Genomic DNA, 278,847 nt, shown 5'->3' on the forward strand with positions numbered 1-278,847 from the left:
CCCATTTCAGCTATACTTGCGCATTCTATACTGCGGTAAAGAGTTAAGTAGCCCCGACAATACGGTCCCATTGTTCTCTAGAATTAAGACCTCTTCTAACAGTGTCAAGATAGGAGATATACCATTGTTCTCTCTCTTTTCTTTTAGAGACCATGTCACCACCTCTCTTGCCTATCTTGATTTTCTCTAAAATGAACCAACAAAAATCTGATTCTCTATGTTCTTTCTCTAGGAAGTGGGACACAATTGGTGCTGTGATCTTTTTAGTCTTAATAGCAGATCTGTGCTCCTGAAACCTCGTACGTGCCTCTCTGCCTGTTTCACCAACATACGAGAGGCCGCACGGACACCTCAGTAAGTAGATAACATTCTTACTCCTACAGTTGTTGTGTGTTCTACATTTAACAATCTTTGTATTACATTCAATTTCCGTTCCTACAATACATTGAGCACACACATTACATGTACCACATCTGGTCGTCCCAATCACCTTTGTACCATCTATCGTTCTTTGATTGTTCTGTGGTTCATCCTTATATGTGTGTACTAGCAGGTCACGCAAATTCTTGTTCTTTTTAAATGAGAACAGTGGTTTTTCTAGGGGCATTTCTTCTTCATGATTCAGGATGTGCCAGTTTTTATTTACCACATTTTTTACCTGATTACTGATGTTGGAGAATTTGCTTACAAAGACAACCTTGTTAAGAGGGTCCTTTTCTTTCTTATTGTTCTGGATTAATGCATCACGGTCATAAAACCTCGCTCGTTTCATAGACTGTGAAAGGAGCTTCTTTGGATATCCCCTCTCTCTAAATTTCGTTTTCAGTGTCTCAGCATGTTTATAGTAGTCCCCAATGTCAGAGCAATTTCTCCGTAAACGGAGAAATTGGCTAAAGGGGATACTTTCCCTTTGTGATTTGGGATGAAAACTAGAGAAGTGTAATAACGTATTCTTGGCCATGGGTTTCGTAAATAATTCTACATTAAGAGTTCCGCTACAATTTTTTATTGATATATCTAGGAAATCTACCTTAGTAGTACTGTGTGTAGATGTAAACCTCAAGTTGGGGTCTCCCAGATTAAGCCACTGAAGGAATTCATCCAAGAGTTCAATGGGACCTTCCCAGATAAAGAAAATATCGTCAATGTAGCGGTACCAGCCAGCTACATTTTCGAAAAAGGGTGCCATTTCGTTATTGATATGTTTGGCTTCAAAGTTGCCAACATACAAACAGGCCAGGCTCGGGGCACAGGTAGCCCCCATGCTGGTCCCTTTGAGCTGTTTAAAATATTCATTTTTGAATAAGAATACATTGTTTGTCAGAATCAGTCTAACACAGTTAACTATAAACTCCTTATTGGCACCACCAAGGTCTTGTTCTGATAGAAGTTCATCAATGACCTCTATAGTGTCCATCTGTGGGATGTTCGTGTAAAGAGACTCAATGTCTAGGGTGACCAGACACTGAGTCTCTTCACAGAACGACAAGCCTGACCATTTATAATGCAAGAACTATTGCTAAGCTTGCCTGTTTAATTATGAAGAATCTCAATCATACTTCTGCTGCTTTAGCCGACTTGTTATTAGATGTTCAAGGAACAAGAAAAGCCGTTTTGCAGAATAGGGCAGCTGTGGACTATTTGTTGTTAAAACACAACCATGGTTGCGAGGACTTTGATGGGCTCTGATGTTTCAATTTATCTGATCATTCTACATCTATCCATGAGCATATTATTGCCTTAAAAGATTTAGTGAAAGGGGTCCCTTTTCTAGGCCCGTATTGCTGCTGCTCGTCTGACTCACCTGGCCTCACCTCACCTGAACTAGTCCAAGCGGACTGCAACGCTGCTTTTGCCTCAACGGCGCTGCTGCAATCCAACCAGGGGAGACGCGGGCACTGGGGACTACAACTCCCAGCGTCCCCCCACCCCCTGCGGCGCACACCACCTACGTCACGGAGAAGCGCCAGGAGGCGCTTTAAAGCCGCTTGAGGGCTCCCACAGTGTGGGACACACAAGGGCGTGCCCGTCTGCGCCAGACTGAGGCAGGGCAGGGCCACCCCCCTTGAGCCTCTAAGCCCCAAGATTCCAGCAGTTGCGGCAAAAGATCCCAAAGGTACTTTCTTTCTCCACCCATTGTGAACACTGGACTTGCATCTCTGGTCAGCATTCCTGCAATCTGTTCTCCTTAAACTGGTGGACGGCACAAGCCACGTTTCAATTTAACAGTGTGGTGAACTTTTGAATACCATTAACTGCTGCACTGTTTTATATTTGTTTCCATTCAGATTACTCGAAACATAATTCTCTTTGTCCCACATTGTTATTTGTGCTCTGACCAGTGTAATTCAGGCCCACTAGAATGGGGAAAAGAAAAGCTGCGGATAATGGGGAGAGGGCCTCATCAAGAAAGGTAAAAAACCAAACAATTGTCCAAATTGCAGAGTAAAAACCATGCAGCTATGGATCACATTTCCAATCTTGTAGGTGAATGCGAGGAGATTCTACTTGATTCTACTTGATTCAGCTGCCAAGTGTAGTTCCACCACTGTGGCCAGTGCTGCACCACCCATACCAACCCAAAGTAATAACCAAATTGCCCCAGTTATTCCTGATATGTTCAAAAAGTACCCTCCGAAGGGCCAACAACCTGCTAATTCTGATCCTAGTCAACTCGAAGAAAGTACTAACCCCTCTCTGCCAAGCCCTTGTCCCGCGAAAATCTGTGTAAATGATTCTGCCATCGTTTGTACAAACCATTTCCTGCCCCTACTGCAAATTTCCCAGGAAGAAAACATTTAGTTTACCTCTATGGGGACCGAAGATGAAAGCAATAGATGCAATTACATAATGAACAGGGTCCAATGTACATGCCCAGTTCAGTTTAGAAACCAGATAAATGACTCAAAAGAGCAGACTAGGCATCTTATGGAGGAAGTCAAGGAACTAAAGGGAATGATAGACAGCCTTAACTTAGTGCTGAAAGCAAGCTCTAGCAAAGAGTGTCTGGCTACACAAGCTTTGCCTCCTATCTAAGCTTGCAGAGCGCCATCCTCTAGCAAACGTAATTTAAGCTGCCCAATTGCTAAGAATATAGTCAATGGCCAAATGGAAAGAGTTCCCAAAAAACCATCCAGCGTTACAAACACTATGTGGAAATCTGCTGTTACTAAAGAAGTAGTAAGTAGAATCGATATTCTGCTTAATACATTCAATAGTAGGGATCTCCAATCCCCGTATGTTCCTTTTAATCAGCCTAGGGTAGGATCACTCACAAGAGAAAGTTCTTCTGAAAATCCTCGTCTCCGCCCACTTAAGTCTCAAATTAATGTTCCCAGGATTTTGCCGAGCTTGACTAGAGAGGACGAACAGTCCCTGATCAACAAACCTAGTGGATGAGGCATGTTCGTAAGTGCAGATCAATAATCAGGGAGGATATATCTTCTGCTGTAAGATACCGCACGAGGGATATCGGCTCTGATTGTGTGTCCCTTACACTTATATCGCCACAGCTGGTAGAAAACTTGCTGGCATTTGAGTTAAGAACTTCTCATCTTATTCAAACAAATATTAGGCTGAAATTGAACCATCCTGACTACGCCAACTACCTACCCATTAATGTTCACGAACCAAAGCGAATCAGGGACTCGTCGCGCCAAAATATTGATTGACCACCAATTGGTCCGTGTTCTGGTATTGATCTAGAAGGGACAGTTGGGGTAGATGATATGCTTAGGACCCCTGTTCAATTTCTGAGCGAAGACCAAACTCAAATTGGTAATTCTAGTCTATTAGCAAAGTATACCCCGGTTCCAGCAATTCCTATATTGGGTACAGCAACGGTGTAACAGCCCAAGTAATACTACGGTGTACCACGATTCATCTCTATTGAGATTGGCATCGTGGAATATAGCAGGGTTGTCCAATAAGATTAACTCATCTGATTGGACTGATTGTATAGAAACACTGGACATTATAGTGTTTCAGGAAACCTGTTTTTTCATCATGGCTATTTGAACTTCCACAAATCCGCAGTAGGTGGGCATAAAGGAAGAGCCTCAGGAGGCTTAACAACGTGGGTGAGGCAGAGTTCCTCTCTTAAGATAATAGAAGTGGAGATTGATAACTTGGATATTCTGGCGTTGCTGATCTGTCCTAAAAACTCGCCAAAGATACTCATAGTTAATGTCTATGCTAGGGGTCTGGCAGGTGGCAGGTCCTCAAATACTATTACTGATCTTAACAATTTCTTATTCAGTAAGGGAGAAGGGCACAACATAATAATTGCTGGAGATTTTAATACCACATTTGAGCCCTTGGACTATAAAGACCTCCACTTAAGTGTAGATGAAGAGGCCCCATGGGGTATTTCTCAATTAGAAATCCCTCCAATTGAAAAATGGACCGATACTGCCTTGCAACTGAAAGCCTTTAGCCTTGAAAGCGGTGTGAGAGCAGTAAATGGTCGCACACCATCAAACCGCTCAGGCTCACACACTTATAAAAATGGCCCGAGGAGTAGTCGAATTGATGAAGGTTGTACAAGGATCGAAAGCGATCATGATCCACTACTGTTAACAATAAAAGGCCCAGCTCATGCAGAACTCATGCCTCCAGCTGAGGTAATTAAGACCGCCGATGCTATAACCAGTAATGATATGTGGAGGGTCAAATGGTCTTCTGTAATTGAAAATGAAAGCTCTCTCATAAGCATGAATGTTGAGGTGTCAAATACATTAGTTCTCCTCGAAAAATGTTATAGCGAGGACGAAATCATTGGTAATATTACACACATTCATTAGAATATGTTTGAAAACATTAGGTGTTTTTTTACTAAACCTCATAAAACCCCTAAGAGACTGCTTTTAAAGCATGACCATTGGTATGATAAGGCATGTAAGCAGCATGTAAGCAACTGTTGAGTGCGATAAAATCAAATGACATAGATAGGATAAGACCAGCCCGCAAGCAGTATAAAATTACACAAAAACTGGCAAAAAAGGCATGGGATGAACAAAGGTGGCATGAACTTTTGCAAGCAAGTAAAATGAACAATTCGTAAGCATTTTGGCAGCTTGTTAAATGGGGTAGAGGGGGCCAAGGAAGTGCCCAGTCAAATCACATTGCCCCAGACCAATGGGTATCTTTTTTTGAGCAACAATTCGCTGTCACTGAGAACACACCTCCATTCATCGTCCCAAGTGTAGTGACTCCGGTAAAATTCTCTTTAATGGAAGTCGAAACCGCTGTGACCTCAGCACCAAAAGGTAGGGCACCCGGTCCCGACTGTGTCCCAGTGAATTTATTTTTAATCGATAAAGGGAAATGGTTTAGGTACATTTTGTTTCTTGCAAATGCGATTGCCAGGATTCCTGGAGTGGGGCGGGAATCCTCCCTATTTATAAAAAGGGGGACCGTTCCAGCCCCAACAATTACAGGCCTATCAGCCTGATTGATTCCACTCAAAAGATCATGGCCAGATAGATTCTGAATAGAATCCAGATATGGATAACAGAGAATAACATACTATCCCCTTTCCAAGCAGGCTTTAGGGCCTCGGTAAGCACAATATACCAAGTCTTTTATTTTGTACTAATCTTTTGGGGTGTTGTATTGCTAGCGGGTGGAACTATTTATGCCACTTTTGTATTTCACAAAGCAGCTTCTGATTCGGCCCCGAGAAATAAGCTCTGGGCCGTATTGAGAGATCTAGGGATCCCTCCCCGAACTTTTGCAGCTGGTGGTTACATTGCATGAATCAAACTACGCGCAGGTTCGATGGGTACCCCTAAATTTCCAATCTCAAAAGGGGTACACGAATGGATGCGTGCTAGCTCCAACTGATTTGCATATGGCCATGTCTGAACTGGGGTGGCTGAGTGAGCTAAAGAATGGTGATGGATTAAACCCAGATCAGTTGACTGGGGGTGAGTGTTTTATTTGCTCAAACGCTCCGTCCATCATCCCCTTTTGTATCGATCTGGTATTTTTTGCCAATCTTTCCTGGACCACATGCGGGAACCATTATACGAAGAATTGTGGGATTTTTTAACGAGGCCAATTGATAGAAAACGTTATTTTCAGTTCCGGATAGGAACATTGCCAACTAAAGTTTTCACCAAGACCTGGCACCCTTCCCAAGATAGCAAATGTCAATTTTGTCAGAGTAAGGACGAAACAATTCCCCACATACTTTTTGCTTGTCCAACCTACTGTTCGCCACAGAGAAAATGGCTTAAACCATTGTGTCAAAATCTTGGTACTAGGTCGAGCGACACCGCGCTAAGATTACTTAAGACTAGCACCCAAGAGGCTATTGTGATAGCTATAGCGAAGTTCCTAGGGTTGGCTTAGAGAATACGTCAAAAGGCCGAAAACTAGCAGATTGCGACAGTGTTTACTAATGCTCTGTTTTTTGCTTAGTTTTATAGTATTGTTATACACTGTTTTATATATTTTTATACATCTGTATTGGGGCCAGTTGATGTTGATTATTATATGAATTGTTCTTTTTAAGCCTATAGTCCATTTTTAAATCCTTTTAAATTGGTGTCCTTCTATTGTGTATAATTATATTACCTGTATAGTCTTGGATTTTATATATGTACTGTGATGATGTAAATATTCTTGTCTTTTATGATCAAATCTGTTGAAATTAAGACTAATAAATGAAATGAAATGAATGAAAGGGCTCACCCAAGACGTTGACCAAGGATGGTGGGATTGGTTGTTTGGGTGGCTACCTAATTTTGGACAGCTTCGTTATATCTTGGGTGTTATTATAGTGATTATTTGCGTTTTTATCTCATTATGTTGTTGTATTCAATGCATTTCTAATCTCTCCCTTCTTCGTCCCAGATCCATGGTATTTAGGCCAATAGGGTATGATGGGTGAATCGAAGGTCAAGGGGTGGAATGTGCTGCATTCGCCATTTTACACGTGCTAAATTGCATGTTTACCTCGATTCTATGTGATGCTCTTATCTTCCATTTTGTTGCATCACACTTCCATTTTGTGCTGCTTTGCCCTGTAGTTACACTTCAGCAGTAACATAAACATGTTTTTCACGTAAAACAATACGAGCTGGTGCGAGGCATCTCGTGAGGTTATTTTGTACCTTCAGCTTGTTTTTGTGCATTCTATGCTTATCTCTAGGACAGAGGGAGGATGCAAAGTGCAAGGCTTTCCAAGGCCGGAGATAGGGAAAGGAATGTCTTTTGCCTCGGCGCACCCAAGCAGAATCTGGCCAGGTCTGTATGGGTGGATCTGACTCAGAGAAACAGTTGTCTCCCGCGCTAGCAGTCGCGTTTGCGGGGGCGCCGCCCCTGCGCCGGAGTCTTGCCTGAGTCAGCCCGTCTGCGCTAAGGCAGCGCCAGGCGCCAGGCATACCGTACGTAATATTTGTAATTAAGGCGGTAAGATGTGCTACTCTAAAGCAGAGTTGCTGGGTCTTCAGCACCTCACCTGTTCTTGTGCAAGACGCAACCCTGCCCATATTTTACATCCCCTACTACACCCCTCCCAACTCTGCTCCTCTACCAAAACTAAACCCAAACCGCCCCAGGCCCAGGCTCTTAGGCTAGGTCACCTAAATGTTAGATCTCTGCAGAAACATCACTTAGAAATCCATGACCTCCTAAAAGATCACTCTGTTGATGCCCTGTTCATGACCGAGACGTGGCTCCTTGACGATATGGACTCGGTCTGCAACCTAGCTACTCCTACTGGATATACCATACAATCTGTGAACAGGAGCACGAGAGGGGGCGGGTTAGCGCTCATAATTAAACCTCATCTTGACTGCCAATTAATTAAAGTGGACATCAAGGGCAGCGAAAGCGCTCGCTTTTCCATCAAAGCCAACCCACAGTTCTGCGCAACCGGCATTCTGATCTACAGACCCCCTGGTGCAGACGCCCCTTTTATCAACTCACTTTTACAGTATCTGGGTACTAACATTACCAAAACGGCTAACTTTACGATCCTAGGTGATCTCAATTTACATCTTGATAGAGACAGCACCCTCCTGCCAGCTCAGCGAACCCCAGCCAGGCCGCCGACAACCTCACGAAGTGGATCAGCAACTGCGCGGACGAGCTCGCCCCGCTGAGGACCCCGCCCAGCAGACCCGGCAGCAAGAAAGCCCCATGGTTCACCGACGAACTCAAGAGCTCCAAGAAGAACTGCCGAGCCCTCGAGAAAGTCTGGAGAAGGGAACCAACACCGGACAACAGGACCACCTTCAAGCTTGCCACCCGGAAGCACCACCAGCTGATCCGCGCCGCCAAGAAAAACTGCATTCAAGAACCGGCTGGACAACAACGCACACAACTGCAAGGAACTCTTCAACATCGTGAAAGAGCTATCCAACCCCAGCGCAGGAAACAACGACATCACCCCATCGCAAGACCTCTGCAACTCCCTCGCCTCATACTTCCACAACAAGATCGCGGACATACACAACAGCTTCAACAACCAACCAACGCACACCACGACCGAACCACCATCCCCCACCACCACCCTCCGCACCTGGACCCCGATCAGCACCGAAGACACCGTCCACACGATGAACTCCGTCCACTCCGGATCTCCGACCGACCCCTGCCCTCACCACGTCTTCAACAAGGCCGACGCTGTCATCGCACCCCACCTGCGAGACATCATCAACACCTCCTTCGACACCGCCACCTTCCCTGAGAGCTGGAAGCACGCCAAACTCAGCGCTCTACTCAAGAAACCCACAGCGGACCCCACCGAACTCAAGAATTACCGCCCCATCTCGCTCCTCCCGTTTCCGGCCAAAGTCATCGAGAAGACCGTCAACAAGCAGCTGGCCGCCTTCCTTGAGACGAATGAATCCCTCGACCCCTCACAGTCTGGCTTCCGAGCCAACCACAGCACCGAGACCGCCCTCATCGCCGCCACCGATGACATCCGAGCCCTGATGGACAACGGAGAAACAGCGGCCCTCATCCTCCTAGACCTCTCCGCGGCATTCGACACTGTCTGCCACCGCACCCTAGTACAGCGCCTCAGCAACGTCGGAATCCAGGAGAAGGCTCTGGAATGGATCATCTCCTTCCTCGACGGAAGAACACAGAGAATCCGCCTACCACCGTACAAGTCAGAGGCCACCGAAGTCATCTGCGGCGTCCCTCAAGGATCCTCGCTGAGCCCCACCCTCTTCAACGTCTACATGAGCCCCCTCGCGGCCATCGCACGCCAACACAACCTCAACATAATCTCCTACGCCGACGACACCCAGCTGATCCTCTCCCTGACCAACGACCCCGCCGCCGCCAGAGCCAACCTGCACGAAGGGATGAAAGAGGTAGCCGAGTGGATGATGACCAGCCGCCTGAAACTGAACTCAGACAAGACGGAGGTCCTCATCCTGGGCTCTTCGCCCTCCGCCTGGGACGACTCCTGGTTGCCTCCCGCCCTGGGCACCGCACCCAAACCGACAGACCACGCACGCAACCTGGGCTTCATCCTGGACTCCTCCCTCTCCATGACCAGGCAAGTCAACAACGTCTCCTCGGCATGCTTCAACATCCTACGCATGCTACGGAAGATCTTCTGGTGGATCCCCACCGAGACCAGGAAGACCGTCACCCAGGCCCTCGTCACCAGCCGACTGGACTATGGCAACGCCCTCTACGCCGGTACCACCGCCAAGCTCCAGAAGAGACTCCAGCGGATCCAGAACGCCTCAGCCAGACTCATCCTCGACATCCCATGAACCAGCCACATCTCCGGACATCTGAGAGACCTGCATTGGCTCCCCGTCAACAAAAGAATCACCTTCCGCCTCCTCACCCACGCACACAAAGCCCTACACGACCAAGGCCCGAGCTACCTCAACAACCGAATCAACTTCTACGCTCCCAAACGCCACCTCCGATCAGCCAACCACGCCCTCCCCGCCGTCCCCCGCATCCGAAGAGCGTCAACAGGAGGAAGGTCCTTCTCCTACCTGGCCGTCAAGACCTGGAACTCCCTCCCGACCGACCTTCGCTTGACCCAAGACCACCTCTCCTTCAGGAAGAAGCTGAAGACCTGGCTGTTCGAGCAGTAACGGCACCCCCCTCCTCCCAGCGCCTTGAGACCCTACGGGTAAGTAGTGCGCTCTATAAATGTCTTTGATTGATTGATTGATAGACACCGAGCCCAAAGTTGCCACTTTTCTTGCGGATCTCGCTGCCTTCCAACTCAATCAACTCGTAAGCGGTTCCACCCACAGAGCGAGACACCTTCTTGATCCCATCTTCTCTAACGTTACGAGTGGATCCGCAGGCTCGCCTATTCCTATGACCTGGACAGATCACTATCTAGTAATACTGTCTATCTCCTGTAATTCAAGCCCCGCAGCGGTGCCTACTCCGTCAGTTAAAAAACGGCCATGGAGAAAACTTCGCCTTAAAGACTTACACAACCTCCTGGTGTTAAATCCCCCTCCCCCAAGTGAAGACCTGGACGTAGAGTATGACCAGTTTTGCCTCTGGATCACCCAGGCACTTGACACCCTGATCCCTGCCAGATGGACCAAGGCCCGTACCCGTACGGCTAGTCCTTGGTACAATTCTGAATTAGCAACTCTGAAAAAGGAATGTAAAAAAGCGGAGAGGTGTTGGAGAAAAAATTACGATGCCAACCTCAAACAAGAGTATGTCTTACTCCAAAAAACTTACCACCGTAAGGTTTGCAGAACGAGAGCAGCATACTATGCTAATGAAATCAGCAATAGCTCTAACACCTCGAAATCTGTCTTTAAAATCCTGAAAGACCTTACTGCAAAAAAAACTGTCATCACTACCACTACTTCCCCTGACCTCTGCAATAATATGGCTAATTTTTTCACTAATAAGATTAAGAAAATCTATGACACTTTCCCTAAACTCCCGCAGTCACCGGCCACTTTGGATCCCACCAGGCCCTCTCTCTCCTCCCTTCCTACACTTGAGAGAGAGAGTTTTCAAAAAATCGGCAGAAAAATTAAATCTGGATCCCCGGCGGATCCCCTAAAACCGGATACATTCTGTGAAGCTCACGAACTTATCACAGAATGTATTCGGGACATTATCAACTTGTCCCTTTCTACCGCCAGAATTCCTTCTAAATGGAAGCAGGCCTGGGTTTCCCCCATCCTAAAAAAAACCACTTTAGACCCTACGCTTCCGGAGAATTTCAGGCCCATTTCCCTGCTTAACAGAACAATACGGTGGGGGAGGACCTAGGGGAAGTTTAAAGACCAAGCTCTGGGTACTATCCCCAAAAGAACTGATAAACAACAGAGGTACCAGAGGGTCTCAAATGAAAGCGCCCAAAAGTAAAGAAAACCAACCGAGAACCCACAATTTCTCACAAGTTGTGTCACAGAGAGCTCTCCGAGGATGAGGAAAAATACCCATCAGTCACCATTCGGATCCGCCTTTCATCATTTGGGATTTTATCCGTACCACCCGTCAGAGGTTACTAGTGCTCTACTCGGAGGTCAACCCGGTGTTAGGGGGTACCCTCCGTCAGTATTAGAAACGACAGTGTGGTGTACCACTCGATGTAGGTGAGTGGCCAACAAAGTGGGACTGGGGTGTGCAGTGCAGAAAGAGTGTGAAAGAAAAGAAACCAAGAGAAAGTGTGTTTAAAATTGGTTTTGAAAAAGCACTAGACAAAAGTTTATTCCAGGTGTGCTTGACATACCAATGTTAAAAACAGTGCAACCGCAAGCTGTCTGTTTATGTAGACAGCCTATGGTAAGTGTGGTCAACTAGTTTCAGCAATTTGAGGACTATTGCATCCTTGCTTTCATCAGGACCAGATTTACAACAAGCACTACTGCACCAGATAAGAATGTGAATCAAAATGTAGAATGACACCAAAGAAACATAAACAAGTGCACACGGTAACCTGAATGCTCCGGGTGCCCTTACAGTCTGTGCAAGTCACTGTAAAAAGAAGAAAGTGGGGAGGTATAGCTATCAATAACAAATGGGCCAAACAGTAAGACCATTAATTTATGGTTTAAACTAGAAAACACATACAAAGTGTTGTTTTAGAAAAAGCACTTTCTAGGTGCAAACACAGTTGGAATACATTTGGAACGAAATTTCTAATGCCAAATGTCATTGAGCTCTTACCTAAATCTGTAAGGCAGGCTGGCCTCACCCCACCTGGCAGAGGCTCAGGGAGAAATGAAGCACCGCTCTAGAAAACATGCAGGACACACGTTAAAACATAAAATGCACAAGACAGAACAAGGCTCTTCTCACAACCTATAGCCGAAAATACATGGTCTTATTAACCATCAAAGGTGGTATCATTCTCTGAGGAAAGGCTCCGTCTGTGTAAAGACCCAACGAAAAAAATGCACAGAAATGCAGCAGGGTGCGAGGGCACCACTTACCTAAACGTCGGTACTCCTGGCCGGCGTCCTGGCCGTCTGGGGAGGTACCGACAGCTGGCGTGGGACCGTATTTAAACCTTGCACCCATTGGGTATGTCATCACGTGGGGCGTTCTAAGGCGCCTCTGGATTGGTATAGATGCATCAAGGGCTATACGCCCACTCGTTGTTAGACCGAACAAGGCTCAAGCGTACTCAAAGTAAACAACAATAGGCAGGCGGAGAGCTGTTTAATAGCCGCGCTGCTATTGGACGCGCGGTCGCGTTGAGCGTTGAATCGCGTCTCGTGATTGGACGCGTGGTCACGTGGGGCGCTATATCGCGTCTCGTGATTGGACAGAGTGCAGGCTGTGCTACACTTCTATTGCCGGGTCTGCCGTCAGGTTGTCAAGGCGACGGGGGTAAACAATGGGGATAATAAGTCCTACTCGTGCACGGACCTGTGGAATAGACTTAAAGATTACAAACAGCGTTAGTTGAAACGTTGTAAAGTTAAAAGCGCTGGCGAGCAACATGTAATCGCACAGGACTTTTAACTCACGGGTGTATGATTTTGTCACATAGGGTCAGGGCAAAGATGTATATAGTTCACCAGAAAGGGAGCAAGGCTGTTATGGAGTGCTACCTGTAGGCCTGGTGGTTAAAGGCAGGGATTCCCTAATACGGTACAGTGGTTCACCCACCTGGAGATCTAGCTTAAAGCAGGGTGTAAAAATCTCTGGAAATATTGTATATCTATCTCTCTCCTGCTAGGGTAAAGCTATCTGCCTCCTACTGTGGGTATGGCTACATAGATGAGTGAAACTGAGATAAGGCGTTGGTGCTGCTGAAGGAATCAGTTACAGTGAGGACCACGGGATGTCGTCATTCAGACCCTCTTTGTGGGTTTTCAATTTGAGTACCCATCTTTGTTCTTTTTTCATTAAGTAGCTGGCCACATCTGATGTGTGAGTTGGTATGAAAGGTTGTTTAAGGACAGTCCACTGAAATTCTGTGGCTAGATGTTTAGCCTCCAGGAAGTGGGAAGTAAGTTTAGTGGCTTGTCTTGCACACCGGATCGTGCTCTTGTGCTCAGATATCCGTATGCGGACCTTACGTGTGGTCATGCCCACATACTTGTAACCACAAGGGCAAGTGATAAGGTAGATCACGTGGTCACTATTGCAATTAGTGAACTTTACTTGCTTCCATGGTCTGGTGGTCCCTATGTCAATTTCCAATGTCTTCTTTGTCTGTGCGCAGACTTGGCAGTTGCCACAGGGATGATGTCCCTGGACAGGTGGAAGATCCCATAGAGTGCCTACAGCTCTGGGCATCTCGTCGCATCGGCCTGGTGTGCACAAGTCTGTCCCTCAGATTCGGGCCCCTCTTAAAGGAGACCATGGGACGGGGAAGGCTAAGGCGCCCAGAGTTCAGGATCGGCCAATGCTTCTTGACTGCACTCTGAATGCGGTTTGAGAGGCTACCAAAAGTGTGGACAAAGGTGAGGCGGTCTAGGTCCGGCTTGGGAGGTTTCGGTTCCAGTAAGGCTTCCCGATTGTTGTTCATAGCCCTTTTCATGGACCTTTTCACAAGTTTGGGGGGATATTTTCGGGCCACTAGTTGCCTACTCAGATCATTTGAGTGTTTGTTGAAAGCTGTCCTCGTGGAACAGTTCCTCTGTACCCGTAGAAATTGGCTAAAGGGGAGGCTCTCCCTCAGTGCTCGTGGGTGGTTGCTGTCGAAAAGCAACAGAGAGTTCCTTGCAATAGGCTTCCTGTAAAGTTCTGATTGTAGGCCCTCTGGTCCTGCTGTTATTAGAAGATCAAGGAAGGCTAGTTGTAGTTGACCAATCTCAATGGTAAATTTAAGGTGGTTATTGTAGGAGAGTAGGGTCTGCAATCCTATGATCACCCAGATTTTTTGCTTTTGTTTCACTTGGTTTACGACTTTCTCTGGCTGTGGGCCTGCCAATCAGACCCACAGCCTGGCTGTTCTCTTTCTAAATTACGATATGTACCCTAGGTGCATTTACCAATTGGTACTGGGCCACCTTATCAGACCCTGTAACTCAGGGCATAGGTGTACCCAGGGCCGCCAGGGGCTGCAGCATGTATTATGCCACCCCTGGCTGGCCTCCTAAATTTGACACAACTGGCTGCATGACAGCTGGGGCGAAGTCGTGTAATCACCCTTTGCTTTGGATATAGTAGCCCTATATCTAAACATACAATGGACACCCGAGTTCCTATCAGTCACTCCTATGGCAGGCCTTGACAATCCTGAAGGCAGAGTGCATGGGCTCGTGTGAACTGTGTTCTGGCCCGAGCCGAGCCGGTTGCAGCTTGCGGAGAAAAGACCCAATGGCTGTTCCATGATAACGCGTACCACATCGGTAACTTCGGTGTCGCGTTATCAAGACATGTCGAGTAAGGTGTCATACGAATCGGGGTGCTGCCCTCTCACCAACCCTGGCGACGAGGTTAGCATTCCGCCCTTCTAGAGGGACACGACATGTACGTAACTGTGAACCCCGGTTAAAGTTAACGAAAGCCTCAGCTCCACAAAATGGATGCTGCCACCACAGACACGAGTCTGACCTCCTGCTGCTGGGAGTCCTTCCAGCGAGGAGCACTTGGACAAAGGGTTTCCTGTCGAGGGCGGTGTTCGCACCGTCCCAGACAGGGTTTGTGTATTCTGGGTAGGTAGGGCTTTTGCGAGAAGGTGACTGCGGAGTGGCACCCCGGTGCTCACTACGCATCTGCCGGTTAGAACCAGTTCCAGGGGCGACAGCCCTGGCCTGGGGAAAGTCCGGCAGGGGAGAGGGGTGTAACTACCCCCCTTCCTGGTCCCACCCTTAGGGCAGGACCTAGTCATGTACCCACCCCTTTCTTTAGAATAAAAGCCGGAGCGGGGACCCTTCCAAATTAGATCATCTTTGAATCAAGAATACTTTCTACGAAAGGACTTCAAGACTCTTCTCAAGATTTCTCCCTTGTGGCTAAGGAGTAGTCACCCTGCATCAGCGGGCACCATCTAAGAACTCTGCGGTTTGCTGTAAGTCCTTCCTCAAGGAATCCGACGGCCCAGCTCGACGAGAACCGGCTTCCCTGGCACCTCTGACCTCTACCCACGTCATCAGCTCAGCTGTGATCTGTGGGTGCGACGAGACCTCGAGGGACCGGCCATCATCAGAACCTGCACGCTCTTAAAACCAGCACGACCATCGAGGTAACTCTCTGGTGAGTGCTCTGGGGTCCGAGAAGCCCCGACCCTGAGCCGCTCCAGCACCGAAGTGCAGTCTCCCAGCATCTACACGATCTGCGTGGGGCCCTTCTGCTCGCTGCTCAGCACGTTGTCTGGTCACTAGCCGCTGGCTTGTGCCCTTCTGTGACGACATCCGAGAATCATCACTGCTGGTCTGGTTGCTCCAGACTGGCCCTTGCTTCCATCTTTGCGAGAAGCACCCCGGACCCTCCTGGTCCACTCAAGACGCCATCTTAGGCCCACCACGTGGCCCTGAGAACTGCCAAGGCTTGTTGCCCCATCCTGGGCCCAGCGACGCCGACAGCATCATCCTTCGTGGGACAGCTCGCACCTCCACCGTGGTCGCCGACAACGCCTCCTGGTCCGTGAGACTGCAGAGCCTAGCGTCGCCCACTCACCTGGTCGAGGTGACGGCCAACCGGTGCCTTCCTGGTACCCTCTGACTACTGGCTAGTAGTACGAACTTGGTCCCCTCTGCTTTCAGGTTTCTTCAATCTCCGATCCAGGCTTGGATCTCTACGAACTATTCAGCACTGGTCGCCGGCCAGCAACTCCTTTTCTTCCGGCTCCTGGCTCGTCAGCGAAGACCCCGACGCCTGTAAGACTTGTGCAGCCGCAGCCCTCGTGGCTAGGTAACTCGGCATTTCGGTGCCTGCATAGCCTCCTTACTCTAGGGTCCCGAGTCCCTCGCTTCCGACTTGCCTTATCGGGTCCGCCCGAGACCTTAACCTTCCCGTGTCCTCGGACACTTGTTTTTAAATTGTGCACTTGAAGTATTTGCTAAAGAGATTTGGTTTGTGCTTAGTACCCTGTCCTCATAAAGAGTACAGGGCTGTTGTGATTCTTAATAAATATACTGTTTATTTTCATAACACTTGTGTGGTGTCCTTTCACTGGGTGTTCAAGGGGTACATGTGTGGTAAACAGCTGGCTTAACACGCCCTCTCGAGTCTTTAGCCTTAGACTGCTCGTATCCACGCTACTAGGATAGCTGGTCTATAGGTTGACTTACAACCAAACACCATAAGGGTCGTTGGAACGATACATAGCGGTCGCTAGAATAGCGAACGTTGCATATCGGGCCAACTTCTCACAGTAATTCCTACTGTTCAGCCACCCCAAGAATTCTAAGCAACTCTCGCTCGACCCTCGCCACACAACAAAGACGTCGTCGATGTACCTTTTCCAGGTTTTTAATTTGTCGATGAAAGGATTAGTTTGGTTCAGTACATGATATTGTTCGAACGAGTGAACGTACAGATTCGCCAAGCTGGGGGCATAAACGCTCCCCATGCTGGTACCTGATGTTTGAAGGTAAACCTGGTCCTCGAATTGAAAAAAGTTTTGTTTCATGGCCAAGGTGGCACAGGCCATTATAAATTGGACGGGAGTGATGCTGTTAAGTTCTCTTGACTCAAGAAGTTGATGTATCACGTCCAAAGTCTCATCCTGCGGGATGGAAGTATAGAGTGCCTCAACATCGAATGAAACTAGGAGGTCAGTATCTCTATCAAATTCGATGTTAGGTATCAATATGAGGAGGTCAGTGGTATCCTTAAGGTAAGTGGGCATTTCCTGCACCATAGGTCTCAAGAAGTGGTCCACAAAAGTGGAGAGGGGTTCCAGGGCTGATCCTATCCCGGAAATTATAGGGCGTCCTGGGGGCGGTCGTTGCTCCTTGTGAACCTTGGGTAAGGTGTAGAAATAAGGCATCTTAGGGTGCTCAGTGCAGAGGTACCTGGCTTCAGCTGGGGTGATCCATCCCTCTGAAGATGCTTCTTCCACCATTGCTTTGATGTTTGATTTAAGCTCATCTGTCGGGTCATGGTTCAGCGGGGCGTAAGATTGTCTCATGTTGAGTTGTCTGAGGCACTCTGTTCTGTAGACTCGTGTGTCCATTATAACAATCGATCCGTTTACCATTTCCCTGCTTCCCTGGCCTGCCAAAATCATCGAGGCACATGTCAACAACATTCTGACCAATTTCCTTCTCACCAACAACATTCTGGATGACTCCCAACACGGGTTTAGAGCTGGTCATAGCACCGAGACAGCCTTGCTTAGTGTTACAGAAGACCTTCGTACCATTCTTGACACCGGCGGAACGGCAGCACTGGTCCTGTTGGACCTCAGTGCTGCCTTCGACACAGTGTCACATGAGGTCCTTCTGACGAGACTGGAGGAAATTGGAATTACAGGGACAGCTTTGGGATGGTTTAGAGACTTTCTCTCCAACAGGTCCTTCAGAGTCTCCACCCCCCCCTTACATCTCTAAGGAGCATAACATCGGACAGGGAGTGCCGCAGGGTTCTTCCCTGAGCCCTACCCTGTTCAATGTTTATGTCCGCCCTCTGGCAGAGGTGGCTAGAAAGAACGGACTAGCACTGGTATCTTATGCCGATGATACCCAGTTGGTGGTGGCTCTTAAGAACAACAGTGGTCTGGAGGCCCATCACTTTAAACAGACACTTACGGACATCACCAACTGGATGACGGCGAATTTCCTTCAACTGAACGCCGGGAAAACAGAGATACTGCTCCTGGGAAAAAACATCTCGTCCTGGGGAGACAACTGGTGGCCTGAAGCACTAGGCCAACCTCCCGAGCCAAAAGAATGCGTTAAAAATCTGGGAGTCTGGGTGGACTCTGCTCTGAAGTTCACTCATCATACTAAAAAAGTGGCTGCCACTTGCTTCGGCATTTTACGTAACATCAGACCTATTCTGAAGTTCTTTGACTGCCGCACTCGCCAGCTAATTGTTCAGGCGACCATTCTTTCTAGACTGGATTATGCCAGCTCTCTCTTACTGGGGGCAAATCTCGCCGAAACCACCAGACTGCAGAGAGTCCAGAATGCGGCAGCCAGGGCCCTGGTAGGTCTCCCCCGCCATTCCTCGGTATCCGGAGCCTTGAAAAAATTGCATTGGCTCCCGGTGGGTAAAAGGATCCAGTTTAAGGCACTGTGTCTAGCTTTTAAAATCCTTAAAACCGCTTCCCCCCCAATGCTGTGCCCCCTCCTGTCAGAATACATTCCGAGGAGGTCGCTCCGCTCAGAGGGACAACACCTCGCGATTATCCCCCGCACCAGACTGGCCAGAGTAGGCGGCCGATCCTTTAGCTTCCTAGCTGCCAAGCTATGGAATAGCCTTCCCGAAGCTATCCGCGGTATGCAGGACCTTTTTGCCTTCAGAAAGGCTGTCAAAACTCATCTCTTCCAATAATTTTTTTTTCTTCTCTCCGCACCTCCAACTCTCTGCATTCTGTCTGCTTGCAGCGCCGGGACGCCTCTTGGCTGGGGCAGCCGCGCGCTATATAAATCACTATAACATTAACATTAACAGATGAGGCCAACACCTATGATGGATAGATGGGTGAGAACGCCTACTAGAGGCTTCTCGAACGTGTTGATTTAACTATAAAAAGGAGTGTCTGTGGAATGGAGCTCAGGAACTCAGTCTTGGAGTGGACGCACTCGCAGGATGACTTTGGTGCCCGGAGAGATTACTTCCTGTGCCCCAGTCTCTAAAGGATTCCCGACTTGGTGTTTTCGGTGCTTGGTCAGGGTTGTTGAAGACTCCGGTGCAGACGCATCTGGTGAGGTGCTTTGTACATTAACTGTTTATATACCTGTATTCACAGTTTCATATGTATATATATATATAGTGTGGTGTATTAATTGTTTATTGCTTTTCACTCGGTGCCTAAGAATTTTTCTAGCTTCAGTGAATTATTGACCTTTTCTACGATATTAATAAAGCTCATTTTACCTCCAGAGGAGTGTTAGAGTTTCTGTGTAAGAGGTGTGAGTAAGTTCAGATTACGCAAGTGGGCAAGGCAATACAGGTCTTAGCCTGATTTCAGCATGCTTAGCAGTGTTCTCTGGCTCGCAGCCCTAGTGATTCAATGGTTGGGGATTCTTATAGGACTTTCATAAACTCTCACTGATGGTCACTTATCGAAGCCGTGCTGCACACAACTCCCCTGCCATGAAAATATACAACTCCCAGCTGTGTGTTGAGATCAGGCACATATAGTAAGTTTTTGAAGCTTTCAGCATATTTTGTAAGATAAACTGTAAGTAATTAATTCTGTATGAGATTAGTTTTATATCTAGTGTGAAATGTAGAATTACTGGTTTGCAAAACCTGGAGAACTATCATTATAATGAATTGTTGTTATAATGAAATAAAGTGAATTAATGTGTTGTAAATGTTTCCAATAAAAAAAACTACCAGCGGGAGCAAAGAGGTTGAATTTCAATCTTTAAAATGTTCATTTTTCTAAGTGATTAGTAAACTAATTTGTTGTCTATCATTATTCATATCTCATCATTTGTTTTCAATTCTCATTTCATTCAAATTCTTTCCATTCATGATTCCTAGTTAACAGACATGTAACGGAGACTCCTTATTACTCCACAATAATTGTCACGTACACAATTGAATGGCCATATCTTTGGGCCACTCTGGCGAAGTTTGGTTTCGGTGCTGACTTTATCAGTTGGGTTAGACTTTTATATTCGGATCCGTTAGCTCAGGTCGTCGTCAATGGCAGAGTGTCCCGTTCCTTTGCTCTCGGGAGGGGTACGTGGCAGGGATGCCCGCTGTCTCCCTTGCTTTTTGCTCTTGCTCTGGAACCGCTCGCAGCCTGGCTCCGATGGGAGCCGTCGATAAAGGGCATCCAGTGGTCCCCCGATTTTGAAGATCGTGTTTCGTTGTACGCCGACGATATCCTTTTATACCTTACCTCCTCTCGTAAATCCCTTAACGTCCTGTTCGACGTTCTCACTTCTTTTGGCAAGAACTCCGGCCTGATTATTAATTGGTCCAAATCGTGTGTGTATGTCATCTCGGGTGGCCTCCCCCCTTTGCTGAGTAGGTTTCCCATCCAAATCTCGCAAGCAGGCTTCAAGTACTTGGGAGTCTATATATCGTTGGACCCAGTTGCCCGCTACGAGCATAATCTCCTCCCTCCGCTCCGACGACTGAAGTTGGACGTGGCTCGGTGGCGTAGATTGCCGTTGTCGCCACTTGGTCGAGCGGCACTTTTTAAAATGATGTCTCTGCCTCGCTTTCTCTATGCGCTTCAAAATTCCTTTGACGTTATTCCGGCGGCGTACTTTCGGGAGGTGGAAGGTTTGCAGAGGAGGCTCGTTTGGGACGGTCGTGCTCGCATCGCTCTTGCAAAGCTAACTTTCCCATGGTATGACGGGGGCATCGCGCTCCCGGACATCAGGAGGTATTACTGGGCCTCCCAGTTGTCCGCCATCAACCATGCTACTTATGCGCCCAGACCGGCTCCAGCATTCGAGATGGACAAATATCAGTTGCCCAGTGGTAACTTCAATAGAGCACTCTACTCTCGGACGGCGGGGAGGAACCTAACGGAACTCACTAAGATTGCGGTGCGTGTTTTGTAAGATGCAAATGCGGCCATGGGATGGAGTGAACGATTGGCGCGAGCAACCCCATTGTATGCATCTGAACAATTGGGATGCCTCTGGACAACGAAAGGTTTTGAGAACTGGGACATGATTGGTATTAGTAGAGTGGGTGATCTTTGGGTGAAAGGCGCGGTGAAGGCCTTTGTGATGCTTCAAAGTGAGTACGAGTTGGGAGATCGGGAGTTCTTCCGATATGTACAGGTTTGCCACGCTTTGCTGTCTGTCTTTACAGCTGGTGTTCCGGTTCCTGAAACCTCCCCACTTGAGGACCGTATACTTGATGGTCATCTGCCCGATAGTATGATCTCCTTGATCTATAAGAAACTAATTAACATCCGGGCAGATCTCCTTGTACGTCTCAGAGAGGTTTGGACCAGAGCCGGGTTGGAGTTGAATGACGAGGACTGGCAGGCTGCCTTATCTTCCCCAAAAGAGGTCGCCATTCCTGCCCGTCTCCGTCTCGTCCAGCTCAAGATTCTTCATCGTGTGTATGTTACGGGTCCTCATTTGGTTGCGATGGGTTTTTCCTTGGATGGGTTGTGTAAGCGTGGATGTGGTATGTGTGCCACCTTTCTCCACATCCTATGGGAGTGCCGGGAGGTGGCAGCGTATTGGCAGCGGGTGCATGCGGTCATGGAAGTTGTAACCGGGGTTGCTCTGCTGCCTGAGGCTCGTAGATGTCTGTTGAATGTGTGGGAACCAAATGATTACAACGTTGCCCAGGCCCGGTGGGCGGCACTGGGGAACATGATTGCAAAAAGAGATATTGCGCAGTTGTGGGGTTCCCCACGGCCTCCCACCGTGTCGGTAAGGAAGGAGAATATGGACTGGTGCATTGTTTAGAGAGAAGACGGTATATTTGGCTAGGGGCAAGCCTAGGGCGTGGAGCAAAATTTGGGGTCAGTGGAACGCCTACCGAGGGAACATCTGCACACCCCCCTTTGAAGACACCGTGGACATTCCACTTTCCCTTTTATCCGGAGGTTCCTGGAACGATTTATTCCTTTTCTCCTATTGTCTGACTTCCCCACTGCCTCCCCCCTGACAATCTTTCATGCCCTCCTGATCCGTTATCTGGTACTGCGGGTCCCCCCCATCGGAGCTTGACATGGTCTATAACGCCTCTCGCCTTGAGTCTCTTTCCTTTGTTTTCTTTTTTTCCGTTTTATTTCTAAAAAATTAAAAAATTCTATATCCTGCCTACATCCTGTGTTGCCGGAAAAATATCCTGTGTTAAGTCGAACCACTGGAGTGCGGTCGCTGCTTTGTGATTTAGCATAAATGCCTCCCATGTCCTAGCGGCCGGCCCGTGTGGTTGTAGGCCCATACTTGTAATGATAATTGTGCACAATAAAGTTTTTCAGAAAAAAAAAAAAAATTGTCACATAACATATTTATCAGGAAAGGTGTCTGCTGTTTAGTTAATATGGTTTCATTTTTTTTATATATTTCTTTGTAAACCTGCTTGTTAATATGTTCCCTGTTTATCCATACAGAATGAAAAAAGTCACCAGAATGGGTATTTCAAAAATATATGTATATTTTTATTAGTCATTTTCTCAATTTTCTTGTAGCTTAATTTTTATTGGGACATGATCTTGAAACACAGAGTTGCTATAAAGAGTCAAACAGAAAGGATATAAGCGTATTAAAGAAAGCACGCTCTCGCTGATACTGCGTAGCTTACATGCCCAACAGTACCCCAAACTGTCAGTAAAGTTTAAACTATTCACTATGCATCAAAAAGAGGTAAGGCTGGTTTGAGAAGAGCAAAATTATCAACAATCTTTGAGTATTACAATGTGTATTACATTTTCGTTTTATATATACAAATAAACACAAGAAAAGATTATTTCAAAATGGTCAAATGATATGATTGTTTCTAATACAGAGTATAAAATTGACAGAAGGAATACAGTCTCAAAGTTAACAATACTGTATTGTCTTGGTGTAGAAGTTTTCCTTCTTTGTCTTTTACACACAGTTGTAGTTCATTGGAAGCACTTCTTAGGATTCCATCCTAGGTGTTGCATAGGGCATTATTTCATCATCCCTGGACCTTAGTTGTACCAGTCTATAAGTCAAAACCAGCCAACATGTGTGTCTCTAGAGTCAGAGTGCTTCCCTGATTCATCAAGGCTGAGAGAAATCAAAATACTGGGTAATACCCACAACATTATGGAGAAAATCTTCCTGGTTTGCTTATTAGGATTCCATTTTTAACAGTCGTACCCAAAATATAGGATTTTAAAAAACTTGCTATATAATTTGCTGTTCCCATTTACCACCTGCAACTATTGATGAGATTCTGGTTGGTTACTTCAATTATCAACACTGTGCCCATCCACGGTCAAACAGGGAGCGGCGTCAATCTTGCTGAGGAAAAGTGGTAACCCAGATTTCCAAAAGGAAAGGGGACAACCCGAGATGGGAGTGAAAGAGATGGGTGGAAACAAATTAGAGGGAAAAGGGAGAGTCAAAGAGTGTGAGAGGGGATCATGGAATGAAACCTTGGATTCAGTAAAGTAAGATAGGGACATAGAGGCAATGGATCAGGGAAAGGAGAGAAAGGCAAGATGCTCATGGGACCAAAAATGCCCCCCACACATGCACCCCACATTTCAATCACTGATTCACAGTCAATGATTCACAGACTTAATTCAATTTCAATCCCCATCACATGGTGTGATCACAACCCTTAAAGATACATAACCCTCAACTCTTTCCATTCCGACAATCGACCTGAATGCCAATCACTATAGACTAGTCTCTAAAGTGGAGGATGTGCAGTGATCGGCCTCAGGTAATGTCCTCAGTCCAAGAGTCTCTGTACATTTGGAGGGAACCCGGGAAAATAAAACCTCTTGTGAAGGAAAACTCTGTCACTGTTGCCTTCGGCATCCTGCACCCATCTAGCTGATCTACCTCTGGCTATTCCCCTCTTAGATTAGTTTAGTTCTTAAAAGTGGCAGTACAATATTTTCAATGAGAGGCTAACAGGATCATTTACTTTCCTGATAGTATGGAAGGCTGGCATTGCATATGTTGGGGTGTGTGGGACAGGATCATATGGCATTTGGTAGGTATCCCTTGTAGTTTTCTAAAGAGGCCTGGGTCAAAACTCGCAAGTCTTCAGCTTCTGGTCCGTGTTTCAAGTGCCTTGGTTTTTCCCAGCAGCTCCTGACAATAGATAGTACTCCTGAAAAGAGCTATTCATGACTGCAGAGTCCAACACTCCAATATCCAGGGGGCACGGCTATCCCCCTGGATGATGGGTTCAACCCAGATCTGTGACTGGGGGTGAGTGTAGTCAAAGTTTCAGCGCTCCGTCCATCATCTCCTTGTGTTTGCTTTGTTTGCCATAAGTTGGCCGGGTGTGCCCAGATGTAGGTTCCTTGCTCACTTTGCCACTGGATTCAAGGTAGCCTGGCTGCTGAAGGGTGTTACCCCGAAACCGGTCCCAGGATGCTTGTTTCCGGTTCAGGGAAGACCTGGCTTGGCAGTTGCTATGAGGCACAGGGTCAAGACTGATTTGCTTATAGCTGTGTCTGAACTGAGGTGGCGAAGTAAACTAAAGAATGATGATGGATTCAACCCAGATCTGTGACTGGGGATGAGCTTCTCAAAAGTTTCTGCGCTCCATCCATCATCTCTTTGTCTTTGCTTTGATCCCCCTCATGGAGTCACCTCTCTCCTCTGCCCTTGGTTCGGATGCTAGGCTCCTTACACTGCAACGTCCTACTCAACGGTAAGTCTCTAGAATCCCAATACTCTCACCAATCACAGACTCTAGCACTGTCACTGCTCCAGATGGCCGGCACCACCTTGGATCTCAGGGATGAGCAGGACAACATGGACAGCACCGTCCAAGAGCTAGAGCTCCTCTCACTATAAAACTGCGCGGCAGCTCTGATTAACCCAGGACACACAAGCCTTTGGGGCCCTGAAACCTCTGCAAGGTTGGGCACAGACAGCTTAACAGCCGTCCCCCCACCAACCCCTCAAACACACACTTTCTCAGTTCTTAAGACCAAACAATATTCATTATTTCTTTATTCAGTGGATTGTTTTCCCAGAACAAGATATTCCATATAACTAGAAATTACATCCTTGCAGTTAAGAACCAAATGAAAATGAAGGTGGAAGAATTAATCTTTGGTAGCTAACCAACAATAAAAGGAATACAATCAAAAACCAAATGTTCTGTCTCTTTAGTTGCAATGCAGACAGTTGAAGGAGAAGAAGGAAGATATATTCCCCCAGTCCAAAACCTGGTTAGAAGGATCTTCTGAGTAGTTTCCCTCAGCACTGCCACTTGGTGTGCGTCATAGGTGAGCGGTTGACTGCACACTTTGTTGTGAAAGGTGAGGACGTCTCTTTGTGAGTCCTGCCTCTTTGTCTTTCTCAGATTCCTCCTTCAGTTGGGATCAGGACAGCAGAGTGGAAACACTTCACACCTCTTTGTGCCATTATTGTGGGTGTTTCAGGATGGAGAAAGACCCAGGGTTACCTGCTGTATGAACCCTCACACTACACAAAGACTGTGTCTAGGGAATAGCCTGATGTGGCATGGTGAGCAAAATAACAATGGACAGGGATGTGCTCCCAAGTAATGACTTGTGTCTGATATTAATTGAAGCATCTATCCAGCACTTTTAGTATACTTCAGTGCAAAGCTCTAAATGGCAAGGGTATGCCCAGACGTGAGTACTGTGCTCACTATGCCACTGGAACCAGGCTACACCTGACCCACGAGCCCCAATTGGGGTGAAACCTCTTGGGCTGCTTGTGTTCCGGTTCGGCAAGGACCTGGCCTGGCAGTTTGGGCTACACTCCTCCTACTGGAGCAAGACCAAGGCTGACTTGCACATAGCGTGGTCCGAACTAAGGTGCCATGGTGTGTAAAAATAAAACGGTGGACTGGAATGCTATCCTGAGCGACTGCCAGTAGTTAGATGCACTGTAAGCATACATCCCACCACCTTTTGTGTGTTTCATATCTAATTTGTGCACCACAGGAAGAACCATTTGGTGTATAAAGAGGAGAGCCTTTGGCTAGTAAGTACTCAATCTTGTCCAAAGAGGGATTCTGCATAGAGCACATCTTAATAAGTGGGACTTTAAACAAGGCAATGGGTAGTTTCCAATTCTGAAGAGAAGGTGCATTGGAATAAAGAAAGACAAATTAGTCTCCGATTACAAGATGTATTCCAGTCAACATGCAGCATTTTAAGAAACAATAGTGTCCGAAGAATCATAATGTGATGTGAATAGGATGTGTTACTGAGTGATATTGCCTTGGGGGTTTCCTCCGTTGATAATATGATTGGATCCTGTACTATAGAAGTCATAGTAAATTATTTTGGTTTGGTAAAGGTTGCCAAGCACAATAAGAGTGCTGAAATAGCAAAGATGTTCATGATATAGAAAAACTCAGGAGTTATTGGTTTTAAAACACACAGTGCCCACGTGAATTAATACGAAACGTGAGTTTGTTGTTTATGGCGTGTGACCAAGAACAATGATATATTTTAATGTAGTTGTGAAGAGAGATCTGAGAATCCTTAACGAAAGCGTTTAAGAGCAGTGCATGGATTGTGTATTATGACATCATGAATTCTATTTAATCTTAGAAAGTGAGAAAATCAAATACCAATAATAAATTCCTACATATGTTTCTGAAATGCATAGATAGTCTGGTTGCTGTTATTATTCGGTATGAATAAAATAGGATAGGAACAAACTCTTCCTAACAGGAACACAGATGACCAATACAAAAGATATAAAACGGTATCAGATAGAAGCATTTTTGGTTAAACCTCCAGATAGGGTCCTTAGTGAAATAGGTAAGAATTAATGTTGAGTAAGAAAGGGAACTTTTGTAGATTTCTATATAGTTGAGCGACGCCCACCCGTTTTAATTAAATTGCTAGTCACCATGCGCTTTCTGCCATATCACCTGTTGCACCCAAAGATACACACGGTGTACCATAACTGGCGGATGGGCACCGCAGGGATAGCAATCAGCTTACTGATTGTTTTTGGTGGGGTATTCTTAGCTATCTATAAAATGGCTGAGGCAATCGATGGATGTGTGGGGGAAGGTTTCATATTGGAATTTCAACATAGCAGTTTACCCCAGTTTGTTCTGCTGTATCCATTTACGTTTGGGACACTTGGGTATCACTTTGAACGTTTAAAATCTCCTAGTTTAATGATGGAAATAGCCTCATGAGTGATGTCTGCTCTTTCCCAGCTACACCACGTGGCAGAAGGGTGAATCACTGTCCCTGTTTGTCTGAGTGTTAGCTGCTTCATATGTGATCTCTGCTGCTCTGACAGCCATAAGAAGTGCTAATCACTATGTAGCTGATGTTATAAGTGAACAACTTATTAGAGCTTGTGCACTATAGTCGGTATCCCAGAGTTTGTTGCCTGAGCTGAATTTTACTTTTGCATGCTTGCTGTAACTACAATACGCCTAATGTCTAAATCAAAAAATGCCTGGCTCATGTCCTGCATTAACTGTAGATTAACTTAAAATTATTTTATTGTTACTCTGTCCATCCCCATGGTTATCGTCCTCGAGGATAGTGAAACTCTTCTATGAGCCAAAATATGCAGAATATATTACGCCCTACATGGACCAAAGAATCAGATCTTTGTAATCTTCCTAGCTCCACCTCAAGATGGGCAGTTTCTCCATTTGGGTACTGCTTTGTAGAGAAGCCAGGACAAAAACAAACTTTATTGCCGGGTTACAGAACATTTGTCCAGTCAGCTTTTGAAGATTAATTCTAATTATAACTACAACAACAGTGGGTGCCATTTCTGTTAATCGTTCTGCATTTTCTTAATCTCCTATAAAATTTACAAACTCGTCATCGCCTTGTTACTTCGGATAGCGTAACTGCTGAGGATTTAAACCTCTATAATCATAGCTATACTTTGGAAAGTGACGCTTACTCCTCCCATGTCTACATTTCTTGAAACAATCTGTTTATGTTTCAGGATTGGGATGTTTTGAGTGAGGTCTGTGGAGGAGGCCAGCTTATAATGCATATTAATTTCCACTGTATGAGATGAGCCACTTTGATTGCTTGTATATTAGTGTTTTACGAAAAAGCAGTTGCCACCCAGAATCCAGCTTTATGGAATTTATTACCAATTTTGGATTTATCTGCTGTGCCGTTATTGATAAGCATTAAGTAAGCCATATTTTGAGCAAGATGCTGTTGACATTTCTAGTCTCTGGGCTGCTGATCTCTCACATGTAACCACCAGTTTGTCTATTTTTGATGTGCTCTCCAGTTGCTTTTCTTTTGGTCGGGTTTCTTTTCTTTTTATGTTTTTTTTACTGCCCATGTGAGCTTGGATAAAATAGTTCTCACACTTGCATGGTTCCTCCACTGAGGTCTGATTTTCTCTGATGAGAAAAATAAGTTTTACTCGCACTGATCTATTGTAAATCTGCTTAAGTCGGAATCCTCTGCAGGTCACAGATGCTACTTTAGAGTGAAGCATTTCAACTCTCTATAGTGTCACTCCTTCTTTATGCAGAGTCAACGAATTGTCTCAGACATGATTACAACATAAAGTGCTTACAGACTCCATGCATGTTCTCCATACAGATAACGGGATGCACTCGCTAAGATAAGCCCTGAGTGAAGCTTTTCCCATGCCAAGTAAACCTCCACCTGGAATTCCTGATACTCTATTGAGCATGGCAGCGGTCTTACACCATACACTCTCAGGGCTTTTCCCTAGTATGGATCCTCTGATGCCTGTATAGGTTTGAGCTCACAGCAAAGTTTTTCTCGCACTCTGTACACTGGTACGGCTTTTCTCCGGTATGGGTCCTTTGGTGCTTGTATAGATAGGAGAGCACAGGGAAGCTTTTCTCACACCCTGTGCACTGGTATGGTTTCTCTCTCCTGTGGGACTCCTGATGATGCAGCAAGACAGATTCCTCCTTAAAGTACTTACCACATTCCATGCACTTGTAGGGCTTCTCTCCATTATGGATTTTTTGATGCATGTACAGGCTGGAGCTCACAGTGAAACTTTTCTCACACTCTGCACACTGGTACATTTTCACCCCTGCATGGGATCTCTGATGACTAATCAGAACAGTTTTTTGACTAAATCGTTTCCCGCATTCGAGGCACTCGTGGGGCTTCTTCCCCGAGTGGATCATCTGATGCCTGTACAGGTTTGAGCTGACAGTGAAGCTTTTTTTACACTCTGTACATTGGTATGGCTTTTCTCCTGTATGTACCCTCTGATGTTTTTGCAGAGAGGAACGTAAGGTGAAATTTTTCTCACACTCTCTACATTGGTATGGATTCTCTCCCGTATGAAGCCTCTGATGTTTGTGCAGAGAGGCAGGCAGAGTGAAGCTTTTATCACACACTGTACACTGATATGGCTTCTCTCCTACATGAACCCTCTGATGTTTTTGCAAAGAGGAACGTTGGGTGAAGCTTTTCTCACACTCTGTACACTGGTGTGATTTATCTCTTGTATGTTTGTTATGGACCCTTTTATGTTTCAGCAGTGAGGAATGCAGGGTGAATATTTTCTCACATTCTGCGCACTGATACAGCTCCACCCCCGAGTATGTGGTCTGCTGGTCTATCAAGTCAGATTCATATGTGAAAGGCTCACCACATTCCATGTCCTTGTAGGGCTCTTCACTAATATCAATCATGGCATGTATGATCTTGCTGCCAGTAAACTTTTTCCCACTGTGCAGACTCTGGTATTGAACCTCTATGGTGTGGCCCCTCTGATGTCTTTGAAGAGCAGACTGCGAGGTGAAGCTTTCTCCACACTCTGTGCACAAATGCAGTTTCTCAGCAGAGTGATCTTTCTGGTTATCTTGTATCATCTCTGATGGTGTACCGCATTCTAAACCCCTGTAGGAATTCTTCTCAATATCAGCCGTCACATGCTTGTCCACGTTCTTGCTGACATCGGAGCTTTCCCTCCTTTCAAGGCTCTGGTATGGAATCTCTGTGGCGTGGCTCCTCTGATGTCTACGCAGAGAAGACTGTAAGATGAAGCTTTCTTGACACTCTGTGCAGTGATAACGTTTCTCCCATGAGTGAGATGTCTGATGATCTTCGATTACCTCGGATGGCTTAGAACATTCTGTGCCCTCGTACGGCTCCTCCTTGATATGGGGCTTTGCATGCGTGTCCACGTTCTTTACACCAATGACACTTTCATCACTCTCCGGGTACTGGTGCAGTCTATCAGTGACATGAATACGCTGATGTCGGGTCAGAGTGGACAGTACGGTGAAACTTTTATCACACTCTGTACACTGGTGAGGTTTTTCCCCCCTGTGGCATCTCTGATGATTCATCAGAACAGTCTTTTGACTAAAGCGCTTCCCACAGTCCGTGCACTCGTGGGGCTTTTTCCCAGAATGAATCATCTGATGCCTGTAAAGGTTTGAGCTAACAGTAAAGCTCTTCTTGCACTCTGTACAGTGGTACGGCTTCTCTCCAGTATGGACCCTCTGATGTTTCTGCAGAGAGGAGCGCAGAGTGAAGCTTTTCTCACACTCTGTGCACTGGAACGTCTTCTTTTCAATGTCTGTGAAGACAGATTCGTGCTGACTTTGCCTAGCACTTTCCATGTCCCTGTAGGATTCACTTTTAAAGTGCATCATCTGATGCCTGTACAGATTTTCACTGCCAATGAAGCTTTTTTCACATTCTGTACACTGGTAGAGTATCTCCTTCCTATGACTTCCCTGATATTCATGCAGAGATGAGCTTTGAATTGATATTTTCTCACACTTAGAGAGTTTTTCACCCAAGGGCAATCTGTTATGTATCATTAGACTGGACTCGTCAATGAAGCTGTTCCCACAGTCCCTACGGGTGTAGTACTTTTCCTCTGATTGGATACGCTCAGGTTTCATGAGTTTGGTACACTGGGTAGCTCTGTTTCTGTTGTATGTCCACTTATGGGGCTCCCCCTCAATGTAACAAACTTGTTTCTTTAGGAAGTGAGTTGAGCCTAAATCACGGTTCCCACAATCAGGACACGGACATGGGATTTGATTAATCTGAAACTCTGCTGATTTCTCTTCCAGTTCAGTGGACTGACCAGGTCCACCTTCTGTAGCACTTGTTTTCTTCTGCTGGATATCCAGTGCTCTGGAGTTTATCAGCAGATTCTTTGTTTCTGTAATGGGCCCGTTCCCTGTTGAAAGAAGCATAAGTTCATGAGAATAATGAACTAGTAGATACTTTGCCCCCACAGCACTATAATAAAACATACAGAACCCTGGCAACTTGAACCTGATCCTGCATACAGTTTACAGATGGTAAAAACAGCTGAAGTACAAACAAACCCTTTTCAACTTACATACGAGCTCCTGTGTGTTTAGTAGTTTGCACAATGATTTTAATGTAATACCTGTAACTGGCATGCTGCTACTTGATACAGTTTTCTAGAACTGGAATAAAATGAAAACACAGCTTTCTAAAGGACAACTTAAAATTACTGAATTGCGAAACAATTCTTTTAGAGATCTTGCACAGTCCGTATTTACCCTTGGTTAAAAGGTACAGGGGGTGCGGGAGGGGCTAAGAGAGTAAGCTGACAACAGACTGCAGTTGGGAGGAGCTGGGACGGCAAGTCGACAACGGAAGGCATGCAAGAGAGGCTGAGGAAGCAAGCTGCCATCAGTGGGTGGCGGGAAAGGCTGGTGAAGCAAGCCATCAATGGCGGTGAGGGGGATGGGGCTCGAGAGGCCAAAAGAGTGTCAAAGACGAAGGGAGGGGCTGGGGCAGCAAGCTGACAATGGACAATGCATGGTGGGAGGGAGGGGCTGGGCCACAAGCTGATAACAGAGGATGGGAAGGGATGGGGAAACACAAGGACAACAGAGGGGGTGGGAGGTACTCATTGAACAAATGGCTAAGGGAGTGGAGGGGAAGCAAGAACAGCAAGGGAAGTTGGGGTGTGGAAGCAAAATGAGAACGAGGAACACGGAGAAGAAGTATCAGAGGGCGACAGCTGGAAAATACAATCACTCTTGTGGCACACTTAAAAAGAAAAACGTAGCACCTAAAAAAAAGAGCAGTAGTAGGACACAAGTAAAACGCCCATTCTTCAGGGGAGGGACGACCACAAGATGAGAAAAGGAAGCCTACAGAAGCTGATGAATAAGAAGCGTGCAAATGAGATAGACAATGAAGCCAACCAATGGTATGAAATGGACAGTTCTAAGGCTACTGTAAGCTAAAAAACAGGTCTCGCAACAGAAGGCGCATGTGAAATCTTTTGAGAGACCGACAAATTTTACCAGGCAGTGCTTAGCATGTAAGATCTTATATGGATCCACAGGCCACGAGAAGAAGGTGCAGAGCTGCCGTTCAGGAGAGACTTTCACTCATTTTCTAGGGCATCGGGCACTAATGCAGTTTAACTTGATTGTCAATATCTCCTTTGTATATCCTGTTTACGATTTGTATCTTGGACAAACAATCCAAGCTTAATCCCGGAAGTTGTGGTAGGTTTGGCCTTCAGTTACAACTTGAAGAGGTAATGGCATATGTTGAAGGTGAATGTCCAGTGAGTGGTAGTGTTTTCAAAAGGCTATGGCTTTATTTACCAGTTGAAAAGATAGGGCAGATGAAACCAAATAATTTGCTCTGCATCCAACTCCTTTTCTTCTCCAAGATAGCGGATCGTTCAGCTACCTTACTATCAATCAATCAATAAAAACTTTATTTCGGTTTTTGTTTAAAAACCACAAAAATACAATATACAGCATCCAAAAGACAATAGTACAAAATTAGCAGCAGTTTACATTGCTACGTGTTATAGTAGGATAACTAAATACAGAATACATTTTGATAAAATTAATTAGCAGTCCAGGCATTTTCTATATTTTAAAATTGATTTCAAAAATTCTAAAACAAAAAGAATACTGTCACTATGCAAAAGTTGAAGATACATCATGGCAGGTCTAATCTGGTAAAAATTATGTTTCTTTAAAAGAGGGACCAGATAGTGTTTGCGGGGAAATTCATAATATGTACATAAAAACATAAAATGAAGCATATCCTGTGGAGACTTCCGTCGCAGCCGCAAGGTGCTGCTTCATTATTAAAACTAGTTCTTTCGGGTTTAACAAGCATGTGATAAAATTGGTTCATTCGAAATCTGGTCAATAAAAATTTCTCATATGAGGTCAATGAGCCCATTAAATAAGGTTCAATAAATGGGGTAGTTTTTAGCATGACATATGTTCTGACACTCGATTTCTGAACCTTTATGGCTTCCCTTGATGTTCTCCTTTCCATGAGGAATGCCATTTTGACTGCCTCCAGGTCCTTATTGGAAATACAATCAGGAGTTTCAAATAGCTCTACCCGTCCTAGGCTCAAAAAACTGGTCTTTAAATATTTCAGCCAGGGTATAGTCATAGCATTATCCATGGAGAGACAATCTTCTAAAATCAAATGCGTCAGGGGGATGTCTGGATTTAACTATAATTTCAGCCAGCAGGTCAGTAGACGTAATGAAAAAATATCACTAATATACTGAACACCTAGTTCTTCATGAGCAGTTAAGTTGGATGTACCTTGCAGGAGACATAGTAAACGTTTTAAGAACATGTTCTCCACTATCTGGAGCTGCTCACCCAGCGCGTACCCCCAAATCTCGCTACCGAATGTAGCCGTAGCCACAGACTTAGCATTATATAATTGCAGCATTGCACCAGTGAGCTTTTTCCCAACTTAGAAGCGAAGCTAAATATTGAAGCGTTCACTCTCGCAACTTCACCCTTCTTTTTCAGAACATGCGGGACCCAGTTTAATTTATTATCGAATAGGACTCCTAAATAGGAAAAAGTGCTAGATGTGGGGATTGTTGCACCGCCCATGTTAAATTGAAAATTCCGTCTTGACGGCTTACCTACTTGCATGATATAAGATTTTTAATTATTTATTGTAAGGTCTCCATCTAACATAAAGGACTCAAAAGCAGTTAAAAGAGCTTGAAGGCCTCTTTCGGTCCTCGATACAAGGACCGCATCGTCCGCGTATAGTAGGACCGGAATGCCCCGACGACCAACTCTGGGGCAATCGGCCCCCACCTCTTGTAAAACACTATCTAGATCATTTATATAAAAATTAAACAAAAAGGGAGCCAACATGCATCCTTGGTGGACTCCCCTTTTGATATTAAAATCCCTAGTTAAACTCAGGTCCTGAGAAAACCTCACATTAGCTCGAGTGGATCTATGTAGATCTTCTAGGAGGTTCACAATGCCAGCATCAACCCCCCTTGCCCTCATGGACCGCCATAGCTTCTGCCTGTTTACACAATCAAAAGCAGAGGACCGGTCCATGAAGGCAAGATGGATGGTCCCCTTTTGCCACTGTGTATTTGGTTAATATTAAATAAAGGTTAAGGCACTGCGTAGTGGTAGAGCGTCCCCTGCAGAAACCATACAGGGAGTCAGACATAATATTATTGTCTTCAGCCCAAGTAATAAGTCTCTGCAGGAGTACCCCCCCCCCCCCCAAAAAACTTTCACCATCGAGTCCAAAAGTGATATGGGTCTATAGCAGTGAGGACTGCTTTTATTCCCTTTCTTAAAAACTGGTAGAATAGTGGAGACCCCCCCAGGACTGTGGGCATCCACTATGTACTGCAGCATTAAAAACAGATTCAAGGATTGGTGCCCAGAAGGAGGGATCAGACTTATATAACTCTGGAGGGATTCCATATGGTCCAGGTGCTTTACCAGCTGTTAGACCAAGAATTCCTTCGCCTATCTCCCCTCTACTAATTATAATTTTAGTGCTATTAAGGTCAGGTGTTAGATTATCATACTCTTCCATGAGACAGTCATACATATGCTCAAAGTGAGCCTCCCAGTCTTCCTTAGCTATATGACATTCAAGCCCGTCTCCTGACTCCTGGACTAGAAATGGTTTTTTTAATGTGCCCCAAAACGTGAAACTTTTCCTAAGAATTTCGGGATCCAAAAGTTCATTCCATGCCTCCATCCTAAGAGTTTTCTTCTGTTTAGCTAATGCTTGTTTGTAGTTCCTGCGACAAATTATCACATCCGTTTGTGCTCTTGGATTGGAGGCTAGGACTACCCTTAAACTCCGTGCGGCTTTGGAACAACTCTCATCAAACCATTTAGGGCCCACATTAGTTTGTTTTTTTACATGCACAGATAACAGTTCTGTGACCCTATCTGAAATAGATTTAAAAGCTGCTAGCACATTGGAATGATGCTGCCCATCTTGGGTACATATACTAATTTCTTCGGCGCAGACAGATTTAATATCGTTATAAAATAACTCCGGGGCAGCTTGAGTCCACTTAAGTCTGCGCTTTCCATCTGTTGTGCTTATTAGTCCCCGGTTAGTATTTAATCCTACTTTTGTAATCCAGGGACCCATTATCTGTAATGAGAGGGGATTATGATCGCTCAGTTCATTCACCTCAATTAGAAAAGAGTCCACAAAGGACTGCATAGGAGACGAGATCAGCATAAAATCAATAAATGTCCCCCTCCAATGACCCTTGAAAGTAGGTACCTTAAAAATAATATGAGGGTCCATCAAAGCCATAGTAGTTATCAGATCAAAATCATTAATCAAATCATTGAGTAACTCTCCCTCGTTCGAGTGTTCAAAATGGAATCCCTGAATACGAGAGCAACTCAAGTCCATCAAACATGCAGCTAGGGGATTGCCACAAGGATGTATATTAAAATCACCCATGATCATAAGGTTATGTAAACTATGGCTCATGGATTTACCAATAAAAGCTTTCAAAGCAAGTAAGTAGCTCTGGTCTGAGTGTGGAACAAGTGAATTATAAAAATGTACTAGACCAGCCATACAGTTATCTTTCGTTAGAGTAAGAGCTAGAATACCTGGATTAGATGTGTTAATTCTACGTACTTTACATGCCAGAGCTACCGAAACGTAAATAACCAAACCCCCCTTGGCTCTTCCCCTATTAGAAGCGGCAGCTGGGACAAAATGTGCCGTATATCCTTCTAAATGAAGATTGCAGTCAACCGACCAGGTTTCTTGCAAACAAATTATCAAGAATTGCTTGATATACATAATCCAGGTAGGATCCTTTAGTTTCACAGCTAGCCCTGCAATATTCCAAGAAATAAGATTATTTGAACTTCCCTTGGTTGCTGCAGCCACTACAGCACCTGTGGCATACGCTCTCCCTCCAACTGTAGCCTCAATTACTTCATGTCAATCGCAGGTTTCCAGGCCCGATAATATTCCATACCTGTTATGGACTGGTAAACTGCATCCCGTGATATTTGAGTTACTAAGTGTATTTTGGGGAAACTGCGGGGGAGCATGATGGGAAAAGGTTCTCGCCCTATTCCAGTCTCCCATCCGCGAGTTTTCCTCAAAATTAGATCCGCCCATGTTCCTCCATGGTGAAGGCCTATAGAAAAACCCTAGAGGTAACAGTTTGATACCAGTACTCCGTGGCCACTGTGGACTGGGGCCTCCTGAAAACAAGCGGGCCGCATTATGAGGATTGTCAAAATTAATTATAATGCAGTACCCGCTCCCAATCTTCTTAGAACTACCAATCCAACTGACCCTACGTACCATTATTATATTATTAATGATGTTCACACCCTCAAAGGTATTTTGGGTAAGCCAAATCACAGTCTTATTAAGTAGTTGTTCCTAACTTTCAGACTCTCCTACTGAAAGGGCGGGGACGTGGGTCAAAGTAGCAACATAGAGAGTGGCCTGAGGCGGAAGATCAATTACCACAGGTCTTTGAAGCAACTTGGGTCCCTCTGTCGACCTCTGAACTGACCTCTGAGCTGAGTCTCGTAAGGGAGGATTCTTACTGGTAGATACAGGTCCCACCGTGGGAGATTTACTACTGGGAGTTTCTAGCGATTTGCTTCCACCCCTTGTCACAGTCTGCCTAGTGCTAGTAGACGCAGGAACTGCCACACTATCACCAGGACCAATTATCCTATCCGTCACACCCAAAGATCGAGATTTAGGGTTTGATGCGTGTGCTGTACAAACAGGGCTTGAGAAATTGATCACTGAAGATTCTAATAACTCTAATCTAGATTCTACCCCGCACAATTTTGTTATGATAGGTTCTAGCAAAGATTTTACCATTCTCTCCAGTTTCACCCAGAAATCACCGAGGCCAGACCCAGTAATCATTATGTTTTCATTACCCTGTACCGTATTGAGCAGATCCCTATGCTCCTCCTTATCAGCATTATGTATGTCCACAGTTACTGTTCGTTTGTTCCCTAAACCTGAGCGTCCTTGTTTACATACCCTGGTATTTTTATGGATAACACTAGGTTTCTTTGGGTGAGTAGAGACCAACTGTTTTTTTCTCAGTTCTTTCCCGTAACTTGGATTTAACCAGACTAGATATTGAGTCTGAAGTCCCAGAAAGCGTACTGTCATTTAATTGCAATGTATCAGCCACTTTCTGGGGGGACCTATCTTTTCCCAAGGGAGGTGGAGTTTGGTTCTGGGTGTCTAAAAGTACTGGGGTAGTGGATAACCTACTATGGGTGGGATCAAGGGATAGCCTACGTTCAGTCAATAAAATGTCTTTATTAATGGCAGATTCTGCCCTGGTCAAATATGCATCTATGGTCCCAACCATCCCAGGGCCAGCGCCAGCTTTCCGCCCTGGTCTTCACACGCCTTGCCGGGATGTCACGGGCCGGGGCAGTGAGGAGAAACCAACACGGGCAGCAGGCAGGGTACACAGGTCCGCGGTGCAGCTCCAAGCTGCGAGGTAGGTGCCCCACTCAGTTTCAGCAAAGTTACCTTACTATATATCCATTTTCTAGCAACATTTACGGCCCCTTTAGTCAGGTTCTTTGGTCCTTCCTTCTATTGAAACCACTCTCTTCCATGTTGCCAATTGTAATTCCTTGACTCCCCACAAACACCCATCTTCTCCCCCAATTCTCCTTAATCTACTTGCTGCATCTAAATTAGTAGATCACCCCGCATTACTTTCTTTCTACCATACCACTGACATCAAAGGTTCTACTCTACAATGGTTCCTTTAATACACATCCGACCAATCCTTCTCAGGGGCATGGGATTCCAAAACACCTCAATTGGTCTCCGTGCCAGTGGTACACCCCAAGGAGGATCTGCCTTCGATGGGTAACCATTTAGGGCTTTGAGGGCTGGGGAAATGTGGTCAAAACTTTAGCAGTCAGTGATGAGTCTGGCCGCCAGGTTGAGCACAGATTTGAGAGGGGTAAGGTGAACTTTAAGGGTTCCAGAGAGGATAGCGTTACCATAGTCTATACGCAAGAGGACTAGAGATTGGACAACCGATTTAAAGTTGTGCGTTGGAATGAAGGATTTCATTTTCTTGAGATGACCGAGAGAGAAGAGGGCTCCTTTCGCCGAGTTTTTTACGTGGCCCTGAAGGGAAAAGCTATTGTCAATGGCGATACCAAGAGATTTTACTGAGTTGGAAAGGGAGAGTGAACAGTTGAGGGCATTAAGGTCAAAGATCCAAGTTTGTATAGGAAGACGGTTTTTTTTGGAGAGAAGAGAAAAATTTCAGTTTTTTAGGGTTGAGTTTGAGATGATTGGAGTGGAAACAGGATTGGATTTTTGCTAATGTGTTATTAAGGTGCAGAACATCAGAGTGGGATCTACTCTTATAGTAAAGTTGGGTGTTGTCAGCGTAGAGGTGGTAGTTGATTCCATCTTGTTTTAGAATGAGGGTAAGGGGTTCCATAAAGAGGTGTAAAAGAGAGGGAGAGAGAATAGAACCCTGGGGATACCAAGGGAGACAGGTCTGGGGTTCGAGAGGCAGTTGTAGATTTTAATTTGCTGTGTTCTATGCCAGAGGTAGGAGAAGAACCATTTGAGGACAGGACCATTGAGGCCAAAGCGAAATTTGAGCGCGTTAAGTAAGGCAGGGTGGTTAACTGTATCAAATGCTGCAGAGAGGTCAAGGGGCATAAGTAGGCAGGTCTCGCCATTATCTAGGGAGTGGTGGATGTCATCAACAATGTTAAGCATGGCAGTTTCAGTACTGCAGCCTTTTCGGAAGCCGGATTGTAAGGAGTCAAGTAGGTTAACTGTGTCAAGCTGTGAGTTGGAAAGGCTGTTATTCGGAGGGGTAGAGGCAAGAAGGTGGGAGGAGGAGTCAGGGGGGAGAGTTAATAGGGAAGGAGGTTTAGAAGAAGAGTCAGTGGCAAATAGGGAATAAGGAGGGACCCGAGATACAAGGAACGATTGGTCTATTATGGCTATTTTTTTCAGAGAAGTTACCAATTTTTTTTAGGTTTTGGGGGGCAGGGCAGAGGATGTTTAGTTTCGGAATATGTTGAACAGCTCTCTGAGTCTATTTTTGGCACGATCAAGTTGTGTGAGGAAGAAGGAAGCCTTTTCAGTGAAAATGTGTTTCTTGTAAGTGGCTCTAGCGGATCTGAGGAGGGCAAGATGTGTGGGTGACGGGTGTTGTCTCCATGTTCTTTCTATTAGTTCAAGTGAACGTCTTTGGATGTTGAGATTGGAATTGAACCCCGATTTGGTGGGAATGTTTCTTAGAGTTTTTAGTTTGGACAGGGCAATTTGGTCTAAGACATCAGTGACAGTTTTGTTGAAATGCTCAGTGAGTTTGTTGGCGTTTTGGGATAGAGGGGTGAGAAGAAGTTGTGCTTGGAGTTCAGACTCCAGTTCGCCATGAGGGATACCATTAAGATTTCTGGTCCATTTCGTGGATTTGATGTTATTAGTGGTGGTGGTGGTGGTGGTGGGGGGGTGGGGGAAGCAGTGGTGGCGATTGAGAAAAGGATGACGTGATGGTCAGACCAGTCGATGGGGAAGATGTTGGAAAGGGAAACCAAGTCATTGTTGGCAATGATGGTGTCAAGTGTAGCCCCTTTGATGTGGGTTGGAGAGTGGCAGAGCTGTTTGAGGTCACTGATCTTTAGAAGATTAGTGAGGAGGTTGACTGAGGGCTCATCGGTTTCATTCCAGTGGAGATTGAAATCGCCTAGGAAGAGATTTTTTGAGTTAGAGACTTAGGATTGAGTAAAAAGTTCAGATAATTCCTCAGTGAAGGTAAGAGGATCACCAGGAGGGTGGTAGATATTATGTAGTTGTATTGGGGGAGAACCTTGAAACTTGAGTTCGGCTTCAAGGTATTTAAAGGTAGTGCGGTCAGCATTCTTGACAAGGGAAAGTTGAAGATCATTTTTAAAGATTATTGGCAATCCACCCCCTATTCTCACAGTTCTGTCTTTTCTGATGATAGAGTAACCAGGGGGGGCGAAAGTAAGTCAAGGCTGGACGCTGAGTTGTCATTGAGTCAGGTTTCCGTGAGGAAGGCGATGTCAATAGCTTTGCTAAGGATAGTTTCAGATAATTCGATGCCATGTCGGACTGCTGAACGGCAGTTCACAAGTATGTAGGAGAGGGGTTTAGGGTTGTCTTTGGGTGAGGGGCATGGAAGGATGGAGGTAAGTTGGGGTGGGGCTCGGGGAGAGACAGGAGAGGAGGGGATTCTGCTAGTCCCCAAAATAATAGGGATGTTGGAGTGAGTAGGGGAGGAACATTAATCGATGAATTTGGAAGGTAGGAATAGCAAAGGTCAAAGAGGTCGGAAGAGGAGAGATGGCTCGAAGCACGGAAGGGCCTGTGGGTGTGGCAACTGAGGGGAGTAGTGCCCCAAGGTTTAGGAAAAGAGATGTGTTGTGAGCCAGAATCGAGGGAATTAGAACGATTGAAGAAGGATCTGGGATAGAGGGAGATGAAATCTTCGCTCAGTAGTGAGAGTTTAGTCATCAAGGTTGAGAGATGGCGTTCAATCAATGTTGGACAGTGTCTGGGTTAAAAGAATGGGGGGGGAGTGCGGTTGAGAAAGAGGTAGGGGATAGGATGTGTTCAGAGTTTATCGAGGGAGAGAATCTGGTGTGAGGAGGTGGTGAGAGACCGGGAGGGGGGATGAGAGGAGTGTTCAGACTGTTGGATGCGGTGAGGGCAGATGAGAAGGACAGGACATTCATAGGGTCAGGAGATGTGGTTTGAGATGATAAGAGGGAGTGAGGAGGGTGGGGATAGATGACGGTAGGTTTAAGAGGTAGAATGCAGTACTGAGAGGGAGAAAATGGGGCTAGGGCCGGGTGGGGGGCATTAGGAGGTTCCAGGAGGCGGGCAAGGCGGTAGGAGTGTGGTTAGGAATGGAGTTAGGGGTTGGGGGGTAGGTCATTGGAGAGCGAGTGAGTTTGGGAGGCGGAGCGTGTAGTTGGAAATCCGGGGGGAGATAGGGTCACAGGAGAGAGTGAGTAAATAGATGCTGAGATTTGGGAGACTGCATTAGCAGTAGAGACGTCTAGGGGAGGGAGGGTTGGAGCGGTGGGGGAGGGTGAGAGAAAAAGGGGGTTGAGAGGTTGGGTATATGGGGGGTTAGGGGAAGGCATAGATAGAAGGAAGGGCAAAGTATTGAAATGGTGCTCTAAGATGGAGAGGTGGTGTTCAGAAGATTGTATGAGAATATTACCAGTTTTAAATTTGGAGATGTCAATTTCACCAGGAAAAGATGGGACAGGGGTAGTAGACAGTTTAATTTATTTATTTTGAGGGTTTTATATAGCGCGAACAAGACCCTTGCAATATCAGAGCGCTTTACAAGTCAAATGTAGAAAACAAGGTGTAGCAAACAAAGATGTAGGTGAAACAACTATACATAGCTTATACATGTACACATCAGCTATGTGCACATGTATAAGCTAAAATGACAGCTATTGAGCCCCAAGACATAGATACTTATAATATACAGTAAAGCTAGTAGAAGGACAGAGTTCACGTGAATTTAGCCACGAGGATCGCTTTCACTTCTTTTTTGAAGGAGGCAGAGGACGGGTTAGTTCTTGTTTCAGTGGGCAAAGCATTCCAGATCCTAGGAGCCATAGCAGAGAAAGAACTGATGTAGGTTATTTTCTTGGCAAATCGTTTTGGTTTTAGAAGAAGTGTCTTGGCACTCCAGGAGTCTCTGCTGCCCACAGAGAGCTCCAGTTTCTGAGCTAGGTAGTGCGGGAATTGTGGTGTAGAGCCTTGTGCGTCATACAAGCGATTTTAACATGAATTGTAGCTTCAAAAGGTAGCCAGTTGAGGGCTCTCAGGTCAGGGTATATGTGAGAGTTTCTCTTTGAACCTGTGATGAGTCTTGCAGCTGAGTTGATAGTGGCTCTTAGTGGGGCTGTCGATGACCTTGGGAGGCTGCATAAGGTTACTGCCCCATACTCCACTCTAGGTATTACTAGGGTTTGTACTGCTTGTTCGAAATCGAAGGCTGGCAGAAAGGGTTTCAGTTTTCGCAGGGTATTCAGGTGGAAGTTGGCTCCTTTTGTGGTAGCTCTGATATGCTTCTGCATTTTAAGTTGCTGTCAAGCGTTATCCCTAGCGATTTCGCTGAGTCGACGATGAGAGGTTGTCCTTTGAGAGCTGTTAAGTGCTTCATCCAGTCCAGGATAGTGAGAGTTTTGAGAGGGGGAGCGATTAAGAGGAATTCCGTTTTGAGGGAGTTTAGTTTCAAATGGTTTTCGGCCAGCCATGTTTGGGTTTTTTGTAGAGTGGAGTTGAGTGATTTGATGTCATCAAGTAAGTGGATCTTGATGTAGATTTGGGTGTCGTCTGCGTACATGTGGAAATGAATCTTGGCGAGGCTGTGAAGATCGGTGAGAGGTTCCATAAAAAAGTTCAAAAGGGTCAGTGAGAGGGAGGAGTCTTGTGGAACTCCTAATGTGATTGGACAGGGATTGGTTGACCTTGAATCTTTGGGATCTGTTTTGAAGGAAGGAGGCGAACCAGTTAAATACAGTACCAGACATTCCCATTCTGTGTTTCAGGAGTTCAAGCAGATTGTCGCTTTTGACGGTGTCAAATGCTGACGATAGATCGAGTAGGATATGTAAGCAAGCTTCATTTTGGTCCAGGATTTTTAGAGCGTCGACAATTACATGTGTCATGGCTGATTCAGTACTGTGACCTGCTCGGAAGCCTGATTGAAATTGGTTAAGCAGGTTGAATTGATCAATGTGACTGTTCAGCTGCAAGTTAACACATTTTTTCAGGAGTTTGGCTAACATAGGTATGTTAGAAATCGGACGATAGTTATTTAGGTCGCAGGGGTCAGCTGTTGTTTTCTTTAGGATAGGCGTAAGGAATTTTGCTAGATTTAAATACTGGGATGTGGCGAGGGAAGATGCTTTTCCATTTGGAAGGGCGTTTGGTGTAGAAGATGTAGTTGGTTTTCATAGGGGAGGATAGGCTATGATAGTTATCGACAATTAATGTTTCAGGATGCCTAATCAGTAATTTATGTTTAACATTTTTCTTGGCATTTTTGGAGATTAGGCGGGTAAAGAATGGTCCATGTGTTGGGGCCATGTCTGGAGAGGGGTGAGTCTTGGGGGGGTGAGGGTGTGGTTGAGGGAGGACATGATGGGACACTGAGTTGAGGAGGGGAGAGAGAAGGGGGGATGACAAAGAGAGTAGTAAAGCGAGTGGAGAATCAGGGGGAGAGATGGGGATTGAAGTTGGACGGTGGTGGGGTGTGGAAAAAAAGAGCTAATGCAAAGGGCCGAGAAGCAATTGGAGGGAAAAAGAGAAGGAGGGAGGTCAGTAAAACACAGAAGGAAAATTGCCAATTAGAGCATACACAGGAGGATAGGTTACTGTGAGAGACAATTACAGAAATAGTAAAACCAAGATATGTTTAAACACTGGTAGTTGTGGAGTGAACCAATTGGAGCAGACATAAGAGGATAGGATATCATGAGAGACAGTTAAACAAGTTGTAGAATTGTAACACTCAGACAAGGTCACATTTAACAGTGTGCTAGAACACTTGTGTATCCGTGAAGGTAGAACATTAGAATACTAGACAAGTGACTATTTTTAACCATTCAAACATTTTATCTCTACTCACAGGCAGTATCCCAACTCTAGTACCAGCTCTAAAACCAGTCGTCAATAGTACTGAGGATAAGAGTTCTTCACACACAGAAAGAGCTCAGTGCAGGCTATAGTAGAGTAGAGCTACAGATAGCGAGAGTTCAGTGCAGGCTTGGGTTGAGTAGAGGTACGGGCAGCGAGAGCTCAGTGTGGGCTCTGGCTGAGTAGAGGTACGGACAGCTAGGCTCAGTGCAGGCTACGAGCAAGTACGGATGTGGGAGGCTAGAGTTCAGTATAAATAATGGCCAAATAAAGGTATGGAGACAAGATCTCCATGAAGACTATGACCACGAAGGGGTGCAGAGCGGCAGGTGCTGAATGAAGATCATGGTCAAGTATCGGTATGAGCAGAATGTGCTCATTGAAGGCTACGGCCACTTAGGGACCCGATGCATGAAGATTGACATGTGCCCTTAGGGCTACAAATGTAGAGTGATTATGTAGCATATACAAATTGACTGGTGGTCAAGTCGCTTCTGGGATAATCCAGAGACTCCAAGAACCCTTTGGCGTGATTAGCCCCAGAAAAGGGATGGATGGAAAAAAAGTGCTAAAATACAAAACTGAGGAAAAGCACCCTTCTCTGGCCACCACAAACAGCAGAATTACTGCTCCGTGAGTTAATTAACAAAAGGTATAACTATGTGCCCAGACACAGGAAACAGTTTGTACATGGGCTGCCTTCACCAAGTGAACTGCAAAAGGCACTCTAAGGAGACATAAACTAATATATAGCTATACTGACTTGTTACAACCAGCCAATAGGGAGGTTCCATGCACAGGGACTTATTCTTTTTTAAATGTTGGACAATTAGCTAGATATTGCAGTGCATTATTTAAAGCTCAGTGGCACGCCGGCAGAGTGTTTCAGATCCTAGATCTGGTTGTGAAGGGAAGTCTCAACTGCGGCTGTTTAATTTTGTTCATTTGTACTTAAGTCCGTGGGTGGAGAGAAGTTCCAGTTTATGTTTTATATTTTAAAAACTACTGTTGAATAACCCTGAACACCTACCTGCTCCTTCTGTCTCTCTTGCGCCCCGGTCCACCGCAGCTCTGTGGCTGATTGTTGTGGAGGGCAGTGGCAAGAGACTACACCGGAATTGACACACTTCCGGGGGTGCGCCATTTTGGTCGGCGCTCTAGTTGCTGTGCGCCGCAGTGCATTATTTAAAGCTCAGTGGCACGCCGGCAGATTGTTTGTTTCAGATTCTAGATCTGGTCGTGAAGGGAAGTCTCAGACCCGGCCTATTTTTGTTCATTTGTACTTAAGTCCGTGGGTGGAGAGAAGTTCCAGTTTATGTTTTATATTTTAAAAACTACTGTTGAATAACTCTGAACACCTACCTGCTCCTTCTGTCTCTCTTGCGCCCCGGTCCACCGCAGCCCTGTGGCTGATTGTTGTGGAGGGCAGTGGCAAGAGATTACACCGGAATTGACACACTTCCGGGAGCGCGCCATTTTGGTCAGCGCTCTAGTTGCTACGCGCCCCCTGCCCCTATTTGGTCCCAGCGTGGCGCGGGAGCACAGCGGGCGCGCCATAGGCAAGCCCATCTGCGCCCATCCGCGCCAGTTCGTTGCCTCTCGTCAGACATACTGGCCAAAAGCTGCCGAATGGTGGCTTCTACCCTAGAGAGGATTTGGTCAATTTGCGCCCTTCTAAGCCTCATGGCTGTATGGCCCCCCTGCACCTCTTGAGTGGTCCATTAGCTTGCCCGTGCGGCTTGTTTGCTCTCCCCACACCTTCTACTGTAGTAGCCTCTTTGAATATACCCTCGCAACAACAGTTAAACGTTTTACAGTTGAACGTACGGTCACTGGCCAAGCATCATGCAGAGATATTCGACCTTATAACTGACGAATCTCCCGATATTTTTTTCTTGACGGAAACATGGCTTAGTGATGACATGACGGCCATACTAAACTTGGCACTACCCCGGATTATTCGATCTCCCTGGAGAACAGAGCTACCAGAGGGGGCGGTATTGCGGTGATTACAAGGTCTGCCTACTCCTGCTTCTTTGGGAAGGTCAATATGGAAGGGGGGGAATGTGCACATTTTAGTATCTCCATAAACACTAATTTTACCTTCTCAGGGCTTTTAATATATAGACCTCCTGGACTCGCTTCAGGCTTTAACAATACCCTCCTAGAGATAGTAGGAGCGTTTGCTGTGGGGTCAGCTAATTTTAGCGTCTTCGGCGACCTTAATCTCCACTTTGAGTTGGAGTATAACCCGACTATACACACCATGATCGCCGATTTAGCCGCTTTTCATCTTTTTCAAATAGTCAAGAACCCCACACATATAGGAGGTCATGTGTTGGACCCGATCTTTACTAACATTGAGATGCCCACCACTACTACTCCTACTCCTATAGCTTGGTCCGATAATTTTTCAGTTGAAATGACCTGCTCTATCCCTACTTCCACACCTTGTAAAACCCAACGATCTGTACTTAAAAGACCATGGTGCAAGCTCCGACTAGAAGACTTCTATGCACTGCTAGGGTCTGACCCTTTAGGTCCATTTAATAAAGTTGAGACAGGATATGAGTCTTTTTGTGCATGGATCACCTCGGTACTTCATTTACTTATACCAGCTACCTGGGTTAAAGGGCGCACTCAGGACGCCAATCCTTGGTATAATGACACCTTGGCGGCCTTGAAAAAGACCTGTAAACGGCACGAGCGTGAATGGAGGAAAGAGTATTCCTCTGTGAAAAAAACTCACTATCTAACTGAGCTCAAAGCATATCATAGAGCTATATGCAGGACACGAGCGGAGTACTATGCCTCCGAGATAAAACTTAGTTCTAACCCCGCTAAAGCCATTTTTAAGATTCTTAAAGAGCTCAACACTAAAACATCTCCTAAACTCATTCCTACGTCAGTAGCCCAATGTGAGGAACTGGCCTCCTTCTTTGTGGAGAAAATTCGTACCATTTATCAATCGTTCGCCCCTATGAATACGTCTGACTCAGCTTCTCCAATGAGGCCAATTCCAGCCTCCAAACTGATGGTCATTCCAGAAATTTCTTGGGAGGAGTTTAATAAGCTAACTATGCATATCAAGTCTGGCTCTCCGGCTGATCCGCTCAAACCTGCCCAGTTCAGAGATTCTTCACTGTGTTGTCTGGCCCCGTTACACAACCTTATTAATGCCTCTTTCTCATCAGCTACTGTTCCAGCTAAATGGAAGCAGGCATGGGACTCTCCTATATTAAAAAAACCTAACTTAGACCCTCTGAAGCCTGAAAACTTCAGGCCTATTTCCCTCCTCCCCTGGGCAGCGAAGATTGCTGAATACCAGGTCAATACAATCCTCACCAACGTATTGAACGCCAATAACACTCTGGACGAAACACAACATGGGTTCCGCACAGGTCATAGGACCGAGACTGCTCTCCTGGCCATGATGGAGCACCTTCGTTCCATCCTTGATCACGGTCAAACGGCGGCACTGATCCTATTGGACCTAAGTGCCGCCTTTGACACTGTTTCCAATCAGATTTTGCTCTATCGGCTTGAGGAGGCAGGGATCACGGACAGGGCTCTTGCCTGGTTTAGATCTTTTTTGACCGAGAGGTCTTTTCGCATTTCTACCCCTCCCTTTCTATTCCGGGCTCATGCTATTGAGTAAGGTGTTCCCCAGGGCTCGGCATTAAACCCCACCTTGGTCAACCTTTACGTCCAGCCACTAGCTGCTGTCGCCAAAGAATGGGACCTTACCATCATCTCATACGCTGACGACACTCAGCTAGTGGTTACCCTCACGGAAGGTACCACCCCTGATCCTCTTAGATTCAAAGCTGGCCTGGCTGCTGTGGCAGAATGGATGACATCTAACTGTCTACAACTGAATGCCGCTAAGACAGAGGTGTCACTGGTCCTGGCTCCATTCCTCTTCAACTTGTATATTAACAAGTTGGAGGAGCATCTGCTAAAAACAGTAGCCGATTACACCTATGTAGGCCGAAAAGGCGTCCCTGTTCTGCTCTACGCGGACGACGCTGTCCTTATTTCTAGGACAGCAATCGGCCTCCAGACACTTTTAAATTCTTTCTTTGACTTCATGGAGTCCCGAGGCCTAAGTATTAATAACTCTAAGTCCTTTGTCATGAAGACAGGCCTAGGATCACGAAAACTTAACAATTTTTGTATAAATGGGGAAAAAATTCCAACCACCAATACTTTTTCATACCTTGGGGTCCATTTTGATCACAAATTATCCTGGGGCCCTGCAGTTCTTAAGAAGAACGGCGAGGTAACACGTGTCAATGCGGCCATACTTGGCTTCGTGAGAAAAATTGGTAACAGCCCGGTGGCCGCTTTACTTCCTGAAGAAAGTACTGAGGCTGCCAAGGGGAACCGGTAATTTCTCAGTACATGAGGAGTTGGGTGTACCCTATCTAAGTGATAGAATAGCAGCTAATCCCGTGTTGTGCTGGTTAAATTGCTGGCTTAATAACGATATACCTCTCACCCATGAAATACTAAAAGAAGCCTTAACATTGGATGGCAGGTTTAAAGTCCCGTGGCTGAAGTATATTTATGATTGCCTTATTGAAATAGGACGGCCTGATTTGTTTTTAACCCCAAACCTTATCACCAAATCAGACGTCATTTTTGTGAAAAATGCATTCATGACAACCAGGTACACTGCCCGGGAGGAGGTTGAGTTGCAGAAGGACAGTGTTAGGAAACATGTCTTACTTAAAACCTGTCTACAAATGGAACCATATTTATCATGGCCTATGACTGGCTATGAACGTTACCTACTAATAAGGTTCCGTTTTGATCTGTTTAATCTCTTACTGGCGGTACCAAGTGGGGCTCATCGGGGTGAGGTGTTGCCAGCTTGTGGCTGCGACGGAAAGTCTCCGCAAGATCTGGCACAATTTTTATTTATCTGCCCTTATTACAAAATACCTCGGAGGCTATATTTAAAACCTTGCCTCAAAAAACTGAATTTTGCACAGATAAAACCAGCACTTTATTACCTTCAACTTTTGAAATCCGACTGCACTTTATTTGTTTGTAGTTTTCTGAAACTAGCAATTACCTTCAGGAAAAGTATGGAGGGATAATTATGCTGCTAATGCCGTTAGGTATTTTTAACCTTTTTATTGCGCTGTAATTATTTATTTATATATTTTTAAAAAGTGTTTAATTCTGCCCGCTGCTTCTGTCTTTCATATTGTCTAAAGATATACTTGTCTCATAATTGTATTAGCAGGATTGTTTTTATTTAACTGTATGTTTATGAATTGTGCATTTATGATTGTAAGGTTTACAATCGAATAAAGATATTTGAATTGAATTGGTCGGAAATAACACTCACTTACGGGGAGATCATTGGTGGCCCACTGCCCTGGGTAAAGCCCCTGTACCTAAGACTGAAGTTAAAAACTTGGGGGTCTGGTTAGACTCATCCTTTAGCTTCTGTACCCTAAAAAAGTTGCTGCCACATGCTTTGGCATACTGCGTAGTCTGAAACTGATCCTTAAATTTTTTGACCCAGCCACGAGACAGCTAATAGTCCAGTCTACAGTTTTGTCCAGATTGGATTACGCCTGCTCTTTGCTGTTAGGTGCTAACCACGCAGAAATCATCCGAATGCAGCGCATTCAAAATGCGGCCGCTAGAGCCTTAGTAGGTTTCCCCCGGTTTAGCTCCATCTCTGACATCATCCGGAGGCTTCATTGGCTCCCGGTATTTCAGCGAATACAGTTCAAGACTTTATGCATCTTGTTTAAAATCCTAAGACTTGCTACCCCCAAAATGCTTGGTAACCTGCTGAACATGTATGTTCCAACTCGTGCATTACGCTCAGCAGGTCAAAACCTGGTCAGAGTAGCACAGCAGAGCGGGAGGACGCTCCTTCCGCTTCCTAGCGGCAAAACTATGGAACACCCTACCAGCCCACATTCGTGAAATGGAAGGACTGTTAGATTTCAGGAAAGCAATTAAAACCCCCTTAACTAAACCTTTCTGAAGTCTGCCGGCTGATCCCCTCACACTCATCTATTTTCTGCAAACAGCGCCGGGACGCCCCTTTGCTGGGGCAGCTGAGCGCTTTACAAGATTATTTAACATAACATAACATAACATATGGAACTGGCACCATGCCTGGACCCTGTTTGTGGATTCTCTCTTAAAACAGAAGGGGTTTCAGGCCCTTCATCAGCACGATAAGGAATGGAACATGGTGGAAACAGCTTCACCCCTGTGTTACTTTGTCGTGCTCTCCATTTAAAAGCTGAAATAAGATTAAGGACTGCTTCTATGTCACTACAGGTCAAGCATTTCCAGCGAAGATATGTTTTGTTAGGGTGCAATGTTTTTATCCCTTACCTGTAGCTGAGCCTTCCATCCTTTCTCTTTCCTTAGGAAATCGTTTTTCATCTCCATCAAATGCTACCCATTTCATATATATCGGACTGTTATGGTCAGATCTCTTTTGTTCTTCAAAGCTCTCCTTGCTCCGAGAGCCCGGACAATCTTTTGTACATGGCTCCTCCATCTCTTCAACTTTTATGTGGTTAATGAACTTCTGGGCAACCTGGGAAGATGGCTCATCCCCTGCTTCAATGTTTACTAAAGTAATGGAGCCTGGAGAGTCATTAGAAGATGGTTTCTCTTTTTCATGCTTCGGCCAATCCTTGGACACCCAACGACTCACTAAAGAAGGTTCCTCCCATTCTTCAACTTTCACCAGGACAACTGAGTTGTGATGATCAGTGGCAGGTGGTCCATCTTCTCCTTCACTCTCCACCCTGTCCACTGAGTGCTTATCGTTGGTAGAAGACTCCTCCGCTTCCTCGACCTTTATTTGGCAGACAGAACCCTGACAATCACTGGTTGTGGCAGCTTCTTCTTTGTCAAGCATCAGACAGTGCAAAGAGTTCCCACAATCTCTGGTGGAAGGTTTCTCCCCTTTGTCACTCTTCACCAGCTCCATGAAGTTATGGCAATCGTTCATAGATGGTAAATCTTTTCTTTAGTCTTCAGCTGGCCGAGGAAGAGTTAAAAGACCCATCTAATTCGTTCAGATGATCTTGCTTTTTACAGTCTAGTGAAGAATATCGTTAATTTTCAAGATTATGAATTCTGGTAAAAAAAAGAGAAACAAATATGAAATGTTAGGACCGAAGGCCATACATCTCCTCCTCACAGCAGGTTCTTGAATGTTTATGTTATGGCAGGTCAGTTGACTTCTCTACCGTAGCAGCATTAGCAACATCACACACATACAATTTCTATTTCTACTTGCTGGGTACCATCTGGTCTGTTCTATCTTTGCAGTTAAACTGATATCCTGCTAAGTTTACTTTTAAGTAACAAGCCTGCCTTCCAATGCCAGTGTAATATCTCTCTGCATTAACCCAACACATTTTCTATTTGCAATTTTTGTTGGGTGTCTTTCCACAGCTGTAAAATACATTATTTGAGGCCAACCACAAAACTGCAGTACAAAATCATATACAATTTTACATATATGCTAATTATTTCAGCTCAAAAGAGTAACATACACATTTGCTTTTAAATTTGAAATTGTTCTGGCTGAAAATTTGAGTTCTATTGTTTTTTTGTATGACTTCTAGGGTTTAATGGAAATGATCTACAGTTTCTTCAAGTCCTAGCCTCAAGCTTATGCATTTGCATCAAAGTACTGTGATACATTGTTGATTAAAGTGATGAGTTTTGTCTCTTGTACCTGGAGATCTGGTTCTTCCCCGTGCAGATGCAGAAGACACTTCAAGATGGGATATTTTGCTAAATCTACATCCGAGCACCCTCCTTCCACTCTCTAGTGGCTATCTAATCTGCAATGCTGATGCCAGCAGCTCTATGTAGTAGGGTGCAGTGGAATGCTACTACAATTTCTGAGGTAGCCCCCTACATTCACTATTACACTTGATTTCGCGTGCCATTTGTTCACTTGGGGATGAGATGCGGTTTAGTGGCATGAATGCGGACTCTGAGACCTGGAGAGTTGGGTTTTTCTACCATCTATGACAACTGGCCAAAAACTCTTTAAGTCCAGGAAAATCATTTAAACTTTTTGGTCTTCAAATTAAAAGCTATAATGTAATAAAGTTTACGAATAAATATGTAAAACATCGCTTCTGATCCTGAATGGTCTTCCATCCCTATAGATGCAGGACACACCCTTGCTCTCCAGGTAAATTTGCAATATACAAATACCAATCCTTGCATATATCCGTATCAATCTAGAGACTAATTGATTCCTCTTTGTTTAGATTCTATTGAGATGACATAGGTCTAAGGGCGTTTGTGGCAAAAGGGTGAGTCGTCATAAAGCAACTGGCTGAAACAGCAGCGTTAAGCTAACTCTGAAGAGATGCATAGAATGGCAAAACCAGATATGTGGTTTAAAGTCACTTCCAGAGGGCTGCTGAATATGTGATTTTCACACACTCAAGGACTGAACTCCAGGCCAATTGTTTTTATATCAAAAGATATAGTTGTTTTATTTTTAGAGCCAACAGGCATAAAAATATACTTTTCTCGATACGAGTACTCTCATGGAATTACTTTGCCAGGAGGCAATAAGCTTTGTGAACACAATAGGTACAGGGGTTGCAGTAGGCAACACAGTTCTAAACACACTATAGAATTGAGCTCAATGGGTTTTCATCATATAAGTACAGTAGATTACTTTGGTAGTTCCAGGACTGGATCCTAATTCAGTCCTGGGGTCTAAGCTGAAACCAATCTAGTAAAATCGTTTTAGTTACTGTAGTGAATTTTCATGAATATAAAGCGGTTTTAAAAGTTGACACTTAGAAGCTTTTTAATGGAAATCTGACAATGTTATTCAATGGGAGAAAATTCAGGTTGTAGGTAAAGTACGATTGCGTTACTTTTGTAATCTGGCACGGGTCTCCTAGGGCCAGCACTGGGGTCTTAACTCAAAACAGGTAAGTAATTGCGTTTCAGTATTTTGTATGATTTTTAAAGAATATTTCAAGTTTTCAAAAGTAGACACTTAGAAGAACTTTCATAGAAAAGCAGACAATGGGTTCCTATGGAGAAAATGCAGATGACTAGTAAACCTGGTAGGAATTACTTGTGCGGTTCAGTACTGGGCTGAAAGGTACAGTACTGGCTTCCCCCCTGATCACAGGTGAGTACTTCGGTATTCGGACGTTGGCTGATTTTATGTGAATATTTTCAGTTTTCATAACTTCACACAAAATTTTTGAGTCAAAATTGGTCAATGTTATCCAATGGCAGGTAAGTGAGTTACCGGTTTCCAGGTGAGTACTTGGCTGGTGAAGTTAAGGTTCTGGGCATAGACTCAGGGGTCCCCCAGTGTCAGGTTTAATCTCAGCAGCACAGGGGCGGCCGGGGGCAGAGGTAGGTAGGCCCAATGATATCCAATGAGGGAAAGGGGCAGTTGCGGCTGGTGACATTTGAAAGTGGGGGGGGCGTAACATTATTGTCGTACTGCATCGCTCGCACAGTACCACATGTAGAAAAGGCCTCACTGCGCAGGCACGAGCATCTTGTACACCGAGATTGCACAGTGAAAATTCCTGGCACCACATCCTGCACACACCTAGTTAATACTCAGGCTGCCCAAACAGTCAGCATTAACAACAGTGGGCAAGCCACTCCCCCAAGCCACTCCCCCCTGCCCTCGAGTAATGCACCCACTCACTCTAAACCAGGAAGTGTTCTGCTTTCTCGCCGTGCGAGAAGGCAGAAACAAATCACAAATGGTAGTAATATTACGGCAATAACTACGATTTGTTTCTGCCTTCTCGTACGGCGAGAAAGCAGGGGGGCGGAAAGGGGGCCTTCGGTTGGTGGCTGCTGGCTAGCAGGCCACGCTCCTGGTCACTTGCTCAGGGCAAGGGGGGAAGTAGGATAGGACAAAGGTTGTACAGCCAGCGGCACTCGGGCGTCTGGGTGCACGGTGCTCTTGAGCCGTCGGCCGCTCAATGTTATCCAATAGGAAAGGTAACAAGCATTTACAATGCAACGGTTTCGCCTTTGGAAAAGTTTGAGCTATTGGCATTGTGAATGACAAACTTTTTATTTATGTGTTGGTTTTGAAAACAGATAAATAAATGGCATTGTTATTTACAATGGCAATAGCTTAATCTCTCACAAATGCGATTTGTATTGCAACTATTTCAGTTATCATTTTGCACTACGATGAAAACTGGCTTGTGCATTTACTCCTGCAGAAGAGTATCAAGAGGAGAGGCCCTGTTGCAGACCCGTGGAGATTCAAGCATCTGTTGTGCATCACCTCATAACAAACACAGCATAATTGTACACGGGACGGAGAAAACTGTTTTTTTTAAGAGGAGTGCCCCTCTAAAAGAAAGGCCCCGGTCTCTCCTGCTTTCTTTTACAAGGACGCACTTGGTTGTTGTGAGGCCCAGGTTGAAAAGAGAAATCGCGTTGTCAGGTCAGTCTATTGCAGACCTAGGTCTCGGCTTCTACACTTGTCCTATCCGCATGATCCTCGGCAAATCATGAAATCTCTGCTGTTCCTCCATTCAACTCCGTGCATCAAATGTGGCGTGCCCACAGTTTGTTAGGGTTACAGATGAACGTTCCTGTTAGCAAACTCCTCTCTATATGAAGTTGTAGGCGTATACGCTCAGTGAGAAAAACTACAAGGCCTAGAATTCAAAGTGCAGTTTGCTGAAAAACCCGGACAGTTCGGAGGTGTTAGAATTGAAGAGGGGCTACCTGCATGTGAATGCACATATGTGGTCAAGTGAGGGGGGGGGGGGAGCTCCTCGGCACATTGTACAGTGCAAGCAGTCAAGGGTGGAGCAGCAAGGATTGCCATCAGCAGTGAGAGGTACAGAGGACATACAGGCACACCAGCAGCATGGAAGGGTCTTAAGGTAGGGCGAGGAGTGGTACTTTCGCTGCCTGGAGAGACTCATAAAGCGGCAGTCACACGAGGAGAGTTGCACAACACAAACGAGTCACAGGATACGCTAAAAACAGATGTCACTTATTTGAATGGATGAATGAAGTAATGCTGGAGAGAAAGGCGAGACCTCTCCAGCCAAATCACGTATGCATCTGTTATAATCAGAAGCAAATATATTCCAGATATATTTTCAGTTGACAAGTTAGATGGATACATTAATGTGTGAGTATATAGCGCAGATGGTGGGTACTAGAACGCCTTTAGGCGCATTTGTGTTCGGTTCACGCTCTGCACGGTTCTGTTACCGGTCCACTCTGTGCTACAGATGTTTGCTGTAAATTACAGAGGTTGACCACTCCTTTTGACTGACAGGAACAGCTGTTTTTAAAGTGAGGGGCTGGTTCCGGGGAATAAAACAGCTGTGCATCTTTTACAGGGTGGATTCTCTGCCCTGCCATCCACTCTGGGAAGTGATGGGGGCGAGGGCCGTGTGAGCATCCAAGGGAAATGTGTGGGGAGCAGGAGAGAGGGGCCGGGAAGGAGACCACAGAGGTGCAGAGCCGTGGGAAGGGGGGGCCGGGGGATAGATACATCGACACACGAGATGGAGGGGCGGGATAAGGGAGGCGCTGTCATGTGGAAATGGAAACACGAACAAGAAGGGACAACAGGCCAAGGAAAACGACGCAGAGCGATTTTGGGAAGGGAGGGAAATGTAATTAGAGGTGAGCCCTCATGCACACTTAGCATTTCTCCACCCTGCTACATTGTACAGTCCGGTGGAAAAAAGTCAAAGGCTCCAGGCACAGTCTGGGCGCCGAGGACCAATCCCAGTGCTGCTCTCATGCTGGGAGTTGGTAAAATTAAGGAGATAAATGAGAGGCCCCGAGGCTCGAACCCTGTTCTCCGGCACCAAAGTCGGCAGCCCCTGGGCTAGTGAGGAGCTGTGGCACACTGCTACGGGGAAGAACGAGGCCGAGCTGGCTGGACTTTAGCCTCTCGGGGCCATGGGGCCCAGAACAGTAAGCGCTATTTCCCACAAGTCTTCAGCTTGTAAACAAGGATCTCTGGCCTTGGAGGCCGGCCTCCGGGCATCAACGACTTGGCATACTCTGCCTAGCACGAGAGGGACGGAGCATCAGCACTTTTATTTTAATTAAAAACCGGGCACAGAGCCCTCCTTTCTGCAGCATCCGTCTGGGATTTAACTCCTGCCGCTCTGAAGCACAGCAAAAAGAAAACAAAGGGAGCGGGTGCGGCGCAACAACCAGAGCTGGCGACTTTTGAACGGAGGAACCAGGTTGCAGTCTCGGCGTGGGCTCAACATCCTGGGACTCTGGACAAATAATGTAATCTCCCCGTGCCTACAAAAATTAACGAGTCCTTGTGTAAGGTAACTGGTGCTCGTGTAAAGCGCTCCAATACCGTCGGGTCGAGTTCATGCTATTTAAAACAGCAACAGCAAAAAAACGAACAAGCTGCCCAAGTATACAAACGAATGAACATTAATGAAAACAAGTGCGCTATTGAGGAGGGTGGGGGCAGTTGTAGCCGACACTGCATCAAACAACGAAGTTCACCACGGATCTCCTCCCCTCTGTGCCCGGCAAAGCGCTTTAATTGCCAAGTTGGGACGAGCAGATTCTGTGGCCGGCTGAAGGATCCAAGTTTTCAAGCAGGGAGGGTTGTGTGGGGGAGGGTTAGTGCACGAGGAGCAGGCTCCGAGCACATAGGGCAGGTTACAACAGACGCAACGCAACGGTGCACGAGCCGTGCACGTGGTAATGTGCATAGCACTCTACACGCTATCCCTTCTTGGCGCTGTAATGAGTCTTGGTAAACCGAGGCACTGGTTGGACCGCCCGCATTACATCTACGAAAGCTGTGACTCGAACCCGTGTCCGGCAGTTTACACCGATGAACTGCAGACAACCCGCGGAGCTAGCTTAAAAGCCATTTATTGTCCTACAGGCCTAGTTTATGCTACGTACTAGAGAGTGTGCGCTTTTGGGGAGGTAAACTAAGGTAGTATTCCCCCCTCCCACACCCCCGGGTGCCTTTGGCAGCCCGCCTGCAGCGGCCGTCACCTCCCTTTCAGACTTGTGAAACTGGCCTGTTTTAGCCCTTTCCTCGAGCCTTGCCCCGGGACCTTTGATGGGGGAAGTGACTATCCACCCGAGTCCACCCGTCCACCCCTCATCCTCCCCTCCCCCCTCTCTTCTCAGACTGGTCAAACTGGCCGGTTCGAAACCTTTTCTGGAGTCTTGCCCCCAGGACCTTCGATGGGGAAGGGACTATCCACCAGAGTCCACCCCCCCTCCCCCGCGGCCGACCCCTTCCTTTCAGACTGGTCAAACTGTCCGGTTCTAGCTTGCAGCGCAGGCCTGCACCCCTTCCTGGGGTCTTCACCTGGGGTCTTTGATGGGGGAGGCGAAGATGAACTAGAGTCCCCCTCCTCCTCCAACACCTCCTGGGTCTTCAAAGACTTCAGCGCTCTTCCCCCGGCGGCCGGAGGGGGGCATGGCCACAGGGTCCCTTACAGCCCCACAACAGAAGGCAGAGCTCGTCTCCGCCTCCATACCCCGCAGCCCTGTGGTTACCAGCAGCCTGGCCAGGGCCGGCTTCAGGGCAGTGCGACTGGTGCGGCTGCACAGGGCGCGGACCTCTCACGGGGGCGCTGTGACCTCAGGGGCGCATTAAATATTTACGCCACGTACTTAATTTAATAGGCCTCGACCCTTTTAGAGCCCGCCCCCCACCCCCATTTTTTTCATTCCACTTAAAGCTCTGGTAAAACGCCTGCTGAGAAGTGCCAGCTGCCCCACTGAAAATGCAGCGGACTCCAACCCGTGGCTTACTTAGCACTTAGAGTGCTTATGCACCATGGTCGGAATAGGTCAGTGGATGGAATGGGACAGTGGCTGGAATTGGACAGTGCTGAAAACAGCTAACTGTGCTGCTGCAAGGAATATTATTTCCGAAGTCACTGAGGCTGTAGATAGCGCCTTTACCGCTTTATTAGTACACATGTCGCCGGCCCGCAGGGGCTCCGTCCAAGGAGGCATCGCTGCGGCTGAGGCAATGTTTCCTGACTCCGTCTTGGACTCCGTATGGATCGGAAACTTTCCTCCATGACACTTCAGGGCAGAGAGGGGAAATGCCGCGCTTCAGTGCCGCCAAATTCTTCTTCATTGTAAAATGGAATTAAAACAAAAATGGATTGACTAACGCTTGCATTCCTTATAGAACAAGCAACGGAGAATGAAAGGGGAGGGGGGGCGGGAACGGGCACACGGGGAGGGGGGCGGAACGGACAGCGGGAGAGGGGCGGGAGAGGACACGGACGGCGGGAGGGGGGCGGGAGAGGACCCGAACGGCGGGAGAGGACACGGACGGCGGGAGGGGGGCGGGAGAGGACACGGACGGCGGGTGGGGGGCGGGAGAGGACACGAACGGCGGAAGAGGACACGGACGGCGGGAGGGGGGCGGGAGAGGACACGGACGGCGGGAGGGGGGCGGGAGAGGACACGAACGGCGGGAGAGGACACGGACGGCGGGAGGGAGGCGGGAAACGGGCACAGGACAGCGAGGGGGGGGGGAAGGATCACGGCGCACGCACATTTCTAAACAAAATGCTCCTTACCTGATCGCCTCGTGGGAACTCGAATCTTGCAGCCAACTCCAACAACAAACACTTAGCAAAAGAAGAAAACAGGCGGACTCCAAAAAAAAAAACCAACACACACCCACCACCGTGATGACGAACAGAAGTGGGTGGAGAGGGAAAAAATGTCGGGAACGCCCCCGAATCTGGTCCGGCCTTGCCGAACAGATCTCTGTTCCAATGGCTAGCCTCCATTTATGGAGCTAGCCAATGGAACAGAGGGGCGTATTCAAGAGTCCCTAACTGAAGACTAGAGATTTCTCTGGGGGCGGAGCTTACGCTCCGTGCCCCAGGCGAAACCTAAAAAGGGAACAACGGCTGCAGGCTCGGGGACGGAGATTCTACAGGGGCGACCAGCACTTCGAGAGGTAAGTTGGGATCTTGGAGCACAGGTAGGGACCCCAAAGGGAGGCACAGGGAGCCGCAGGGCGCCGGGTGCAGGGGTGTCTTTGGGTGTCGGAAAAGCTTACCCTCAGCTGGTCACGTTTGGGGTGGCCCCTGGTTCTGAGTCTGCAGGCGTCGTCTGGTTGGTCGAGGAGGGTCTTTGGGCACTGGACTTTGGGTCCCAGTCGCCGGGGGGACGTCCTCGTGGTCTCGGTTCGGTTGGGCACGGCCCAGGCTCGGTGGGTGCAGAGTGAACTGGTCCGGAGCTTCCTGGCTGGCACCAGGGTGGTTGTTGCAGCAGAGCCTCTGCTGGAGGGAGTCCCAATCTTCAAGAGGGTCAAGGCAGGCAGGTCCTCTGGGTGTCCCAAGGTTGCTGTCCGCAGGAGTCGCCAGGGTTAGGCAGGAGCAGGTTCCAGGATCAACAGGCCTGTAGGGCTGGGGCCAAGTCAGTTGTTGTTGTCCTGTTGTTAGCAGCTGCACGGCGGGTCTTCATCTTGATCTTCTTTCTTCTTTGTTTATCGGAATCTGAGGAAGGAAGGTTCAGGGAGCCCCTAAATACTGAATTTAGGGGCATTACAGGTAAGACAAGGTCAGGGACCAATGGGTCCCTGTCCTGGGGTGAGTACACCCCCTAGCCTGCTCCTCTCCTGTGGGAGGGGGGGAGGCGCTAGCTGTGATTGGGCAGGGCTCCCGATCTTCAAGATGGCCGGAGCCCTGGGTCGTGCTTCACCTCGTCTCCCCCACCTGAGGGGTGGGGTTGGCACAGGCTGGCACCCCCCCTTCCTGACATAGTTTTTCCCGCCAGAGTGGGGGGCAGGACTGGAGGGGGCTGGTTGCTGGGTACAGCAAATGGTCTGGAGAAGCTCACAGAGGCGACATGCCTTTGAAGCTTCCCCCTGCCCATCCTGGGGGAGGAGACCTAGCACCTTGCCCAGGATATGCATTGTTGCAGGCCCAGGAGAGCGGGGGCTCTCCTACCCAGGGGTCCAGCAACATGTCTGCTGTGGGGCAGCCGCTGCAGCCACTCAGCCAGACGTGGATTGTAGGTTAGGTTTTCAGGGGGCATGTCTAAGATGCCCTCTGGTGCATTTTACATTAAATCCCACACTGGCATCAGTGCGGGTTTAATGTGCTGAGAAGTTTGGTACCAAACTTGCCAGTCTTCAGTGTAGCAATTATGGTGCTGTGGAGTTCGTAATGACAACCTCCCAGAACCATATTCTCTTAATGGCATCACTGCACTTACAGTGCCCCGGAATGGCCCTGGGTACTGTAGGGGCACAGGGCTCATGCACCTGGGCCCACACCACTGGCATAGGGCACCCAGCTAGAGGGGTGACTGATATATGCCAGGGAAGTGGGTTTGTGGGCAGGGCACACAGGGATGTGTGCCAGTTCGACTATTTGTTTAGTTCTGTACCTAGGCACTCACCCTGCAAAAGGCAGTGTGTGGGTACCAAGGTACAGTGCCCCAAAGGGTGGCACAATAAGTGTTGCAGCCCATAGGGGTCTTCTCTGGTCACCATGCCCTGGGTACCTAGGGTACCATTTACTAGGGGCTGATAGGTGACCAGAGATGCCAATTGGGTTTTGATTCAACACAGTTTTTAGGGAAGGAACACAGGCCCTGGGTACCTGATTGGCAGGAGCCCAGGGCACACTCAGTCAAAGCACATCAGCAGTCAGAAAAAAGTGGGGGCATACCAATGCAAGAAAGATGGCACTTTCTCACAATTACCCATTGTCACGATCTCCTTGCTCCTTTGGCTGCTTTCATTGCTGGTACAATACAGTGCAGCAATAGCTAAAATGTCACCTCCTCCGATAGGATTTAGAAAGTGGAACAACTTGGATTTTATTGAGTATTCCTTTTTTTCACAACTTGCCGACTTCAAAGGTGATTCAGGTTTGAAATATCCTAATGAAAAACACCACTACAACTAGGCACATCATCCACATCACAGCCCTTTCCCAAAAAGATGGCACATTCTCAGGAACATTTTTAATAAATATTTGTACCCTATGAAACCTGAGTTTATCATAAACAAGGTTGTTTTCAGGAGCTCGTGCATGGCTATGAATCTCGACACTGTTTATATAACAGGGAAGAGAGGAGTTGATTTGGTTAATCACATCACATCCTAAGTAACTTATGTAAACAAAAGTGTGAGATTCTGTGCAGTTGTCATTTAAAAAAGGTTACAGATCATTCACTATCTGTATAGACCTTGTTAGGCCCATGATGAAATACTCTTCAGGATGCACATACCCTCGCCCACCTAGATGGCATGCTTCATCATCGGGTGGTGCTCCACGTTTAGGGTTTTGTTTTTAGTTAGGACCCAATGGGTCTGAGGCCCCTGGGGAGCAGAGACCAGGTGTATCCTTTCCAATAATTATCGCTTCCCACTAGATCTGGGCGCAGGGACTGTGTTACGTCAGCCTTTCACTGAGCAACAAACTATCAACCGTGTTTAATGTATTCTTAAATATAGGCACTTTTCAGAAAAGGTGACACACCACTACTGCAAAGCCCTTTATTTAGTTTATTTATTTATTTATTTTGTATAGCGCAAACAGCTACCCAACAACGGGTTTCCCGGCGCTGTGATTCAGTAGTAGCTGTTCGGACGACTGACTTAGATGTTGAATAGCCAGGTTTATAAGGCCTTTAAGGTTTTTCTTTATGAAGAAATGATTGTACCCTTCTGATTCAACCCGTTGCGTGCTTATGACGGAACCACGCCGTCATGAGCCACGGGCGGCGTGTGCTCGCGACAGCGTGGTGCCGTCATGGGGCTGCCGCTCCTCCCACGCAACATTAATTCCCCGCCTATGCAGGCGAATTAATGAGCGGGTGGGGCCGTGACGGAACCACGCCGTCATGAGCACACACCGCCCGTGACTCATGATGGCATGGTTCTGTCACGAGCACAGTAGCGCCGCGCTCACCCCCTAGCCCGCCCCCACCCTGCGGCGAAATTTGCGCTGCGGCGAAGGAGTTAAATAACTTCAGGCCAATATCCCTCCTTCCCTATTGAGCGTCATAATTTTATTGAGAGTAATGTTTTTTAAAAGACTTTCATGTTAGTTTTGGGTCAGAGAGAAGTACAGAATTGGTGGTGCTATCCCCTGTCTGTGATTTACACAGGCAAGTGGATAAGGGCGAAGACACAGCTTTGATCCTTTTGGAACTTTCAGCTACATTTGATACCATCAACCAACACATTTTGATCTCCAGGCTGAGTGCAATTGGTAATTCAGACATTATTCTGAATAGCGTAACTGTGGCCCTTGCTTCAATGTAAATGTGTGTGTAAATGTGTTGTATTTGTATAGCGCGAACAGTAACCCATAAGCATCCCGGCGCTTGTACTCCTACCACAAGGGAACCCCTCCTGGATTTTGCTTGTGAGGTGTCCACTCCTGGGCATCCCATGGTGAAACCAGGCATCCCATGTGTATCGGGGGCCGTTGTGGAGACTAAGCAAGCTATTGCCCAGAGTTGCAGCGTGGGGCCCATGCTTAGATTCGGCACTGAGGCGAGAATATCCGGTCAGAGGAATTTAAGCCCGATCCCGCCGAGGCGGGAATCGAACCCTGGTCCCTGGCCAGCGCTCTGCATCAAGGTCTGCCGCTCTAACCATTGCGCCACACTTCTCCACTCTTCATACAAGTTTGAGTCCAAAACTCATAACTGTGGTATTCCTTCGGGTTTGATCCTATCTCTCGTGTTATTTGACATCTACACGAGTACCGAGTCAGCTTTTAACTTCTGCCAGATCCAAGGTCTACATGTATGCAGGCAGATAATATCAAATTGATCGTTGGGCTCTCACAAGATTCAACCATTACCCTATCCCTACCACTTTACATCTAGTATACTGGTAGAAAGGGCTGGCCTTGGGCATGGGCGAGCTGGACCCATGTCAGGGGCGCCAATATTCTGAGGAGTGCAGCAGGAAGCTGCCTGACTTAATGTCATGCAAAGAGTATGATGTCCATCCCACTTGGTCTCAACAGGGTCAAGTTAAAGACTTTGTAATGAGCCCTAAATGTACCTCAGCGTAATTGTTAGCACCCCATGTATGTATGTATTTAAGCTTCTAGAGCGAGCAGCTACCCCCCGACAGGGGTGTCCCGGTGCTAGCTGAGTTGGGTGCGGATTAGGGTGAGTTGGAGTGAACGTGCCATAGAGTGCTAGGGGAGGCTGAAGAGCCAGGTCTTCAAAGCCCTCCGGAAGGTGAGTTCTGATTTGGCTTCTCGGAGGTGTTCCGGCATGGAGTTCCACAAGGTGCAGTTTTGACGGAGAAGAAATGTCCTCCTATTCTGCATCTTGAGAAACGTGGGGTGACAAGGGGTTCCAGGAGGTTAGATCTTAGGGTTCTAGACTGACGGTATTTACATACTCTCTTCATTACGTATTGAGGGGCGATATCATGGAGTGCCCTGTAGGCCAACGTCAGGGCCTTGAATTCAGTTCTCCTCCTGACAGGCAACCAATGAAGGCTACGTAGATGAGAGGAGATGTGATGCCTCAGCGGGACAATTCAGATGAGCCTGGCCGCCAAACTGTGCACAATCTGCAGTTTCCTGAACAGGTAAGCAGGCAGTCCTAAGTACAGACTGTTTGCGTAGTCGAGCTGTGACGAGATTACGCGTGTACTGTGGTTTTCCTGCAGTCCATGGGTAGGAAGTGAAGGAATCTCCATAGGGCCTTTATTTTCAGCCCTACAGAAGGTCATCAACATCTCCTTTGAAACAGCGACATTCCCGGTAAGGTGGAAGCACGCCGAAATCAACGCCCTCCTCAAGAAGCCCAAAGCGGACCCCAAGGACCTCAAGAACTTCCAGCCCATCTCCCTGCTCCCGTTCCCAGCAAAGGTCATCGAGAAAATCGTCAACAGGCCTGCCACCTCGAAGACAACAACATCTTGGACCCGTCCCAGTCCGGATTCAGATGAAACCACAACACCAAGACGGCCCTCATCGCCGCCACAGACGACATCAGGCGCCAACTAGACAACGGCGAAACATCAACCCTCACCCTCCTGGGCCTGTCAGCCACCTTCGACATGGTCTGCCATCGCACTTAAAAGACACGCCTCCTAGAAGCCGGAATCCCAGAGAAGGCTCTTGACTAGACCACCTCCTTCCTCTCCGGCAGAACCCAGAGCGTCCGCCTCCCACCCTTCCGATCTGAAGCCACCGACATCATCTGTGGCGTCCCCCAGGGCTCATCCCTCAGCCCAACGCTGTTCAACGTCTACATGGCCCCCCTTGCACAAGTGGCCCGCCATCACGACCTCAACTTCATCTCCTACGCTGATATCACCCAGCTCATCCTCTCCCTCACCAAGGACCTACACACCGCCAAAACCAACCTCCACGAGGGAATGAAGGCCGTCGCCGATTGGATGAGAAGCAGCCGTCTGAAGCTGAACTCGGCAAGACGGAGGTCCTCATCCTCAGACCTGGGACGACTCCTGGTGGCCGACCACACTGGGAACAGCACCAACACCCACTGACCATGCACGCAATCAAGGATTCATCCTCGACTCCTTCCTCTCCATGTCTAAGCAGGAAGCCTCCTATACAACACCCTCCGCATGCTCCGAAAAAAGAACGGTGACGCAGGCCCTCGTCAGCAGCGGACTGGACTACGGCAAAGCATCCTATGCAGGAATCCCAGCCAAACACCTACGACGACTACAACGCATCCAAAACGCCTCCGCCCGACTGATCGTCAACATCCCCCGCTGCAGCCACATCACCCCCCACCGGAGAGACCTACACTGGCTCCCCGTTGACAAGAGGATCACCTTCAAGCTCCTCACCCACTGACACAAAGCACTCCACAACGCCGGGCCAGCCTACCTGAACAGCAGGCTCAGCTTCCACACCCCCACCCGCTAGCTCTGCTCCGCCAGCCTTGCCCTCGCAGCTGTCCCCCGCATCCAACAAACAACCTCCGGCGGCAGATCCTTCTCCTACCTCGCCGTCAAGACCTGGAACACCCTCCCTACCCACATGCGGCAGACCCAAGACCTACTTGCCTTCAGAAGACTCTTCAAGACCTTGCTCTTCGAGCAGTAGCAGCACTACCCCCTACCCTCAGCGACTTGAGACCCTCACGGGTAAGTAGCGCGCTTTACAACTACTTTGATTGATTGATTGATTTTCCAGAAGCAGGACGGGGAGACATGGCTTATCTGGGTCTTACATGACAGGTTGGTGTCAATTTTAAAACCCAGATTCCTTGCAGACAAGACTGGAAGGGAGGGGGGGTTGCGCATCAACTCCCATGCCGTCCTTCCATCTTCCTCACACCTCCTGCTGTCACAAGGCAACAACCACCCGCCCCCATAACAAACACCATGTTTTCTCTCCGGCCAGGGTGATATCCCAGTCAATCTGACTTAGGACCGGCCCTGCTGGTAGATGTCTCAGAACTTCTTGAAGTTTAATCCAGCCAAGAACAATCTACTGATAGTGTTAGGTGGTTCTGCAACTCCTAATTTGCGGCTGTGACCACCTGTCATGGACCCCGTTCACCTCTTTCTACACATGTATGTGATTTAGCTATCTCGCTGCCATTCTCTGATATGGCCCTCACATAAATATTTAGAGCACTTGCTTCTTATAGTTTAGAACAATTGGCATAATTCTCGCATTCCTTGATAACAGCCACTACATTTTGGTTATGAATGCTCTTATTCAATCCCGCCTTCATAGTGGGAGTTCCAATACATCTAGCAGCTCTTTTGAGCTCTATGAACCAGTTTAAACTAATTCAAAATGAGCCATCTCAAAAGGTATGGCGCTCTCTCTCACCAAGTATACAGCCCTCTCACCTTGTATGGAGCCCTCTCACCTGATATGGAGGTCTCTCACCTGGTATGGAGGTCTCTCACCTGGTATGGAGGTCTCTCACCTGGTATGGAGGTCTCTCACCTGGTATGGAGGTCTCTCACCTGGTACGGAGGCCTCTCACCTGGTACGGAGGCCTCTTATCTGATATGAAGTCCTCTCACATGGTATGGAGGGCACGAGGTCTCTCGTCTGGTATGGAGACTTCTCGGTATGGAGGCCTCTCACCAGCCACGGAGGTCTCATCTGCTTTGGAGGCTTAGACCCCTCGCATGTGGCATAGAGGTCTCTCATCTGGTATGGAGGCCTCTCACCTGGTATGGAAGCCTTTACCTGGTATGGAGGCCCCTACCTGGTATGGAGGCCCCTACCTGGTATGGAGGCCTCTCACCTGGTAAGGAGGCCTCTCACCTGGTAAGGAGGCCTCTCACCTGGTAAGGAGGCCTCTCACCTGGTAAGGAGGCCTCTCACCTGGTAAGGAGGCCACTCACCTGGTAAGGAGGCCTCCCACCTGGTAAGGAGGCCTCTCACCTGGTAAGGAGGCCTCTCACCGGGGGTGCACCTACCTATATCAACACATTTTGACTTTCCCACAGCAATGACACCAGCTTCCAGGGCGCCACTGTGGTTTCCAGGCAATGGCTGTTGTTCACTGGACTGCTGTCAGCGATGCCCTGGTTTCACGGCTGGCCTGTGCGAGGCCTCTCTGTGCTTGGGCCAGTGTCGGACTGGTAAGGCGGGTATCCGAGTTCCAGCTGTGGGGGCCTGCTTTTGGGGCAGCCTGGGGGGCCGATTTGGGCGGAGTCTGGGGTAGGAAGCCCCAGCAGCCCAGTGGGTGCCTGAGTGGCCTTTCTGGGGGTAGATGGGCCTCCATTACCTTTCTTTTACCAAAGGGACACAGGGGTTACTCCCTTTCTCTCTGGGCCGGCCCATTAATGTGTGCAGATTGCACGGGAGCAGGGGTCTGATAAGAAATGGCCTCACTTGTATCCAGGTGTGTTTCAACAGAGTGAATAAATCTGTGCAATTTTTTTTAATCGAGGTGAAGTTAAGAAGACATGTCTCTGCTCGCCGTAGCATTGTTTTGTGGAAAGGCAATATGCTAATGTGGGCCACTTTTATTCAGCGTGCCCGGGCTGGTTTTTTATCCCAATCCAACTCTGCCCGGGGCTCGTGATCTCCACAGAGGTGGTGTTGTATCTAGGTTACCTGGTTCCAGGTGACTGGATGCCACTAGTTCTGGAATGTTTAGCTTGGAGTCAGTTGCTGCTGGCTGTGTAGAAGTGTGGTCGTACCTGCCTGTTCTCCGCAATAAATCTACTTCTGCTAAATTTCTGCGTTGGTGGTTACTACAAATTGGCGACGATTGGGATTGAACCAACCACTCTCTTCAATTTTGAACAGGCAGAGAACAGAGGAGTTTCCGTTTGTTTTAACTTCAATTTGGGAGGAAACGCTGAAAAGTAAGGAAAGTTTACTTACGAGGTCTGGACTATATTCCGGTGGCAGATTCCTATTTCCTTCTGGAATTTTTTTAAGAATTTGATGTTTGGAGTCTATTGGGGGCCCGGACTGACCATTGGTGAGCGCAAGGTAGTTGCTCGAGATAGCTTCAGTCTGCGCTCGTGGAATCCAACGTGTGTGTCCTTTGAAGTCGATGCGCATCACGCTTTCACGTCAGTGCGCATCACGCAGTGTGCCGTCATTTTGCAACAACTTCAATTTCATATATTTACACAGGAAACACAGTGATACGCACACCAGACTCCTGCGCGTATTTTACCGCAGTACCCCGGATATAATTAAAACTCAATTACTAATTCACCGGAAGTAATTACCTTGCAAGTGAGTTACGGGACACACTCCAGAACAATTCAAGACGTGTGTGTTAACTGCTCATAACCAGAGCACCTCCAAGACGCTTTTGTTAATTACTCATTTCTGGAACTTCCTGTCAATTTCTCGCATCGGACACACTGTAAAAGACCTCCTAGCATCACTGATGTATTTTTAGAGGCGTTAGAAGACCTGCGCCTTTCAGTAGGCCGGGTCACCCCCTTGCTCCCAACGCTACCTGACGATCCGCTGAGGACTGCTGAGGACTCCCGCCCACCTGCTCCTGTCGCCGCTGCCCTCCCTGCACCCGAGCGACCCAGCCACAGCTGAGCCGCCCGGCTGCCAGTTTTTACCGCCGCTGACCCCCTGCGGCCCCGCCCACCACCAGCCCATTGGCCGCCCCGCTCCCGCCTACCCAGCTGACCCGCCCTCCCGTTCCCATACTTAAGGGGATCGCCGGGTGCGCTCGGGAGTGACCACTTTCATACAATTTAGGTCCTGAAGGTCTAAGTGTATATTTCCAAATGGAGAAGAAAGTTAGAGCTAGCATCACTGATGTATTTTTAGAGGAGTTAGAAGACCTGCGCATTTCAGTAGGCCGGGTCACCCCCTTGCTCCCAACGCTACCTGACGATCCGCTGAGGACTGCTGAGGACTCCCGCCCACCTGCTCCTGTCGCCGCTGCCCTCCCTGCACCCGAGCGACCCAGCCACAGCTGAGCCGCCCGGCTGCCAGTTTTTACCGCCGCTGACCCCCTGCGGCCCCGCCCACCACCAGCCCATTGGCCGCCCCGCTCCCGCCTACCCAGATGACCCGCCCTCCCGTTCCCATACTTAAGGGGATCGCCGGGTGCGCTCGGGAGTGACCACTGCGCCCTTCAGTAGGCCGGGTCACCCCCTTGCTCCCGCCGCTACCTGACGATCCGCTGAGGACTGCTGAGGACTCCCGCCCACATGCTCCTGTCGCCGCTGCCCTCCCTGCACCCGAGCGATCCAGCCACAGCTGAGCCGCCTGGCCGCCAGTTTTTCCCACCGCTGACCCTCTGCGGCCCCGCCCACCACCAGCCCATTGGCCGCCCCGCTCCCGCCTACCCAGCTGACCCGCCCTCCCGTCCCCCTACTTAAGGGGATCGCCGGGTGCGCTCGGGAGTGACCACTGCGCCTTTCAGTAGGCCGGGTCACCCCCTTGCTCCCGCCGCTACCCGACGATCCGCTGAGGACTGCTGAGGACTCCCGCCCACCTGCTCCTGTCGCCGCTGCCCTCCCTGCACCCGAGCGACCCAGCCACAGCTGAGCCTCCCGGCCGCCAGTTTTTCCTGCCGCTGACCCCCTGCGGCCCCGCCCACCACCAGCCCAGTGGCCGCCCCGCTCCTGCCTACCCAGCTGACCCGCCCTCCCGTCCCCCTACTTAAGGGGATCGCTGGGTGCGCTCGGGAGTGACCACTGCGCCTTTCAGTAGGCCGGGTCACCCCCTTGCTCCCGCCGCTACCTGACGATCCGCTGAGGAAAGCTGAGGACTCCCGCCCACCTGCTCCTGTCGCCGCTGCCCTCCCTGCACCCGAGCGACCCAGCCACAGCTGAGCCGCACGGCCGCCAGTTTTCCCGCCGCTGACCCCCTGCGGCCCCGCCCACCACCAGCCCATTGGCCGCCCTGCTCCCGCCTACCCAGCTGACCCGCCCTCCCGTCCCCCTACTTATGATGCCCCCAGAGCGACCGCGCAGCGGACGCGCGCAGCGGGAGTGCCGACTGAGCGCCCAAGGTGCGCCAAAGGTAAGCCCGTCTGCGCCTGGACCGCGCCCAGCGCCAGGACCCCTGGCCCCCGCAGACCCCAGCCCACCCGCCGGACCTACGATGCCACCGAACTCTACGTACTCAACGCCGGTCGAATCCCAGGATGCTATCGAGCCACCCCGAGACGCACCCACGGACCCTTCTGCTGCCACTCCTGCAAGTTCACCTGCACCCGGACCTGCACTACACCAGCACCGACCAAGCCGTGCACCAGCAGCAACCACCTCAAGTGCATCCTGCTCAACACCCGCTCCATTCACAGACACGCCGTGGACTCTGGAACCTGCTCGACACCACAGCCCCAGACGTCGCCTTCTTCACGGAAACCTGGATGAACGCCTCCTCACCGCCCGACATCGCCATCGCCATCCCAGACGGCTACAAGATCATCCGGAGGGACCGCGTCAACCAGACAGGAGGAGGCATCGCCATCATCCACAGGAACACCATCCGCATCACGACCAACACCGACGACACCCTCGCACCCGCCGAACACCTGCACTTCCAGATCCACATCAACCCCAAGACCACCCTCAGAGGCACCCTCATCTACAGACCCCCGGGACCACGCACACAATTCAGCGAAGACATCGCCGACTTCATCAGCCCGCACGCCCTCCTCTCCGCTGACTACATCCTCCTCGGGGACCTCAACTTCCACCTGGAGAACAACAACGACCGCAACACCACCACCCTGATGGCCAACCTCGGTCTCAAGCAGCTGGTGACCACCCCCACCCACTACGCCGAACACACACTTGACCCCGTCTTCTCATCCAGCAAGGACATCGCCGTCAGCCACGCCACCGGACTCCACTGGACGGACCACAGCTGCGTCAACTTCAGCTTCAGTAGGACCATGATCCACCACCACCAGCAACAGGTTGCATGCAGAAACTGGAACAAGATCACAGCCGACCAGCTCGCGACTTCCCTGAGCATGAACCCTCTCACCAGCGCAACGAACCCAAGCCAGGCGGCCACCAACCTCGCAAAGTAGATCAGCAACTGCGCAGACGACCTCGCCCTTCTGAAGACCCCGCCCAGCAGACCCGGCAGCAAGAAAGCCCCATGGTTCACCGACGAACTCAAGAGCTCCAAGAAGAACTGCCGAGCACTCGAGAAAGCCTGGCGCAGAGACCCAACACCGAACAACATGACTGCCCTCAAACTCGCCACCGGAAAACACCACCAACTGATCCACGCCACCAAGAAAACTGCATTCAAGGAACGGCTGGACAACAACGCACACAACAGCAAGGAACTCTTCAACATCGTTAAAGAGCTCTCCAACCCCAACGCCGGAAACAACGACATCACCCCTTCGCAAGACCTCTGCAACTCCCTCGCCTCCTACTTCCACAACAAGATCGCGGACATACACAACAGCTTCAGCACTCAACCGACGCACGCCACGACTGAACCACCGCCCCCCACCACCACCCTCCGCGCCTGGACCCCGATCAGCACTGAAGACGCCATCCGCACGATGAACTCCATCCACTCCGGATCTCCGACCGACCCCTGCCCTCACCACGTCTTCAACAAGGCCGACGCTGTCATCGCACCCCACCTGCGGGACATCATCAACACCTCCTTCGACACCGCTACCTTCCCGGAGAGCTGGAAGCACGCCGAACTCAGCGCTCTACTAAAGAAGCCATCAGCCGACCCCAGCGACCTCAAGAACTACCGCCCCATCTCGCTGCTCCCGTTTCCTGCAAAAGTCATTGAGAAGACCGTCAACAAGCAGCTGGCCGCCTTCCTAGAGACGAACGGATCCCTCGACCTCTCGCAGTCTGGCTTCCGGGCCAACCACAGCACCGAGACCGCCCTGATCGCAGCCACCGATGACATCCGAGCCCTGCTCGACAACGGAGAAACAGCGGCCCTCATCCTCCTAGACCTCTCCGCGGCCTTCAACACTGTCTGCCACCGTACCCTAGTGCGGCGCCTCAGCAACGTCGGAATCCAGGAGAAGGCACTGGAATGGATCATCTCGTTCCTCACCGGAAGGACACAGAGAGTCCGCCTCCCCCCGTTCAGATCAGAAGCCACCAAAGTCATCTGCGGCGTTCCTCAAGGCTCCTCGCTCAGCCCAACCCTCTTCAACGTCTACATGAGCCCCCTCGCAGCCATCGCACGCCAACACAACCTCAACATCATCTCCTACGCCGACGACACCCAGCTGATCCTCTCCCTCACCAACGACCCCGCCACCGCCAGAGCCAACCTACACGAAGGGATGACAGACGTACCCAAGTGGATGACGAACAGCTGCCTGAAAATGAAATCGGACAAGACGGAAGTCCTCATCCTGGGATCTTTACCCTCCGCCTGGGACGACTCCTGGTGGCCCCCCGCCCTGGGCAGCGCACCCAAACCAACAGACCACGCACGCAACCTGGGCTTCATCCTGGACTCCTCCCTCTCCATGACCAGACAAGTCAACGCCGTCTCCTCGTCGTGCTTCAACATCCTGCGCATGCTACGTAAGATCTTACGGTGGATCCCCACTGAGACCAGGAAGACGGTCACCCAGGCCCTCGTCACCAGCCGTCTGGACTACGGCAACTCCCTCTACGCCGGAACCACCGCCAAACTCCAGAAGAGACTCCAGCGGATCCAGAACGCCTCAGCACGACTCATCCTGGACATCCCCCGTCGCAGCCACATCTCCGGACACCTGAGAGATCTGCACTGGCTCCCGTTCAACAAGAGAATCACCTTCCGTCTCCTCACCCACGCACACAAAGCCCTACACAACCAAGGCCCAGGATACCTCAACAGCCGCCTCAACTTCTACGCTCCCACACGCCAGCTTCGTTCGACCGGCCACGCCCTCGCCGCCGTCCCCCGCATCCGAAGAGCCACCACAGGAGGAAGGTCCTTCTCCTACCTGGCCGCCAAGACTTGGAACTCCCTCCCGACCGACCTCCGCCTGACCCAGGACCACCTTGCCTTCAGGAAGCAGCTCAAGACCTGGCTGTTCGAGCAGTAGCGGACCCACCCTCCCCTAGCGCCTTGAGACCCTCCGGGTGAGTAGTGCGCTATATAAATGCTTTGATTGATTGATTGATTGATTTAATTGACATTATCACCCTACTGTGTGTGTTGGCATTGACAGATTTACATTTTTTCAAAGGAAACAAGAAGTCAACGAAAGTGTTGATGACTACGTTGCCGCACTAAAAAAATTAGCAATCACGTGTACCTTTGGGAATCTACATGATGATTTCATCACAGACCAACTTGTCATACATTCTGCCAATGAAGGCATCCAGGAAAAACTTTGGGTAGTTGGAGAAGCGCCGTTAGCTGAAGTTACTGCTTTGATTACCAAGCATTGGCATAGCCAATAGGTCTCGCCTTTGGGACCTTATAAGTGTTTAACCATGCAACAGTTAATGTTGTTGCACCAAGATATTGTGCTGCATAACTTATAAGGTCCCAAAAGCGAGACCTATTGGCTATGCCAATGTTTGTTAGAACTGCAGGTGCTGAGCCCTGTTGAGCAGGTCATTGGTGCACAGCATGAGAATGTTCGCCTGCTTTCTGTTGGGAAGCAGTGTAGATCGGTTACTGTGAGTGGGATGAAGAGCTATTACAGATGCGTTCTTCAGCAGCTCTCTGTGTTGGGTGGGGTGCCAAGGCTCTGGGGCTTGCTAAAAGTGCCAGTCAATTCATAGATAATGAAAGCATATGGACTGTAGAGCAGCCAATCAGCTGCATGTACTGGGAGTCATCAAACCTTCACAGATAATCAGAGATAAAGAGAAAATGGCTGAGAGAGAGTTGAGATGGAGAGAAACAGAGGGGCAGGGAAAGAGCAGCAATGAAAGAGAGTGAGCGAGCGAGGCGGAGAGAGAATGGAAGAGGAGACAAAAGGAGGAGAGACAGGAAGAATGGAAGAGAGGAGGATAGTGAGAGCCCAGGGTAAAGAGAGAAAGAAGAGAGTGTGGAAAGAGACATAATGAAACATAAATGGTTAGAAATTATGTAGAAGCGTATGTGTCTATGGTATGAGACTATCCATGTGCCTGTATGGTAGGAGAGGTTTGTGTGCTTCAGATAGTAAACAGTTAAATAAACCATAAATTATTGAAAAGTCTGCCCTCGTAATACAGTGGCTCAATAAAAGCACCCTGCCCCTCAAAACTTCCATACTTGGTCACCGAGTAATGCCGGCTTCACAGCATATGTATATCTTGGAGAAACATTGCGTGGCGTGAAGGAGTGCCGGTGGGGGGTGGAAAACTTGTGGACAAATAGTCAAAGAGGGTGCTAAAACCCCACTTTGTAACAAGCACAAACAATGTTATAACATTGGGGCAGAGGACGAGTTGAAGCGGGTAGCACGGGCTTCCCTGTGTGGATAAGTCACGTAGAGGGGATCAAGGTGGTGGCTGGTATTTGGCTGCTCCGAGCAAGGCTCCCTTCTAACTAGGAGTTCAGAAAGGCTAGCATTTTGAGCAGAAGATGAGAAGTGGATGTGAACACAACACCCTCCCCCACATCTACAACTTTAGATTGGGACCCTTTTTATTACAGCAAATAAAGATGCGGAACGGGAAACATCAAAGATGCTGATGCGATGCGAATAACACGACAATCCTGCATTGGTGGAAGGCAGCTGATAGCCCTGTTTCTGAAGAAAGGAGGAAGTAGAAGGGCCATTGTCTTGATTTCACGGACACAAACAGTGCTCTGCTTATCAATTACAATGACATATTGGCCAGATAGTATTATTAAACAGAGTTCAACAAGAACGTCTTTGTTTTTGGGGAATCCTTTCACTCCTTGGCGGCTTGTGCCGTGATCGAAAGGCAGGGATGCTCAACAGGCTGTCTCGAGACTCCCTGTCAGCGGTTGTGTCATGAGCCTGCTATTCCAGAAGGAAACACTTAAGGCAGAGTCCAATGAGACTGCCCTGTACAGCGACGCAGGGTCGGAGGAGAGAAAGTGCCAAAGGAAAACAGGAAAGTAGAAGGAGATAAGGAAATGAATATGAGGGGGAGAAGACCAGCGGATATCGGGGTTCACGATGACGCAGACACTGTGACGTTCCAGGAAGTAGACAAGGAAGGCACAGGGCCACGCGGCAGTGAAAGAAACATGACCGCGCGGCCGTGAAAGTGAAAGCGCGGCTGCGAGACGCGCTCTGTGGAGGTGCGAGCAATAAAAAGGCAGTTGGCGGCTGTGAATGCGTGCGTTCAGAGATAATAAAAAAGGCAGATGGCGGCTGTGAATGCGCTCGTTCACGTGCACATGCACGCAAGCATTAGGCCAGGGTTGCACTTCCAAAAGGCCCCTTACTAAATGTCGAGCAACAGCGCATGTGCTGCTGTAGGCTCGACCTAAAAAAGCAGAAATGTCCAAAAGGTATGCCAAGGCAGCTTTGAAAAAAGAATGAAGTAGTAGGGAAAGTGTCAGGTACTCAGAAATGGGAGAGCAAAAAACTTGATAAAACAAATTCTAAGGAACCAATCAAACCTAAAACAACACAGTATGACAAATGTGTAGGAGACAGAGTACCCACCTGTTACAGGTGTGGTAGCAAAGGGCATTATGCTAAAGACAAAAATTGTCCTGCTTGGAAATCTAAATGTACATTTTGCGGTTTTGCAGGTCATTTCGCAAAAATGTGCAGGAGGAAACTTAGTAGATCAGGTCGTAAGCAGGTCATGTGTGTCTGGGACAATGGTAATGAAGACAATGAAGAGGGTGCTTCATTAAATGATGATGGTGTTTTGTGTGTTGATGGTGAAGAATGTTGTGATAACATAGTTTTAGGAGTTGAGTCACAGTTTTCAAAGAAACCTTGTTGTGACATAATTATTGATGGTGTACAAATGCAAATTATTGCAGATTCGGGTTCCCCGTACACAATCATTCAGAAGAGTATATGGGAAGGAAAATTCTCAAATGTCATCAACAAAGAGTTATGGCCTACTGATATTCACCCTGTCACATTTACTGGGAAGGAAATCCCTTTGGTTGAGTTTACTGTGGTTGACTTCAAATTCAAGTACAGATCAGCAACTGGCAAACTATATGTAGCTGAGAAAGATCCCTCAGTTTTGGGGTGGATGGATCAAGGAGCCTTAGGCATTATACTTGACCCAAACAGAAGTGATCAAGTTCTATCTACTACTAGAAGACAAAAAACAATCCTTGATCGATTCTCTTAAAAATAAGTTCCCAGGTGTATTTTCTGGCAAAGTGGGTAGACTCAACTGCTTTGTACACAAAATCATTTTGAAGGAAGGGGCAATTCCAGCTTGTCATAAAGGCTGGAATATTCCCCTGGCAGTGAGAGATGAGGTTCTTGCTGAGCTAGACTTTTTAGAAGAAAAAGGAATAATTGAACCTGTGGAATGTAGTGAGTGGCTGGCCCCATTGGTCGTCGCTTGAAAATCTTACGGCCGCCACCGTCTTTGCATTGACCTGAGAGACCTTAATAAAAATATTGTTGTGGATAAGTTCACACTACCAAGGATAGATGAATTACTGGCCCAATCGCAAGGAGTAAAATGGTTTTCGACAATTGATCTAACCTCGGCCTATCATCAGGTTTTGTTACATCCTGAAAGTAAGAATTTCATTACCCCTTTTGGATGCTATAGATTTGTAAGGTTTAGCGTCAACTGCCGCTGTCTTTGAGAGTCTGATGTATAAAATCTTCAAAGGCATCAATGGGGTAACGTACTTTCAGGATGACATCCTGGTTATGGGTCGAGACAAAACAGAACACAATAAGAAGTTAGATTTAGTTCTTGGGAAATTTTCTGATTGTGGTTTGACTGCAGAATTGAAAAAGTGTAAGTTTGCTATGAATTCGTTTACCTATCTTGCCCATGATGTTGGAAGTAATAGCATTTCACCAAAGAGTAATTTAAACAAAGCCATTAAGGAGGCACCTTCTCCAACTTCAAAAGAAGATATTGGATCCTTTCTAGGATTAACTGAATTTTATTCAAAATTTGTTAAGAATTTTTCATCAAAAATTCATAGTCTGAGGAATCTACTTAAAGTCAAACAAGAGTTTGTGTGGAACTCTGATTTACAAAAATAATTTGACTATCAAAAATTAACTGTGCCATGCTGTGCCGTTAAAAGACTTTAATCCCCTAGCCCACAGCATTGTAACTAATGATGCAAGCGGGAAAGGGTTAGGGGCAGTACTTACTCAGGTTAATGACCTCGGTGTGGAAAATACAGTGGCCTTTGCATCCTGATCGCCATCTCCCTCTGACAGCAAATTTTCTGTAATCGAAAAAGAAATGCTGGCTACTGTCTGGGCCACAGAAAAGTTCAAACAATATATTTGGGGCACTAGATTTACCATCCGCACTGATCATAAGCCACTAGTAAAAGTTCTTACCAATGAGGGTTTTATAAAAGCTACACCTAGAATTGCCAGGATGACTTTACGCATGCTAGATTATGTCTATGATGTGATTTATTTACCTAGTAAGGAAAATCATGTAGTAGATTTTTTGAGAAGAGCCCCTTTCCCCCTTTTGGACAAGGTTGAGAATGAGTTGGACAAGTTTAGTGTGGCATGCATTTCTGATTCAAAATGTGTGAGTTCTGAGGATACAGATGTAGCCATTATTCAAGATATAGATCCTAAAGCAGTTTCAAAAGAAGAGTGCATTGAAGAATATAATAAGGACACTATGCGACAAATCATCAAGGGATTTATACTTAATGGTTGGCCCTGTAAGAAAGATATTTTATCTTTCCACAAGAGTTTTTTGGAAATTAGAGATGAGCTTTCGGTGGATGATAATGATGTGATATTAAGAGGAGAAAGATCTGTTGTACCTGAATTGTAAAGGAATACGATCCTAGATATTTGTCACTGTGGACATCTTGGTATAGTGAAACTAAAGAAAAGAGTTAAGTTGTAGTATTGGTGGCCCAACATGGATAAAGATATTGAAGGAGTAATAAAATCATGTAATGTTTGCTCTAATGCTGACAAATCTCAAACATTACTCAGACCTTCCCTAGGAGAAAGAAACATTCCTAATGGTCCTTGGTAATAATTAAGCGTGGATTTACTAGGCCCTGTGTCTGACATAGATGGCAAACCATGGTTTGTATTTGTTATTGTTTACAATTTTTCAAAATGGCCTGAAATCGTTTTTATTCATAACATTGATAGTGGCACTATTGTTGACTGTTTGGAGAATTTATTTTTGAATTAGGGAATTCCCAAAGTCATTTTAAGTGACAATGGTACTCAATTTTGTGCAGAGAAGTATAATTGTTTTTTGACTAGGAATGGCATCAAAGGGAAAAAGACACCTATATATCACCCAGCAGGGAACAGAATTGTTGAACGGTTTAATAGGGTTATAATGGGTAGTATTCAGAGCTCTATTAGTATCAGCAAAGTTTGGAAGAAAGAACTATTTAAAACTATTTGGGCATTCAGAATTACACCCACTGGAACTGGTTACAACCCATTCATAATATTAAGAGCTCTCCAACCCCAGCGTCGGAAACAACGACATCACCCCATCACAAGACCTCTGCAACTCCCTCGCCTTCTACTTCCACAAGATCGCAGACATACACAACAGCTTCAGCACACAGCCGACGCACCCTACGAGCGCACCAGCGCTCCCCACCACCACCCTCCGAGCCTGGACCCCGACCAACACCGAAGAAACCATACGCACGATGAACTCCATCCACTCCGGATCTCCAACCGACCCCTGCCCCCACCACGTCTTAAACAAGGTAGACTCCGTCATCGCTCCCCATCTACGAGACATCATCAACGCCTCCTTCGACACCGCAACCTTCCCGGAGAGCTGGAAGCACGCCGAACTCAGCGCCCTCCCGAAGAAACCTTCAGCCGACCCCACCGACCTCAAAAACTACCGCCCAATCTCGCTCCTCCCGTTTCCTGCTAAAGTCATCGAGAAGACCGTCAACAGACAGCTGGCCGCCTTCCTCGGGACGAATGGCTCCCTCGACCTCTTGCAGTCCAGTTTCCGAGCCAACCACAGCACAGAGACCGCCCTCATCGCAGCCACCGACGACATCAGATCCCTGCTCGACAACGGGGAAACAGAGGCTCTCATCCTCCTGGACCTCTCCGCGGCGTTCGACACTGTCTGCCACCACACCCTAGTGCAGCACCTCAGCAACGTCAGAATCCAAGAGAAGGCACTGGAGTGGATCATCTCCTTCCTCGCCGGAAGGACACAGAGTCCGCCTCTCCCCGTTCAGATCCGAGGCCACCGAAGTCATCTGGGGCGTACCACAGGGATCATCGCTCAGCCTCACCCTCTTCAACGTCTACATGAGCCCCCTCGCAGCCATCGCATGCCAACACAACCTCAACATCATCTCCTATGCCAACGACACCCAGCTGATCCTCTCCCTCACCAACGACCCCGCCACCGCCAAGGTCAACCTACACGAAGGGATGAAAGACGTAGCCGAGTGGATGATGAACAGCCGCCTGAAACTGAACTCAGATAAGACGGAAGTCCTCATCCTGGGATCGTCGCCCTCCCCCTGGGACGACTCCTGGTGGCCCCTTGCCCTGGGCAACGCATCCAAACCGACGGACCACGCACGCAACCTGGGCTTCATCCTGGACTCCTCCCTCTCCATGACCAGACAAGTCAACGCCGTCTCCTCGTCATGCTTCAACATCCTACGCATGCTACGAAAGATCTTCCGGTGGATCTCCACCGAAACCAGGAAGACGGTCACCCAGGCCCTCGTCACCAGCCGATTGGACTACGGCAACTCCCTCTACGCCGGAACCACTGCAAAACTCCAGAAAAGACTCCAGCGGATTCAGAACACCTCAGCTCGACTCATCCTGGACATCCCCCGACACAGCCACATCTCCGCACACCAAAGAAACCTGCACTGGCTCCCCGTCAACAAGAGGATCACGTTCCGACTCCTCACCCACGCACACAAAGCCCTCCACAACCAAGGCCCAAGATACCTCAACGACCGCCTCAACTTCTACACTCCCACACGCCAGCTCCGCTCGACCAGTCACACCCTCGCCGCCGTCCCCCGCATCCGAAGAGCCACAACGGGAGGAAGATCCTTCTACTACCTGGCCGCCAAGACGTGGAACTCCCTCCCCACCCACTTCCGCCTGACCCAAGACCACCTCGCCTTCAGGAAGCAACTCAAGACCTGTCTGTTCGAGCAATAGCAGACCCCCCCTCCCCAAGCGCCTTGAGACCCTCCGGGTGAATAGCGCGCTATACAAATGCCTTGATTGATTGATTGATTAAGAGGTAGGGAACCTTTTACAAGAGACAATGTCACTTGGAATCAAAAGAGAGTTTGCAGTGAATGGTCTACAGCTGTTGTAAGGGCCAATCTTAAAAAACTTCAGGAGAAAAGTAAAACCCACTATGATCAAACACACAACACAGAGGATGTATAAAAAGGTTTAAAAAGGTGATGTCGTTAGAGTAAAATTTGCACATAAGCTAAAGAAAGGTTGCAGTAAATTCTCTAAACCACTCAAAGTTTTGGAGGTGTATAACAAATCTGCTAAATGAAGTGATAGTAAAATCTGGCACTTCAGCAGGATGTCTAAATGCAATAAAATCTTATATTGGGGTAGCCTTAGTGAAGATAAAGCCAGTTCTGCCACCAATTGGTTATGGGATTATGTTACTAATTCAAACACTGCTGGCAGTTCCCACGGTAATTCCTCCTCAAATACTCATTTTGATGATCTGAATGTGAATCCTATTGCGTCTTCATCAAGAAGTAGACAAATAATTCTTCCTAAGAAATGTATAGATTTTGTAACGTCATTTATTAGGGTGGGTGTTGTATCTGTACCTTTAATGTATTCCTTCATGACATGTATAATGTTCCTTCATGACATGTACAATGTTCTATGTTTGAGTTTTGCTGTCGTGTCATTCGGTTCCGTTACCTAGTCACGACAGCATCGCTTTTCCTAGCCTTTTCTTGTGGGTTTACTTTTCCTGATTTATTCTAAATAAACCCTTTTAATATAACTCCTGCCTTCTATGTTGTTTTGCTTACAACATAAATATGGCGACGATGGATTGGGATCAGAAAATATTTTGAACTATTTTTTCAAATTTGGCAGTTGAGTTTAATTATAACCCACCGAGGGAAAAAAAAAAAAGTAAGGCTTTTGAGAGAAGAACAACTTCAAAAGACATCGACTACATACTTTTGGTAAGATTACTTTACCTAATTTGTATGCATCGGATGTCGGAAGGAGGTTGACTGCGCTATTTGAAATTGACTCCGTGTTCCAGTGCATCGCGTGACTGCAGCCAGTGAAGGAAGCGCGTGAGTGTTCTCAGCGTGTTGCGCAGAGCTGAATGCTCGAGAAAAACAAAGCGAGTTTACGCGCTGAGCACTTGGCATCACTAGAGCGTGTTACATCATCGGAGCGTGTTTACGTGCTAAGCACTCGTCATCACGGAAGGTCAAAAGACGTGACCCCACGTGAGGTTCCGTGACGGTTCCGTGACGACTTGAACCCGTGTTTTCAAGTTTGTCGGAAATACATAGTATTGGTATCAGTGAACCGCAAATGATCCATTTAGTATATCCTAGTGTTTTCGCTACGCTACGAGCAAGAGCACTCCTTCCATTGACATATTTCTGATATACCCACGGCATCCATCTTAGATCATGGCCGCCATTTTGTGTTTCCTTGCCCTCACATATGCAATAGCCTCTGATCATTTCATTTACTCCACTTTGATTAAGGACACGTAGCCTTAGCCGGAGATTCACCTCTTACATGACACGTGCACCTTAAACCAGATCACGCTGTAGCTGCATGACTCGACAAAGGCTGCCTCCTCTGCCCAAGGCCAGTCTTGCCAAACTGGTCTTCGTGTCCATTGTACCTGATCATGATTAGGCGGCCGAAGCCGGTAGCCTTGCCCATTTACGACCTACAAACATCCCTTATCCCACTTTTCTATCTTCCACACCTGGCTCTGTTTCTTTCTTTCTGAATCTTTATTAGGGGGAGGTAACGAACTTTACGATGAGGCGGTCCGGGTCCTGAATGCAATATTGACAGGGGATTGTGATGAACTAGTGGGAACCCCTCTTCGTAGATGTTTGGTATCAGATTTTATCGACGGTTCCTGTGTAACGTCAAATATTTATTGTTTAGAGACACAAAGGTTTGGGAATGTACCGACATGTGAAATATTTGCCTAGAGCACAATTTTTAGTATATAAGGAGCAACCCACTTTGTACAAATCGAACAGGCTCCTAGTTTCTGCCCGTGCGTAGATTCTGTGACTTCTGTGTCCCTGCAGTAATAAACCTTTGGTCTTTGACGCCACCATCGAGAAGCCCGTGTTTCTGTTCATTTGTGCACCAAGGCAGGTGGAACTCCGGGGTCTTTGGGTGTTGTACCCTGACACCTCTGGACGGAACCAAAAAGTCCAGAACTCCAATTGGCGCCCAACGTGGGGCGACGTCATTCGGTACCGGTCCAAAAGCCTGAAGAGTTCGAGAAGCTTCGTGTGAAGATTCCTGAGGGAGGCGCCCCACTTCATCGATCCCGGCATATCGCAAAAGTGGCCCTGAAGTTCTCTTCCACGAGGGTTCCCGTTCAGGACGGCTGCAGTGGGCCGTTGCCTTGACCGTCGCCCTGTCTTGGACCCGAAGTGGTGCAGTCCTTAGTACGGCGAAACGTGACGGGTTTCTCCTTGGTGACGTCTTCAGTGCCTCAGTTAAGTATTTAGTAATAGCTAGCTGGTTACTTTGTGAGGATTGTTAAAAATCCTTGATCGGTTCTTGGTTTGGTTTGGTTTTGCCAGATTATCATTGGTTGTTCTAGTTACGATAATCTATTTGGTTTAGTTTTGGGTATCGATACATCAGTTCGTTTTGGTAGGCCTAAGTTCTTGGTTCGAGTGCACATATTTGTTCCGTGTTTTGTTTGTTTTGTGTTCCGGACTGAAAATGGTAAGTCGGAAAATGTTGTCTTGTTTTAGTTGCAACAGTGACTCGCGATTGGAGGACTCTTGTCTGGTTCCTCCGATTGGGACTCCCCTATATGATTTATATTGTAAGTATGGTGTGGGTCCTATAAATTATAATGAGATATGGGTCCGCTATTGTAAGAAGGATGGTGTCCTTAGTTGGCCACTGCATGGTAGTTTTGAGCAAGAGATTCTCGACAACTTAGAAGCGAAATTGTTCAAGAAGAAAGCCCGGCCGGCAATGTTTGATTCCTTCCGTTATTGGCGGAAAGAATCCAAACAGAGAGAAATGAAAAGGTTGAAGAAAGAACAGAAAGAACAAGAAGGGTTAACTCTAGAGCAAGCGACTAAACAGTTGCAGGCTAACGAGTGTGAGAAGGTCATAGATGTAGCCATTAGAGAGCATAACCTAGCGATTGACAAGTGCTATCCTGCCTTGCCATCGAAAATGGCTAAGATACTGGAGGACTCCGAAAACGATCCTCTGCTGTCTTATCTGTTACGGTCACCTCCACCGTATGCACAAGGTGCTACGGCTCCGCTCATCCCGAATGTTCAATTGCCGGTTGCTGGACAACTTGGTGTTCCTGCTCCTATCCCTCAGAACCAAGTTCCTATACTTCCTGTGGTGAATGTAAATGTTCCTACAGCTCCTCCTCTTCCTACACTGCCAACTCTTATACCTACCTCTGTACCTACTGCTCCAGAAACTATTTTCCTCAATACTCCTACTGTTTCGTCATCTATTCCTACCTCCACTGCATTCTCTATGTCTGCGAGTGTACTAACTCCACTTTCTGTTCGTCGAAGAATCACTGATTCAGTTACTAATATGCTGTCTCCTATATATAAAACCTTGATTAAGACTCCTACTCCTGACTCTGTACAGAGACGGAGTCAGCTTCCAAGTACTGAGGAACGGGGAGTTTTAGACTCCACGGCTCTCAGATGGATTTCGAAGGGTAGAAGATATAGTACGAGAGATGTGTTAGAGACATTTATGCAATGGGGAGAACCAACGCAACGATACGTCTTTGATGAGATGTGCTCGTTGTTACGTGAAGAGATAGAAGAAGACGATGTCGAATCAGATTTGGAAGATTTAATTAGGGTTCAAAAGGAGTTTGCTGCTGGAATGATAGTGGGTGAGAAAATAAAGCAAGCGATGGAACTCATTTTAAGTTTTAGGAATGATCCATCTCTTCGTTCACCGAGAGATTTAGAGAAAGGTAAAATGAAGCTAAGTCGCCAATATCCTATGAGGGAAGTTCCTCCAATCTGGCGCGAAGCAGTGCCACGTGATGATAATGCAGGAATTGCAGCTGCTCCAGCACAGTTCCAAAGAGTATGGATACACATTCCATGGAAACGAGCAGAAGTGTTAGCAGTGAAGCAGGCCTTGCCAGATCCACGTAAGAATCCAGCCGGATATTACAAGGAATTAACACAGACAGTTGAGGCTTGTATAATGAACTTAGCCGACATTGATATGTTGTTTGGTAACGTAGTTCCGCAACCAGTGTGGGCTAAAATTCGTAGAGAGGATCATCAGGCTGCTTTAGGTGGTGATTGGGCAGCTATCACTGCAGCAGATGGTCAACAAATAGGTGGTGCGAAACCCGAACCTTTGATCGCTAATCTGCCAGGTAGAATAATTGATCTAATGAAGACTCTGATGCCAGCATTGCGTGTTAATTGGGACAAGTTGTCAGCATGTAGGCAAAAGAAAGACGAAAGCGTCTCGGACTTCTTCACGAGGTTCGAAGAGACTTTTGTGGATCATAGTGGCCAGGACATGAGTACAGAAGGAGGGCAAAGATTGTTTGTCGATAAATTTGTGCATAATTTGTTACCTGAATTATGCAATAAATTGAAAGACTCAGAAAGTGCGTGGGCTGTATCTACGACAGCGCAAATACTTGCGACTGCGCAGTACTACGAAAATAGAGATAAAGAGGAAAAGGAGAAATCAGAGAAGAAAACGAAAGATTTAAAAACTAAAGTTCTTTTACAGCAGGCGTATCCGCCTCGTACGAATCAGACTAATACACAGCAGAACTCATACCAAAGGACAGATTATAGTATATCAAGACCTCAATATCAATGGAATCAATGCGCGTACTGCAAGAAAGAGGGTCACTATAAAAATGAATGTCCGATCTTAGCGCAAAATAATGCAGCAGCAGCTCAGAGAGGTCGTGGTGGTTTTGTGCAGAATTCTAGAGGACGAGGACGAGGTGCTATGCCTCCACAAACGAATGATCGTCCCTCCAATCACTTTGATCAACGAAATGGACAATCTGTTCAGCAAAATAGATCTCAGCAATATCTTGTTGAAGATTATTGTGAAGTAGAAGAGGGTTTTCAACAAAATGGGTACTAGGACAGCCATGGACAGAGAGAGGGAGTAGTATCAGTTCCAGTGGATCAGAGTGGGCCTTATGTCGCAGTAGCAACATCAGGTGTAGTCGAACCGTTTCTGTTGGATACTGGTGCCGCGAAAAGTTCTATCATGCATGCGAAACTCCCTGGCGCACCTTTGTCTGGCTCAACAAATGTTTCCGTAGGTTTTTCAGGCGCCCCTGTGTACAACCCGATATCTGGTCCTTTGTCTATTTCTGTTGGACCGTGCCAATTGAAAGCACCCCTGATTTTGACGACAGGTTGTAATGAAAATCTGCTTGGTTTAGATTTGTTAAAACGACTATATGCGACATTGTACTGCTCTCCGGAAGGAGTACAGCTTACACTGGGAAAAAACATCACCTCTCCGATGTACTTGTCAATGGACGCACTCCCGCCGGAGCTACGTTCACTCCCTGATTCTCTTTGGGCGACTGGTCCTAATGATGTAGGTCTACTAGAAATTCCACCGTATGTAGTAACTTTGAAAGCGAATGTAAAATTTCCAAGAATTCCTCAATATAAAATCTCAAGTGAAGGAGAACGTGCACTTTTACTAATTGTGCAAGATTTGATTAAGAAGGGTGTGGTTGAAGAAACGCGAGGAAATGTCTGTAACAGTCCTGTATTACCGATTCTGAAGCGAACTGATCCTACAAAGCCTCCAGTTTATAGGTTTGTCATAGACCTTAGAGAAGTTAATAAGATTGTAATTCCGCAGTTTCCTGTAGTGCCAGACATTACTGCCTTGTTAACATTGATACCTGCTACAGCTACATGGTTCTCAGTTATAGACCTAAAGAATGCTTTCTTTAGCATTCCGATAGCCGAAGAGAGTAGGGATATTTTCGGCTTCTGTCTAGGAGGTCGCAGTTTCAGATTTAAACGCGCTCCACAAGGCTATTGTGAAAGTCCATCCATTTACAGTCAAGCTTTAAAAAGTCAGCTAGATTCTTTTGTCCTTCCTCCAGGTTCTGCCCTAGTACAATACGTAGACGATCTTTTAGTGGCTGCCGATGACAAGGAAACTTGCAAAGCAGCTACAATTTCACTATTGCATCATTTGTCTAATTTGAATCACAAGGTGTCTCCTTCCAAGATGCAATACTGCTGCCAAGAAGTAACCTACCTAGGTCACCTCTTATCAAAGGAGGGAAGGAAGTTGACCCCAGAAAGAATAAAAGCAATTACGCAGATGAGTGTTCCACGCACACAGAGAGAAGTACGTGCCTTTCTAGGTATTACCTCTTACTGTAGGCAGTGGATCCCAAATTTTTCTCTTTTAGCAAAACCGTTGGTAGCTTTGACTGGGAAAAATGTTCCGAGTCCGGTGCCATGGTCTGATGAATGTCAAGAGAGTTTTATTGAGTTACGAAAAGCACTGTGTTCAGCTCCTGTATTGGGTACACCTGATTATAGCAAGCCATTCACGCTCTACGTTCACGAAAGAGAAGGTTGCGCGTTGAGTGTTCTGACACAGAAATTTGGTGATAAACAACGCCCTTGTGCGTATTTCTCATCAACATTAGATCCGGTAGCCAGAGCGTTACCTAGTTGTTTGAGGGCTACAGCGGCAGCTGCAGCTTCCATTCGACAATCTGCTGGTTTGGTGATGAACAATATGCTAGTGGTCATGGTTCCTCATGCAGTGGATACACTCATGAACCGAACGAAGACTCAACACCTTACTAGTGCGAGATTATCTGGTTACGAGCTGACATTATTAGCGAGTCATATTCAGATCAAAAGATGCAATGTATTGAATCCAGCAACATTGTTGCCGACTGATCAAGAGTCGAGTGATTCTGAGCCACATGACTGCTATTTCAAAACGGAGGAAGAGACAAAAGGTCGCATCGACTTGAGGGATACTCCCCTGTCCGACCCAGATGGTACGCTATATGTGGACGGGTCATGTTTTAAATTGGAGAATGGTGATGTGACTGCTGCCTACGCGGTAACGACTTTGAAGACGATTGTGGAGACTGCAAGAGTGAGTCAGAATTCTGCCCAAGCTGCAGAATTAATAGCTCTAACGAGAGCGTGTGTTTTAGCTAAGGGAAAGAGAGTGAATGTGTTTACAGATAGTCAGTACGCATTTGGCGTGGCCCATAGTTTTGGCCGGTTGTGGAGAGAAAGGGGTTTCATTACGTCCCATGGGACTAAGATTCAACATGGTCAGCTAGTTAACGACTTGTTGGAATCTCTAACCTTACCGACTGAAGTTGCGATTGTGAAGTGCAGTGCTCATAAAGCAATCACGGATGATGTTGGTCGTGGGAATGCCTTTGCTGATGAAACTGCTAAACAAACAGCTAGAGACATGATGAGTAGAATGTATGTTGCTACGTCTGCAAGATGGATTGCTGAGTCTGGAATGTGTGAGGACACTATGGAAAGTGTGAAAGAGATTCAGAAAGAAGCGACTGAGGAAGAGAAACGTGTATGGAGAGAAAGTACGGGCAAATTGGACTCGAATGGATGTTGGATCGATTTGACAGAACAGCAGCGTTGGATGTTGCCTGATGCATATGTGCTTGCAGTAGTGACGATGGCGCATGGAGTGGCGCATATAAGTTCTAAAGGGATATGTAAGATGTTAGCTCCGGTTTGGAAGAATGAGGGAATCAGTAAGTGTGCAGAGAGAGTGGTGAAAAATTGTATGGTGTGCTTGATGCATAATCCTGGCAAGGGAACTCCAACCCCAGCTGGTCATTTTGCTCCTCCTTCCTGTCCCTTTGAAGTGATTCAGTTAGACTTCATTCACATGGAACGCTGCAACAATTTAAAGTACGTCCTGGTGGTAGTTTGTGCTTTTTCCAGGTGGATAGAAGCATACCCATTAAAGGACAACACTGCCCTATCAACTGCCAAAATTCTTCTCAAGGAATATTTCCCTAGGTACGGAATGCCACGGATTGTATGGTCAGATAACGGAAGTGAGTTTATAGGGAAAGTTATGCAGAGTGTGTGTGCTGGTCTAGGAGTGAAACAAAAATTCCACAGTGCAAACCATCCCCAATCTGCTGGTTTAGTCGAGGGTTACAATGGCACTCTGAAGCTTAAGATAGCCAAGATACAAGCATCCACAGGTTTAGCCTGGCCAGACGCACTTCCTTTGGCCTTGTTATCAACGAGAGCAACAGTGCATTCTAGAATAGGGCTTTCTCCATATGAGATTGTGTTTGGCCGTCCGGCAAATATCTGGGGTGTGCCGAGGCCTAAACACTTTTGCTCCATTGAATATCCTATGTTGATAGACTACCTTTACGACTTGACTGCTAAATTAAGTCTTATTCATCAACAGGTCTTTGATGCTTTGCCAAAACCTCCGGAGAGTCCAGGGCATCAGCTGAAACCCGGCGACCACGTGGTGGTCAGAAATTTTGCGAGGACAAAGAATCTTCAGCCTCGCTACATCGGCCCCTTCCAGGTCCTGCTGGCGACGAGGACAGCTGTACGTGTTGCTGGTCGCAAGCACTGGATCCACGCTTCTCACGTAAAGCGTGTTCCACTGCCGCTGCCCTACGACGACTGGGTGAAGAAGGGAATTGGTGCCTCCGAATCTGAAATAACTCCGAAATTTGTCCCTTTCAGCGATGCCGGTTTGATTACTGACACTTTGAAACTTGACTCCCCTCCTGAAAAGACTGCTTTGAACATTGAACATTTGTCTCCAGCATCACAAGAAACTTTGCTATCTGCGAACTTAAACTCTGCAACAGCTGCTAGTAATACACTATTTTCCGATCAGACAGTACCAGCGAAGAAAAGATACAACCTTAGAAGCCATAAAAAGGACTAATAAAGCAGGCAACTGCATACTGTGATTTTGATATATTTATATATATTTTGAACTTTTGCCTTCAGCCAGGAAGTTTGCTATTGTTTATTGTTTTTAAAATTGCCTTGCCGTCTGGGTAGCCGTAGGGTCGTGGCTGTGTGCCTAGTTTGAATTTGCAGGGGTCTGACACAAGGTCGATCTTTCTGTTGGTTCTGGGAACTCCCAGGGCTGACAGAGGCATTTTCATCTACGTACACATCATCAGTGGTCGCGAGCGGATTGTAGAAGATGGAGCTTCCTGCGCTGCAACGAAAGAATGTGATCTACGTTCGCAGAAACAGACTTAATAGAATTCTTCACAGCAAATGTTTCTTGATGCAATGTGCCATTACATTTTTGATTGTTTTAGCAACATTGGTGGGTGGAATTGTCTTTAGCATAAATTTGATTTTTGTGCCAGTTTCTACAGTGCCTCCCCTTGATCCAGCTATTTCTACTGTTTCTTCTATACACTCTTTTCACTCATTTCCAGAACATGAGCAAGCTCGACGCTCAGAATTCATTAATAACACTTTTGTGCAGCTCTTGCACCAACACCAACTGGTGGTTAACACTACAGACTGCTGGGTGTGTGGCTTGATACCTCACACTATGGATAAAGGTATTCCATATCTGGTTTTGCCTTACAGCTATAATGGATCATTTCAGGCCTTCCAAACCATCTTTGCTTATGCCCTTGAAACCTATCCTCCACGTCCACCACGTTCCACTAAATATAACTCTGCTAACAAAGCCTTAGTCCAGGGAATTATTGATATGGTCAAGGACGTCAATAATACTCCATCATACCCTAGAGACGAATTGCGAGTATATTTAAGTTGGAATACTTCAGAGTATCGCCTTAGTTTAGGAGAAAGCAAGCGTAAAAGCTCAACTCCAATCTGGGTCGTACCTCACCGAGGTCAGGTCTGTTTGCAAGGTAATGGGAGAAATCCGAGAGCTCAGCTAGGGAGGAGTGAGTGCATAGAGACTTATGTGTTTCCGGCTAACTCTTCCCCTGCCTTCCTCACTGCTAGGGGTACCTATTTCATTTGTCGAGACAGAGCTTATACATGGTTGCCTGCCGACTTCTCAGGATCATGTTATATTGCTCGATTATTGCCTCCGACATACACTGCTTCACCTGATTACCACAGAACAAGAGTAGCGAGAGGTGTCTTCAGCAAGGAAGATACAGCTGGTCAGGAAGCTGGAGACTTCTTCAAAGGCTTCCTTCCGTTCTGGGGGCCTATGGCCAATAGTAGAAACATACGTCAGCTAACACGGGTAGTTGAATCTACTATTACCGAAACTGCTGGTGCCCTTAGCAATCTGACAGCTGAGCTTCAGGCGGATAGACTCATGACATTGCAGAACCGTATGGTTCTAGATGTTATACTTGCAGATCGAGGTGGGGTATGCAGAATGATCCAATCGAGCTGCTGTGTCTTTATTCCTAATAATGCTCCAACAGTCTACGAGGCGATCTCTAAGTTGCACAAGATTTCGGACTCCATTCATGTAGACAAGGGAAACTGGTCCTTCATGGAGTGGTTTTGGACTCTGATCTCAGCGTGGGGATGGAAAGTTCTAATGGTCATTGGTGTCATCCTAGTATTCCTATTCTCATGTTGTCTGATTATCCAGTGTGGTCCTGCTCTGTGTAGTCTTTGTGCTGCAACTTGTCTCAGAAAACCACCTGCGTTTGGAGAAAAGACACGAGAAAGGATGATGATACAACAGCATGTCACTGACCTGATGAGCATAGAACTAGATTCAGACATAGATTGAGTAATTGCCTATGTAAGGGCAAAAGGAGGGTCTGAGGTTCCGTGACGGTTCCGTGACGACTTGAACCCGTGTTTTCAAGTTTGTCGGAAATACATAGTATTGGTATCAGTGAACCGCAAATGATCCATTTAGTATATCCTAGTGTTTTCGCTACGCTACGAGCAAGAGCACTCCTTCCATTGACATATTTCTGATATACCCACGGCATCCATCTTAGATCATGGCCGCCATTTTGTGTTTCCTTGCCCTCACATATGCAATAGCCTCTGATCATTTCATTTACTCCACTTTGATTAAGGACACGTAGCCTTAGCCGGAGATTCACCTCTTACATGACACGTGCACCTTAAACCAGATCACGCTGTAGCTGCATGACTCGACAAAGGCTGCCTCCTCTGCCCAAGGCCAGTCTTGCCAAACTGGTCTTCGTGTCCATTGTACCTGATCATGATTAGGCGGCCGAAGCCGGTAGCCTTGCCCATTTACGACCTACAAACATCCCTTATCCCACTTTTCTATCTTCCACACCTGGCTCTGTTTCTTTCTTTCTGAATCTTTATTAGGGGGAGGTAACGAACTTTACGATGAGGCGGTCCGGGTCCTGAATGCAATATTGACAGGGGATTGTGATGAACTAGTGGGAACCCCTCTTCGTAGATGTTTGGTATCAGATTTTATCGACGGTTCCTGTGTAACGTCAAATATTTATTGTTTAGAGACACAAAGGTTTGGGAATGTACCGACATGTGAAATATTTGCCTAGAGCACAATTTTTAGTATATAAGGAGCAACCCACTTTGTACAAATCGAACAGGCTCCTAGTTTCTGCCCGTGCGTAGATTCTGTGACTTCTGTGTCCCTGCAGTAATAAACCTTTGGTCTTTGACGCCACCATCGAGAAGCCCGTGTTTCTGTTCATTTGTGCACCAAGGCAGGTGGAACTCCGGGGTCTTTGGGTGTTGTACCCTGACACCTCTGGACGGAACCAAAAAGTCCAGAACTCCACACGCAGCGGCCATTTGTAATAAGAGGAAAACATCGAAAAAAACTACATTTCGAGCTGATATTTAATGATCAAAAAAGATCGTTGCTGGTAACTTTATTTATTTATAAATCGGAATGGAAGGTGAATACTTTTAAAGTTTTTGTTTATAAAGGAAAACATTTATTAATAAAAGAGAGTTCTTTTTCAAATAAGCCAAAATAAAAAAAATTGACTATGGCTTATCAAATTCAACTTTATCAAATTAATCCTTTTCTACAGAATACAGGTAAGCCGCCAGTTAGGTGGGAACAGTGGCATAAATCTTTTGAAAGCTATCTCGTTGCAATAGATGGTAAAGATTATTCTAAGGAAAGGAAAAAGGCTGTATTATATGGACTTTTAGGTGATGCAGGAAGGGAAATTTTTGACAACATACCTGAAAGTGAACCACCACCTGGACAGTTCATTCCATGGGATGAATACACAGAAGCAGTTAAAAGGTTGGAAAAAAGATTTCATGAACAGCCTAACATTATGGTAGAGAGGCATGGTTTTAATAAAAGAAAACAGTTGGCGGAGGAAAGTATTGAAGACTATGTTTCGAATTTACGCATCTTAGCTTCAAAGTGTGACTTTGGTGACATGCTTGATATTTATTTAAGAGACCAATTGGTATTTCATTGCTTTTCAAAAAAAGTACAAGAACGTCTTCTAGCATGCAGGAATCCAACTTTAAATGAGGTCATTGACATTGCAATCGGAATTGAGAGGTCTTCTATTTTAACTAAGGTAATAACAGTAACTAATAATTCTGAAGCAGTATGTTCAGTTACCAATAAAACAAGAGTACAAGAGTATAGAAAAGATAAAGGAACAATTCCTGTAAAGAAGAATCTGATATGTTATCGTTGTGGTTCTAAGACTCACATCGGAAATAATCCAAATTGTCCTGCACAGGGAAAAAGATGTGCAAAATGTAAAAAAAATTGGACATCTGGAAAGTGCATGCAAAACTATTGTAAAGAATAGGAATGTTTCACAAACTAGTGTAAATGCATTAGATGACATGGAGGATGAAATTAGTAATCTTGTCATTAATGTAAATTTGATTGATTCTGAAATTACTTTCAAAGCACCTTTAGGTGAAGCAATTATTGAAGGTGTCAAGTTGGAAGTAATGGCAGATTCAGGATCGCCAATAACCATTTTAGATTAAATGACTTATGCTAATTATTCTTTTCCAAGTAAGCTTTTAGTTACTGATGTTAATCCAAAAGCTATTGGTGGACATTTCGTTAACATGTTAGGATACTTTACTGGTTTAGTTGAGCTACTAGGAAGGGAAATAACAACTAAGGTTTATGTTGTCAAGAAAGGGAGAGATATAATTGGTTGGCGTGATTTAGGAAAAATGGGTATCATGTTAAAACCTGGTAGTGATACACCCATTATTCTTGGTGACATTCCAATAGCTTCAATTGATGTTTGCAAAGAAAATAAGAATTCAAATGATTTGGATTCTATTCTCAGTAATTATAAAGAAATATTCGAGGACAGAATTGGTTGTGTGAGAGGTGTTGAGCATGACATTAAATTTAAAAAAAATGCGTTACCTGTGATACATAAGGTCAGAAATGTACAATTAAGTGTCAGAGAAGAGTTAAAAGAACATTTGGATAGCCTGTGTAAAGATGGAGTAATTAAACCTACAAATTCATCTGAGTGGGTTTCAGCTGTAGTTTTAGCTAAACGAAAAAATGGTAAGTTGCGCATGTGTGCTGATTTGCGCTCTCTGAATAAAAACATTTTGGTGGATTGCCACCCTTTGCCTTTGATTCAAGAGATGCTGATGGCAATAGGAAATTCTACACATTTTTCGTTAATTGACTTTAAGTCAGCCTACCATCAGGTGGTTTTGTCAGAAAGGTCACAGGATCTTACCACGTTTGTTACTCCCTTTGGTGCCTTCAAATATACGAGAGTCCCTTTTGGATTAGCTTCTGCAGCTAGTGTATTTCAGAAGCTAATGGACTCGTTTGTTAGATTCCGACCAGCCCAAGCACTGCGGGAACATAGCATGCACCAGTCCCCTTTACCTGCCCACTGGACGCTCACAGGACAAACTCTATGAGTGCACCAATGGACCTGAAAAGAGGGTGGTAATGTTAAGGAGACACCAAGTCTTCCACCCTTAGTGACAATAGGACACAGCTCCCTCCTTCCTTTACGCTTCTGCACCTATGTACAATGGGGGAAAAACAAACCCTTCATGTATCACTGTTCGCAATATTAAATCCCAACCCCCAATGACCATGCCTTACAAAACATACAAAACCCCTCTTACCAGTGTGAAGTGCAGGCTCTGCTTCGTAAAGGTGTGGAGTAAAAACAAATAAAAAACGTGGTACTCCGGTATCTGCACTAGTGTCTTTATAGCAGAGAAGAGGAGGGAGCCTTTGTAACAATGTCCAATTACAAAAATATAGCAAGGGGAAAAAGGTCTTATGATGGTACTTGCCACCGCCTGAAAAAACCCCTTTACTTTTGTGAGGTTGACCTAGGGGGCAGGGACCGAGGGAAACCTTTCAGAAGCACCAAACAAACCCAGCGTTCGGCAACGAAGCATTCGCGGAGTGACCCAAAACGTCACTTCCGCACAAAACGAGGCAGAGTGTAGTCCCAGCAAAGACGCGCTGAAATGACTGAAAGCCTCGTATGAATCAGCGTTGCTTCGTAACGCAAGAGTGGACGGGAGCCCCCGAACACCCGGGGACAAAGACAAAATGCTGGGTCAGGAAAAACGGGGAAAAAGGGGAGGGAAAACCGGGAACCCACAACTAACTGACTAACAGGGAAAAAGACGGGAAAAGGTCCAACCAATCGGGGGAAAAAACAAACCCTTCTCACGAGCCCGTGAGGAAGGTCAAGGCAACAAAAAGGCGTCGGGTTAGCAGAAAAGGCTCTGCACAGCAACAATCAGCAGCCAACAACCAGGATAGGAATCCAAACACTGGCAATATCGAGCATCGAACTAAAGGTAGGACCAACATTTATCCTCCTTTCCACTGTCATGTGATGTCAAGGCATGGTCATCAAAAAGGGACTGACCCGATTCCTAACAGTACCCCCCCCCCAATGATCCTCCCCACAGGTCGGGGCTTAGAGGGATGTTGTCTATGGAATAACGGAACCAACCGCGGGGCGTGCACCCCCCCAGCTGGTTCCCATGTCCTGTCCTCCTTCGTGTACCCTTTCCAATCTACCAAGTACAAAAGGCGACCCTTGACTCGCTTTGAATCGAGGATAGCCTGAACTTCAAATTCCTCCTGCCCATCAATCAGAACAGGGGGAGGAGGTGGTAGCACCTGGCCTGATGGTATATAGGGTTTAAGCAATGATGTATGAAAAACGGGGTGCACCCCGTATTCCTGTGGTAACCTAAGCTTCATTGCTACGGGGTTAACAACCTGTAGTATGGAAAATGGACCCACAAACCGGGGCTGCAACTTACGAGATCCTTGCAGTCTCAAATTACGTGAAGCCAGCCATACTAGATCCCCTATCTTGTATGCAGGAGCAGGGACTCGATGTTTATCCGCCTGTGCTTTCATAGCCTCCTTTGCCTCCAATAGGCTATCCCTAGCCAAGGCCCATATGTCTCTCAATCGCCTACACACGTCATCGATGGCTGGCACGCGACCCGTGGGCTGTATAGCTACCGCTCTAGGATGGTAACCAAGTGAACAGTAGAAAGGAGTCATGCCCAATGCGGAATGCACACTGTTGTTATAAGCGAACTCCGCAATGGGCAGAGCAGTTACCCAATCACAGGACAAAGACGCTATCAGACACCTTAAGTATTGTTCCATCGTCTGATTAGTGCGCTCGGTCTGACCATCGGACTGAGGAAGGTAAGCCGAGGATAAACGTATCTCGGTCTTGAGCACCCGACACAGCTCAGTCCAAAAATGTGAGACGAACTGTGCCCCCCTGTCCGATACTATCACTACCGGCAACCCATGTAACCGCACAACCGAAGACATGAACACCACCGCCATCTCCTTTGCCGAAGGAATTTTAGGAAGCGGAATGAAATGGGCCATCTTGGTGAATAAATCCACCACCACCAATATGGCGGTGCAGCCCGCGACAGAGGGTAGATCCGTTACAAAATCCATACTTAAAGTATGCCATGGACCAGGCGGTACCTCCAAAGGCTGTAAGAGTCCCGAGGGTTTACAATGCGAGGGCTTGCTGGTCGCACACACAGGACAAGCACTCACATATCCTAGAACATCCTTAGTCATGGACTCCCACCAGAACCACCTCATGCACAATTCCTTGGTCTTCCTTATTCCTGGATGAGCGGCCAAGGCAGAGGAATGACACCACTCCAATACCTCATCCCTCAACACGGGGGGAATAAACAACCTGTCCTTATTATACAAAAGTCCATCTTTCGTTGTTACCTGGGGTATGGACAACCAAGGAGCCAGGTCTAATTGGCTCAATTGGTCTTTCACGAGAGCAGGGAAATCTTCCACTACCAAAGCCCCAATGATCCTTTCTTCTGCAATCATAGCCCTGCTCACACTCAAGGAGCCTTCTTTCTTCACATCAACGTGTATCCGGGAAAGAACATCGGATTTCACCTGTTGGGCTGCAGGTCTGTATGTTATGATGAAGTCGTACTCATTAAAGAATAAAACCCATCTCATCTGGCGAGGAGTTAATGCCCTAGCAGAACGAAAGAATTCTAGATTTTTATGGTCAGTGTAGATGGTAATGACGTGTCTGGCACCCCATAAATAATGGCGCCATTCCTCAAACGCCAGTTTGACCGCCAGCAGTTCGCGTTCTGCCACAGTATAATTACGTTCTGCTGGCAACAAGATTTTAGAAAAGAACGCAATTGGATGCATATGGCCAGTGGCTTCATCTCGTTGCGACAATACCCCACCTACGGCACATAAGGAGGCATCGGTTTCTACAAAGTACGGCAGGGCAGGATCAGGATGCACCAATACCGGTGCAGACACAAACTGCCTTAGCAACATACGAAAAGCATCCCGAGTCTCACTTGTCCAATCAAAAGGGACGCCCTTTCTCAAAAGGCGAGTCATCGGAGCCACTATGTCAGAGAAATGCAGTATAAATCGCCGATAAAAATTAGCAAAGCCTAGGAGCACCTGTATTTGTTTCACATTCGTTGGTACTGGCCAGGTCTCTATAGCCTGGATCTTTTTCGGGTCCATCCGGATGCCTGCTGCAGATATAACAAACCCCAAAAACTCTACTTCGGGAGTACTAAACTGGCACTTCTCCAGCTTAGCATATAAATGGTGTTCCTGTAAAGTCTGCATGACCTGTAATACATGCTTGGTATGATCGAGCCCCTTCTCCGAATAAATAAGTATATCATCCAAATATACTATGACTGTCTGATCCAGGTACTTGCCAAGGACTTCATTGATAAAAAACTGAAACGCCGCTGGCGCATTGCACAAGCCAAACGGCATTACCGTATACTCAAATAGTCCGTACTTCGTTTTAAAAGCCGTCTTCCACTCATCTCCTGGCCGAACCCTTATGAGATGGTAAGCGCCCCGCAAGTCTAATTTGGTAAACACCGTAGCCTTGCGGAACTGGTCCAGTAACACGGAGATGAGCGGAAGAGGGTACCTGGTTTTAACAGTGGCTGAGTTCAATGTTCGGTAGTCAACACACACCCTCAAAGACCCCTCCTTCTTGGGAATGAAAAATATAGCTGATGACACTGGCGAGGAAGAAGGACGAATATAACCCAACAACAACATCTCGTCAATATACGTCTTCAGTTGAGCCTCCTCAGGCTCAGACAGTGCGTAGACCCGACTGCACGGCAATGGAGCCCCTGGTATTAAGTCGATCATACAGTCGTACGACCTATGTGGTGGAAGACCTTGGGCACATCCCTTATCAAACACGTCCTTATAAGCAGAGTACTGTGGAGGAATCATACTCGTCTCGACCATGGCACAGGACAAAGGATCAATCTGCTCAGCTGCCACAATATAGCAATTCCTCAAACAATGCACCGAGTCCAACGTTACCAATCTTTGCACCCAGTCAATCCTCGGGTTATGTTTTTGTAGCCATGGGACCCCCAAAACCAACCCGAAAGAAGGCGCATCGATCAAATCAAAGATCACAGTTTCCACATGTCCGTTCTCACACAACAAACCTAGTGGAGCAGTCTGTCGGGTGATACACCCCAAGGTCAACTCGGTCCCATCGATAGCCCTTACTGGCTCAGGTTGTTCTTTTAGATGACAAGGAACCATCAATTTCTCAGCCATCGAGATATCTATAAAGTTCCCAGTGGCCCCAGAATCTAATAACACTGACACAGGGACACGATTCTGCGCTGAGAGCAGCAATTGAGCGTTAATCACAAAATGTCTTGGGGCCTGATCCATGGCCCCCACAACCTCATACTGTGCTTTCCTTTCTTCACCTGAACCTTGATCCACTTGTATACACGCCACCTTTTTACCAAACCCTACGCCTGATGGTTTCACGGGGCAATCACGCGCAAAATGGCCCCCCTGTCCGCAATAAAGACACAAATTCATCTCTCTCCTTCTCTTCTTTTCCTCTGAAGTCAGGGGACCCCTTACTCCACCTATTTCCATGGGCTCAGGGACTGCTCTACTCTCTCCTCCTGACTTCACCTCTGGTTTCACATAACTACCTCGTGAAGACTGGAACCGGCTACGTTCTCCACGCCGTTCCGTCACTCGATGATTCAGTTTCACTACGAGATCGATGAATGCCGCACAATCCTCAGGCGGATCCACCACCTGTGACACTATGTCCTTCAACTCTTCACAAAGACCCTGATAGAACAGGGACGTCCTTTTCTCGGTCGGCCAATGCGTCTCGGATACTAATCGATTAAAGTTGGCTATATAAGACAATAAGTCCTGCCTGCCCTGCCGTAATTTCAACAATTCCGCATCACTAGCTTGCATAAACGCGTGTTTAGCAAAAAGACTCCGCATCAATTCCTTAAATGCCTGATAGTTATACAACACACGGTCATTACTTTCCACCAATGGAATCGCCCATTGGGCCGCGTTGCCAGCCAGATATGACAGTATAAACGCAATCTTTGCAGAATCGTCGGGAAAGACATTCGTTCTACACATAAAGTGCAGCTGACACTGGTTCATAAATGTCCCGAACTTATCGCTCTCTCCTGTGAATCTCTCCGGGGGCGCTAAAGGTACTGCCACAGGGGTCGATACCGTTGCAGCTATGGGATTGCTGCCACCAGTAGTACTTGATCCCGCCCCTCCTGTATATGAATGTGGCAGGCTGTATAACAGGACCCGTTCCCCTGTGCTGTGACTGCTCTCTGGCCCTTACAGCCACTAGCTCCTGTTTCAATCCTACATACTCTTGTTGCAGCTCCTGTACCTGTGCCTGTAGGGTATGTACGGCTCCCATTATATCTTGCATTGTGGGACCACCCGTACCCCCACCCATCGGATTCCCGTCCTCATCCATGCTAGTCCGGGCAGTGCTATTATAACGTGGGCTCGATATTCTGTTAGATTCCGACCAGCCCAAGCACTGCGGGAACGTAGCATGCACCAGTCCCCTTTACCTGCCGACTGGACGCTCACAGGACAAACTCTATGAGTGCACCAATGGACCTGAAAAGAGGGTGGTAATGTTGAGGAGACACCAATTCTTCCACCCTTAGTGACAATAGGACACAGCTCCCTCCTTCCTTTACGCTTCTGCACCTATGTACAATGGGGGAAAAACAAACCCTTCATGTATCACTGTTCGCAATATTAAATCCCAACCCCCAATGACCATGCCTTACAAAACATACAAAACCCCTCTTACCAGTGTGAAGTGCAGGCTCTGCTTCGTAAAGGTGTGGAGTAAAAACAAATAAAAAACGTGGTACTCCGGTATCTGCACTAGTGTCTTTATAGCAGAGAAGGGGAGGGAGCCTTTGTAACAATGTCCAATTACAAAAATATAGCAAGGGGAAAAAGGTCTTATGATGGTACTTGCCACCGCTTGAAAAAAACCCCTTTACTTTTGTGAGGTTGACCTAGGGGGCAGGGACCGAGGGAAACCTTTCAGAAGCACCAAACAAACCCAGCGTTCGGCAACAAAGCATTCGCGGAGTGACCCAAAACGTCACTTCCGCACAAAACGAGGCAGAGTGTAGTCCCAGCAAAGACGCGCTGAAACGACTGAAAGCCTCGTATGAATCAGCGTTGCTTCGTAACGCAAGAGTGGACGGGAGCCCCCGAACACCCGGGGACAAAGACAAAATGCTGGGTCAGGAAAAACGGGGAACAAGCATTTACAATGCAATAGGTCTCGCATCAATTAAGTTTGAGCTATTGGAATTGCTAAATATTGCAACACCAATTGCAACAAAAGTCTATAAATTGTAGGCCCCAAAATTTTTTATTTATTTTTGTAGCAATTGTGGCATGCTGCGCTTAAATTAATATGTTTAAAAGTAAAGTACGCCTTACTGCGATTGCTACAATAGTTAATTGTGGATGCGTTAACAATTGAAAAGTGCACTGATGGCTGGTGGTGTGTGTGCCTGGTGGAAGCGTTCACTAACGTGTGGTGGTGTGCGTGCCTGGTGGAACCGTGCACTGATGGCTGGTGGTGTGTGTGCCTGGTGGAAGCGTTCACTGACGACTGGTGGAGTGTGCCTGGTGAAAGCGTGCACTGATGGCTGGTGGTGTGTGTGTGCCTGGTGAAAGCGTGCACTGACGGCCGGTGGTGTGTGTGTGCCTGGTGAAAGCGTGCACTGACGGCTGGTGGTGTGTGTGCGCCTGGGGAAATCGTGCACCGACGGCTCGTGGTGTGTGTGCCTGGTGGAAGGGTGCACTGACGGCTGATGGTGTGTGCGTGCCTGGTGAAAGCATGCACTGACAGCTGGTGGTGTGTGTGCCTGGTGGAAGCGTGCACTGACAGCTGGTGGTGTGTGCCTGGTGGAAGCGTGGTGTGTGTGCCTGGTGGAAGCGTGCACTGCCGGCTGGTGATGTCTGTGCTTGGTGGAAGCGTGCACCGACGGCTAGTGGTGTGCGTGCCTGGTGAAAGCGTGCACTGACGGCTGGTGGTGTGCGTGTGCCTGGTGAAAGCGTGCACTGACGGCTGGTGGTGTGTGTGTGCCTGGTGAAAGCGTGCACTGACGGCTGGTGGTGTGTGTGTCTGATGAATGCATGCACTGATGGCTGGTAGTGTGTGTGCTTGGGGAAAGCGTGCACTGACGGCTGGTGGGGTGTGTGTGCCTGGAGAAAGCATGCACTGACGGCTGGTGGTATGTGTATGCCTGGTGAAAGCGTGCACTGACGGCTGGTGGTGTGTGTGTGCCTGGTGAAAGCATGCACTGACGACTGATGGTGTCTGTGCTTGGTGAAAGTCCCCCAAGGATCATCTCTGAGCCCCACCCTCTTCAACGTCTACATGAGCCCCCTCGCGGCCATCGTACGCAAACACAACCTCAGCATAATCTCCTACGCCGACGACACCCAGCTGATCCTCTCCCTGACCAATGACCCCGCCGCCGCCAGAGCCAACCTGCACGAAGGGATGAAAGAGGTAGCCGAGTGGATGACGACCAGCCGCCTGAAACTGAACTCGGACAAGACGGAGGTCCTCATCCTGGGCTCCTCACCCTCCGCCTGGGACGACTCCTGGTGGCCTCCCGCCCTGGGCACCGCACCCAAACCGACAGACCATGCACGCAACCTGGGCTTCATCCTGGACTCCTCCCTCTCCATGACCAGGCAAGTCAACAACGTCTCCTCGGCGTGCTTCAACATCCTACGCATGCTACGGAAGATCTTCTGGTGGATCCCCACCGAGACCAGGAAGACCGTCACCCAGGCCCTCGTCACCAGCCGACTGGACTACGGCAACGCCCTCTACGCCGGTACCACCGCCAAGCTCCAGAAGAGACTCCAGCGGATCCAGAACGCCTCAGCCAGACTCATCCTCGACATCCCACAAACCAGCCACATCTCCGGACATCTGAGAGACCTTCACTGGCTCCCCGTCAACAAAAGAATCACCTTCCGCCTCCTCACCCACGCACACAAAGCCCTACACGACCAAGGCCCGAGCTACCTCAACAGCCGAGTCAACTTCTACGCTCCCAAACGCCACCTCCGATCAGCCAACCACGCCCTCGCCGCCGTCCCCCGCATCCGAAGAGCGACTACAGGAGGAAGGTCCTTCTCCTACTTGGCCGCCAAGACCTGGAACTCCCTCCCAACCGACCTGCGCCTGACCCAAGACCACCTCTCCTTCAGGAAGAAGCTGAAGACCTGGCTGTTCGAGCAGTAGCGGCACCCCCCCCCCCAGCGCCTTGAGATCCTATGGGTATGTAGCGCGCTTTATAAGTGTCACTGATTGATTGATTGATTGATTGAAAGTGTGCACTGACGGTTGGTTGTGTGTGTGGTTGTGTGTGGTTGTATGTGTGGTTGTGTGTGTGGTTATGTGTGTGGTTGTGGTTGTGTGTGTTGTTGTGTGTGTTGTGTTTGTGTGTGTGGTTGCATGTGTTTCCAGACTCCCTGCTCCCCCTTGACGGTCGGTCCGAGTTATACCTTGCACTGCTGTTAAGCCTCAATAAATCCCAGGCACACTTCCACTTTGCATCTATCGCCACTGGGAAGAAGCAGTGTACTAGTACATTGATTAATCGGCCGGCTGATGGAGACCCTCCTGTGAAAACTAAAGCATTTAATAAAATAACCCTCATGTTAGCTCCTAAAGTGACCCTCACATTATATCCTCAAATGACCTTCACGTGGCCCTGCTTATAGGGTCTTTCAGCCACCTTTCTTCCTCCAATGGTCTGTTGTCATGTCATTCACATTTTTCTTCCAACCACTACAGCATGCAGCGAGGGACAACAGGTCAGCCCTCCGCAGCCATTGGCTAAGTCCAACGTGAGTGATGGAATTTTTCTCTGTCACAAGAAGCACATCTGCAAGCAAAGTAGTTCCTTTCAGAGCTGCTAATGTAATGTGTGACCCAAAACATTATTTTGCCTTTAGATGATTCTTATATACTAGTGAGTGCTGTGTAGCTCCACCGACTATTATTTTTTTACGAAAAACAGAAAAAGAAAGCTAGCATTGACAAAGTCCAAAGGTAGACAGCGCCCTACCGTTGGCTGTGACAGTGCTTATTTTTGAACTGCAACTTGCGTTATTTCTTTCCGCAGGTTGGTTTCCTGGAAATCTAGGGCCTGCCCGAACTTTAAAAGCAGACACTGTACTGTCCAATATATTCTCTAAATGTGAATCTTGCTGTGTGTGTGTGTGAGAGATTTGTATAATGCACATCTGGCTACAAAGCCACAGCACTGCACAGAAATTGTGCACAAGTGAGGGGGAGTAGAAGGGGCGGGGCTCGCACGAGGACACGTGCCAGAGACTCCAACCATGAGCAGGTCAGTACAGGAAGAGGGGGGGGGGGTCAGCGGGCCACCGAGCCTCCCACGCGTAAACACGGACCTCACAGTTCACCACTGGAACACACCGAACGTGTTCACTTCCTGAACTGGCGAGGCACCTCAGTGGGTTAATGCACCTTCCTGAACCGGTGAGGCATCTCAGTGGGTTAATGCACCTTCGAGAGAAATTAGAGCCATTTGCATGTCACGGTTCTCTTCTTCCTGACGTCCGTCAAAGGAGGACAACAACTCAAAGTGCTACGAAGAAGCAAGACACTGACGCTACCTACCTCAAACAGTTCCTATCCTTGTGAAAAGAGGGATTTCACGCAAGCAGTGAGGGGGTCACGCAGGGTCTGCCGCCGTCCTTCACGGTGCGGTTTGTTTCATTGGTCCAAGCAGTTTTAAGCAGCTCCTACAAAGCCCACGGTACTGCATTTACCAAGGAGAGAGTGGCTCTTTCATGGCAGTCGGTACTATTCCTTTGATTTTATTGGGGTATTGTATAGCATGGGCCTAACGCCGAGAGCAGTTGAAGGGATGTGGCCCAACCACCAGAGCTGCCGACTTTAGAACTAGGACACGGGTTCGAGTCCCGGCGTCTACAACCTGTGATTCTGGGCAAATCACTTAATCTCTACGTGCCTAAAAACATGACTACCCTTATGTAATGTGATCTGGTGGTCCTATAAAGCCCCACAGTGCCCTTGGAGCAACGTTGTGCAATATAAAAACTGCAGGGAAAAAAACACATGTACAGAAAGCTGTGTCCGAGCGGTCTGATACAGACTCGCCGGTCCAGGCGGCTACTTGCTAGAGTAGCATGCAGGCTTACAACAAGGATTTTTCGAGGGTAAGATTTGGCATGACATAAGGAAATACGCACATTACCCGAACGTTTTATAAACATAACACAGTGAGGCTGATAAATGCTGCGAGACAGAGAACGAGCGTTTGAATCGCTTCAAGGCAGTCAGCCTTTCACCCTTCCAAGGTGGCTGCATTGATTGCTATAGGTTAAGTAATCGTAACATCTGTTATTTTCAGTGCTAAGAAAGGGCAGAACTGTGATATTTGGTACTGTGCAAAAAAATAAATAATCAATGTTAAATATAAATATATGGTTCTGAACTTAGCATGTGTCACATGTACCGCATGCACGGTTCATAACTAACCTTCAAAAAACAATGCCAGTTGTGCCCACACACGCATACACACTCCTTCAAAAAACACTGCTAGTTGTGCCGACACACACTCCTTCAAAAACACTGCCCGTTGTCCCCACAGACACTTCTTCACAAGCACACAGGCAATTGTGCGCACACATACACACACACTCCTTAAAAAAAAAAACACACAAGCAATTAGACACACGATACTCCGACTGCTGTCAGAAATGTATAGAGGGCTTGTTTTTCACAATAAAGGGAAGGGCAGCACTTAAAAAAAGATGTATTTCGTCTGCTGTAGTTTCACAAGTCCTTGCCTGCTACACTGGCCATGAATGGTGACAAACCCCCACTCTCCCGCCGATAGCCTCACTCACCTCATACACTGAGCGGCGAGTCTGCCACTCACACTGCAAGACTGGTGTGGTGACGTGTGTGGAGACGTCATAGCGGGTATTGTTTTTGCTGCCTAAAAAAATAATCGCCTCCGCTCACTGCCTTGTATTCCACTGTGGCAGTGCAGCCTGAGCATACTGAAGTCAACCCAGCCTGCGGCGGTGGTTAAAAGAGTGTGGAGCTCAGGTGCATTCCGACATCTGCGAGCGGGCTAATCAAGTCTGGGAGGCCAGCGAAGAAAAAACTAGGAATTCTTCATGATCACAGCACAACCCAGTCAGCCTGGCATAAACACCATGCACAGTGTTCCCACATAAGTTAAAACACAAAAAATCGCCCTGCTTGCAAATAAATAAAATGCTGGATTGCTCCAATACAATCACGCGGAAGCTTTAGGAGCAAGAAGTTAACAGCCAATTGGAACAGCTACGCTCAATGACCAATGGGAAGCTTCGACGCATCACCGCATCGGGAAGTAAGTTACACTTCTGCAACGGGGAGACGTTCGTTATTCATGGAGCCAGAATTACAAAATGATGGTTTCAAATTAGACAAAGCAGCTCCGCATCACATGAATAACTCTGAAGGTAAGCTTGGGCAATCCTGGCGCCCCTGTAGCTGCAGAAATAATTGCACGTTCCGGTTTACGCTTCTACCGGTGAGTTGGGGGGGGGGGGGGGGAGATGTGTGTGCGTGCGTCTGTCTGTGTGTGTGTTGTGTGTGCCTGCGTGTGTGCCTGCCTGTGCCTGCGTGTGTGCCTGCCTGCGTGTGCATGTGTTGTGAACAGCCGGCCGGGATCAGAGCGCGTGACCTGATCCAATTCCGGCCGGCTGCGTGCGCGTGACAGTCTGTTGTCTCCTCTGCCTAGTCCTTGAAAGGGAAATGACTGAAATGATTGCAATAGATCGCTTTGCGACAGCAGGGGCTTTCGCCCCTGCAATCGCAGGCGCGACCTAAAAAGGGGAGGGAAAACCGGGAACCCACAACTAACTGACTAACAGGGAAAAAGACGGGAAATGGTCCAACCAATCGGGGGAAAAAACAAACCCTTCTCACGAGCCCGTGAGGAAGGTCAAGGCAACAAAAAGGCGTCGGTTTAGCAGAAAAGGCTCTGCACAGCAACAATCAGCAGCCAACAACCAGGATAGGAATCCAAACACTGGCAATATCGAGCATCGAACTAAAGGTAGGACCAACATTTATCCTCCTTTCCACTGTCATGTGATGTCAAGGCATGGTCATCAAAAAGGGACTGACCCGATTCCTAACATCGTTATTTGGAGACATCAAAGGGGTGCAGGCATTTCAAGATCACATTCTCATTTTTGGTAATGGAGTGGATGAGCATAATAAAATTCTGGAAAAAGCGTTAAGCATCTTGAGCAAAAGAGGGATGACTGTATTGAAGTATCTTCATTAATAAATCCAAGATACAGGAAAGTATATTTGAAGAAGTTTAATCCAGGAATATAAGATCCCATCCACATACAAAGCCAGCAGACATCAACTGACAGCAATTAGAACATTTCCATGACACATACAGTGACATGGCTAGTGATGTCCTTAAGATTCTATTAAAGCTACAGTGATAAATATCACACATCCTCTTCCCTCAAAAACAAACAAAGAAGAGAAAAAATAAATAAATAAGTTATGCAAAATACACAAAATTATCAAGATACACAGATCATACAAAATCAGAGAGATAACTAGGCCTTTTAGACACTCGTGTTGAAGACCTAATGTTTCCAGAAACAATTGCTTTACCATTTTCCAAATCCTTTTCCTTGGAATCAGAAGTCAGTCCTTCTTGCAATTTCCTTCTAACAATGACAACTCTATTTAAGTTCCAAATGCGATGATCTTGAGTTTGCACTGCATTGTTGAAAATTTTGATTACTTTGATAGGCTTCATGAACTTTGTATCAGAACAGCCCACCATGCCAGGTCGTTTCACCATGACCATATCGCCAACACAGACAACAGTTTTTTTGACATTTTTTTTAACATCAAAATATGCTTTTCTACGTTCTGCTTTATCCTTCTCTCGCGCTGCACTCGCGCTGCATAACAGAACTGCTAGCCTGCTTTTAACCTTTTTAACTTGACTGTGTTTTTGCGCTGTGCGCTAGCCTGCAATTATCCTCTTCTCCTCCTGTTCTTCCGCTTAGTGGGAATTGAGGGAGCTACTTACCCGCATTTAATCAACTGCACACCCACACTTGTGGGGTAGAAGGGACTCGGGGGCACTGTTTACTCCTCGCGCCGATCGGAGAGCGCCATTTTGGATTGGGGGAAGCTCTCTCTTGTGGGAGCGCCATCTTTGCTGAGGGAGAGCCACTCGCCCTGCCAGGACCCACGTGATCTTTGGTCAGGCTTTTTAACATGGCGGCTGGACAGGCGCGCAGCGACGGCGCGCAGCGGACGCGCCGCAGACGCGCCGGAGGTGCGCCAGAGGTAAGCCCGTTTGCGCCCGTTCGCGCAACGGACGCGCAGGGGACCGCTGCCTCTGGCCACCCGCACTCTTCCCCTCTGGTCTACTCCCATTCAGACCTGTGTGCTCTGAAACCACCGGGTGATTCCTCGACACTCGGGTCCATTTCTCGCTCGCCGCCCCAGCCACTTATATGCGGTTTGCTGAATGTGCGTTCACTCTGCAAGCACCACACGGAGATCGCCTATTTAGTTGAATCTTCCGGGTTGGATGTGTTGTTCATGACGGAGACCTGGACTCGGGATGACTGTCTAGTTGAACTAGGCCTGGCTTGTCCCCCGGGTTTTAAAATTATTCACACTCCGCGCCCACTGAATCGTGGCGGCGGAATTGGTATCATCTTCCGCGAACAGTTGGATGTTTCCCAGCTTAAAATCAGCGAAGTCTTGGGTTTTGAGCTCATGGGCTTCTCGTTCAGTAACCCAGAGAGAACGCTGTTATCTGGCGTGTTATGTTACAGACCGCCGGGCTCGGCTCCCTCGCTGCCGGAGTTCCTGGACCTAGTGTACGATCTTTCTAATACTCACTCTAACCTGCTCGTCCTGGGAGATTTTAATCTCTGGCAGGGGGGTCCTTTAGATGGAGCGTTTACTTCACTCTACCAAGCTTTGGCCGACATCCATCTACAACAACTGGTTGGCTCCTCGACTCACAGGGGCGGTCATATGCTCGACCTTATCTTTGCAGGCGCCCACTTAGCGGCGATCATTGACATTCTTGTCCAATGTTGGACGGATCACGCGCTGGTGGTCTTCTCCCTATGCCTTGGGAATAACCCCCCGGAGGTTGCAGGGGTAGGAGCCTCGCAAGTGGGTCGATCGTGGTCCAAACTGCTCAGTCTAGCCCCCCTGCCCCCTTTGCTATCTGCCAGCTTTGACCTGAGGAATTCAGTGGATGACAGCTACTCTTCCTTCTGCCGGTCTATTACCGAGTCCCTCGATAACATCGTGCCACTTCGGAAAGCAAGAGCGAGGGTGAATCGGGCCTTTCCCTGGTATACGGTGGAGTTACAACACCTGAAGTTGAGCTGCAAACGGGCAGAGAGAGCATGGAGAAGGGAGTATTCGCCCTCGGCTAAAGCCTTGTTTAGACTTGCACTGAAAGGTTATAAGGAGCAGATCAAGCAGGCCAAGGCGACCTTCATACAAACATCCTTATTACAGGCGCCTAATAAATCTCAAGCCCTATTTAAAATTGTTAAGGACTTGTCCCATCCGGTCTGTGCAGCTAACTCAGTGCGGGCCTCTCAGGCTCTATGCGACTCACTGGCGTTGGCTTTTGAGGAGAAGACCGCCAAGATCTTGGCTGGCCTAACACTTCCTGCAACTGAGGAGGTTTGCCCTGCTAGCCTTGCGGACAGGGGGTGTGGAATCCAAGGCAGCTCACCCAGTCGACCCCAGCCGGTTGGTATGGGAGCTCCGGAGGAGCAGTCCAGTCGACCCCAACCGGTTACTGGCGTTTTTGATCTGGGAGCTCCGGGCAGCTCACCCTGTCGACCCCAGCCGGTTGGTATGGGAGCTCCGGGGGAGCAGCCCAGTCGACCCCAGATGGTCACTGGTGTTTCCGATCTGGGAGCTCCGGGCAGCTCACCCAGTCGACCCCAGCCAGTTGGTGTGGGAGCTCCGGGGGAGCAGTCCAGTCGACCCCAGACGCACATTGGAGTCTCTGATCTGGGAGCTCCGGGCAGCTCACCCAGTCGACCCCAGCCGGTTAGTGTGGGAGCTCCGGGGGAGCAGTCCAGTCGACCCCAGACGCACATTGAAGTCTCTGATCTGGGAGCTCCGGGCTGCTCACCCAGTCGACCCCAGACGGCCGTCTTGGCATCTGGGTCGGGGTACTTAGGAACCTCACCCAGTCCACCACGGTTGAACTCTTTCCCCCTTCCGTCTTTTGAAGAATTTTGTAAAACGGCCTTCATGGTGTCATCTGGTTCCCCGCTTGACCCACTGCCCCCCAAATTTTGGAAAACTTTTCATAAAGAATTGTTCCCGCCTTTGTTTTCAATCTGTCTGCAATCTTTGAAATCGGCATCTGTCCCAGATTGCTGGAAGCTTGCAGTGGTGTCGCCTCTGCTAAAAAAGCCAACCTTGGATCCAGCCGGCCTCTCTAATTATAGGCCGATCTCCTTACTTCCCTTTCCCATTAAGATCTTAGAGAAGTGGGTAACTCGCTCTCTTTCCGGCTACCTGGAACAAATTGGGTGGTTCGATGAGGACCAGTTTGGCTTCCGACCTGGTCATGGGACGGAGACCGCACTTGTGACCGTGCTGGACAACCTGCGTTCGCGTGTCGACAGTGGTCGGGCAGCCTTTTTGGTGCTGCTCGACATGTCGGCCGCGTTCGACACGGTCTGCCATCGGACCCTGGTTCGGAGGCTGGAAGAGTGCGGGATCTGCGAGGGAGCCAGAGACTGGCTGATTTCATATCTTGAGGGCAGGCAACAGCTGGTGTCACTTCCACCTTTCAGCTCGGAGCCAAGGAAAATTGGACAGGGGGTGCCACAGGGCTCGGCCATCAGCCCGATATTGTTCAATCTGTACCTTCGTCCACTTATCCAGCTAATAAAATCTTTTGGGGTCTCGGCATTTAATTATGCCGACGACACTCAGCTGGTGTTTTCCTTAGAAGGGAACAATGCGATTTCGCTGAGCACCTTCCATCGTTGTATGGCTGCTACGGCGGACTGGCTTCGAGCAAACTCTCTGCAATTTAATAGCGCGAAGACAGAGGTGCTCCACTGTTCCACTGATCGGATCCCGCGGCCTCTACCCACTGATTTCTGGCCCAGCACCTTTTCTGAACCAGTGGTGGCATCGGAGTCAGCTCGTAATTTAGGGGTCATGTTTGGCCCTAACCTACAATTAGACCTACATGTCAATAAAACCACGGGAACATGTATGATGCTGCTCCGTATGCTACGCAGAGTTCTGCCTTTGCTCCCCCCCCAGGCCAGGCCGGAAATAGTCCGTGGGACTATTTTAAGCCGGCTGGATTACTGTAATGGTCTTCTCCTGGGGGCCCCAAAAAACTTGATAGGGAAGCTGCAGAGGGTGCAGAATATGGCTGCTAAACTGGCCCTTTCACGACCCAGATCCAGCTCTTCCACTCTTGCGCTCCGCGATCTACACTGGCTTCCGGTAGATCTACGGGTCCAATTTAAAGCGGCCTGTTTGGTGTTTAGAGCGGTACACCTCCTAGGCCCTATCCCACTACAAAACATGTTTGCATGGTATTCTGCCCCACGTCTTTTGCGGTCGTCATCGGCTCACCTTTTGGTGGTGCCCAGGTTTCAAAGAGTGAGGATGGGTGGCCGCTCATTCAGTGTGGCGGCAGCCAAATTGTGGAATTCTCTCCCACTCACTCTTAGGAGCCACCAGGACTATCTTCCATTCCGGAAGGCTTTAAAGACCCATTTATTTCCCAAGTAAATGGTTGTGCGTCTGCGTTGTTTAGTGTGGGGGTTTTCTGATCAAAGCGCCAGGATGCCCTCTGGGTGACAGGTATGCGCTCTACAAGTATGCTAAATAAATAAATAATAAATAAATAAATTTTCAACAATTTCATCTTTGTTGCACACACATTCTTTACCCTTTGACACTTCATACTTATTAACCCAGAAAGGTTCAACCTGCGTGTTCGGAATTCTCCCACGAAACAACAAAAACGGAGTCTTACCAGTTGTGGCATGAGGAGTATAACGGTATTCTTCTATTTTTTCCAAGACACATTTCTTCCAATCAGAAGACAAGTTCCTAGCTAAACTAATAGTGTCCTTAATTACTTTGTTAAATCTCTCGACCATACCATTGGCCTCAGGGTGGTAAAGAGAACAGGTCTTATGTGCAATGCCCCTGGAAGATAAATAATGTTCCATTTCTTTGGAAACAAATTGAACACCATTATCTGATAAAATGGTTGCCGGAAGACCTTCTCTACAGAATAACTCATTCAAACATTGAATAATCTTACTCAAATCAATTCCTGACAAAAAAAACACCTCTGGCCATCTTGAGTACATATCTATAACCACCAGTATAAAAACCTGAGAATCTCTATGTTGTATGGGACCCACTAGATCTAGAGCTATGTCCTGCCAAGGACCATTTGGTCTTCTTCTTAAGAACATAGGTTGTGTGTGCGCACTATAAGACTTGTCACTGACATTACAGTGAATACAGTCCCTAATTACCCTTTCAACCATTTTATCCATTCCCGGCCACCAATAAGACATGCGAAGCCTCTCCTTACTTTTGGATAAACCTGAATGAGCAACATGGACCAAATCTATCAAATCCTTCCTGAGACTAGATGGAGGGATCAACCTCGTCCCACGAAACAATAAATCATTATCAACAGATAATTCACTGCGTACCGTCCAAAAAGGCTTAGTCAAAGCAGAACCTACTTTGCAATTGACCCAACCAGTTCTCAATAAAGATATAACCTCACATAGAGTAACATCTTTTCCTAATTCTTCAGACCATTTCTTCTCAGATAGAAATTCATAATCCACAGCACACACCAATTCATCATCTAAGTCCAAATAATCGTCTTCCAAATCTCTACTAGAAACTAAACGAGAGAGAACATCTGCTATTCCATTATCAACACCTGGAATGTATTGAATACCAAAACTATATTCCTGTAGGCCAATAACCCACTTTGATATCCTTCCAGATACCAGATCCAAACCTTTCTTGCTAAAAATGTCCACTAAGGGTTTATGATCAGTATAGACATCAAAGACCAGACCCCAAAGAAATTTCTTTAGCTTCCTCACTGCCCAAAACACAGCCAATGCTTCCCTCTCTACGACGGAATAACGAGTTTCAGCATCTCTCAAACTCCTAGACAAAAACATTATGGTTTGCATGCCTTCAGGACCATTCTGCTTCAATACAGCACCTAACCCTTTCTCACTCGCATCAGTGACTAGAATAGACTTGAACTTAGGATTGAAGCTTTTTAACGCAGGAGCACTGTTTAATCTTTGTTTGATTTCAACAAACTCATTCTCACATTGATCAGACCACTGAAATTCCACACCTTTCCTCAACAAACACCTCATGTTTACTGTTAATTCAGCAAAGCCTTTGACAAATGTTGCATAATATTCTATCATGCCTAACAGCTTCATAAGTTCAGATTTATTTTCCGGTGCCACCATTTTGTTTATGGTGTCTACCAATTCGGATTTAGGTTTCACACCATCACCTGAATTATTATGACCTAAGTAACTAATAGAATCAGACCTAAATCTACATTTGCTTGCTTTTACAGTGAGATTGTGTTTGCTGAATCTTTCTAATACCATGTTCAACGTTATATCATGATCAGACACATTATCTGCAAAGATTAATACATCATCTTGATATATACAAACACCAGTAACATCTTTTAACACTTTCTCCATAACCCGCTGAAACACAGAAGAAGCAGAAACTAAGCCAAATGGCATCCTCTTGAATCTATACGTGCCAAAAGGCGTAATAAAAGAAGTAAGATCTCTGCAAGACTCCTCCAATTCAATTTGGTGATAGGCAGAAGTAAGATCTATTGTACTAAAGACTTTGGCATCTCCTAACAATACCAATAACTGCAATATTAGGTAAGGGATATCTATCAACAATTACACATTTATTCAGTTGCCTGAGATCAATGCATAAGCGCAAATCGCCATTCGGTTTTCGCGCTGCGACGACTGGAGCCATCCATTCACAACCCTCTATTTCTTCAATTATGCCATTTTCAATGAGTTTCCCAATTTCTATTTTCATATCTTCTTTTACAGCTAAAGGTACACCCCAGACCTTACAGCTTACAGGAATAGAGTCATCCCTTACCCTTATCTTATGTTGATAACCTTTAAGACAACCTAGAGTTTCTTTAAAAACATTGGGAAATTTCTCTTTTAACTCACATGTGAATTTGTCTTCCATTGACTTCCCTTCAATTGATTTCTTCTCTTTACTTAATTTTTCTTCTTCATTTATAACATTAAGAATTCTGTCTCTCAATTGTATGCAAGGAGTGGCATTAGGATCTAAATATACACCCATAGCACCTAGATGAAACCAGCTGATGATGCTGTCACCCTTCTTTGAGACATAAACTTTACCAGACACATACCTAGACTTGTACTCTATAAGACCCATAAAATAACCATGTAGTTTTATCGTTTTTTTGTCATATCCTAATGGAATGATGTCAGCTTTCATAAGAGATACCTTACCTTTCAATTTCCTAGTGAAAAATTCATCAGAAATGATGGTAATTTTGGCACCAGAATCGAACAAAACTTTGGTTTTTTCACCCTCAACTAATATTTCATCAATAGGATCAGGTCTTTTACGCGGGACCCCACCATCCCCAATGGCTTGAACCACTTCAATATCACAATCAGATCCTGAAGAAGTTTTTTCAAAAATCTCTACCTCTTTTATCTTAGATCTAATTTTTGTTTTACACAGAGAGGAAACATGACCTTTCAACTTACATTTGGAACATGTTTGTTTGAGAGCAGGACATTTCTTGTCATTAGCAAGATGACCTGGTTTGCCGCATCTGAAACATTTAAGTTCAGAACCAGATTTTTTAAACTCTGGTTTAGTGGCATCTTTGACATATTTATCATTTTTAGTTTTTACCATCTGGACTTTATTTTCTTTTTCGGCATTTTTTTTATTATAGCCACACATTTAAGAGAATGTTCAATACGCTTGGCAATAGTTAATACCTCATCAAGGGAAGGTTCATCCTTTAACCATAACTCATCTCGAATTTTTTCTATCCCACAACCAAACATAAATTGATCACGAATACGTTCATCAATTAAAGCTCCAAATTTGCATGAGGATGCAAGCTTCCTTAAACGAGTTACATAAGATTCAATGGTTTCTTCATCATTTTGCATACATTTAGTGAATTGATATCTTTCAAGAATAGTACTAACTTTAGGCAAAAAATGTATATCTAATTTCTTTATACTAATTTCATATTCATTTAAACCATTTGCGTCTGCGGGAGAAAGATCAGGCAAGTCATCAAAAATATCTTGGCCTTCAGATCCTAAACAATGAAGCAATAAAGAACATTTTCTCTCAGCACTGAGAGAAGTCCCACAAACTTTGGCATATCGTTCAAAGACCACTTTCCATTTTTTCCATCTAATTGGAGGTTCACCAGGACTAGATAAAAAGAATGGTGCAGCTGTAACATTTTGCAGTTTGTTAGATTTCTAAAAAGACCCAGTGGTAAATAAATATGTGATAAAAACAACGTTAAATGAATAGATAAAATGATGGAGAATATTATAACTTGTTTTTACAAACCATTGCCCTTGTTTCCATAAAGTATACAGGAAGTGCAGCACCCAATCACAATGCTCAAACTAAAAAAATGAGTAAACCAATCAGAATCATTCTTTGGAAATTCTTCATAAATTATTGCAAATGGTGGAAGACACCAAGGAAGAGAAGGTAAGGTTCAAAATCCCTCAAAAATGTGTTGAAGAAGATTCCTTCGTTTACAAGTGACAGCTTGTTACTGTACTTTCATGTTTAAAAGAAGTTAATTTAAACGTGAGAAAAGAACATAAGTTTATTTCATTAAATGCGCGATAATTGTTCCTTTCAAGCTTGGCTGAACATGCTCTTCTAACTCGGAAAATGCTCTTAATTGTTTATTTTAAAGACAAAAGGCGTAACACGAGCACTCTTCAAGCTTGGTTGTACACGCTCTTAATTGGGAAACTTGTTTATCTCTGACGCGATGACTGCCTCTTGACACTTTGCCGGTCGTGTTCAGCTGAGTGTTTGTATTCAATTCGAGACTACGCTCGTGCTCAAAGCTTCAGGCTTGTTAACAATTGGAGAGAGAGAGTAATTGAGCTCGATCACACCTGGCTGCTCGCGCTTGGTTTGTTTGGGATAGAGATCCTTCACGCACGCTGATCGCGCTTCGCTTGTTTATTTTTCAATTAGGAGCCACGCGATGGCAGTGATAATGGTCGCGCTTCGCTTGTTTACTTTTCAATTAGGAGCCACGCAGAGATAACAGCTGGCAGAATAGCACGCGCCTCTCGCGCACGATACTATTAGTTTAACACAGCTGAATGCTCACGCTTTCAAAACAAAACACAGTCGTTTAGCCAAGAATTATCTCCATTAGCTTGCAGCACGTTGTTTAAATAAATGGAAACTTGGGATTGAATAAAGACAAGTTTTCAGATTTCTTCGGTGAAATGAAGTTAAGCTTAAAGAGAAATACAGGCTGATAACGCAAGGGGTTTCAGTGGCTTAAATAATTCGCAGCTCGCAGGTTAGAAGATAAATTAGCGCTTGAGTAGCATAAGATGCTGAGAGTTAATTTCAAGCTTAGCAAAAAAAAAAACGTTTTTTACTCACGAAGTTTAAAAACAAGATTGTTGATGTTGAAAGCTTGATCAAAGCTGGTTGCCAGTTAAGGAAGGATTGACTTGTTCAGTAGTTCTTCTCTTCACAAAAACTCTTGTTGGGATCCTTTCATAAAAATATCCATATTCCTTTCTAAAGTTTCCAATGCCGACTACGCCAGTGAAGTATCTTCATTAATAAATCCAAGATACAGGAAAGTATATTTGATGAAGTTTAATCCAGGAATATAAGATCCCATCCACATACAAAGCCAGCAGACATCAACTGACACCAATTAGAACATTTCCATGACACATACAGTGACATGGCTAGTGATGTCCTTAAGATTCTATTAAAGCTACAGTGATAAATATCACATGTATCTAAAGAAAAGTGTAATTTTTTGGTTCAAGAATTGGAATATTTAGGGCACTCAATTACTAAGGAGGGAATTAAACCAAAACAGAACCTTATTGGTTCAATAATGCTTGCATCAGCTCCTGTTGATAAGGACTCACTAAGATCCGTTTTAGGACTTAGTGAGTACTATGCACGTTTTGTGCATGGTTATGCATTTGTGGTTGAACCACTCAGATGTTTAACCAGAAAGAATGAAAAGTATGAATGGTCTGCATTTAAAAAAGTGAAAGAAATGATCAAAAATGCTCCAGCTTTAAAACCCTTGTCTTGTGGTGTAAAGTGTATTGTCACTGTAGATGCGAGTTGTGTAGGTCTTGGTGGTGTATTAACACAATTTGTGAAGGGTAAAGAGAATACTATTGCCTTTATTTCAAGAACTTTAACTACAGCTGAATCTAATTATAGCACCATAGAGCGTGAAGCTTTAGCCTGCTCATGGGCAGTAGAAAAGTTCAGGAGTTACTTATGGGGAACTCGTTTTGATCTATTTACAGATCATAAGCCACTTATATTCTTGATGAATGGAAATGGAACTGGCCAAGCAACTTCGAGATTAGTAAGGATAATTTCGAAATTACAGGAATATAATTTCGAAGTGAAACACATCTCTGGTGGAGCAAATTTTAGGGCGGACTGTTTGTCTAGAATTCCTCTTGTCAATCAAACTGGAGTTTCAGACATCTATGATGATGAATGCGTTGTTGTTTCCGCATTAGATGCTTTTGAAAATTCTTTGGCTTGTTTTACTGAAAATGATTGGTTGGAAGGTTACAAGGATGTAATTTTGTTAAAAATCAAAGAATACATCAGAAAAGGATGGCCTCCTTTAAGAAATCTTTGTAAGGATTTGGTACCTTTTCAACAAGTGTCTTCTGAGTTAAGTCTGGAGAATGGAATCATAACTAGATGTGGACTTTTTGTTCCACCCAATGTTTTGAAAGAAGGTCTTGTAGAAAGAGCGCATTCTGGACACCCAGGTATGTCTGGTACTAAGAAAATATTTAGAAAATTTTATTCGTGGCCCAGCATGGATTCTTTTGTTGATCAATTTGTTAACCAATGTCCTGAATGCCTTCTGTCTGACAAGCATTGGAAAAGTTAAAAAACTGTTACTTCTACCAATTTATTGCCTGAACAAGCATGGGAAAAATTAGCAATAGATTTTTCAAGACCCTATAATATCTTGGGTGAAGATATGAAATATTTAATAGTTTTGACTGACTATTATTCAAAATGGGTTTCATATGATTTCGTGAAATTTCCAAGTACAGATGTTGTAATTGACTTTCTAGAAAAAAAATTTCATGTTGAAGGATTTTCTTAGAAATTAGTGTTCGATAATGGTACACATTTTGTATCAAAAAAAATGGTTGATTTTTTAAGTAAGCATGATATAAAGCATATTAAAAGTCCTTTGTATTTTCCAGCTGCAAATGGACTGGTCGAGAGAGCAAATACATTTTTCAAGGAAGGTATACAAATAGCCTTATCATCAGGTATGGATGTAAGGAAACATATAAAAGAAAAGGTTTGGAGTTATTTGAACACTCCACATTCAATTACTGGTGTTGCCCCTTTTTTCTTGTTGAAGGGAAGGGATGCAAATGATATAATCAAACCAGTATTTGATAAAAAATTGTCTTCTTTAAAAAAAGTTAGAAGGGCTTACTTCTGCAAGTTCTATTGATGAATGTGTTAGAGATAACTTTGAGAAAAAATACAAGTTGGGTAATGTAATTTCTCCACTAAATAACTGTGAGTTTACAACCGGTGATTGGGTGATTATCAAAAAGCCAAAAAAAGTAGTTAAAGGTGAATCTAAGTATTCTTTGCCTCAACAGGATGTTAGAGCTTCTAATTCATCTGTTATGATTAAAAACAAAGGATGGTGGAACAAGAGTGCTGTTATTAAGATTGAACCTTTTCAAAAAGACATTATTTTTAAAAAAACTTGATGGTAAAGGTATTTTGGACAATTCCTCTTTTTTGTGTTATAAAGACTTCTTGAATGTAGCACAACCATCACATGATTCGGATGTTGTAGAACAAACTCCATTACAAGATTCAGATGTTGTGGAACAACAATTACATGATTCATTTGTTAAATAGTTGTAAAAGAAATATTGTTATTCCTTCTAGGTTTAAAGATTATTATTTATATTAATGTTTTTTACTTTCATTTCCTTTTCTTCTTTTGTTTAGGGAAAGGAGATGTTGTATCTGTACCTTTAATGTATTCCTTCATGACATGTATAATGTTCCTTCATGACATGTACAATGTTCTGTATTCTATGTTTGAGTTTTGCTGTCGTGTCATTCTGTTCCGTTACCTAGACACGACAGCATCGCTTTTCCTAGCCTTTTCTTGTGGGTTTACTTTTCCTGATTTATTCTAAATAAACCCTTTTAATATAGCTCCTGCCTTCTATGTTGTTTTGCTTACAACAGTGGGTTACATACATTCTTGTTTTCATTCTTATGTTATTTACCTTTACATTGCTTTCTTTACAGAGTATTACGTTCTCCCTTGTTCTATTGGGCTAGGTACATGATTACAGTATAATTATGTTTCAACTAATTTTACAACATTGTATTGTATTTATTATTAAAGTGATATTAAAGAGAGGGGGTGTGGTCTCTGGGTTACCAGTCTGCAGGGAACTGGATGCCACTAGTTCTGGAATGTTTAGCATGGAGCCAGTTGCTGCTGGCGGTTGTGGAAGGGGGGTCGTACCTGCCTGGGGGTCACGGTGTCCTTGTTTACATCCCACGAAGGCACAGATGACCCCCGGGGCGTGCAGCGGTGACCCGCCTCCGCGGGTCTGCACTCACCCGAGGCGGCGCCGGGCGGGGGCCGGCTTCACCCTCCGGTGCTCGGGAGCCGCGCGGCCTCGGCTCCGGGGCCCGGTGCCTCCTCGGGGCGGGCAGGAGCAGCACTGACTGCAGCGGCCCCTCGCGGGGGAGGTTCTGTTGAATGAACTGCGCCTGCGCATTGCAGGGATACTATACTCCCGCGCAGTGCAGGCGCTCTCCGCACGCGCGCACCGGAAAATACTACACACTGGCGCGTGCGCGGCAGGAAGTGCAAGCAGGCGCCACGACGCGTACACTGCTCCGAGCATGCGCAGTTAACATGGCGGCACTCCACGGATTCTCCTTGCGCATGCTCAGATTTACCCTTTGGGTCCGATTTCTCGTTCTGGATGCGTGGTCTTTTAGCATGCGCTGTTGATTAGTTTCTTCCCTCGGCGCACGCGAAGTAGCTGCACAGTCTCATCGAATCACCTTCTGAGTCTTAGCCTTTCTTCCGGGTCGGTGCAAACTTAAAGTGACTCAGCACTGCGGCTGCGCGCACCACACCTGTCCAGCACACTGCCACTGATCACACCTGGACGCTGCACACAGCCAGAGATCACAGCTGGACGGTACCTCAGCACTACCAGAGATCACACTCACAGCTGGACTGTACCTGAGAACTGCCACAGATCACATCTGGACTGTACCTGGTCACAGATCACATCTGGACTGTACCTGGTCACAGATCACATCTGGAGTGTGTACCTGAGAACTGCCACAGATCACATCTGGACTATACCTGGTCACCAATCACATCTGGACTGTACCTGGTCACAGATCACATCTGGGCTGTGTACCTGAGAACTGCCACAGATCACATCTGGACTGTACCTGGTCACAGATCACAGCTGGACTGCACCAGGTCACAGATCACACCGGGGCTGTAACTGGTCACAGATCACATCTGGACTGTACCTGAGAACTGCCACAGATTACATCTGGACTGTACGATCACACCTGACCTGTACCTGCTCACTGCCAGAGATCACACCTGGACGGTACCTGAGCACTGCCACAGATCACATCTGTACTACACCTGGTCACTGCCAGTGATCCACCTGGACTGCACCTGGTCACTAGAGAAAGATACACCCAGTATCACTGGGGAGGATGTCCCTGCTGGAGTCAGACGAGGTAAGTTCTGCCCTCAGCAGGTTGGTGGGAGGTTTCTTTCAGGCAGCACTTGATAATCTTAGACGATCTGTTTTCAGACTGCAGCAGTGGATGAAAAGCCTGCACAAACCCTCCACAAATATGGTCAGTCAGAAATGACAAAAGGAGCTACACCAGACAACAATTATGTTGCAGGAATATATAATATATATATATATATATATATATATATATATATATATTTTATTTTCAAAGCTCACCATAAGCCGCACCTCTCGTCCCGGGTGCAACCCACAGCAGTGGTGAGCCACGTACAACCACTTCAAACTACCGCATTTGCACAGACTGTTCCGGGTGCACTTATCAAGTAATGTAAATAAATTGACAAACACCTTTCAGCACAACGCCTTTTTCAATGTCAGTTTCACACACAATACAAACCACATTTAAACATTGGAGGAATACGTCATACGTAGAATTGCATGAAAAGCGATGATGTTCAATGTGTACTGCAATCTATCGCTGCAAAGTGGCGGCCATCGTAAGCTGTACAAAGTGGCACAACAATTTATGCTAATATACGCCAATCTGTACAATGTGCAAAGAACAGCAACAAAATCAACAATACAAATACTTCATTCATAATACCCAGCAAACTATGTGTGATGTCATGTGATCACTACATTAGAACGGAGCTCCTGAAATCAATATTGGCAGTTACTTAAAACGAATTTCATTATAATATTAGTCATATACTCAATCGAAAAAAAAAGGTTCAGATGAGAGTGAAGAACCGCCATACTTCTATATAATGAAAATCACCAAGTTGTAACTTAATCTAAAATCAACCATATGTATTGTCATGGTGCTGTGTAGTCATAATGTCGCTCATTCTTAAAATCTCACTAGTGTACAATCAAGCCCTGGAAGGGCCAAGGGGGCATGCAGATTTCAGTCATCGAACAAACCGCATGTAGAAAAGAGAACAGAAAGAAAGGAGGAGAAAGAAGGAGGGAGGTGGAAAGAGGGAGAGCAGGGCTAAACTGACCCTAAAATTCTCAATCTGGCCTCTATGCTAGGTGAAAGCTGTACTGTAACAATGGAATACCTCTAGAGTACTCATTGTCCTATGTGGACCCATAACTCTTCTTCGTTGTTGAGGCCCTGTGGAGTCTTGGTTTATATAATTCAAATATATATTTAGATTCCAGACTACCTAGCTTTCTAACCCCGTCACCTCCTCTTTAATCCTTTTGTATCTGATCAATACAAAAGAACCTCAGTAAGTCCAGATTGCTAATATGTTTCTGTACGAAATGACGGGCGACCGGATAGCTTTGATCTTTATTAGGATCACTGACATAATATAGAATACCAAAATATAGACTTACCAAAATATCGTTGTCAAAATATAGAATGCAAAAATATCGAATTCCTATCTACAAATGGGTAAGTACAAAAATATTGAATCAAAAATATCATTGTAAAAAATATAGTCAAAATATCGATTTTTTTAAATGTCTTAAAAGTAATTTGAAATTAATGAAATAATAAATATAATTAACTAAAACATACTTAAATAACCTTAAAATGAATAAATAATTAATGTAAGTTAAAAATAAAATAAACATACAATTGTATTTTTTAATACATATATATGTATTAACGTAATATTAATAAAAAATATACAATATTTTTACCGCAGGATAGCGGGAGGGTAAAATGTACTATTATCACTCCAGTGAGTGCAACAGTAGGGAAAGCGTTGGATAGCGTAGGAGTAAAAATTACTATTCCCACTCCAGAGAGGGCAATAGTAGGGAAAGCGTTGGATAGCGTAGGGGTAAAAAATACTATTCCCACTCCAGAGAGTGCAACAGTAGGGAAAGCGCTGGATAGCGTAGGGGTAAAAATTACTATTCCCACTCAAGTGAGTGCAACAGTAGGGAAAGCGTTGGATAGCGTAGGGGTAAAAATGACTATTCCCACTCCAGAGAGTGCAACAGTAGGGAAAGCGTTGGATAGGGTAAAAATTACTATTCCCACTCCAGTGAGTGCAACAGTAGGGAAAGCGTTGGATAGCGGGAGGGTAAAAATTACTATTCCCACTCCAGAGAGTGCAACAGTAGGGAAAGCGTTGGATAGCCGGAGGGTAAAAATGACTATTCCCACTCCAGAGAGTGCAACAGTAGGGAAAGCATTGGATAGGGTAAAAATTACTATTCCCAATCCAGTGAGTGCAACAGTAGGGAAAGAGTTGGATAGCGGGAGGGTAAAAATTACTATTCCCACTCCAGTGAATGCAACAGTAGGGAAAGCGTTGGATAGCGTAGGGGTAAAAACTTACTATTCCCACTCCAGAAAGGGCAACAGTAGGGAAAGCGTTGGATAGCGGGAGGGTAAAAATTACTATTCCCACTCCAGAGAGTGCAACAGTAGGGAACACGTTGGATAGCGGAAGGGTAAAAATTACTATACCCACTCCAGTGAGTGCAACACTAGGGAATGCTTTGGATAGCCTAGGGGTAAAAATTACTATTCCCACTCCAGTGAGTGCAACAGTAGGGAAAGCGTTGGATAGCAGGAGGGTAAAAATTACTATTCCCACTCCAGTGAATGCAACAGTAGGGAAAGCGTTGGATAGCGTAGGGGTTAAAACTTACTATTCCCACTCCAGAAAGGGCAACAGTAGGGAAAGCGTTGGATAGCGGGAGGGTAAAAATTACTATTCCCACTCCAGTGAGTGCAACAGTAGGGAAAGCGTTGGATAGCGGGAGGGTAAAAATTACTATTCCCACTCCAGTGAGTGCAACACTAGGAAATGCTTTGGATAGCCTAGGGGTAAAAATTACTATTCCCACTCTAGTGAGTTTAACAGTAGGGAAAGTAATGATTTAATATATTAATAAAAATAAATTAAATATCAATACCAATACCAATAAAAAATTAATTAAAATTAATTACCAATTTAATATTATGTAATAATTAATCAATTAGAAATACAAATAAATATTAGTTATTACAATTAATCACCCATCCATAATTAATTAACAACTAATTATTTTCCAATAACAAAAACTAATTAATAATAAAAATTAATACCAATTAATAATTAATTAACAGTAAATTAATCATCAATACACAAAAAGTATTTTTTACATGTAATTAATTACAATTAAATTACTTCCCACCCTATTCCCCTATAAACTCACAATCCGCTACGGAAAATAAATTAATACAAATATCATAATTATCAATTAATAAAAATGAATTACCAATTAATAAAAATTAATTGCCAATTAAAAATTAATTAACAATAAATTAAAAATCAATGCCAATAAATAAATAAAAAATATTTACTTAATTACAATTAAATTAGTTCACACCCTATTCCCCTATAAACCCACAACCTGCTACGGAAAATAAATTAATAAGGGGGGCGTGGCTTCGAGGGCGACGATGGCGGACGTGGCTCTGTAGAGCTCCCGCCGGCCCGCTATTAATCCGCTTCAATTATCCTGGCCCGAACCCTTTCTTCCCCGCACAGTACTCACGGTGACTGCTGGAGACCGGGAGCACCCTCCGGTGTGGTTTCTGGGGCCCCCAATCGCACCTTAGAGCGGCTGTTGGTGGAGGCGCCCGCTGGGCCTGCTTGCCGCGTGGTAAGCCGGGGCCTCAATTTCCGCCTGGCCCGCCCGCTGGTCCTGGGCGCCGGGCGGCCTGCTTGCTGCTGGGTCCGATTGCGGCCTCTGGATTTCCGGAGGACAGGAGGAGGATTCACCCGCCACTTGTGTGCCGAGCGGGGCTGCTGGAGGTTGCAGGACGACGACCCTTGGCAGGGGCGTTGCAGACCCGGGGACGGCTCGGTCCCCCCGGGCTACCGAGTGCAGGGAGGCGGCGGAGCCGGAGGTGCTTTGCCGGTGCACAGAAGGGGGCGCTCCGCCCAAATTGCAGTCTGCAGTGGGCCCTGTGGGAGGGTCCAGAGGAGTGCCGGTCCGCCAGATAGGCTGTGCCCGTGGTCCCTGCCTGCCTGGCGCGGTGGACGGCGGCGCATCGGGACACATATCGCCCCCCTGTCTTGGCTGCTACATCCTGGGGGTGCGGATTAGCCTGGCTGCGGCGGCCTCGGAGCCCTGTCGCACCTGATCCTCGACGGTGGTGTACTGCCCGGCGACTCCTGGATGGTGGAGGTGGCTAGTGTGGATTGGCGGAGACCTGGAGCGCTGGGACGCTGAGCTGGCCGCTGCATTTGCTGCTGGAGCCTGGTGTGCTGTCCGGTGCGCCTGTCAGGTGGAGTTAGACGTGGCAGAGGCCGGTGAGTGAAGCGCAGTACCTGGCGGATCCCCAGTACCCCGGCCTTGGCTCGCATTGGGGTGTGGTGCCGTGAAGCCCCTTCTAATCGTGCGTTGACCCGCCACAGCGGCCGAAATCATGACCAGAGGCGGAGGTGGCACAGGCGCCACCAAGCAGGGGCCCATCGACAAGTTCACCGGGCCCGGAGGGGGTGCAGGGGCGGCCGGGGGTGGCCAGAGGGCGGGACCAGACAACGCGGCCCTGATGGCGGCCATTACGCAGTCCCGGGACATGTTGGACGCGAAGATCGGCGCTGTCGGTGCCGATGTCATGCTGTTGCGCCAGGACCTCCGCAATGCTGTCGCCCGCATCACGGAAACCGAGACCAGGGTCACAGAGGTGGAGGGGGACGTCGGCTCCCTTAAAAAGAAAGTGGCGGAAATGGAGAGGATCCAGAAGGGCCTAGCCCTCCGGGTGGAAGACGCAGAAGGGTGGGCGCGGAGGAATAACTTGCGCTTCGTCGGCTTTCCGGAGGATTGCGAGAAGGGCCCCATGGATGCCTTCCTGGCCCGGTGGTTGGAGAGTTGGCTGCCCCCGGACGCCTTGTCGCGCTGCTTCGTGGTGGAGCGTGCGCATAGAACTTTGACGCAGAAGCCGCCAGCGGGGGACCGGCCTCGGCCGATCATCGCCAAGATACTTAACTTCCATGACAGGGATGTCATCCTCCGGGAAGCACGGCTCAAAGAGACATTGCTGTTTGATAACCACAAAATTATGATCTTCCCGGACTACACTAGGCTAGTCCAACAGCAACAATACTCCTTCCTGGCGGCGAAGGCCAAGCTCCGCGGCCTTAAAATCCAGTATTCACTGCTCTACCCGGCCCGTCTCAGGGTCATCTTCAACTCCAAGACCCACTTCTTCGACTCTCCGAAGGATGTCTTCAGGTGGACCGATGAAACGGTCAAGATCCGGCCGAACGCCCAGCCGGGTCTGAGCTCTGGAGCCTCGCGTAGTTCATCCCAGGAGAGGGGCGACACCGCTGGTAAAGGGAAACGCCATCGGAAGTCTCGCTCACGACGGAGGTCCTTGTCCCGGGACCCCCTGTTGGGGGACACACAACCTGACACGGATCAATCTGGCAAAGAATCCTGATCACCATAGGCCATTGGCCCTTGTCGGATGACTCTGGTCTATTGATGTATCCTGTGGTAGACCGGACCATGGTGGTGGAGCAGACATCGATTGGTGCAGTATGACTTTGTGTATTGGTGGGGCTCGGGGGCCTTCGGCGGGCAGGTGCAAGCCAGATGCGCCCTCTGGGTGCCTTGACTATTTGTGGGGTTGGGGTTTGGGGTACTGTATTTGGGCCGCCTGCTCCTTTCGGGGTTGGGGGCGGTCTTGGGGGTGTGCCCTGTTGGTGGGGGAATTAGTTGGGATCCATTGGTATGGTTGGCTTTAGGCGCTCTGTTTTGGGCCTGAAGCTCCCCATGCCGCGACAGGTACTTCAATGTTCTCTGAGGTATAGGGGTGGGGGGTGGGGTTTGGGGGATGGGGTGTTTGGGGGTCTGGGCTGGTTGTTTGGGGTTGGGGGGGTCGGGGTTGCTCTGAAGGGGGTGCACGTGGTTTTTGCTATGTTTCCTTGTATGGTGTCGGAGGCCTGGGCCGGGCCTTGGAGGTCGCAGAGACTGGTATATCGGGATTATGGTTGACTCCCCAGGAACTGTACCTACTACTGACTCTATGCTGATTTTGTGCTGGAATGTCCGGGGGATGTTGGACAAGATTAAGCGCGGGGCTGTGCTACGCTGGGGCAAAAGGGAATTGGCTGATGTGATGCTCCTCCAAGAAACGCATATGATGGGTACTAAAGCTTTGAGTTTGCAGCGTTTTGGCTTCCACCAGGTCTTTCATGCGGGGTTTTCCAGGGGTTCGAGTGGGGTTGCAATTCTTGTCCACAGACGGCTGTCCTATACGCATGAGCGTCACTGGCTTGATCCCCAGGGTCGGTTTGTGTTCGTGAAGGGGAAGATTGGTGCAGAACCGGTGGTGTTTGGCAGTGTGTATGCCCCTCCCCCCCTGCAGTGGTCCCTTGCGGAGAAACTATTCGACCTATGGACCGAGATCCCTCACTCCTTGGCGGTGATTGGCGGGGACTGGAATGATGTAGTGGATGTGAGTCTGGACAGGCAGAGAGTGCAAGGGGGCGCGGCTGTGGCCTCATCTACTCGGCTGAAAGCGATGATTGATGGGCTCGGGTGGGTGGATGCGTGGAGACATATGCATGCCATGGCGCAGGAATATACATATGTGTCGGCGGTGCATGGTTCCTTCTAGCGACTGGACTGTGTGTTTGTGCCAGGGGCCTTCCTTGACAGGGTGAAATGGGCTGCGATCCGGCCTAGAGGGCTATCCGATCATTCCCCGGTAGTGGTTCAGGTCGACTTGCACAAAGCGCGCCAACCGTTTCGGTGGCGAATGTCCTCGTGGCATTTGCAGCGACCGGCTTACACCCAACATATGCGCGGCGCCATCGCCCGCTATTGGCAGGACAACCTCACGGTTGGGATGGACGCGGTCACGGTTTGGGAGGCCATGAAGCCCACCATGAGAAGCGTCGAGATTGCTTGGTGTGCCTCTGCCCGCCGTACTCGACAGGAGTGCATTGTCGTGGCTGCAGAGCGGGTGGAGTCGCTGGAGACGCGTTGCCGGGGTGGGGGCGATGACAGAGCGCTGCGGCTACTTTTGCAGGCACAGCGGTCCTACGCCTCAGTGCTGATGGACGAGGCTCGCCAAGCGTGGCTGGCTACGAGGAGCAGGGTGTACCAGTGGGGTGACAAGTCCTGCACCATGCTTCATAGGCTTTGCCAGCAGACGATGCAGCCAGTCATCTTACCAGGTCTCACTGATGAAGAAGGGGCTGTGGTTACTGACCCTTTGGTCCTCGCGGCGAGCTTCGCGCGCTATTATGCACAGTAGTACGCCTCTCGGGAAAGCCTTTCACCCGAAGTCATCGAAGGGTTCCTTGCGGATGTTCCCCCCGTGCGGTCTCGGACGAGGTGCGGGAGGCCTTAGAACTCCCTCTGACAGCGGAGGAATTGGGCGATGCACTCGGTCAACTTAACGTCGGCAAGGCGCCGGGTCCGAGCGGGTTCCCCAGCGAATTCTATAAGAAATTTCACTTGCAGCTTGGACCGCACTATCGGCGGGCGTTGGAACTGGCGCGGGAGCGCGGTCGTCTGCCCTCGGACTGGCGTCAGGCTGAGATAGTGGTCTTCCAGAAACCTGGTAGGCCGCCCGATCGCCATGAGTCCTATCGCCCGATATCTTTGATAAACTTTGAAGCCAAGCTCCTAGCCAAGGCACTGGCGAACCGCCTGCTCCTACATATTGCTGACCTTGTCCACCCAGACCAGGCAGGCTTTATGCCACGCCGGGCGACGAGACACAACATTCGGCGTGCGCAGGCTGCAGTAGACGCGGTTGGGGCGACCGGGGACCGGGCAGCACTGTTGCTCGCCGATATCGACAGGGCTTTTGACTCGGTCAGCTGGACCTATCTCTTTGCCCTCCTGCCACTTCTCAACTTGGAGCCAGTGTTCATCTCCTACGTGAAGCTGCTTTATACCGACATCACGGCCACGGTGCGTGTCTCTGGGGTGATCTCTGAGCAGTTCCCGATTGCCAGGGGTACCCGTCAGGGGTGCCCCCTTTCCCCGTACCTCTTTGCATTGGCCATGGAGCCATTGGCCGTACGAGTGCGTTGCGACGCACTGTATCGGGGCTTTGTCTGGGGGCGGAACTTTCTGACCGCATTGCCTTATATGCGGACGATGTCCTGTTCTTTATGACCGACCTTCACCGAACTGGCCCTCGCATATTGGATATGATGCAGGAGTTTGGCGAGGTGTCGGGGCTTTTCCTCAATCCACGCAAATCGACCCTATGGGTGCTGGGTGATGACGCGGAGACATACCTGTGGGCATCGGCCTTGCAGGTGGCAGTGGGTGGCCTTCAATACCTGGACGTCTTCCTGTCGGCCTCGGCTACAGTGGCGTGGGAACGTAACGTGCTGCCAGTGTGGGACAGGGTCCAAATGGATGTTAAGGCTTGGTCGCGTATTCCCCTTAATATATATGGCAGATCCGCCATTTTTAAGATGGTTGCCCTGCCGCGGCTCCTTTACCAACTACAGAACCACCCACACAGGATTGACCCGCAGTGGTTCCGTCGGGTGGACTCAGTGCTTGGCCGGTTTCTGTGGGCGGGGGGGGCCTCCAGGGTGGCACTGCGGACCTGCTTTCTCTCCACATACTGTGGAGGCCTGGCCACCTCTGACCTTCTGTCCTATTACCAAGCCTCTCATCTCCTAGTGCTCAACAAATGGTGGTATGGAGATCACAGTGACCCGGCATACGCGCTGGAGCACTTCCTGATGGGGGATGCCACGCTCCACACTTTATTATATTCAGGCCGGAGGAGGAGGACACTGCCGCGGGTCACCCAGGTGGTATTCGCGATCTGGAGGCAGGCGCTGCGCCGCATGGGTTCGTGGGGCAAGCTGACCGCCGAGACTCCGCTTTGCAATAATGGACTTCTTCCAGCGCTGGCCTCCCTGTCGGGCTTTGGGGGATGGGATGTGATCGGGATCTCCTCACTTGGTCAGGTCCTTACCGGGACTACGCTTAAATCCTTTCAGGACCTTAGTTCTGAATTCCATATGCCCAAGACCCAATTCTTCAGATACCTTCAGTTCCGCCATGCACTCGGCCCGAGCCTGGTGGGGTTGGATCAGCTTCCGGACTTCAGCCCTATTGAAGCCAAGCTTTTCATGGGGGACCCTGGGTGACAAGAAGGTTTCCCAAATATACCGCTCCCTGGTTACGCATTGCTCCTCTTCCCTCCTGACGCTGAAGGCCTCCTGGGAGACTGATGTTGGCCCCTTGGATGACGATGACTGGCGAGAGGCCCTTGAATCCCCCCGTGGGGCGGCCATAGCTGTTCGCCTCAGATTTATACAGTTCAAATATCTTCACAGGGCATACTATACCCGGGAAAGACTGTGGAGGGCGGGTCTTATTGCCACCGCGGAGTGCTTGAGGTGTGGTGCTGAAAGAGGGACGCTACTTCATACGGTGTGGTCTTGTGGGGGTCTGACCCGCTTTTGGAATGGGGTATGGAACTGCCTGTCAGAGGTGCTGGGGTGGGATCTCCCTCGCACGCCTAGACTGGGCCTCCTTCACGTCCTGGAGAATGTTGGGGGTAACATTTACAAACGACATCTACTATTCTTGGGGCTGGTTGTAGCTAAGCGGGATTTGGCAAGAGCATGGAAGAGTGACCGTGCCCCCCCTCTCAGCGCCTGGAAGGCGGGTTTGGACTTCCTTATGGGGCTGGAATTGCCTGTGTTTGAGGCCAGGGGGTGCCCCCGGAAACATTATAAAATCTGGAAGCGGTGGGCGGACTACAGGGGGCTGACCCTAGATCCCCCGGTTGACATAGATGATGTGCCACCTCCAGATGCGGACCTTGAGTCCTAGGTTAATGTCTGACACCTGCATTGCCTTATTCATGTTTTTGTTATGCTGTGAACACGTGCGCTGGGTTAGGGAGGGATAAGGGGTGGGTAGCCGGGGTAGGGCGTTGGGATATGTTTAGGGGGGTTGGTGGGGTGGGGGTTGGGGTGGGGGGTGCTTTTTCAAAACTTTGGGCATTTGATCATTCTACACTCTGTATATGGCCGACAGTACTCTCCTGATTGTGGAGAACTGTATCTATGCTTGCCTGATTTCTCAATAAATACGGTTATGAATTTTTTTTAAATAAAATTAACATAAATATCAATTAATCAATTAATAGAAATTAATTACCAATTAAAAATTAACAATAAATTCAAAATGAATACCCATAAATAAATACAAATATTTAATTAATTACAATTAAATTACTTCCCACCCTATTCCCCTATAAATCCACAACCCGCTACAGAACTAAAAAGCAAAATTAAATTAAAAATAATTAGTAATTTCTAAAAATTTATATTTCATTTAATATAATTAAATTACTTCCCACCCTATTCCCCTATAAACCCAAAACCCGCTACTGAATTAAATTACGCAAAAATTAAATAACATTAAATTCATTACTTAAAATAAATTACAAAAATAATATACACTTTTCACACATATACTAACATACAAAACACTTTAAAAAATTCGATATTATTAAAAATTCGATATATTTTAATGCCTATATTATATACTTCGATATTTTGAATTTTCTATACTTTGACAATCAATATTATATTACTTACCTTCAATTTGATATTTTTAACCACTATATTGTGTCCATTCGATATTTTGTCCATTCTATATTTTTACTTCGATATTATGGCCATTCTACATTTTTTTCTCGATATTATGTCTAGTTACCCTTTATTAGTCATTGCTCACATGTGCTCGAGAATTCTCTTTTTGGCAGGATGGATGGTGCTGCCAATATAACTCTTAGGACAAGGGCATTCTAAGCAATATATTGTAAACTCAGAATTGTAGTTTAATAGTTTCATTATCTTCTTTTGTTTTTTACACCCTGCCCTGCAAGTTCATAATTAATAACTTTGTAACTATATTTGCAGCCTTTCCATCTTAGGCATGGAAAGAAGCCCCTACTAATAACTTTCTTGGTAGGTGTAATCCTGTAATGGCTATGTACGCGATTATCCTTAATGGATGTACTATGTCTGTAAGTGATCTGAGGTTGTGATGATATCACTTGCCTTATGATGTTATCAGTGCGAAGATATTACCAATTTTTCTTGAAGATCTGGGACACCTTCTGTGTTCGCTCATTGAAATGAGTCATCAGCCCAATAGTCACTGTTTGTTTGTTTCTGCCTGGCTGTGTCCTGGACTTAATTGCTAGGAGTTGTTGCCTATTTACAGACTCTGTTTTCTTAACTGCCTCGTATAAAATGCCATTAGTGTTGCCCCTTCTCTTGAATCTCTCTATGGCATTGCTTTGCGCTTTGAGATATTCGCCTTCATTAGTGCAATTACTTTTTAAAAGCAATAGTTCCCCAAAGGGTATGTTCTTAATCAATGCTCGTGGGTGCTGGCTTCCTGCATGTAATGTAGAATTGCTGGCAGTCGACTTGCTATATAATTTGGTCAGCAATTTTTGCCCCTCTACATATATCTCTAAGTCCAAGTAGAAGATATTAGTGGTGCTGATGTTTGCGATTCAAATCGTTCTGATTACGCGCAGCTATGTATGTTTCGGCTGACTCTTGGGTACCTTTCCAAATGATAAATAAGTTGTCAATATATCTGGCCCAAAGGGCCACATTATTGACCCATTGTTCCTGATCATCCACCCAGGCCACATGCTTCTCCCACCAGCCTACGAACAGGTTTGCACAGCTGGGGGCGAAGCACATGCCCATCGCAGTGCCCCGCTGTTGACGCTATAGTTGTTCTGTAAACATAACATTTTTATTCTCTAAGCAGAACCTAGTCATTTCTAGTAGCATGATGTTGTGCTCCTGATCTTTCAATACCCTCTTACTGAGAAAGCATTTAGTAGCATTGAGACCCTTCTCATGTTCGATACATGTGTATAGACTAGTGATGTCAAGAGAAATTAATAACATCTCATCCTCCCAATCAATGCCATCAATGAGTCTAAACAAATCCTGTGTCCTTCACATAGGAGCTCAAGTCCTTCACAATTGGAGACAAAAAGGAATCAATGTATATTGAGACATTTTCCAATAGGCTATTTTGCAATGCCACTATAGGCCTACCAGGGGGGTTAAATAGATCTTTATGCACCTCAGGCAAATGATAAAAAGTGGGAAGAGCAGGATGTTCACAATGTAAGAAACAACACTCTACTTGATCTAACATCCCACAATCCAACCAGTTGGCCAGGCATTCTTGAAAGTTCTGTACACAGATCTCATAGGCTCTCCTGTGTATAGGTAGGTAACACTGTTCATCACTAAGTTGCATGATGGCTTCTTTATAGTATTGTTCCTTTTTGAAGAGTACAGTATCCCCCCCCTTGTCTGAGGGTTTGTTAACTAAAGTTTCATCATTCTTCAAATCTTTAATCGCTTTCCATTGCTTAGCAGGGATATTGTATCTCCTTTTGTGGTCTTGTTGGGAGTTCAATTTCTTTAAGTCCATTCCATGCAATTCTTTTTTTTCCTTCTTTTATTTATTGCAAGAAGAGCATCATCATTTTACATAAATCTAGAAAAACATCGAAAAATACATTTTCACCTTGGAGTTAAAGCAGAGGAATACAGTACATCGTTTCTGAATATCTAAATCATACCACAAATACCAATAAAAATACAAATTATGCTGGTCGAACGCATCAAACAAATGCTCCCCATATTTTTTTCCATACAATTCTATGTATGACGTATTCCTCCAATGTTTAAAATTAGTTTGTATTGTGTGTGAAACTGACATTGAAAAAGGTGTCGTGCCAAAACGCGGCTGTCAGTTCTTTGTGATTTAGCCTAATAAGTCAATTTATTTACATTCCCCGATGAGTGCACCCGGTACTGTGCATGCGACTGCAGTAGTTTGATAATATTCTGTAGTAGTCCAGAGCACTCAAATACACATAAATCGCATCAATTTGGAAAAAATGTTTTTATTTCCATTTATTACAAAATGTATAATATATAGATGAGTATCAAAAATATACAATCATCCATATATAATAATGCTGTCATACAACATTCAATATTTAGTCAGGATAACAGATGCACTATATTGTACAAATATGGACAAAGCAGATCTTTTTCTATCTTTGATACTCATCTATAGATTATATATTTTGTAATGTATGGAAACAAATAACTTATTTCCATATGGATGTGATGTATGTGTAGCGGAGTGCTCCGGACGACTACAGAATAATTTGTTTTCAGGCTCCCTCCTGTTGGAGGATTCCACCCCTCCCAATTGTGGCCCCCAGCTGGTCTCCCCCGGCATCCACATATGCTAATACAGTCTAATTCTATCTGCATAATAAATCTTTTAATTAAACAACAACTTGCTTTTTATTGTTCCCAGTGTCTCCGGAGCGGCGCCAGGCTACAGTCCTGTTTACCATTTCCTTCAGAATATTTTAAAAGTTTCATTTTTTGTAGCGTATATCTGAGGGAATTCAGGTGTTTACAAACACCATGAACCCACAGAAACCCTCCTGTTATTTTTAAAACACGCAGCACAAGTGATATTATTGGGTTATTGTGTTTGCTGCAAAAAATAATCTATCCTATGTAGTCAGTGCAAATCATGGAAATCTTAAATCCGGTATTTGTAAAGCGCGAACTACTCACCCTTACCGGCCTCAAGGCGCTGGGGGCCGTTGTGGAAATTAAGTGAGCTATTGCCCAGAGTCACATGGTGTGAGCTGATCTGCCACCGGGGGTCGAACCATGCTCCCTGTGCTCCGAACTCAGCTGCCCTGGCTGCTGCGCCACACCTCTCCACGCCACACAATTCAGCATCTCAGAAGTGACACAGGTGCTCCTTTCCTGAATAATTAGGACCTCGAAGCATTATGATTAACACGTGTACCATACATTTGTAAAAAAAAATTTTCATGTACAGTGCAAACGAAGAAATGACATGCAACCCACTGTTTGTCACTTCCATGATCCTGAATTGTGATTGGTCCTCACTGACTTCAGTATAGTCCATCCATATGACATGCCCGCCTTCCAAAGGGGAGGTGTGCCTTCTTGTCCTGTTTGATTTGTCTGTTGCCTTTAGCACTAGGGGCCTTCCAAGACTCAAACACAACCTTGAGCATCTTATATGTAGAGCTGCAGAGATCAGTTGCTTTAACTTTTTCTAGGCAGATGTGTATTAATACGACCTCCCATTCTCATATTCCAACTCTTTTTTTTGTTGAATATGTAAATAATTTATTGTTTCAGTTAATAAAAACAGGAGATTATATTAAAATAATTTCATACATAAATATACAGTATTAATGGCTTTTTAACTTAAACAAAACAATCCCATTAAAAAAACTAATCTATAAAATCGATATACCATTGCTACTTGTTTTAGTCCCACTATTATAGTCAATGGTACAGTCCCTACTAACAGTTCATATTAATGTTTGCCAAACACTACCCCATCAATGGCATTTTGATTTTGTTATCCTTATTCATCATTATCTGTTCATATTGTAACAAAAATTTCATAATCTTACAACGGGAATCTGTTGCGTCCAAACCCTTCATTATTGCGGTTCTACAAGTCCTAATGCCTTTCTCAATAAATATCTTTTTCAAAAGCCACAACCGGATCTGCCTTAAGCCAGGGCATATACAAATAAGATGAATAAGGTCTTGCTTCTTGGCGCCACATAGTGTACATGATCTAGGCCCGTTATATCTCCATTTGGGCTGATCCGCTAAACTTGGTAATAACCCAAACCAGGTGGCCATGAATTTCCTTTTTAAATAGTATGAGTATGTTGCACTTAAATATTCTGCCGGATGTAATTTTGTATAAGACTGTATTACCATCCAAGCATGCAACCTCTTTGCAAATTTATTTTTATACTCTCATTATGCGTGCATTTTCACCGTTTTATTTACCACTTTATGAAAAACGGGAAAGGAAGGAGACTGTGCCCAAAGTTCTTTAGACTTTGTTTCTTCCATGGCCGATTTCAAAAATTTGTGCTGATCTTCTTCCTGGGTTCGCCACAAAGCATTGTGTAAAACGTTTGCTCGACTCAACCAGATTTTATACCAACTCTTGGCATATGCATAATTTCTTCCAATCCCTTGATGGATAAGCCCAAATTCCAACCTCACCTGTGCTGGTGACGCATTCTGCGGTAACTTAAGGACCCTTTTGTATGCTCTTACTTGAATCTTATCCAACAGTTCAGCATTTGTTCCGTGTAGAACGAAGCTAGCGTACTCTACTGTCGGCATCAATTTGGCGGCCATTACATCTAGTAAGGGCTTTAAAGATGGACCCTTTAACTCTTTTGAGAGGGCACAAAATGTGTAAATTTGGCCATTCCCTTTTGCTTCCAAATATTGTTTATGTTTTTTGAAATTTAAACGATCATCAATGTACAGACTTAAATATTTGTAGTTATTAACTACCCCTAATGTTATTTCTCCCAGCCTGACAGGGTATTTGTGTCCTGCCCGTTTTGGGATAGTCATCGCTTTGTTTTCATTATATTGATTTCCAAGGCGTTGACCTTCGCGAATGACGCTAGCTCATTTAGTGTTCTTTGTAAACCAACTCGTGTCTGGCTGAGTAGTACTATGTCATCAGCGTAACAAAGATGTGTTATCGGCAATGGACCTAGACGAGGGGGGATGAGCATTTATCTCATTTAGTTTTATTGAAAGATCTGCCATAAAAAGATTAAATAAATGGGGGGCTAATACGCAGCCTTGTTTTAGCCCTTTTGCAGTGTAGATTTTCCATGAAATTCTTGTACCATTTGCAATTTTTATTCGTATCCATGTTCCTGTACACAATTGAATAATGGCACGCAGCAGGACCTCCGGGAGACCCATTTTCTTCAATTTACACCACAATAGTCCTCGCTCTATGCTGTCAAAAGCTGCTTTAAAGTCCATAAAGCAGAGGTGTAATTTTAAATTCAAACGTTTACACCTTTCTGCTTTCATGGACAAAGCAAATATGTTAGTTGTTGTACCGAACCCCTTACGAAATCAGGTTTGATTAATAGGAATCAGCTTATTTTTAGTAGACCATTCTACTAGGTCCTCCAGGAGTAGTGAAGCGTAGTATTTCGTTTCCACATTCATTAGAGCTATGAGCCTGTAATTTTCCGGCTCCGATCTGTCTATGCCCTTGAATATTGGGTTGATTATAGCACCTTTCCAAGTCATCAGCAGGTTATTTGTTAATTGTGCCTCCAGGAACAGATCTGACAATGGGCTCGCCCAGTAATCATAGTCCCCAGAAAAGATGGCCTGCGATATTCCATTAGGCCCCAGGGCCCCGTCCCTTCGACCTGATTTTATTATTTTCCTTATCCTGTCGGCCACCTGGCGATCCGGCATTATTTGGGAGCCCTTAATTTTACACAGGTCCTTTGATGTATCTGGCGATTTAGGTTCCAAACTAATATAACTATGTTTATTTTCAACTCCTTTATCTTTCTTAAAAGTACTTCTCAAGTAGTGTACCCACTCTGTCACACAAGAGCCATTTATGGTTGGAATGGGTCCAGCTATTCCATTTATTATTTTCCAAAATGCTTTATTGTTAGATTTTTTGGCACAAAAAAGAAGCCTTGCCCAGAACTGCTCCTGGTTTCATTTTTCATCCTTCCAAATTTGTTTTTTATATAATCTTTTCAGATTTTTTATATCATTCCATGTAGTTGCGTTGTTATTTATCTTGTTCTTTCGAACCGCCTTCCTAATTTCTTTCCTTAATGTTAGTACGTTTTGTGACGGTTTCGCCGTCTCCCTACTTCTTTTATATTTTATGTGCTCCTGTTTTGGTGCGAGCCTCAGGAACTTTGTAGTAAAGGTTGCCCAGTTTTGAACTTGGTTGTTTTCTGTAGCTATAGTTGATTCTATTATCTCCTTTGCTAGCTTTGTTATCTCAACTAGATTACTAGCTGAACATCCTATACGCTTCAAATTAGATGTTGATAGATTACCTATCCTTGTGGGGGCTTCCTGATGTCTGTTATAATTAATTATTATTTCCAGATGCTGTTGTGAATGGTCACTTTGTGTTGTAAACTTAATTATGAATTTCCTCACTTTATTCAGTAAGGGTAAAGACGAAATTGTGAGTCTATTATTGACTGGGCATTTATTCCTTGATATGTCCAAGATGGAGGTCTATCATCTTGCGCTCTTCCATTTATTATTCTTAGACCTAGATGTTCCAGGGCCATAACTGTTTTTGGCCAATTAAATCCCTGCGTGTTGTTATTGAAGATATTTGTACTGGTACCGACCAGAAAACATTTTGCGCAGTTATTAACTCATCTTCCTCCGGGTTGTAAGTAAGGTTAGTATTAAAATCCCCTGTTATTATGATTTCCCACTCTGGGTGCGTCAGTCTGTATTCTGTGATTATCAAAAATAGGTTATCCAACTGTTGTTGTTTTTTTCCTACATTTGGGTGCAAATAGACATTTATTAATAATATTGTTGGTAAATAATGTGGTGACAAATTGTCCAATTTGATTACCTGCATATCTGGAGTGATTGTATTAAGTTGCTCCGAGCCTATGGCAATTGCCGTTAAAATATATACTGCTAAGCCGCCCTTTGCTCTCCCATAGCGGTTTGATCTTACAGCGTTGACATAATGAAGTTTATAATTTGCAACTGTCTACAGTATTAACAACCATGTCTCTTGTAATACAACAATATCATATTTACTCCAATATGTTGGTACAACATCCCCCTGAATTTCACTTTTAGCCCCCGCTATATTCCAAGACAGAAGTTTTATACAATCCTGACGGAGACTATTATCTTGAGTGACAAGTCATTCTCTTGTCGGTACATTGAGTGTCGCTGCTAACCAACTCCATTGCACTGGACCCTGACCCCGTGTTTGTTTAATGGTACCAATACCCAAGTCATCCTTTTTACCTCTAGCATTTTGTAATACTGAAAACACCTGACTTTTTTCACTCTCCAGTGAACGACACTTCATGAACTTCATCAACGGTGATGGATAACAAGGTTTTAGTGGTTTGTTCAATAAGATACCCAATGCTTCGAACTGATGTCTGGCATTCATAATGGCTTCCACTATTTCCTCATTTCTTCATGTCGCGGGTGTTCTTTCCATCTGTTTCTTTTCTTTATACATTCTTTCAATCTGGTTCTTTTCTTCTTGCGGGATGAATTTAATAGACAATAAGTCACATTGAGACTTTTAGCGCCGGAATCTCCGCCAGTAATCGCATTATATTTCCTCTATTGAGAATATCTTGCTGTCCTTGTGAGATGTATTTAGGTGTTAGGATAATCTGCTTGCTTCTGCTATCCACTTGGTTTAACTCTGTATATGATGACATATGGTTTGTTCTATGTTGTGGTGCTGTTATTACCATTCTAGAACTAGCCCCTACTTCATTTGTAATTTGTATATTAATTTTTATTTGCAGTTGTTCTTTTACTTTGTCTTCCATTTGTATATACCTTTGTGAAACTTCATCTGAGACCTTTAAATCTTGAGGATCGTTGTTTATTACCACCTGTTTTGAACGTATATCTTGGGAGATAGGGGAGCCATTATTTTGTTCTGTCCTGTCCTTATTAGCTAATCGCGGTTGGCCACTAGAGATGTTTAATTCACGACCTAGCTCTTGTTGGAGTTCATGAGCCATTCCTATATTGTCTTGTGAAGCTACTTGTAATAGTTTTTGATCTTTTTCTGCTTGTATTATCCTTTGATCTTTTTTTGCAATTGCAGTCACATTTTCGTGTAGGATGTCAGAATACTTTCTTTGCTTTGTAAGCTTCTTCTTTTTAATTGTTGTAGTTTTTTTAGTTAATATTTCCTGATTTGTTTTAATTTCAATTGATGACTCCTCTAAATTTATACTATGACTCATTGAACTACAGAAGGGGTGAGGCTCCTTGATTGAATCATTCCCATCTTCCTTTTCATGGTTTGTAGATTTGTTTATTTGAACTAATTGTTTTTTATCAAAGATGTGGAACAATCTATTTTTGCCATTATTGCTCTTCCTGGATTTCCTTGCCCGTTTTTTTGCCTCTTTGTTGGTTTGCTTAACTTTGATGCCTCTTAGACAATTGATCATTGATTTTTGTTGTTTTGAGTGATTCATATTATTGTTTACGACTGCTAGATCCCCCTCAGGGTACTTATGTACTTTACTTGATCCCCCTGGTTTTGATTGATACCCAATTGAAGTTTGCTGAATATCTTTGGCAGCTTCATCTTTATGGTTCACGTTTTTTGGTAGCTCCAGGTCATTAGTTTGTCTTGCTATTAAGCTGTTTTGTAAGATTGCTGGTACGGTGCTCAATTTGTCAATTATTGGACCACATGCACACTCGCTGAACTTTTCTGCCTTTGAACTTTTTCCAGCAGTTATTAGATTCATAAGATTTTCCAATTTGGAATTTATTCCAGCGATGTAGGTGGCTATTATATTCATTAAATCGATTTGAATGTCTAATTTATCCGACTGCATGTTAAACGTAATTATTGCTGTTTCTAGCATACTTAGCAGCGAGGCAGACACGGCTGTGTAGTCCTCTCTCTTTGTATCTCCCCGTTTTATGGGACCGTCCCCCAGAGGTTCTTGTATTGGTATTTCATTTTCCTTTATGTTTTCCGTTGTTTCTGACCCTGTGCTACTTGTTCGCTTTACACTATAACACAGCTCAGTTGCTGCCTTAATTTCATTTTCCTCTTGTTTTCTCTCTATCCCTTGTGCAAGATGCTCCAGAGTACTTAGAAATTTCTATTATCGGCTGACTCTGTTCATGTGATATTCTGCTCTTTGAATTTTCCATCTGCTTGTTTGAAAGGTTTATGGTTTTTACATCCAATGCTTGAAGGAGATCTGTATTTTCTGAAAGAGATATTGAGTAAAGCCATGATTTGTTCTGCTCTTCCTGTTGGCCATGGGTAGTATTTGAGAAAATATTTGAGATCTCGCAATGATATTCCTCCTGTTTTTGCATGGCGCTAGAGGATCCCTCTCTTACTAAACATTTGGGGGTTGAATGTGAGCGATCCGGGCCATGTATTTGTACTTGAAATGTCATCTTCTAACCGGTTACCGGATCATTTTCCATATCCTGTGAATTTTTCATCAAAGGATCCTGAGATTTCAATGCTGCTGTCTTTTGTGGGGTCAATGGATTTGGTAACCCCACTGTTTCACTGGTCCCTGAATAAATTGCTGCAGTGGGATCCTTTAGGAACCTACATTTGTTACTAGGCAAACTTTTACCAAAAATCGAAGTGTTCTTGTGGCTACTTGGCTACTTTTTCCTGGTGAATCCAATACCTCCTTGGTTTTCTTAATGACTTTTTTCCCCGTTTTTCCTACCACTTGTACCCTATTGATAATTAATAATAATGTTATTATAAGTACTAATAAATAAACATTAATAATTACTTTATTATAATTAAATTACTTCCTATTGTTGCGTGTTTATCTAGGTTCCTGATCGATACTGTGACCTTATGCCCCTATTCGGCTATACATCCATTTATTCCCTATATTGGCATAACCGTTCAAGTGCGATTTTCTGAAAAGTCATCTCTGGCCTCACACGAACAGAGCCACATTCCAGCATAGTTCTCTCTGCCACTTCCTTTGCGACCAATTAGTGCAATGACAGAGCAGTAGTCACTATCTGATATTCCTAGATAACACTCCGAGTTCTTCAACAAGATAAAAACTCAGCAAACCTGGAAATCCCCGCTTGCTATGTTTTGATTAGTAATGGAACTCTAATGAGCAACTGATAACTATCACTTCCTAGTGACATCTTTAATTGACGTCTTATGTCCAGCAAACTTGCGTCAAACCCGGCACCTGTCAGGTATAAATATTACCAACGTTGCCTTAAGCAATGTGAGCTGCAAGCTACTGTTGCTGATGCTGGCTGGGTATACACCTGTTACAACGCATTTGTTACTCCGCACTACCATTACAACGCGACTTTTACAACGCATACCATTACAACGCATTGCGCTGGGGGGCGCTCTAGGATAGGGAATAAGTATAATTTACTATCCAACACCTTCCCTAGGGTCCACGGTGACTGGAGTTAGAATAGTAAATTATACTTACCACTATCCAGCACCTCAAAGCGCTATGCGTTGTAATGGTATGCGTTGTAATGGTCGCGTTGTAATAGTAGGTAGTTGTAACGGTATGCGTTGTAACATGGTACATCCGCTGGCTGCCTGCAAGACCCCGTGTTGGTAAATCTAGCACTCTGTCGCTGCAGCCTGCTATCCTGTGGTGGTGAAGCTGCTGATACCATTATCGCCGCTAAAGCGCGAACTATGGTGCAGTACGCTTAAGGAGCTGAACAGCCGTCCCTCTGCGAAGACATCCAGCAGATTCCAGCTGCCCGCGGACGCTGTCCCCCCTCCTTCCTCGACGGGCTGAAGAGACCCTCTGCCTTTCTCGTGCAGAGAAATCCAGCCACGGCGTTTCCGGTTTACCCTCGCGGGTGACTGGGATATCGAGAGAGACCCCTGAAGGAGATACCAATCCTCCATCATTCTATTCAGAGGTATGGTGTTGACTAAACCCTTAGACAAGAATTCTTGAAACAAACCTTGGCAAAACCAACTTAACTTAAAGCTACTTACTTACTCCCCTTCCACGTGTTAGGCTTAGGTCAGGCACACTGGGGTAGGCTTAGTTAGAAGCACCAGTTGAGTATGTTAGCCTAATGTATATATGACTGTATATATGTTTTATTACTTTTAAACCATTGTATGGCTAAGAAACCATATCAATGCTTTTACAGTTCTATTTCGCAATACTTATCTTACTGTACGTACTTTTTATAATAACAATTATTGCAATTGTGGCAATACATTTCTCTTGTACGAGAAGAAAGACTGTTCAATAAATGTTAACCCTTTATTGACAAACGCCCGTCTCTCTATTCTCTACATCTCGTGAAAGTAAACTGCACTAGACTGACTGAGTGAAATACGTGTCTATTGTTTCACACGACCCTAGAGATTGACTCTTGATCTGAGGAGCAAAGTTGTCATGTTGCACGGTTGTTGGAAAGCTGAATCCCTTCTTGTCTGTGCCAAGGAAGCTGATCACTTCCTATGCAGAGAAGAAAGTTTCCAGTGACCTCTGAGCTAGTTGGTAACACAACCCAATTAAGTTTAGCATAGTCAGTGGAGGCCTGGAATATCCGCAGTTCCACGTCGATACTACTGTTTATGTTATTCCAATGCGCAGGGCCTAGTGGGAAACTAGGAACTACACTACATGGCGCCCAACGTTTGGTAAGGCGATAAACTAACGCAAGACAGTTAGAGTAACTCAGTCGTGCATATTTCACACAGACCCCTTTCTCCCGTAAATACTCCAATAGACGTCTGGAGTGGGTGAAAGGTTAAAATCCGCCCGACCTTAGTAGGAAGAGATTCCTATGTAAAGCTCTGGTTTATTCAACGTTGAAGGATACAGTGTTCCAAAATATTGTGCACCTAATCTTTGTCTCCTTGGAGACCTACTCTGCAAACCTCGCATTTTTACAATGCCAGAAAACGGAACCTCTGGGGACGCAGCAGATGCGACTCAGCAAGGTCCCGAATACACAGACCCGGATGCTATTATCATCCCGGTCCACTTAAGAAGATCTATAACTTTAAAACTTATAGAGAACGGACTGACACCTCAAGGTGGTACAGTAATTTTCGTGATAGAGGCTCACGAATATCGGCAAACAGAGGTATTCTATTCATGGATAAACTTTCCAGCGGTAAACGCTATAACAAAAGAGTTTCACTATTACAAAATAGAGAAACCTCCGGAAGAGTACGCTCCTTTCGAGGAGATTGAAATTCCACTTAAATTTCAAGAGCACCTGCTCTGGTTTAATGGCGCCCTAAAACATACTGATCACATTACCAGGCTCGGTCCACTAGGTAGACCAGGAGCAACGTGGCCGGTTCTAGCCAGCTACACACCACATCCTGACATTGAAAAAATGTCTAGAGAAGAGCTGTTAGTACAGCTAAACACATTAATAAAAATACATAGGCAATTAGTCCAATATGTAATGCGGACTGCAACAGTCCAGCCAGCTGTTAATATACCACAGCTGACCCCTCATCAGGGGAACACAAATAAAATTACACCACAGAACATACAGTCATGTCTTGGTAAAACACCCGTAAAACGGGAACAAATTCCTTTCTGGTTAGCCCAGAAAATCACTCAAATAGAGGCAGTATTTCCTGATACTACCCCTATTGAGAAACACAGAATCTTGACCATCTGCCTTCCTATGGGAATCGCACCACACGTGGAGGACTGTGGCACTTGGGGTACAGTCTTTGCTTCCATTTACACAAAAACACACGGTGTTCCGTCTATGGCGGTAATACCAGAAGTGCTAAAACAGATTCAAAATGAATTCGGTCCAGAGCCCGCTTTAAATCTAGGTATGAAATTACTGAAAGACTTCAAGCAGGTCACGGCTATATTATTAGCCAACATAAGAGGAGAAGCAGCATCTGTGGCGATCCGCCAGAAGTTGAAGGAAACAGATATAAAAGATCCTGTTGAGCTTGCAAAAATCATAGAAAAATGCTATTAAGAATTAGGTAGAGACAGCTTGGGTGGAAAACCAATTAAGCCCCAACTGCTCGAAAATCCTGAAAAATTATTTATTAAAAATAATTTAAACACTCCTAAAAAGAGCTGGGATGGAAATAAACAATCCACTCCCAAGGAAAAAGTTTTCCAGTCCAGAGGAAGGTCTCCTCGACGGAGGGAAAGAACTCCGACTCGAGAACGCCAGTCTCCCCAGAGGGAGCCCTCTGAGAAAAGATATAACCTTAGAAATAGGGAGAATCTGAAAAAACCTGATAGATATCAAAGTATTGATACACGTCCCTCTCGATCTCTTCCACAGAATTCGGAAAGAAGAGGACGGTCAGACCCAGGAGAGCACACCAAGTCCAAAGACAAGGAACCTGCTCAAAATAAGAAATCTCAATTTCAGAAAAAGAAGGTAGCCAGTATTAGGGTAATCAACCATGCCGAGAATACTGAGGACACAGTTGAAAAACGGGGAGTGGGCATTGACAATGTTGGACAGTGCAGCAGAAATCAGTATAGCGCGCAAGATCTTGATGAGTCATCTGGAGACAGTGGACACGAATGAATACATTCAGGTTGAAACTGCCGACGCCAGACTTAGCGAGCCCCATAAAATATACGAAATAACATTGCGTATAGAGGGTGATAAGACTAGGAAAATTAAGGGTCTATTTTGGGATAAGCTCTCAAAAGGCTATGATATTCTGTTAGCTGAAAAAGATTGGCCCCCAGAGTTTGTCAGGGAGTGCCCTCGTGGCGAAGAAGTGATTATGCCTTCCTTCTCGAATCACATTCCGATTCACAAAAAATATACATATGCAAGGAAATGGGCAGTAGCCCAGGCACCTGCATTATATAAAAATCATGTAGGATGGGATGAGGATTCACCTCCTCACAAAATCCAATTAAAAAGTGAACCAACTGCCCAACAGCAGTATCCCATAAAGCAAGAAGCTAAAAAACAAGTCAGGGAGATCTTAGATCAACTTGAGTACCAGGGGGTGATTGAAACATGCACCTCTCAAATGAACAATCCTTTGTTTCCTGTCTCCAAGCCAGACAATTCATATCGTCTAGTTTTTTTTTTTTTTTTTTTTTTTTGGGGGGGTTCAAATCTGCTTTATTGCATAAGACGAAGTGCAGTACACAGCTTGTTTTGCCCACAACCCGGAGGCCGGCAGCAGGATGGAATGGTCAATACACAGCCTTGTAGCCGGCATCCCGGGGGCCCGGCGGCGTGTCATACATGCATGGTAAACTTGTTCGGCAGCTGGTGGTGTAGGATGAGCAAGGATGAGCAGCAGTTGAACAGAGTTTTTTGCGAGAGAAGATTCTCTCCTTTTTGTCGAAGGTCAAAAACAGTAACAGAAACACCCAAACTAGGTAACAACGAAGAGGCAGTTCTCGACTGTGTGGTAGGATAGTTGATAGTGTTCTGGCGTGGCGATCCAGGCAGGCAGAGGTGTGTATGAAATCTCATGTCCAGGATGCCTGACCTAACATAAAGTAGACCAATATTGGCCGGTTGTAGGAGGGTGTAGGAAGCCCTGGAGTGCCGCCCGCTAAAGATGTAAGTGCGTGAAGTGAGTATGGGATAGAGTAGGCATGTACAGAGAGAGGGGAGTGATGTGCAGGCCAAAGCAGGACAGTCTGTAATGTCAGTGACTGCCCAGGGGTACAGGGGAGCACGGACGAGGGAATCCGGTTAGCCCAGTCGTAATTTCAGGCTAGGACCAGAACAGAGCTTGGGGTCCTAAGTTATGACAAGCTGACTTTCCGACTGAGCGCTGTCGTCCGGGCGTGTGAGCAGATAGTGCACAAGCGGTTCCCAGACGTCACTGGGACGACACGAGGGAGGCAGCAATTCAGCAAAAGTATTATGCTGATCTTGGCAGTATATCAAGTCTGTGAGCCAGTCCTTGAATTTGGGCGCCCTTCCTCTGCCCCACCGGCACGCGACACGCCGCTTGGCCAAGAGCAAGGCAGTGTCAATGAATTTCCTGCAACCCCTAGGCATCTGCATCGTATACCCGAGGAGGGCCATCAAGGGGTCCGCAGGGACCACCTCCCCCACCATCTCAGCAAGAGCCTCCGTCACTTGCCGCCAGTAGCGAGCAATCTGGGGACATTCCCACGCCAGATGAAGAAAGTCGGCATGGGCAGCACGACAGCGCTCACATCGGTCATCATCCGCCAGCCCAAATCTACGTTTCCGCACCGGCGTGTAGTACACTCGTTGAAGGAATAATTTTCAACCTGCTACTGGCAGAGATACGGGCAGTGAGCGCGCAGCAGTAGTGCCATTGGTCGTCCGACACATCAGTCGCAAGTTCAGCAGACCAACGCAGTCGAGCAGTGGAGTCTGGGTCTGGAGCAGCACTGCGGATCTGACGGTAGAGTCCAGAGACCAGGTGTGCCCCGTCCTGTGATCCTAATAGGAAGTGTAGTGGAGGCAGGGCCTCGGGCTCATCAGGATAATCGGGTAAGATGTCTTTCATCCCTGCACGCAAACGAATATAATAAAAGAGCTCAAGGGGAGTACGCTCGTGTGTTTTAAAAAACAGGTCCGCCGATTTGAAGTGACCCTCATGAAACAAATCGCCCCAACAGGTGACATGTAATGTATCACAGAGATGTCGGAAACCCGTTTCCGATAACAATGTAAGCTCTGGGTGATAGACAAGCGGTAATCTGGGTGAGTAGAGCAATGGGCACGACAATCTTTTAGCTATGCGGCGCCACGCATCCAAAGTGCAGGAGACTGAGGTATTCGGCGTGGTTATGCACGCCTCTGGACAGTGCAACAGCCCATTGAGCGGGACCGGGTGCACGATCCAGTCTGCGACCGCTATGTGCGGCATAAAAGGGGTAGGAGACATCCAGTGGTAGGCGAAGTGCGCCTGTGCGCACTGGTAGTATGCCTCAAAGTCAGGGACATCGAAACCTCCCCTGTCATAGGGAAGGGTCAGCGTCGACCATTTTAGCCGGGGGTTTTTGCCTCCCCAGAAAAGCCTGCGTAACTCCGTTCGGAGCGTTTTGAAGAAGAAAGCGCCAGGGAAATAGGGAATATTGAGGAAAAGGTACAGAAAGCGGGGTAGTACCACCATTTTTATAAGCGAGGCCCTCCCGGCCATGGAAAGTGGCAGCGTGATCCATCGGTCGACGGAGGCAGTTAATTTGGTCATGGCCACTCCATAATTGGATCCCAGCGTCTCGTCTTTGTCGCGAGAGATGCGGATACCCAAGTAACGGAGATCCGCACTACACCACTCCAATGGGTAATCGAGGGGGAAGTCGCGCACCGCGTCTGTCAGTGGGAAAAATTGCGACTTGGCCCAGTTGATGTGGACTCCTGACACCCCGCCAAATAAAATAAATTCCCGAAGTAGGGGATTCAGATGTGTCTCAGGATATTTTACGTACAGCGTGATGTCATCCGCATAAAGGGATACGTCAATTTGTCGCTGCAGGCATTGCACAGCACCAGTACGATGCAGCTGTCGTAAGCGACAAGCAAGAGGCTCGACCGCGATGGCGAATAACAGGGGAGAGAGCGGGCATCCCTGACGGGTGCCTCTCGTGAGCGCGATAGGTTGTGACAGTCGTCCGTTAATTAGTACCCTAGCCGTGGGATCCGTGTATAGAAGGCGGACCCAAGACAGGAACAATTTAGGGAACCCCATGCTGGCAAGTACCGAAAAGAGGTAAGGCCATTCAATCGAGTCGAACGCCTTGGTGGCATCGAGGAATACAGCTGCCACAGGGATGTCAGGGTGAACCGTGCGGAGCAGGGAGAAGAGGGTGCGAAGGTTGTGGGACGTAGACCTGCCCGCCACAAAGCCAGACTGATCAGGCAATACAAGTCTGGTCATCAATAGCGATAGCCGGGTGGCCAGTACCTTAGCAAGTATTTTGACGTCGCAGTTTAAGAGGGAGAGTGGACGGTAAGAATCGCAGGATGTGGGATCCTTATCTGGCTTTAAGAGAGAGGTGATCAACACCTCGCGCATAGAGCTGGGAAGTATCCCGTCAGCAAGAGATTCCGTAAACACTTCACGGAGCACTGGCGCCATAACATCGATGTAGGCTTTGTAAAACTCGGCAGGTATGCCATCGAGGCCCGGAGCCTTGCCGTTTCTGAGGGACATGATGGCCTCACGCACCTCATCGAGCTCAAAAGGCGCCGCAAGAAATTCCCTGTCCCCATCGCTGAGCCAGCATAACGCAACATCGCTGAGGTATGAAGCATATGGCGCGTCCGCTTCCGCCGTGGAAGTGTACAGTGAGGAGTAATGTGCTGTGAATGTGTGCAGTATCGCTTCTGAGTCACTGATAGTGGTACCGGAGGTATCAGTGAGTTCCAATATGGTATGGTGTACCCGTGAGGGTTGCGTGAGTGTAGCCAGTACCTTCCCGGGCCTATCTCCTTCACAGTATTTACGGGCTATCCAGTGTTTGCCTCGGTATTTCGCCTCCCTGGCAGCCTCCTCCTCATACCTTGACAGTGTCTCCCTAAAGGTAGCATGCAGTTCTGGGTCAGTGTCTGATACCATGCGGAGTTCCAGAGCCCGCAGTTCCTTTTCAAGTGTGGTGATGGAATGTAAGATATCACGAAGTACCCCGTGGCTCTTAGATATGCAGTACCCCCTGACAGTGACCTTGAACGCCTCCCACATGTGCTCGACTGATTCAACCGACCCCTTGTTTCTAGGAAAGAACTCCGCTATCTCCTCCCCCAGCTCAGTGCGAAACAGGTTATCCAGAAGCACGTCAGGGCGTAGTCTCCACTGCGGTCGCGGACTGTCCCACCCAGGAGTACGAAACCGCAAAAGCACAGGGCCGTGGTCAGAGTAGGTTCTCGGTAGGTGAGTCACTCCCACCAGCTCCGCAGCAACCCCTCTAGTGACTAAGAAGTAATCCAAGCGTGCCCATGTCCCGGTATGAGAAGTGAAGTGGGTACCCTCCCTTTCATGAGGATGTAAGTGTCTCCAGGCATCTAAAAGACCACCCTCCTCCACAACTCCCTCCAGTGCCTCCCTGGCCCTAGGCTTATAGGAGCCAACACCATCCGCCCTGTCTAAGGTGGGTACCAGCGCTAGGTTGAAATCCCCACCCCATACTATGTGTCGTGCCCCAACCGCCACAATCCTACCCCATAGAGTGGTGAAAAAGGCAGGTGAGTCAACATTCGGCGCATATATGGACACAAACAGGTACAGATCACGGCCCACTCTACCCCACAACAGAGCATAACGACCCTCCCTGTCTGCCACTTCCCCACATTTGTGAAAAGGCACAGTGCGGGCAACGAGAATTGCCACTCCTCTGGCATAAGTCGAATAAGAGGAAAAGATACGGTGTCAGGCCCATCATTTCGCAAAAGTGGCGCTACCCTGTGCGGGCAGATGAGTTTCTTGCAACATGGCCACCCGTATACAATGTCTATCAAGGTAGGCAATAACATTTCGGCATTTCTTAGCATTGTTCAATCCGCGGACATTCCAAGATAAGCATGTCAGTTGCGCATTCGCAGTCAAAGCAGCCATGGACAGAGCAACAATGAATAAGGTAGTGCCCGAGAGGGCCGCAAAATGTAACCACTCCCGCCTTGCCAGTGCCAACGTTTACACCAGGTTATTGCAGATATACACAGTTCAGTCAATGAAAGCCTCTCAGAGTCCATCGTCCCCCCACCCACCCCAGCATCCCAATCATGCCAGTGGCCACGGAACCCCCCCCAGAAGCCCCCCCTCCTCCCACCTCCCCCCAACTGTAGTGGTATGAACAACAATAACAGCAACAAGACTGTGGGGATCGCCCAGTAGGGGTAAAACATAGAGTGCGCACAGCCACTTCCCGGTCCGTAGCTCCAGAACTGTAACCGCCCTCGGTGGAGACTAGGGACGAGAAAGTGGTCCTTGGTGTACGTTACCACAGGGGTGCAGAGTCCATGCAGGTCCATCGATCATGAATCGCCCCGAAGTCTGAAGTCCGAGCCGCTGGATGACCGCCAGCTGCCGTGGAGAAGACTCGATCCGTAGTGCACATGGACAGCTATTCATCATGTGGCGCTGGTGACAGGTCGGCATCGTCCTGTTCATCAGCAGCAGCGCCGTCTGCTCTGCGCTCCCTACGTATCGATTTTAGGTAGTCCTCTGCCCTTTGCGGGTTGGTGAAAAACCTCTGCTTACCCTGGTGGGTCACTCGAAGCTTCGCAGGGTATAAGAGAGCATAGTCTATCTGAGCCTCTCGTAGCTTTTTCTTCACCGGCAGAAACTTTCGCCGTTCATCCTGAACCATCGGCGTGAAGTCCGGGTAGACAGAGAAGGTAATTCCATTAAATTGCAGTGATTTTTGAGTGCGGGCCGCCCTGAGAGCAGTGTCACGATCACGGTAGTTCAAAAGCCGCGCAATGACGGGCCTTGGTGGAAGGCCTGGCTTGGGCACAGGCGCCAGGGAGCGGTGGGCCCTCTCCACAATGAATTGAGGCGAGAAAGCATCCTCTCCTATCGAGCCTCTGAGCAATCTTTCAACGTATAGTTCCATCCTACCCGTATCTGTAGATTCCGGCACATTCGTGATGCGTATGTTGTTCCGGCGGCTTCGCGCTTCCAGGTCCTCGTTCTTTGCCGCTATAATCCGGAGTAAGTTATCCATCCTGGCCAGTTGCGTCGTATGGGTCGTGGCGACATCGGCGTTATCGGATATCCGCTGCTCCGCAGTCGTGATCCGCTCCTCATGGCGGTCGACCTTGTGTACCAAAGCATCCAGCCGGGCCGTGACGCCGTCCACTTTCTCCACGACAGTGGCGAAACCCTGCCTCATCTCCTGAATCAGGCTGGTAAGATCTACATCATTAGTAGGAGGCGGAGTAGGCAGCGAAGAAGATGCGCTGGACCCAGGATTCATCTGCACCGATTTGGCGCCTTTTTTCACACTGTCGAAGCTCAGTTTTGGCTGACGATTCTCAGTCCGTCCCATAGCGGTGTCCGGGGGATGGCTTCCGGGCCGTGGAGCAGAGTGGTGGTAGAATCTGCGGCCGTGGGATAGATGAGTGCAGTCCACCCAGAGAATGCACAGCTGTCAGCGGACAGGAGAGAGCAAACGCAGGGCCGCCAAAGGGGCTGCGAGGGGGGCCCAATCTGCAAGCGGCGCTACGTGGCAACCAAGCGCTGTGATGGTGAGGGGGTCCAGCAGCCAACAGTAGTGGATCGTGGTAATAGATGCTCCCCGCCCAGTGCCAGCAGGGAAGCGGCCCGGGTATATATTGCTGCTGCAGGCAGTGTGATCCAATCAAGCAGGGCAAAGGATGGCAGGACCCCACTGTGTAGTGCGCAGTGAAGGGTTGCAGCACTCAGGGGGGCAGTCCAGGGCCTCTCCACGTGACAGCCACGCACCCGCCAAGCAGGCGACAGCCCCCCCCCACTCGTCCGCTAGTGCAGAAGCTTGATTGCAGCAGGAGTGGCGCGTGATGGTAGCGCCGAGTGCGAGGGGGCCAGTCCCGACCCTGGATCAGCGGTTCCGATTGCTCGCGCTGCTTAGCATAGGAGCTGCAGCGGGCAGAGAGTCGGAGCGATGGTTCGTGGGGGCCGCCCGGCCCAGCAGGCTCCTCCGCCGAGTGGGAAGGAGATCCTTTCCTAGCGCCGATAACGGGAGCCAGCAGGAGGGGGGGGTCTCGCGGCAGAAAGGACAGCAGCCGCTTACCTCCGTTGAAGCCCCCCCGCGATGTCTCCGCAGGAGATCGGTGTCCGCGGCGATCTGCGGCCCAAAGCCTCGTGACAGTCCCCGGGGTCGCGCAGCAGCAGCGGCCGGCCACACGCTCACAGCAGCTCCAGAGCGAGCACCGGATAGAACTCCAGCAGCCTGTAACTCCGGCCCTGGAGCACGTAGGGACTTCAGAGTTTGGTCGAGTGTCTATGGCGATGACCTGAAGCAGGGTCCAAAAGGTGGAGGCAATACAGCACTCCGTGGCACAGGATTTGTTAAGGATTATTTACCAAGGAGCGGGAGCTACGCACCTAGGCAGCCATTCCGCAAGTGCGCCCTCTAGCGCCCCCCATTCATATCGTCTAGTTTTGGACTACAGACACCTTAATACATGTTGCAAAACCTTTGCAGTACAAAACTCGCATAGTGCAGCCCTAATGAATAACATAGTTAGGAAAAAATACAAAACAACATTAGACATTTCTAATGGTTTCTTTTGTCAAAACATTGCACCAGAAAGCAGATATTTGACCGCTTTCTCCGCATTTGGGTCGCAGAAAAAATTCTGTCGACTCCCACAGGGGTTCAAGAACAGCCCAGGACTATTCTCAGCTAGGGTAACAGAGTTACTACAAATCTATGATGATGAAGCATTATCTTACGTAGATGATATTTATCTCACGGACGACGACTTGGATACTCACTTGAAAAGAGTGAACACCATTATACTTGGGTTCGCAGCAGAGGGTTACAAATTCAACTTTAAAAAGTCCCGAATTGCCCATCTGACAGTACTATTTTTAGGATACGAATTATCAAGTGAAGGGAAAAGCCTGGCGGACAACTTCTTAGAGAAGTGCGCTGTACTCCAAGCTCCAAAAACGCTGAAGAATTTACAATCCATACTAGGTTTTCTGAATTTCGGAAGAACTTACATTATAAATTACGCAGACAGGGTTAAACCTCTCTACGAACTAATTAAACCTGATTTTAAACAAATCAATTGGACTCAAAAACACACAGAAATTTTGAGATCACTGCAAACAGACATGTTAGCAAAAACAAAATTAGATACACGTGACAACACGATCGATCTTGTAATCCGAGTCATCCCAGGAAGATGCAGATTCACATACCTAACCTAAGAAAAGGTACCAATTTCAATCAAATCTCACTTGTACACACAAGCAGAAGAAGCATTCAGTCACACAGAAAGAACTGTGAAAGCAGTGCAAATCGCATTAGCAAATGAACGAGAACTAGCACACGGTAAACGGATTAATATCCTTACAGCGGAATCCGCCTTCGAGGCGCTATTCAGCCCAGTAAACTTGCCTACAGTGTCACTGGATCCGAAATGGATACAGTGTATAGATTCTCTAGGAGCGGAAGACGTGAAATACTATTTCGCCCCGCAATTCGAAGAACTGAATGATTTAGAATATGAAGAAGAATATCCTCTGCCAATCGAAATTCTGCCTCTCCCACAATACGCCTGTATAATCTATACAGATAGCTTTGTACAGCATTTCAACGTAGAGAGCAAATCCTACAATGCAGCGTGTGCGATCATTAAAGGTCGTTGGCTGTGCGGTAAATTCAGACCGAAAGTAACAAAAACCGAATCTGTAAGAAACTGTTCGGTTCAAAGAACTGAAATCAGATCTTTAAAGATGGCGCTAGAAAATGCAGAACGTGAATTCCCGACACTTATAGTGTGCGATTCTCATTTTTGCGTCAACTCTTACAATAACAAACTGCAGAGTTGGATCGAAAACGACTACAAAGATGACACAGGTGACACAATAAAGCATAAATTGCTCTGGAACGAAGTAGCTCTTTTAAGTAAAGAACTACAAAAGACTCACGTGATTCACGCACAGAGTCTTCAACGTGATGGCGTTCACTTTGCAGGGAATTCATTGGCTAATACAGCCAAAGCGGAAGCAACTAAACCGGCTTCCGTAGCCACAAAAAAGCGTACAGATAAGTACATAGACGGGGAAACCATGCTGGCAGTAAAAGCGACCGTAAAAGGCGACTGTGCAGCACTACCCGTAAACTATCCACTCAAATATGCATACATAATCGATGCAAACTCCGTTCCTTTTGCTCGAATCCCTGGAGTGGGGGACAGAGTAATTCCAAACATGAACAGGAGAATATTTTTAATAGCAGACGCACACATGGGTTTGGGTCTTAGGCACAGAGAGATCAAGGAATCACTGACTGAATTACAATCAGTATTCTGGTGGCCGGGAATGAGTGTAGAACACCAAATATATGCAAACAACTGTGAAAACTGTAATAGGGATCGCAGTAGCGAACCTTGCTACCGGCTACCAGTCAGAAAGAGCGTAACGCTGCCTACACCCCGTCCTGCGTCCTATTAACAGTTAAGACGAAAAGCACTTAAAAAATGAGGCCTCCAGCGCTCGACTGACGCTAGAACGGTTATAAAAGATTTGCGAGTCTATATCGGCACATACGCAATTACCACGTTCCATTCTGACCAGGGTCCTGCTTTCAGCTCTCGAGCCTATAAGGAGGCCATGGCCAGCATGGGAATTGGGTTGCGGTATTTTTGTCCGTCGCACCCCGAAGGGAATAGTGTGGTAGAAAGAAAAAACTGTGACATAAAGCAATCTATAACAGCGAAGGTATTAGGTTCAGGCGCTGGGTGGGTCAAACATTTAATAAGTGTCCAGACTAGTCTTAACAACATGCCAAGAAATTCTCTAAAAGGTTTCAGCCCATACGAACTATTGTTCGGAATTAGAATGCGAGTTCAGGACCTCGATAGTCAAATGTCAGTGGTACAAGAAGAAACAACGCACTTTGATGTAAAGGATCGTTTGGCTGTTTTACAGGAACTGAATGAAACAAGAAAATCATTAAGCAACATAAAGTTAAAGCAACAGCCAAGTACCACTGACGAGGCACCACCCGCAACAGCCCCAGCAAGGCCTGTCTGGATTCCAAAGATTGGGGATCTAGTCAGAGAAAAGATCGCGGTTAAGAAGGAATTTGGGCCTTCTTACAGAAAAGCAGTACCTGTCTTAGCAGTCACCGGAACAAGATCAGTTGTGCTACCGCCCCTTGCTGGTAAAAAGGAGAACAGAGTCGTGTCTATCGATCTGGTAAAACCACAAGCATGTGGCCTATAATCAACAGTAGGCCCAGTGGACTCCCAAGAAACAACAGAATACCCAAACTTGCAACAATCCAAGAGGTTCAAACTGAAAGACTAATCACATTCGATCAGCCTGCAGTGCACAATGAAGGACTATGCAATAATGCCATGGAACTCGTGCCTCTTGAAACACAGATTGAAACAGTTCGTCAAGAAACAACACCAGTCTACAATGATGTGGCATCAGAAAGTGCTACCGAAAGACAGATTGAAAGAACAATCCCATCAATTGACAGAACTGCCTCTGGTTATTTCATCAACTTCGACAACTTCTCTGAAGATCAAAACGACCCCGAAGTGATGCCAGAAACAAAAAAGTATTCTAAAGAAAAAGCAACGGAACTCTTTCATCAACTGAAGGAAATCTACCTAATTTCCCCTTGGCTAGAGTTCTGGTTCGGTCTAGGTGTATTTTTCCTCCTGCTTTGGCTCAGCATGGTACTGTGTTTGGGTAAATTCATTGAAGGAAAATATATTACAATGGACACAGCAAGTCAGAACATCAACCTAGTCCTGAAACCACACAGATCATCCCACGTGAAGAAAAGAGAACTGTCCACAGTAAATGTCACAGCAATTCCGATACCTGGTGGGGTAGTATGGGAGAAAACAGACTATGAGATATATGGTCCGGTCGAAATCCTGAAGTATCCTCATCAACTAAAGGTTTCCTTAAGTGACTTTGTGACACCTAGTACATTCTCTGATGATTGGGACTTTAACAGTATTAATGACATGATGTCTGATTTAGTAATGTCAGCTAGATTCACAGATCATGATTATTTACAAGGTTCATCTAGTTATGAGCAGTTATTCTGTTACACCCACTATGGGGATCATTACTTGCATAAATCTGCACAGCCTAGAAATGTTTTTATGTATAATCAATGGGAACTTTGTTCTACACCACCTAAAAGCAGTTCTAAAGCATTTTTTGAGAAATTCAAATACTTCTCAGGGTTTAACACCAGTGATGCAGAAACGTTTTATTATAAACTGTTAGATAAAACAGGAATGAAAACAATGCTGACAAATTCTAAATTGATATATTCAGAAGCATTTTATGACAAAATGATGACATTTGGTTTTGATTATTGGAAAAATAATATTGAAACGAAAACAATTTGGGGTACAAAAGATTGGCAGGTGCAAGGCATTGAAGCACTATTTAGAACCTGCATGATACCTGAACAAATGTTATTTTTAAATGACACAATACACCAAACATCTTGTCTTGGCCTAGCTAATATCAAAGACCTTAAAACACCGTCTATACCAAAGCCAATACCTGAGAATACAACCACAGATATTGAGTTAGACGTGTCACAAATTTTACATTTCAACAGAACAAATCCTGATTGGAAAAAGTGGTTAATCTGGCCTACAGACACAAATAGCTGTCAAGATAGATTCCTGAATAAAACACAGGGGTTAAAAATGACCAGATTAGACCCTAGATACTCCCAGAGACAACATCCAGGGATTATAACAACATACAGTGTAGGGAAACTCTGCCTTGAATGGCTAACTTCATCCACACTGGCTGAAATTAAGCAACACTTGTCTTTATTAAAAGATGGTGCTGATTTGCGCGATTTCATTCTTGGACCACGCAAACAGCGTCAAAAGCGTTTCATAGCGACCAGTATCTATGCTGCTTACAACGAGGCTTGGAAAGTAAAGCAAATTGAAACTGCTGAAAAAATACGAGAAATTGATCGTATTAATTTGGAGAAATCACTTTCTGTGGTAGACAATGGGTTAATGACTCTGTCTTCCAGAATATATTGGTTGGACAATATTGTATCCTCTGCCTTTGATGTGATAGACAGAGATTTGCTAATGTTACAACATGGCCAGTCTCAATTACGCTCTATTATAGAACTAGGCTGGACGCTGCAAAATCTTCGTTCAGGCTATGTGCCTTGGCGTTTAATCAACACAACGTCATTATTTTCCAGTTTTAACCTTACTGATAAACAGATCAGTTTGGCACAGAAAGGAGCAGACTATACAATCCTGAGCATCGAAAAACTCGAGAGATTACCATTGACAATGTCAGAGAGTCCTGTCATTGAATGGATAATACACGGAATTATCACAATTCCGATAACTTTCCGATTTAATAAGTGCCTTGAGTACATACCTGCTGGCCAATATGAACAATTGGGTAAAGGATATGTAAAATCTGAATGGAAATTACCATACACTCATTCTTGCTATAGTGACAGTGACAAAAATGTATTTCTTAGTGGTGAAAATTGTAAACATTCACTAAGCGGTATACTTTTGTGTCAGGGTATTAATTTACACGGAGCATGTGATGGAAATTCAAACAACCTTTCATGCCACCAGCTAGTCACACCTGCAACTCAGATAGAGCCCTTCTTTATGCAACTCGCGAACGGGAGTTACATTCTTAGAACGGATCACAGATGTTGTGGCCTCGTGCCAGGGAAAAGTTATCTAGTAGAAGTAACATCCATGGTCAAATGCTGTATGCAAGCATTGTTTCCGAGTGGGCCTCCAGACATAGTGACTCCCATCTGGCCTCGTCTGAATCTCTATTCTATACGAATTGATACATTAAGCAAAATGAAATCTGTACTTTTACAGACAGCAGTGCCTATAACGTCATCTAAAGAGACGTATGATCTTCTAGTTGCAAGGACAGCTACTGAAGTTCATGACCTTTTATCAACAAATTGCCCCGTGCATTTCGTAGAAATGTTCAGCCAACTCCTTAACATGTCTAGTGCAACAAGCATCCCAGGCATATTTAAGACAGTCTTTACGGGACTGCTAACACCCTTCCAGGCAATTTTGGGAATCTTTCCTAATTTTGTGCACTCCATTTTTGGCGGCATACCATTATTTTTGGGACTCGTCGCAGGGATTCTATTTTTGACCCTCCTGCTACGTTATGGCAAGCCTCGGCTCAGACATAGCTCCCATGGGAATGGAAGAGACAATCCTAGCAATGCGCTACCGGGACAGGATAACTAACGTCCTTGGATTGGCCAGGCTGAGAGATCTAAACATGACCTGGTTCCTTTCATTCAGACCGATACGGCAAAATTGCATTTTACCTGTGCTACGGTGTATGCTTTGCGGCAATGAATGCATGTTGGACATCTGTCTTTCACTTCCATCAGCAGTACCAATGGACGTCGATACTTTGCTCAGTCCAATAACGGCTCACGCATTGTGTTGTCCCCAGCGGCTACCAATCCTGATGACGGCATTCGTGGAGACTCCTGTACTACAGCCAAGTGGTAACAGTGGAGCGAGTGACAAAAGCAACATCATCCAGGTACAACGTTCTGTGAGCATTGCTGGTCCCGACTATGATGACAGCAATCATTCTCACACCTGCCAAGTTACAGCGCTATCTAATTTGGTTGAACTATCACCTGATTTTGTAGACCAATTCTTTGAGAGCCTGTCTGATACGATGTTCTCACCCGTACAGAAATAATAACTTTTTGAGAAGCTTTCCGACACACAGCGTTCCCATGAACTCTGAATTCGGCCTTCAGTTTTGATCAACAAAAACTGCCAAGAGCTTTGGAAATCTATTTTTCCCCGTTCAAGCAATAATTCTTTGAATTGGACATTTTCTAATATTGACCTTTTTTGGCACGAACAATTCTTTGCTTAACGTAAAAACTATTCTTAGAGAACAGAAGCTTCACACTTCTATTTCTAAACACATCTAGAGACATAACAACATTACACCAGCCTCTAGCACACATGCTATTACAATGCATTTTTATGTGATGATTTATCTCGCCTTTCTTCTGTCAGAGATACTTCATGTGTAATTCCTTTTGCATAATCGTTCATTGATTTCATATGCAATAATTTTTTGAATGATTACTATGCTTTAAAAAACGTACAGTACCTAAATTCATGTATTACAAGTACGCCTATTTCGAATGCATTTATGTATTTTGGGGTGGGCAATGTTACACATGCATCTAATTGCTTTAGTTTTAGTAATTTTGATGGACATTAACCCGTGGAGTGGGTGTTGCGTGTTTATCTAGGTTCCTGATCGATACTGTGACCTTATGCCCCTATTCGGCTATACATCCATTTATTCCCTATAATGGCATAAACGTTCAAGTGCGATTTTCTGAAAAGTCATCTCTGGCCTCACACGAACAGAGCCACATTCCAGCATAGTTCTCTCTGCCACTTCCTTTGCGACCAATTAGTGCAATGACAGAGCAGTAGTCACTATCTGATATTCCTAGATAACACTCCGAGTTCTTCAACAAGATAAAAACTCAGCAAACCTGGAAATCCCCGCTTGCTATGTTTTGATTAGTAATGGAACTCTAATGAGCAACTGATAACTATCACTTCCTAGTGACATCTTTAATTGACGTCTTATGTCCAGCAAACTTGCGTCAAACCCGGCACCTGTCAGGTATAAATATTACCAACGTTGCCTTAAGCAATGTGAGCTGCAAGCTACTGTTGCTGATGCTGGCTGCCTGCAAGACCCCGTGTTGGTAAATCTAGCACTCTGTCGCTGCAGCCTGCTATCCTGTGGTGGTGAAGCTGCTGATACCATTATCGCTGCTAAAGCGCGAACTATGGTGCAGTACGCTTAAGGAGCTGAACAGCTGTCCCTCTGCGAAGACATCCAGCAGATTCCAGCTGCCCGCGGACGCTGTCCCCCCTCCTTCCTCGACGCGCTGAAGAGACCCGCTGCCTTTCTCGTGCAGAGAAATCCAGCCACGGCGTTTCCGGTTTACCCTCGCGGGTGACTGGGATATCGAGAGAGACCCCCGAAGGAGATACCAATCCTCCATCATTCTATTCAGAGGTATGGTGTTGACTAAACCCTTAGACGAGAATTCTTGAAACAAACCTTGGCAAAACCAACTTAACTTAAAGCTACTTACTTACTCCCCTTCCACGTGTTAGGCTTAGGTCAGGCACACTGGGGTAGGCTTAGTTAGAAGCACCAGTTGAGTATGTTAGCCTAATGTATATATGACTGTATATATGTTTTATTACTTTTAAACCATTGTATGGCTAAGAAACCATATCAATGCTTTTACAGTTCTATTTCGCAATACTTATCTTACTGTACGTACTTTTTATAATAACAATTATTGCAATTGTGGCAATACATTTCTCTTGTACGAGAAGAAAGACTGTTCAATAAATGTTAACCCTTTATTGACAAATGCCCGTCTCTCTATTCTCTACATCTCGTGAAAGTAAACTGCACTAGACTGACTGAGTGAAATACGTGTCTATTGTTTCACACGACCCTAGAGATTGACTCTTGATCTGAGGAGCAAAGTTGTCATGTTGCACGGTTGTTGGAAAGCTGAATCCCTTCTTGTCTGTGCCAAGGAAGCTGATCACTTCCTATGCAGAGAAGAAAGTTTCCAGTGACCTCTGAGCTAGTTGGTAACACAACCCAATTAAGTTTAGCATAGTCAGTGGAGGCCTGGAATATCCGCAGTTCCACGTCGATACTACTGTTTATGTTATTCCAATGCGCAGGGCCTAGTGGGAAACTAGGAACTACACTACACTATACCCTTCCCCTATAAACCCGCAACCCGCTACAGAACTAAATTACACAAAAATGTATTAACATAAACAAATTTATTGGTAAAAATTTTACACATACATAAAAAAACGACACTTATACCAAAAAATTACCTCACATACTTTTAACAAACATAGTAAAATACAGAACACTAATATAAATATCGATATTTTTAACAGTGATATTTTTACAAACGATATTACTGTCTTCTATATTTAAAAAAACCTATATGTCTTACCTTACTGTTGATATTCTGTACAACGATATATTTGCTGTCGATATTTTTGACCTACGATATTTAAAACTCGATATTATGGTAGGTCGAAATACAAAACTTGATATTCTGTCTGTTCACCAATTGATTAATATCCGATGTCTGCTGTTCAAGAAGATGACTTCTAAAGTCTCCCATCACTTTATTTGGAGCTGTGCTTGTCATCACCCCCACGGGCCTCTCAGAGGACAAAGGATGTTTGATTATGAATATAAACCCAATCTTACTTATGAGCTTTCTGAGGTTCAGCCTCTGAGAGTCTGTGTAACTGAAGGATATTCGGATTATTCAGGAAGAAGCGTGGAAGGGGTGGCTTCTGTTTCTGATCATGAATCCCATGGAATGGGGATGCGTCAGCTCTGCATTTCAACAGGAGCAGGCAGGTGAAAGCGAAAACATAAGTCTGGGGTGTGATAGCGATGTCTGTGCGACATTCTTCAGTCGGCGAATATTCTGGTGGCTGAACATGCGACCCAGAAAGAGCAGTGGGACTAGAGGGGTGTGTACAGTGCCCCCCTTCTACCTGCGCTATACAAACCCCTGATTTATTGATTGAGTGTGTAAAACTCAATGGGGTTCATTAGGATGGCGGCCGGACTTAGTCCGCCCGCCATTCTATTGGTTTTTGGGACCGCCCGCCATAAGTGCAGGGGTCCCGTGGGGGGTATTAGGATGCGCCCGCCACTGTAGCTGGCGCATCCGGCATTTTTAGCATTGTGGGGGGCGGTGCCCTCAGCACCGCCCGCCACAATGCTAAAAATGCAAGAATGCATTTGCATAAACAAAGCGGCAGGCACCGTGCAGTGCCTGCTGCTTTGTTTATGCAAATGCAGGGGGGGTACCACAGGTACCCCCCGTGTGCACCCCCACCTCTCCTTCACTCTGGGGGCCTGCAGGGGGCCCCCAAAGTGAAGACCGCATGCCTTTCCTATTAGACACTGCCACCATATTAGACCTTTTCTGCCCCGGTCGCAAGGCGACCGAGGCGAAAAAGCGGCGGACGGTCTTTCCGTCCGCCGCGGTCCCCCCGCCATACTAATATGGCGGGGTCATTTAGGAGAGGATGGGGCGGATTGCCCCCGCCAGGCCGGCGGTGGCTACCTCCAGACTGGCGGGGGCAATGCGCCCGCCATACTAATGGGCCCCAATGAATCTAATGTTTAAGGACAGAAGGCGGAGTCTACGTGGCGGTATCTGGACCTGTGACCTACAGGCTGCACACAGATGTAAACACACACAATTCAGTAATGAGTGACAATCCTGCTATTGCGAGTGAACTTTGTTAAATTAATATTTGGTATTTCACTTTTATTTACTAAGAAGTGTGGATGTGCCTACTAGAAATGTTTGCACACAATTGTTTGTTCTGTTTTCTGTTTAAGCTACAATCATGAATTGTGTAAAGTATGTTATGTCTGGCTAGCAGCTCATATCTTCAAAGTTGGTACCCTGGAGCGAGGGGGCAGTGCTACTAGCAGAAGAGATATTGTATTTTAGAGGAAACATTTTCATTAACAACTGAGTTTCTCAGAAGGTGCCTTTTTCTGTTTCAGACGCAGGTTGCGTTCCATGATCCGTCTGCTTGTTTTTCCCAAGAGGAGTGGAGGCTGCTGCAGGAATGGCAGAAGGAACTTTACAGGAATGTGATGAAGGAAATCCACCAAGCCCTAATCTCACTTGGTAAAGCTACGTTCTTTCTTTTAATAAATTTTTTATTTGGTTTTAGGTAAATGAAACAGAGTCAGGTCACTCAGTGTTTCAAATGATAAGAAAACCTAATCTACGCAGTGTTCAAAATGTCCTTCGGAAGGTGAGCTGGGCCTAGAAGCACACTGATATAGCGCCTTCATTCTTTCGTGACCACGAGAACTGTAAATGAAGGCCAGCGAGGCTGTGTGATCCCTGAGCCCTTCAAAAGCCAAAGTGGTCAAACCATGGACACCCAAGTTTTCCCATTATCTGCAGACACCCCCACCCGCTCTTGTGACGCACCCTCTCTACCACCACATACCGGTCCTGTTCTTTTACCAGGATTTCACACCTGGTGGATCAGGGCGACCCTTTTTCTGTGTAATGTCTTTTTAGGCCAACTCCAAACCCAACTTTACTAGGGACATTCAGTTTCTGGCATTTCAACCTAAGATTATCCTTCTATCCGGCATTCCAATACGCGTCCTTCCAAGATCACTCAAGGAATCTAGATGTGTCTGTGGTGTCCTTCACGTCTGGATTCCCGGTGGACGTTTTGATGTTCTACACTGGGCCTTTCTTAAAGAATTATACAGTTGCTCCTTTCCTCAGTCCTAATGATACGTTCTTGTATAGGTCAAGTAGCTATCCTGATATAGTAGAAGCTATCGTGATATACATGGTAGTGGTGACAGACAGGCGTTATGAGAATGCTAATTGTTTTTTGACCCTGTGTGGCTGCGTATGACGTTCCTGGCCCTCACAGTCAGCCCAAAACGGTTGAAGACTTCTCAACCAATGTTGTAAAAAAATTCTTATTAATTTTCAATGAAGAGTATTGAAAACATTGCATCAACAATATTGACTGCACAAACAAGAGGGGCTGGCAGCACCTGATTTTGACCTATACCATTTATGTGTGCGGGAATAGCCTGCCACTACTGCCCCCCCACCTCAGATATGGCGCACCCGCCCCTGAGCAGAATGAACCTCACCCAGCGCCTCCTCAGATCCTTAGTGGACGGGGCTGGGGGAGAGTCACGCGGTGCATGCTACACAGTTGGCATGGGTGGGTATACGTAATGCTATGGAGGAAGAGAACGCTGTTGACCTCATAAAGCCCTTACTCACTACCATTGGCTGCTGAGCACGTTCGGCTCTGGCTCTAGCCACAATGGTCACATTGGAGGTGAAATCCATTGGAGATCTCACCCCTGGCGGTGGTTATCTGCCTGCCATAGGGATAGCAGATAGCGACGAGTTCAAGCTCTAGGTACATCTCTCCATATGTAGAGTCGTCCACTGCTCCACCTCCCCGGAGGCGCCTCCGGATACCAAGCATCGACCTTCCTTCTTACAACCCCGTTTCACAGACGTCTGGTGACTCGTTTATGTATGACAACACAGATGACAGCCCTTTTGCTCCTGCCGGGGAGGATGACTTCCTTCCTTGTGCTTGGCACTGTCCATCCATAGCTGCCTACTGGGTAGGGGGTTCTAGGATGGTTCATAGATGGTAGAAAAACCATTGCCCAATCACCAAAGCTGCCATTACTCAACTGTATGCTTGAGGCCTAGTGTGAGGGCAGTTCATATGTATCTATTGCCTTTTGATGGCGAAAAGGCTGGTAGCATTCCATGGGGGCAGGTGTCTCCACCCTCAGTGCCAGCATGGATCCATGATTGCAGATATTGTCAGGAACAGCTGCTTCAGTGTTATGACTGATCTACCCTACACTGCCTTCTTGGTACTGATGGGCAGGTGTTGATAGCCTTGCAAGAGTGGGACCATCCCTTGGGGGATTAACCTGTTACCAAGTGGGCAATCTGTTGGAGCGGTGATAGCCTCCTCTCATAAAATTACAGTAGGTTGCATGGACGTTATTTTGGGCCCGATATATGGTCTACTGAATTTATATGTGTTAATGTCTTACTTTTTACTTTTGTCTTTATTTTAATTCTACTCTTTTCCGTTGTTTTATTCTGCTTCTCTGACAACTCAATAAATAAAACAAACTGAAAAACCCCACAATATTGACTGCTCAGAACTACAGCGCTTCCACATATCAACCATACCAATAACAGCTCACAGACCAGAATCAACTCCTGCCCAACCCAACTGTTTTGATTGCGCCTAACAAATAATACAGAATCTTCCGCACTGTAGTCCGGCAGCTGGCACAGCAACGACCTTAACACAGCACCGTTAGAAAAGGGTTTTATTTTACACAATGCAAGGACTCTCACTTAGAATAAGGCTTGAGGTTTTATTTTACACAATGTTCTCTAACAGAAAGGCTTTCCCAGAAGTCAAATGCACAAGATTCAAATACACAAAGAGATATGCATATATGTTTATATGCAAGCAATAATAACACACTTGGTAGATTTAATGCATGATTAATACTGATGAATAAACAAGCAGCAGATAATATGAAATAAGACTCAAGCAAATATACCAGACTTCCTGCAAGAGATCAGAGAGATATATACACTGAAAAGATCAAATGAGAACTTTAGAGGTGAACCTTGACTCACACACACATCACAAAGACAACACATCAAATGAACACAACCACTGGCTCACATCCCAAAGGCAATAAATGTAAATGTATAGGCATTTATATAGCGCACTACTTACCCGTAGGGTCCCAAGGCGCTTCGACCGCTGGGAAACCCTTCCTGGCTTCCCTGAGAGATGGTCTCTTAATGGGTATCTCCAGGGTGAGACCAGGCATCCCCGGCGGTCTGGTGGGGCCGTTAGTGAAGATGAGGCAAGCTAATGCCCAGAGTTGCCGAGTGTGATCGCTGATCAGAGTGGGCACCGAGGCGAGAGAATTATCGAGTCCGCTGACCCTGGTCCAGAAACCTGCGGCGCCGGGAATCGAACCCTGGTCCCGGGCCGTCCTCTGCTCTCGGGTCTGCCGCCTCTAACCAGTGAGCCACACTCAATACATCACATGGTGCAAACACCGCATCTCACCCACTCCTGACTGGGGAAGATGAAACAGCCGGGGTTTGAGACCCGCATCTCACCCACTCCTGACTGGGGAAGATGAAACAGCCGGGGTTTGAGACCCTCAGCAACCAGGGTTCCACTCCGAGGTAGACAAGTCCGCCCCCACTCTGATTCCAAACTCCTGGTTTCTAAGTCCACAACTCTCAGCTTTAAACACACTAGAAGGTTCAGGAAAGACCTCCCCCCGGGCCAGAGGAATCTTACCAGAACTGGGCAGGTTCCAAGCAAGCATTCCCACGGCAGGAGGGAGTTCTCACGTCCGGTCTCCAAATCTCACATGTTCCAGTCTTTATCTTGACGAAGCTTACTGAGCCTTTCAGAATACATAAACAATTCCACACAAAAACAGAAAGACCTTGAACGTGAATAACCCAAGCAAGTTGCAAGCGCTGCTGTGCACGCAGAAAAGATGAAGCAAGGCAAAGCCAGGAAAAAAGGATGACATGAGGCCAAGTCAAAGGCAATAGTAAGAACTTCATAATTCTCATCAACGCACAACCCAATGCACAATTGTGCACAACTGCTTATAGATTCACACACTTCATCTCTCAAAGTACAACACCGAGCACATGTGTGCATCACTGCCCACAACACTGCACTTCGAGACCAAAAAGTACATTCCGCAACTCTCCCTTTCATGCTTTCAAATGCACAACCCACACGTTCTATTCTTGGCAAGGCTGTCTACTCCGTGACAGCTCCCAGTGAAAAACAGCAAGATTACAAGAACTAAACTTTTAAGAGAAGCAGGCATATGCATGACTGTCGTACATCCAAGCTAGGATGAAATAACAAAATAATGGTAGTCCAAGGTCATCACTGGGCGTCAAACCACATGAGATCCTCTAGCACTACCCCAACACAGATTTATTATCAATAGGGTATAGGGTACCCACCTCAACCATTGGCTTCATGGAGCCCAATTATTCGGTGGGGTGTATCCATTCAGTCAGTATTTCTGCCCACTCACCTAGGTCCTCTGCTACTTTGCAAGCATTCCGTGGAGCCTTCATACGTTGTTTATCTGCCAATACCCATTGCATCAATTCCGTCAAACAGCGGCCCACCAACGGGGCATTGAGATACACCAGATATATTGCTATTTGCCTCTTCTGCAAAACTGTCGCCATAACCAACATTCTTAGTTTTGATTAATAATTTTTCCGCACTGGGAATATCCCAGTCGGCATTATTTTATAGATTTTAGAACCATGGTAACCTTTCTCAGACAGAGTATTCAACCAATCTATTTGGCTTTGAAGGAGGTCAGAGCCATTCTAATTGGCCACAGACAGCGATCAGTCTGGTTAGTAGATACACCCTGAAGGCACAAGGCGATTTAACCAGTCAGATTGAGGGCTATGGGTCCAGTTAGAATGAGTTCCATATTCAGGCAAATCTGATTGGAAAGTCCAATGAGATTGAGTGGAATTACTTTGACCTTACGAGACAGATATTGTGGTCCAGGAATGCTGCTGGGTATGAAGAACCACAAACATCTTGAAGCATCCCTTGTAGAATCCTGCCCAGAGCAGAATCCCATTGTGGAAAAAGAAATGAGCCCATGCTGCAGTTTGAGGAGTGGAAAGGGCCAGCCTTCCTAGCCGAAGGAGGAGATTAGAATGGTGGAAATGGAAAGGCTGTCGCTGATCACATGTTGAAAAAACAGGTGATCGGGAACTTTTACCAGAAACCTGTGAAGCAGGTATATGTCAGGACTTTATTTAGAGATACAGCTTCTGAAATATGTGCAGCAGGGATGTCAGGACTTTATTTAGAGATACAGCTTCTGAAACATGTGCAGTAGGGATGTCAGGACTTTATTTAGAGATACAGCTTCTGAAACATGTGGAGCAGGGATGTCGGGACTTTATTTGGAGATACAGCTTCTGAAACGTGAAGCAGGGATGTCAGGACTTTATTTGGAGATACAGCTTCTGAAACATGTGGAGCAGGGATGTCGGGACTTTATTTAGAGATACAGCTTCTGAAACGTGAAGCAGGGATGTCAGGACTTTATTTGGAGATACAGCTTCTGAAACGTGAAGCAGGGATGTCAGGACTTTATTGGGAGATACAGCTTCTGAAACATGTGAAGCTGGGATGTCAGGACTTTATTTAGAGATACAGCTTCTGAAACATGTGAAGCTGGGATGTCAGGACTTTATTTAGAGATACAGCTTCTGAAACGTGAAGCAGGGATGTCAGGACTTTATTGGGAGATACAGCTTCTGAAACATGTGAAGCTGGGATGTCAGGACTTTATTTAGAGATACAGCTTCTGAAACATGTGAAGCTGGGATGTCAGGACTTTATTTAGAGATACAGCTTCTGAAACGTGAAGCAGGGATGTCAGGACTTTATTGGGAGATACAGCTTCCGAAACGTGAAGCAGGGATGTCAGGACTTTATTTGGAGATACAGCTTCTGAAACATGTGAAGCTGGGATGTCGGGACTTTATTTAGAGATACAGCTTCTGAAACATGTGAAGCTGGGATGTCGGGACTTTATTTAGAGATACAGCTTCTGAAACATATGAAACAAGGATGTCAGGTCTTTGTTTGAAGATACAGCTTCTGAAACATGTGAAGCTGGGATGTCAGGACTTTATTTGGAGATACAGCTTCTGAAAAGTGAAGCAGGGATGTCAGGGCTTTATTTAGAGATACAGCTTCTGAAACGTGAAGCAGGGATGTCAGGACTTTATTTGGAGATACAGCTTCTGAAACATGTGAAGCAGGGATGTCAGGACTTTATTTGGAGATACAGCTTCTGAAACGTGAAGCAGGGATGTCAGGACTTTATTCGGAGATACAGCTTCTGAAACATGTGAAGCTGGGATGTCAGGACTTTATTTGAAGATACAGCTTCTGAAACATGTGAAGCTGGGATGTCAGGACTTTATTTGGAGATACAGCTTCTGAAACGTGAAGCAGGGATGTCAGGACTTTATTTGGAGATACAGCTTCTGAAACATGTGAAGTATTACTCCTCACACTGGGATTGGTGAACGGAAAATAATTTATTAATACTGTGGTCTTATTGTTTACATATTTTAAATTGGGAAGCGACGCATGACAGCCTTTCCCTTTTTGTGGCCTTGATCACTTCTCATCACCTTGCTCTTTCATTGCCCCTTAGTATGATCGCAGGGGTGCTGACTTCATGTGCATTTCACTATCTCGCTTTATCTGGATAAGGCTTGCTGCATTTCCTTAGTTTACAAATGTCGTATTTTAGAAGGTGCGTTCACTAGTTCTATATCTGTATTCATTCTATTCTTCGTTGTTTCACTCTACCGTGATATTGACAATATTTTAAAAAGTACATTTTTTTTATTAAACTAGAATATTTAATAGCAGTAACTTTAATTTAATAATAATGCAATAATAATTGTTATTAACATAATAATAACTTGGCACTATTTTCATATATTTTGTTGCATAAATCTATGTTTATTTATATTTTAACTGTTTAAAATAATTGAATTTAACTTAACTTTATTTCCTATGGGGTTTTATCCTAAGTCCCTACCTCCACTATATTCTGTGGGAGGGTGTTGCAGTACCAGTGGTTGGCCATGTGTGGTGCTGGACCTACTACAAGAATGTAATTTTTTTCAAAAGTGTATATTACTACATACGTGCAGTTTGTGAATACCGAAACGTGTAAACTTATTGAACCTTTGTGGATCAGGCTCCCATGTTTCTGCTACTTCACCAAATTAACTGTGGTGAGTTTTCAATTTGCCACCCAACATGTGACGCAAGGATTGGGGAGAGAAGATAAAACTCTGTTTTCTTTTTCTTTATAGGTCCTCTTATTGCCACCACAGTGTACACATTAAAGGCTAATGAAAATGAAGAGATGTGCTTCACACTCAACCAGGACATGGAGAAAAGGCGAGGAACATCTGTTTCCCCAAGCAGGAATTGTACCAGAGGTTAGACCTACTATATTCCCTTTTTTTTTTAAAAATATTTTTATTATTATTGCAAGAGGATAATAAAGCAAGTACATTATGGTTCAAAACATAACATTAAAACAAAAAGATTTTACCACAAATTAATATTACAGAGGAATTCATTAAGACAAAAGTAACTTCAGAAATAAGTAATAAACATATAAGATAACTGTAAATTAAAATGGTCTCATCCGTCTTTTAAAGTAATATTTAGCAAATCAGATAAACTTTCCCCAAATTGTCTCCCTTTTTCTCAGTGAGCCAGGCCCCCTTAGCCTTGCTAGTGCTAGTTCCATTGTATACATTTCGTTGACTAAAGCCCACCACTCAATAACATGTGGAGGTTCTGAAGAGATCCACGACCTAGCTATTATTAATCTTGCACAGGCAAATAAAATAGAGTTCAAATCTTTATGTATACTATTTACATCCTGTAGATCAAGTAAGATCAAATGAGCTGAAAGAGTCAGGAATATAATTTGTTTCTTATTTAAAACGCCTTCTATGGGGGGCGTGGCCAATATGGCGATCTAATCGGACATCTTTCTGTCGGCTCCCCGGCCCAGTCCTTGTATTCTCCTCTTTTGTAGTATTATACCCCCCTGAACTAGCCGATTCCCGCATTGCCGACCCTGGTGTACCGGCGAGGCGCGCTGGTTCAACTCGCAGCGGAGAGGGTGATCGCTGGAAACAGTTACAGAGCCTCCGTGATGCGCCTGGCGGGTAACGGCTGTCATGGCGGCGGAGGTCTGAGGCTATCCGGAGTGTAGGAGCGCTGTCCTGCCCCCGACCGGAGTGCGGAGAAGAGGCGCGGGAAGCTCCGAGGCGGAGATCGAGACTCGACGTCGGAGGCTGGGCCCTGGGGCGTGAGAGCCAGCCGGACCCAGTGACTGGCGGCGGCCCGACCTTACGGGTGTCATTGGCCTCGGAGTGCGACGCTGATCCCGGGACTGGCCCGGCCGCGCGAGCCGCCCTGCTGCCCGCAGCCCCCTTTGGGTGCAGGCTACCGCGGAGTACAGGCATGAGCGACCAGTCCGCAGTGGCATAGGAACCAGACGCCCAGATGAGACCATAGTGGAAGCATCCAGCAGAAGAAGGAGGTGAGGAGCGGGACGCCGCAAAAATTTAGCTCCCGGCTTTGGGCCTACCCCTACGCCCGTTGGGGTCGCAATTCCCGCACGGGCCCAGTGATCGGACCCCAGGGGACAGCAGGGGTCACAGCTGTGAGTGGAGGGGCCTGTGCTGGCTGCCCAGGGGATACTTGAAATCCAGACCCCGACCGGGGGCCTGGAGCAACGTCAATGGAGGTGGGTCCTAAACCACCACAGCCATCAACGAGACTTCCCTTGTGAGCCCTTAGACACCTGCGCGCCCTGCCCCCAAAGACCCGGTTGTTGTGGAGCAGGAGAACTTGCTGAGACCCTTGCCTTTCCCTTGTACGCATCGACCCAGTCCCGTGGAGAGTGCTCTGAATCACGCTGGCGAACAGAGGGGACCTGAGCAATACCATTGATCGGCGCGCTGCGTTAGCCCTGCACCCGGAGGCGAGGACCTAGAGGAGGTGCCTGCCGATTTCTAGGAAGAGCCAGCCACCCTGTTGTGGACTGACTAAGACGCTGTGGGAGAGGGATCCGCATCGTGGGGGAGGCCCGGCGGTCCCTTTGGTGACGCGGGGTCCCGTGGCCTTTGGGGTCCCTAACTCGACGGCAGCATGGCTAATCCGGGACGTAAGGGCAATCGCTCGATAACAGACATGCTCAACAAGAACGTTACAAAAGGGGGGAAAACCCAGACACCCCCATCACCCTCGGCAGACGCCACTGGGCAGCAGAAGGAGGAGGGAGAGGCGCCCATTACAAAGACCTTTCTGGAATCCCTTTTTAACACCCTAAGGGAAGATTTTCAAGCACTGAAACAAGATCTAGCCGGGGAACAGAAGGATCTTCGAAGAGACGGCCTGGGGGAGCGAGTGGCTGCAGTGGAAGAGGCTGACCATCCCCGCAGTGAAGAGTTGGCTCACCTGCAGCAGGAAGTTATCCGCCTTCAGGAGCAACAGGTGGACCTGCAGGCTCATGCTGAGGACCTCGAGAACCGTTCCCGGAGGAACAACATACGGGTCTGGGGTGTGCCATCAAAAGCGAAGGGGAGGGGGAGGAGCCTAGCCAGCAACCGTGATGGCCGCCTGAGCCCTCGGCTCCGCCGATCCGTCTGCTTCCCTCCTGGGCCGCCTCTTCTCCTGTGTGCTATCCTGTGACTGATATGCGGCATCGGGACCGGGAGGCGAAGCTGATTCCAGGGATGTGCTTCTTGATGATTTCCCTGCACTGGGAGTGACGGGACGCCCTGATCGCCTGCCGGTGCTTGAAGGAGGGGATCGGTCCTTTGTTCTCGATCGTGCCCAGCCGGACAACAACAACAGCGGCCATTGGGGGCAGGGCGAGGCGGCTGGCGAGACGAGGCAGGAATCCGTGACCTTCGGCTACAGTGCAACAATCTCTTTCGGGACTTGCACGCTTTCACGGCTTTATTGTCGTGACTGCTACAATTGTATCCCTCTCCTTTGATTGTCCCGCGGCTTTCCTTGTCCTCAAGCGGAGTCGGAGGGGGCCATTTTGGGCGGAGTGGCTAGCGCTTGAGCTTGCTGAGCTGATCTGTTCTGTGGGCGCCTGCTACGACCGACTCGGAGCTACCACTGCACGTGACGCTACAATGGAGGGGGCTGCCCTGGTTCCCGTGCCCTGGCTGTGTATGTCGGGGAGCCGAGTTGATAACCGGCTGTTGGGAGATGATGCCGGTGCGCGGAATCGAGGGCTGCCACAAGCTGGCGAGCCCTGTGTGCTGGGGACTGCAGACCCATCCGCTCCCGAGGCGCCCCTGAATATCGGCGATGTAATGAGGGCTTTGACCGGTTTGCGGGATGCCTTGGTTTGCACTTCCCGGGACCTGGAGGGCCGATTGGACGACCTTCTGCCTCCGCTTTCCCCGACTGGCCGAACTGGCATTTGCGTGCGAGGTGCTTCGCCACACCCTGGGCTCAAATGTTGCTGCCTGCCTCTTCTGAGATGCGGTGAGGCGCTGAGGGAGATGGAGCCGATCGTCACCGTGACACCGCCGGTCACGGTAATGGAGAACAATGCGGGTCCTTCACCTGTCCTGTTGCTTGGGGACCGCTCTTGGACGCCATGTTTGCTACCTGCACCGGAATTTCTTGGCATTGCTGGTACTCTTCTTCTGGGTATGCTGCTTCTACTTGGATTGACTGCCTTCGGAGGACTGCTGCTTTGTGCTGGCCTGTACTGTACCTTAATGGATCGCACTGCCCTGAGTCGGATGTATGTTGGTGGACGGTGTTTTGACTCACCGAGGTCGCCCTGGCGGCTTCTCCTGTTCCGTGTGGCTCCTTCGCTTCTGTACCTCACTGGCACGTTGGATCGTAAGGGACAAGGTTGATTCTGCTTTTCCCCTTCCTAATTGCTGTTGCTTGCATTACCAAGACTGCTATGGATAGATGGGGCGACTGGACGTTGGCTGGGAATTGATTAGGGGTCGGGGGTGAGGTGGCCGATATTCGTCTTGGGACTGTTTCGGGTGTACATGGTTGGCCCTCCTCCGGTAATACGTGTTTTCCTTTTCTTTTCTTTTCTTTCTTCTTTATTTCGGGTTCTCTTTTGGGGCGACAGACACACTGCTAGGGGGGGGTAGGCCGTAGCCTCTGCATGCGTGTAGGGTGGGGGGTAGGTGGGGGGGGATATTATTTTGTCCGTTTTGGTTTCTATGGGCCTTATTTTTCTTCTTTCTGTATTCTTTTACTTTCCCTTTTTTCCTTGGGTCAATGGCGTTAGTTATAAGGGGGTGGGTAGCACTTGGCGCACTACGAACTCTGCGATTGTCAATCCTTCTGTACTGTTTTGGTGGCGCCATTTTGATGTTGTCTCCATGCTTGCTGTATCTCTGTGCTACGAGTTGCTCACTTTAGGTCTGGTTGGTATGTTTGGTCCTTGATCCTTTCTAGTCACTACAGTTATTATTCTTCATAAAATACTTTTAAAATAAACCTTCACGTCTCCTGCTCCCCGGTAGTATGTACCTCTCCAGTGTAACTCAAGTCGATTGTAACTCGTTTGTACAACTACTGAGGTGCCGTATTGATTGCTGCTGTGCTCCAAACGTTGTCGAGGCCGGCCGGATGGTTGTAGGCCCGTATTTGTTTTATGACTTTGCGCAATAAAGGTTTTCAAAAAAAAAAAAAAAAAAGCGGAGGGGAACAGCATCGCCTGCTATCTGCAGGACCTCTTCAGAGACATACTGGGTGAACCCCCTGAGTGCACCATCCGCATTGACCGTGCGCACAGAGTGGGCCTGAGAAGACGTACATCGGCCCCACCGGACATCCTGGCATACCTCCCAGACTTCCCCCTAAAGGAGCGGATCCTACAAATAGCCCGCCAGAAGCAATCTTTGCAGTTCCGGGGCGATTCCATCGCCATGCATCAAGACTTATCAGCCATCACGCTACAGAAGAGGCGCACCTTCAGAGTGGTCACGACATTCCTACGCGACAAGGGGGTGCCATACTCTTGCGGATACCCATTTTGTATCATCTTTAAGTGGCAGGGGACTTTGCATCAACTTCGCTCTCTTAGTGACACGTGCGCTCTATTACAGATCGACCTGCCGGAATACGGAGGGTCCGGGGAGGCCTCCCCACGCAGATCGCAGGATGGGCCCACGCAGCGCTCCCGCGACGGTTGGCAGCGAGTCCGGTGGCTCCGCCAGCCGAGGGCGCACCTCAAGCCTGACCCAGAAATGATAGCCCAACAACAAGCAGCAGCCGTACAGGAAGTGGTCAAAGACACTGCAGCTTCTCCCTAAGAGGCCACACTTTGGGGGAGGCCCCACATGCCTTGCTTTGCTGGGGGGAGGGGGCCGGGGAGCCGGAATGGTTGCCGCTGCCATGTTTCCCCACACAATGACATTCTACGGACCTGAACTTAGTTCCGACAGGCCCGAGACTCTGGTTTGCCTTTGGGGTTCTCAAGATGGGGTGAGGGTGGGGGGCCGGGGTTGGAGGGGGTGGAGGGGGTTGGGATGGGAGGGTTGATTGAGTTGGGGAGGGGGTTGGGGGAGAGGGAAGGTTGGAGGGGGTTTCAGGGTGGGTCGTCCAGTGCTATCTACAGGTTTTAGGTCTTTGGGATACTAATCCACACCACCTACCACCAGGATATCCATACAGTTTACCACTACAATGGGGAAACAGAGTTTTGGTCTCCACTGTTACACATGCCTCCTACAACTTTTAAGATTCTGACCCTTAATGTTAGGGGTCTAAATAACCCAGTCAAACGGCACGCGATCCTGTCCCACTTAGAAAACACTCAGGCAGACATCTGCTTGTTGCAAGAAACACATCTGTTACCGCACGACTGCCACAGACTCTGCTCCCACAAGTTCCCAACCAAATTCTTTTCCTCAGGACACAATAAGACTGCAGGGGTGGCGATTCTACTTGCACAACATTTTAAGGGGGAGGTTCTCCACAAGTGCGCGGAACAAAGGGGGAGGCTACTAGCTTACCGGGTTAGGATAGGAGGCCTCACGTTTACGGTTGGGTCCCTATACAGCCCTAATGAGAATCAGGAACGCTTCTTCCACTCTGCCCTGACTGACATAGCGGATACACCAGATAGACATATTGTAATCGGGGGGACTTTAATATGGTTTTTGACACAGCATTATATAGGTCTGCTCAGCGTACACCCCAAGCGGGGACATTCACACCTGGGTGTGAGGATCGAATGGCGGAACTAGACCTTCATGACCTCTGGCGCCGTACACACCCCGAGATAGGAAGTATTCGTACTACTCCAATGCACATAAAACGTACGCTAGGCTGGACCATCTCCTGGTCACAGGTCCGGTGTGCGCCTTAGCTACCACGATGGAGATTGGAGTAATCTCCCTGTCGGACCATGCGCCAGTGTCCGCCACGATCCAACTACTGCCATAACATGTCCCCCCAGAGTCTGTCGTCTTCGAGACACTTTGTTGCATAAGAAAGCAGTAGTGACGCGAATTCTAGACACTATCCGTGACTACATATCGCACAATGCCAATGATGACACCTCCTTGGCGACTCAATGGGCAGCCCTGAAGGCAGTCCTCCGAGGGGAATTCATAGCCCTCTCCTCTGCGGAGAATAACGAAAGGCAATGCAAAAGAGACGAACTCACCCAACGAGTTCTTGAACTCGAGCAGATGCATCAACGTACGGGTGCCCCCAGAATCTGGAAGCAACTTAAAGTGGCGAGGAAACTCCTGACTGCCCTAGACATGGACCGGGCCGAATATGCAGCACTGAGGCTGCGGCATGCCTACTATACCGGTGGGGACCGATGCGGCGGTCTACTGGCGAATGGACTCCGAGCTGCGCAACAGCGGCACCTGGTGAAGGAGCTCACTAGGCCCGATGGAGCCCCGATCACTGAGGACACCCGAATAGCGGAAGCCTTCCGCAACCTCTATACAGCCCTTTATACAGGTGACACAGTGGACAACCAACTGGCAGACGACTACTTAGACTCGGTCACTCTCCCCTCTTTAGACCCCTCCCAAGCGGAACACCTAGAAAGGGACATCGGCATTGAGGAAGTAATTTCCGCCATTGCTAAACTCAAGCATGGGAAGGCCCCAGGCCCGGATGGCTATACGGCCCTCTTTTATAAAACGTTCTGTGTGACGCTGGCACCGATTCTCACTCGCCTCTTCAACTCCTTCTCGGAACCGGGTGCAATCCCACCTGACCTTTTGCGAGCTTCTCTTACGGTCATCCCCAAGCCGGGGAAGGATAGGACCAAGTGCAGTTCTTATAGGCCAATTTCGCTCCTGAATGTGGATCTTAAGTTATATACCGGGATCCTAGCAGCCCGATTGGCCCCCCATCTGCTGGGCCTGATTAACCCGGACCAAGCGGGGTTTATCCCCGGGCGACAGACGGTGGACAACACCAAAAGGATTGTCTATCTCATTGAAAAAGCTTCCCGACTCCCCGGAGAGAGGCTGCTGCTAGCAGTCGATGCCGAGAAGGCGTTTGACTGAGTACACTGGCCGTCCTGGCGAAAGGCGTTCTAGGGGAAAAATTCTGTTCGCTCATTTTTAACTGTTACAAATTTCCTACGGCAGTGGTACGAGTGAACGGTTGCAATTCCCAGAGCTTCCCCATTGAAAGGGGCACTAGACAGGGGTGCCCGTTGTCGCCCCTCCTTTTTGCCCTGTATATGGAGCCCATTGCCCAGCGGATCCGCCAGACACCAGCGGCAACAGGGGTGAAATTTGGCGGCTTCGCCCACACCATCAGTCTCTATGCGGACGATGTCATACTGTCCCTAGAGAACCCACGAATGGCACTACCGGCATGCATAACGGAGATAGACGCATTCACAAGGGTTGCAGGATTCAAAATGAACTTAGATAAGTCTGTGGCTCTGGCCCTATCCCTCGCTCCTGCTACCACAACGTTCCTACATGACCTCTTCCCCTTGCAGTGGTCGTCCGACCTCGCACCATACCTGGGGATCCCGCTAGCGCCCACCTTGCCGGCCGTGGTGACGGCCAACTATACCGCACTCAACAGGAAAATACAGGAGGAGCTGAGACGTTGGCGGCGTGGCACCCTTTCTTGGTTGGGCAGAATTGCTGCAGTCAAGATGACCGTCCTCCCCCAAATTCTCTACCTATTTCGAGCACTGCCACTATCACCGCCAGCGGGCTGGATTCAGCAAACGCAGGCAGACCTCTCTCGCTTTATCTGGCAGGGCCGGAAACCCAGATTGAAGAGGACACTGTCTACGTTGGCTCCAGAGGCCGGTGGGTTGGGGATACCAGACCTGCGCAAATATTTTCTGGTGGCACAACTACGCTATCTAGTTGAGTGGAGCAAATGGGAGTCGGACAAGCACTGGCTCTTTCAGGATCAGGCGGTGGCTGGGCGCCCACTCCAGGAAATACCCTTTCTACGCAAGGCCCACAGGCCAGCCAACTTGTATGCTTCTTTTTTTACAAGGGTACCCTTGAAGGCTTGGGACGCCACCAGCACTGCACACGAGCTCACCACTTTTCCTTCTCCACTTACTCCCCTGGTCGGTAACCCGGATTTCACCCTGGGGCTAGAACAGGGGGCTTTTACACACTGGCGACCGGCGGGGTGTCGTGTTCTTTACCATATATACGGTCCGGATGGCGTCATTCCCTTCTCACTCTTCAAACAAGAATATTCAATGCCAGAGACGGAACGGCTGCGCTACATGCAGGTCCGCCATTGGGCATTACACCCACAAGTGCGAGAAACAGCGGACAGGAAACTCCTTCCCTATGAACAGTGGCTTATGTCCCGCACTTCGGACACCAAGTTGATATCCGATCTTTACAAATTCTTACAACCTCCACCCACACACCTTCATAATCCAGGCAGGGAACGCTGGGAACGGGAACTGGGTAGGACACTAAGCTGTAAGGAGTGGGATCAAATCTCATATAGAGCCCGACACTCAGCATACCACACGGGACTCACGGAGACACTTACCAAGGTATCTACCTACTGGTACTATACCCCAGAACGGATACAGGAGATGGACCGCAGCAGACCCAACACTTGTTGGCGGGAATGCGGGCACATATGTACACTAGCACACATTTTATGGGACTGCCCACTTTTACACTCCTACTGGAAACACGTGCTGGATGACATTGACACTCACTTTCAGACTGAACTACCTCGCTATCCTGCCTATGTTCTACTGGGCCTACCCAACCGTCTAATGTACCCCGTGCGCTCACATAGGGGACGGCAGATCGCTATAACCCTGGGCTCAGCAGTGCAGAACATCCTTATACATTGGCGCACTACTACTGTCCCTTCCCTTACGGGGTGGTTGCATAGAATGTCTGGGAAGGACATGGCTTTTGTAGTTCGGACTGGACTGTTCCCATGGGGCACAGGGTCAGAGCTGATTTGCATATCGCCATTGTCTAACCCAGGGTGGTGTGGAGTGCAAAAAAACGATGGATTTGGGCCCAGATCTTCGGACTGGGGTGAGTGTGTGACATTGATCCACATTCGGTCCATCACCTGTTTTGTTTGCAAATTCCGCCCTGAGTGCGCTGGGGATGCCCAGACGTGGGTCCCAGGCACTCCACACCACTGGAGTCAAGCTAGCCGGGCTGATGAGAGGTGTTACCTCGAAACGGTCCGGTCCTCGGATGCTTGATTCCGTTCTGGGAAGGACATGGCTTTTGTAGTTCGGACTGGACTGTTCCCATGGGGCACAGGGTCAGAGCTGATTTGCATATCGCCATTGTCTAACCCAGGGTGGTGTGGAGTGCAAAAAAACGATGGATTTGGGCCCAGATCTTCGGACTGGGGTGAGTGTGTGACATTGATCCACATTCGGTCCATCACCTGTTTTGTTTGCAAATTCCGCCCTGAGTGCGCTGGGGATGCCCAGACGTGGGTCCCAGGCACTCCACACCACTGGAGTCAAGCTAGCCGGGCTGATGAGAGGTGTTACCTCGAAACCGGTCCGGTCCTCGGATGCTTGATTCCGTTCTGGGAAGGACATGGCTTTTGTAGTTCGGACTGGACTGTTCCCATGGGGCACAGGGTCAGAGCTGATTTGCATATCGCCATTGTCTAACCCAGGGTGGTGTGGAGTGCAAAAAAACAATGGATTTGGGCCCAGATCTTCGGACTGGGGTGAGTGTGTGACATTGATCCACATTCGGTCCATCACCTGTTTTGTTTGCAAATTCCGCCCTGAGTGCGCTGGGGATGCCCAGACGTGGGTCCCAGGCACTCCACACCACTGGAGTCAAGCTAGCCGGGCTGATGAGAGGTGTTACCTCGAAACCGGTCCGGTCCTCGGATGCTTGATTCCGTTCTGGGAAGGACATGGCTTTTGTAGTTCGGACTGGACTGTTCCCATGGGGCACAGGGTCAGAGCTGATTTGCATATCGCCATTGTCTAACCCAGGGTGGTGTGGAGTGCAAAAAAACGATGGATTTGGGCCCAGATCTTCGGACTGGGGTGAGTGTGTGACATTGATCCACATTCGGTCCATCACCTGTTTTGGTTGCATAGAATGTGGCACGTGCTGGGAATGGAGAAGTTGTCCCTTACCCTCGCTGGAGATATAGACCAGTTTGATGAATTTTGGCAGCCGTTCCACACTTTGTTAGCCACTGAATTTAGAGAAATCACCTGCCCGAAATATCTCCGCCTATTACGGCTTACTACACCTAACGGGAAAGACCCCGCAACGGATAGTGCAGGGCAAGAGAAAAGCATATGTTCTATATCAGCAGCTTCCAGATCACATTTAGAGCACTTCGTACGTTCGTTATATCGATCATTTATTGACCAACTGGAAATTCTTTGAGGAGTGTAGTATAATTGACAAATGGTTCTGTAAAGTTGTAATCTTACATTAGAGGACTGAACCATGTGATTAATTTGGCATAGAGAGGCAGATATCTGACTAGAAGTGATGTTTAATTTCAATCTATTTGACCATTTAGATGCTATCTTTCCACAATCATCCATCTTGCCTTGATTTAAATAGCCATAGCTTTCGCTTATAAGTGATTTAGTCCGGTCCGAATACAAACATTTTAAAGTATCTGAATAGCGAACCTCATTAATTTTAATTTTCCGGGCTAAAAAATCCTGAATTTGCATATATTTAAAATGCATACCGTCATTCAATTTATATAAAAGTTTGAGTGATGTAAATCCTAGTAATCCGTCAGAGCCATAGCGGTCCCCCAAAGTTTTAATACTGCACCTTGCCCATGAAATCCCTGTACCATCTAAGAAAATTACAGGCAGTCCTGGATTCCCCCACAGTTGTAATTCTGCATTAAAAAAAGAAATCTTACCAAAAATAATAATTTGATTCCAGATTTTCGTTATATGTCTAGCAGTCTTGAACTTGACTCGTTTAAAGTAATTTGGATCATGGGCTCGAACCAGAAATTGTTTACAGTCCGGTCCTAACATAAACTGATGGAAAAATAACGAGCTATATAGTCTAAAATCGGGGAAAGTTAAGCCTCCTTTTTCAATATACACAGCGTGGAAATAGCTCTACTGTTGGACGAACTCACCCCTGATGCAATGTTCATGACCGAAACATGGTTGACCCAAGATTCCGATTCGGACGTGGTTCAAGCCCTTACACAAGGCTATCAAATTGCTCGCTTGGACCGTCCTAAGGGTAAAGGTGGCGGCGTCGCCATTATATTCAAGGACATCTACACATGTCGTTACTCTCCGGAGTCTATCTCTGACTGTGAAAGTCTATCTTTCACTATCAAATTCTCCCCCAATGATAGTTTTACTGGTATCCTTATTTACCGCCCTCCAGGGTCGTGTAGAACCTTCCAGTCAGCACTTCCCACTGTAGTGGCAGAATTGGTCATTGCCCCTTCAAATTTTACGCTGCTTGGAGATCTTAATGTTCATTTCGATAACATTTTAGACACCACCGCCTCAGAAATCACAGCAAGCCTAGCCGCAATGCAACTAGAGCAACGTGTTTTTCAGCCCACACACGATAAGGGACATCTTTTGGACCCTATATTTAGTAACTGTGAACGTCTTAAGGTAGGCACAATTAATCACCTCCCCTGGACAGATCACTTCCTGGTCCCATTTAGCTGGGCCACTCACAATGCCCCCACCTCCACCCCCGCTCCTTGCCAAGCACGCAACTGGCCTAAATTACACACAGACAATTGGTCCAATATCCTCAACACTACCAGACCCACTCTTGTCACTGATCCCTCTGTCAATAGCAATCTAGTCGAGGAATGGATTACAAACTCTCTGGATACTGTTTTACCCCTTCGCACACCGGGCCCAAAAAGACAGAAAAAAACTGCTCCTTGGTATTCGGAGGAGCTCAGGGAGGGGAAACGTGTCTGTAAGAGATTGGAAAGGAGATGGCGCATGACCTTTAATGAAGCAGATAAATCCATTTACAGAGAAGCCATCAGGAAGTACAAGTCTGAAATCAAAGCTTCCCAAGCTGCCTTTTACAATGGCAAAATTATGATGGCAAAATCCAAACCAAAGGAAATATATGGGATACTAAAAACTTTGACAACGATTCCACCTCCACCGACAGACAATCACAATCCAACATCCCGCTGCAATGAACTAGTCGACTTCTTCTTCCACAAAGTAAATACCATCTATCTTTCTTTCCCAGATCCGGCAATTGAATCTCCCTCTTCTAAATCAGATCCTGGCATAAAACCAGAAAATCTTCCCCAGAACCATCTGGTGAATATCACCCCTATGAATTTAGACTCACTTGGGCTCCTGATGCATCAAGTAAAATCCGGCTCCCCACTGGACTCTGCCCCTCCCAGTGCACTGATCCAAGTTGATAACATCATCCTTCCGACACTCTTGGAGCTTTTGAACTCTTCCATAAAGACAGGGCTAGTGCCATTGGCTTGGAAACATGCCATGGTGCGAGCACTCCTAAAAAAACCCACTCTGGATCCAGGCAATTTGAGCAATTACCGTCCAATATCACTGCTTCCCTGGTTTGCCAAGATTCTCGAGAAACATGTTAACATCCTTTTAACTGAGTTTCTTGAACACAACCACCTGCTTGACATCTCTCAGACGGGCTTCCGCCCTAAACATGGGACGGAGACTGCCCTGTTGGCAGTGACCGAGGAGGCAAGGCGGATTATGGATCGGGGAGGATCAGTGGCAGTGATCCTCCTCGATCTGAGTGCCGCCTTTGACACGGTAAACCACAAAATTCTCTTAAATCGCCTCTTCAATCTGGGAATTTCTGGAGAAGCCCTGGATTGGTTCAGGTCCTTTTTGAGCGATCGTACCTTTCAGGTGTTTGAAGGTTCGGCCACCTCCTCCAGCAGACCACTGGGATGTGGGGTGCCGCAGGGCTCCTCGTTGAGCCCTACACTTTTTAATGCATATATGAGGCCGCTGGCTGGGATTGTTCGTCCGCATGGTATTAACATCATTACCTATGCGGATGACACCCAGCTAGTGGTCTCCCTTGTGCAAGGGAACAACTGCCAACCACAAACCAACCTAGCGACATGCTTGGAGGAGGTCAAGAGCTGGATGACCATGTCCTGCCTGAAACTCAACGATGATAAAACGGAGCTCATGCTCCTAGGTCCCGCAGCCCCCACCACCTTGGAGCTGTTATGGCCTCTGAGCATGGGCGCTCCTCCCACTCCCAGAGATAATATAAAAAGTCTGGGAGTGTGGTTGGACAAATCGTTGACTTTTAATACTCAGGCAACCAAGGTCTCGGCGGTCTGCTTTGGCCTCCTTAGGTCGATTAAAAAAATCCTTCCTCTTCTTCCCTTTGAGGCCAGGCAGATAGTGATCCAAGGATTAATTCAATCTCGCCTTGACTTCAGCAACTCACTGTACCTCGGGGCTCCGGAGTACAGCCTACAAAAGTTGCAGCGAACACAAAATTGTGCAGCCCGCACTCTGCTGGGACTTCCACGCAGAACCTCAATAAGGCATGGCCTAAGGACCCTACACTGGCTTCCCGTCAGGGATAGAATAAAGTTTAAAACTCTCTGCATTGCCCACCAAGCCTTTTGGAAGACAGGCCCAGAAATTAATCATGCCCTCATCCTCCCCTACCAGCCTAATAAGTCACTTCGTTCCTCAAATGCCTTTTTGGCAAAAGTCCCCAGGATCTACAGAGCCAGATCAGGAGGACGCTCTTTTGCCTACAACGCGTCCAAACTGTGGAACACTCTTCCATGTCATCTGAGAAGCAATTCCAATCTGTCAAGTTTCCGCAAACAGCTCAAGACCTTCTTGTTTAATTAATTCGGATCCTTCCTGGACTGTTTTCTGGAAGACACTGTTCTAGTTTTAGCGCCTGGACGCCTCAGGGCAACTGTTGCGCTATATAAAACTGCTTTTCATTTCATTTCATTTCAATTGGGAGATTCAGTAGCTGAATTGATCTGCGAGCTTTTTTGTATCCCCATATGAAACTACTGCAAATTCCATCCAATTTTTTAAAAAACAGATTATTGAGTCGTAATGGAATTGATCTAGATAAGTATAGAAATGTAGGCACAATTTTCATTTTAATTAAATTAATGCGTCCAACCAGGCTAAGTGGTATCTTATGCCAGCTTTTTAGTGATAGTTACTTCCTTCAATAATGAGTCATAATTCAATGCTATTATTTCATCAATATTTGCCGCTATTATTACTCCCAAATAAGTAGCATTTGGGCACATACCTTGTACCAGAACCGCAGGTTTATAATTGAGAATGACCTGAGTTTTATTTATATTCAATTTATAGCCTGAAACATCCCCAAATCTTTTTGCTTCCTCTGTTATCCCTGGGATGGCCTTAACTACATCAGTGATGAATATTGCGATATCATCTGTGTATGCAGTTATTTTTAAGCTATTCCCAGCATGTAGAAAAGGGATAATATCAACTTGAATAAGGAGTGAGTTTAAAAATGGTTCCATAGAGAGGACGAACAACAAGGGAGACAAAGGGCACCCTTGCCTTGTTCCCCTCTCTATCGGAAAATTGGAAGAATTCATTCCTGCATAACTTATCTTAGCCATCGGATGATCGTACAGTGACTGAATCCATCCAAGATATTGCCCCTGAATGCCAAAGGCCTTAAGAACTGCCCATAAATAGTCCCACCCCACTCAGTCAAATGCTTTTTCAGCATCTAGCATAACCATTCCGAGTGGGGTGAGTTCAGTTGACGCTACATCAAAGGCTGTAATAGCCATGTTGATATGGGCAGTAGTATCTCTCCCCATGACAAATCCATGATGTTGAGTGTTGACTAGTTAGGGCATACCGATTTGCCAAAATTTTAGCAAAAGCCTTGGCATCAGCGTTAATCAATCAAATTGGTCTATCTGACCCACAATCATCCGCAGGCTTTTTTTTTTTTAGAAAAAATTAAATTTTAGCAGTTTTCCAGGACGAAGGGGCCTACCCAGTTTCTCCAATTGAATCTATTACTAGCCCAAAAAGAGGAAGTAATTCTTGAATGCAGGTCTTGTATAGTTCGATAGGAAGTAAGTCTTCCCCAGCTGCCTTACCCGAGCGAAGAGAGGCGATTGCAGATTTTATTTCAGTAGCTGTAATCTTAGAGCCCAATTGTCTAACACCTTCGTTATCTTGTTGATTGTTCAGGTTGCTACTAAGATATAATAGTATATTATCATTATCATTGGTGGGGTAGTTCTCAGGAGTGTATAGCTTCCGATAGTATTTAGCGAATTGATCTAGTATCTGCTCTGGCTGATTATAGATGACCGTATCTAAGCCCTTAATTGCTTTAATAGTAGTTCTAGCTTTCTTATCTGCAACCTTATAAGCTAACACTTTCCCAATTCTATCCCCACTTTCATACTGTGACAAATGGTACTTATGAAGTTTCACACTGTATTTCTCCCTTAGCATCTTTTTAGTATCTGATTGTAATTTCACTAATTCGATTCTTAACTCCTCGATATTTGGTTAGCTTTGCACGAGGGCCGCTGCCAACTGTTGTTCCACAGATAGAATATTGAAGTCATAATTTTTGTCTCATTCCGACACTCAGAATTCTTTTTTAGGACATATTGTTGGGCAAAGCCCCTGATGCTAGCCTTACAAGCATCCCATACAAATATTGCTGTCGCAGAGTTCTTGTTAATTTCTATAAATTCAGTAATATGTCCTTTAAGTTGTGAGATAAATATTGAATCTGTAAAAAGGTGTCTAGGAAATGTGAATTGCCGAGCTCCTTGCCTCATAGTAGAAATATTAAATTCCAACAGTATAGGATTGTGATCAGATGTTTCTCTCGGACACAACTCTATACTACAACTTTCCAAGATTCGATCTGTGGCCCATATCATATCTATCCGGGATCATAATTGGTGGGGTGCTGAATAATAAGTAAATCCTGCTATATTAGAATGTATGGTACGCCAGAGATCCTTCAGATTATGCAGACGACTTAGTTCCAATACAGAAGCTCTAACTTTGCGCATCCGTGGTGAAGCACCTTGCCTGGTAGAATCTATGTCATAGTTCATGACACAATTGAAGTCGCCCATAATCAGTCATTTTCCCTCCCAGTCTAGCAGCTCGATATTCAGCCGATCATAAATTGTTGGTTCATCAATATTAGGACCATAAACCACACAAAATACATATTTACAGTATTCAAATTGTGCTTGAGCAATCGCCCATCTCCCTCTCGGATCAGCAGCTGTTCTGATAATTTCAATCATTAAATGCTTCTGCTTCAATATTGCCACCGCCCTGATCGATGCTCCCAAAGTACTACAAACAATAAGTTCGTAACCCAATTGTCCGAGAAGTTTTTTATCTTGAAACCCAATATGTGTTTCAGAAATCATAGCCATAGTGGTTTATACATGTTAAGCTCTTCCTGAACAAGTCTCCTCTTATGCTTGTTGTTGAGACCAGCTACATTCCAAACTAAACATCCAAGCGAAGACATATTTTGAAATGTACATGACTAGCCTTTCTCTGTATTATTAAACTCCTAAAATGAAATGATTTGCTTTGTTTCTGTTGAATACCTCTACCTCTTGCAATAAGATTTTCCCCCCTACTTACCCCCTCACCCCTCACCCCAAGCTCAGCCCACCCACCATCTAGTCCCTGTGGGGAGAACACCCCTCTATACCCTGCTGCCGTTGGAGTGGCAGCATTGAAGAGTAGCAGCCAGGAGGCTTTGACCGAATACCCTTAACAAAAAAATGATAATTTTTCCCATATGGAGAGAGAGACAAAACAGTATCAGATCAGATCATATAGTGTGCATAATCAGAAATATATATATGATTAACAGATATCCAACATCTAGCTCAAGAACTAAATTTAGCTAGTGCTTGCTCAGCTTCTTTAGGATCCGTGAAGAAATATACATGGCCACTCTTTATCACCTTGAGACGGGCTGGGTAGAATCAAGATGGCGGCCCTGGATGGGGACAGAACGGGGGACACAACCACTATATGTTCTGATATGCCCCCACATCCTATCACTGCCATTACTACTGTCACTGCCGCTGCCCCTGTCACTTTCACGGCTACTGATCCTATTTCATCCTCTATGTCTGCTAATGAGCCACCCGCTTCTTAGGAAACATTGGGTCTAGATCACTCTGCGTCTTCTATTGATTTAATTTTGAAGATTCTAATGGACCAACGGCAAGAAGGGCAACAATACTTCCTGCAGTTAAGAGAGAACAATATTAAATTACAGAACTCTTTGTTAGAAGTATCTAGCAAATTAGGTGGGGTGACGCAGGAAATTGAGGAACTAAAGCAAAGATTAGTTGAGGTGAGGAAGGAGCAACACGAACCGAACCCCTAACCCACTTACATGCAGAACTAATTACCAGTCTGGAAACTTGATTGGAGGATATGGAAAATCGCACAAGAAGGCAAAATCTCAGACACATGAGAAGAGATAAAGAAAGGCAGGAATAATCAGGAGACCATAGCTCGAAAGATGCTTCCTTAGATGAGTGACAGAGAAAGGAACCTTGAGAAGAAAAAGGATTCGGCCGGCTACTGTGGCGTGAGGCACAAGCCTCTCTTGAAGATGCTCTGCCCTCTGGGTGTGTCTATACCCTGCTGGGCAAGGCCTTTGGTTGTTGACACTGGGGATGGGGTGCAGGGCCTGGCCTCTGGACAGAAATTGTGCCCTGCCCTCTATATACATCTGGCCCCCACTGGGCACGGACTTTGGCCTAGTGAAACAGGGGTGGGGCATCTGAACCCTCGTGTATAGTGGGGGGGATGAGGCCAAGCCCGCACCCCACCTCACGGAATGTCTGACCCTTTCTGTGCAGAGCCTTTGGCCATGTTCAAGTGAGGGGTAGTACATCCCACCCTCCAAATGCCTTCGGCCATGCAGAGCTGGGGTGGGGTGTCTAACCCCCACTAAGCAAGGCCTTCCAATGTGCGCAGCAGGGTTTGCTTCCTCACCGCCCTTTTGGCTGCATAGGCTTGGGTGTCAGAGTGTTTTCACCCTGCCCCATTTTGTGCCGTTTTCATTAACTTTCAGGATGTGGGGACCAAGTCTCCACGTCTTTTAATGACAGCTGCAACATTTTCCTCTGATGTTGTGGCCAGCCCATGGTATCCAGCTTCCGTGGCTGGTCAAAACCAAGTTGTAAATAAATTGTGGATCTTCTGAGGTCTGCAGGACCCTGCACCCTCTGTAAATTAACGTTCCAGCTATCTCTACTATGTAAACGCTTTATTCCCAACACAAGTGTTGTGTCTGAATGACTGTATCGGTGAGCGATTTGCTGTGTAAGTGGCTGTATAGGTGATTGCGTAACTGTTTGGTTAAGGGAGTTGGTGTGTGAGTGGCTGTATTGTAAAGTAAGTGTCTGTGTGAACAGATGTATGGGTGAGTGAGAGGATGTGTGAGTGCTTGTATGGATGTGTGAATTGGTATGTAAATGGCTGTGTAAGGGACTGTGTGTGTGCTGGTATCGGTGAGTGAGTGCTTTTGTTGAGAGGCTGTTTGAGTTAGTGAGTAGATGATGTGGATGTATAGGTGAATACGTTGGTGTGTGACTGTGAGTGTCTGTATGGTTAAGTGGCTGGTTGTATGAGTAGATTTATGGGTGAGTCAGTGGTTGTGTGAGTGCCTGTATGAGTGCGTGGGTGTATAAGTGGCTCTTTGGATGAGTGAGTGGTTGTATGAGTACTTGTATGGGTCTATGAATGGGTATTTGACTGGTTGTGTGGGTTTATGAGCGCGGTATGAAAGGTTGCATGGGGTGTGAGTAGGTGTGTGAGTGCTTCTATGGATGATGCCATCAGTGAAGTCACTGACCATGTATGGAGTGCTCTAATATGTGAGGTCATAAGCACTGCATTTTGGGGGCATAAATTATAGTTAAGCTCAGGTAATTCTAACTGCTGAATTTCACAGATTTTTTTATGAGTGAAACCTGAGCCTAATTATAACGTCTCTGTAACCTTTGCTTTTTTCAGTGAATTTCGACGTTTTCTAAAATTCTATTTCCTTACTTTCACGTCCCTCTAATATTTGTTTTTTTCAGTGAATTTCTAAGGTTTTTTAAATTCTATTTCCTAACTATAACGTCCCTATAACCTTTGGTTTTTTTCTAGGCCTGGGTGTAAAATTTGTCTCTGCTTGTGAAGTTTGCGGAATTAGGCAACTCTGTGTTCCGCGGAGATTGCGGAGTTACCGATAAACTCTGCAACGGAGCAGAATTTTTACTTCTGTTGGCGTGTTTGTCACACCATGTCGAACATGCGGAGAGCGCGGCAAGACTTGACAAGCGTTTACCAGTAGCCAAACAATCCTCAGCAGCCAAGGGGTGTTCATCCCTCAACCAGTAGTGCACCAGGAGGTCCCTTTGCAGAGTGGTTGAGAAAGGCCCTGGCCTTTGTTGAGGTCTCTGGAATTCGGCTGTGGGGGACTTAGTTACAACAACAATAGGGATTGCTGGCCCCCAATGACCCTCAACAGATAAGGAGACTTCATCTTCCAACCAGTAGTACGCCAGGAGGCCCCTGTGCAGAGTGGTTGAGAAAGGGGACGGGCCTCCAAAGCCGTCCCAGCAATCCTGCTGTGGGGGACTTACTTATCACAACAACAGGGTTTTTTTTACACCCAACGGCCTTCAGCTGCCAAGGGGTGTTCATCCCTTAACCAGTAGTGCACCAGGAGGCCCCTTTGCAGAGTGGTTGAGAAAGGTACTGGCCTTTGATGAGGTCTCTGGAATTCGGCTGTGGGGGACTTAGTTACAACAACAATAGGGATTGCTGGCCCCCAATGACCCTCAACAGATAAGGAGACTTCATCTTCCAACCAGTAGTACGCCAGGAGGCCCCTGTGGAGAGTGGTTGAGAAAGGGGACGGGCCTCCAAAGCCGTCCCAGCAATCCTGCTGTGGGGGACTTACTTATCACAACAACAGGGTTTTTTTTACACCCAACGGCCTTCAGCTGCCAAGGGGAGTTCATCCCCCAACCAGTAGGACCCCAGGAGGCCACTGTGCAGCGTGGTTGTGAAAGGGGGTGGGGCCTCCAACAAAGTCTCAGCAATTCTTAGCAATATAGTTTCTGACCTTAATTTTGACTCTTTCTGCTAGTTTCTGACCTTTAGTCTGCCTCTTCCTGCTCGTTTCTAACCTTTATTTTTCCTCTTTCTGCTAGTCTATGACCTTCATTCTGCCTCTTTCTGCTAGTTTCTGACCTTTCTTCTGCCTCCTGCTGCTTGTTTCGGACCTTTATTCTGCCTCTTTCTGCTAATTTTGGACATTTATTCTGCCTTCTTCTGCTTGTTTCCGATCTTGCCTCCTGCTGCTTGTTTCTGTCCTTTCATTTCCCTCTTTCTGCTAATTTCTGACCTTTATTCTGCTTCTTGCGGCTCGTTTCTGACCTATGTTCTCTCTCTAGGTGCTCGTTTCTGACCTTCGTTCTGCCTTTTTCTCTTGTTTCTGACCTCTATTTTGCATCTTGCTGCTCATTTCCGACCTTTATTTTGCTAGTTTCTGACCTCTATTCTGCCTCCTTCTACTCGTGTCTGACCTCTATTCTGCCTCTTTCTACTCGTGTCTGACCTCTATTCTACCTCTTGCTGCTCATTTCTCATTTTTATTTAGCTTTCTGCTTGTTGCTGACCTTTATTCTTCCTCTTTCTGCTTGTTTATGTTTCTTATTCTGCCTCTTTCTGCTTGTTTCTCACCTTTATTCTGCCTCTTGCTGCTCATTTCTGATCTTTATTCTGCCTCTTTCTGCTTGTTTCTCACATTTTGTTTGCCTCTTTGTGACCTTTATTGTGATCTTATTCTTCAGAATTACACCACACTTGCCAGAAGGGTAGATATTGGCCCAGGGAAGTGCCTTTTTATGATTTGGTGTAAATCCGTTCAATAGTTTTGGAAATATTAAGGAAAATCCACATTTGTGTATATATGGATGCAGATTCTCCGAGGATCCGACTGCCCATGCTTAAATCTGATTGGCTGCCAACACCAAACCAGGAAGTGTTAGGCAGCCATCTTAAGACTCAGTTTTTAGCCAAGTCCCACAAACAACTTTAAAAAAAGAGAAGGGGGCACAGTAGGAATACCCTGATCCCCTACGCCTCTTGGGGGGTCCCAGATGGACCCCACCAGGGACAGATTAAAAGTGGAAGGGGGACTTGTGGCTCCCTCCCGGGCCATAAGCGACACAGGGCCAAACACCTCTCTGGGCCGGCCCATCCACTTCAAAGAAACCCCCCCTTCCTGAAGCCAATAACGGCCACCCCCCAGGGCCAGCTACTGGTATGTGCCGGAGTGCCCACCCCCGGGACATAGTATTGTGCTGTGGCTTGGCGGGAGCTTTAACCGCTCCAGCCAAGCTACAGCAAATACTCCGCTTCCAGCTAGTGTAAGCCGAGAAATGCTCCCGCTTTGTGGAAGCGAAGCATTCCGCTGTTTTCCTGCCCACTGTCCGCCAATCCCCGCAGGCACTCAACCCCACGCCATGCACGCCCTTTGGCTGTGTGCAGCAGGGCATTGCCGATAAGGTCTGGCCTGTTGCCAATCCCCTAAAGGGAGCCAACCCAGGCCCCAGCCCACACAGGGCCGCATTTGGCCCCAGAAACCCCATTCCCCAGGTTCCGGCACTACATTTAATGGGGAGGGAGGCATGCAGCCCTCCTCCCTGGGCCGAATGCAGCCTATCCCTGGGTGGTTTCGGCCAAGGGACCCATTCCCGGGGCCCTTGAATATATAGAGGAGGGGGACACACAGGCCCCCCTCCCCAGGCTGATTTCAGCCTCGAGGACCCCATCTCCTGGGGTCTGGCCATATTCTACAGGGGGAGGGAGGCACGCAGCCTCCCACCCACGGCTGTTTTCTGCCCCAGGGGCCCCAACCCTCCAGGGTCCAGCACCTTTTAATCATCAGCATCAGTGCAGGCAGGGAAACAGAACTCAAGTCTGCTGCCAGCTAGTTGGAGCATTTTTAAAGCCCTCGCCTTCTGAGAGCAGATTTTGTGTTTTCTCCCTTTTGGCTGGAGATTTAAAAATGCTCTCGCCAGACAAGAGCAATCACATGTTTACTGCCGGTGTGGATGGGAAAACTGCTGTGTACCGGGGGTGATCTCCCCAGGGGTATTAAAGGCTCAGCGAGGTGGGCTAACCGGCCACTTCCCCTTTTTTATACATATTGACTTCGGGGGTTGAAGTCCCAATCAATCAATCAATCATGACATTTGTATAGCGCGCTACTCACCCGAAGGGGTCTCAAGGCGCTGGGGGAGTGGGATCCGTTACTGCTCAAAAGGCCAGGTCTTGAGTTGCTTCCTGAAAGAGAGATGGTCCTGGGTTAGCCGGAGGTGGATGGGGAGGGAGTTCCATGTCTTGGCTGCCAGGTAGGAGAAGGATCTTCCTCCCGTGGTGGCTCTGCGGATGATTGGAACGGCGGCGAGGGCGAGGCTGGTTGATCGTAGCTGGCGGGTGGGAGTGTATTAGGTCAGGCGGTTGTTGAGGTACTTGGGCACCAGGTCGTGGAGAGCCTTGTGTGCGTGGGTGAGGAGTCTGAACGTGATCCTCTTGCTGACGGGGAGCCAGTGCAGGTTTCTCAGGTGTCCGGAGATGTGGCTGTGTCGGGGTATGTCCAGGATGAGTCGTGCGGAGGCGTTCTGGATGCGTTGGAGTCTTTTCTGAAGTTTGGCTGTGGTTCCGGTGTAGAGGATGTTTCCATAGTCCAGTCGGCTGGTGACGAGTGCCTGGGTGACCGTCTTCCTGGTTTCGGTGGGGATCCACCGGAAGATCTTTCGGAGCATGCGCAGGGTGTTGAAGCACGATGATGAGACGGCGTTGACTTGCCTGGTCATCGAGAGGGAGGAGTCCAGGATGAAGCCCAGGTTACGTGCGTGGTCCTTTGGCTTGGGAGTGGTGCCCAGGGTAGGGGGCCACCAGGAGTCGTCCCAGGCGGAGGGCGATGATCTCAGGATGAGGACTTCCGTCTTGTCTGAGTTCAGTTTCAGGCGGCTGTTCTTCATCCACTCGGCGATGCCTTTCATCCTTTCGTGTAGGCTGGTTCTGGCAGGTGGCGGGGTCGTTGGTGAGTGAGAGGATCAGCTGGGTGTCGTCGGCGTAGGAGATGATGTTGAGGTTGTGTTGGCGTGCGATGGCTGCGAGGGGGCTGAGTGAAGATCCTTGTGGTACGCCGCAGATGACTTTGGTGGCCTTGGATCTGAACGGGGGGAGGCGGACTCTCTGGATTCTTCCGGTGAGGAACGAGGTGATCCACTCCAGTGCCTTGTCTTGGGTTCCGATGTTGCTGAGGCGCTGCACTAGGGTGCGGTGGCAGACAGTGTTGAACGCTGCGGAGAGGTCCAGGAGGATGAGGGCCGCTGTTTCCCCGTTGTCGAGCAGGGATCTGATGTCATCGGTGGCTGCGATGAGGGCAGTCTCGGTGCTGTGGTTGGCTCGGAAGCCGGACTGCGAGTGGTCGAGGGATCCGTTTGTCTCGAGGAAGGCAGCAAGCTGTCGGTTGACGGTCTTTTCGATGACTTTGCCAGGAAAAGGGAGGAGCGAGATGGGGCGGAAGTTCTTGAGGTCGGTGGGGTCCGCTGTTGGTTTCTTCAGGTGGCGCAGAGCTCGGCGTGCTTCCAGCTCTCCGGGAAGGTGGCGGTGATGAAGGAGGTGTTGATGATGTCCCGGAGTTGGGGTGCAATGATGGAGTCGGCCTTGTTGAAGATGTGGTGGGGGCAGGGGTCGGTATGTGATCCGGAGTGGATGGTGTTCATCGTGTGGGTGGTGTCTTCGGTGCTGACCGGGGTCCAGGCACAGAGGGTGGTGGTGGGGGGTGTTGGTTCGGAGGTTGGGTGCTTGGTCTGTGCGCCGAAGCTGTTGTGTATGTCGGCGATTTTGCTGTGAAAGAACGAGGCTAGTGAGTCCCAGAGGTCTTGCGAGGGTGTGATGTTGTTGTTTCCGGCATTAGGGTTGGAGAGCTCTTTGACGATGCTGAAGAGTTCCTTGCTGTTGTGGGCGTTGTTGTTCAGTCGTTCTTTGAATGCTGTCTTCTTGGTGGTGCGGATCAGCTGGTGGTGTTTGCGGGTGGCGTGCTTGAGAGCAGTCATGTTGTTTGTGGTCTGGTCGATGCACCAGGCTTTCTTGAGGGTGCGGCAGTTCTTCTTGAAGTTCTTAAGTTCGTTGGTGAACCAAGAGGCTTTCTTGCTGCCGGGTCTGCTGGGAGGGGTCTTCAGTGGTGCGAGGTTGTCAGCGCAGTTGGTGATCCACTCTGTGAGGTTGGGGGCTGCTTCGTTGGGGTCCGTTGTGCTGGCGGGGGGTTCTGGCTGAGGGAGGTGGTGAGCTGGTCGGCGGTGATCTTGTTCCAGCTCCTGCGAGGAACCTGTTGCGGGTGGTGGTGGGTCGTAGTTATTCTGAAGCTGAAGTGGACACAGCTGTGGTCAGTCCAATGAAATCCGGTGGAGTGGCCGAAGGAGATGTATTTGCTGGAGGAGAAGACTGGGTCAAGCGTGTGGCTGGCGTAGTGGGTGGGGGTGTTCACCAGTTGCTTGAGTCTGAGGTTGGCGAGTCCAAGGGCCTAAGTAGGCTCCAGGACGGGGGCTGCACGCCCTTCCCTATATGTAAAGACTCAAACCCTGGATACGGGGTCTCTGGAGCCTTATTCGGCTTGTGGAGGGGGCCACACGCCCCCTCCCCTTTATTAAAATGGCGGCCCGGGGGATGGAGTTTCTAGGGCCTTATTAGCTGCACGGAGGGAGAGCATGTGCCCCGCTCACCCCCCAAAAACCCATCTGTTGCTCTCCTGGGCCATGGTCCAACCTGGGGATTAATAAAACAAGTGCGGGAGCCTGTGCTTGGTTTAAAAAAATGTTTTTTTTTGTGGATCCTCTGCTAATTTGCAGTAAATTGTTTTACAAAAAACATTTTGGGCCCTAGGCGGGGACCCTCTCCAGGCCTAAGGGGTCAGGGTATCTCTACCCTGCCCCATATTTTTTTTTTTGTGGCTGACACCACTTCCTGGTTGTGTTGGTGAGAGGCAATCAGATCTCAGCACGGCGTGACATATACACATTTTGTAAACCTCAATTTTTCCAAAACTGCAGAATGGATTTGCACCACAACACAAAGTTCTCTTTCTGGACCAAAATCTAGCTTTCTGTCAAATTTGGTGTAAATCCGATCAGTGGTTTGGGCTGGGTCTAAAGTTCTTATTAAAGAATAAATGGAAAACAATGCTTTTTGGGACCTCCTTTTTTCTTGGCCCCTGCTTGTCAGATCACTCTGAAACTTTCCATGTACAAACTAGTCAAAAAGTTGGAAAGTTTTGTGGGGAAAGTTTTTTTTGCACGTGAGAGGATCCTTGGATCCACCGCAGCACACGGCACGGACCCCCATGTAAATCCACAGTGGATCCAGACCCCAAATAAAAATATATACACCTACTCACAGACCCACTCACATAGCCATACAGCCAGTCACACACCCATTCAGAGTCCCAGAAAACCACTCATACACCCATTCGCACACCCATACAACTACTAACACACCCACTTACAGACCCAGAGAACCACTCACACATCCACTCACAGACCCACACAGACGCTCACACACACCCACACTTATACAGCCAGTTACAGACCCACTCACAGCTGCCAAGGTTTCAGATTGCTAGGTGTGACATTTTCATAATTTCATTGTAATTATGAGTGACATTTCAATGGCTATGAGTGACAATTTCGTGCAAGCAAAATCAAGCATGAAGACGAGGGAGACGTACAAATATCATAAATGACACCCATTTTTGGACCCCGACCGAGTCTGTTACAGGGCATGAGAGGCCCCAACACGGATCTCAGCAGTCAACTGACTCTCGGATTTCGGCTGCTGCAGAGTCACGGCATGGCATGGTTGGGCAGTACTGATATGGCAGCTGCTAGATCAGTACTAAAGCTTGTATTGATGTAGCAGGACAAACGCTATTGTTATCTGGGGCAAAGGATGAGGATCTTTGTCTCTTTTAGCCAAATAAGCCCATGTCATGTGAAAAAACCATGGCTATTTCTGTTTTTTTGGGCTACAACACTTTCTATGGTGGTATTTTAAGCACATACTTACACTGGTTTAAGTAAAACCACCAGTCCCAGAATGCAATGTGTTGTAAGCTAAAAAGGCAGAACTCGCAGGAGTCTCACATGGCATGGACATACTTAGCAGATATGCGCATAGCAGAAAATAGTTCCTGAAGGAGCATTGGTCTTAATTTCGGTAGTGCGTCATCCTAAGAGAGTATGGGCATTTTTAAATTGTTTTAACATTTTTTAATAAAGTACCTTTTCAATATGTAGCTTGGATTCCTGGGCAAGTTTGCATCATTCCCAATCAAAGTACTTAACTCACCGTTATGGAAAGAAGCAACAGATTGCTACACAAAAGTTTATTTTGAAGCAGAAATAAAGCAGGACTGCATGTTTAAAAAAAATTCTATTTACATATTATACCCTTTCCGGACAGTAGTACCTCATCTTGGAGATACCCAGGCAAAATTGTTAAAAGAACCTGAAACATGTTGTGTCGGTGTTTGAAACAAAGTGAAGCACGTTGTGTAGGCAGGGTGTCTGCAATAGTTATAACTGCCTTAAAAGCTTGTGACTATAAAAGACAATAAAAATGTTCCTAGAATTTTTTTCGTGCAGAAGCCCACATTTCACTTTGTCAATAATGAATGAAATGTGTTGATTTATGATGTCATGAGGCATTTAGGGTTCATCTGCCACAGGGAAGCAGGCGGCTTCAGTTTAACAAAGTGGAACACTTCAACTTGCATCTCTAATCTGAACACGATGTACACAATACAAATGTTACTATAACAAAGTTCAAAAGAATTGATTAAACTAAAAAATAATCAGTTTGTGACCTCTCCCTCAGTGCATATTCTAGCTCGCGCCTCCCTTTCTGTGTGCTGCCCAGTGCTCCCGCCCACCCTCTTCTGTGTATGATAAGGGTCTCTATAGGGGATGACTCGGCTGATTATCCCGTAGTTCTGTCAGAGTAGAGAGCTAGCAGAGGCCGGGCTCCTCCATGAGGATCCCAGCCGCAGGGTTCTTTCCTTGCAGAGAGCGGGAGGCTTGACATCGGAAGTGGACGGTGTTGTGAAGGGGTTATACCCCAAGGAAGACAGGACGCTGTATATGCTTTCCGTGTATTTATTTAACAATATGTGTAGTCACAGAGAGCGCCGAGCAAGCTGTGTATACCACCAGCTCCGGCACCCGACTAATTGCGCTTCTCGCGTGCGAACCAAAATGGCCGCCGTTCACGCTACGTCATGACGTAGCGCGAACACTAGAGCGGCAACTCTACAGACGGGCCTCCGAATTGGAATGGGAAGACGTGTTAAAAGAGAGTCAGTGGTACAGAGGCACACAGTCATGATAAGGTGCTCAGCTTCACATCAGCTTGAGGGCTGCGTTCATTGCCTGGATCAATGTGCAGGCACGACACAGACACTAAGTCCGCACTCAGCAGCTGAGTTGCTGAACCCTCATGGTACACTGAGCCGACACTGGACGTTCGCTTGCACTGTACCAGAGTGAGAGGCGCGCTCAGCCTATAATTGAATTCAATTCCATGCAGGCGATTTTTGATGGCCCGGCCGGGACACGCAGAAGGCAGTTCTGCGAGCGCCATAATTACAGTGCCGGCTCCGGCGATAACCAGTCCCATGTTGCTTCCTTCCAAAACAAACTCTCCGCCTTTGGCAGCAGGATGTGACATCACCAGAGGCTCCCTGCCCCGGCTGTAATGGTAGAAGGCATTGCACACCTCCATGAAGTCAGGCTGTTTGAGAACTGCGCCGGTGGACACATGATGCACGATTGTAATTGTGAGCTGCCTGCCAGCAGCCTCAGCTAAGCTACGAGCCGGTAAGAGCAGCGCGCGCATGCCACGGGCGGGGGCTGCCAGCTGTCAAATTCCATGATATTACAGCTTTAGGCAGCGCTTCACTGAGGCTGAGACACTATGCAAATGCGTGACAATGCATTTCAGTGTGGTGATGCGGATCACCACATGCGTTAGAGTCATGCCTGATGTGTGATACTTGGCAGGACAGCATTTAGACACCCACACAAACACACACCCAATACACCCACTCACAGACCCACACAGCGACTCACACACCCATTCACATACCCATACAGCCATTCACAAACCAGTCAGTCAGTCAGTCAAAAGCAATGTTTATTTAGACCTTAGTCTTTAAACTGCAATACCCACGATAAAAATATTAAAACAAAAGATAAATACACAATCCGTACCACGCGATAAGAAACAACATATTCATCAAAGCATTCTTGTTCCAGGATATGCTTTTTGATGTCCTAAACAAACTGAGGTTCACTAAGTAGTTACAAAAACGTACTTCCACATTAAAATTCTACCCGTATGGCACCAAGGAGGAAGATTTAATTCATACTAATTTAAAATTCATAAATAATCATCATAAAATCCAAAATAAATCTAAAACTTTTACAGTATTTTGCTAAGAGCTTTTTACAGACTTCATATATATTCCAATAGCGATAGCAATCTCTAGATTAGGCATTTTTGTGAGTAAGTCAATCGCCTGCGCACGAGACCTTATTTCATATTTTACAAAAAGAAGCCTCAAGCGCAATTTACGCTGAGATATAAGCGCCATCCAATCTACCAAAATATGCAGCATATCACCCTTAATGCCTAGCGAACATTTACAATTCCCATCCGGGTGGAGCCTAATAACCTTCTCCCTCAGATTCGACAGCCAAGGATTAATACCTATCCTAACTCTTAAAACTTCAGATCTAAGCCACTTATTCGGGAGGGTATCCACATAAGGGTAGCAAGATTCATTTTGCCAAGCTGTCAACAAAAATTGAACAGATGATTTCCTGCTCAAATAGCCTTGATCAATTATTCTGGACAGCTCAAGGCCTTGAGTCCTGAGCTCCTTCTTGGAAAATTCAGCATGAAGTGACTGTTGGCAGAATATCGCCTTTAAGTTCTCTGCAACCTTAATCAATTTCCTTCTTATCTCCTTTGCCCAATTTAAATCACTTGATTCTATCTTCTTCCTACACCAGAGGGAGACCTTCTGCACTCCCCCCGGGTCCTATCGACTCCACAACCTTAATACATTTATTTGGGCCTGTACACTCCATGAAGTCATACCCAGCTCTAATCTAATCGCCTGGACCATTGCTGAGCTGGGTAGTGACAGTAGAGATTTCAGGCATTTACCCTCCTCAACGTCCCAATTAACTTTGAAAACCAATAAAACCACTCAGACCCACACAGAATCTCACACACCCACACAACCATTTACATACCCACTCACACCCATACAGCCACTCAATCACATGCCCACTCCAGACCGACAAAGCCACTCACACACCCATTTGCAGACCCACGCAGCCCCTCACACACTCATACAGCCGCTCACACATCCACTCACAAACCCACAAAACCACTCATACACCCACTCAAAGATCCACACAGCCACTCATGCTCGTGTCCCCCTCCCCTTGAAATATTTTGCCAGACCCCGGGGTATGGTGTCCCCAGGGAGGTGGCTTGCGGGTTGGCTGCCTTTTAGGGGTTGGCCACAGGGCCTGGCCATGCGCAGCATGCGGATGACTTCATGAGGGGGGTGGCCGAAGGCCGTGCGTGGCGGCAGTTAGATTAGCATATGGTAATAACATATTACTTTATGTTAACAACCTAGAAATTCACAAAAAAACACAGGTTACTGGGACGTTATAGTTAGGAAATAGCATACATTTTTTTAAACTGCACAAATACACTGACGTTATAGTTAGGAAGTAGAATTTAAAAAAACAGAAATTCACAAAAAAGCAAAAGCAAAGGTTACAGAGACGTTATAGTTAGGTTCAGATTTTACATATATAAAACCATAGAGATTCAGCTTTTATAGTTATGTCAAGAAGCTATAACTTGTGCCCTAAGGTAACTATATCTCACGCCCTCGCTATGCCCTGCAAATTACCCCACATATTACACCTGTCATGGCATCTTCTATGACTTCATTGATAATATCACTGCAACATTTGTAATACAATTATTGATCAGAAAACTGTACATGGCGAGGGCTCGAGTAATATTAGAAATATATATGCTACAATGGTTCAGCTATGCCATCAAAACAAAGAACAATAATAATTTTACATGATAATCAAAATACATAAATAATGAGAGGCATACAATTACATTTGGTCCTAAAGACAGAAATGAAGTGAAGTAATGTGATAGTAAATATCTTTTTATGTCTTTTTAAAACAGATAATAATAACTTTGATGAATTATTCACCGTGAACCAAGAGGCACAGATGTATTTGGGCAACTTTCATGGCCGAGAAAGAAGTGGTTATTTCAGCGCTTGTGATGAAGGTAAGTGATGCCCTTGCTATTCCGATTCAAAGAGCGTCAGAAACACTTGTCGCAGTCTAGCGTTCCCTGGAGTATGTGGATTCCAGTGATGTTATTCTAGTGTTCTGTCTTTTCGAAATCAGTATTTATATATCCCCACCGTAGTGTTAATGAAACACATTGCTTTCACAACAGTGGGTATTTCTTTTAAAACTGAAATGTAACAAGATATATTATTGCTGTACCTGTTGTGTTTGGATCTTCCAATCTTTCACACTGTTGCGCTCTCACATGCACTTTGCCCCTCACACTCTCTCTTTGTCTCTCACACTCTCACTTGGTCTCTCACACTCTCTCTTTGTCTCTCACACTCTCACTTGGTCTCTCACACTCTCTCTTTGTCTCTCACACTCTCACTTGGTCTTTCACACTCTCTCTTTGTCTCTCATACTCTCACTTTGTCTTGAGACTCTAGCAGGTGTAGAGGACAATTAATGCCTTTGTTATCTGCAAATAATGATTAGGCATCCACTAAGTGGTACATTTCGAGGTCCTTCACAGAAACCCTCCTAAATGGTATACATTGTGTAGGGGCTGCACTAGTGTCATGTGTACCCCTGTTTTCTTTTTTTCTTGAAAGTTGCTTCTTTCAGTAGGTCCCCTGAAATTCTTCTGCGTTCCGTGTGTGCCTGATGGTGGTGGGATTGCTGTTGTTCAGAACTCACAACTGGTCCCATTATCAGGTCTAACACTTTCAGCCAGTGCTGGCTTTTTAACAACATCCCATTGTGTTCCGACGTTTGTAGACATGGGCTCTCTCCACTCCCCCGAACAAATATTCCATGGGAGAAGGAGGTAGGAGTGGCAGAAAGAGTCACATATGATGTCTGACCACCTGTCAGCTGTGACTGTTTTCATTGGACAAGTGGGCAGTGTGACGTCATCCTCTCAGTAGTCTTACATGCACATGGGGCCAACACGCGTGCCACAAGTACCTGCAACTCCACCTTTCATGGAATTACGAAAGCTTGGGATGTTTGCTTTGGATATTCACTTGTGAGCAAGGACTCTTTAACTTGAGCTTTTTGCTAATCAGAAGCAAAATAAAACAGAGACCATGCTTTCTTGGTGTTGCCTTCTTTAAATAGCCAGACTATGTTGACCTCCTCAGTAAGAAATTAAAATTACATTTTCTTGTCCTCACTTTTCATTGAATGACATTTTGTTTTAAAAAGGCCAGCACCTCAGTTGTATACACCGTCATCCTGCTTTGGACGAGTGTAGACAATTCATTGTTTATCTGTTTGCTCAATGGAGGGTTTTTACCCTTTCAGTTGGGTTTTACTAGAGTTTATAGGTTTACAATTGTCCAGAGTTTCACAATGACTGACATTGGTTAACTCCTCTATAAATTCAGAACATCATCTTTGAAAGCTCACTGCAGCTTCATTGGTGAAGGAAAGTTTGAATTACTGCAGCTTCCGATACCCTATACAGGTCCAAATTGGAAATACAACAATAATTTTTACTTTTGTTTTGGGACAGCACTGGTACTTTCTAGGGACACAGGGCCAGATGCATCAAGGCTTTTGCGACTCGCAAAGGCCGAGAATCGCAGAATTTCGGCCTTTGCGACTCGCAAACGGCCTTTTAGCATGATTTGCTATGTATCAAATAATCGCAATTTAAGGAATCGCAAAAAAATGCGATTCCTTATTTTACCATAGCATTTAAGGAATCCCAATTTTTGCGATTCCTTAAATGATATGTATGTAACTATTTGGAATTGCGAATTTGTGTTAAGAAATCGCAAATTACCACCAACTTGTACTTGGTGGTAATTTGCGATTTCTTTTAAAAATGCCCTTTTTGGCATTTGTGAGGGTGGCATGTGACACACATACATGCCCATAGGGAGAATTATTGCACTATCATTCCTATGGGCCTCCTGGCCCGTAGGAATGCATTGGAAATTATTCTTTATTTGCGAATTCGCAAATAATGAATAATAAGGAATCGCTAAAAAATAGCGATTTTGTACATACATACCATTTTGCGCTTTCTAAATAGCGATTCGCAAAAAATCGCTATTTAGGAATCGCAAAATGGATGCTTGATGCATCTGGCCCACAGTCTTATTAGAAGGGATCATGACATGCTAATTAATGGCTCCATTTATGTTCGTATTTAAATTGTCAGCGTGGTATTTGGTCTAATTACACAAGCCCTCACTCTGTGTCTTTATCCTGAAATGTATTGAGTTATCTCTATACGTTATGATGCTTCTCAAGAAATATTCTATAGTTCTCTTACATATGAAAATGTATGTGATGATACTGCTTTAAAACTTAGGTTACCTCTTCTGAAGAAAATTGTTGATTCGAAATGTTAATAATGAAATAATTAAAAGTGTCACTGTTATGCTTTCGATACACCTATCTGTTGTTAATTGACCTTATTCTGTACAATTTCGATATTTAAATGCAGTTGTTTGTGTGAAGAAAGTCGAAGAACCAATGTTGATTTTGAATGATCATCTTGATGCAGAGGTTGGAAAAAGCAGCTCTGGCCCCTCCGAAGGTAAGTACCAGGGGATTTTAATGTCTTCCTTTGGGACTGTGGGGGGAGATACTCCAAATCTGTGAGCTAATCCTGACCTGCACGCCATATACCCCTGACGCGGCTCCGTTTATGAAGTCTTTCTTTTTGAGTTGGTCCCCTTTGTGGAGTGAGAGAGCAAGAGATCTACTACTTCCAACAGTGAAGGAAGTCCATTTACTCCATATATGACATTTGATTGACATTTTTATATAATTCCCTTTCTTGTGCAATGCATATTCATGTATGTTGTGCTATTATACATATGATTTTCTACGACAGATCCTGACGTGGTTTCACTTTGTATAAAAGAGGAGGAAGAGGCAGATTCCTTGGACTATAACAACATTGACAGATTGAAAGGCAGCAGCAGTTCTGTAGGTGAGTTCACGGTTTCTCACGTTTTAAAATCATGTAATGAGAAGACCCCTTTCCACACACATGGGAACACACATACGGTGTCTCCGGCCGCAGGAAGCTTGTGTCATGGAGGACATAAGTTTAATTATAGGGCTGCCCAGAATACATCTATACATAGGTGAGACTGGGTTCAGCTGTTGGGCACCTCCTTGTTTGGAGTTCAGTGAAACATCATACCATCATCTATGGGGAGCTCTTCCTTGACCTTAAAAGAACAGTTGTGATCCAAGTGGGATTTCGCGAACTGTAGAACAGTGATATCTGCTTACGGTAATTCTTAAGGGATTATTTTCATATCTTCTATTCATTTTTTGCAACAAACCTTTCAGAATACAGATGTCTGGCTGTCCAGCCCTTGCTGTGGTCTGACCTGTTAAACCTGGTTTTACAAGTCATAACTGTAATCATGTTTTAGAAAGGGAGGGTTGTATCTGCCCCTCCCACTTGGTTATGCCCCAAAGGATTTCCTTAATGGAATGAGTCCAAGTGGCATCTTCTGAATGAGGTATTTGTGGTCTGCTGCTGTCTCTCAGACATTGTTTTTTACTTTGGTTCTATTTTATTGTCAGCGGCTGGCACTGCAGTTAGTATTTAAAAACACACTAGGGATCCAAGGGAGGCATTCCCAAAAGAGAACGTACTACTCCCTGTCTACAATTGGAACTCACAACAAATACGTATCTTGTGAACCGAAAATTATGTATTGGAAAAAGAAAGAAAGTGATCCTTTATAAGGACGAGAACTCTCACTCACCCGAAAGTGACCTGCTTATTCATTGGGCTCCCTCCTCCCATCGGGCCCGCAAGGTCCCAAATGTGGGCTACAACTCTCTACCAAGAAAAGTGGTAGGTGGAGAGGAGCTGAGGTGTTTTAGAGTGAGGAGTAACCTTAAGCAAATGGGTGACTGAGGGGCAGAGTGCAAAACAAAATTAGAAACATGTGACCGCTATGGGGGTACATTTGCTCTGAACCTCCAGTCCTCTTAGCTTTCAACCCTATCCAAGGGTATCACCGAATAAAGCTGTTGGGTCCTTGAGATAATTTTAATCCCATCATTGATTTTGTTTTGCACTCTGCCCCTTACTTCAGAGGTCGATGAAAAGAGCACCATTGAGTTTGGTAACAATAAACATCTTAAATTTCAGCACCATGATGCCCTTTAGAGTGAATGTGCACTTTACAAATATACATTAGGTCATACGTTTTTCAGCCTATTTGCGTTTACTCTGTTGCATAATTTGAAAGATCAGTGTCAAAAATTCACCCCTTTTTAGTAGCATATTTCAGACATGCTAATCTCTAACTATTTGAATTAAGTAAGTAGGAATGCAGCCCACATGGACCTACTTTGGACGCTCGTGGAATATACTGTTAACCCTAATATCCTTATATTATATTTTCTATGTAACAAAGCTGATTGTCTGATTTGTTTTATTCAACAGGTAATGTGGACTTAAGCAGAGCAGATACAGGAGGACATTATTCAAACTACATCAAAACAGCAATGCCATTGAAAGCATCATCGGTGAAAGCAGATATCCCCCAGGACTCGGAGAAGACTGCAACCTCTAGAAGCCATCCATGGTCAGAAATGACCTGTGAGATTCAGAGAGAACAAAATGGCCAGTGTAAAAGCGACTTCAGCAACCCAACATATGTTTGTTTAGATCAAGGAATTCCCAAAACTGGGATGCCTGCTAAATGTGATGAAACTGAGAGTACAGTGAGCAATACATTGGTATTTGCACATCAACAAAATAAAAAGCCAAACTGGATATGTTACGAATGTACTGAATGTGAGAAAGGCTTCAGACAGAATAGAGAGCTCACAAGACACATGAAAACACATACCGAAAAGACGCTCTATCAGTGCATTCTGTGTAAGAAGACCTTTGCCAAAAGAAGTGCTTTCCATCAACATCAAAGGACACATACAGGAGAGAGACCGTATCACTGCAGTCAGTGTGAGAAAAGTTTCAGTATGAAGTCGAGCCTTAATATGCATCTCAGAACACATTCTGGAGAAAGGCCTTATCAGTGCACGTATTGCGAGCAAAGCTTCATTCGAAATGACCATCTTGTTTTGCACGAGAGAACACACACCGGAGAGAGGCCTTATAAGTGTACTGAATGTGAGAAAAGCTTCAGTCAGAAAGTCAATCTGTCTCGACATGAGAGAACACATCATGGAGAAAGGAGATGAGTGAGGCTTCTGCTGCCACATCTGAGCTGAACACCCTCAAAGAACGGGATTGGACACAACATGCGTCTCCTCAAGACCTGCATGGGAAAGACACCAGAGGTTCACACAGGGAAGGAATCATTTTGGGGGAGCCCCCTCTCTGAGACGATAGAAGGCCAGCATCTGGTACGCCAGTCAAAGCATCTGGTAATCTGCTGCATGAAGGACAGTGAGCTATCCTGCATGGGCTTAAGAATGAATTTTCCGTTTGTCACTGCTAATAGAGAATATACAATGCAACTTGGAGACGAAAAACAGAAACACCAAATGTGAAAAAGATAAATAAATGTAATTCTCAAAAAAGGAAATATACAGATAGGGAATAATCATGAATAGTATTTTTAAATTGCTACTAAACTGATAAATCTGAGTGTGTCTAATAAGTGATTAGGCCATGATTGATAAATTAAGGAAGCTGCATAATGTCATGGCTTCTCTGGTGAGAGTGGCAGTACAGAAGTGTGGGACTCCTCTGTCTGGACCGTGAACAATCATTTGAGGTGTTCAAATGGCCCTAGCAAAAGCTAGGGAAATCTAAGTTAGGGTAGGGTTCCCTCGACAGGTCTAAATTGTATATGACCACTAAGATGTCTTTTCAAGTATGAATGGCCATATCTCAAGGGTGAAAAGACTGGAGTGGGGACCTTGACAGCAGATGTGCCCCTCTCTCCTCTGGGCTAGAGTCACTGATGGATGGATGCAAGAGGTGTGCTACTGCATGCTTTCACAAATATATCAGAAGAAGACGGGGACATCCTGGGAACCTTTGCGTGATTAGCTCCCAAATGAATGGTATTGTAAAGGTTTGAACACATTCTTGACTTAAAGTAACTGCCCCATATTAGATATAAGCCTTATTTGCCCCCTCTTTTGCAATCCTCCTCTGATACTGGAGATGAACTAGTTCACACACCCAAATAAGCAGGAAGGAGGTCAGTTCAGTCTCCCAAAACCTGGAACTTGTTCTAGTAAAATGAAGAGAGGACACCCAGAAACCTCTCTAAACGCAGAACTAGGAGAATGGCAGTGTTTAAGCTAGTGCTGTATGCATAGCAACAAATGCAAGCTCCCTCAAAGATTCTTTGGAAGAGGAACTGAATTGTAGACATTTTTATGAGGCAGCATGCTACCAAGGAAGGCAATTAAATCTCCACACTGACCAGTTTATACACGGCAGGATGATTGTGCTTCATAGACCACACTCCTCCTTTGGGAGGAGTGTGCAATACAAGGTGTAAAACTAAATACACACATCCATATGGCTGCCGAGTCAATCTAAATATTAAAAAGCACTATGACGCTGCCGTCCCCCGGGTTTTAGGCATACAGCTATGTAATTCTGCATACTATACGCTTTGCCGGCCGGTGGATGTAGGCATGAAGCTGTGTTCTTGTCCGAAGACTTTTTATAATGTTAATAAAAAGACTGGATCCATAAATAATAAAAAGCACTTCACTTGTGTTTACATCATGACAATACCCTCCGTCCATTTTGGGGTTCGAATAATGCGGATAGACTGAGCCAGGCACACCTTAATGTCTCAGAGAGATATTTACTGCGGGAAAATCTCTCTGGCTACTCTGGTGGGTCCCAGAAACTTGCGGACATTGATGGAGGTGCTGGGTTTGGATTCACTGAAGAGATCCTCTTTATGGAAAGGTAGAATATTGAAGGGTGGAGCTAAACTGGGGGATTCGGTGTTTGGGAAGTGGAGGGTGTACGGGTGGCTGGGGTCCAGAAACATGATTTGTACTGGTATTTGCAGGTCCAACATATACCATAGGAATATCTGACAGAGGTGGCAAGACCCCCAGACCACCCACCCTTGAGGTTCTGTTATACAAAGGTAAGAGAACCTCCAATTTGATTTCAAAACTGTACAAGTTGCTAATGGGGTTTCATAAGATCCCCTGTTAAAACTTGGAGAATAATGGGAGTATGATACGAAAGGTAAAAGTGAGGAAAGAGCGGACCTGATATTTCCAATTGATTAACACAATGCTTACTTCTGCAGTATATACTACACTGCTGAAATAATGGCTAACATTGAAAGTTTTAATATACTATATTCCGCTAGGTGTAAAGACATAAAGGATTTAGGGCCAGATGTACGACCAAAACTTGCGTGCGCAAACCGGTTTGCAACCAGTTTGCGCATGCAGTTTTCCTCTGGCATATGTACTAACACTATTTTACGACTCTTAAATAATTTGGGACTCGCAAAATATTGTTTTGCGACTCACTATTAGGAAGAGACACTCTCTTCCTAATGGCGACTCACAAGCCAAGTACAAAAACACTCACAATTTACCACCCTCTTCTAGAGGGTGGTAATGCAGTCGCAAATGAGAAGGGATCCGCAGGGGACCCCATCCCCTTTGCATATGAAGGGGAAATAATTTTTTAGGGGCAAGCAGTGGTTCCAGGGACCACTCCCTACCCTTAAACAAGCATTTGCAATGCAATAGGTCTCGCATTAGGAAAGTTTGAGCTATTGGTATTGGAAATGACACATTTTTTATTTATGTGTTGGTTTTGAAAATAGCGAAAAATATAGCTTTGTCATTTACTATGCCAAGAGTTTTAACTTTCGCAAACCTGACACCTATAGCATTTGTAATGCAATATGTGTTGTATTTACATGACTTAGATGTATTAATATTACAAATAACAATGGCTTTTATTTTTTTTAATAATTAATACTTAAATAAAAGTTATTGTAATTTATAATGGCAATAGCTTAAACTTTTGTAAATAACTTTTGGGAAGATTATGTTCAGTGTATTTTGTTGTGATTAAAATCCAAGAACAGAAGTATTGTATTGTATTGTATTGTATTGTATGTCGATTTGTAGAGCGCGGTTGATGCCCGGGGGCGTCCAAGCGCTAAGAACCATCATCATATCGAGAGGGGTGACCGGAGAGTTTATTGAGGGAGGTTGAAGAGGAATGTTTTATGCTGTTTTCTAAATGAGGAGAGATTTGGGTTAGCTCTCAGATGGAGGGGGAGAGTGTTCCATAGCTTGGAGGCGTTGTGAGCGAAGGTCCTACCGCCGGTTCTTGATTTCTTTATTCTAGATGTTGTGGCCATATACGTCTGGGTTGATCTCAATCAATCAATCAATCAATCAAGGCATTTATATAGCGCACTACTCACCCAGAGGGTCTCAAGGCGCTAGGGGAGGGGGGTCCGATACTGCTCGAACAGCCAGGTCTTGAGTTGCTTCCTGAAGGCGAGGTGGTCCTGGGTCAGGCGGAGGTGGGTCGGGAGGGAGTTCCATGTCTTGGCGGCGAGGTAGGAGAAGGACCGTCCCCCTGTGGTGGCTCTTCGGATGCGGGGGACGGTGGCGAGGTCGATCGAAGCTGGCGTTTGGGAGCGTAGAAGTTGAGGCGGCTGTTGAGGTATCCTGGTCCTTGGTTGTGTAGGGCTTTGTGTGCGTGGGTGAGGAGTCGGAAGGTGATTCTCTTGGTGACCGGGAGCCAGTGCAGGTCTCTCAGGTGTCCGGAGATGTGACTGCGGCGGGGGATGTCCAGGATGAGTCGTGCTGAGGCGTTCTGGATCCGCTGAAGTCTTTTCTGGAGTTTGGCAGTGGTGCCGGCGTAGAGGGAGTTGCCGTAGTCCAGACGGCTGGTGACGAGGGCCTGGGTGACTGTCTTCCTGGTCTCGGTGGAGATCCACCGGAAGATCTTTCGTAGCATGCGCAGGATGTTGAAGCACGACGAGGAGACAGCGTTGACTTGTCTGGTCATGGAGAGGGTGGAGTCCAGGATGAAGCCCAGGTTGCGTGCGTGGTCTGTTGGTTTGGGTGCGCTGCCTAGGGCGGGGGGCCACCAGGAGTCGTCCCAGGCGGAGGGTGAGGATCCCAGGATGAGGACTTCCGTCTTGTCCGAGTTCAGTTTCAGGAGGCTGTTCTTCATCCATTCGGCTACCTCTTTCATCCCTTCGTGGAGGTTGGCTCTGGCGGTGGCGGGTCGTTGGTGAGGGGGAGAATCAGCTGGGTGTCGTCGGCGTAGGAGATGATGTTGAGGTTGTGCTGGCGTGCGATGTCTGCGAGGGGGCTCATGTACACGTTGAAGAGGGTTGGGCTGAGCGAGGAGCCTTGAGGAACGCCGCAGATGACTTCGGTGGCTTCAGATCTGAACGGGGGAGGCAGACTCTCTGTGTCCTACCGGCGAGGAAGGAGATGATCCACTCCAGTGCCTTCTCCTGGATTCTGACGTTGCTGAGTCGCTGCACTAGTGTACGGTGGCAGACAGTGTCGAAGGCCGCAGAGAGGTCTAGGAGGATGAGGGCCGCTGTTTCTCCGTTGTCAAGCAGAGCTCGGATGTCATCGGGGGCTGCGATGAGGGCGGTCTCGGTGCTGTGGTTGGCCCGGAAGCCAGACTGCGAGAGGTCGAGGGATCCGTTTGTCTCAAGGAAGGCGGCCAGCTGCTTGTTGACGGTCTTCTCGATGACTTTTGCAGGAAACGGGAGCAGCGAGATGGGGCGGTAGTTCTTGAGGTCGGTGGGGTCGGCTGATGGCTTCTTTAGTAGAGCGCTGAGTTCGGCGTGCTTCCAGGGAAGGTAGCGGTGTCGAAAGAGGTGTTGATGATGTCCCGCAGGTGGGGTGCGATGACAGCGTCGGCCTTGTTGAAGACGTGGTGAGGGCAGGGGTCGGTAGGAGATCCAGAGTGGATGGAGTTCATTGTGCGGACGGTGTCTTCGGTGCTGATCGGGGTCCAGGCGCGGAGGGTGGTGGTGGGGGGAGGTGGTTCGGTCGTGGCGTGGTCGGTTGAGTGCTGAGGGGGAGAGCACAGGAGGCAACACTCAGCGCCAATTACGCCGCCACCGAGCCAGGAGTCACTTACCCTGCAGCTCCCTTGCTGGGAGAACGCTGCCACCGGAGCCAAGAGTCACTTCCAGGGAGAATCGCGCCGCCGCTCCGGGACTACAGTTCCCGGCAGGCAACGCGGCGGCGCGCAACAGTGACGTCGCGCCAGGAGGCGCTTATTAACAGCGATAGAACCAGCTATGCGGGACGCGAGCGGGACGCCCGGGGCGAAGCCCGGGCAAAGGGCGGGCCCTCTGTGGCCCTCCGGGGACCGAGGAGCCGGGCCGGGGCCATACCCTTTTCACCATCGTCCCTTGTCTGCTATTTACAAAAACACGTGAGTGAGAAATAATCTTTTATAAGTTACTTTTGCTCCCCACCTGAGCCTGGAACTATCCCCCATTATGTCCTCCAAACTGGTAACTATGGACAATTATTTAATTAAAAAGGTTGCGCTAATCAACAGCAACAGAAGGGCGTCCTTGGGACTGGAGCACTCGCCTACAATTACTATCACATCGGAGCCCCCAGTTACTGTCTCTGATACACCTTTGGCAAAGGAACATCCTGCCCCCGCAGGCAAAGTAACTACTGTAATCGCCATGGTCCATGCGGGTCAGCATGATGAGGACTCCCATGTTCAAGCCCCCATAGGGTCAGGCATAGCTTCTTCAGAAATATATGACCCTGTAACAAAAGAATCCCCTGGAAAATTTAAGAAAGCCCGAGTGAGACGAAGGGGGAAGCAAACGAAAACAAGCCAAGGAGGGGGGAATGAGTTTGGAACTTTACCATTATTTTCAGAAATGAGATCATCTAACTTAGGGGGAATAGGTGATGCCACTTCGCCCAAGCGCCCTAGAGATTCCGTGTTGCTTATCGATTTGTCACATTCAGGGATCACAGATAATGTTGACAGCCTTTCTGCTGACCCCATTGTGATAAGCAAACACCTCTTGTCTAGTACACCAACTAGCTTATCCTTATTGGACTTACCTATAGGGAATGATAGTGTCAGATTATCGGGCTCCCCAAAACTTCCTATTGAGCCGTCTCCTAGGTCCACTATTTCTCCCCTTACTATGAAAAACAGTAAAAAAAGGGGGGGTGAGCCACTGGGTAATCGAGCACAGAAAATAAGGAAAGGGGTAGTTCATTCTCCACAGTCACAAACTGGTCAAACCCTAGTAAGTGAGGAGGCCATGATGGCCAAGATTGCAGAACTTATTAGGGGTGTGACGCAACCACTTCTCGATAAGACCATCATGATGTGTACACATCTAGATAAAATAGAGAAGAAGGTCGAACAGAATTCCCTCCTCTTACTTGACCTGGTAAAGGGGCTAGAAAAAGTTAAGATGAATTCCACAGTAAAAACGAATCCACCTGTAAAATCTAAAGTAACAGTTCCCCCTCCAATACTAGCACCTATAACATCAGCACCTATAACACTAGCACCTGTGCAAAAAAAGAAACCCGTGCAAGAGGGGGTAAGATCGGGTAGCCCTGCGATTACGTTATTAACTCCCACCACACAATTGGCTACACCCCAACTGGCGGCTCCAGTAACTAAGGAGCAAACATCTAAACCAGGGGGAATCCAAAACCAAGGTGGTAGTAAGGACTTATTAACGACTAAGTTGAGTAATGGGAATGTTTTGGCCATCGTTCCAGAAAAAACGAGTCGTATTATAGACTTAACCCCAGATTCTGCCCCTTATGTTATTGTAATGGCAGGGGTCCCTGAACTGCCGGCAGGTAAATGGGAAGATCATGGAGCATTACGGAACAAGGTTACCTTCTGGCTCCGAGATAACAGACCGTTACCTGCATCAATAAATGGTGAAATTATAAGTGTAAGGCGTGCCAATTGGGTGGGAGCCAGGCCAAAGGATAGAAATGGTGACGTTATAATCATCAATTTTAAGGATCACAGGGCCGTGAGGCATATTGGGGACTGGTTCGATGCTAGTAGCAGCGCTTCCATCTCCACACATCTTTTATCCTATTTCTATCCATATGCACCACCAAAAAGCTTTAATAACTGGGGCAGGTACAGGCAGCTATTTAAGAAGCCAGTCCAGCTACATCGGGGGTTTGGAAATGTAAGACCATGGGATAGGGTTGGTCCAAGGGGGGTACCACCGATGCTGGGTAGTTCTGATTATGCAAATGCCCAAGATCCCTCTATTTACACGCAGAGGCCGGAGGACTTTTATCCCAAAAATCAGCAACAAGTCTATCAATACCCCCCTCTTAGCAATCAATATCCACCCTACTTGGAGCCCAACCTCACTCAAGGTAGACCATGGAACAACAGAGGATTGCTTCCACACAAGTACAACCTACCAATCCAAAATCGCTTCCAGATTTTCTCTGGTCTGGACGGGGTAGATTGACAGCAAGCTCAGATACCCCGAGAAAATGTGGCTGGGAAAAACCCCTCTCCCCCAGTTCTTCAAGTTTTTACTAGGGGTGGGGTTCTCCCTAATAGTACTGAGGCCTCCATTGAGTTATCTCAAGAATTGCCCACATTACATAAGACCTTCACTCTTTATAGATTGACACCTTGTGACAGTGATACCCTGGAGCAGATGCAATCTATCGTAAGTGATAATAATGGGAGTGGGGAAAAGACAGGAAATGACCCGACACAGGTGAAGAGTGACCTTTGTGCACTGTTGTTTTGGAACGTAGCAGGGTTTGATGCAAAAAATTACTAACCCAGCCTGGGAGTCTGTAATAAGTGGCCAGGACATAGTGGCCCTGCAAGAAACATGGACTCAGGACTCAATCCATGTAAATGGTTATAGAACCTTCTTTACCCCAGCTGTTGGAGGCCATTTTGGAAGGGCAAAGGGTGGTTTGACTACGTTTGTCTCAAATCAACTTAAAATTAAACAAGCTCATTGCCATTTACATTCTAATTACTTTTAGCTCATAATTTTAAGAAACTTTAAAGGAGCGAAGGTGATGATCATTACCTTCTACAATAATGTCCCAAGGGAAGAAATTGTTGTTGTGATGAAGCAGCTCAAGGAGGAAGTTCAGTTAGAGGTAGATAAAAATGACAGAGAACTGGTAATTTTATGGGGGGGGGGATTTTAATTGTTCACTTTGTACCAAAGGGAGTCAGGGCCTATGTGGCCTAATGACAGAGAGAGATACGTATCTGACTCACTTCGATCACACCTTGATGGGGGACTTGCTTAACGAATTATTATTCATGTTTGATTTAGGGTTTGCTAATGAATCAGCCCTAAAACCCACACCCTTTGCACCGACCTTTGTTAGTAGAGGTTTGGTGTCAACCATTGACTTTATTATTTCCTCCAGTAATTTTAATCATAGAGTGGTGGGGGTTACAAATATCCAATTGCCCATAAGTGACCATCTTCCCCAATGCCTTAAGGTAGTAGATTTGTTCCCAGACCCATCGACGGCCGCGCCTCTTGTTGAGGCAGCGGTTGATGTTGTTCTTGGGAGACAAAATGGGTATACACTCAACTGGAGCAAAGTAATCCCCGCAACCTTCTTTAAGGAACTCTGGGAGGCGTGCTCTAATAGTTTTATGATCTGTTTGGGTGATAACTCTAATAACGATGAAATAATTGAGCACTTTGGTAGAATAGCTACAAACATAAAAAGTAGCCTAAGGGTGGAGGCAAAACGTAGAGGTAAGGGATCCAAGAGTTGGTTTGATAAAGCATGTACCAGGGCGTTGAAAAATCTAAAACAGGCAGTACACAGATGCCCCAGGGACACAGGTGAAATAAGAGCATGCAGGTCCGCATATAATCAGGCCCTCAAAGTAAGGAAAACTGTGCTAAATAAGGAGGCAATAGATTCACTCTGCAAGGCTTCAAAAACTAAAAATCCCGCTGCATTTTGGAAAGTAACTAACACCCCTTTCCCTTACGAAACCCATACGGCGCGAATTGAGATCGCAATAAATGAGGATAAATGGGTAGATCATTTTTCCAATCTTTATAAGGCACAGGATGATACCCACAGCGGAGGTTCTCATATTAGTTTGGATTTACAGCCAAGTCTTAATTTGGTTGTAACACTTGATGAGGTACTGCTTGCCTTGAGATCCACCAAAGGCGGCAAGGCAGCTGGGCCTGATGGGATTCCTGCGGACCTATTTAAAGTAAACACCTAAATCTGGGGTCCAATGCTGGTACAACTTTTTAATGCGGCTCTATCAAGGGGCCTGAAAGAATCCTGGTTTACCTCTGTTATCGTCCCAATTTACAAGAAGGGGGACAGAAACAGTTGTGCCTGTTACAGGCCAATCTCCCTTCTTGATTCATCAATAAAAATTCTGGGACGTATAGTGCTGGCAAGACTCCAAAGCTGGGCGGAGGAAAATGAAATCATGAGTGACTTGCAATTTGGTTTTCAAAAAGGGATTGGTACAATCGAGCAAGGCCTAAATTTAATGCTACTGCAACACAAATATATAAGGATAAAGTCGGAACGCTTGTATTTTACTTTTGTAGACCTTTCATCAGCGTTCGACTGCGTATCACACACCAATTTGTGGACAATAATGAAAGGTTTGGGAGTGGACAATACCATCATCTGTTTCCTGAGGGAACTTTATAGTGGAGCCACAGCTTCTGTTCGCTACGGTAGGGGGGGCGAATGCTCCAGACAATTCAGTGTGGGCCGTGGGGTGCGGCAAGGCTGCGTATTAGCACCTTTTTTATTCCTCCTTTAAATCAATGGGCTTGAGCATCACCTGCTGCAGGAGTGCAGAGATATGCCCAGGGTGGGGAGGAGGGCAATCCCTGCACTCATGTATGCGGATGATGCCGTGCTTATGGCACGTACTCCCCAGGCTCTGCAAAAACTAGTAGTTAGTTTTGAGAATTTTATGCTGAATTTAGACTTACTAGTAAACTGTAGCAAAACTTTCACAATGAACTGTGGACCAAAATCAGGTAAACCAATGAAACGGATGTTTTTAAACAATGTGCCACTAGATAACACCCCAACCTTTTCTTATCTGGGTATTTTATTCCATGAGTCAGGTTCTTGGACAAGCGCAATTAAGGCTAGAACCCTTTTATTTATGAAAACGATCATGGCCTTAAAGAATTTTGTTAGAAAACTGGGCAGAACGCCGATAAAAGAAATGCTAACTATATATAAAGCAACATGCTTATCTGTGGCTATGTATGGCTCAGGCTTGTGGGGGTACGCTAATGTTGATCCAATCCAGGTGGTGGAAAACAAATTTTTGAGGGAAGTCCTTGCAGTTCCACAGTGTGCTGCCAAATTTAATTGTCACGCTGAACTTGGCCAACCTTACATAACAGACATTATCAAAATTCAACCTATCCTACTGTGGCACAGGGTATGGACCACAAATGAATGCGTTATGAATCGGGCCCTGTTACAGGACACCCTCAGTTTGGATCACGTGGACAGAGCAGAATGGTTGGGATATGTAAAATGTTTCCTGACTGAGATTGGACGCTATTCTTACTATTCGGATCAGCCTTCAATGGATAGCATCTCTAGGAGTACATTAAAAACCCTTTGCCTGGACCATCTTGAGGATAAGATGAAGAGAGCTGAAACTCTGAAACATTCAGTACATTCCCACCTCCTTACTCTTTGTGAGACTAACTCTGTACAGCCATATTTATCCTTGCCCATGACAAACTATGATCGCTTTCTTTTAACTCGTTTTAGATTTTGTATATTTGTTAGATTGGTGTCTTTTCCTAGCATGAACTCATGGAAGCGTATATTGCCCACTTGCTTGTATGATGGTATTTCGCATCAATCAGATATCCATATCCTTTTTTTCAGCAGATTTTATAGTGCCACTCGTAGAAAAATTATCGTCCCGTTTTTAAAAGAAATGAATTTAACCAGATGCCGCCCAGCTTTTTTAGAAGTCCAGAGAATGGATACGGTTTTAACTGTAACTGTGGTTTTAAATTTTTTAAAAAGTGTTTTTAAATTACGGAAACAAATGGTAACTGAAATGGTTTAAATTTTTTCCTACTGGATAAATGTCTATTTATCTCCCTCACGGAACTCATAATTAGGAGCTGTAATTACTGTAAATTTGTTTTTATGTCTGTTACTTTCATGGTTATTTGTTTTTAACCGAATAAAGTTCTTTGAATCTGAATCTGAGTGCTGAAGCTGTTGTGTATGTCCGCGATCTTGTTGTGGAAGTAGGAGGCGAGGGAGTTGCAGTGGTCTTGCGAAGGGGTGATGTTGTTGTTTCCGGCGTTGGGGTTGGAGAGCTCTTTGACGATGTTGAAGAGTTCCTTGCTGTTGTGTGCGTTGTTGTCCAGTCGTTCCTTGAATGTGGTTTTCTTGGTGGCGTGGATGAGTTGGTGGTGTTTTCGGGTGGCGAGTTTGAGGGCAGTCATGTTGTCCGGTGTTGGGTCTCTGCGCCAGGTTCTCTTGAGGGCTCGGCAGTTCTTCTTGGAGCTCTTGAGTTCGTCAGTGAACCATGGGGCTTTCTTGCTACTGGGTCTACTAGAGGGGGTCTTCAGAGGGGCGAGGTCGTCTGCGCAGTCGCTGATCCACTTCGTGAGGTTGGTGGCCGCTTGGCTGGGGTTCGTTGCGCTGGTGGGTGGGTTCTTGCTCAGGGCGGTCGCGAGCTGGTCGGCTGTGATCTTGTTCCAGCTTCTGCGTGCAACCTGTTGCTGGTGGTGGTGGATCGTGGTCCTTCTGAAGCTGAAGTGGACGCAGCTGTGGTCCGTCCAGTGGAGTCCGGTGGCGTGGCTGAAGGCGATGTCCTTGCTGGATGAGAAGATGGGGTCGAGTGTGTGTCCGGCGTAGTGGGTGGGGGTGGTGACCAGCTGCTTGAGTCCGAGGTTGGCGAGGTTGTCCAGCAGTGTGGTGGTGTTGCGGTCGTTGTTGTTCTCCAGGTGGAAGTTGAGGTCCCTGAGGAGGATGTAGTCAGCGGAGGGGAGGGTGTGCGGGCTGATGAAGTCGGCGATGTCTTCGCTGAATTGTGTTCGTGGTCCCGGGGGTCTGTAGATGAGGGTGCCTCTGAGGGTGGTCTTGGGGTTGATCTGGACCTGGAAGTGCAGGTGCTCGGCGGGTGCGAGGGTGTCGTCGGTGTTGGTCGTGATGCGGATGGTGTTCCTGTGGATGATGGCAATGCCTCCTCCGGTGTTGTTGATGCGGTCCCTTTGGACGATCTTGTAGCCGTCTGGGATGGCGATGGCGATGTCGGGCGCTGAAGAGGCGTTCATCCAGGTTTCCGTGAGGAAGGCGACGTCTGGTGAAGTTGTGTCGAGCAGGTTCCAGAGCTCGACGGCGTGTCTGTGGACGGAGCGGGTGTAGAGCAGGATGCATTTCAGGTGGCTGCTGCTGTTGCTCGTCTTGGTCTTGGTTGGTGCTGGAGTAGTGCAGGTCCGGATGCAGGTGAACTTGCAGGAGTTGCAACAGAAGGGTCCGTGGGTGCGTCTTGGGGTGGCTCGGTAGCATCCTGGGATTCGGCCGGCGTTGAGTGCGCTGAGGGTGGCGGCGGCGTACGTCCGGCGGGTGGGCTGGGGTCTGCGGGGGCCAGGGGTTCTGGCACTGGGCGCGGTCCAGGCGCGGACGGGCGCAGACGGGCTTACCTTTGGCGCACCTTCGGCGCTCAGTCGGTGCTCCCGCTGCGCGCGTCCGCTGCGCGGTCGCTCTGGGGGCGTCATAAGAAGGGAGTCGGGAGGGAGGGTCCGCTGGGAAGCGGGGAGCGCGGGGGCCAATCGGCGGGCGGGGTCGCGGCAGGTTCCGGCGGGAAAACCTATGCGGGCGGCCCTGCGGCGGCTGGGGCGCCGGGGATCCGAGGTCGAGCGGCCCTGCGGCGGCTGGGGCTCCGGATCGGCGTCAGGCAGGCAGCAGGTAAGGAGGCAGGCAGAGCTCGCGGGGAGCGTGGGGGCAACTAGGCCGTGGAGGGCGCAGTGGTCGCTCCTGAGCCGAGGTCAGGGTCCCCTTAAGAAGGGACCGGGAGGGAGGGTCTGCTGGGAGGCGGGGAGCGCGGGGGCCAATCGGCAGGCGGGGGCGGGGTCGCGGCAGGTACCGGCGGGAAAACCTATGCGGGCGGCCCTGCGGCGGCGGGGGCGCCGGGGATCCGAGGTTGAACGGCCCTGCGGCGGCTGGGGCTCCGGATCGGCGTCAGGCAGGCAGCATGTAAGGAGGCAGGCAGAGCAGGCGGGGAGCGTGGGGGCAACCAGGCCTTGGAGGGCGCAGTGGTCTGAGGCTCCTAGTAGGTTGGTAGTGCGAGACTAGGTTAAGGGTGATAAGGGGGCCCGTTTTCCAGAAGGCCTGGTGGGCGATGCATAGGGCCTTGAATTGTATTCTTTGGCGGATGGGTAGCCAATGTAGTTTAGTCAGCCCAGTTTTGGCTGATTGACGTCGGGGGATCTGGAGTAGTGTGCGGGCGGCGCAGTTCTGCACTATTTGTAGTCTCCGCAGCGTATATTCTGGGGCAGCAAGGTAAAGGGCGTTGTTAAAATCCAGTCGAGACTGGATCAGGCCCTGGATGGCAACCTGTTTTGCCTCCATCAGTAGAAGATGGAGAACCTTCCTTAACAGCCTAAGGAGGCCGAAGCAGGTGGCTGCAAGTTTGGTGGCTTGGGTGCTAAAAGACAGAGATCGGTCAAGCCATACCCCAAGGCTCTTGATGTTGTCCTTGGGGGCTGGGGTGAGCCCAGGCAGGGCGGCCATAGGGTGCTGAGGGAGGTGGGGTTGGCAGGGCCCAGGAGCATTAGTTCTGTTTTATCCCCATTCATTTTGAGTGAGGAGGCGGACATCCAACTTTTGACCTCTTCTAGGCATTTCTTGAGCCCTCCTCTAGTAGTCAGGTTGGCTTCCTGCGCTAATGAGACCACCAGCTGAGTGTCGTCAGCGTAGGATATGATTTTAACTCCAAACTGACGAACAACCTCAGCCAGGGGCCTCATATAGATGTTAAAGAGCGCTGGGCTTAATGAGGAGCCTTGTGGAACTCCGCATCTTAATGGTCTGATGGTTGATGATGATTCTCCATCAAATACCCGGAAGGATCTGTCCTTCAGGAACGAATCAAACCAGGACAATGCTTTGTCTTTTATGCCGATGTCCGACATGCGGTTCAGCAGTATGTCGTGGCTGACTGTGTCGAAAGCCGCGCTTAAATCAAGGAGGATCACTGCCACTGATCCTCCTTGATCCAGGATGGTTCTGGCTTCCTCGGTGACCATGAGGAGCGCGGTTTCGGTGCCATGTTTTGGTCTGAAGCCTGTTTGAGTGGGGTCCAGTAGATGGTGGTTTTCTAGGTAATTGACCAGCTGGCTGTTGATATGTTTCTCCAGGATTTTGCTCAGCCAGGGTAGTAGGGAGATTGGCTGATAGTTACTGAGGTCTGAGGGATCCTGGTTTGGCTTCTTTAATAAGGCTCGAACCATGGCTTGTTTCCATTTCGGCGGGACTATGCCGGTGGTGATGGAAGAGTTAAGGAGGTTCATTATGATGGGGAGGGTGATTTCAGAAGCTGACATAATATGTCTGGCGGTGCTGGGTCGTCAGGAGACCCAGATTTAACTTTCTGTGCCGTGGACTCCAGAGTCGTGAGGTTGAGGGGGGTGAAAAGGTCCAGTGTGGGGGGAGGTTGAGAGGAGGGGGGTGTCGGGCCCGAGTCGCTCAGGGTGGGCGGGGTGCTGAGCACGAGAGGGAAGGATTCATAGATGTTGGTGATTTTTTGAAGGAAGAAGTCTGCCATCTTGTTGCAGTGTTCTGTGGACTTGGTTTCACCCCGGCTGGGTGGTAGTTTGGTGAGGCTTTTCACAATGTGAAAGATTTCTCTAGGTTTGGATTTGGCGGCGATAATTTCTTTTGAAAAATATGCTGTTTGTCTGGCCTTGATTTGTTCTTTATACTCCTTGAGTAGCTTACGATATTGCGTTTTGGTTTCTGGTGAGGGATCCAGGCGCCATTTCCTTTCAGCTTGCCTGCACTGGCGTTTCTTTGTCCTAAGGGATTCTGAATACCAGGGAGCAGATTTATGGGGACGTTTTGTAGTGGTTTTTCTTTTAGGTAGGGAGTGGTCGAGTGAATGGGTGATCCATTCTTCGTATGTCAGGTTTGCGCGGCATGGGTCCTCATTATGAGGAGGTGGGTTGCTGGCCAATTTAGTGGTCCATTTCTCAGTTGACAGGCGAGACCAAGGTCTGCCTATTCTTACCGTGGGTGTGGCGGCTGGGGGTTTAGGAGTAGACCAAGAGAGGGGGACCAGTAGATGGTCAGTCCATGGGAGGGGGTGTGGTACACCGGTTTTCAGGTTAGGACAGTTGCTGAAAACTGGATCCAGCAGATGGCCTTGAGTGTGGGTATGAGAGCTGACCGATTGGTGTAATTGCAACGCCGCAAGATCGTCTACAATAAGGGTTGCCGTGTGATCTGCTTTAGAGTCGAAGTGAAAATTAAGATCACCTAGCAGAGTGAAGTTAGCGGAGGTGCTGACTCGTTCGGCCACGATCCGTGCTAGTTGGTTGTGAAATTGTTTTGGGGGGCCCGGGGGTCGGTAGATGAGGGTCGCTGAAAAGCAGTTATTCGGCGAGAGCTCGATGCTAAAGGCGAAATAGTAACATATTTTTGTGACATTTGTAATAAAGCTTGAAACATTGAGAGAACATATTAGAACCAGTTGTTGTTGAATGGTTGCACAGAGTGATGCTGTGGCGTTCAGTGGTGCTGAGTGATGCTGTGGCCTTCAGTGGTGCTGAGTGATGCTGTGGCCTTCGGTGGTGCTGAGTGATGCTGTGGCATTGAGTGGTGCTGAGTGATGCTGTGGCATTCAGTGGTGCTGTGGCGTTGAGTGGTGCTGAGTGATGCTGTGGCGTTGAGTGATGCTGTGGCATTGAGTGATGCTGTGGCATTGAGTGATGCTGTGGCATTGAGTAATGCTGTGACATTGAGTGATGCTCTGGTGTTGAGGGCTGCTGTGCGCTGAGTGGTGCTGTGGCATTGAGTGGTGCTGTGGCATTGAGTGGTGCTGTGGCGTTGAGGGGAGCTGTGGCTTTCAGTGGTGCTGAGTGATTCTGTGGTGCTGAGTGATGCTGTGGCGTTGAGTGATGCTGTGGCATTGAGTGCTGCTGTGGTGTTGAGTGCTGCTGTGGCGTTGAGTGGTGCTGTGGCGTTGAGTGATGCTGTGGCATTGAGTGATGCTGTGGCATTGAGTAATGTTGTGGTGTTTCAGTAATGCTGTGGCATTGAGTGATGCTGTGGTGTTGAGTGATGCTGTGGCGTTGAGGGATGCTGTGGCATTCAGTGGTGCTGAGTGATTCTGTGGCACTGAGTGATGCTGTGGCATTGAGTGATGCTTTGGCGTTGAGTGGTGCTGTGGGGTTGGGTGTTTCTGTGGCGTTGCGTGGTCCTGTGGCATTGAGTGGTGCTGAGTGATGATGTGGCGTTGAGTGATGCTGTGGCATTGAGTGATGCTGTGGCATTGAGTGATGCTGTGCGCTGAGTGTGTCGTAATTTGACAATGGCCGGGTTAGCGCTTAGCTGTGCTACACGTTATTTCCCTTAACTTGGCCATATTAGAAAACGCCATTTTGTATGTTACGGCGGTCATTTTAGGGAATGAGCGGCCTCGTGGTCAGCATGCCCTTTAGTCCGTTGTCCGTACCACTGACCACTCGACTTTGCCCAGCAACAGGCTATTTTTAGTAACGGTCAAGCCTGTACATGCGCAGTCCCAACTGACCAGTCACCCCTCAGGAATGTTCCGCCAAACTGACCAGTGGAGTTGTAACCCCTCCCATGAGTTGGCTGTGCTCCAAAAATGACCATATATGTACATAAAGCTCTGTAACCTCGTACCGCCTACCTTTTATTACCTGTAAAAATGTATAAAAGAAGGATTCGCACCAACGTTCGGTGTGATACTTCTTGCATTGCCGAAGGGTGCTGTAGGAATGTACCACCACCCCATGGGGTCTTAATAAACTTGTCCTTTGTACTTTTCAGTTTCCGTGCCATCAGTTCTTTCGGTGTAAGTGGGTTATCTACGGAGCATGTAGGCCTTGGGAACCCGATACCACAAATTGGCGACCACGAAGGGACTCATCGGTGACTCGGATGTCCGAAGGAGAGGTCGTGACGAAGGATTGGAAACTCGCCATGGACGCGTACGCTGCCACTCAGTGACCCGAGTCTTGGCACCCACGGTGTTTTCTTCCTTTCCTTCTGATCTGACCTTTCAGGTGGCGCCGGTCTCCGACTGAGATCTTGATCGTCTGCGTTGCTGTACAGTGCCTGTTTGGCTGATTCGATTAAAGACCTTGGCAGTTGGAACCTGGATATTTGAAATTGGGTAAGATTTGTGATCAGTAAGGTAGTCTACGGACGCTTACTGAAGTTCTACGATTTGTGATCGGTAAGGTAGTCTACGGACGCTTACTGAAGTTCTATGATTGTGTCTATGATTTGAGTTAGCTAACATTTTGATTTTGTGAACTTTGAATATATGTGTAGTGCACTTCACATAGGCAGGCATGTAGAGATGTTTCTCTAATTTTGTTTTGTACTCTGAGCGGCACATTTGTGTGAAGTACTGTAAGTGCCATTTGTATAGTATCGCGCTTTCGTGGTACTTTTTGAACATGCCTGTTTTAAGCACACTCCGAGGGATGTGCTGTTTTGGAAATGGTACCACAATTAGGTTAGCGGAATCACAGCCGGCTCCCCCAGAAGGAACTCCAAATCGTGAGATGTATGTGAAATTCGGCCTTCCCCCTATACTGTACAGTAAATTATGGCATAAATATACCAGAACCGATCCCGAGTTGCAATGGCCACTACATGGGTCGTTTGATTTACGAAAGGTTCAGTTTGTGGAGCAATGTTTGTTTCAGCGCAGGTCTAGACAGAATATGTTTGATTGTGTACGAATGTGGGAGAAAGCGGTGCGTGAGCATATGAAGCGTGAGGTTGCCTTGGCGGACAAAGAGCAGCGCAAGGCTGCTCGAGATAAGGCTTTACAGCTTGAGGAAAAGGAGGCGCAGGAGAAGAAAGAGAGGGAGGCACGGGAACGTAATTTGCAAACGACCGGTCAATTTCCTATTCGTCGTCCGCTTTATCCTGTCCTTAATAATGAAATTGATGATTTTTTATTACTAGATCGCTCTCCGCCTCCGTATGTCCACCCTACGGCTCCGTCCGAGGATTCCAGTGATGAAGGTCGGGATAAGTCGGATGGAAAGGACAACTCGAGTGTCAGGTTACCTGCGGAAAGAGCCGCGGACTTGCGTAGCCTTGCTAGGAAATTAAACATGGATCATATAACTGTAGCAACGGTTTTAGCTGAAAGGAAAATGTGGTCAGAACGAGAATTACTGTGTTTTATAAATACTTTGGCACATGAAGTTGTTACTCGCTTTCGTAAACATTCGGAGACTTTAGAACCCAAAGCTGTGTTGGTCTATTGTGAGAATTTGGATAAAGGTTTATTTGATCTTTCAGATGTTGATGACCTTTTCAAACGACTACTCCAGCTGCGGGATGAGGCGACCAGACTGCGGGATGAAAGGGAAAAAGCTAAAGAGTCCGTGCCGGGGTCGACGGAGCAGTCCAAAGAGTGTCCTCTCCGGGGTTCAGATAAGAATTCTAAAGTGCATGTTATGCCTATGCGTGAAGCCGCACCTTTGTATGTTCCCCCAAAGGGAGAGGGTACAGATGACGATAAAACGTCGAAGGATGCGAAGGGGTACTTTGTATATAATTGGGTATATACGCCTTGGAATAGAGCAGATGTTATGGCATTAAAGAACTCCCTGCCCGATCTTCGTAAAAATCCGGCTACATTCTATGAAGGGGTGGAGGGGGCCATTTCCTCGTGTGTTATGACTCTTGTTGATGTAGACCTTTTCTTTGGATTAATACTACCCCCTGATATGTGGAGGTTGATTCGTAAAACTAATGATCAAACGACATTTGGGGCAACTTGGAAGGACTTAGAACAGGCTGACTTAGAAAGGGAACCTGCATGTAAGCCGTGTGCTTTGATTTTAGATCCCCCGACGGCTATTTTGACTAAACTAAAAACTCTGGTGCCTCCTAAAAAGATCGATTGGACTATGTTGGCTTCATGTAAACAGAAGCCAGATGAATCGGTATCTGATTTCTTTACACGCTTCGAAGAAGCATTTCATGATTACAGCGGGCAATCATTAACAGACGATACGGGTAGGCATCTGTTTGTTGATAAGTATGTGGCTAATCTCCTACCGGAGATTGCGAAGCGATTGAAAACGAGCGAAAGTTCCTGGGCCACGGCGACCCCTGCGTCTTTGTTAACTATGGCTCAGTATTATGAGCGGCAGGAATTGGAGACTAAAGAAAGTGTTGATAAGAAAGCGAAGGAATTGAAAACGAAGGTGATGTTGGCACAGGTTCGTGGAACACAATCTAGGGGGAATGATAGAGGCAGACGAGGAGGGAGTAATGCGTCGTATGGACGTACGGATATAGCGGAGGACCAATGTGCCTATTGTAAGGAGTTTGGGCATTGGGCTGACGATTGTCCGGTACTTCGTGAGCAACGTAGTCAGCGTGGTCGAGGAGGTGGAAGGTTAAGGAACAGTTATTCGGGGGCGAGAGGTGGCGGAGGTGATCGTGGTAGGGTCGAAGAGAGGGGCCGTGGCCAGGATGAACGTAATACCTTTGATAGACGGAACCAGTATCAGATATCGGAGGGTGAGAATGTGGAGCATCAGGATTATGTGCATGCATAGGACTGCGTAGGATGGGGTACGGAATCAGTTGAAGTGCCAGTAGATCAGAGAGGTCCATATGTATCAGCGGGCATTTTGGGTTCTACTGATCAGTTTTTAGTCGACACAGGAGCTACTCGTAGCGCTTTGTCTAAAAACTTGGTTCCGAGGGCTCCCCTGTCTGGCGAAATGATAACATGTATAGGGTTCGATGGCACACCCTCTCCTAGCCCATTATCAAAACCTCTTGCACTTTGTCTTGATACATTTTTCCGTTTTGGTCAATTTTTGTTGTCACCCCATACCCCAGATAACATTCTGGGCATTGATTTGCTCAAATATTTTCGAGCAACGATACGCTGCGCTCCGGAAGGAGTGCGAGTTATTTTGAATGACAATTATCCAGATTCCGACAGATTTTGCACTATACAAGAAAGTGAAGCATTAGCCTCTCTCCCTCACACGTTATGGGCGACCTCAGATACGGATGTGGGACAGATGCTTATTCCACCTATTCGAATTACTGTAAAGGAGGGAGTACTTTTGCCACGTGTACCACAGTATAAGATTTCCAGGGAAGGTGAAATTGCCTTGACACACATTGTTCAAGATTTGATCGTTGCAGGAGTAGTGGAGGAAGTTCCCTATAATGTTTGCAACAGCCCTATTCTTCCGATTCTTAAGAAAGACACTGACGACAAGGTCTATCGATTTATTATTGATTTGAGAGAAATTAACAAAATTGTCATTCCCCAATATCCGGTGGTGTCCGACATCACGGCATTGCTCACATTGGTTCCCCCGACGGCGACGACATTTAGTGTCATCGACCTCAAAAATGCGTTCTTTTCCATCCCCATCCATCCTGATAGCAGATATTTATTTGGCTTTACGTTAAATAATAAATCGTATAGATTTTGTCGTGTTCCTCAAGGTTACACTGAGAGTCCTAGCATCTACAGCCAGGCTCTAAAAAGACAGCTTGATTCTTTTGAATTGCAATCTGGAGTAGCCCTTATACAGTATGTTGACGACCTCTTGTTAGCTGCAGACACCTATGTACAATGCGAGGAGAGTACTCTTGCTTTGCTTTCCTTCTTGGCTCAGAATAACCACAAAGTTTCTAAGAAAAAGCTTCAATACTGTAGACCCAAGGTGACCTACCTCGGTCATCTTTTGTCTAAGGAGGGGCGTGCATTAACATCAGATCGAATTCAAGCGATTTTAGACACACCAGTCCCCCGCACTCAGAGAGATGTACGTGCCTTTATAGGATTAACGTCCTTTTGTAGACAGTGGATCATGGGGTTTTCGCACATTATAAAACCTTTGTTAGCATTACTGTCAAAAACTACACCAATGCCCCTCGAATGGACAGATGAATGTCAAAATGCTTTTGATCAATTGAGACAAGCCCTTTGCTCTGCAACGGTGTTAGGTACACCAGATTATACAAAGATCTTCACGTTGTACGTGCACGAGAAAGATGGGTGCGCGTTATCAGTGTTAGTGCAGGCACACGGGGACAAGCAGAGGCCATGTGCATACTTTTCAGCGGTTCTTGACCCTGTAGCACGAGGGTTACCTGGGTGTTTTCGAGCAGTAGCAGCAACAGCGGTAGCTATACGACAGAGTGAAGGAATAGTTTTATCGCACAAATTGTTGGTGTTAGTTCCTCACGCAGTAGATGCCCTGTTGAATCAAACGAAAACAAGGTATCTCACGAGCGCACGTTTGACAGGATATGAGCTCACACTTTTGGCGCCACACATTACATTGAAAAGATGTGCTACCCTGAACCCTGCCACTTTATTGCCCTATCCGGTTGAGGAGGGTCAGGAAGAAAAACATCACGATTGTGTTTTCCTGACCGAGGCACAGACAAAGGGTTGTGTCGACTTACAGGATATGGCACTTCCAGATGTGGATGGGGAACTGTAGGTTGATGGATCGTGTTTGAGGCTGCCAGATGGTACGACTTCCGCAGCATATGCGATCACGACACTTAAGACAGTGGTAGAAACAGCTAGAATACCACAGAAATCGGCTCAAGCAGCAGAGCTGATAGCCTTGACAAGAGCCTGCGAACTGAGTGCTGGCCTATGTGTGAACATATACACAGACAGCCGGTACGCCTTCGGAGTAGCGCATGATTTCGGGCTACTCTGGAGAGAACGTGGTTTTTGACTTCTCATGGAGTACACATTATGCACGGAGAACTGGTGCGTGATCTCCTAAACGCGTTGCTTTGTCCAAAGAAAGTAGCGATAATTAAATGCAGTGCCCATAAAAAGATCACTGATAAAGTGGGTCAAGGCAATGCTTTTGCAGACAGCATAGCAAGACAAACAGCTATGTCCCGAACTGACTCCCCCATGTATGTAACAAAATCACAGGCTGAGCGATGGTATGATGCTAGAGCGGCGATACTAGATATCCAAAAATCAGCGACTGAATCAGAACTTGCGGCATGGGCAGCAGAAGGGGTACTAGATGATGAGGGTTGTTGGAGAAGCAAGGACATGGAGAGATGGAAATTGCCTGCAGCTTATTTGCAGGCGATGGTTCAGATGACACACGGATTAGCGCATGTGGGAGCTCTTGCAATCACTCGATTGTTAACACGAGTTTGGAAGCATCCCGAGATTGCCAATACTGCCAAGAGAGTAGTGCAGACCTGTCTGATATGTTTACAGCACAATCCTGCAAAAGGGACTCATACTCCGAAAGGAGGGTTCGTTCCACCTTCTGCACCATTCGAGATACTCCAAATGGATTACATCCAGCTTGAGCGCTGCAATAACCTTAAGTATGTCTTAGTGGTGGTGTGCGCCTTTAGCAAATGGGTTGAGGCCTTCCCCACGAAAGATAATACAGCTTTGACAACAGCTAAGGTGTTGCTCAAGGAGTACTTCCCTCGATTTGGAGTTTGCAAATTTTTGTGGAGCGATAATGGGCCTCATTTCGTTGGGAAAATTGTGGAGTATGTACTGAAGGGGTTGGGGATCCAGCAGAAGTTTCATGCTGTGTTCCACCCTCAGTCAGCAGGTCTTGTCGAGCGGTACAATGCTACGTTGAAGTTGAAACTGGCTAAGATTGTGGCGTCCACGTCATTGAAGTGGCCGGATGCCTTGCCGCTAGCATTGCTCTCTCTTAGATCAGTGCCCCACTCTCGAACAGGCCTCACACCGTATGAAGTGGTGTTTGGAAGGCCTATGAACATATGGGGAGTGCCTAAGCCGCGATTGATACATGATGTGCCTTGCATAATGATGAATGATTATTTGGCACGATTAACAAATGATTTGCTTTCTATTCATCAACAGGTTCGAGAAGCGCTCCCTGACAATTCTACTGGAGAGGCTCACAATCTTCGTCCTGGCGATTTTTGTGATGGTGAAGTCGTTTGAGAGGGCGAATAGCTTGGAACCGAGGTGGCGTGGCCCCGAGCAAGTCCTCCTGGCAACTCGAACAGCTGTGCGAGTGACCAACAGAAAGCGGTGGGTGCACTCAACTCACTGCCGCCGTGTCTCTCCGGATCTGGTGAATCCTACTGTGCTGTCCGACTACAAAGAAATTTTGGATAAAGAAAAGAGCCCAGCTGTGACGTCGGCCGAATCTGAGGGAGCCTTCCCGGACCACACTGTTTCTGGACGACAGCGCTACGATCTGCGGCCAAGATAGGAAGAAGATTTTTGTGCGAGACTGGTTGGTTACCGCTCTGGGGTTTGTGAAACGAAAGCCGGGAATCTCAAGGGGGGGGGGGATCAGTTCTGCCAAGAGTAGCGACACCCGTCTTGACCCCGGAGAAGAAAACAACGGCTACCTCGGAGCTCAGCACCATTGTTTTTTTTTTATTTTTGTAGTTGAACATTTGAGACATTGTGAACTATTGAACTATGGCGTCTTCTGCATCACGAGATAAAAGAATTCTTGGTGCCATTTTGTTCATACTGACAATTGTGGTGATAGCAGTAATAGCCTGGGTAGTAGAACTTGTGGTGCCTGTAGGCGAACACTTGCTGCCGACTACCCCGGCTCCATCTGAACATTTTCACTTCACTTTGCCCTATCATGAAGAACGGCACCGACAGACTTACTTGAACAATAGCTTCATTCAGATCTTGCATCATACTCACAATATGACGAACACTTCAAATTGTTGGGTGTGTGGGATGTTGCCTGGTCATCAGAAGAAAGGGGGCACTCCACTCATCCCACTCCCATTTTCGCATAATGGTTCCTGCAATGCCTGGTATACTCTTCTATTCACTTTACGATGGCCAACAAAAGGGGGGGTGCTCTTCCGTTTGAACAAGATTTGTTACCATGACCGGGATGGGTATCCACGAGCTGAGGGTACTCGATTTGAATGGGAAGAGTACCGCCCCGATAATGTGTCTGCACCCCGTGTTTACAGTAATCAAAGGAATATTAATATGTCCAGTTCACATGTTATTAATGTCATCAGTACCAAGGCTGATCTCTGCATACGTAATAAAGGTACAATCCCGGTGGGGAAAAGTGAATGTAACACTACACTTACATTTGACAGTCCGAATGGTATATCATTTGTGGCATCTCGAAATACTTACTTTATCTGTGGTAATAAAGGCTATCATCAGCTCCCTTTAGGATGGTTAGGTACTCGTTACGTATCTTTTGTATTGCCCCCTGTATTCATTGCCCCACCAATGTACCATAATGATTATGTGCTCTACCATGATTTTGTACTAAATCGTGTTAAACGTGCTGTGGTCTTGGACGATATTGACCAGACCGAAACTGCCTTACAACAGTATGTAGACTTTAATTTGGGACTGTTTTCCTTTGTGGGGGCTGCCTTGAATAGTCGGAAAATACGACGACTGACTCGTGTTGTCGCGGCTGTAGCCAATGACACTGCTATTGCATTAGGGAACATAACAGAAGAACTCCAGATTTCTAGGATTGTTACGCTCCAGAATCGTATGGTTCTAGATGTGGTTCTAGCTGACCGTGGGGGGGCATGTAGAATCATCGGCAGTAGCTGCTGCGTGTACGTGCCAGATAATTCGCCGTCTGTTTATGATGCAATATCGAAGCTTCACAAGATAGCTGCTGAAATACACCCGGACAATGGCACTTGGCCTCTTTCAGGGTGGTTCTGGTCAATGCTTACCGCTTGGGGTTGGAAACTGCTGACGATTTTATGTATCATTGTTGGGATACTGTTCTTTGTATGTTTATGTATACAATGTGGCCCTGCCTTATGTTCCATGTGTTTATCAGCTTGTATTCCATCCAGACGAGCTCTTGCTCAAAATGAAATGATGCTTCATAAAGAAGTTGCTCAAATAATGTTAATTGATATCGAAGATGAGTATCCCGACTACGTCCACTATGAGGTAGCTTCAGCTAAACGCTAAAAGGGTCGTCTGTCGTAATTTGACAATGGCCGGGTTAGCGCTTAGCTGTGCTACACGTTATTTCCCTTAACTTGGCCATATTAGAAAACGCCATTTTGTATGTTACGATTCAGAAAAGGGGGGTGGTGATGAACAGAGTGTCTGAATTAAGCAGACCACTCTTACCCAGTCCAAAGATCAGGGCTTGATCCATCACCGTTATTTATCTCACTGCCCCATCCCAGCTCAGAACCTGGCTATATGCAAATCAGTCTGTCCCTGGCCCAGTGCATCATGGGAACAGGGCAGACTAAACTACAAAGCCAATTCTTCACCAGAAAGGAGACAAGCTACCGGGGACCGGTTTCTGGCATTTCAACCGTCTTCGGCCCGGCTTGCTTGAATCCTGATGGAGCAGTGAGAAAGGGACTCATGTCTGAGTATACCCTGCCACACCTATAGTGGCCAAAAACGATTCAGAAAAGGGGGTGGTGATGAACAGAGTGTCTGAATTAAGCAGACCACTCTTACCCAGTCCAAAGATCAGGGCTTGATCCATCACCGTTATTTATCTCACTGCCCCATCCCAGCTCAGAACCTGGCTATATGCAAATCAGTCTGTCCCTGGCCCAGTGCATCATGGGAACAGGGCAGACTAAACTACAAAGCCAATTCTTCACCAGAAAGGAGACAAGCTACCGGGGACCGGTTTCTGGCATTTCAGCCGTCTTCAGCCCGGCAGCAACAGGCTATTTTTAGTAACGGTCAAGCCTGTACATGCGCAGTCCCAACTGACCAGTCACCCCTCAGGAATGTTCCGCCAAACTGACCAGTGGAGTTGTAACCCCTCCCATGAGTTGGCTGTGCTCCAAAAATGACCATATATGTACATAAAGCTCTGTAACCTCGTACCGCCTACCTTTTATTACCTGTAAAAATGTATAAAAGAAGGATTCGCACCAACGTTCGGTGTGATACTTCTTGCATTGCCGAAGGGTGCTGTAGGAATGTACCACCACCCCATGGGGTCTTAATAAACTTGTCCTTTGTACTTTTCAGTTTCCGTGCCATCAGTTCTTTCGGTGTAAGTGGGTTATCTACGGAGCATGTAGGCCTTGGGAACCCGATACCACAAATTGGCGACCACGAAGGGACTCATCGGTGACTCGGATGTCCGAAGGAGAGGTCGTGACGAAGGATTGGAAACTCACCATGGACGCGTACGCTGCCACTCAGTGACCCGAGTCTTGGCACCCACGGTGTTTTCTTCCTTTCCTTCTGATCTGACCTTCCAGGTGGCGCCGGTCTCCGACTGAGATCTTGATCGTCTGCGTTGCTGTACAGTGCCTGTTTGGCTGATTCGATTAAAGACCTTGGCAGTTGGAACCTGGATATTTGAAATTGGGTAAGATTTGTGATCAGTAAGGTAGTCTACGGACGCTTACTGAAGTTCTACGATTTGTGATCGGTAAGGTAGTCTACGGACGCTTACTGAAGTTCTATGATTGTGTCTATGATTTGAGTTAGCTAACATTTTGATTTTGTGAACTTTGAATATATGTGTAGTGCACTTCACATAGGCAGGCATGTAGAGATGTTTCTCTAATTTTGTTTTGTACTCTGAGCGGCACATTTGTGTGAAGTACTGTAAGTGCCATTTGTATAGTATTGCGCTTTCGTGGTACTTTTTGAACATGCCTGTTTTAAGCACACTCCGAGGGATGTGCTGTTTTGGAAATGGTACCACAATTAGGTTAGCGGAATCACAGCCGGCTCCCCCAGAAGGAACTCCAAATCGTGAGATGTATGTGAAATTCGGCCTTCCCCCTATACTGTACAGTAAATTATGACATAAATATACCAGAACCGATCCCGAGTTGCAATGGCCACTACATGGGTCGTTTGATTTACGAAAGGTTCAGTTTGTGGAGCAATGTTTGTTTCAGCGCAGGTCTAGACAGAATATGTTTGATTGTGTACGAATGTGGGAGAAAGCGGTGCGTGAGCATATGAAGCGTGAGGTTGCCTTGGCGGACAAAGAGCAGCGCAAGGCTGCTCGAGATAAGGCTTTACAGCTTGAGGAAAAGGAGGCGCAGGAGAAGAAAGAGAGGGAGGCACGGGAACGTAATTTGCAAACGACCGGTCAATTTCCTATTCGTCGTCCGCTTTATCCTGTCCTTAATAATGAAATTGATGATTTTTTATTACTAGATCGCTCTCCGCCTCCGTATGTCCACCCTACGGCTCCGTCCGAGGATTCCGGTGATGAAGGTCGGGATAAGTCGGATGGAAAGGACAACTCGAGTGTCAGGTTACCTGCGGAAAGAGCCGCGGACTTGCGTAGCCTTGCTAGGAAATTAAACATGGATCATATAACTGTAGCAACGGTTTTAGCTGAAAGGAAAATGTGGTCAGAACGAGAATTACTGTGTTTTATAAATACTTTGGCACATGAAGTTGTTACTCGCTTTCATAAACATTCGGAGACTTTAGAACCCAAAGCTGTGTCGGTCTATTGTGAGAATTTGGATAAAGGTTTATTTGATCTTTCAGATGTTGATGACCTTTTCAAACGACTACTCCAGCTGCGGGATGAGGCGACCAGACTGCGGGATGAAAGGGAAAAAGCTAAAGAGTCCGTGCCGGGGTCGACGGAGCAGTCCAAAGAGTGTCCTCTCCGGGGTTCAGATAAGAATTCTAAAGTGCATGTTATGCCTATGCGTGAAGCCGCACCTTTGTATGTTCCCCCAAAGGGAGAGGGTACAGATGACGATAAAACGTAGAAGGATGCGAAGGGGTACTTTGTATATAATTGGGTATATACGCCTTGGAATAGAGCAGATGTTATGGCATTAAAGAACTCCCTGCCCGATCTTCGTAAAAATCCGGCTGCATTCTATGAAGGGGTGGAGGGGGCCATTTCCTCGTGTGTTATGACTCTTGTTGATGTAGACCTTTTCTTTGGATTAATACTACCCCCTGATATGTGGAGGTTGATTCGTAAAACTAATGATCAAACGACATTTGGGGCAACTTGGAAGGACTTAGAACAGGCTGACTTAGAAAGGGAACCTGCATGTGAGCCGTGTGCTTTGATTTTAGATCTCCCGACTGCTATTTTGACTAAATTAAAAACTCTGGTGCCTCCTAAAAAGATCGATTGGACTATGTTGGCTTCATGTAAACAGAAGCCAGATGAATCGGTATCTGATTTCTTTACACGCTTCGAAGAAGCATTTCATGATTACAGCGGGCAATCATTAACAGACGATACGGGTAGGCATCTGTTTGTTGATAAGTATGTGGCTAATCTCCTACCGGAGATTGCGAAGCGATTGAAAACGAGCGAAAGTTCCTGGGCCACGGCGACCCCTGCGTCTTTGTTAACTATGGCTCAGTATTATGAGTGGCAGGAATTGGAGACTAAAGAAAGTGTTGATAAGAAAGCGAAGGAATTGAAAACGAAGGTGATGTTGGCACAGGTTCGTGGAACACAATCTAGGGGGAATGATAGAGGCAGACGAGGAGGGAATAATGCGTCGTATGGGCGTACGGATATAGCGGAGGACCAATGTGCCTATTGTAAGGAGTTTGGGCATTGGGCTGACGATTGTCCGGTACTTCGTGAGCAACGTAGTCAGCGTGGTCGAGGAGGTGGAAGGTTAAGGAACAGTTATTCGGGGGCGAGAGGTGGCGGAGGTGATCGTGGTAGGGTCGAAGAGAGGGGCCGTGGCCAGGATGAACGTAATACCTTTGATAGACGGAACCAGTATCAGATATCGGAGGGTGAGAATGTGGAGCATCAGGATTATGTGCATGCATAGGACTGCGTAGGATGGGGTACGGAATCAGTTGAAGTGCCAGTAGATCAGAGAGGTCCATATGTATCAGCGGGCATTTTGGGTTCTACTGATCAGTTTTTAGTCGACACAGGAGCTACTTGTAGCGCTTTGTCTAAAAACTTGGTTCCGAGGGCTCCCCTGTCTGGCGAAATGATAACATGTATAGGGTTCGATGGCACACCCTCTCCTAGCCCATTATCAAAACCTCTTGCACTTTGTCTTGATACATTTTTCAGTTTTGGTCAATTTTTGTTGTCACCCCATACCCCAGATAACATTCTGGGCATTGATTTGCTCAAATATTTTCGAGCAACGATACGCTGCGCTCCGGAAGGAGTGCGAGTTATTTTGAATGACAATTATCCAGATTCCGACAGATTTTGCACTATACAAGAAAGTGAAGCATTAGCCTCTCTCCCTCACACGTTATGGGCGACCTCAGATACGGATGTGGGACAGATGCTTATTCCACCTATTCGAATTACTGTAAAGGAGGGAGTACTTTTGCCACGTGTACCACAGTATAAGATTTCCAGGGAAGGTGAAATTGCCTTGACACACATTGTTCAGGATTTGATCGTTGCAGGAGTAGTGGAGGAAGTTCCCTATAATGTTTGCAACAGCCCTGTTCTTCCGATTCTTAAGAAAGACACTGACGACAAGGTCTATCGATTTATTATTGATTTGAGAGAAATTAACAAAATTGTCATTCCCCAATATCCGGTGGTGTCCGACATCACGACATTGCTCACATTGGTTCCCCCGACGGCGACGACATTTAGTGTCATCGACCTCAAAAATGCGTTCTTTTCCATCCCCATCCATCCTGATAGCAGATATTTATTTGGCTTTACGTTAAATAATAAATCGTATAGATTTTGTCGTGTTCCTCAAGGTTACACTGAGAGTCCTAGCATCTACAGCCAGGCTCTAAAAAGACAGCTTGATTCTTTTGAATTGCAATCTGGAGTAGCCCTTATACAGTATGTTGACGACCTCTTGTTAGCTGCAGACACCTATGTACAATGCGAGGAGAGTACTCTTGCTTTGCTTTCCTTCTTGGCTCAGAATAACCACAAAGTTTCTAAGAAAAAGCTTCAATACTGTAGACCCAAGGTGACCTACCTCGGTCATCTTTTGTCTAAGGAGGGGCGTGCATTAACATCAGATCGAATTCAAGCGATTTTAGACACACCAGTCCCCCGCACTCAGAGAGATGTACGTGCCTTTATAGGATTAACGTCCTTTTGTAGACAGTGGATCATGGGGTTTTCGCACATTATAAAACCTTTGTTAGCATTACTGTCAAAAACTACACCAATGCCCCTCGAATGGACAGATGAATGTCAAAATGCTTTTGATCAATTGAGACAAGCCCTTTGCTCTGCAACGGTGTTAGGTACACCAGATTATACAAAGATCTTCACGTTGTACGTGCACGAGAAAGATGGGTGCGCGTTATCAGTGTTAGTGCAGGCACACGGGGACAAGCAGAGGCCATGTGCATACTTTTCAGCGGTTCTTGACCCTGTAGCACGAGGGTTACCTGGGTGTTTTCGAGCAGTAGCAGCAACAGCGGTAGCTATACGACAGAGTGAAGGAATAGTTTTATCGCACAAATTGTTGGTGTTAGTTCCTCACGCAGTAGATGCCCTGTTGAATCAAACGAATACAAGGTATCTCACGAGCGCACGTTTGACAGGATATGAGCTCACACTTTTGGCGCCACACATTACATTGAAAAGATGTGCTACCCTGAACCCTGCCACTTTATTGCCCTATCCGGTTGAGGAGGGTCAGGAAGAAAAACATCACGATTGTGTTTTCCTGACCGAGGCACAGACAAAGGGTTGTGTCGACTTACAGGATATGGCACTTCCAGATGTGGATGGGGAACTGTGGGTTGATGGATCGTGTTTGAGGCTGCCAGATGGTACGACTTCCGCAGCATATGCGATCACGACACTTAAGACAGTGGTAGAAACAGCTAGAATACCACAGAAATCGGCTCAAGCAGCAGAGCTGATAGCCTTGACAAGAGCCTGCGAACTGAGTGCTGGCCTATGTGTGAACATATACACAGACAGCCGGTACGCCTTCGGAGTAGCGCATGATTTCGGGCTACTCTGGAGAGAACGTGGGTTTTTGACTTCTCATGGAGTACACATTATGCACGGAGAACTGGTGCGTGATCTCCTAAACGCGTTGCTTTGTCCAAAGAAAGTAGCGATAATTAAATGCAGTGCCCATAAAAAGATCACTGATAAAGTGGGTCAAGGCAATGCTTTTGCAGACAGCATAGCAAGACAAACAGCTATGTCCCGAACTGACTCCCCCATGTATGCAACAAAATCACAGGCTGAGCGATGGTATGATGCTAGAGCGGAGATACTAGATATCCAAAAATCAGCGACTGAATCAGAACTTGCGGCATGGGCAGCAGAAGGGGTACTAGATGATGAGGGTTGTTGGAGAAGCAAGGACATGGAGAGATGGAAATTGCCTACAGCTTACTTGCAGGCGATGGTTCAGATGACACACGGATTAGCGCATGTGGGAGCTCTTGCAATCACTCGATTGTTAACACGAGTTTGGGAGCATCCCGAGATTGCCAATACTGCCAAGAGAGTAGTGCAGACCTGTCTGATATGTTTACAGCCCAATCCTGCAAAAGGGACTCATACTCCGAAAGGAGGGTTCGTTCCACCTTCTGCACCATTCGAGGTACTCCAAATGGATTACATCCAGCTTGAGCGCTGCAATAACCTTAAGTATGTCTTAGTGGTGGTGTGCGCCTTTAGCAAATGGGTTGAGGCCTTCCCCACGAAAGATAATACAGCTTTGACAACAGCTAAGGTGTTGCTCAAGGAGTACTTCCCTCGATTTGGAGTTTGCAAATTTTTGTGGAGCGATAATGGGCCTCATTTCGTTGGGAAAATTGTGGAGTATGTACTGAAGGGGTTGGGGATCCAGCAGAAGTTTCATGCTGTGTTCCACCCTCAGTCAGCAGGTCTTGTCGAGCGGTACAATGCTACGTTGAAGTTGAAACTGGCTAAGATTGTGGCGTCCACGTCATTGAAGTGGCCGGATGCCTTGCCGCTAGCATTGCTCTCTCTTAGATCAGTGCCCCACTCTCGAACAGGCCTCACACCGTATGAAGTGGTGTTTGGAAGGCCTATGAACATATGGGGAGTGCCTAAGCCGCGATTGATACATGATGTGCCTTGCATAATGATGAATGATTATTTGGCACGATTAACAAATGATTTGCTTTCTATTCATCAACAGGTTCGAGAAGCTCTCCCTGACAATTCTACTGGAGAGGCTCACAATCTTCGTCCTGGCGATTTTTGTGATGGTGAAGTCGTTTGAGAGGGCGAATAGCTTGGAACCGAGGTGGCGTGGCCCCGAGCAAGTCCTCCTGGCAACTCGAACAGCTGTGCGAGTGACCAACAGAAAGCGGTGGGTGCACTCAACTCACTGCCGCCGTGTCTCTCCGGATCTGGTGAATCCTACTGTGCTGTCCGACTACAAAGAAATTTTGGATAAAGAAAAGAGCCCAGCTGTGACGTCGGCCGAATCTGAGGGAGCCTTCCCGGACCACACTGTTTCTGGACGACAGCGCTACGATCTGCGGCCAAGATAGGAAGAAGATTTTTGTGCGAGACTGGTTGGTTACCGCTCTGGGGTTTGTGAAACGAAAGCCGGGAATCACAAGGGGGGGGGATCAGTTCTGCCAAGAGTAGCGACACCCGTCTTGACCCCGGAGAAGAAAACAACGGCTACCTCGGAGCTCAGCACCATTGTTTTTTTTTTATTTTTGTAGTTGAACATTTGAGACATTGTGAACTATTGAACTATGGCGTCTTCTGCATCACGAGATAAAAGAATTCTTGGTGCCATTTTGTTCATACTGACAATTGTGGTGATGGCAGTAATAGCCTGGGTAGTAGAACTTGTGGTGCCTGTAGGCGAACACTTGCTGCCGACTACCCGGCTCCATCTGAACATTTTCACTTCACTTTGCCCTATCATGAAGAACGGCACCGACAGACTTACTTGAACAATAGCTTCATTCAGATCTTGCATCATACTCACAATATGACGAACACTTCAAATTGTTGGGTGTGTGGGATGTTGCCTGGTCATCAGAAGAAAGGGGGCACTCCACTCATCCCACTCCCATTTTCGCATAATGGTTCCTGCAATGCCTGGTATACTCTTCTATTCACTTTACGATGGCCAACAAAAGGGGGGGTGCTCTTCCGTTTGAACAAGATTTGTTACCATGACCGGGATGGGTATCCACGAGCTGAGGGTACTCGATTTGAATGGGAAGAGTACCGCCCCGATAATGTGTCTGCACCCCGTGTTTACAGTAATCAAAGGAATATTAATATGTCCAGTTCACATGTTATTAATGTCATCACTACCAAGGCTGATCTCTGCATACGTAATAAAGGTACAATCCCGGTGGGGAATAGTGAATGTAACACTACACTTACATTTGACAGTCCGAATGGTATATCATTTGTGGCATCTCGAAATACTTACTTTATCTGTGGTAATAAAGGCTATCATCAGCTCCCTTTAGGATGGTTAGGTACACGTTACGTATCTTTTGTATTGCCCCCTGTATTCATTGCCCCACCAATGTACCATAATGATTATGTGCTCTACCATGATTTTGTACTAAATCGTGTTAAACGTGCTGTGGTCTTGGACGATATTGACCAGACTGAAACTGCCTTACAACAGTATGTAGACTTTAATTTGGGACTGTTTTCCTTTGTGGGGGCTGCCTTGAATAGTCGGAAAATACGACGACTGACTCGTGTTGTCGCGGCTGTAGCCAATGACACTGCTATTGCATTAGGGAACATAACAGAAGAACTCCAGATTTCTAGGATTGTTATGCTCCAGAATCGTATGGTTCTAGATGTGGTTCTAGCTGACCGTGGGGGGGCATGTAGAATCATCTGCAGTAGCTGCTGCGTGTACGTGCCAGATAATTCGCCGTCTGTTTATGATGCAATATCGAAGCTTCACAAGATAGCTGCTGAAATACACCCGGACAATGGCACTTGGACTCTTTCAGGGTGGTTCTGGTCAATGCTTACCGCTTGGGGTTGGAAACTGCTGACGATTTTATGTATCATTGTTGGGATACTGTTCTTTGTATGTTTATGTATACAATGTGGCCCTGCCTTATGTTCCATGTGTTTATCAGCTTGTATTCCATCCAGACGAGCTCTTGCTCAAAATGAAATGATGCTTCATAAAGAAGTTGCTCAAATAATGTTAATTGATATCGAAGATGAGTATCCCGACTACGTCCACTATGAGGTAGCTTCAGCTAAACGCTAAAAGGGTCGTCTGTCGTAATTTGACAATGGCCGGGTTAGCGCTTAGCTGTGCTACACGTTATTTCCCTTAACTTGGCCATATTAGAAAACGCCATTTTGTATGTTACGATTCAGAAAAGGGGGGTGGTGATGAACAGAGTGTCTGAATTAAGCAGACCACTCTTACCCAGTCCAAAGATCAGGGCTTGATCCATCACCGTTATTTATCTCACTGCCCCATCCCAGCTCAGAACCTGGCTATATGCAAATCAGTCTGTCCCTGGCCCAGTGCATCATGGGAACAGGGCAGACTAAACTACAAAGCCAATTCTTCACCAGAAAGGAGACAAGCTACCGGGGACCGGTTTCTGGCATTTCAGCCGTCTTCGGCCCGGCTTGCTTGAATCCTGATGGAGCAGTGAGAAAGGGACTCATGTCTGAGTATACCCTGCCACACCTATAGTGGCCAAAAACGATTCAGAAAAGGGGGTGGTGATGAACAGAGTGTCTGAATTAAGCAGACCACTCTTACCCAGTCCAAAGATCAGGGCTTGATCCATCACCGTTATTTATCTCACTGCCCCATCCCAGCTCAGAACCTGGCTATATGCAAATCAGTCTGTCCCTGGCCCAGTGCATCATGGGAACAGGGCAGACTAAACTACAAAGCCAATTCTTCACCAGAAAGGAGACAAGCTACCGGGGACCGGTTTCTGGCATTTCAGCCGTCTTCGGCCCGGCTTGCTTGAATCCTGATGGAGCAGTGAGAAAGGGACTCATGTCTGAGTATACCCTGCCACACCTATAGTGGCCAAAAACGATTCAGAAAAGGGGGTGGTGATGAACAGAGTGTCTGAATTAAGCAGACCACTCTTACCCAGTCCAAAGATCAGGGCTTGATCCATCACCGTTATTTATCTCACTGCCCCATCCCAGCTCAGAACCTGGCTATATGCAAATCAGTCTGTCCCTGGCCCAGTGCATCATGGGAACAGGGCAGACTAAACTACAAAGCCAATTCTTCACCAGAAAGGAGACAAGCTACCGGGGACCGGTTTCTGGCATTTCAGCCGTCTTCGGCCCGGCTTGCTTGAATCCTGATGGAGCAGTGAGAAAGGGACTCATGTCTGAGTATACCCTGCCACACCTATAGTGGCCAAAAACGATTCAGAAAAGGGGGTGGTGATGAACAGAGTGTCTGAATTAAGCAGACCACTCTTACCCAGTCCAAAGATCAGGGCTTGATCCATCACCGTTATTTATCTCACTGCCCCATCCCAGCTCAGAACCTGGCTATATGCAAATCAGTCTGTCCCTGGCCCAGTGCATCATGGGAACAGGGCAGACTAAACTACAAAGCCAATTCTTCACCAGAAAGCCAAAGCCAATTCTTCACCTGGGAGCTTGTTTCCTTCCCAGTGTAAGAATTGGCTTTTGTAGTTTGGTTTGCCCTGTTCCCATCATGCACTGGGACAGGAACAGACTAATTTGCATACAGCCAGGTTCTGAAACTGGGATGGTGCAGTGAGCTAAAAAACGGTGTTGGATCTAGCCCTGATCTCTTGACGGGGTGAGAGCTTTCTGCTTAATTCAGAGACTCTGTCCCTCACCACCCCTTGTTGTAAATATTTTTGTCCTCCCTAAGCGTGGAAGGGTATTCTCAGATGTGAGACCCTTGCTCATTGCACCATCAGGATTCAAGCAAACCGGGCCGAAGACGGCTGTAATGCCAGAAACCGGTCCCTGGGAGCTTGTTTCCTTCCCAGTGTAAGAATTGGCTTTTGTAGTTTGGTTTGCCCTGTTCCCATCATGCACTGGGACAGGAACAGACTAATTTGCATACAGCCAGGTTCTGAAACTGGGATGGTGCAGTGAGCTAAAAAACGGTGTTGGATCTAGCCCTGATCTCTTGACGGGGTGAGAGCTTTCTGCTTAATTTAGAGACTCTGTCCCTCACCACCCCTTGTTGTAAATATTTTGTATGTTACGGCGGCCATTTTGGGGAATGAGCGGCCTCGTGGTCAGCATGCCCTTTAGTCCGTACCACTGACCACTCGACTTTTCCCAGCAACAGGCTATTTTTAGTAACGGTCAAGCCTGTACATGCGCAGTCCCAACTGACCAGTCACCCCTCAGGAATGTTCCGCCAAACTGACCAGTGGAGTTATAACCCCTCCTATGAGTTGGCTGTGCTCCAAAAATGACCATATATGTACATAAAGCTCTGTAACCTCGTACCGCCTACCTTTTATTACCTGTAAAAATGTATAAAAATAGGATTCGCACCAACGTTCGGTGTGATAGTTCTTGCATTGCCGAAGGGTGCTGTAGGAATGTACCACCACCCCATGGGGTCTTAATAAACTTGTCCTTTGTACTTTTCAGTTTCCGTGCCAACAGTTCTTTCGGTGTAAGTGGGTTATCTACGGAGCATGTAGGCCTTGGGAACCCGATACCACAAGTGGTGCTGTGGCGTTGATTGGTGCTGTGGCATTGAGTGGTGCTGTTGCATTGAGTGGTGCTGTGGCATTGAGGGGTGCCATGGTATTCAGTGGTGCTGAGTGATTCTGTGGCGCTGAGTGGTGCTGTGGTGTTGAGTGGTGCTGTGGTGTTGAGTGGTGCTGTGGTGTCGAGTGGTGCTGTGGCGTTGAGTGGTTCTGTGGCGTTGAGTGGTTCTGTGGCATTGAGTGATGCTGTGAGCTGAGTAGTGCTGTGGCGTTGATTGGTGCTGTGGCATTGAGTGGTGCTGTGGTATTGAGGGGTGCTGTGGCATTCAGTGGTGCTGAGTGATTCTGTGGCGCTGAGTGATGCTGTTGCGTTGAGTGATGCTTTGGCATTGAGTGGTGCTGTGGTGTTGAGTGGTGCTGCGGTGTTGAGTGGTGCTGTGGTGTCGAGTGGTTCTGTTGCGTTGAGTGGTGCTGTGGCATTCAGTGGTACTGAGTGATGGTCTGGCGTTGAGTGATGCTGTGTCGTTGAGTGATGCTATGGCATTGAGTGATACTGTGGCGTTGAGTGATGCTGTGGCGTTGAGTGATGCTGTGGCGTTGAGTGGTGCTGTGGGGTTGAGTGGTGCTGTGGGGTTGAGTGGTGCTGTGGCGTTGAGTGGTGCTGTGGCGTTGAGTGGTGCTGTGGCATTGAGTGGTGCTGTGGCGTTGAGTGGTGCTGAGTGATGCTGTGGTGTTGAGTGATGCTGTGGCATTGAGTAATGCTGTGGCACTGAAAGCAGATTAAAAAAATGTTTAACCCACATTGCACAGTTTGTCAAATACATATATGGTGAGCAGTCCGTTTGGTTTGCTAACTTAGGATACCTTGAGATTACGTTTACATACATGTCACTCTACTGTTAGTAGATAACACTTTACTGTTTTTAAGAAAGTTCTTGTACTAGCTTTAGAAGTATTGAAATCGTTAACTGATGGAGTTGGTCCTGAGTTTAGGATAATCCGTGTCCTTGCGCCTACAGAGAGTCGAAAACTCTTCATTTTAAAACCGGGTTATCAGGACTATAATTTCAGACTGAAAAAAAAAAAACGTTTATGAGCTGCTTGTGCACAGAATCGGGAAACCTGTGAGATGTGCTTGATTTACGTGATGCAGAAATTAAGTCACGTTGCAGCATACTTTCTGTGGCAGGCATTCAGACCGGCTGTGTTTTCTATAAGACTAAGCCCAGGTCCTCTTGATGTTGGTTGGGGGGGGCGGGAAGTTGACGAGGAGGTGGGGAGGGGCAGCGAGGCGCTTGGGAGAGCGCTGTGCTTTGAGGCATGACAGCCTGAAGGAAGGCGATACATCGTGGAAAGAGGTTCAGGGGAGAGTGTAATAAAAAGCAGCAGATGGCGGGGAGCTCTGCTGGTGTGTGAGGCGGATGGGGGTGGGGCGGGGGAGCAGGGGAGCGAGCGAGTGGGAGGGAACCAGCATATGATGGAACTTGCTTTGCTAAACACTCCGAATGAAAGTGACCTGTATACAACAGAGGAGGAGTAGAAGGAGACTTTATCAGGCTCAAGCAATCTAGCCTCCCTCAACTAACAAAAGTGCATTTTGGATTGAGAACTTAATCCAGCAATCGAACATGCCTGGGGGGAGGCAGAGTGGGTTTAGATGCCACTCTCTAACCAGCATCATGCATAGGCTGTGATTGAATGACCTCCGCCATTAGATTTCAGCACTTGCGCCTTTGTACTGAATAAAAAGTTAGAGTAATCGCCGGTGCTTGGCATAACTGGAGGAGGCACAGATAATTGACTTTAGACGAGGGAAGGGTAGGTTTGTGTGTCTGTTCTCATATAAGTAATGGCATTTCACAAGCCATGCCAGAGAAATGAAAGGCGCGTCAGCCATTGAGGACGATAAACTCGGTAATAGCAAAACAAGCGTGCGCTGGCGAACCGTCGCGCTTCAAGAGCCTGGTGGGGGCTGGGGAGTGAGCGAGTGGGAGGAAACCAGCATATGGGGTGTGAGTGAGACTCTCGTCTATTTATCCCTGCGGGATAGAATAGTCGAGACCTAAAAATGAAACGAAAACGTATTTTTTTAAAATTTATTATTGCATCCTGTTTTCCTTTAAGGAAAACGGGCTGCATTTAAAAAAAATGATTTATTTAAAAGCAGTCCCAGACACGGGGGTCTGCGGAGGCCAGTAGGCCACCATCCCTGGGAGGGCCAGCCATTCCCAATGGGGTCGCAAATTGCGAGTGCCTCATCAATATTCATGAGGCTCGCATTTTCCCATTGTGAATCACAATCAGTGTCTCTTGTGCATTTGAAATTGCAACTCACAAATTGCAACGAGCAATCGAGAGCAATTTGCGAGTCGCAATTTCAAATGGTCGTACATCTGGCCCTTACTTCACATGAAATGGGCCAGTGAGTGGTAAAAAAAAGTTATTAGAAAATGCTAACAGAAGTCCGAGAGAGCCCTCGGAATATGGGCTTAAAGTAACATTATCAGAAGTGTGTTTCAACTTGGGACTCCGGAGTTTTTGTCTCGTTGGAGCTGGTGGTTGGTACCGTGCTATACCTGCTATCGTGGCTGATTTCCTTATCTGTGAATTAACTCATGAAAAGTGTGGGTCTTTAATTAAAAAAGAACATTTAGGAACCAGATACAATGTCTCTTATGAAGAAGAGGTTTACATGAAGATTTTATCCAGACTTAAAGTGAAGCATGAGAGCCAGGCAAGGGGCTGAGTGCACTGAAAGAAAAAAGACTCTTAGATGGCAGTAAAGTGGAGGGGAAAAATAAATGCTGATATTAGAGCAAGAACCTGAGCTTCAGTGGTAGTCGACTCTCATGAGTAGTTGTGGCCGAGTGGTTAAGGCGATGGACTTGAAATCCATTGGGGTGTCCCCACGCAGGGTCGAATCCTGCCAACTACAGTAGTGGTCTCTTCTGGTGATCTTTTAGTTTTCTCAATGGATGCCACCTTCTCATGGATTGAACCTGTGTTATTCAATGATACTGACAGCAGAGGTAAAGAAAGACTGGAGTATGAAACAATGGAAACTATCAATGCTTGAGCTTCCCAGAGCTACAACTTATCAGCCTCTATATCTATCTATTTGCAGGAGCTGCAGAGAAGCCTTGTCTGCACTATGCATGCCTTCTGTCTGTCTAGGGAGGGAGCCTTTGTAAGTTGTTGAGAAGGACAAGGGACCTAGCTACTCTGCAGCGGCCATGTTTGGAGGCTGGAGGGAAGCACAGGAAGAGGGCAGGGAGGAACTGCCCTGCTGCTGCTCCTCAGGGTAGACGTAGGTGAAGTGGAAGAGGGTTGACTTGTGGCCGGTTCCAGAGCCACATTGTCATCTAGGGCAAGAAGATAGACACACTTCTGCCTCTCTTGGCCACGATCGGCCAAGACCTCACTATAAGGGCTAATGCTGATTATTCTGTATTCCTGAGCAACCTAGGGTCACTGGTTTAGAAGGGCACCTGGTAAAGGCCACCACCTTTGCTTGGAGCTGACCTGACATGGCCTTGCTCCCCACAATGACATATGTGCCAAACTATGAGATGGGATGACCTGCAGGAGCACACCCCCAGGCATGCCTGGCACTTCATTTGCATGTGGACAACCCTCTCTTGGACCTGCCTCCACTCACCTATCATGTGAAGTGGCTGGAGAATCAAGACGGAAAGAGTGGAAAGGCCTGACCGCAGGTCATATGCACAACAGAGGCGCTGGATTGATTGCTGGGATCAGCAGCGCCTGTTATGACAGCAATGTGAAGGCAGAAGGTTTATGGCAAAGAAAGGTCTGCAAAAGAAGAAGGGCTACAGGGGACTCAAGAAGAGCTATCGGAATACTTGTGGCTCAACAGGAGTGCCTATAGTTGTTTTTTGAGAGGCGACTTCCGAGTGCAAAGGATTGTTGAGGAAGAGGAAGATGCAGGGAGGAATGACTAGAACCAGTGAGGCGGCCTGTGCAGGGGTAAAGGGTTATGTTGAAAGAGGCAACCACGCCCAAGCCAAAGTAGTTGTGGTCGAGTGCTTAACACGATTGACAAGAAATCCATTGGGGTTTCCATGCACAGGTTAGACTACTGCAGACTACATCACCTGATATTTGTAGGATTCCGGCAGTGGGGAACAAGAGAGCAGCTTCTATGCAAAGCAGTCAGAAAAACGAATGTGAAGAAAAGACCATTAAAGCCACTGAAGAAGAATTTGAAGCCAGGGTTGTAGTATAGTTCCTATTTCCCTTATAGGCTCTGCGCATTGGAATAATATACACTATAGTTTTTGCATAGGACTGAGGTCAGTATGCCTCTATCGAGTATATTAAATTTAATTACTTGTGTGTGTCAGCTAACTCAGAAGTCACTAGAAACTTCTCGAATAAACAAGAAGGGAGTAATTTCTGACAACCCCATAAACATGACAACTTTGTTTCCCTTACAATCGGAACAGTTCTCAGAATTGTGGAAACAATAGATAATAGTTTCACTCAGTCAATCGTGCATGCTTAGTTCTTCAGAAATAGATAGACGAGGGTTTCAATAAAAGGATTTATTGAACAGTCTTATTTCTCGTGTAAGAGATATGACCTCTTACGATCACAAGACAGTATGTGAAATATAATACGTACAGCGTGAGCAGTAAGAAGAAATAATACTGCAATAGCATGGTCTTTTAGCTTATGACATATATTCATATAAACATACATAAATAACACAGCCTAAAATGTGAATACTCGTCTCCTGCTTCTAAATAGTTCTACCCCAGTGTACCTAACCTAAGTGTAGTACAAGGTAAGAAGTAGGTACTGTTTTCTATAGTATGTTAAGCTATAGTTTGTATGTCAAGAGTCCCTCTAGGTTCTAGTCTGCTCCATACCTTAGAATGGGGAAACAGCCGTTACAACGCAACTATTACAACGCACACCGTTACAAAGCACACCATTACATCGCAGGATCCTCTACAACGCATGCCTTTACAACGCATGATATTACATAGCAGATGCTTTTACAACGCATGCCTTTACAACGTAAGTATAGGTAAGTATATCATTTTATTTAACCTGTTTTTAATTTAAAAAATATTTTAAAAAATTAAAATAAATTAATTAAAGTTATTTTATATATATATATATATATATATATATATATATATATATATATATATATATATATATATAGTTTAGGTTTTGGGGTACAGGGGTATTTTTAGGGTTCAAGGTTGGGTTTGGGATTTGGGGTACAGGGGTATTTTTAGGTTTCAGGGCTGGGTTTGGGTTATGGGGTACAGGGGTATTTTTAGGTTTCAGGGTTGGGTTTGGGTTTTGGGGTACAGGGGTATTTTTAGGTTTCAGGGCTGGGTTTTGGGGTACAGGGGTATTTTTAGGGTTCAGGGCTGGGTTTGGGTTTTGGGGTACAGGGGTATTTTTAGATTTCAGGGTTGGGTTTGGGTTTTGGGGTACAGGGGTATATTTAGGTTTCAGGGCTGGGTTTGGGTTTTGGGGTACAGGAGTATTTTTAGGTTTCAGGGCTGGGTTTGGGTTTTGGGGTACAGGGGTATTTTTAGGTTTCTGGGCTGGGTTTGGGTTTTGGGGGTACAGGGGTATTTTTAGGGTTCAGGGCTGGGTTTGGGTTTTGGGGTACAGGGGTATTTTTAGGGTTCAGAGTTGGGTTTGGGTTTTGGGGTACAGGGATATTTTTAGGTTTCAGGGCTGGGTTTGGTTTTTGGGGTACAGGGGTATTTTTAGGGTTTTTTAAATACCTAATCTATTTTTTTAAATATATATATTTATGTACAAAATAATTATTTAAAAATAATTTAATGTATTAAATTAATTTAATTTTAATTAATTAAATTGTAATTAATTAAATTTTTTAATAAAATAATATACTTACCTATACTTACGTTGTAATGGCATGCGTTGTAATAGCATCTGCTATGTAATGTCATGCGTTGGAAAGGCATTCGTTGTAAATGGATCTGCATTGTAAATAATGCGTTGTAACGGTGTGCATTGTAAAAGTTTGCGATGTAACGTCATACATCCCTTAGAATGAGAGAGGTGGGAATCTCGTTCCGGATCTCAATCCCTAACACCCCGCAAAGGGAGTCAGAACACTGGAATCTGGATTCTCTGCAAGCAGGATTACAGCGTCTGGTCAGTGCGTTAGGCAGGGACTCGAATTCCTTCAGAACTTGCAGTGGCGAGCCGTATCGAGCTGTGTAGTCGAGCCGTGGTTTGCCATGGTAAGTGAAAGTATATTTATACCTGGAAGGTGCCTAGGAATGCTAGCATTGACGTAAAGGTGGGCAGAGGAAGACGTCATGAATGAACCCCTAAGGAGAATAGTTGTTCATGCATAATAAACGAGTTCTTGGAGAAATCAATAATCCAAGCAGGGAAAGTCGTAATGGCTTAAGGGTCTGGTTTCTAAGAACTCGTAGGGACGTGGGATGGACAGATGTAGGTGACCATGCCTGTATTTGGATAGCATAGCTGATGCCTAAATAAGGACTGGGATACTATGCCTAAATAAGGGCAATGTGAGTTGTGCCTATGTAAGAGCATGATTCAGGAAACCTATGTACGGGTATCGAAACACAACAGGGTTAGACTGCTCCACCACCCTAACATGTCAGCCAAAAGGCTGTTAAAAAACTGAAAGTGCCCAATCCCATTCAACATGAATCCAACTCAGGAAATGCCTCGCCTCAGCCCCCAGATTCAACAAGACACTTCTTTTCTCACCTGTAAAGACAAACCCATCCATTCCTGGCCTCCAAGCCTGCAGTTTGGTAATGTGCCTAACAGGCCTTTTGCAGCCTGATTGTCTTGGTATACACCCGTTACAACGCATCTTTTACTCCGCACTACCATTACAACGCGACTTTTACAACGCATACCATTACAACGCATTGCGCTGGGGGGCGCTCTAGGATAGGGAATAAGTATAATTTACTATCCAACACCTTCCCTAGGGTCCACGGGGACTGGAGTTAGAATAGTAAATTATACTTACCACTATCCAGCACCTCAAAGCGCTATGCGTTGTAATGGTATGCGTTGTAATGGTCGCGTTGTAACGGTAGGTAGTTGTAAATTAATAGTATGCGTTGTAACGTCATACATCCGATTGTCTTTCCCCTGTTCAAACACAGACATGTGCAAGGAGTGTAAGTTCATATGCATGCCCGCATTTAGCTTGAGAGCGCTTTAGAAAGTGATCCATGGAAAGGAATAATAGATATGAGAGGGAGGCAGGGGCTGAGGGAACTGAAAGAATAAAGACTCTTAGATGGCAGTAAAGTGTCCGGTTTAGAAATCTATTGGGGTATCCCTGCGCAGGTTCGAATCCTGCCGACTACGAAAGTCCTCTTTTGAAGAGCTTTTTCTCGTAGTTATTTAAATACCTTCTGGCCTAGGCGTGAGCTCCAAAGGCAGGTTCATTGTGTCACCGGCCTGTGAGGGCCAGCCTTTCACACATGCCTTGGTCATCCGGGCTCGCCTCTCAAGAATTTTTTTTTAAAATTTTTATTTATATAGTTGTGAATGGCACAATCATCACATCTTTGTACAAATCAAACATGGTAAATACAGTCCACACATGTCGTAGCGTTCGCATGCTGCCGCTTGCGTGTATGGCGTTACAAAAATGAGTGTCATTTGCATTATGTTATTGCAATTCTTGAGTCACTAATAGTAATTCACAGATATCCCCTCTATAGGTGTTCCAGCCTCTCCATTTTTTGATCAATTTTTTGGGACAGCCCCTGTGAATCAATCAATCAATCAGGGGTTTGTAAAGCGCGCTACTCGCCCGTGAGGGTCTCAAGGTGCTGGGCTGGGGAGGGGGAAGGGGGCAGCTCCGGATCAGTTGAAGAGCCAGGTCCTGAGGTCCTTCCTGAACGTGTGCAAGGTCGGGGAGCGTCTGATGTACACAGGGAGCTCGTTCCGGGTTTTGGATGTGATGTAGGAGAAGGCTCTCCCACCTGTTCTGTGTCTGCGGATGTGGGGGACCTCTGCCAGGGCGAGGTCGGCGGAGCGGTGGTTCCTCTTGGGTACGTGGAAGGATACTCTCTCGTTGAGGTATTTGGGTCCGATGTTGTGGAGGAATTTGTAGTCGTGGGTAAGGAGTTTGAAGGTGACCCTCTTCTTGACGGGGAGCCAGTGGAGGCCTCGTAGGTGATGGGTCATGTGCTCATGGCGCGGTGTCTCGAGGACGAGTCTGGCTGCGGCGTTCTGGATGGTCTGGAGTCTGTGCAGGAGAGTTTTGTTGATTCCGGCGTAGAGGGCATTGCCGCAGTCTACTCTGCTGGTGATGAGTGCGTGGGTGACGGTCTTTCTGCAGTCGGAAGGGAACCACTTGACGGTCTTGCGGAGGATGCGGAGGCAGTTGAAACTAGTGGAGGCGATGGCATTGTTCTGGTGGTTCATGGAAAGGGAGGAGTCGAGGTGATGCTGAGGTTCTGAGCGTGGTCTGTAGGGGTGGGTGGGCTCCCGATGGCTGAGGTCCACCAGGTGTTGTCCCAGGCGGATGTGCAGGGTCCCAGGATGAGGACCTCGGTCTTCTCAGAGTTTAGCTTCATGCAGCTGTCCTTCATCCAGGCTGCCATGTTCTTCATGCCTTCCTGGAAACAGAGTCTGATGTCTTCAGGATTCTTTGTGAGTGAGAGGATGAGCTGTGTGTCGTCGGCGTAGGATACGATGCTGAGCCCCTGCTGTCTGACGATGGCAGCGAGGGGGGCCATGTAGATGTTAAAAGCGTGGGGCTGAGTAAGGATCCCTAGGGCACTCTGCAGTTGATTTCCGTGGGTTCGGAGAGGAAGGGCGGGAGTCAGATCCTCTGAGTTCGTCCGGGGAAGAAGGATTGGATCCAGTTGAGGGCAGCTCCTTGAATTCCCGCGTTGTGCAGTCTGGCTGCGAGAGTGCGGTGTGAAACGGTGTCGAAGGCTGCGGAGAGGTCTAGAAGGATGAGGGCCGCAGTGTGTCCCTGGTCGAGTAGCATGCGGATGTCATCAGTGGCGGCAAGGAGGGCGGTCTCGGTGCTGTGGTTGCGGAGGAATCCTGACTGAGAGGCATCCAGGATGGAGTCTCTTTTATGAAGGTAGTCAGCTGGGTGTTTATGAGTCTTTCGGTGACTTTGGCCGTAAAGGGGAGGAGAGAGATAGGCCGGTAGTTTTTCAGGTCCGTTGGGTCGGCTGAGGGTTTCTTGAGGAGGGGTTTTACTTCCGCTTGTTTCCAGTTGTCTGGGAGGATGCCGGATCTCAGTGAGGGGTTGATGATGTGCCCTAGTTCGGGTGCGATGACGGTGGCGGCACTGTGGAAGATGTGCGGTGGGCAGGGGTCAGTAGGGGCTCCAGAGTGGGTTTTCTTCGTGGTCGCTGTGATGTGTTCGACGGTCGCGGGGTCCCAGGACGTGATGGTCAGCGTATCTGTGGCAGTGGGGAGGGGGGTGGTGCTCGTCGTTTGTTCGTTGAAATTGTCGTAAAGGGCATATATCTTCAGATCGAAGTAGGTGCTGAGCTTGTTGCAGAGTTCCTGGGAAGGTGTGATGTCTGTGGTTTAGCAGGTGGGCTTTGCTAGCTGCTGTATGACGTTGAACAGTTCCTTGGTATTGGTCGCGTTGGTCAGAACCTTGTCTCTTATGAAGGTCAGTTTGATGTCTCTTATGAGTTGGTGGTATTCATTCAGGGCGCTCTTGCTGTCATTGCAAGCTTCCGTAGTTTTCAGGTTTCTCTAGGTTTTCTTTAGGTGCCTGCAGGAGAGTCTGCCTTCTTGAAGTTCTGTGGTGTACCAGGCGGCTTTTGGCGGACGGTGTTTGGTGGGATGGCTCAGGGGTGCAACAAGCGATCCAGCGGTGGAATTCCTTGGCTCCGGAGTTGGTGTCAGTGATTCCGCTGGGGGGGTCTTGGAGGAGTGTGGTGTTTAGGAGTTCCTCTGTGACCTAGCTCCAGTTCCTTTGTAGTGAGCGTAGGGCAGGTTTGGGTGTGGTGGTGGTGTTGAAGGCGAAATGGACGCAGTGGTGGTCGGTCCAGAGGATCTGGGTGGTGTGGCAGAAGTGGATGTTGGTTCCTCTCGCGAAGATGGGGTAGAGGGTGTGGCCAGCTCAGTGGGTGGGCGTGTTGACGATCTGTTTCAACCCTAGTTTAGCGAGGTTGTCAAGGAGAGCAGTGTAGCCGGGGTCGTTGCAGTTGTCGAGGTGGAAGTTCAAGTCGCTGAGTAGCATGTTGTCCGTGGAGATGATGGCGTGGGGTGCGGCGAGCTCGGTGATGGTAGTCGCAGTTTGCAAGTACCTTTTGGGTACTCGCAAATTGGGTGCACAATTCCCATCCATTCCTATGGGCCTGTAGGCCCATAGGAATGAATCAGAAGGTATTCCTTGATTGCGAATCACAATGTGCAATTCGCAATTAAGGAATATTAAGGAATCGCAAAAGAATATTGCGATTCCTTCCTACATGACATTTTGCGAGTCCTTAATAGCAATTCCCTAAATATAGCTATTAAGGACTCGCAAAACTGCTTTTACCTACATCTGGCCCTGTGTTCTGTGCAAATAAACATTTCAAAAATTCAGATGTAAACCCTTATTTTCTAAAACTTTCATGACTTCCTTCAATCTTTGATCATAGTCAAGTCAAGTCAAATAATTTATATAGCGCGCTACATACCCAGAGGGTCTCAAGGCGCTTGAGGAAGGGTGGGGAATTACTTGTCGAATATCCAAGTTTTAAGTTGCTTTCTGAATGCTAGGTGGTTTTGAGTGAGGCGAAGGTGAGTGGGAAGTGAGTTCCAGGTTTTAGCTGCCAGGTAGGAGAAGGATCTTCCTCCCATGGTGGTTTTGTTGATGCGAGGTACAGCAGCAAGGGCTTGGTTGGAGGAGCGTAGCTGGCGGGAGGGGGTGTAGAAGGAAAGTCGTGTGTTGAGGCATTCGGGTCCGAGTTCATAGAGAGCTTTGTGTGCGTGGGTTAGGAGGCGGAATGTTATCCTCTTATTAACGGGGAGCCAGTGGAGGTTTTTCAGGTGACTAGAAATGTGGTCTTTACGCGGGATGTCTAGTATGAGTCTGGCTGATGCGTTCTGGATGCGTTGGAGTTTTCTCTGAAGTTTTGCGGTGGTACCGGCGTATAGGGTGTTGCCGTAGTCCAGACGGCTCGTGACCAGTGCGTGGGTGACCGTTTTTCTAGTTTCGGTGGGGATCCAGCGAAATGTTTTTTTGAGCATGCGAAGAATGTTGAAGCAAGATGATGAAACGGCGTTGACTTGTCTGTTCATCGAGAGTGAGGAGTCAAGGATGACGCCCAGGTTTCGTGCGTGGTCCGTCTGGATGGAGGCTTTTCCAAGGGCCTCTGGCCACCAAGAGTCATCCCAGGCGGAGGGGGAGGTACCTAAGATAAGGACTTCTGTCTTGTCAGAGTTCAGTTTCAGACGGCTGTGCCTCATCCATTCGGCTACTTCTTTCATCCCTTCATGTAGGTTGGTTTTGGCGGTGTTCGGGTCTTTGGTGAGTGAGAGGATCAGTTGAGTGTCATCAGCGTAGGAGATGATGTTGAGGTTGTGTTGGCGTGCGATGGTTGCGAGGGGGCTCATGTATACGTTGAAGAGGGTGGGGCTGAGTGAGGATCCTTGTGGCACGCGATTTTGTTGTGGAAGAACGAAGCTAGGGAGTCGCAAAGGGTTTGAGAGGGAGTGATGTCATTGGAGTTGGCAGAGGGGTTGGTAAACTCTTTGACGATGTTGAATAATTCCTTGCTGTTGTGGGCGTTGTTGTCTAGTCGTTCTTTAAGTGCAGCTTTCTTGGCAGTCCGGATCAGTTGGTGGTGTGTGCGGGTGGCGTTTTTGAAGGCGTCCTTGGTGCTGGTGTTAGGGTCTTTTTTCCAGGCCTTCTCAAGGGAGCGACAGAGTTTCTTGGATTTCTTAAGATCATCGTTGAACCAGGAAGCGTTTTTGCAGTCTCGTTTAATTTGACGTTTTTTCAAAGGTGCTAGGTTGTCGGCGCTGTTGGTTAGCCATTGGGCGAGGTTAGTGGCTGCTTGGTTGGGGTTCGAAGAGGGGGCAGGGGGGTTTTGAAGAAGTGATAAGGAGGTCTGGTCGATGGTGATTTTGTTCCAGTTTTTCGCAGAGTAGGTTGAGGATGGTTGTGGGATGTGGTCTTTTTGTAGACAAAGTGAACGCAGCTGTGGTCCGTCCAATGGAGAGCTGTGGTGTGACTGAAGGAGATATGTTTGCTTGAGGTGAAGATGGGGTCGAGTGTGTGACCTGCGTAGTGAGTGGGGGTGTTAACAAGTTGTTTGAGTCCAAGGTTGGCGAGATTGTCCAGAAGGGTGGTGGCGTTGCTGTTGTTGCTCTTTTCCAGGTGAAAATTGAGGTCTCCCAGTAGAATGTAGTCCTCGGAGGGGAGGGCGTGTGGTGAGATAAAGTCAGTGATGTCAACACAGAATTGTGCACGGGGTCCTGGTGGCCTGTAGAGGAGGGTGCCTCTGAGTGTGGTCTTGGGGTCGGTGTGGATCTGGAAGTGGAGGTGTTCGGCGCTAGCGAGGTTGACGTCTGAGCTGGTTGAGATTCGGATGGAATTCTTATGGACAATGGCGATGCCACCTCCTGTTTGCTTGGTGCGGTCCTTACGGATGATCTTGTAGCCTTCTGGGATGGCAATGGTGATGTCTGGGGCAGAGGAGGCGTTCATCCATGTTTCTGTTAGGAAGGCGACGTCCGGAGAGATGGTGTCTAGTAAATTCCAGAGTTCGATGGCGTGTCTGGGGACTGAGCGGGTGTTGAGTAGGATGCATTTTAGGTGGTTGGTGTCAGATCTCTGTTTGGTGTTCGTGGATGAGGAGTTTGTCGTGGTGCCGTCGTACTTGCAGGAGTTGCATGTGAAGGGTTCATGGGTGTGTCCAGGAGTGGCTTGGGCGCAGTTAGGGAGGCGGCCGGGGTTTAGGGCTAAGAGGGTGGAGGCGTCGTATGTAATGCGGGAGGGATGGGTGGAGCGGGGCCAGGGGGACAGGCGCTGGGCGCGGTCCAGGCGCGGACGGGCGTAGACGGGCTTACCTTTGGCGCACCTTCAGCGCAACTGGGGCGCGATCGCTGCGCGCTGATGCATTTGTCATATATGGATAGTGGAGGGGGCGGAGCCTGGGAGGGGCAGCAGGGAGGCGGGAGCGAGGTTCAGGGAGGGTCAGGGACGGTCCAAAAATAAACAAAATGGCAGTCTGGTAAACAAACGTAGCGAGCGTCTCAAACAACAAAAGCCACAATGAAAATGGGGCGCTATGCAGGGGCAAGACTATCTCAGGCCAGCAGAGGAAAGCGCTATACCAGGTGAAGCCAGAAAGCGCTGTGCAGGGCAAATCACAAATCAAATCACACTCGAAATGTTATTCTAATAGGCAGCAAGGCACAGCAGTGTCACAAAGCGCAGCGCAGCTTCAAATTCCAAATAAAATGAAATGCGAGGCAGAATTCAGCAGCAATAAGTACTATACCAGGAGAGGAGAGGAGGTGGGGGAGCGACCGTTTCTGGTGTTAGCAGGGCGGTCACAGTTCACCACGAGGATGTGGGCAGCCTGTATCTCTGTGGGTGGGAGGGGCAGCAGGGAGGCGGGAGCGAGGTTCAGGGAGGGTCAGGGACGGTCCGAAAATAAACAAAATGGCAGTCTGGTAAACAAACGTAGCGAGCGTCTCAAAGAACAAAAGCCACAATGAAAATGGAGCGCTATGCAGGGGCAAGACTATCTCAGGCCAGCAGAGGAAAGCGCAATACCAGGTGAAGCCAGAAAGCGCTGTGCAGGGCAAATCACGAATCAAATCACACTCGAAATGTTATTCTAATAGGCAGCAAGGCACAGCAGTGTCACAAAGCGCAGCGCAGCTTCAAATTCCAAATAATGAGTACATTGTCCTCCATAATGAGTACATAGTCCTGAAAATACACAATTCCACTGATGTTCTTCAGAATTTCAAACATCAACCTCTGGAATACTGAGGCCGCCGAAGCCAGTTCAAATGGCATCCAAACATACTGAAATCATCCAATCAGTATAACAAACGCTGTAATCTTCCTGCTTTCCTCATGAAGTTGAAATTGATGATATGCCGAATATAAGTCCACAGTTGAAAACCAACTCATTCTCTTTTTTGGCAATGAAAATTTGTCAACCTGAATTTGCCGATTCATACCACTAAAATCCACAGAACGTCTAATTTTCCCTTTGGGGTTCCTAGCCACCACGACCAGAGACATCCAATCAGATGACCTTTTCCACCTCCCCACGAACCACAAAAGGAACATTTCTAACTTTAAAATTCACTGGAACCGCACCCTCTTTCTATATTACTCTATGAGTAAATCCTTTAAACATCCCAATCTTGCCAGAGAATACTCCTTTGAATTCTTCACACAGTTCCTTTCCCACAGTGTTACCATCATCTAATACTAACACTTGTTCTTTACTGTTAGAGTTGAGGATGATATTCAATCCTCTGTTGATCTCTCCAACCCAAAGCACAAGGACCATGGGAATTGCCTCACCAGTAAAACTTTCTGGCTTAATCTCACATTTTTTAACTCGCTACAAATCACTCCATTAATCTTTAATTCCTTCTGGCTTAATCTCACATTTTTCAACTCACTACCAATCACTCCATTAATCTTTTCCTTCACATCTCCAGATTAATGATAGTGATCGGTGATCCTGAATCAGCCACAAGAATTACAGGAACTCAAGCCACCATCACTTCACATTTTGGCTTGTTTCTTCCATGATCTTCTATATCCAAATTTAGATCATTTACTAGTATAACACGGTCATCCTCTTCGTTGGACCGCTCTTTCTCCGATGAAACTTTTTTCTTTCTCTCCGTCCACACTAAACTCTTTCCCTTCTCCCTCTCCTCCTACACACAAGTGCATAATGTCCAATTAGCCCACAAATTGAACACTTCTGATCCTTTGCTCTGCACTGTTTACTGTTAGCAAGGTGTTCCTGACTACCAAACCTATAGAAACGTAACCCTTTTTGTCCTTCCCGCCTTTATTCCACTTTTGCTGGAGCAAAATATTTCCTAGGTTCCTTAACTTCTCGAGCTTTACTTCCTTCAACACTCTTTTTAACAGATTTTGCTCTTTTCTTGTTAGACAACACACACATCATCACGTTCTTTACAATCATCCAAAGCAGCCTTAGTACACCTCAATGACACTTCTGCTTTCCTTACAACCGCCAACACTTTGCTTAATGTACCATCTCCCATGGCCCATAACCTCTCTTGTACTCTCTTTTTATTAATCAGCATGATAATTTGATCTCTTATCAATTCCTCTTGCAATGCCCAAAATCTGCATGGTACTGCCATTTTTTTAAGAACAGCATAATAATCATCAATCATTTTGTTATGCTCTTGTTTCCGGCGAATAAACATATACCTGTCTATAGCAATGCACACCTTCGAAGCATATTTTTCTGAATCATCTAAAGCATTAACACAAACATCGGTTTAATCTTCCCCTCTCACTTTCTTCTCCATCTGATTGTACTGCTTAATACCCTCCAGGCACAGAGAATGTAAAAGTATCTCCTTTTTAATTTCAAGAGTAGACGTATCATTGTTTATGGTGACCATATAAAATAATCTTTCCATTCTTGCCACTTCATACGTGGCTCCCCTGAAAACGGAAAAAATGGTATTGGTGGAGTCAAAGTAAAAGTCTGTGTTGCACACATCACTGCCGCTAAAAAGAAACAGGACCAGCACCCACACACCCCAATAAAGTGTGCACAAATGAAGATATTCTTAAAGTTAAATAAGGTGTGCACATCACCGTAGTAAAACTTCTTCAAATGCTTATTTACCTTAAACCCCCCAAAAAATATCTAACTGTGTTTCTGCTGCACAATTCCTCAAACTGATGTGAGTTTCACAGAGTGTGATCATACTTAATTCAACCAAATCTGAACAACCACACTGTAATATCCATTCCACGGACAGATTTAAGCCAAGACGCTTCTTAATGGTGTGTGCATCTCCATTGTAATATACCTTTCACCCTCCAATTTTATTTCAAAATGCTCCTGAATGGTGTGCGCATCACCATCTGTGAACGCACATAACTTACATTTGTTGCACATATCACCATAACTCAATTCAAATTCCAGTATTTTCTTCCTGACCAAATATGGCCGCTCCTCACGTTGAACGTGTTGCGTCGTTACTCCACTTACTTCACCTTCCTCTGCAGTACATGTTGCCCAATTCAAAATGGCCGCTCTTACATATCTGCGTCATGTCGTTTGACCTCCCAGCTGTTTCGCTCTGCCTCACGAGATCTGTCTTGCTCCTCCTCCTTAACAGTTTGCGCGTGCTTGCTCCACTGCACTCCGCTTTAAACACTCTTTTCTTACTGCAATGAGTGAATGAGTCTTTCTCTTTAAAACAGGTACTTTTAATGCATTCAGACACCTCAATCCAATCCCTTATTTTTTTTGATCTGCCAAAATTTTGCATCTGTAGGATCGCTCGCACACCAGTTCTAGCGGAGTTGACTCCAACTTTGTAGTATAATGACATCATCACGCAATGTTGAAGTAAAGAGTATCCTTTATTGTCTACTCCCCTTCAGCAGGGAAACAAATTACAACCCATAATGTCCAGGTTTAAACATCAACTGCCACGCCAAGAACCCAAATCCCAAAACGTTCTACATTCCTCATCGTGACACCATCACATTCCACAAAAGAACATAGCAACACCACAGGTATGCGCTCGAATGAGATGAGGAACTGGTAGGAAAGCTTGATGCCACCCAGAAAGGGAAATAGTCGAAGCAGTGTCCCCTGAGGTTTATCTCACTCCTAACCTCACCTGGAGAGCAGCTTTTGTTTATGATCAATCCGGAAGGGTCTTGGCTTTTCTTACTGATTTTAATAAGTCAATTGGTAATTCATCTACAAATGATGATCAAGGGAGACTTTATTGTCTTGGCTGAACAGATGATTATTCAGGACATATCTTCCCTAGTGACTTATCGAGAGTGGTAATCACCCAGCACAGGCTTACCAGCGCTAACATCACATATTAATAGTTTCAAATAGTTTTTTCACTTTTCACTTGAGGAACTTAACAAGGAATTAAACGTCTATAACTGTTTATTTGATTTGTTGTAGATGCCATCTGCATTCCTTGATGCAGAGGATCTGATTTCTACTGGTTGTATTTATTCCAACCTTCTTACGTTATTACATTTATGAATAACAGCAAGTATTTTGTTTAATGTTTGTCACATTTTTCACTAATTATCACTTGTGTATGCAGTAGCAAATTATGAGAGCAGAGGCCCTTAAGAAAGCCTATGGACTTTTAGCCTGTCTGGCTGAAACATGTCAGACCTTTTTTGGCATTTATTTGTTGAAACTGCATTTTGCACTGTTCTGTTTTTAGTTAGGGGATGTGCCCGCATTTTTCAATGAAAGGTTCTGTATTTCGGGACACACCACCCTATTTTAATTCACCACCTCACAGGTTTTTTTGTTTTGCACTGCTTCTCTTCTTTTCTCATCTTCTCGGTGATCAACTAAGCAGTTGTTCACTACGTTTCTCAGAGTGAATGTGGGTATGATCCAGCCCAGTACTTCTGGTATGGTGTTCTCTATGATCAAGAGATACACCATTCCCTTAGCTGGTTGACCAAATGATAATATTAATCACCACGAGAAGTTGATGGTTATCCAGACTGTGCATAAGGCGGCTCCTTACCACATATTATGTGTAGTGTTTTGTTCTTTGGTTTTGAGTTCCTTGTTTTGTGGCTTTTCTGTGCGATATAGGCAACACTTTACCTTAGTGAGAGTGTGATTAGCTTGCCACAATATTGGCATTGAGACCCCCGGTTTGTTGTGTTTTTTATAAATGTTAGGAATTGGGGATGTGAACCTGGGCTGATCTTTAAAAATTTCCTTATGACCCTTCCTCTCGCTGTGTTGTTGCAATAGTGTGTAATATTCGCCAAATGTTAAAATTCCACACAGAGATAGGCATATATCTACAACGTAGATCTATTTGGATTACAGATAGGTAAATCTACGACATAAATATTTTCAGCTAGTCTATGGCTGTCAAAGCTAAACCGAAAACAAAGGATTAACTGCAGAGAAGAAAATGCACAGTTTATGGAAGGGCTTTACTCTGCCCTTTTCTATGGTGCACATAGAAAACATTTATATAGTTGAACAAATCCTGAATAAAGAAGGGTGGCTAGGGTTTTTTTCTGACCCTGATTGCCCCATCATTGTGCTCTTGAATTGGGCTTATGCTTAAAAGAGCGATAAGTGCAAGTTGTGAATGCCCACACATGCACATCCTCTAAGGCATTCACAACCTTTGAAATGCCAGCTTCTATGAGACAAGCCACCTTAAACTAGTAGAATTTCCAGTTACAAGAGCCACCAACACACACCCCAGAGTTGCAGACCTAACTCTGAATCAGCGTGCTGTTTTAAGTCGCATGTTTTATACATGCTTGACATACACGCATCAGAGGAGTTGTGCAAGCACCCTACGGGAGTGCTGTTTCTCCCATTTACATGATAAGATTTTCAGAGCTAGCGCCATTAGATTATACAAAAAGCTTCATTTTCATAACTAAGATGGCCAGATCAATCCACGAGCAATCTGTGGGCCACTCTATCAAAACAAACGCCCTTGATATTGAGACAAATTCAAAGGTGCTAAAAGGGACCTGCTGAGGTGCGTCCGTCTGCATCAAATCTTACGCATCTGTTAAACATTCGCTGTGAAGTCCATAATAATCTGTGCATCATAAAAAACACTATTGAGAATAATCTCTTTTGAGGGAATTATCATCAAATGCTCTACCATATGTACTATTCTGGATAAAAACATTCTCTTTGTCTGATCTTTTTATGCATTAATTGATAGTGATGACCTTGAACATTGGCCAGGAAGTCTTTGTCAGTGGTTTGCCCTTTTGGTAGTATTCTTATAGTGCGTTCAGGAGTGAGTTGGTTCGTCGGTAGAAGTAGTCATTCCTCAGTCTGTCTTTCTCGTTAGAAGGAATCTATCGGTAAGAATTCAAGTGATTTCAAAGTAACGTCTACGTTGAGTTGAAACGAAGGTGTGTGCTTTTTTACTCAACGGAAGAGATTCTGTTTCTAATAACATTCTAACAATTTATCATGATACCTTGAATTTATAGTTATTCCAAATCACTTCAGCCGTTTTCCTTGAACTGGAACCAAAAACGTCTCATCATTTTCTAGTCACTGCACAAGTACATTTCACAACTTTAACAATGATGAGAATGCAGGGTTTGCTTTTTTGAATCCCAGCCAATGGCTTAACCTCATGTGTTCTCCCTGATCCCACTGAGATGTTTTCAGAATATTCTATAAACCATATACTATTAAGTTGAGAAGCTTAGTAGATGCAATAATAGCAGACACATGATAATACAGGTAATCATCAATCATTTGTTAATTAAACTTTTTATATTTTATTTTTTCCTCAATAGAACAATACCTAAATAGTGTACATCAAATGTTATAGATCAAAAATAAATCCTGCTGTGATTTCGTAAATGGTTCAGGATCATCCTTTGCTGCGTGTACATCTTGCATCTGGTTTACTGGGCTCTGAAAATTCCCCCTTGCTTCTGTACACATAGACTGGACTCTGTAACTCCTTCCTATACATTGTTTATATTACATTTTACAACTTGACATTATGCCTCAAAAAATCTTTATTGTAAACCTCTTTTTCACAAGAGATATGAACCTTGCATCTGGTACCTAAACACGCAAGCACGAGAGCAGGTATGGCGCGGCACCCATCACCAGCTCCAATTAAGCAACACTTATAATAATGTCAGTTTAAGCCCCATTCTCCTAGTGCAGCATTTTAGAGCAGTCACTAGTGCCCGCTCTTAACCTTAGTAGAACACATTCCAGAATTTGAGAGAAAGCCAACCACCTTCCTACTTAATTGTATATTTGAACTGGTTATTCCCCAGTATCAGAGACAATTGCAAAAAAAGGGGCAAATAAGGCTTATATAGTAATTATTTTAAGTAACATATTTGTGCCCAAACCTTAAAATACCACTATTTGTGAGATAGTCATTTAAGGGGTCCCAAACAGACTAGATTACCACTGACATCTGCTCCTGATATCCATATAAAACCATTCAGTACCACACCTATCAAATCCACCCAACTAATCATCCAGAGGAGAGAGGGACGTGTCTGCTGCTAGATTTCCTCTCCAGTCTCTTCTCCCTTGAAATATGGCAGTTCATACTAAAAAGATATATTGGTGTTCATAAACAATTTAGACCTGCCAAAAAACCCTTGGCCTATCTTAAATTTCACTATCTCTTGCTAACCCCATTCCAACACATCTAATGTTTTTCACTGTCCAGGAAGAGGAGTCCCATACTTCTCCACTGCTACTCTGCCCACAATAGTAGATGGTTTAATATAGTTTACCAAAGTCATCACTTTAATTTAAATTATGGACATGCTCGGATGTACCAGTTTAGTAGCAATGTAAAACCCCCTTCATATTCACTAACAATATTAGCTAATAGGAGTTCATTGATATCAGTGAATTTATCTTTTTGGAGAATTCTGTTTATTATATTTTTTCACATTTGCTGCATTTCTACGTTATTGTCTCCAAGGTAGATTGCATATTCTATATGTTTAATGACAAACATGAGCTACATTTTTAGGCCAGTGTGTGATCGCTCAGCGTTCTGTTCTTCATCCTATCATCTCAGTCACCAGTGTGATTCCTTTCCCGAGTGTACTTCGGGTGTAACAATAGGTAGCTTTAAAACTCATGCCTCCTCACAACCATTGCACTGATGTCCTTCCTCTCCTAAGGTTAATGTCGGACGTCTGAGAAGGTCTCACTCTGAGTTAGGGTCTCACAGTTGTTCATAAATTGTATAACGAGAATACAAATTTATATTTTGTGCTACAAATAAAAGCACCTCTGTTTCTTTCACGTTTCCTGGCTCAGTGAAGGCTTTTTGTGGCCGCCACCTAAGTTCCACCAACAGCGATTGCAATTTAATAACATCACATGGCCATGTTAATTACCTGATGTTATACATATATTAATGGTATGTTTTATTTAAAACAGCACATGGAGTGTCTGTGTCTTTCCCACGCAGGTTTTGAGGAGACAAATGCTACATCCAATCCCGTTCTTGGAGGGTGTTCAGCTCAGATGTGACAGCGGAAACCTCACTCATCTCCTCTCCCCATTGTGTGTTTTCTCATGTCGAGTCAGATTGACTTTCTGACTGAAGCTTTTGTCACACTCAGTACACTTATAGGGCCTCTCTCCCGTGTGTGTTCTCTCATGGAGAATAAGATGGTAATTTCGAATGAAGCTTTGCTCACAATACGTGCACTGATAAGGTCTTTCTCCAGAATGTGCTCTGAGATGCATATTGAGGTTCGACTTCATAGTGAAACTTTTGTCACACTGACTGCAGTGATACGGTCTCTCTCCTGAATGTGTTCTTTGATGCCGATGGAAAGCACTTCTTTTGGTAAAAGTCTTTTTACAATGAGTGCACTGATGCAAAGTCTCTCCCACATGTGTTTTCATGTGTCTTGTAAGCTCAATTCTCTGTCTGAAGCCTTTCTCACATACAGTACATTTATACCATGTCCAGTTTGGCTTTTTGTTTTGTCGATGTGCAAATACTAGCGCATTTCTCACAGCAATCTCAGTTTCATCACATTCATTAGGCATCCCAGTTATGGGAATTCCTTGATCTGAACAATCCCGTGTTAGACTGCTGAAGCCACTTTCGTACTGGCCATTATTCTCTCCCTGCAGCTCATCGTGGATTTCTGACCATGCCTGGCCTTTAGAAGTTGCTGTCTTCCCGGAGTCCAACGGGAGATCTATTTTGACTGATGATATTTTAAATGGCATTGTTGTTTTCATATAGTTTGAATAATGTCCTCTTTTATCTGCTTTGCTTAGATCCACATTACCTGTTGAATTAAACAATTAAGACCATCAGCTTTGGCACATATAAAAAGTAATATAAGGTTATCAAGGTTCACAGATTATACCAGGGGTGTCAAAAGCAGGACAAGGTGAGTTGCAGTCCAGCTTTATTTTAAGAAAACTACTTACTATGTAAGTTCTATTTGGAGTAAATGAATTTAAATGCATTATGTGTGGGTTTTCTGAAACTCTGGAATGGCCCAGGCCCTCTTGAAGCTACATGTGACATCCTAGGTTTATTCCATGAGTGCTTCATAATGTAACTGATGTGACTCATGCTTTGATCATCGGCCGAGCAGCACTTGTGAGCACCTTACTTATCAGAGCCACGGGTAAACATTACTTTTCCATGCATATAGCACTGGAACAGTGCCAATGAGGAGACCGCACTTTAATGACTAAATTGCACAGACAGCCTTTCATTTATGATGCCTGATACTGGTTGGGCATGTTATCCCCTTCAGTCTGCACCCAAGACCTTGCTTGCTTGTGGTTTTTGTAGTACTTGGGTGAGGCTGAAGTAATGGTGGCCTGAAGGACCCCTGGTAAGGAGAAGACAGATCGAGGCAAAAGTAATATTTCACAGCAGGTCACTAATAATAGATAAGGATCTTTAAAAGAAGAGGCGGTTTTCTAATACAAAACACACAATTAAACACATAAAATGAACAGGCAAAAAGAACACAGCAATAATAATATGCTTACAGAAATGTGCTCAAATATAAGTTTTCTAGTCGCTAGGAAACACACAAAATAAAAGTGCCATTGAGCATCCTAGAGAGATGAAATCCTTACTTTGAGGGAGCTCATACTACCTTTTCCACCAGGGGAAGGAGATTTTCAATATTTCACTGGGCCTCGGGGTTGTGTTCTGTTTGTTGGAGCTGATCCCAGAACCATTTGAATCTTCTTTCTAACACATACTTTTCAAGAGCTAGTGCTGTTTAATTGTACGGTGGACACTAGTGTTGTGTAGGGCCAAGCATAAACTTCATCCTTCTTAAGATGAAGGCACCTGCACTTAATACAGCACTGCAAAAGCTTGTGTGTAAAACAGATAAAAGTCACACTGAGTTAAACGCTTGAACACATTAGAGTTATTTGATCTGGAGGACACGCTCGATAAATGAAACAGAGAAGGCATCTACTCAACCAAGTGTTAGAACGTTTAACTAAGAAATGAAAGAGTGGTTAATAATGAGCCCATCAACAGAGGTCTGTCTGTCAGCTCCAGGTTATGCCGGCATTTTTACAGAGACCCACGGTAAGGCCCGGCGGTGTGGTTGAGGATTTCACTTTGGCGAACCACAAAATGTGGAAAATAGTTTGTACTTCAGGAGTTAAACTCTATTAACATTAATCCGCTCTGACATGAACCTTTTGGGGATGCTGCCAATTACATGTCATATCTTTTGGACAGACCAGGGAGCAGTTTTTGTTAATAAGGAATTAAAAGTGTTAGAGAATAGAGTGTCTGAAATATGCTAATAAGACGCGTTTTTTACTTATTTGCAAATGTTAGTTTACTTTTTGGCATTGAGCTTCCAAATGATGGTACAGACTGAATGCAAATGGACTTCAAACATCAAACTGTGTGTATTTGTAAAGCGCACATTACCTTGAAGGGCATCCTGGTGCCACAATAAAAGATTCTTGAGCTGAATCCATGCAGGCACTGGGTTTACTTGCAGACGAATGAAGAGCTGACTCAGAAGAGACCATTAGAAGAGGCTCTCTGTTCCCCCCGAAGACGTACACAGTCCCCTGGCCTGGCTGGGTACATTCAGAAGACTTTCCCAAACGAGATCACATCACAACAGTGTTCTATCAAGAACCACAAAACACCCGCTGATTCAGAAAGAACTGTGCTTTAAGACTGGTTGATAACATGGCTGGCCGACTACACATGATTATTATTTTTTTTATTTTGCAGTTTTATATAGCGCAATCTTGACCCGAATCGGGTATCAGAGCGCTTTGCATAGCAGCAGTTGCATTTCATGAGGGCTCATTTTTGTTAGGCACGGGGAGATTAAGTGATTTGCCCAGAATCACAGCATGTTCGGCTGTCATTGCCGAGACTTGAACCAAGTTCCCCAGACTCGAGGTTGACCACCTAACACATGCGACAGGGATCTCACTCCATGAACATGATCAAGTCACCTCGAGTCCTACTGTTGTCTTTTATGTCCACTCATAGATCAAGCTGAGAAGTGTGTGGGGATGCAGAGGATGACAACTTGTTGTTAACTTGGATAGGAAGATGGAACGAGACATGTATTAACATATTTGAAAACTTTAAAGTTTTAACTATGAGTTAGAACTCATGGAGTGATGAATCTATAGGATCCATACAAGTTTATTGTTATCAGCATAGAAGCCTTGTAATGCATTGCAAATAAAATTATATAAAAACAATACACAGACCCTTAAGAAAATTGCGTGCAGTAATAACCCACTATACTAAGCACCCCTGTCAAATATGAATATACAAGTTAAAAGCCTCTAAAAAGCAACATACATATTTTATGCCCAAATTGGCGCTTACAATATCAACAAATCATCGAGAAACAATCTGATGTTTGATATTTGGCCAAACTAACCATAAAAAAAGAAGACACTGAAAACACAACTTATGTCTCCTCTGTACTAAGACAGAGGGACATTGGTTCTTCCTTTGAGCCTATACCTTTATCCTAAATAATGAGAATGACCAACGCCTTTGTGCTTGGAGGTACTCGGTACAGAATAACATAAAGTACAGAGTGTTATCTATTCCCCCAAACTATAGTTGGAAAAGTCCCCACTTATAACAAACTAAATTCATGAATTCAACCAAAAAACAAAAAACAGGGTCTGGGGCAGACGCGGAACACAAAACCTCACTCAGAAGTTACCACTAACACCTTCCAGTAAGGATATCCTGTAGGACGGGAGCAAGAGGGAGGTGCAGATACAAACCCCATCGCTTAACAAGGACTATAGCTCATGACTTGCAAAGCCAGAGTTAACAGGTCAGAGCAAAGCAAGGGGTGCAGGACTAGACAACCAGACATCTCTATTCTGAAAGCGCAGTTTGCAGGACAAATTACAAAAAAGTTAATTGATAATATGCAAATAATCCAGGAAAAAACATTGCTGCTAGCAGATATTTTGAGGGGAAATCTCACCTAGATCTCAGCAGTCATTGTAAGATCAAGGGAGACCTCCCCATCGATGACAGCGTGATGTTTCAAGCACTCCAAACCAAACAATGTCCAAAAGCAGAACCCTGCTTGAATATGGAGAGATGTATTCCGGGCAAGCCTGTAACAATACTCATGTCCCCTAAGAAGCAAGATTCCTGACATGGGTGGCTTCCTGAATACGGTCGCTAGCCAAGAATATGATAGACTGCTGGAGCAGAAAAGGCTACATTGACTTTCAAAGGACGAAAGGCATGTGCGCGCCTGTGCGTGGAAAGGGGTCTTTCCACAGGTGATGTTAATACGCGAAGCACCGTGAACTCACCCTTGGAACTGCTGTTATCTTTCAATCTGTTCATGCTCTTATGGTTCAAGCAATCCGCCTCGTCCTCATCTTTGATGCAAAATGAAATCATGTCATGACCTGCTATGGAAAAACATTATGTATTATAGCAAAACATATGGAAATGTACATTATACAAGAATGAGCATGACATACAAATGTAATCAGAAGGCCATATTGGGAGCAAGCGGACTGCCTTCACCGTTGGAAGTAGATTCTTCGTTCTTTCAACTCACAAAGGGAAGCAACTCGAAAGGATCCGCGACATGCGGAGAAGGGTTCATAAACTGACCGACGTCAGGAATGTATCACGCACGGGTCAGGGACAACTGACCGGTAAGGACTACCTCCACAAACAATCCCACAGCAGGAAAACATCTGGAACTTACCTACGGAGGGGCCAGAGGTGTTTTTTCCAACTTCTGTATTAAAATCATCATTTAAAATAAACATTGGCTCTTCGTCTTTCTTCACATAAATGTCTGTATTTGGATATTGTAATTCTGCAGATTAAGTTAAGAACATTTAGGTGTATAAGAAAGCATAAAAATGACACTTTCAACACTTTTAATTACTGCATAAATTACATTTCAGTTCAGTAATGTTCTTCAGAAGAGGGGACCTAAGTATTAAAGCAGTATAGCCACAAACATATTTTTCATATACATGACAACAATAAAATTGTTTTTCAAGAAGCATCTTAAAAACGTACAGAGATAATGCATCAGGTTGCAGGGTGAAGACATATCAATAGAGAGAATACTTGTGTTATTAGGCCAAGTATTAAATAAGCAATTAAAATCCAGAGATAATGAAGCCATACATTAGCAATTCATGATCCCTTTAAATTATGATACTATAGGGCCTGATTACGATGCCGGAACTGCGGCGGAAGCAGGAGCTCCCAACTAGAAGTCAGATATCCCGCTGCCGGTATTACGATGCAACCGCCTTCACGCGGTTGCAATGTGTATATTTTGCATTGCGGTGGGTGCTGCGGGCTGCAGCACATGCCGCAATGCAAATCATATCAAATCATACTATGTGGCAAGCACCATGTGGTGCCAGCCACATGGTGCAGGGATGTTTAGAGGGACACCATATGTGCCCCCCAGGACCTATAGGGGAGGGCCAGGAGGAAGAGGGCCCTGCTAGGGGCCCCCAAAGTTACTTTCTGCCTGCCTTTTCATGGCGGGGGAATCGCAATGAAAGGGTAGGTGGAAAGGGATTCCTAAGCTGTCTTTGAAGGGAATAGGAGTCCAATCGCCGCCTTGACAGGATCCTTGATTCTGTCGGATGCAGCGGTCTTTCCCCCTGACAGCCGCGCTCCAACCGCCTGCATCCTAATACTGCGGTCGGATCCAATGGGCTGGATGGAGGTGAGACTGCCACTGACGGCCTGATGGTGGCAGTCCCACCGCCACCATAATCAAGTGCCCTGTCCCTAGAAAGTCCCAGTGCTGTCCCAAAACAAGTGTAAACAATCATTGTTTTAGCCCAAAGGAAGATATCAAAATCTGCAGTAATTCAAACTTTCCTTAACCGATGAAGCTACAGTAAGCTTTCAAAGATGATGTTCTGAGTTTATAGAGGAGATACCCAGGAACCATTATCATGAAACTCTTGTTTTTTTAAACCTATAAACTGCAATAAAACCCCACTGAGAGAGAAAGAACACTTTTGCGTGTAAATAGATAAACAATTAATTTTTTATTTTTTTTAAATTTATTTATCAAACAATATCACATTACATTGCGTACAGGGCCTTTCACCTACATCCCTTCTCGGGCCGGCGGTAGGCCAGGTCTTCTTACCAATGAGACAGTAGTGTTTACAACAAGGGTACCAAGAAGAAGCTCCCAGCTTGGAATTGTCCAGTGTACAGGCCGGTCAGTGAAGGTCCCAGGATGGTATGCCAGTGGTATTGCATCGTGCGCTGTGCATAGTAGACATATCTGTAAAATTTTATATTTTCTCCCAACTAACAACCCAACCCCCAACCCCGCCCTCTCGTAACCGGTCCCTAGTCTGCATGTTCCCTGTGGTGTAAGGTGCAATCTGTTGGAGAGGTGTGTGGAGTGGTGGTGTGCATCTCCTGCTGAGTGCCCAGGTGTATGTATGATCCCGTAAGACTGGGAATGGCTGAACGTCTACCTAACTTGGTAGCGCTGTCTAGCAAGCGGTACTGCCGCTGGAATCAGGGGGGATCTATGTTCGCTGCGCCCTCCTGGCCCTCATCCCCTCCCGAGGCCAAGTCGTCATCGTCCGTCCTGGAGTAGAGATAGGTGCGATAGAGCTCCCAGAAGTTTTTGGGGCGGCTTCGGGGAGGGAGCAATTCGCTATATGTCTCCGCCTGCGTGTTACAGTACAGCATGTCGTTAGCCCACCGCTTGAGAGTCGGGAGCGGACCCTTCATCCAACAGGAGGCCACGACCCGTTTGGCAAGTAGTATGCCCATGCTGACCAGTTTACGCACCGGCGCCGGCACATTCCTCGTATAGCCCAGCAGGGCGAGTGCCGGGTCAGCGTCCAGTTCCTGTCCCGTTATTTTGCTTAATTCCGTAAAAATAGTCGTCCAGTACTTACTGATTCCCGGACATAGCCAGGCCACGTGCATGAAGTCCGCTACTGGGGCGCGGCATCTCTCGCAACGGGGAGAGTCGCGAAGCCCATAGCGATGCAATCTTTCAGGTGTATAATATACTCGTTGCAGGAATTTAAAGTGAAGAAGGCGGTGTCTCCCATTCAGCGAGATCCGCCTGGTGGCCGCGCAGCAGTACGTCCACATTCCATCGTCAATGTGCATGTCTAAATCGGTCTGCCAGGCCAATCGCGCCCTAGTGTACTGCAGTGCCGTGTGGGCGTGTCCCATATTGTAAAGCTTAGAAGTAAGCTTCTTCTGGGACTCTGTGTGAATGACATACTCTAGCTCTGGTATCACAGGGGGTTCCTCCATATCGGGGCCTAGAAAGTCCAGCAGGGCGCTACGCACCCTGTGATACTGGAAGCGATGGAGCAGGGAGGGGCGGTCAAGCCCCCGCACCAGCTGATCCCACGTCTTAACTTTGCCATGTTGGAAAAGGTCCCCCAGCGTGTGCGCCCCTAGACCAGCTAAGGCTTTGTGTACGCCAGGTTCCGCCAAAGTAGGAAGCCAAAGGGCCCAATGTATCGGCATATTAGGAGCATACAGTAGTATCTTATCTTGCCTCTGTATTATGGAGTTCCAAGCGTGGTTAGTGGAACGGATGGAATCCAGTGTGCCCACTCTGCGGTCGCCAGGGCTACAGATAGTCGCCGGGAGTGGAGTAGGGGCCGCGAAAAGGCGCTCCAGAATCACATGCGGGATATCCGGGTCGCCGTGTATCCAGGTATGGAGGTGAGAGGCCTGCGCTATCCTATAGTAACGTTCCAGATCTGGGGCGGCCAGCCCCCCTTGCTCGTATGGGAGCTGAAGCACCTTCCATTGGATTCTAGGTTGTTTCCCGGCCCAGGCGAGCCTGATAAGGAGTTTGTTTAAGGTCGTGAAGAAAGCCCTGGAGAGGACAATCGGGAGGTTATTAAAGAGGAAAAAAAATCTCGGGAGGACCACCATCTTCATCAAGGCAATGCGGCCCATTAAAGATAGCGGTAGCTTAATCCAGAGCTCTACATCGTCAACTAGTTTACTATAGGCAACACCGTAGTTTTCGCGTAACACTATGTCTGGGTCCGTGTGTATCTTTATACCCAGGTATCTGACCGGGTCCGTGGACCATTGTAGCGGGTAGTCCATCTCGAAGGGTTCGGTAACAGGGGTCAGAGGGAAAGCCACTGACTTTGGCCAGTTCACCTTCAGTCCCGAAAGGGCCCCAAACCGCACCACCTCCCGCAGGACCGATGAGAGGTTGTTCACCGGGTCCCTGACGTACAACAACGTGTCGTCCGCATATGTGGAGATACCGATCTTGTAGGTAGGGTAGCTGATGGCTTCGTAGGAGTGGTATTCCCGCATCGCGCAAGCCAGCGGTTCCGCGACCAGCGCGTACAGTAGCGGCGAGAGGGGGCAGCCCTGTCTCGTGCCTCGGCTCACAGTGAACGCCTCCGAAACGGCGTCACCCAGCCGAACTCTCGCAGTGGGTTGGTGATAAAGTGCGCCGAGGAGTTGGAGGAAAAGGTCCCCCAGTCCCAGTTTCCTGAGGACTTTGCGCATGAACGTCCACTCCACGGAGTCGAACGCCTTCTCCATATCCAAGAAGACAGCGATTGCCTTGGTGTCATGTTTGGTGTGTTGGATGGCTCCCATAACCGTTCTGATGTTATACGTGAGGTTTCTGGCCGGGATGAAACCCGCCTGTTCTGGGGCAACTAATTCTGGGGCGACGAGCGCTAGTCTGTTTGCCAGTACCTTAGCGTACAGCTTCGCATCGACGTTGATAAGGGACAAGGGGCGGTAGGACCCCGGGAGGTCAGGCGGCTTGCCAGGTTTCAAAATCGTCACTATGAGTGCTTCTCTCATAGAAGGGGGCATCGCACCATACTCGCAGATCTCATCAAAGAGGGTGGAGAGATAGGGGAGCTGCTTGTCCTTGTACGCCTTATAAAAGGCGACGGTCAATCCATCGATTCCGGGCGCACTGCCTGACCTCATGCTGTCTAGGGCGTCCGCAATCTCCTCTCGGAGTATAGGGGACATCAGGAATTCCCTCTGCCAGTTCTCTAAGAACGGCATTTTGATGTAGTCTAAGTAATTGTCTATGTGGCTCTCCACACCCGAGATCTTGCTGGTGTACAGGTCTTGGTAGAATCCTTTAAATTCCGCCAGAATATCTCCCTGCGATGTCAGTGTCTCCCCGTCCGCGGAGCGCAATTCAGTGACACCCTGGCGTCGCCTGGCGCCCTTCATAATCCTGGCCAGCAGAGAACCCGGCCGGTCGCCCTCACCGTATGCGCGGGCCGTTGCGTATTTCCCTAGGTGCCTGACCTCTCTGTCCGCCTCCTCGTGGAACTCTGTCAGGAGCCCCCGCAACGTCTCATCCCCCGCCGGGGACGGGTCCGTCAGTCGTTGGCGTTCACAATCCGCAATTCGCCCCTCGAGCAGTGACAGTCTACTCCTGATAGCCCTGAGGACACTGGAATGCTTGGTCATGACGACACCCCTAACATAGACTTTAAAGGTTTCCCAAACCGTTCCGAAGCTATCCACCGTGCCTACGTTACTGGAAAAGAACGTGTCAATGTCCTCCCCTAGCTCTGCCCTGAATGCCTCATCTAACAGAGAGTACGGTGGGAAGCGCCACGTGAACGGGGGGATTCTAGGTTGTGGTGTGTTCAGAACCAGTAGAATGGGGGAGTGGTCAGACAGCGTCCGCGGGAGAACTCTGCAGTCCCTCACCATCGTCAGTAGAGTAATAGGGGAGAGCCAGTAGTCAATCCTAGTGTGGAGGTTGTGGTACGCTGAGTAGTGTGTGTAACCCCCCCTCGCGCTATGCCGCTCCCTCCAGACATCCGCCAGCCCCAGTCTCACCATTTCGGCTTGCATTTGTTGCGCAGCTGCTGCTGGGCGCCTGGGGGGCCCCCCGATCTATCAAGTTCAGGGCTAAAGGTGAAATTAAAGTCCCCCCCCCAAAGCAGTTTATCTGTGGGCCATTCAGCACAGTGCCCCGCCAGCGCCGCATAAAATTCTGGGGAGTCATAATTCGGGCCATACACATTCATGATCAGGAGATTATGTCCCTTACCCGTGCATTTGCTTAACACAAATCGGCCCTCCGGGTCCGCTCTGAGTAGCGTGAGTGAAAGTTTAGATTTAGGATTTACCCACGTGAGAACTCCCCTAGCGTGTGAGGTGAAGCCCGCATAAGTGGAGTTGCCCTGAAGACCTCTATGTGTGAGCATTCTACTGGTGTTGGGTAGGTGCGTCTCCTGTAACAGAGCCAGGTCCACATGGTGTCTTTGGAGGTAGTGCAGCACCTTGCGGAGTTTCCGGTAGTCGTTCAAACCCCTTACATTCCATGTCAACGCAGTTAGGGTTTCAGTGTTAAGCAGTGGGTCCCCTAGTATCGATTCAGCCATTAGAAAAGTGGCAACATATAATGAGCACCAGCAGTAAACAACCCCCCCTCCCACGTGCGCCCCCACAATCGGTCCCCTCCAGGGCATGGAACATTGCAGAACACAGTTGAGACCCCCCCCCGAACATTCCGAACTCCAGAACAAGAACCCCCACCCACCTCCCACAGTCAACCGACCCCAACCTGGTGTGACCGAATCCCCTGTGTCCCCCCCCCCCCACCCTCTAGCAATCCCATTCAACAACACCACAAACTGGCTCAGTCTGAGCCGTCACTGCTGGCAGCGCTGGGGCAGAGGTAGCCTACTCGTTCAGTCCGTCGTCCAGTGTCCCACCTGGATCTCCGTGCAATGTTCATACATAGCCCTCACGCCAGCGCCTTAGAGGCTTAGCTCAGCAAGCAAGGAGTGCATAACAAGGTTCGGCTCTCTGTCCGAGCCCCCCCCCTCCCGTCCCACCAGCCGCCTCTGACCTGTATCGTGTCCGGTTCCAGGGCAGCTGAGCCCATCCAGGATTGCTGTGTGCCGCAAGTGCGAGGGCCCAGGGGCACCCAGTCGAATCACTCAGGTCTCCCCCGCTCTAGGGCGCTCAGGGAGTCCAGATATTCCACAGTCCAGACTGAGCGGGGGGAGCGTATCGTGTCAAAGTGGAGTGGCGCCATGTGTGCCCCTGAAGCTGCGGCCTGCCGGTGTGTCCGTAAGAGCGCTCTCGCTCCTCAGTCCTGTTCCTCCAGGTCCTCCGCTCCTGATTGTTCCGCTGCACGCGTGTCTGAGCTCCCTCTGTTCTCCCTCATCCACACCTTCAAGGATTTTTGTAGTTCTTTGGGATCCGTGAAGAAGTGAGAATGCCCCTGACGGTTAATGCGCAGCCGCGCCGGGTATAACATGGCGTAGTCCAGGCCAAGGTCCCTCAATTGTTGCTTGTACGGGACAAATCGTCGTCGTTCTTCCTGCACTTTGGTGGTGAAATCAGGGTATAAAGATATGTTCATCCCCTCGTGTTGCAGTGACCCCTTCTCGCGGGCCGCACGGAGCGCCGTGTCCCTGTCTCTGTAGTTCAATAATTTCGCAATTATCGGCCTGGGGTTTGCGCCCGGGGGTGGCCTAGGTCCAAGGGTGCGATGGGCGCGCTCTACAATGAACATTGGGGAAAAGATGTCGTCTCCCAAGAGTGTCTTAAGTAGTTTTTCGACAAAAAGTTCCATCTTACCCGTTTGGGTCGTCTCGGCCACACCCGTTATTCGTATGTTGGATCGTCTTGAGCGCGCCTCCAAGTCCTCCGACTTTTCCTGTATCACCTGAAGCAGGCGGCCAAACTGCTTTCGATCAGCGTCCCACTCCGTTTGCGCCTCTTCAGCCTCAGTCAGTCTGCGTTCGGCCATGTCGAGTCGTTCCGCATGTTTATCCACCCTCTCCGTCATGCGGTCCATGCGATACGCCAGGGCGTCGATCTTGTTACCAATGGCCGACATACCTTCCTGCAGGCCCTTCTCCATGGTCGTGAGCATGCCTTTTATTTCCGCGCAGAGCGAGGAGCCCGGGTCGTTGGTCGCTCCTGGCGACTGGGAGGCCGGAGGGCCTGGTTCCTTCTGGCGGCGCAGGTCGAACGACAGCTTCGACTGGGTCCTGTCCCCCTTCACCATTGTCGCGTGTCCCAGACAGTCTAAAGCCCGCACCACGGTGGGGGGTGCAGCGGGTGAGCAGCACGTAGCCCTCGTTGAGTGCGTGGGTATGCCGCTGGGTCGGGAAAGCGTGGCGGGCACCGCCCGGGGTGCCGGCTGAGTTGGTACCTAGCCGCCCTCCTGTCCAGGGCTTGTGGGGTTCGTTTGTCGACTGGGCCTGGGTGATGGCGCCTTGTCAGGGCCCGACCTGCGCCACGCGGCTCGCCGCCTCCTCCGCAGTTAGCCCAGGGGTTTTTTCGGGGTCTCACAGCTCCGGGAACCCCCGCCAGCTGGTGACTCTGTGTGTCGATGAGGTGGCGTGGAGTCTGGGGGTCCGCCTTCGCCGGGACCCGGAGGGGTCTAGGTCAGCTTGTCCGCGCAGCCGCACGTCGGGTCACGTAACTCGGTCTCGGCTCTCAAGCGAGGTCGGGGATCGCGGCCTGGTCTCTCGCCACCTCGCAGCCGCTGAAAAATGGTGCGTCCGAGCGCGGATCGGCCCCAAACTTCGGGTGGAGTTGCGGAAGGAGTAGGGTCGACAATTCCTGCCGTTTTCGCGGGGATTTCTTTGCTGAGCAAGGATCTTTGTCGGATAATAGTTGGCGCCGACGCGGAGCTCTGCTCTTACGCGTCCGCCATAGACGCTGGCTAGCTCCGCCCCCCCAGATAAACAATTAATTGCCTATACTTTTCATTCATGTGCCTTACTTCTCCGAATCAGAGGGATGGGTGGATACAACTGTTGGTGCTGGAGCTTTGGAAAGAAAATTAAAGGTCATCCAGCGAAAATTAAGTAAGGGAAAACAGAATTTTTAATTCCATGCTGAACACAGTATGTAATTTTTAGGTCTCGCCTAGCGCATGCGCTGCTTCGCCTTGGCAAGACTATTGTTGTCGGTTTGGTATGCGAAGGGAGACAAACCATGTGCGCACACGGACAGGCGATGTGCACGCACATGGCGTCTCGCATCTCTTCCACAAGAGGCAGTCGGTTCTCTGATTGGTTGGCAACTACCAAATAAGCACTGTGATTTGTGGACCTTGTCAACCAATCAGAGAGCCTACTGGCTCGTGCAGGCAGCGTAAGCAAGACACGCTGTAGACTCTGTCCAAAGGGCGTGTTGATCTTCAGCCTTCGGTTTCACGTCGTACAGTTTTGTAGGTCTCGCCTCTCCACACCCGAGATTGTAGCGTAACATGAGACCCTTGCCTGCAAAGTACCTGGAGGGCGCCCCCCCCCCCCGACTCACTCATATTTACTAACGGAAAAGACAGGTATCGGCCCTGAGAGCAAAACAGTCCTAATGCTAACTCTGACTGCCTGCCTGGATGAATCTAACCAGGCCCGCAACACCGCTGTAACACAGAGAGGAGGTGCCTCGGAGGTGCCGCCCTAGCAGAGAAACAACGTCTGGAGAGCCTCCCTGGAGCCCCAGGAAACAGTGGCTCTTCAGCGTCCTGGTCTGTTCCCAGGGATCGACTGTTGCCACTTCCATGCCCCCCCCCCCCCACACTGCTTCTCGACTACCTCCCCTGGGTGGAATCTGTGGTGCGATGCAGGCATTCCCCATCCCCCCATCGGCTGGCCTCTTCGAGCAGATTATCTGCTTGCTGGCCCATAGACCATCGCTTCAGGGTGTCTCTGCGCGCTGTGCTCGGTGCTACAGCTCGTCTCTGCTCACTGCGCTTCCGGTGGAGAGAGCGGTGTGAGCTTGCCTCTGTCTCACACTTGGGATGGCTCCAACCCTGGCAGGAGGGCAGAAGCGCCAAGTCTGGGAGTGACATCTCGCTCTACTCCCCACCCCTTGGTGGCAATGCTAGCTCCCTGCAGCTCCAGCTGATAAGATCAGAGCTGAGCGGAGCTCCTGCGGAGAGCTTAGCAGTAAGGCGGGGGTGCAGAACAAGGCACCAGGGACACTTTGCCACACAACCCCGGCGCAGAGGGGGTCGTCTGCCGCTGCCACCCTCACTCTTCTCCTGCACCGCTTCCTTCACTTTACCACTACCTTTACTTTACCTTGATCCGTTACCTCCTCCACCTGTACAAACCTGGGTGTCTGCTCTATATCCGCCCTCCACCTATGTGCCTACGTTCCTCACCCTGTAACCTCTCTACTACACGCACACCCCTGCTCCACCTGAGTCCCCTCACCTGTGCCATTCGTCCCCTCACCATCACATCTCATCTGCTACACCCGTATTCCTACTCCACCTGAACAACCCCTTCCTCCCGTACCTTCCCGCTCCTCAATCTGTGCCCTAGTCTCTACTCCGCCTCTCCTCCTGATTCACCTGTTCCGGCCCACCGGCACTCTCCTCTACTCCTCCACACTTCACCCTCCATCCCTCCAACCGCACATCACAGCTCTCTACCAGTGCACATCCGTACCCCCTCTCTTTATCTGCATGACTCCGCCCCACGTACCCACACCCTCTCCTGTGCTCTCTCCCCGGTCACACTTTCTTCACGTCATTACCTTTCTCCCCGGCGAGGACCCTCCCCCCACACTCACGTGTACCTCCCTGCCTCTCTGTCACCCACCACTGTCACAGTCTCCACATCGCTGACTCCCTATCGCTTTACTTTCCCTTATCTCGCCCTTTGTCCTGCCGTCTGTCCATCCGACCGCCCAACCAACCATACGGATACAGCTATCCATCCATCCGTCCATCTGCCTGCCCGTCCATCCATCTGCCGGTTCTCTCTCTCATCTGTAGCTTCTTCTGTCCGTCCATTCATTTGCAACTCCCCACCCATCCATTTGCCTGTACATCTATCCGCCCGTCTCCCTTTCTCTCTTTCCATTGATTCATCCCCCTGTCCATCCCTCCTATGACCCATCCATACATCTTTATTTTACCCTGGCTAATCATTCGCTTGTCTCTGCCAGTGTATACATGTCGATCAACGGTCTATATCAGGGTCTCCAAACTGGTCCTAGAGGGCCAGATTCGTGCCAGATTTTTGGGATATCCCTATTGAGATACATCTAGTAATTTTAAAAATATGGCATGGATCCGGCCCTCCAGGACCGGTTTGGAGACCCCTGGTCTATATGTACGCTGTCTGCCCGAACTATATGTACATCTATACTACTTTGTTCCGCAGCTTCCCCTTTTCTGATGTGCAATCGCTCTTCGTTATTTCTCCGGTTCTTCTCTTCCACAGTTCCATTCCCTGGCATGTCTGAGTTCATGCCCCCCTGCTCCCTCCTCAGTGTCTGTTGCCTGTCGGGGTCTCTTGCAGCGCTTGCACCAATATCTGCTTCCACAAATAGCGCTATATTGTGTCTGTGCACATCTCAGCGCACAAGCATGCTTTCCAGCCGGATGTATGTCGTTACAACGCATACTTTTACAATGCATACCTTTACAACGCATTTTTTACAACACAACATCCATCACAACGCATGCCATTACAACACACCTCTAAAAACTACCTTTACAACGCATTCCACTACAACGCATACTACTTTTACAACGCATACCATTACAACGCATACCATTACATTGTATGTATGGTAAGTATTGGATAGTGTAGGGGTAAAATGTAGTATTCCAACTCCAGGGGGTGCAACAGTAGGGTAAGTGTTGGATAGTCTAAGGGTACTATGTGTATGTGTTGTAATGGTATGAGTTGTAATGACTGCGTTGTAATGACATGCGTTGTAGTGGTATGCGTTGTAGTGACATGCGTTGTAATGGTTGCTCTGCAATGGCATGCGTTGTAATGGATGTTGCGTTGTAAAAGTTTTGCTGTGAAGGTAGTGTGTTGTAAAAGTTGCTTTGTAAACGTTGTTCCCCTTTCCAGCCTCTCATCACACTGACAGTCAGAAAAAGATCCCGAGGCACACGCCACTCACAGGCAGAGAGAGATCCTGAGGTACACGCCACTCACAGGAAGAGAGAGATCCCGAAGTACACACCACTCACAGGAAGAGAGAGATCCCGAGGTACACGCCACTCACAGGAAGAGAGAGATCCCGAGGTACACGCCACTCACAGGCAGAGAGAGATCCTGAGGTACACGCCACTCACAGGAAGAGAGAGATCCCGAAGTACACACCACTCACAGGAAGAGAGAGATCCCGAGGTACACGCCACTCACAGGAAGAGAGAGATCCCGAGGTACACGCCACTCACAGGAAGAGAGAGATCCCGAGGTACACGCCACTCACAGGCAGAGAGAGATCCTGAGGTACACGCCACTCACAGGAAGAGAGAGATC

At 46.9% G+C, this 278,847-nt stretch overlaps 3 protein-coding genes across 5 annotated transcripts; 1 reads left to right on the forward strand and 2 right to left on the reverse strand.

Moving 5' to 3' along the window:
* Positions 1–22,616: 22,616 nt before the first annotated feature.
* LOC147663638 (uncharacterized) lies at positions 22,617–118,888 on the reverse strand. 2 transcript variants are annotated; one of them, XM_086950305.1, is made up of 3 exons: positions 118,684–118,888; positions 50,465–51,220; positions 22,617–31,310 (listed from the first exon to the last, which is right to left on the reverse strand). In XM_086950305.1, exons 2-3 carry the CDS (start codon positions 51,090–51,092, stop codon positions 28,843–28,845), a joined length of 3,096 nt encoding a protein of 1,031 aa, XP_086806431.1. In that variant the 5' UTR covers positions 51,093–51,220; positions 118,684–118,888; the 3' UTR covers positions 22,617–28,842. The 2 variants fall into 2 exon arrangements, with proteins under 2 accessions (XP_086806431.1, XP_086806430.1); XM_086950304.1 differs by lacking the exon at positions 118,684–118,888 and adding an exon at positions 76,772–76,851.
* Positions 118,889–119,302: 414 nt separating this feature from the next.
* Positions 119,303–206,222, forward strand: LOC147663639 (uncharacterized). 2 transcript variants are annotated; one of them, XM_086950314.1, is made up of 7 exons: positions 119,303–119,939; positions 161,882–162,008; positions 168,852–168,980; positions 199,430–199,537; positions 202,004–202,096; positions 202,397–202,495; positions 203,978–206,222. In XM_086950314.1, the coding sequence occupies exons 1-7, from the start codon at positions 119,916–119,918 to the stop codon at positions 204,736–204,738; spliced, it is 1,341 nt and encodes a 446-aa protein (XP_086806440.1). In that variant the 5' UTR covers positions 119,303–119,915; the 3' UTR covers positions 204,739–206,222. The 2 variants fall into 2 exon arrangements, with proteins under 2 accessions (XP_086806440.1, XP_086806441.1); XM_086950315.1 differs by lacking the exon at positions 161,882–162,008.
* A 54,636-nt stretch (positions 206,223–260,858) lies between these two features.
* LOC147663640 (uncharacterized) lies at positions 260,859–270,088 on the reverse strand. The gene is made up of 4 exons (XM_086950303.1): positions 269,500–270,088; positions 267,303–267,416; positions 266,896–266,997; positions 260,859–263,369 (listed from the first exon to the last, which is right to left on the reverse strand). The coding sequence occupies exons 1-4, from the start codon at positions 270,086–270,088 to the stop codon at positions 262,609–262,611; spliced, it is 1,566 nt and encodes a 521-aa protein (XP_086806429.1). The 3' UTR covers positions 260,859–262,608.
* Between the last annotated feature and the right edge of the window lie 8,759 nt (positions 270,089–278,847).

The sequence above is a fragment of the Lissotriton vulgaris genome, unplaced genomic scaffold (genome assembly GCF_964263255.1).
Source record: "Lissotriton vulgaris unplaced genomic scaffold, aLisVul1.2 SCAFFOLD_1193, whole genome shotgun sequence".
In the NCBI taxonomy this organism is placed as follows: Eukaryota; Metazoa; Chordata; class Amphibia; order Caudata; family Salamandridae; genus Lissotriton; species Lissotriton vulgaris.

Excerpts from the sequence above, each read along its gene's own strand:
- LOC147663638 (XM_086950305.1), bottom strand. The coding sequence starts at position 51,092 with ATGAACGATTGCCATAACTTCATGGAGCTGGTGAAGAGTGACAAAGGG. Across the intron at positions 31,311-50,464 it reads GATGGAAGGCTCAGCTACAG|GGAACGGGCCCATTACAGAA; the intron begins GTAAGGGATAAA and ends TTCTTTCAACAG.
- LOC147663639 (XM_086950314.1), top strand. The coding sequence starts at position 119,916 with ATGTCCCTGCTGGAGTCAGACGAG. Across the intron at positions 168,981-199,429 it reads AAGCAGGAATTGTACCAGAG|ATAATAATAACTTTGATGAA; the intron begins GTTAGACCTACT and ends TTTTTAAAACAG. Across the intron at positions 199,538-202,003 it reads TTTCAGCGCTTGTGATGAAG|TTGTTTGTGTGAAGAAAGTC; the intron begins GTAAGTGATGCC and ends ATTTAAATGCAG.
- LOC147663640 (XM_086950303.1), bottom strand. The coding sequence starts at position 270,088 with ATGCCGATACATTGGGCCCTTTGGCTTCCTACTTTGGCGGAACCTGGC. Across the intron at positions 266,998-267,302 it reads CACCTCTGGCCCCTCCGTAG|CAGGTCATGACATGATTTCA; the intron begins GTAAGTTCCAGA and ends GTTTTTCCATAG. Across the intron at positions 263,370-266,895 it reads AGATAACAGCAGTTCCAAGG|GTAATGTGGATCTAAGCAAA; the intron begins GTGAGTTCACGG and ends TTAATTCAACAG.